Source organism: Bufo gargarizans, chromosome 9 (genome assembly GCF_014858855.1).
Source record: "Bufo gargarizans isolate SCDJY-AF-19 chromosome 9, ASM1485885v1, whole genome shotgun sequence".
NCBI classification, from domain to species: domain Eukaryota; kingdom Metazoa; phylum Chordata; class Amphibia; order Anura; family Bufonidae; genus Bufo; species Bufo gargarizans.
Window position 1 is genome coordinate 147,524,067 of NC_058088.1, and position 288,358 is coordinate 147,812,424.

Genomic DNA, 288,358 nt, shown 5'->3' on the forward strand with positions numbered 1-288,358 from the left:
GCCACTGCTGCCTGGTTGGTTGTGGCAGCACTGAAGCCTTCAGTGTCAACCAAATGGCGGCACATGTAGCCCGTACCACGCCAGCAATTGTGGAAGTGCCCATTCGAAAAACAAAATGCAAAGACGAAAAAGAATTACCAGTCGCCAGATATCTGAAAAGAAAAAAACTAAATTTGAATTAGATACTTTCATAGCATATGTTTATAAATCTAGCACATTACTTGACATTATTTAATGGAAAAGTGGATGGTAAATATAAATGAAACAAGCACATAGTGGTATATTTTTAAAACATATGATTTATATTCTGATATAAAACTAAATAAGGAATAGCATTTAAACCTTCATAAAGTTCTAGACAGTTAACATATACACACACAGGTGAAGTGTCCTCATCATTACAGGCTGCATTTGAATAATTAACCCCTGCGGAACTGGATTCTGGTGGGACTAATCTAACCACACACAGTTTCTCACTACAAATCAGGGAGTTTCAATACAGGTCTACTTCATTTACGCACTCAGGCATATAATATTAAAAGTTTAGAATACATAGGCCATTGACCTAACAACTATGTATTGGAAAACAGGGTGGCATTTAAGTATTTAGTCTGATAATATATATAGTCTTACCTTAAATTAATAATAAGCCGTTTTTCAGGTGACACACTCCGCCGCATATTGGTGTCCTGAAAAGTTAAGGAAGGCCTCAACTCCTCCAACAGACGATCAAACGTAGACACCGACATGCGGCAATAATTGAAGAACTTTGGAGGGTGCGCACGGAGGTCAGAGTACAAGCCAAAAAAGAGTCCTTTGCTGTGCCGCTGCGAAAGTATAGGATGCACCCACATGCGCTTCCTCCGTGGGTCCTCCTCAATCATTTCTGGCTGCTCTACAAAACAGCGGGAGACCAGCCAGTGCAAAAATACATGGTCAGTGGATGACAGGGTGAAAGTGGACATCCTGTAAAGGAAAATCCACTAACAAACACACACACCAATCAACACACAAACCACTCCACCAAAAAATGGAGCTGTCCAACAAAACACTGCATGCTGGGGGTATTTATATTGTGTTTGCAGTTACAGGTGAATGTAGTGGATTGATCAGGTTGTTTTAATGCGCGTGGAAAAAAACGCATGCCATCCGGATGTCACACGCACAGGAAAAACGCAAGAACGCGAGGCAATCGCATAATGAACTGACAGCACTCGCCTGAAAAATCGCAAGCTTTTCACTGAACGCACCCTGAACGCATCCAGCTAAAAAACATGACGCCCGTGTGAAAGAGGCCTAATAGTTACCTGGCGGTACGTGCCGATTATTGCGATACACATCCCCCTCATCCATAAAGAAAATAGAAAGGTATGATGGAACATTGGGATGAGAATCAGACATGACAACTGAGACTCATCTGTAAGAACTACAAATAAAAATAACCACCAATGAAAACTTAAAGAATGGTGGCTATAATATAATAAAATATAATATATTATGATACAAGCAACAGTAAAGTGCTGAATTGTGGAGAAAAATTGTCAAAGGCACAATTAGTGAACAAGATAAGTTATATTATCTAAAGTTAAATACGATTAATAAATATAATAAATACCCTAAATACATATATTACAAAGTTATTACATTGTCAATGAAAATCCATGTTGAACTACATAAAAGTGCATAGTGCATAATAAAGAAATATATCCCAAATAAAAGTGAAAAGTGCATGGTGCGTGATAAAAAGATAAATTTCCACATAAACTAAGTAAAAAGTGCATAGTGCATGATAACAAGATAAATATCCACATAACCTAGGTGAAAAATGCATAGTGCATGAAGAAAGAAAAAAAAGCCGCCATTCTTCCATAAACTTGATTCTTCACCCCATCACACATGAAGTGACATATCTCCTAGTTGTCGTTCTTCATATTTTCACATTACGGACACGCATCACCTCCATTGCAATAGGAACCTCAAAAGAAAAAGAGAGACAGAGATAAGAAATACAGTCCACTCATAGATAAGCTAAAAGTGCTCCAGGATACTAAAACAAAATTAAAAAAAATGTAAATGAAATATTAAAATCAATAAACGTGTCAGTTATGGGGGAAGGAAATAGAACAGACATACATGATACCTGAAGAGAAATGTGACTCCATCTTGTCTGCTCTAAATAGGTAAAGAATTGTGATAACATCTCACCCACGCACTGTTCCAAGTTCCCCCGCTGTGAGTTAAGTTTCGCTTATCTGTCCCAGGACAGATTCTGGGAATCCCCCAGAACTAGTACAAACGCTCTTGCTTTATTCAGGGTCATTTGCCAATATATCACGCAAGTTTTTTTTCCCATCCGGAATGTCATAGAAGGAGTTGGACCAATCATTGCAGCTTGCTGGGCATCATGGCCCAAAATGTCCCAATGTTTCATTAGGGCCTCTCTCACTCCTTGGATCCCTCAATAAATTCAGTGATAAACCTCACCTTTTCATCCCTTTTCCCTTTATCCACTCTCCCTCGGGAGTGTAAGAGTGCAGTGCGTTCCATAGAGCTCGCTTTTTTATACGCCCTCCGGATGTCCCTTTCTTTATATCCCCGCTGTTTGAATCGTCTCCACAGTGCCTCAGCTTGTCTTTCAAAGGCCTCATCTGATTCTCAGGAATTGACCTACCGGTATATTTTTGATCAAATTCCTCAGATGTGTAGGTGTTGCATGTAGGACCGAATTAACTGAAGTCTCCTTTCTATAAAAATCAGAAGATATCCTTCCATCCTCTTCGACTTTCAATCAGATATCCAGGAAGTCAATTTCACTTCTGCTTGTCCAAAACGTAAGTTTAATATTAAACTCATTGTTGTTAAAATCAGTAACAAAATGTCTCAACTCATTGTCAGACCCCTGCCATATGATGAGGACATCGTCTATATACCTCCCCCAATAGAGGACTCTAGTAAGTTCCTCAAAGTGACTTAAAGGGAACCTGTCACCAGTTTTATGGTGTCCTAACTAAGGGCAACATAAATAAGTGACTGATTCTCTTAGCAAAATGTTGGGTCACTTTCTTTAATTGACCTAGTCAATCTGCCAACATCTTGTATTGAAAAGCTCCAGCTGATAATGATGAGTCATGAATATTCATGAGCTCCTGACTCTCCCCGCCCACCTGCTGCTGATTGACAGTTATTTTCCATATGAATCAGCAGCAGGTGGGCAGCGGAGTGGCTATAGCTCTGAATTAAATATACGCTGGACTCAATGACATCACGCCGGACTCAAATCAGCTCATTAGCATGCAGCATGCGGCATCTTTGTGTGTATATTATGAGGTAACCATCTGTCACACCAGTAAGTGAATACATCTAAGGCACTTTTTAGTAGTTAATGATTGTATATAATTAGTTAGATTATAATCAAATATCCACATCACAGGTTCCCTTTAAAAGGTGTTTTACCATCACATACAATAAAGGCATATTGCTAGAATATGCCCCCATTATCTGATAGCTGCAGGTCACACCTACAACAAGAACGGAGCGGGGAAATGAATGAAGGGTGCACTGCGCTGGCTCGGCTATTTCCATCTGCCTCATAGATATGAATGGGAGCAGAGCCCGCGCGTTTGCAGTGCGCTCCCATTCACTTGTATGGGAGCAGCTCTTGGTGGTGGACGGACCTTGGGAATCCCAGAGTCCTCCAGCCACAGTTCCCCACGCTCCGTTCTCCTTGTAGGTGAGGGTCCCAGAGGTGCATGCGCCGGCCAACGGCGCGAAACCAGCAGCAAGGAGGCGGACCAGAGGCGCAGTAGCTACAGTGATGCCGTGCCACAATGGGCATCGTAGTGCACATGCCCCGGCCTAGCGAGAAAGAGCGCAGGAGTGGGATCTCGCTGGGAGAGAAGGAGGACGCAAGGGAAGAGAAGGGCGGGCAGAGGCAGAGCAGAGAAAAAGAGGCAGAGCAGCCTGGGCTCCAACAAAGTGAACGCCGCCCCTGGGCATTTGCAAGCCCTTATTTACATACAAATAAAAGTCTGTTTTTGCCTTGGGTGAACTTCACAAGAACACAACAAAGGTACCATTTGAATAATCTACAGTTCTGCTACAGCGCTATGTAAGCGGTCTATAATGTCAATGGTGACAGACTCCCTTTAAGTTATTTAAGCACTTTTTTATATAAATATAAATCTTTATTATTTTTTAACATCATACAAAAAAATTCAAACAATCTTTTTTTTCCATAGCAATCTATATACCAACCCCGCCTCCCTGGTTCGTTGGCTGCTCCCTAAGAAAAGAAAAAAACAACAAAAAACAATGCCACTTCTCTCCCCTCTTCACCCCCACCACCCCAGTTCACACTACTCATCATCTCCTAAGGATTTCATTATATTAGCCATTTCTGCCATAGACCAGCGAATCTGTGTTTTGCCAGGTGAAATTCCTCTCTGGTGAGTGCGGCTCTAGTAAGCCTTTCCCATTCCCTAACCGTGGGAACAGCACTACCTCCCCAGTGCCCAATAATACATTTCCTAGCTTGGGAAAGAAGTTTAGATGCTATTTCTCGATGTTGGGGGGTATCTATTTTATCCATTACTCCCAATATACATATCTCAAATTGCCTGGGGATTTTAAACCAATGGTATTGCTCTATTGTATCATTTACCTTTCCCCAGAACTCTTTCCAGAGTATACGGACATCGTCTGCTCCTACCTCCCTCCATTTTAAACAACTAAAAACTTTGGGTTTATAGCACTTCATTAGTATCTTAGGGGAGTAGTAAAGTCGGTTCAGTATATTAAATTGGGTAATCCTATGAAAGAAATTCTTTGAAATCCTATTTTTTTCCTGTATCGCCAACTCTCAAAACGCTTCACACTGGGGGTTAATAACATTTTGCCATTTATACATTAAGCTATTAACTGCTCTTTTCTTAGTCTTTTGGTGTAACAAACATTCATAAATTTTTAGAAATTTCCCCTCTACTGTTAGTTTAGAGATATTCACTAGCGGCTGCGGGAGGGTAGCAATTTGTGTACCTTTTCCTACCAACGATCGCAGTGCTTGTTTAAGTTGTAAATAAAAAAAACTCCTTTTTAAGATCTTCATATGGTATTATATCCCCCTGTCTCCATACCTGGCCTAGTTTGTAAACACCATGTTGGCACCAAATTTTCTGTTCGATTGCTTTTAGTTCTATAAGGTGGGTGTTTCCCCACAGTATGGTGTCAACATGGAGTTCAACTCGGGTCCACAATACTCTTGCTTCCTTCCAAACCCTATCTATCAGCCCAAATAATGGTATCTTTCTACCTCCCTGTACTAAGACACCCGCTTCTATTAACTGAAAAATAGTACTTATATCTTTGCGTATTACTCCATGTTATCATATTTTTTATATGACCAGAGATAAAGTAGAGTTCCAAGTCTGGGACTGATAGTCCTCCCTCCCTCTCATGAATACACAATAATTGTGCTTTTATCCTTAGTTTCTTCCCTCGCCATATTAAGTTCATTAAAAGACTAGCTATTATTTTAAATATTTTTGGGGGGATTATTACCGGTTAATTCCACATAATATAATTTAGGGAATTTAGTAAACATATTTTCACCAGGGAGATACGACCTGCCAGCGAGATGCATAGTCTTTTCCATTCATCAATTTTCTTCCCAATTTCCTGTATCTTAGGAACCACATTCAAATGAACATAGTCCTTGGGGTTTGGGGTTATTTGAATACCCAAATATTTAACGGGTTCATTAGACTTCTTAATTTCCAGTGCACCTGGTATAAAATTGTTCAACGGATCAATCGGGACACAGGCTGATTTAGAACAGTTTATATTGAGGCCAGCATGTTTGTTGTACTGTTCAAATATCTGAAAAATCTTCTTAAGTGATCTGTGTGAACCCACAAACAACATAATATCATCCGCATATAAAGCAATTTTTTCCTCGTGCTCACCGAACTTGAACCCCACAATTTCTTTATCTTGCCCGATCATCTCAGCTAACAGCTCCATGACTATAGCAAAAAGCAGAGGGGAAAGAGGACATCCCTGCCTAACCCCCGCAAATCTTTATGTTATCCAAATATTCCCCATTTAATATCACTTTTGCTGAGATTTCGGTGTATAACAATTTTACCCATGATATAAATTTGTCACCGAATCCCATCTTCTTAAATGTTGTAATCAAGAAGGGCCATTCTATTTCCCTGCCTTCCTCAAGTCATCCCACATTATCAGTAATTTCGGGATTAATACTCCTTTATGTTGGACATAGACTTCAAAGGGAATACCATCTATTCCTGGTCTTATTCTTTGTAATCCTGGATAATACTTTATCCACTTCCAGAGTGTTTAGAGTAGACATTGGTCTACTGTTAACGTAGAAATGGTAATTTCCTCCAAAAACTGTTGTATTTGCGCCAAGTTCTTATTTATCTTGCTGCTATATATATCTACGAAATATTCTTTAAGCACTTCTGTTTTAGACGCTTGATCAATTATTTTATGTCCTAATTTATCCACTAAACAATGTATATAATTTTTTTCCTGTCTGGGTCGCTACCAAGGCATCTAGCTTTTTACCCGGTATATGCACATAGATATAATTATCCCTCACATAATTGTCTTTTTGTTGTTCCACGATCAGAAGCCTCTCGTCTTCCAGTTTAGAAACTTTCTCTACCCAGTTCTCATAGTTTTTATCTATGGGGTTTTCAATATACGCTTTTTCGTATTTACCCGCCTCTTTTTCCAGGGCCATTATTTTTTTCCTTATTCCTTTCTTATATATTGCTGTATATTTTATAAAAATACCTCTAATATAAGCCTTTGCTGCGTCCCATACTATATTTGATACCGCTGAACCTTCATTCATAACAAAAAAGTCAGTTACCTCTTTCGAAATCCTATCCTGTATCCCCATTATATTTATCCACCGTATATTTATGTGCATCCTTCTTATATTTTTTCTTGTAGTTTTTATAATAGTAATAATTGGGTTGTGGTCCGAAATCCCACGCTGTCTATATTTAACCTGTTCAATATCACACAAACCTTTATTATTAGTGAAAACTAAACCAATCCGTGATAAACTCCTGTGGGTCTTTGAAAAACATGATTTTTTTTTAAAATTTAGGGTGCATCTCTCTCCAGATGTCAATCCAACCTTTATTTTTTAATTTAGATCCCGTGCAATTTTTTTGAACATTACATACTCTACATCTATCTATTTTACTATCCATAACGTTATTGAAATCACCCATAACTAAAAGTGGTTTATCCCCTACCTTTAACACAAAATCAAGAATTTTTAATAGGACATCTACTTTAAAAGGTGGCGGTATATAAACATTAGCTATTATCCATGGTCTTCCTTCCAAAAAACTGTCAATCAGGACATAACAGCCCTCACCATCTATAGCTGTTTTCCCTATTTTGATGTGTATATCGCGGTGTATTAATACACTCACACCTCTAGGGTATGAGGAGTACACTGAGTGAAAGGAGTGCTGTATCCACGGTCTACACAGCCCGTTTGTTGTTTCACCAATCAAGTGAGTCTCTTGTAGACAAACTATAGCAGGTAGAGTTCTGTGTATTGCGTCAAACACAGCCACTCTCTTTACACCCCTGCTCAGACCCCTAATATTCCAAGAGATAATTTTCATAGAAACCTGTTTTGAAGTCCAGATATATCCAGAGTATACTGAAGAGGGTGGGGAGAAGGCAGAGGGAAAGAAAAAAGAAAAAAAAAAAAGAGCAGCTAAAACATCCCACCCTACCCACCCCCGTTCCCCTCTGAATGAGCCAGGATTCCAGTCCTAGTTCTCTACCTTGCATTTCCCCTTCCCGGCCCGCACCCAGCCCAAGTGCCCCTCAGATCTTTCTTTTAATACACTCCTCTGCCGCCTCTGCCGAGTCAAAAAAACTGGTTTTGTTCTCCCATTCAATTCGTAATTTAGCAGGGAACATCATTGAATACTTTGCAGCATTTTTTTTTTTGCATCAATAAACTGGCTTCTCTCCTTCTTGTCCCTAACTGATATTAGATTAATTATTATTTGTCTAGGTTTTGTTCCAGGAGGGGGTGGTTTTGCCGACACTCTGTAGGCTTGTTCGACAAAATTTTTATGTTCTGAAATATCCTGGCCCAGTTCTATCAGCCAGGTTTGTATAAAACCACTAAGGTCTCGTCCTTCCACCCCCTCCGGAATCCCTAAACATCTCAAATTGGCCCTTCTAGACCTGTTTTCTAATTCTAATAATTAATTTTTTAATTCTCTATTCTCATCCTTTAGTACATTTTGTTCCTTAACTGTTATCTGTAGAAGGTCCTCCGAGTCTGATATTCTTTTTTCTGCTTCTGTCAGCCTGTCTTTATATTTTTGTAAGTCTACTCTAAGGAGGCCAACCGTCTCCTTGATATTTCCAGTCTAAAGAGAGAGGACTTTTATTGCCAAGCTACAGTTCTTTATTTCTTGAAATACCGTATTTTTCACCCCATAAGACGCACTTTCCCCCCCAAAAAAGTGGGGGGGAAATGCCCCTGCGTCTTATGGGGTGAATGCTTCCATTTTACATTGCAGTCTGCGACGCTGCAGCATCGCAGACTGCAATGTATGAGCCGGGAGAGAGGAGAAGCTGAGTCCGGAACTAGGGGCGGGGCAGGCAGAGCGGATGGCAGCATTAACGTCACTCACTGACGTCGAGCGCCTGCTCCGCCCACTTTATGAATGAAGCAGGCGGAGCAGGCGCGCGACGTCAGTGAGTGATGTTACTGCTGCCGTCCGCTCTGCCTGCTATGGAAGCTTGTTCGTAAGTGCTGTGGGGATACAGGGGAACATGGGAGAGCGCAGCGTTAGTTAAACTTAAAGGGAACCTGTCATGTGGATATTTGATTATAATCTAATTATATACAATCATTAACTACTAAAAAGTGCCTTAGATGTATTCACTTACTGGTGTGACAGATGGTTACCTCATAATATACACACAAAGATGCCGCATGCCACATGCTAATGAGCTGATTAGAGTCCGGCGTGATGTCATTGAGTCCAGCGTATATTTAACCGCTCCAGGACCGCATAACGCACGGATGCATCCTGGAGGCGGTCGATTCATTCCTCCGTCTTGCAAGGGGGAAGAGGGCTGCCTTGTGTAACCAAGAACTGCTCGCGGTGAAATGGAGAGACAAGCGTGACGTTTACATGCTCTCCTCCATTCACGCAGACACGACAATCCAAATTGAGCGAGCAACCAGTGTCATTGAAAAGCCCTTCTCAGTCCACGACTATAACCTTCACATGGGAGGGGTGGACTTCAATGCCCAGATGTTGGCTCCGTATTTAGTTTCCAGACGCTGGTATAAGAAGGTGTCTGTATATTTGATTCAATTGGCTGCATATAATAGTTTTGTTCTCTACAGTAAGGCTGGGAGAACAGGATCCTTCCTCAAATTTCAGGAAGAGATAATCGAGAAACTCCTGTATAAAGGAGGTTCCGTGGCCCCATCCACCAGTGTAGTTAGCCGTCTACACGAGCGACATTTCGCCAATGTCGTTGCTGGTACCTCAACCCAACTGTCACCCCGAAAAAGATGTCGTGTCTGTAGCAGGAGTGGAATAAGGCGTGACACCCGCTATTTCTGTCCTGACTGCCCTGACCACCCTGCCTTATGCTTAGGGGAGTGTTTCCGGAAGTACCACACACAGGTACACTTAGCATAGGGATCACATCTCACAGGACAGGTACACAGGGCAATTAGGGCCCATTCACACACAGCTGCTGCAAACCTCTCCTTTCACCTGGGACAAAGTGCATAATTCACTTTGCCACATCTTTGGGTGATTTGCGCTTTGTACATTGTCCCATGGGGAAGGAGAGGTTTTTCCTATAAAAGGTAAAAAAATAAATAAAAAAAACCACCAGTAAGCAAAAAAGTTAACGTTCAGTTCCAAAAGTTAAATAAAGTTTATATGTTCTGTTCAAAGGTTATTATAAAGTTAAAATGTATTGCATTGCGGCCTGGTTTTTTCTTTTTTGTTTTGTTTTTTTTACCTTCCAGTTGGACCAACCGATCGACTAGCTACTAGGGATGCAATCAGTGCAACTACATGACAGCTGAGAGAGGCTAACGAGATGAGAAAACGAAAGCAAAACAAAAAGGAACCTCAAGGAGGAGGTTCTGAAGAACGTCTGTCAGAGCTTCTCAGATGTCTGGTGGTGACAATACCCCTCCTTCTACAAGTGGACTCCGGACACTCAGAGCCCACCTTCTCAGGATGGGACCTATGGAAAGCCCTGATGAGACGAGTGGCCTTAATGTCGGTCACTGGGACCCACATCCTCTCCTCAGGACCATAACCCTCCCAATGAACGAGGTACTGGAGAGAACCACGGACAACACGAGAATCCACAATCCTAGAGACCGGAAATTCAAGATTACCATCAACCACAATCGGAGGAGGAGGCAAAGACGAGGGTACAATGGGTTGGACATAAGGTTTTAATAAGGACTTATGAAAAACATTATGGATCTTCCAAGTCTGAGGAAGATCAAGACGGTAGGCAACAGGATTGATGACGGACAAGATTTTGTAAGGCCCAATAAACTTAGGACCCAACTTCCAGGAGGGAACCTTCAATTTGATATTCTTAGTAGACAACCACACCAGATCACCAACATTCAGGTCCGGACCAGGCACACGTCTCTTATCCGCCACACGCTTATATCTCTCACTCATGGCTCTTTAGATTATCCTGAATCTTTTGCCAAATAGATGACAAAGACGAGGAGAATCTGTCCTCATCAGGTAAACCAGAAGAACCCTCTCCAGAGAATGTCCCAAACTGCGGATGAAACCCATATGCACCAAAAAATGGTGACTTATCAGAGGACTCCTGACGACGGTTATTTAAAGCAAACTCAACAAGGGACAAAAAAGAACACCAATCCTCCTGATTCTCCGCCACAAAACAGCGCAGATATGTCTCCAGATTCTGATTGACGCACTCTGTCTGGCCATTCGACTGCGGGTGGAAAGCAGAAGAGAATGACAACCGAACCCCCAAGCGAGAACAGAAAGCCTTCCAGAATCTGGAAACAAACTGTGTGCCCCTATCAGAGACTATGTCTGAAGGAATACCATGCAATTTGACAATGTGATCAATAAATGCCTGCGCCAGCGTCTTAGCATTGGGCAAGCCAGGAAAAGGAATGAAATGCACCATTTTGCTAAAACGGTCCACCACCACCAGAATCACAGTCTTCCCCGAGGAACGAGGCAGGTCCGTAATGAAGTCCATGGACAGATGTGTCCAAGGACGGGAAGGAATGGGTAACGGAAGGAGAGGACCTGATGGCCGTGAATGAGGGACTTTGGCACGAGCGCAGGTCTCGCAGGCTGCCACAAAACCCTCAACAGACTTACGAAGCGCCGGCCACCAGAATCTCCGAGCGATGAGATCCACTGTGGCTCTTGGCCCTTGGTGCCCAGCAAGGACAGTATCGTGGTGCTCCTTAAAAATCTTGTGTCTTAAAGCGAGAGGTACAAACAACCTCCCAGGAGGAGAAAGATCAGGAGCCTCTGACTGGGCTACCTGAACCTCTGCCTCCAATTCAGGATAAAGAGCAGAGACCACCACACCTTCAGCCAAAATGGGACCCGGGTCTTCAAAATTCCCACCTCCCGGAAAACAACGTGACAGGGCATCCGCCTTCACATTCTTAACCCCAGGGCGGAACGTGACAACAAAATTAAACCTTGAAAAGAACAAAGACCATCTGGCCTGTCTCGGGTTCAGACGCTTGGCTGACTCCAAGTAGGCCAGATTCTTATGGTCAGTAAACACGGTAATGGGGTGTCTGGCTCCCTGTAGCCAATGGCGCCATTCCTCAAAAGCTAACTTGATGGCCAACAACTCCCTATCTCCCACATCGTAATTTCTCTCTGCGGAGGAGAGTTTCTTCGAGAAAAAGGCACACGGTCGCCATTTGGCAGGAGAGGGACCCTGAGACAAGACCGCACCCACACCCACCACAGAAGCATCAACCTCAACTATGAAGGGTAGAGAAATATCAGGTTGTACCAAGATGGGAGCGGAAGCAAAACTCTCCTTGATATTAGAAAAGGCCTTACGCTCCTCTACCGACCAGGAGGACAAATCTACCCCCTTTCTAGTCATATCAGTGAGTGGTTTAACAACAGAGGAATAATTCTAAATAAACTTCCTGTAATAATTGGCAAAACCCAAAAAACGCATCAGCGCCTTCTGATTCTCAGGAAGCTCCCACTCAAGCACAGCGCGGACCTTCTCGGGGTCCATGCGAAAACCAGAAGCGGAGAGAAGAAACCCCAGAAATTAACATTTCTGGAACCGCAAACACACATTTTTCCAGTTTAGTGTACAATTTATTCTCCCGCAGGATGAGCAAGACCTGACATAAGTGTTCCTTATGAGTTTTGAAATCAGGAGAAAAAATCAAAATGTCATCTAGATACACTAATACAAATTTCCCCATTAAATGATAAAAAATGCTGTTCACAAAATGCTGAAAGACGGCTGGAGCTAGGATGGTTGCCTAGAATAAGATGAAGTGAAACATGATAATGGGACGGTATGGATGAACGGGTTATGGTAGAAACTGAGATGGATGTTTCTCAGGATTTTTGGAGGAGAAAACTGAGCAGACATTGTGGTATGGTGTGGGTTAAAGGGGGGGTGGGGGGGGGGGGGTACCCTTCAGGGTTTATACTTTGTGTGTTATTGTGCCCAAGTTGGGCTTTCATTTGTTTATGTCACTGTGTATTTGATGTACGCTTATCTATACAAAAGGGTAAAATGTTTTAATAAAAACTACTTGATTAAAAAAAAAGAAAGACGGCTGGAGCATTCATCAAACCAAAAGGCATAACCAAATTCTCAAAATGGCCCTCAGGGGTATTGAAGGCCGTCTTCCATTCGTCTCCTTCTCTGACCCTGACCAGGTTGTATGCCCCTCTTAGATCCAACTTGGAAAAAACTTTAGCCCCAACAATCTGGTTAAACAGGTCCGGGATCAGAGGAAGCGGATAAGGGTCACGAATTGTGATACTGTTCAGCTCCCTGAAATCCAGACATGGTCTTAAAAAACCATCTTTTTTCTTAACAAAGAAAAAAACAGCGGCAACAGGTGACTTCGAGGGTCGTATGTGTCCCTTTCTCAGACTCTCAGAGATATAAGCACGCATAGCGACCCTTTCAGGTTGGTAGAGATTGTATAAACGAGATTTAGTCAGCTTGGCGCTGGGGGTGAGATTAATAGGGCAATCATACTCCCTGTGAGGGGGCAAGTCCTGAACACCACTCTCAGAAAACACATCCGAAAATTCTGAGAGAAAAGATGGTACAGTCTTAGTAGAAACCTCAGAAACAGATGTCGTGAGGCAATTCTCTCTGCAAAAGTCACTCCAACCATTTATTTGCCTCGCTTGCCAATCAATGGTGGGTTATGTTTAGTGAGCCAGGGTAGCCCCAACACTAGAGGAGTAGGCAACCCGCTTAGGACGAAACAAACACATCCTCAACATGAGTATCACTCACAATCAAACGGATATTGTGAACTATGCCCTTTAACGATTTCTGAGAAAGTGGAACGGAATCAATAGCAAAAACAGGTATATCCTTTCCCAAAGTGCATACCTGAAAACCATGAGTTATAGCAAATTGATTATCAATGAGATTGACAGCTACTCTACTATCTACAAAATCTCACAAAAAATGTTCTTGCTCTCTAGCGCCACCCTGGAAGGTAGGACAAAACGGGAACTACAAACAAACGGAAAACCTTCAATTTCCGCATCAACCTTGCCAATAGTAACAGATGGAACGTTTTTAGAGTATTTTTTCTTTTTGTTTCTTTATTACACTCAAAAAACTGCCTGAATCTCCTACAGGGACAAACATTTGCCAAATGATTTATACCTCCACAACAGAAACAAACCTTCCTATGAGAGCTGAATCCTCTATTGTCAGAGGCAAGCAAACCCAGCTGCATGGGCCCCTGCTCAGAAGGGATTGAGAGCGACTGAGACCCCTGTGCACTGAATGAGATCGCCACACTGTCCTTCGACTGAGTATGACAGGAAGGAGTGATCTCTCCTCTCTCTCTAAGACGCCTGTCAATACGAACGGCCCGAGACATGGCAGAGTCCAAGGAGGTAGGTCTCTCCGAAATTCTGAGCAGTATATCACTCCGGACTGTTTACCCTGGCATAAAAGACGTAGTCTAGACTCAGCCAGAGCAATACGATCTGGATCATCATATATCTGACCCAGGGCTAAAAAAAATTCATCCACTGAACAGAGGGGCCGTGCCCCCACCGGCAGCAGAAAGGCCCAGGACTGAGTGTTATCCCTGAGCAGCAAGATGATGATCCCCACCTTCTGCTCATCACCAGAGGAATGGGGAAGTAGCCGAAAATGGAGTTTGCAAGCCTCTCTAAAACAAACAAAATTCTCACTACCCCCGGAGAACGTATCCGGGAGCGAGATCTTAGGCTCAGAACAAACTCCATGAACGCAAGCTGAACCGGTCACCTGAAACTGAGAAACAGTTTTACGGAGATCTGCTACCTCCAATGAATTACCCTGCATGTGTTCAGTCAAAAGTGAAACCGGATCCATGCTTGAGACGGTTTTGGCGGTTTATAATGTCAAGGAAGGTGTACAGAAAACTAGAAGACACAAAATGAAGATCCAACTGACTGGATCCAAAACTAAGGAACCAAAGGGAGAGCCCTGCAACAGACCTGGCTCTCTCCCTAACTGCTCAGCCTATGCAAAAATCTCAATGGTAGATGATCGCATATCCTCGTTCCTCGACTGTAAAACACCTGAACACCCTATAATAGTGAGGGGACACGACCACCGGCTCCCTACACTTGATACGGAGGGAGTCAGGGTCACCTGGGATTCAGCTAACAGGAAAACACAAATGAATGAACAAAACTTATCTGTAGAAGACTCAGTAGTAGCATCCGGCATGCACACACTCCAGGAAGTTGTATAAACCGCAAAGTGATGCAGTATGGGAAGGGATTTAAAGGGATTCAATCAGTGCAACTACATGACAGCTGAGAGAGGCTAACGAGATGAGAAAACGAAAGCAAAACAAAAAGGAACCTCAAGGAGGAGGTTCTGAAGAACGTCTGTCAGAGCTTCTCAGATGTCTGGTGGTGACACTAACACAGGTCCAGACCAGTTGGGGGTCTGGTACCTGGTTAGTCTACTGTTGGGAGGGGAGAAATGTGATGGACTGAACGGTCACTGGGGCTGCTGGAGAGGCCTGAGGGCTAGCCTCCTTTCTATGGACCCAGAACTATGAAGACCCTCCCCCCTGGCTCATTATTCTACAAAGGGAAAAATTGGTAGTTTCTGCCTGTGATTACATTATCTCATTGTATCACAGGTTGGCTGCCTGTGAGTAATTACGTTATCCCATTGTGTTGATTAATTGTTTCACATATCTGTGTTTTCTGCCTGTAACTGCATGTGATTGGTTTATGTAAAAACTGGCTCAGTCTTCCACAAGGTCCCCATGGGGCGTGTACCCTACTGAAAGACCTGCATAAAAGGATGGCATGCAGCCTGATTAAAGTGTCCTGTTCTACCCTTCATGAAGTCGGGGCTCATGTTTGGGGGATTGGAGAACTACACTCTGGGGATTGCTATAATAATTACAAACTGGATTCCAAAAAAGTTGGGACACTAAACAAATTGTGAATAAAAACTGAATGCAATGATGTGGAGATGGCAAATGTCAATATTTTATTTGTAATAGAACGTAGATGACAGATCAAACGTTTAATCCAAGTAAATGTATCATTTTAAAGGAAAAATACGTTGATTCAAATTTTCACGGTGTCAACAAATCCCCAAAAAGTTGGGACAAGTAGCAATAAGAGGCTGGAAAAAGTAAATTTGAGCATAACGAAGAGCTGGAAGACCAATTAACACTAATTAGGTCAATTGGCAACATGATTGGGTATAAAAAGAGCTTCTCAGAGTGGCAGTGTCTCTCAGAAGCCAAGATGGGTAGAGGATCACCAATTCCCACAATGTTGCGCAGAAAGATAGTGGAGTAATATCAGAAAGGTGTTACCCAGCGAAAAAATTGCAAAGACTTTGCATCTATCATTATCAACTGTGCATAACATTATCCGAAGATTCAGAGAATCTGGAACAATCTCTGTGCGTAAGGGTCAAGGCCGTAAAACCATACTGAATGCCCGTGATCTCCGGGCCCTTAAACGACACTGCACCACAAACAGGAATGCTACTGTAAAGGAAATCACAGAATGGGCTCAGGAATACTTCCAGAAACCATTGTCGGTGAACACAATCCACTGTGCCATCCGCCGTTGCCAGCTGAATCTCTACAGTGCAAAGAAGAAGCCATTTCTAAGCAAGATCCACAAGCTCAGGCGTTTTCACTGGGCCAGGGATCATTTAAAATGGAGTGTGGCAAAATGGAAGACTGTTCTGTGGTCAGACGAGTCACGATTCAAAGTTCTTTTTGGAAATCTGGGACGCCATGTCACCCGGACCAAAGAGGACAAGGACAACCCAAGTTGTTATCAACGCTCAGTTCAGAAGCCTGCATCTCTGATGGTATGGGGTTGCTTGAGTGCGTGTGGCATGGGCAGCTTGCATGTCTGGAAAGGCACCATCAATGCAGAAAAATATATTCAGGTTCTAGAACAACATATGCTCCCATCCAGACGTCATCTCTTTCAGGGAAGACCCTGCATTTTTCAACAAGATAATGCCAGACCACATTCTGCATCAATCACAACATCATGGAGAAGGATCCGGGTACTGAAATGGCCAGTCTGCAGTCCAGATCTTTCACCTATAGAGAACATTTGGCGCATCATAAAGAGGAAGGTGCAACAAAGAAGGCCCAAGACGATTGAACAGTTAGAGGCCTGTATTAGACAAGAATGGGAGAGCATTCCTATTTCTAAACTTGAGAAACTGGTCTCCTCGGTCCCCAGACGTCTGTTGAGTGTTGTAAGAAGAAGGGGAGATGCCACACAGTGGTGAAAATGGCCTTGTCCCAACTTTTCTGGGATTTGTTGACACCATGAAATTCTGATTAAACATATTTTTCCCTTAAAATGGTACATTTTCTCAGTTTAAACTTTTGTTCCGTGATTTATCTTCTATTCTGAATAAAATATTAGAAGTTGGCACCTCCACATCATTGCATTCAGTTTTTATTCACAATTTGTATAGTGTCCCAACTTTTTTGGAATCCGGTTTGTATATTCTCCAGAGTATAATCTCTAGTTCTTGTAAGAGCTGTTCCTGCATTGCTCTCTGAAGGAAGAGCGGTGCACCCACTGGAACCTGAAGCATTGTTGTAGGTCCAGGGTGGGTAGAAGACGGCGAAATCCCAACCAAGCTTCGGCGGTTAATGGGGTCAGCGGTGCTTGGAGCCCTCGGGAAGCACTAGGAGCATCCATCAACGGAGGTACCCAATCGGGGTGCTAGGAGATCTGTTACACCACTAAATAAATATTGCCAGGTTATTTTTATCATTTAGCCCAAGTGGGCCCATGGCCTTAGTTCTAATGATCCAGGCCGCCTCTATGCAGTAAACAGTGACCCCTATCTCCACCACGTTCTGGAACTCCAACTACTTCAATACCTGCACATTTTAGCACATCACCATTGCCTCCATGGATTTCATGCACATGCTCTATCCATCTCCTCGCTCCAATCTTAGTTTCTATAGATTGTTTATGTTCTCTAAATCTAATGTATAAACACCTAATGGTTCTCCCTATGTAAAATCTCCCGCAGGGACAAAAGATGACAAACTACAAATTGCATCTGTGGGGATCAGCTCAAACAGTCACTTCAGGTGTCATTTAAACAATAGTCTTTTATTTTGTTAAACACAGCCTTAACAAATGCTCGCTTACTTCAGCGGGTAAACACAAAGAAACACAGTTCATATGAAATGGTCTAACTCACAGTCCCCTGTAGTTCCAGAGTTCCACCACCCGCTGGAGAGGGAAAAAAGAGTAGGCAACGGCAGGCTTATCCACAGCAACACACCACACAGCTTTACTCCCAGTCTGTTACACTTCCAGACTTGGAACCACACCCCCTCTCACTCTGAGGATTTCTTTATCCCCAGGTGATTACGGCACCTGGTCTTTCTTCTGGGGAAGACACAGCAAATCCTGCCATATATCTCCCCTAACAACCATGAGGCCTGTCACTGCCTCACACATCTTACAAAATATAAAATGTCTCACAATATGCTGTACTCCTCCTAATCTAAGGTGCTTGCTTCTATGCATGTACTTACACATCGAGCAATGTCCACAAATAAAATTCCCATGGGGCGAACAGTTCCCTAACCAATTTAGATCTTCTCCCTGAAAACTACTCCTTACAATCACATCTTTAATAGTTCTACTCAGTCTAAAACTAACAATGGGGTTCAATTGTGTCTTTTCCTTCAACAAATCATCCTGGGACAGAATATGCCAATTATTCAAAACCGCCCTCTTAATAACAGGGGCCATATGGGTGTAATCAAAGGTGAAAACTGCTCTCCGCTCTCTACTTATCTCTCGGTCCCCTTTCACTTTCAAATGCTTCCAATCCGACCTCCGTGGTTCACAGGCCCTGTTGCAGGCCTCATCAATCACCTTCTCTGGGTACCCTCTCTGTAGAAATATTTTCTTCAACTCTCTACATTACACAACAAATTCATCTCCATCTGTAATGATCCCTTTGAGATGCATAAATTGTCCGTATGGTACGGCTGACTTCTAATGAGGTGGATGGAAGGAACCAAGGTGCAGAAGTGAATTTGTGGCTGTTGGTTTTCTATATATAGTAGTAGTATACAAACCTCCATCCCTAACTCCAACTTAAACATCTAGGAACTCCAATTCCTCGATACTAATCTTACTTGTGAATTGCATGTGCATATGGTTAGTCACATTTAAATATTCCACAAATTCAAAAAACTGCACCATGGAACCTGTCCAGACTATGAATATATTGACGATAAATCTCAGGAATAATCTAATACATTTTACAAACAGATTTTTAACTGTAAAAATATACTCTTCTTCAAAACCGGCTAGAAACATATTAGCAAATGTACATGAGACCGGAGTCCCCATGGTGGTACCAGTTTTTTTTACAGAACCACCTTTTATTAAACATAAATGCATTATGAGACAGAATGAAATGTAATGCTTTTGTAAGACACAATTTGTAGTTTATGTCATCTTTTGTCCCTGCGGGAGATTTTACATAGGGAAAACCATTAGGTGTTTATATATACATTAGATTTAGAGAACATAAAAGATCTATAGAAACTAAGATTGGAGCGAGGAGATTGATAGAGCATGTGCATGAAATCCATGGAGGCAATGGTAATGTGCTAAAATATGCAGGTATTGAAGTAGTTAAGAGTTCCAGAACGTGGTGGAGATAAGGGTTGCTGTTTACTGCAGAGAGAGGCGGCCTGGATCATTAGAACTAGGGCCATGGGCCCACTTGGACTAAATGATAAAAATGATCTGGCAATATTTATTTTGTGGTCTCTCCTGTAAGCATTTATGTTTTTTGTTCTGCATTTCTTGTTATTTGATATAATGTGCTTTTAACGTTTGTGTCATGTATGTGTGACATAGCTGGGGTGAGAGTATTTGACATGCACATGCCAGTGTGGTCACGTGAGGCCTGAGGAAGCGCGGCGAGCGCGAAACGGCTGTAGCCTTCTGACTGTGCTGTGCCCGAATCCATCCTGTTTTTATCTGCTAATCAAGCTGCAAAGATTGTTGGTGAGTGCCGTTCATCTTTCTTCTTGTACCTTCGATTGAAATTTGTGCACTTATAAACTGAGCACCACCAGATGTCACACTACGCAGTGCCGACCACAATTTTCTTCTTCTTTTTACATGTGGTCACTATTACCTAGTGTTTATCGAACAGTAACATTTCCAACAAACTCTGCATCATTTGAAATGACCAGATCCAACAGAGCATTGCCCCTACTAGGTGCTTCTACAAACTGTCCAATAAAGTGGTCCTGCAGCAAGTTGAGGAATTTTATTCCCTTAACGGTTGAGGGAAAATCATGACCCCAGTCAATGTCTGGGAAGTTAAAATCTCCCATCATGACCACTGTACCCGCCTGTGCAGCCCACTCTATTTGATTATACAGTTGCATTTCTATCTCCTCTGTGATGTTAGGGGGTCTATAGATTACACCAAGTATTATTTTTTTCAGTGTTTATATCCCTTTGAACTTCCACCCTTAAAGGGGTTCTGCACTTTCATTGAACTAATGATCTATCATCAGCTGTTTGAGAAGGCAGCGGCGCTCCAGCAGCGCTGCGGCCTTCTCACTGTTTACTGCCGGGCCGCCCGCCCACTGACGTCACGACTTGTATCAACTAGAGTTGGCGCGGCTAAGCTCTGTTCACTTGAATGGAGCTTAGCCGCGCTTACTCTAGTTGATACAAGTCGTGACGTCAGTGGGCGGGCGGCCCGGCGGTAAACAGTGAGAAGGCCGCGGCGCTGCTGGAGCGCCGCTGCCTTCTCAAACAGCTGATCGGCGGGTGTCCCGGGTGTCGGACCCCGGCCGATGAGAAGCTGATGATCTATCCAGAGGATAGATCATCAGTTAAATGAAATTGCAGAACCCCTTTAAGGTTTCCACATCCTCGCCCACAATTGCTTCTTTCACACTTGTCTTCAGATCACTTCTCACATACAGACACACACCACCACCTTTTCTATTGACCCTTTCTTTCCTAAAAAGTGTAAAACCCTCAATATTTACAGCCTAGTCATGTGACGAATCCAACCATGTCTCACCACACCAACTACATCTACAGTTGCAAGAAAAAGTATGTGAACGTTTTGGAATAATATGGATTTTTGCACAAATTGGTCATAAAATGTGATCTGATCTTCATCTAAGTCACAACAATAGACAATCACAGTCTGCTTAAACTAATAACACACAAAGATTTAAATGTTACCATGTTTTTATTGAACACACCATGTAAACATTCACAGTGCAGGTGGAAAAAGTATGGGAACCCCTAGACTAATGACATCTCCAAAAGCTAATTGGAGTGAGGTGTCAGCCAACTGGAGTCCAATCAATGAGATGAGATTGGAGGTGTTGGTTACAGCTGCCCTGCCATATAAAAAACACACACCAGTTCTGGGTTTGTTTTTCACAAGAAGCATTGCCTGATGTGAATGATGCCTCGCACAATAGAGCTCTCAGAAGACCTACGATTAAGAATTGTTGACTTGCATAAAGCTGGAAAGGGTTATAAAAATATCTCCAAAAGCCTTGCTGTTTATCAGTCCACGGTAAGACAAATTGTCTATAAATGGAGAAAGTTCAGCACTGCTGCTATTCTCCCTAGGAGTGGCCGTCCTGTAAAGATGACTGCAAGAGCACAGCGCAGACTGCTCAATGAGGTGAAGAAGAATCCTAGAGTGTCAGCTAAAGACTTACAAAAGTCTCTGGCATATGCTAACATCCCTGTTAGCGAATCTACGATAAGTAAAACACTAAACAAGAATGGATTTCATGGGAGGATACCACAGAGGAAGCCACTGCTGTCCAAAAAAAAAAACCATTGCTGCATGTTTACAGTTTGCACAAGAGCACCTGGATGTTCCACAGCAGTACTGGCAAAATATTCTGTGGACAGATGAAACCAAAGTTGAGTTGTTTGGAAGAAACACACAACACTATGTGTGGAGAAAAAGAGGCACAGCACACCAACATCAAAACCTCATCCCAACTGTGAAGTATGGTGGAGGGGGCATCATGGTTTAGGGCTGCTTTGCTGCGTCAGGGCCTGGACGGATTGCTATCATCGAAGGAAAAATTAATTCCCAAGTTTATCAAGACATTTTGCAGGAGAACTTAAGGCCATCTGTCCACCAGCTGAAGCTTAACAGATGGGTGTTGGAACAGGACAACGACCCAAAGCATAGAAGTAAATCAACAACAGAATGGCTTAAACAGAAGAAAGTCCTGACCTCAACCCGATTGAGATGCTGTGGCATGACCTCAAGAAAGCGATTCACACCAGACATCCCAAGAATATTGCTGAACTGAAACAGTTCTGTAAAGAGGAATGGTCAAGAATTACTCCTGACCGTTGTGCACGTCTGATCTGCAACTACAGGAAACGTTTGGTTGAAGTTATTGCTGCCAAAGGAGGTTCAACCAGTTATTAAGTCCAAGGGTTCACATACCTTTTCCACCTGCACTGTGAATGTTTACATGGTGTGTTCAATAAAAACATGGTAACATTTAATTCTTTGTGTGTTATTAGTTTAAGCAGACTGTGATTGTCTATTGTTGTGACTTAGATGATGATCAGATCACAGTTTATGACCAATTTGTGCAGAAATCCATATCATTCCAAATGGTTCACATACTTTTTCTTGCAACTGTATGTGTTCTTCTAGTACCATAGCCTCCAGCTCCCCCATTTTGCTAGCTAGACTTCTGGCATTTGTGAAAATACATTTTAAATGACTATTACCTGTAAAGTTAATATCTGGGATTTTTGGGTTACCTTGGTTGATGTTTATATGTAACAGGTTCTTGTTACCGGCAGTTCTATTTTTGATCGGTGTATAGTTCTGCCCAGTCTTCTCCCTACTTTCCTCACTAACCCCAGCCCCCACTAAATCCCCACTGCCCCCTCCTATATACCACTCTCTATCTACACTATCTACCCACCTATTAGTATGACCCCCACCCTCCCCCAGATCCTAGTTTAAAAGCTCCTCCAGCCATCTAACCATTGTTCCCCCCGAGCAGTTGCACCCTCCCCATTAAGGTGCAGCCCATCCCTACTGTAGAGCCTGTAACTGACAGAGAAGTCAGCCCTGTTCTCCATGAACCCAAACCCTTCCTTCCTGCACCAGCTTTTGAGCTACTTATTTAAAGAGGACCTTTCACTAGAATAAAACATCTAAACTAACTATACAGACATGGAGAGCAGCGCCCAGGGATCTCCCTGCACTTACTGTTATACCTGGGCGCCACTCCTTTCTCCCGTTATAGCCTCCGGTATCTTCATAGTTAGGCTCCACCCAGGGGAACCTGCTGGCGTCTCATTCTCCCATGCTGTAGCGCTGGCCAATCGCAGCGCTCAGCTCATAGCCCGAGAGGCTTTTTTCTCTCTCAGGCTATGAGCTTAGCGCTGCGATTGGCCAGCGCTACAGCATGGGAGAATGAGACGCCGGCAGGTTCCCCTGGGTGGAGCCTAACTATGAAGATACCAGAGGCTATAACGGGAGAACGGAGCGGCGCCCAGGTATAACAGTAAGTGCAGGGAGATCCCTGGGCGCCGCTCTCCATGTCTGTATAGTTAATTTAGATGTTTTATTCTAGTGAAAGGTCCTCTTTAACTCCCTAAGCTCCCGTTGTCTCTCTGGTGACTCTTGTGGCACTGGTAGTATTTCTGAAAACACTACCTTGGAGGTCCTGGACTTGAGCTTCTCTCCTAGTTCCCTAAAATCATTTTTAAAGGACCTTCGATCTCCCCCTGACTTTGTCATTGGTGCCAATGTGTACCATGACCGGTGGGTCTTCCCCAGCCCCACCTAGCAATCTGTCAATCCGATCCGCAATATTCCGAACCTGAGCATCCGGCAGACAACACACTGTTCGGCATTCACAGTCTCGGCGACAGATGACCCTGTCTGTCCTCCTAATAATAGAGTCCCCTACCCCCAGCATCTGTCTAACCTTTGTTGCACTCCTTTTCCCATCCTTCCTGCAGCGGTCATCCTCCTGGTTGCTAGGAGAAATGCCCTGCTGCAGTGTTGCTGGTCCTGGGCTTTCATCCCTAATATCAGCCAAACAGGCATATTTACTAGGGCATTCTAGCTCAGGACTAGCCTCCCTGGCACTTTTCCTTCTACCCCTTTTTCCTACATTAACCCAACTGCTGACCTGATCTTGCCCTCCTCCTCCCACCTCCATTTCACTGAACCTAGTCAGTGCCTACACAGTGAGGTCTAAGACTCTCCCCAGTTTTGCAATGCCCCTAAGTATTTAAAGCTGCTTATTTAGATCCAAGATCAGGGATTCCAAATATGCAACATGATTGCATCTAGTGCAAATGTATTCACCCTCGAATGGCTCTTCAAGGCACGCATACATTGCACAGGACACACACTTCGCTTCCCTGTCCAAAACAATATGTAGAGAAAGACCGTATAAACAAAAGATGTGCTCCGTAAACAAACTGGCCAGTTGTACGGTTGAAGGCAGTGCAGGCAAGGAGATGAAATGCACCATTTTAAACAACCAATCCACCACCACCCAAATTACTGTGCATCCAGAGAAGGGAGGAAGATTGGTTATAAATTCAATCCTGATGAGCATCAGGTATAGGCAAAGGAAGAAGCAGACCAGCAGACATCTGTCTGAAAGACTTCACACAGGAAGCAACAAAATCTTGAACATTCTATCAAAGAGACAGCCACCAATAGTTCCTGGAGACGAGTTCAAAGGTCTTAAGAACTCCTATACGGCCATTTTAGACTTATGTACCCAGGTGAGAAGACATTTTTGTCTAGCCAGAAGAACATATGTTTTCCCTGGAGGGATGTGCTTAATTTGTACTGGGGCAACAGAAACAATGGGGGCTGGGTCGATGATGTGCAGAGGCTTCTCATCCCAGTCATCCAGAACAAAAGAGCCAGATATAGTCGAATGGGAATGCAGGACAAAGTCAAATCGTGTGAAGAACAGTGACCATTGATCTCAAGGAAATTGCCTAATGCCTCTCTGCTGCTGGCCAAGTACATATTGAGCTTTCAAGGATAATTAAAGCTGTGGAATTAGGTACTCATGTACCCGGTCTTTTTTCCTCTAATCTGACTATGTATTGCAGACTTGTTCACACAGTCTTCCAACAGCAATCCCTAGTCCTCGTACAGTGAAGGAGATTGGTGCATGTAAATGCAGAGGTCTCCTTCACCGAGCGAGCAGCCAACTGTCGTGCAGGAACGCTTCCTTCTCGACAATCAGCTGTAGAATCGTCCTGTGTAAATATCCTGTGTAAGGATATTTAAACTAATTGTTTAGATACACTAATCGTAACCCTGCAAGAAGCCACAGACTGAGATAACCCTGGGTCAAAGGCTTGACAAAGGCTTTCTAAGGCTACTTTCACACTAGCGTTCGTCGGTCCGCTCGTGAGCTCCGTTTGAAGGGGCTCACGAGCGGACCCGAACGCAGCCGTCCAGCCCTGATGCAGTCTGAATGGAGCGGATCCGCTCAGACTGCATCAGTCTGGCGACGTTCAGCCTCCGCTCCGCTCGCCTCCGCACGGACAGGCGGACAGCTGAACGCTGCTTGCAGCGTTCGGGTGTCCGCCTGGCCGTGCGGATCCGCCCAGACTTACAATGTAAGTCAATGGGGACGGATCCGTTTGAAGATGCCACAATATGGCTCAATCTTCAGGCGGATCCGTCCCCCATTGACTTTACATTGAAAGTCTGGACGGATCCGTACGAGGCTATTTTCACACTTAGCTGTTATATGCTAAAATAATGCAGACGGATCCGTTCTGAATGGAGCCTCCGTCTGCATTATTATGATCGGATCCGTTCAGAACGGATCCGATCGAACGCTACTGTGAAAGTAGCCTTAGCCGAAACGTTGCATCTGGATTAAACTCCATAAATTTGGATGTGCTGACTCCGCTTTTTTATTTTTCATTGTTATAACCCAAGGCCAGACATAGCACAGTGTGCCATAGATTTTATATGACAAGTACTTTGTTTTTAATGGATTGTACATGAACATTATGCCCTTTTCTCAATCTTTAGGCAACACAGATTCACAAGGAAGGTCTCTGTCTAGCATAAAGAGCAAATGTGAAAAAAATGGAGTAGACAATTTATGAAAGTGCAAGAACTACGACACTGAAATATAATTTTACCCTACATGTTTTATTTAAGGTGGTGAGTGTTTTTTTGTGTGGAATGTATCAGTTTTCATATCCAGTGTGTAGACTTGGAGTGTTGTGAAACTGTTTAACCAAAGCAACCGTGGACTTCTGTTAGCTCCACCAAATTCTGGAGGTCTGCTGTTTCCCTCTTCTTATTCTTTACTAAGTTAATACGTGCGAGGTATTACAACCAGAGAACCTCTGTATTAGGGCTCCTTCTCACAACCATAGGCCAGGCTGCGTCTGTATTGACTTGATTGGGTCTACAATCTAAAAGATATAGCGTGGAGTGGTGGCACAGATCGGAAGCCCGCGGTAGCACTATAAAGAGCTTCCGTGGGCTTTTGGGCCTGTGCTTCTGCATCACCAAAGATAGGGCATGTCCTATCTTTTGCCTTATGTTGCGGATTGCAGACCTATTCAAGTCAATGGGTCCGCACCGCAATACAGGATTCACGCAGCCGGTGCCCGTGCATTGCACATCACAATTTGCGGTCCGCAGCACGGACACGATGGCCTATAGTTGTGTGAATGAGCTCTAATTACAACCTTCATGTCAACAACTTTAATGTAGTAATACAGAACCCCTGTGATCACTAGGCTAAAAAATACTTTCTAGAAATGTCCAGACAAAGCATCCATTTTTCTACTGTGAACAGGTAGGCTTGTTTTCATTCAGTAGATAATATTCATTAGGGTAAGGGTGCTGCCACACATTGCGGCTGTGCTGCATATATGATGTGGTGTTTGCAACAACATACCTGCATTTATGCTGCATTTTCTTTCAGCAAAGGGGGAAAAAAAGTTAAATCACACACAGCAAAACGGAATTACATCAATTACAAAACAGTTATTAATGCAATATACATCTGCTGTGTGTTTTCCCTGTGCTGGAAGAAAGCACAGCATAAATGCAGGTATGTTGCTTCAAAAATATATGCACTTTTTGTTACACCCAAAACATAGCACAACGGCAACGTATGCCAGTACCCCAAGGCTTAACACGTGGTAGGACATGCCCACTTATGGCTGCCAATGGTCGCACTAAAGTCATGTGGCCACTGGCAGCTGCAGGTCGGCTTGGCCTGCTGCATACTGCCAGCCGGACTGGTGGCCCTTGCCCTAAGGGTACAACCATACAGTGCATGCATCTGGAGCGGCCAGATTCTGTTCGAGTATCATGGCTGTACGGGCCGAGCTGGGTTTTAATTAAACTATGGAAAACACACTGTTCACTCGCTCTGTATTGTTCCTGGACATTACAGACCTACTGAACAGTGCGTTCTCTTTAGTTTAATTAGAGGCCACTGCGACCTGCATGTCAGCACAGTACTCAGCATGCCCATGTTGCAAGCGCCACACAACCGTGCTGTATGGTCGTACTCCAAGTCGGTGCAAAACAAATTAGCAACTGATTGAATAGTTCATGACAATGAATCAAGTCCAACAGAAAATTCTAATTTACGAGTTTAATCAACTGTAAATGTATATAATATGTTAAATAAATATACGGTATATGAGTGAAGATGCTAAATATGGGAACTGAGGTTTTAATCAACATCTTCCAGTTATAAGCGTGTGTCTGCCAAATAGCAAAGAAAATGGCATGTTTGAAAAACACCCCAAATCCGCTGGTTAAAGAGGACCTTTCGTGCGTTTTTATTAAGGGAGATATACACCTGTACTTGCGGGGTACCCCCCGCTGATGCTGCCATCCTGCTTGATATGCCTCCTATGCCCCTCTGCATTTCTCCCACTCAGTATGCTAATACTGAGCATCGGAGCAACGAGTCTTTCTCCGTGGGCGTCTCCATCTCCCCTGGCTGTAGCGCTGTACAGTCGCAGCGCAGAGCGTCACAGCCAGGGAGAAAAAACCACCCTGTGCTGCCATTGGACAGCGCTACAGCCAGGAGAGAAGGAGATGCCCACTGAGAAAGACTCCGTCTCCTCCTCATTGCTCCGATGCTCAGTATTCCCATACTGAGCAGGAGAAAGCCGGCAGGGCATAGGAGGCATATTTAAAAAAATCAAGCAGGGAGGCAGTATCAGCGGGGGGTACCCCGCCAGTACAGGTGTATATCTCCCTTAATAGAATCGCACGAAAGGTCCTCTTTAAACTTGCATGGATGTTTCTTAAAATCTAGTCACAGGAACCCATTCAGTCATCATCTATTTCTTTGGTTTGCTAATAGTAAAAAAAACAATTATCATTTGGAATCTTAACGTATACAAATTGAAGTCTTGTTCAATAAAATTATCTCTGATAAGAATTAAACATAGATATAGAAGAATTTAAAATATGACATCTCTTATGCAACTTCATTTGACTGCCAATTACTTTGCAGACTTTCTCGTAGACATGCAAGTTGTTCTTCTCCCAGTCGGATTTTGTCTTCCAGCTCTCGCTGTTCCACAATGAGTGCAGAAGTCATCTTGACATAATGGTGATAGTCTTGAAGCTGTTCATCATTTAGGTACTTCGATACCGTCTCTAGAACAATTTGTTCTCTCCGCCTGACATGTGCTTTGAGTTCTGTAGCATCCTCTAATTGGTCAATCAGTTGTTTTCTTTTGTCCAAGAGATTCAGCTGTACATGGCAGAGAACATATACATTAGAATGGAAAACCTATAAGTTGCTACAAGTTTTATTGTATTTTGTGATCCTGTTCAGTGGCACAACTATCAAAGCATTAGAGCAGGGATCAGCAATCTTCGGCACTCTAGCTGCTGTGAAACTACAACTCCCAGCATGCATACTTGCTGGGCTATTCCTGTAACTCCCATAGAAGTGAAATGAGAATTCTGGGAGTTGTTTGAGAACAGCTGGAGGTTGCTGATCCCTGCATTAGATTATCATACTACTATGGTTTTCAGTAGGAGGGAGGAGGCCTGACCCAAATGATGCAAAGTTGTGATTTGGGACAGATGGTAAATTAGAATAAATTCACAAAAGGCTGAATTTTTCCACAAAAGATCTAAATATTGACCTTGCAGGAAAATCAACCTCCTACTTGCCATGTACTCGCTGTGGAATTAACACTACACCTTGCAATGTGAAATCAACTGTTAACATTTGCAACTTTTCTGCAAGATAATGAGCATGGCATAAAATAATGACCGCAGCAAAATTTCGGATGTGCTGATTTTTTCCCCACTATGTGCAGAAAGGGTTTTGTAAAGCCCGCACACAGGTATTGTACTGTAAATTATTGCAATTTGTGAAAATAGCTTAAAGCTGGCCATAGACATGACATTTATATGCAGCCTGATGTCAGATCCAGCTAAATTTGGAGAGATCTGCTGACAGTGGTGGTCATACACATATGATGAACAGAAGATGGCACTTAAACAGGAGTACTGGCGCCTCAGGAAGCAGATACAGCTGAATATAATGGTGACGCCAAGCTGCTCTGCTCTGTGCTGCCTGTGGCTTAATGTAGCAGGTGAGACGATGTCACTGCATTGCGCCTCCTTGCTCTGAACCGTGCAGCATTACAGCTATTTGACTTTATATATATATTGTTTCTATACATACATCCTGAAGCCCCAGATCAAGGAAGACCGTTCCTGGTTTAATACAAGATCAGTGATAATCACTGCATATCTTCACTTGTCTTGTGAAGGATTATCCCACAAAAAGGCGCATCATCGACAAAAAGACGCATCACTCACAAAAGTCGCATCATTCACAAAAAGGACGCCCCATCTACAAAAAGGCGCATCATATACAAAAAGGCACATCATTCACAAAAGTCGCATCATTTGAAAAAAAGCGCATTATATACGAATAAGTTCCACAATACGGTGGAACTCCATTCATTGACTACATTTTATCTACTAAATACCATTTTCACCATAAGTGGCTATTTTATTTTATTTTTATTCCAAGGAACATTTTTATTGACTCTCATTTTGGACTATTGATCAAATTCATCTCATATTTTACAACTATATCTTAACCATCTATATCCTATTATCTATATACTATTCCTATAAATAAACTAGATCAGATTTTACCCATATACGAGTGTGCCTGCTTATCTCTTTACTTCTTATTTTCTACTATCCTGACTGGGTGAGTCAGATTTAGCAGTTCTTGCACCTCTATCATTTGCTTAAACAGTACAGCCGTCTATCCCATTCACCTTTTATGATTTAGTAGCTCATGCTTGAGGTTACAAAACTCTGTTAAAAAAATTCTGTACCATTGTGTTTATTATATATCCATATTGGTACTAGAATTGCTCATTTCTAATGTTAGTCTGTCACCTGCTGGCCAAAATAAAAATTGCAGCTTCAATACCCTGGGTCTTTTCAGAGAGACCCAGCGTATTGAAATCAATTACCGGCATCATCATTGGCCACAGAGGATGCCAATAAGAAGCCCGGAAGCATGACCTTCTGGGTTTTTCACACTTTAGGCGCCATGATCACACTTGGAAATAATTTACTAATGAGTAATATATTATTGATTTGAGTTAATAGATTATAACTATGTCTTATTTTCAAACTAAAAAAATAAAATAAAAAATTGACCAAAAAATGTAACATGAATGCCTTATTAACCCCTTAGTAACCAGGGGTCACTAAGAGGCCTTAGGATGGTCCTCGCCTTTTCACAGCAGCCCAGACTAAGGAGTCCCCCATGCAGTGGGGAGCCTGGGTTTGGCTCTCACATTAGAGCCGCGTTCCTGCTCCTAACAGCTCGGAGCAGCAGTAGTGCTGATCCGGGCTGTTTAAGCTCGTATACACTGCAGCAATGGCCGCCCACCGCATGTAAGTGGTGATGAAGGGAGAGGACTCCCTCTGCTCCCATCGGCACCCCACAAATGCAATTGTGGGGTGCTGATGTGTGTAAAGGCTGGCGGAGGCCTGGGAGCCTGCCTTGAGTGTTTTCCAGCAGGCTGTGCCTCTGCTGGTCAATGTCACTTTAGCGCTGGCATTAAAATGCAAAGCACTATAAGGATAGTGCATTTTGTTTAAAAAGCAATCCAAATATTGCCTGTTATAGTCCCCTTGTTAAGTTGTAAAAATAAATAAAAAAAATGTTAAAATAAAAAATCCCCCCCCCCCAAAATAATGCTTTTTTTCCCATTAAAAATATGCTTTGCAATGAATTGCAAAAATAAAATCTCCCCCATGTTTGTTATTGCCTTGTCCATAACTATCCTCACTACACAAATATCCCCTATGTAAAATATCCACTACAGTGAACACCGCAAAAAAAAGGCAGAATTGCTCATTTATTCTTAGTTGCCATTGAATTTTTTTTATAACAAGCGATCAAAAAGCGTAATTTAACCCAAAATGATACCAATGAAAACAAGTTGTCCCACAAGAATCAAGCCCTAACACAATTAATTCCTTAGGGGAACAACAAAGATCAATTTGAAGGGGTTTGTAACATTTTGGCGCTGTACAAGATTTTTGTGGCAGCACAGTGCCATAGAACCAGAAATAGAAAAATAGGCTGCCAAAATATGCTAAAGTCGTTTGAAGTCTTGCGGCGGGCCCAGCCAGTAGATAAATTACACAAAATTTATTATGTAAAAATTCAGTAGCAGTATTGCTGTTTTTTCCCCATCTCCCTCCCAGAAAGAGTTAATAAAAGTTAATCAGAAAGTTAAGTGTACCCCAAAATGACACCATCAAAAACTACAACTTGTCCCTTAAAACAATCCCTCATACAGCTACATAGACGGAAAAGTAAAAAAGTTATAACTCTTGGATGCGCACGATGAGAAAAGGAAGAAAACCGCTTGGTCAGTAAGACCCAAAACAGGCTGGTCACTAAGGGGTTAAAGAGGACCTGCCACCTCTCCTGACATGTCTGTTTCATTAACTACTTGCATTCTCTTTGTAATAATAATTCTGGAGCATCATTTCTTATGACTATGTTGTGCTATTCTTCCAATACTCCTACTACAATGTTTATGAAGGAACTGCCAGCAGTCTGCAGTAAAGGTACAGCTGGGAGTTACCAGTTTGGGTGTGCCCCACAGTCTGACTATGACAAATCAGTGCTGCCATTGTGTCACGGATGTTTTCGTGACAGGTGCCAGGAGATCGGTGAAACTGGCAACACGGTTTGATCTGACAGGTTCCTTGTGGATCAATTTGTGTCTGTGTTGTTTCTGGTAATGGCCACATCCCTTGATTCAGATGTTGCGTATATGGTCATTTTAACTTCCCTATTTATTGTGGCTTCTCCCGCCATGCTGTGCGGTTTATAGCTTCCATCTTGTTGTGGATTGCTGGTGTTTTGATCTCGGCAGAGTTCCTGTGCTTCCATAGCCCTCTTGTTTATTGTGTGGGTTTACTTGTGTTGCTCTTTTTCCTGTCATTTGTGTTTAGGCCTGAGGGAGACTCCTATTCGTCCTACCGTTTGGAGGTACAGGTAGTCTCTTGTCCTTACATTAGTACCAGGGTCCTACAGGGAGAGTTAGGACTTTAAGTTCCTGTGTATACACTCCCCTAACTTCGGGGTCAGTTCATACTGGCAGTCAGTCAGGACTTTTATTAGGGTTTCTCTAGGAGGTGACCTGCTCCTTTGCCTATTTTCCTGGCCTTTTCCCCTCACCCCTTTCCCTCCTACGTTCGGTGCAAGCTTCCCTCCCACACAGAAGCGTGACACAGTGTCAGTCTGTACAGGGACACCCCCAAACTGTTAACAGTTGACTGCTGGCAATTCATTCATAAACTTCTAGTAGAAATAACAGAGTCATAAGAAAAGATGGGTTATTAGTATTACGTAGGGAATGCAAATAGTTCCTTAAACAGACATGTCACAAGAAGTTGATAGGTTCTTTTTACAAACAAAAACACACACTTTTTAAATTGTTTTTAACTGCTTTTAAAATGCCATGAGTTTCAAGCATTGTTAACACCATTTTTTGGGGAAATGTACAGGTGTTTTTTTTCCCTGCAATTTATCCTGTAAGGTCCTATGAAGAACCCTAGGGATACAATGGAAGTAAAAAAAAATGCCATACCTAGAGCAGGCTGTGTTTTTTAACTACACTAAAAAACACCACTAGCATAAACACACAGTTACTTTTAAAAAGTAGCAGTACCTTTTCTTCCATGGAAGGCTTTGGGTCTTTACAGTTCAAGGCACTCTCAACCCTACTGAGACGTCCAGATAGGGACAACAATAAGCTGACCACCTTGTCCAGGTCCCCAATGAAGATTCGAAACTTATCATACTCATTGGGCTTGCAAACACTTTTTAGCAGATTCTCCAACTCACAGCCAAGAGTTGCATTGGCACTAATGTCCTCTTGAAGTTCTTGCTGGGCTTTGTGGAGGACAGAAAGCTTTCTGCTAATGCTTTCTATTAGCTGCACCTGTTATAGAAAAAGCAAGACACTGAAAATCAGACATATTATAACTTACTAAAATAACAATAATCTGGAATGTTTACATATTTAGAGCCAATACAGCTCCTAATCATAGTAAACACCTAGATAACGGTGGCCTTAATGGGCATCTGTCAGTAAATTTGTACCTATGAAACTGGCTGACTTGCAAATGCGCTTGGCAGCTGAATGCATCTTTGTTGGTCCATGTCCATATATGCCTGCATTGCTGATAAAATTATGTTAATATATGCAAATGAGCCTCTAGGAGCAACATGGGCATTGCCATTACTCCTAGATGCTCAGCTCCCTCTGTAACTACTGCACCCTCTGACTTTGACAGGATCAGGCAGTGAAATGCCATCACACCTAGCCTGGGGAGGACTAGGAACTTAAAGTGGCCCTGGAAAAAAAAGAATAAAAGTGGCCCCATGTTGTAGGCGGGGTCAGCAATACCATAGTGCAAAATACACGGCGCAACAGCAGAGCTTTTAGGAGTAATGGCAAAGCTCCTGTTGCCCTGAAAGGCTCACTTGCATATATTAACATCATTTTTCTAAGTAACGCTATAGCTAAAGTTATAAACCACTTATAACCTCTCCTTAGAGTCCATAGCATTCTCATAAAACCAGATACCGCCAGAGTACAGGAGCAAGAGTTTTAAAGAAGAGATGACAAAAGAGGTCACTGCAGCTTGTTAACCTTTTGCCTACCACCGCACGACTTTATACGTTGCGGCATTAGGCTGCTATCTGTAACCAGACATATAAAAGCGCCCGTGCCACTGCAGATTGCTGTGAAAGTGCGGTCAATAGACAGCTGTGGTCACAGGGAGAAGTCCCAAGACCAACAGGAGCGGCCTGGCTGTGATAAATCCTTGCAGCACCCTGCTACAAGGATCTATAACAGTGTTAGGGCTTATGCACACGAATATATGTATTTTGCAGTCCCCCAAAAAAAGGATCCGCATACAAAATACCAATGTCGTCTGTGTGCATTCCATATTTTGCAGAACAGAACAGCTGGCCCCTAATAGGACAGTACTCTCCTTGTCTGTAATGCGGACAATAATAGGACATACGGAAAAGGAATGCACCCTGGGTAACTTCCACTTTTATTTTTGCGGACCCATTGAAATAGTTTTGTATACAGTCCGCAAAAATAGAAAACAGAACAAACACGTAAAGAAAATACGTTCATGTGCATGAGCCCTTAAACGTAAAAGCTGTCAGGGAGACTCTTCTTTATGTAAGAGCACCACCTGCTGGCTGTAAAATTAACTGTCAGCCTGCAAGCCGTGAATGAACCCCTTCAATTAAAAAAAACATATATATATATAAAGCATAAATTGGACTGCAGTGCAGATCTTAAATCAGCGACATTATTTGGGGTGAATTGTGCTGCTGCAGATTTACATGTGGACATATTCTCATCTGTTCTTTTATGCGTTAACACACAGGAACATTGCACCACGTTCCTGTTCCTGCTACACCCTTTTTTTTCTGGCAGATCTGTGATTCCCCTAAAAGAATCAATATGGAGATAACATGGGGACAACGGATAATGCGGTCCGAGGAACAATAGACCATAACAGCGATGGCGATCTAAAGCTCAGCACTAACCAACAGCTGAATACTGCAACCTGATATAAACCAGCATTGCGATCCTAATTAGATAACAACAGGCAGCCGGTAAGCTATATTTTGAACTGAGGATACCCGCTCGAGATCAGATAAGTTCAGGAGTGGCTATATTAAGTACACAGTATCGGAACATTTAGGCCCTTTGCAGACGAGCGTTCCTCCCGCAGCGAGTCCGCATCGCAGCACCCGGCCTGACCTCCCAGCACGGACGGGATTCACATAGCATTATATTGATGTATGATGCTATGTAACCCTTACCATTCTGACATAATGTTATCCAAAACATTCCAAAACTGTAAGGGTTACATAGCATCATAAATCAATATAATGCTATGTGATCCCCGGCAGCGCTGGGAGGTCAGGCCGGGAGCTGCGATGCGGACTCGCTGCGGGAGGAACGCTTGTCTGCAAAGGGCCTAAATGTTCCGATACTGTGTACTTAATATATCCACTCCTGAACTTACTTGATCTTGAGCGGGTCTCCTCAGTTCAAAATATAGCTTACCGGCTGCCTGTTATCTAATTAGGATCGCAATGCTGGTTTATATCAGGTTGCAGTACTCAGCTGTTGGTTAGTGCTGAGCTTTAGGTCGCCATCGCTGTTATGGTCTATTGTTCCTCGGACCGCATTATCCATTGTCCCCATGTTATCTCCAGCATTCTAAAGGGTTAATGGCACTATTTTGGGGTAACATAAACTTACTGATTAACTTTTATTAACTCTTTCTGGGGAAGATGGGAAAAAGAACAGCAATACTGCCCCCGATTTTCAATGCTGTATCTGTCGTTTAGCAAGTGCCTTCAAAGGCCTTTTCACATGGGCGAATTATCGGCAGAACAAACTTATTTCTGACCACTGCCCATGTAAAAGGCTCTGAGGTTGGCAAACAAGAAAACGCTCATTTGCCTGCTGATGGCATTTTTATGTTCCAGTAAAAATTTGTGGACAGCACATCTTCCCATGTATATAGTAGATGTAGGATAGAAAGGATGGAGGAGGGCCGATGGAGAGACAGAGGGATCTCCCTCCCTCTACAAACCTTTTGTATGCAGTGGTCAAGGGCATATGGCTGTTAAGACTATGAATATGAGAAGAGCCGGAACAGAGGGTGGGGTCCTGAATTTCTGATGGCAGTCCTGCCAGTGGCTATGGCTCTCACTCAGCTCCTGATCGGGCAACATCTTTACAGACCCAACCTCCGGCAGCCAATGTCGGGAAGGCGTTAATCTCTGCCGTACATAGGAACAAGAAAATTTGAACTTGACAAGGTAGGGACTCTGTAACCATGAATAGCAGACCAGAAATCTGCCCAGTTGAGTAGACTGCCAGTCCAAGCTTGCCAATTCAGTGGATGGGGTAATAAAATATAAACAGCTAAGCCAACAGAAAAGTAACAAAGATTACCAGAAAACATTGCACACACTAATAGAAATTAACTTCAGCACAAGAGCAGCGCTCTCACCTCTTCATACTCTGCATCTGTCACATTTACGTCTTTCCCTTGGGCTCCACTCACTTCTTTCATTCTGTTGAGCAGATCAGCCTTGGCTGTGGATGTATTATAGTAAGTAGCACAGGTAGTAGGACTATCAGTTCCACAAAAAGGTGTAGGAGAGATTGGCTGGAATTCATCATACCTTTTAAAGAGATTAAAAAATAAAAACAAAACAAACTCAAAACGTGCTAATATGTTTTCATATTCTAAAAAATACATCCGTAAGTACTTACATTCATGTATTTAAAATATATATATTTTTAGTTATTTTCAAGTTTACCATGATAAGATTTAATAATTTATGGCTTTAAAGGGGTTATGTCATAAGCTAGAACCAGTCCTGTACCTCAAGACGATCCAGAAATCTCCCCATTCATTGCTCCAATTATTAGATTTTCTTCAGGCTGTCTGCTCAGGGTGTGTTCTTTTGGCTACAGCTATTTCCCTAACCTTCACAGCTTCTAACTATAGATATGGCTGGTGGCAGTTGAAGGATCTACCTTAATAGATGGCTTCACAGATTATACACCAGGGGTTGCTAATAAAATAAACAGAATATCTCACTACTGGAGTATGTAAAGTAAATTACAAAAGTAACCAGATTTTCATGCTGAATTATAGTAATGTAACATTTACTTGTGGCAAAACCCCTTTAATAAGTATTCAGGGATGTACAGTATGTTCACCAAAAGCTAATAATACAGCGACTAACTTAAAAATGGAAAATAAGGAAATTATAATTCCTTTTTCCACTAGAAGAGTTACCGTACATGAAAAAGTCACATATGGCGCTCTTCATTTATTGGAACTTGCCATTAAATATAGCATAAATCTGTGCCAGCTGATAGATGGCATCAATTTGCAATTTAGCACACTGACAGGCAAATATGTGGCCTGTGTCTCTTTAGGAATTTGTCGCATTTCACTCCACCACATTTTGGACAGGCCTATAAAATACAGTTTTTTGTAAAATCTCCCCAAACTGGTCCCCAAGCTCGTCAGCGTCCTTCGGAGTTAAGTGTCTTTTCCTATCTCTAGTTTGTTGTATTCCCCTATGTTTTCGTATAAGGCCTGAGGGAGTCTCCTGTTCCTTCATCTGGGAAGGAACAGGTCTTCTTTTGTCCTGACACTATTTCCAGGGACCTTTAGGGTTAGATAGGGCTCTAGGTTACTGCGTATGAACATTTCTACCATCGAGGTCTGTTCATACGGATAGTAGTCAGGGCTTGGTCTAGGGATTCACTAGGTGGCAACCTTTCCCCTTTCCCTAGTTTCCAGGCCTAGTACCTTTTCCCTTCCCTCCTGTGTTTGGTGTGGAGTTTACCACCCACACCGCGCCGTGACATACATAGCATCAATATAATGCTATGGCAGTGTTGGGAGTTCAGGCCGGGTGCTGGGCTGCGGACTGGCAGCATGACACACGCTCGTCTTTTCCCTAATAGTAATAGTTTATGCATTTATAAATCATATAGAATGTCTCTTTATGATTTTCACTTAAATGGGAGCTGAGCTGCAGAAACCGGGGACGGCCACTACAAAGTGGACACAGAACTCTTCTTTCATCTTCATCCACTGTTTTTGAGTAGCTGCCAAAAATGGCAAATTGGTAGGGGTGCCAGGTGTTAGAGCTCGATGATTTGATATTTATGACCCATTCTTTTATAGACTCTTTAATACTGAAATTGTAACACCAAGAAGGAAAAGCCATGGACTTATGTAAATAACAGGACAGATAGATATATTAATGATATGCAAATGCTAGAAAAAAAACTATGGAAACAAAATATTCATTAATTAATTCAGTATCAAGTATGACTACGCACACTTACACTCCTTTGCGTGCCATCAGCAAAGTCATTAATAGTTGTCTGAGGAATGTTTGGCCATGTTGAAATCACTTGGGCACACAAATCATCAAGATCTATTGCTGACAGGTCCCTTTGCAATTGACGACCAATGAAGCCCCAGATGTGCTCAATGGGAGACAAGTCTGGAGATGCTACAGGCCATGGTAGCACATTTAGGCCAAGCTGCTCACAGTAGCACATGCAACACCCAGCCTGTCATTGTCCTGTTGAAAAATGGATCCTGAGCCACTTTTGAGAAATGAACATGCCACTGGTTCGATGACCAAATAAATTTAAATGCTGAGCTGTTAGTGTATCTAAAATGAAGACTAGAGGGGTCTGGCTACAGTACATTATGCCACACCACGGTGGGACGTTCTCTTGTTAAGTCCTCTTCATGTAGCTGCCCACATATTCTGCACACCAATCTCTGTTAATCATTGTGTCCAAGACTCATCACTGAAGAGGATAGACCACTATTAGACCCAGATACAGCGTATTTACCCTGCACTCTTCAAGGGGGCTGCAGAGGTTTCTCACAACAGCAGTTAATCTTTTTAGTCTTCACTCCATCTCTCCTTCCAATCTACTATATCTGTCTACCTAGATAAAAAATGAGAGTTGGGCAGCACTGCAGTTTCTTGCGTATAAGTGGAGTGCCAGTGGCTGAGGAGAAGATCCTGCTCCAAATGAATAAATCAAAGAAATTCCATGGCACATCCAAGAAGTAAAATAAATGAAGTGACTTTATTAACCAGACATGCAACGTTTCGATCTGCTTCCTGGGATCTTTCTCAAGCAAAGATAGATACAACCATTTTGAATTTTTGTGTTACTGATTGAGGATATTAGATTTTTTTTCTTTTTTATTTACTGATGGCATAACCCATGTCCATATACACTATTAAAGTGGCTGTCCAGCCTTTGAGCTGACAGACCCTTTGGTCTAGAATTGTCCTCCCTGAACATAAAGAAAGGAAAACTTGCTGCTGCTCTGCTTCCAGCTGCTTTGGTCCTGTGTCTACTGCAGCCAATCACAGGCCTCAATTGTCACAGACAATCACATGACTACTGTGATGTAGCCTTTTAGCCACTGTGACTAGTGAGGCCTGTGATTGGCTGTAGCAGTCACGGGACCCATGGACCAAATGAACAGAGCAGCAGTGGGACTGGGGACAGATGAGCTTTCCTTTTTTATGCCCCCCCCCCCTTTATAATGTTCCTGTACTTAAGGGGATTAGGTCTAGACTGAAGAGGTTGTCGACCAGGCCGGACAAACATTTTAAGACATACTATCTTCATGTAGACGAGTCCTCTAATAGTAGCAGCTCCATGGGCGAAGCTTGCCATGCACTGTGATGGATGCTTTATCCCAGAGTTCCTCAACACATCGCCAGGCCAAGCAATTTTTTTGCGGCACAGAGCTCTTGCTATTATGGACAAACTGAACAAGGCAGAGACTTCAAGTATACCCCTAAGCCAGAGAAGATTTAAATCAAGCTTGATAAATACCTAAATAAAAAGTAATTTTCCTCCACAGGCAGAGGCAAGATGGTGTTGGCTGACCTGTGTGCTCCTGAAGATTTAAATGATGGTAGCTCCAGCACCGTTTCAGACCCTGGGGGAGAGTCTGACCCTATGGCCATTATCCAGGTCATTCATAAAGCACTTTGTCGCTCAAGCTCTTTCATTTGTGCTGAGAGAACGGGCCGACATTAAGACTAGGGTGTAGCAAATAGGCAAAATGGTAGCTGCGCCAGAGGGCTCACAGGCTGCAATCATACAAGGCAGCATGGTGCTGCACACCAACTTTCAAATGCACAAATCCTAGCTTAACAATCCTCTTTTACACCTGGAAGACCAGGAAAATAGAAGCCGCAGGAAGAACGTGCGACTTAGAGGGATCCCGTAGTTGGTGTCCACAAAAGCCTTACTTTACACCGTATGCCAAATCTTCACTTCTGTGTTAAGCCAGAATGTACTGCCCATTTCATCAATAAGAAGAGCACTTGGACATAGACCTGCCACTGTTGACCAGCCTAGAGACACCATTTGTGGTTTGATCCACCTTCTGGATACAGTTGCAGTTCTAAAGACTGCCAGAGAGTAAAAGGTGAGATGGATTCAGCTAGTTAGTTCACTTACCTCTGCCCTACATGTAGATAATGATATATCCCTTATAGGCCAAGTAAAAGCCCTATCCCCAACAAAAGATTTTGGTAAGCGACCTTAGTAGAGGCACGCTGTTATTCTGCTCTCAGACAGCGGCTCTCAACCTAGAGAAAGGTTTCTTGTCCCAATTAAACCCTCTAAGTACATTCCCCCAATATCCTTTGAGTTTCAGCTATATGGTCCTTAGTTTCATCTCTAAAGATCATTGAATTGGTGCAAACAGGCAAGGCTCACTTTACTTAGCCTTGACCAAGACATCACACCCTTCTTGGGATGTGATCCAAAAAGTAGATTTTCAAACAGGAAAGGCTGAAGGCTGAACAATGGATAGGTGGTGCTCTACATGTAATACTTTAGAATCCAAACTTCAAAAGATGAAACAATGTGGCACTCACCATACAATGCTCTCTTTATTCACGATCCTTAAAATATATTGGCTCAAATGTGCAGAATGCCAAACTAAGCCTCAATTTGGCATTCCGCACTTCTGAGCCGATGTATTTTATGGATCATGAATAAAGAGAGTTTTTTTTTTTACTGTCATCTCATCCATTATTTACAAACATATACTCTTAAATCAGGCTTGCTCAAAACCACTATTCTTAAACACTTGGGAAAAGGAGCTCAAGATCTCTTAATTGGCAGAACAAGATTTTGTGCTGTCTCACTCTCACTTTTCCACATGGACCAGAATTCGGGAGAAATCATAAAATGGTTTCTCAGTGATATTCAGTGCCTGGCAAAAGTATTCACCCCCCCTTGCCTTTTTTGTATTTTGTTACATTACAGCCTCTAGTTCAATGTTTTGTTAATCTGAATTTTATGTGATGGATCAGAACACAATAGTCTAAGTTGGTGAAGTGAAATGAGAAAAATATATAAATAAAACTATTGTTTAGAAATAGAAAACTGAAAATTGGCCTATGCGTATGTATTCACCCCCTTTGCGAGGAAGCCCATAAAAAGCTCTGGTGCAACTAATTACCTTCAGAAGTCACATCATTAGTGAAATGATGTCCACCTGTGTGCAATCGAAGTGTCACATGATCTGTTATTACATATGCACACCAATTTTGAAAGGCCCCAGAGGCTGCAACACCTAAGCAAGAGGCATCACTAACCAAACACTGTCATGAAGACCAAGGAACTCTCCAAACAAGTAAGGGACAATGTTGTTGAGAAGTACAAGTCAGGGTTAGGTTATAAATAAATATCCAAATCTTTGATGATCCCCAGGAGCACCATCAAATCTATCATAACCAAATGGAAAGAACATGGCACAACAGCAAACCTGCCAAGAAACGGCCGCCCACCAAAACTCACGGACCGGGCAAGGAGGGCATTAAGAGACCTAAGGTAACCATGAAGGAGCTGCAGAGTTCCACAGCAGAGACTGGAGTATCTGTACATAGGACGACAATAAGCCATACCCTCTATAGAGTTTGGCTTTATGGCAGAGTTGCCAAAAGAAAGCCATTACTTTTAGCTAAAAACAAAAAGCCACGTTGGGAGTTTGTGAGAAGGCATGTGGGAGACTCCCAAAATGTATGGAGGAAGGTGGTCTGGTCTGATGAGACTAAAATTTAACTTTTCGGCTATCAAAGAAAACGCTATGTCTGGCGCAAACCCAACACATCACATCACCCAAAAAAACACCATCTCCACAGTGAAACATGGTGGTGGCAACATCACGCTGTGGGGATGTTTTTCAGCAGCCGAGACTGGGAAACTGGTCAGAGTTGAGGGAAAGATGAATGGTGCTAAATACAGGGATAGTCTTGAGCAAAACCTGTACCTCTCCAGCAAGACAACACTTGAGTGGTTTAACCACTTCAACCCCGCTAGCTGAAACCCCCTTCATGACCAGGCCACTTTTTACACTTCTGCACTACACTACTTTCACCGTTTATCGCTCGGTCATGCAACTTACCACCCAAATGAATTTTACCTCCTTTTCTTCTCACTAATAGAGCTTTCATTTGGTGGTATTTTATTGCTGCTGACATTTTTACTTTTTTTGTTATTAATCAAAATGTAATGATTTTTTTGTAAAAAAATGAAATTTTTCACTTTCAGCTGTAAAATTTTGCAAAAAAAAAAACGACATCCATATATAAATTTTTCGCCAAATTTATTGTTCTACATGTCTTCGATAAAAAAAAAAAAATGTTTGGGCAAAGAAAAAAAAATGGTTTGGGTAAAAGTTATAGCGTTTACACACTATGGTACAAAAATGTGAATTTCCGCTTTTTGAAACAGCTCTGACTTTCTGAGCACCTGTCATGATTCCTGAGGTTCTACAATGCCCAAACAGTAGAAAAACCCCACAAATGACCCCATTTCGGAAAGTAGACACCCTAAGGTATTCGCTGATGGGCATAGTGAGTTCATAGTGAGTTCATAGAACTTTTTCTTTTTTGTCACAAGTTAGCGGAAAATGATGATTGTTTCTTTTTTTCCTTACAAAGTCTCATATTCCACTAACTTGCGACAAAAATTTTTAAATTCTAGGAACTCGCCATGCCCCTCACGGAATACCTTGGGGTGTCTTCTTTCCAAAATGGGGTCACTTGTGGTGTAGTTATACTGCCCTGGCAATTGGCCCATATGTGTGAGAAGTACTTTGCAATCAAAATCTGTAAAAAATGACCGGTGAAATCCGAAAGGTGCACTTTAGAATGTGGGTCCCTTTGCCCACCTAGGCTGCAAAAAAGTGTCACACATCTGGTATCGCCGTACTCAGGAGAAGTTGGGGAATGTGTTTTGGGGTGTCATTTCACATATAACCATGCTGGGTGAGAGAAATATCTTGGCAAAAGACAACTTTTCCATTTTTTTTATACAAATTGGCATTTGACCAAGATATTTTTCTCATCCAGCATGGGTATATGTAAAATGACACCCCAAAACACATTCCCCAACTCTTCCTGAGTACGGCGATACCAGATGTGTGACACTTTTTTTGGGGGATATGGAGGGGCTGATCTGATGGCACTGGGGTAGTAGGGGACATGGAGGGACTGATCTGATGGCACTCGGGGAGTGGGGACATGGAGGGACTGATCTGATGGCACTGGGGGGGGGGGGGGGGGGACATGGAGGGGCTGATCTGGTGGCAGTGGGGGAGTGAGGGACATGGAGGGGCTGATGTGGTGGCACTGGAGGAGTGGGGGACATGGAAGGGCTGATCTGATGGCACTGGGGGACATGGAGCGGTTGATCTGACGGCACTGGGGGACATGGAGGGGCTGATCTCATGGCACTGGGGGGCATGGAGGGGCTAATCTGATGGCACTCGGGGACATGGAGGGGCTGATCTGATGGCACTGGGGGACATGGAGGGGCTGATCTGATGGCACTGGGGGACATGGGGGGGCTGAACTGATGGCACTGGAGGAGTAGGGGACATGGAGGGGCTGATCTAGTGGCAGTGGGGGAGTGAGGGACATGGAGAGGCTGATCTGATGGCACTGGGGGAGTGGGGACATGGAGGGGCTGATCAGATGGCACTGGGGGAGTGGGGGAAATAGAGGGGCTGATCTTTTGGCACTGGCGGACATGGAGCGGTTGATCTGACGGCACTGGGGGACATGGAGGGGCTGATCTCATGGCACTGGGGGGCATAGAGGGGCTGATGGCAATGGGGGAGTAAGGGACATAGAGGGGCTGTTCTGATGGCACTGGGGGAGTTGGGGACATGGCAATGGATGGCATGAAGGGGCTGATGGCACTAGGGGAGTGGAGCTGAAGGCACTGGGGGATAGAAGAGCTGATGGCACTGGGGGAACTGATGCACTTGGGCTGATCACACAGGGGGGAATGAAGGGTGTTGGGGACTGATGGCAGGGGGTCTGATCAGTTTTTATAAAGGAAAACAGTCTATTAATTCATTTTTTCTTATTAGATTACTCGATTAATCATAAAAAATAATCGATAGAATACTCGATTACTGAAATGATTGTTTACTGCAGCCCTAACCTATTTTAAAGGTCATGGATGTCTTGGTGTAGACGGATTCTCTGAATTAGCATTTTTATGGAGAGAATGAAAAAAGGTAGGAGACAGTGGGGAACCTTGTCTTCTGGCATTTCAAATAGAAAAAGAAGGAACAACATACTGTTACTTCACAATGCAGCATGTACGGATGCATACAGGTTGAAAATAGCCACTACAAATATTTCAGCGTCCATGGTAACAAGAGTCAGGAGGGTGTTTTTTAGCATGAAAAATATCATTGATAAGACTAGTTATATTGTGAATGCCCCCTCTGCCTGAAACAAAACCACTTGTTCTGAACCAATTAAAGCGGTTAAAAAAGGTTTGGTTCTATCTGCAAGTAATTTAGCCCACCACTTCAAAATCAGAGTTGAGTAAATAAATGGTTCTATAGCTTCCACATTCCTGAACATCTTTTCCCTTCCCATGAAGGAGAGTAATATGTGCTTCCAAGGTGAGGCAAGTAGGCAGAGAGCACTGTACAATTTCCCCAAAGTTGGGAGGAGCGTCTAAAATTTCTTATAATAACTGATAAGGAGGCCATCTGGTCCAGGACTTTTTCCACTGGGAATAGACAACAGGACCTTTGCAACTTCCTAAATAGTAAAGGGTCATGGGAGGATTGGCCATAGACCTTACAGGGAAATTTCCCAGGGGCCACCCAAACCCTTCTCTCTGCCGCTGGCTGGGTACATAATGCTCTCAGGAGGTAATTATGGGAGAATCAGGTACTCATGTACTTGGCCAGCGATCGCACATGCCCTCCTGAATTCTACTGCTGTGGCCCGCATCTCACCTACTAAGCCCCCTGCTCCAGCAAAGAGGTTATCGTTAAAATGAAATCATACAATTTTCTTACTACGCGGCAAAACCAAGAAACCTGACCCTGGTTAGGGGTATAAATATATGCAGGAGTAACTGTGTCTAAAAGTATCTTTAAGGCCGTATGCACACGGCCGTGTGTGCACCCCACATCATGGATGCGGACCCAGTCACTTGAATGGGTCCGCAATTCTGGCGATGGGAAACGGAGTCATGGAATGGACCACTGGAAGCACTACGGAGTGCTTCCGTGGTGTTTCTTTCTGTTGTTTCGCACTGCAAATAAATATGACGCCATATTTTTTTGTGGTGCGGACAGACCACGGACCCATTCAAGTTGAATGGGTCCGGTCCGCTGCATGGAACGGCTGCACAACGGCCATGTGCAAGAGGCCTTAATAAACCTCCCTTCAGGATCTGAGTGAGACACTATAGGGGGGGATTTATCATGAGGAGAATATTTGAAATTAGTTTTGCTTGAGTCTGGGTTGACATTATTTATGCAACATTTATCAAATGGACTGAGATTGTGACTTTTAAAAAAAGTCTTAGTGATAAATCTGTAGTGAAACTCATTAACACAGCTAACCACACTCACGTTTCCACCCGCATTTTAAAACTGGAGTAAGAATGCAAAAAGTCCCAAAGCCCTATTTAGTGACTTTTTGAAGCCAGATTTAGGGTGTGAAGTCATGATAAATCAGGGTCTATATGTTTAGAGGGGAGGTTTTTCTTTATAGCTATACTGATGCCTTTTTGTCGGCAGAAGTGGGGTAAGTGCTATGGAACACCGGGAATAAATCTACCAGTTAAGGGTAGATATTTAAAGAGTGGTTCTTGCAAAAAGATGTCTGACTTTTCTCGTTTGAGAAGAGATAAATTGGCTGCATTTCTGAGGGATGTTCAGGCCCTGGACATTGTAGGAGTTAATCTTCACTATAGTTATACTAAATAGAAAAGAAAAAGAGGTTAAATCAATTGTGCATCGTACACGGGGTGGCATGCTGCAATAAGGGGGAAAGGAAGGATATGCAAATGAATAGGAAACTAGGAGGGGAAAGGACCAGGACTAGGGAGCATGTTCTGCCGACCAGATCCCACAATAAGGAAATTAGAAAACCTGGGCCATGTATATAAGGTAAGCTTTTTGTTTTAAAGACCAATCAAAGATGTCCACTCCCGCCAGAGGTGGGCTAATCACTGTCTGGCAGGGGGACCCAAAAAAATATTAAAGAGAGAACGGACAAGGAGATAAACATTCCTTTTAAGTTACTGCCAACGTATCCACTCGACTCCAATCTTTGGTGATTTGGACATGCCCCGAAAATGCCAGTCTTCCACATCAGGGATAGAAGGAAGAGAATCCTCCAGTTGAAACGGCATCTATGAGGGGATATCAAGAGGGTCTATTTCTAGACCACACTGAAGACAAATCTTTGGGAGAGCAGACCACTAGTAGTCTTCCTTTTTTATGATTGCAAAGACAAAAGAATAAAGCTCAGTAGTTTACAAGCTCGGCGAATATTCAACAAGGGTTTTAAGAGACGCCTCTTATAGAGTATGGATGGAGCCAGATCTTGAAATATTATAATTTTAGCATCTTCATAGAGGAGTTCTGGTGTATCCCGTGCTTTAGAGAGAATAGATACAGTGTCCACATAACCCAGGAGCTCGCAGATGACATCCCTTAGGGGGTTTCCCTGATCTGGCTTAGGACATAGAGCTTGATCTATGAGATACAATTATAGATTGGGTAGTCCCCAGCGATTCCACTCTGCGGCCCAGTTGTTTTAAGTTGTCTTCATTTCTGTAAGATTATATAAAACAGGAGATAAGGCTGTATACAGCGCATTTTGAAGAAAAGATCTGGAGATAGGTGCAGGCCTCCGATCTGAAACCTCAGAATTGCTGTCTGAGGCTGAGACTTCCACTTGAGATAGATCATCAGTTTGAGAGGAGGGCATTTTGGATTCATGCTGGGAGAACACGTTATGAGAGTCTTCAAAAACCTATCCATATCTCCGTTATGTTTGCTTGATTTTGAAGAATCCAGAATGGCGTTATGTTTATCTCCTTTAGTTTTGACCATGGTAGCACAGGAAAAGTATATAAAAAAAAAGGGAGATGTGGGCGTCAAAATAGAAAAAATTATTTTTTTATATACTTATTGTAAAGACGCATGAAGGCCAGGTTGAAACCAGATTTAAGCATTAGTGGTAGCTGAAAAGAACGATCATAATGGCAAAGCAATAGCTCCTTTCCCCACTAGATGGCAGCAAGGTTATGTGAAAAAGAGAGGAAAACACAGCTGGCTGGTGGAGAAGTGAAATCTTTGTAAACAATTGTATATAAAAGCCTGAACAGAGGCTTTAAAGTTCGAGTATAAGCAGAAAAGGTGGGCAAGGCTTGAAAAAGTCAGTAAGAACCAGCTCTAGAAGCTCTGACAGCTAATCTAGTAATCTTCCACTCGATACATTAAGGGAAAGATATTATTCTCTGCTCTTTTTTTCTCACACTTTTTGTAGTACTGACACTACTTACTGACTATGGGTTTATATCAGGTCTTGGACCTAAGAAATACTGCCAGGCTTACAGGGGATCTGATGGTAGGTGGATGTCTAGTATGAGGTGCCCCTCTCACCTGTGACTCCGAGCAGAAGATCCAAGATGGCCGACGGATCCAGCAACAGGACGGGAAAAGCCAAGGCCTCAGCTCAGCCTGCAGTTCACTGCGTCCAATAAGGACCATGGTCTGCATCACAGGTGTCTGCTGTGGAGATCCAGCCAGTGGGAGTGTGATCCAAAGCCCAAGCAGCATGGCCGTACAAGACGGACTGTGTCTGGCAGATCGTACAGGCTGAGTCAACAGAAAAGGTATGGCCAGGTACCTCACTGCACAGGGAGAGTAAGGCTAGCATTAATAAGGTCCAGTGGGCTAGGATGAATGAGCAAAAGCTAAATGGCAGTGTAGGCCGCTAGAGCTGTGAGGAGACAAGTCTAACACCTTGCACGACATGGACACACTTCTCAACGTACAGTGTTCTTAATTGATCCACAGTGCTCTGGATCACAACCTGGCCTAAATGTCCACCTTCAAACAAGACAATTACCCTAAGACAACACATGAGTGGTTAGGGACAACTCTTTGAATGTCTTTGATGGCCCAGCCAGAGCCCCTGACTTAAAATCAAACAAATCTAGTGAAGACCTGAAGATGGCTGTCCAAGGGTACACATCCAACCTGACAGAGCTTGAGAGCATCTGCAGAGATGAATGGCAGAAAATACCCAAATCCAGACGTACAAATCATGTGGCATCATGCCCAAGATAACTGGAGGCTAGAATCAATGCAAAAAATGTGCTTCAACTAACACCTGAGTAAAAAGTCTGAATACTTACACTACTCACAAAAGGTTAGGGATATTTGGCTTTCGGGTAAAATTTATGGAAAATGTAAAAAGTTTACACTTCAGTGATATTATATCATGAAAGTAGGGCATTTTTGCAAAAGCATGCAATGGCGATTTCCTCATCTCAAACTATTTATTGAAACAAAAGCCAAAAGCAGTGGTGGGTATTCCCCCATAAAAAATGGCAATGCCTCAATAACTTGTCATGTGGCCTTGAGCATCAATTACAGCTCGACAACGATGTCTCATGCTGCTCACAAGTCGACTTATTTTCTGTTGAGGCATGGCATCCCACTCTTCTTGAAGGGCAGCCCTCAGGTCATTGAGGTTCTGGTGTACAGAGTTATGAGCCTCTACACAGTGGCTCAGCTGATCCCATAGGTTTTCAATGGGATTCAGGTCCGGAGAAAGTGCAGGCCACTCTATTTGAGGTACCCCAGTCTCCAGCAGCCGTTCCCTAATGATGCGACCTTGATGAGCTGACGCATTGTTGTCCATGAAGATGAAATTAGGCCTCTGTTGTTCATGCAGAGGCACAATGACTGGATTATTGATGTTATTCAATCTCATTGATTTCTCCAACATATTTGGCGACATTCATTTCTGCTTAGCGTGAACCGACTTTCATCAGTAAACAGAACTGAGGCCCACTAGTCCCTCGTCCAGCATAGTTGCTTCTTGGCCCATGCAAGACAAGGACACCTGTGCCTGGTGGTGTGGCCAGGTACCTTTGCAGGTCATCTAGCATGCAGACCATGCTGATGTAAATGGTTTTGAATGGTTTGACGTGACACTTGAGTGTCTCTCACCTCCCTTAATTGTACCTGGTGTTGTGTGGCATTCATCATCCAGTTCCACAGGGCATTGTTCACAATGAAGCATAGGATATGGCCAAAGGACGTCACTTCTGTGCTTCTCTGGTCTGTGTTCTCCCAGCATTGCTGTTAATAATGATCTTAAGGCTGCCACTAGATTATTATATGGGATTTGTATAATGCTGGGCGACACAGAAGATACTTCCGCAAGGCCAAGTATGTTGAAAAAAAACATGTAAAAATATAAATAACAAAACAAATTTTACATGGAGATCATGCAACCATGTAATTATGCACCCATTTCACAGAGTAGATGTTATACACAAAAAGTCTTCCCTCTGCTGAGATCAAACGTGTTTTTTTTGTTTTGTAATATATATATATCTAGAATGTGTAAACCAGATATGCTACAGGATCTCCAGAGAAAAAGAAAAACTAACCTTTCTGGAATAGAAATCTCAGATTCTCTATCTGTTGACCAATCATCTTCCGAACGTCTAAAACCACCTTCAAATAGGTCTTCCAAAGCAGGAGAGAGGCGTGCTTCATGGACAACTGTAGACAATGGTTCCATTGTGATAGACTCTGAGCAGAATAACTGATCAATTGTGTCATCTCCATCAGATTCTTTACATTCAGATGTATTACTAGGAGAAGAAAGAACCTTGAGGATCAAATCAAGACCTTTGACAATCAATGGGCAATGATACAAAACAAAAGACTTAAAAGCTGTACTACATAAGGCTGAACAACAGTCATATTGCTTTACAGTATATAGCCATAGTGAGTGCCTTCATTAACAGCCACTGCTATGTAAAACATGCCCTCCCCTGCAGGTGCGCACCACTGATGAGGCAAAGTAAGGCAGTGGCCTCAAGAGACCCTCTGCTAGGAGTGCAGGGGCCAAATATGTAGCCTCCAGCCCTGCACAGCCCTGAATACAGTTACGTCACATAAATGTATTCAGGGCAGTGCCCGGATGGAGACTAAATTGTGGGGTTTATTGTATATAGTGGCTTTCTTACTTTTTTGCCACAGTTTGGCAGCAAAAACATGACAGAAAGCATAACAATCCTGGGGACTGCTGAGTGCGGAGAGATCTTTTGATCACATATGCAGGTCACATGATCAAAAGGTCCTTTAGCACATAAAAGATTCAAAAGAGATCATGGAGAAGCAGCCTGTAAGTGTACACATGTGTGGGTCTGTATCTGCCCTCAGCCTGTATATAAGGGCACTGCTCCGCATGACTATTGTCCTCTATGCTGGTTGTAATTCTCAGTATCTGCTAATTAATATATAATGCATGAAGGCATAGATCCAATATGGACACTGCACAGTACCTGTATACTGGGTGTACTTCTCAGTATCTGCTCTTACTCTGTATATATATGGACACAGCACAGTACCACTTTTCTAGTCCTGTATACTAGGTGTACTTCTCAGTATCTGCTCTTATTCTGTATATATACGGATACTGCACAGCATCACTTCTCCTGTCCTGTATACTGGGTGTACTTCTCAGTATCTGCTCTTATTCTGTATATATGGACACTGCACAGTACCACTTCTCCTGTCCTGTATACTGGGTGTAATTTTCAGCATCTGCTCTTATTCTGTATATATTGACACTGCACAGTATCATTTCTCTTGTCCTGTATACTGGGTGTAATTCCCATGATCTGCTATTATTCTGTAAATATGAACATCGCACAGTACCACTTATCCTGTCCTGTATACTGGGTGTAATTCTCAGTATCTGCTCTTATTCTGAATATATATACACACACTACATTGCACAGTACCACTTCTTCTGTCCTGTATACTTGGTGTAAATCCTAGTATATGCGCTTATTCTGTATATATGGACATTGCACAGCATCACTTCTCCTCGTCCTGTATACTTTGTGTAAATCCCAGAACTTGATCTTATTCTGTATATAAGGACATTGCACAGTACCACGTCTCCTGTCCTGTATACTGGGTGTAATTCTCAGTATCTACTATTATTCTGTATATATGAACATCGCACAGTACCACTTCTCCTGTCTTGAATACTGGGTGTATTTCTCAGCATCTGCTCTTATTCTAAAAAAAAATATATATATATATATACATATATATATACACACACACACACACACACACACACACACACACACATACATACACACACTACACTGCACAGTACCACTTCTTCTGTCCTGTATACTTGGTGTAAATCCCAGTAGCTGACCTTATTCTGTATATATTGACACTGCACAGTAAAACTTCTCCTGTCCTGTATACTGGGTGTAATTCTCAGTATCTACTCTTAGGCTACTTTCACACTAGCGTTTGATCGGATCCGTTCTGAACGGATCCGATCATATTAATGCAGACGGAGGCTCCGTTCAGTACGGATCCGTCTGCATTAATAACTTAGAAAAAATTCTAAGTGTGAAAGCAGCCTGAGCGGATCCGTTCAGACTTTCAATGTAAAGTCAATGGGGGACGGATCCGCTTGAAGATTGAGCCATATGGTGACATCTTCAAGCGGATCCGTTCCCATTGACTTACATTGTAAGTCTGAACGGATCCGCTCGCCTCCGCACGGCCAGGCGGACAGCTGAACGCTGCAAGCAGCGTTCAGCTGTCCGCCTGTCCGTGCGGAGGCGAGCGGAGGCTGAACGCCGCTAGACTGATGCAGTCTGAGCGGATCCGCTCCATTCAGACTGCATCAGGGCTGGACGGAGGCGTTCGGGTCTGCTCGTGAGCTCCTTCAAACAGAGCTCATGAGCGGACCGACGAGCGCAAGTGTGAAAGGAGCCTTACTCTGAATATATATACACTGCACACAGTACCACTTTTCTTATCCTGTATACTTGGTGTAAATCCCAGTATATGCGCTTATTCTAAATATATAGACACTGCACAGTACCACTTCTCCTGTCCTGTATACTGGGTGTAATTCTCAGTATCTGCTCTTATTCTGAATATATATATATACACAGCTCAGTACCACTTCTTTTGTCCTGCATACTTGGTGTAAATCCTGATCTTATTCTGTATATGTGGACAATGCACAGTATGGTTGCCAACTTTTTGTAAATTTACAGTCGACAATCGGGTGTTTTTTTCCTGCTCTTTTTTTCTTCTGTCAGTTTCCACTATGTATGTGCCAATATGTGACGTGCACAGTGCAAATCACATGCTCAGCCTTTTCTGCAACAAGGGCTCTGAGGAAGGAATCCGAACTATATGGACTGAACAGGAGTTTTTCACATGGGGCTGCCACTTCCTTTTTCTATTGAGCAGACTCTTACATTTTTTGGATGTTTGTGATCCAAGGCATTATATTGAGGGTGTGATGTGGGGTTGTGGCCTTTAAATTAGGCTGCCAGGATCTAAGATTTTTTGTTCAGTTGTAAAGAAAAAAAAAAACGAGCAGTCAAGTTTGGACTGGGGTCTGTATTTTAGTGGTTGTACCTATTTTGTTGTCTGCAGTCTGTATTTACTCTGGGGTTGGTGTCTAAACTTTGGGATGTGTCCTGATGTCTAAATTCGTTTTAGAGTATGATGTGAATAAGGTAGCATTGTTTGGGTATATGTAAATGGGTGGCACAGTGCATTATCTAACACACATTCTGTGCATTGAAATCTCCCTGATGTACAGGTAACTAGAGAAAAATAGTGGAGGATGGTGTGTGTGTATACAGTCTATATGGGTGTGTATATACTATATGTATGTGTGTGTAGATGCTATATTCTGTAAGCCTGTCCTTGGCTCTCCCTGAGTGTTAGTCACCCCACAACTATTCCTGATTATCTGTATGGCAGGTGTCCTGGATTCAGCTCCTGCCAACCATCAGACAGAGCCTGAGGAGGTGAGTAACCACTGGACACCAGGTACCTGACTCATTCTCTTCCATAGACACTGACCCCCTTCACTAACGAATAGAAAATATAATATTACACATAGTAGAAGTTTTGTTTTTTTACGAGCCACACAAATTTGCAGAAAAGTCTGAGTGTTCTGTGTTGGGTTTTCCCCAATCGGACCATAGATTTTACAGTTTGCATTGCATAAGCAAAGTTCTGCAACAGTTACAGCACTCCTGCTTCTTGGCTCTGCCGTGTACCCACATCTGGGACGTTTCTAAAAACTGCATGATTATCAATATTGTTTTGCTGTTAACCCTTACTGTGTTACAAGAACAAAATGGATAAGGGAGCATTCACACGACCGTGTTGATTTTGCGGTCCGTAAATCACGGATCCGTGTGTTCCGTATGTCTTCAGTTATCTTTCCTTTTCCATTCCGCAAGTCCGTATAATACGGACGTGGTGCTTCCGTGTGTCATCCGTTATTCACGGTCCGCAAAAAAAACGGATGGGTAATGAAATGGGGTTTCCTAGAATGTTTTCAGTCCAAGGGTCCGTTAAAAACGGATGACACACGGACGCATTTCCGTGTGCTATCCGTTTTTCACGGACCCAATGACTTTCTATGGGGCCACGGACCGCGATTTGCGGCCAAGTATAGGACATGTTCTAAAACACACGGAACGGACACACGGAACGGACAGCACACGGATGAGAATAAAAGGCATACCGCAATTTTCACAGACCCATAGAAATGAATGGGTCCGTGCATTGTCCGTCAAAATTGCGGAACGGACGCGGAACGGACACGGAAGAAAAACACGTTCGTGTGAATGCTCCCTAAGACTGGAAAATCTCCATTAAAAAAATAAATAAATAAATATTACGGTTTTAACCCTTTGGTGACCTCTGGCTGTATATGTATGGCAAAATTCACCAACTTAAAGATGGCGCTCGCTCGTGCGTGCAGCAGGCACCATAGCCGCCGGGTTTCTGCTGTTTCAAACAGCAGAGACCCATGGCGGATGTATTTGATCTGCTCTACAGCTGGTTGCATACAATTAATCCTTGGTCAAATGTGACCATGATATCAGAGCTGTCTGGAAGCGGGAGCCGGCACCTGTAACAGTGTTCCCCGGCTGAGATCGAGGAATCTGTTAACGGTATAGTAATAGCCCAAAGCCTCAAGCAGGTTTCAGTAGCTAATATTAGTATATACTAATACAGACTAGCAGGCGGCAGCACTGTATTGGTATATAGTAAATGGAGTGTTCGATGATGGCTATTTAGCTATCACAAAAAAACAATGGGCAATCTAATGACTGCCAGTTATAGTCACCCAGGATGACAAAGTAACAAAAAATTGTAAAAAATTATTATTATTTTTTTTTTTTAAAGTCCCCCCCCTTTCCCCAAAATCAAAATACATAGCCAATAAAAAAAAAAAATAGACATCATGGGTAGAGATGAGCGAATCTATTCACAGATTCGTTACAAATCTACAATTTTTTAGGCACCAAATCGAACACGGATCTTTTCTGGTTAGATTTCGACGAATCTTGTAACGGCGCATTCTTGAGGTATTGACAGTGTGCAAAAGCACCTGTAAAGAAGAAGCCCTGTCACATGCCTCAGACAGGAACTGGGGGGAGGGCTTGCTCTAATTGGCTCAGAGCCTGACAAGCAGTCTCCATGAGCCAGTCAGTGTGGACTAAAGAAGGGATGTGCCTGTAAATGGCTACAGGATCGCCATTGTGTGCTTAGTCTTTGACCAGAGAGGACCATCTTTGCATGAGGGCAATTAGTGGCCCAGCAATGACGTGGGGAGGGTGGGAACAGCATGAGAAGTCCACAAAGTGGCCCTCTGACATTGTGGTGAGGTGAAAGCAGCATGAGGAGACCACAGAGTGGCACAATGACAGTGGGTAGGTAGCAGCAGCATCAGGAGACCACAGAGTGGCAAGGTAACAGTGTGGAGGTGGCGGTAGCATCAGGAGGACACAGAGTGGCCCAATGACAGAGTCTACAGGTGGCGGCAGCATTAGGAGCCAAACAGAGTGGCTAGGTAAAATAGTGCAGAGGTGGCGGCAGCATCAGGAGTGGCAAGGTGACAGAGTGGAGGTGGCAGTAGCATGAGGAGACCACAAAGTGGCCCAATGACAAAGTCTGGAGGGGTCGGCAGCCTCGGGAGGCCACAGAGTGGCATGGTGATATAGAGTGGAGGTAGGAGCAGCATGAGGAGGCCACAGAGTGGCAAGATGACATAGTCTGTAGGTGGCGGCAGCATCAGGAGGCCGCAGAGTGACACAATTACAGAGTGTGTAGGTGGCGGCAGCATGAGACGACCACAGAGTGGCAAGGTGACATAGTGTGGAGGTGGCAGCAGCATCCGGAGACCACAGAATGGCAAGGTGACAGTGTGAAGGTGGGTGGAAATACCAGTACCCGCTGAAGATGGTGAGTGAAAGGAACACTTGGCATCAGATGTGTGGATCAGGTGGGTGGCAGCATTAGAATAGTAGCTGAGGCAGGTAGCCAGAAGAAACCAGTCTCTTGTCAAAGTGTTGGTGTGGCATCATGGATAATCTAGTCTAATGCATCAGGAATTGGTGGGTGGAAATCCTGGCTGATCCACGCCGGATTCATCTTGACATAGGTCAGTCTCTCCACATTTTTTCCAGGGCAAACTCTGCCAGAGGCGGCCACAAATCCAGTCTGGCTGCCCAGTAGTCCAGCATATCTTCAATGTCGGCTGGCAGGGTGCACTCTAAGTATGCCACCACCTACTGGTTCAGGTTCTGTGCATGTGAAGTTTCCTGCCCATTTTAGGATGTCTTGCAGATGGGTGGAAGATTTCAGGAACCGCTTGACAACCAGATTGAACACATGTGCCATGCAGGGCACATGGCTCAGGCCTCCTTGACGCAGCACCGACATGGTGTTCTTCCCATTGTCAGTCACCATGGCTCCAATTTTGAGTGGTCGCGGAGAAAGCCAGGATTTGATTTCTTGCTGAAGGACATGGAGCAGTTCCTCCCCTGTGTGACTCCATTCGCCCAGGCAAACGAGGTGCAGAACAGCGTGACACCGCCGTGCCTTGCACATGTGGTATGCTGGAGGGGCATTGTCCTTGTAGTGGAGGCTTAGAACATGGTGGAGGATGATGAGGCAGAGGCAGACATTGTCGCTGGACCAACGGTCTGGCAACGTGGAAAAGGAAGGGGCGTCACCTGGCAAAATTGCTGGTGTGGCTGTGCACGAACCACATTCAGCTAATGGGCCATAAAGGACATGTATTGTCCCTGACTGTAGTTACAGCTCCACATGTCGGCGCTGCCGTGCATTCTGGCAGACACAGACAGGCTCAAGGACTGGCCCACCTTCAGTTCTACATGTGTGTGCAGGGCTGGTACTGTATTTTTGGCAAGTAAATAATGGCTTGGGACTCTCCACCTCGGCTCAGCACAAGCCAACAGTTCTCTTAAAAGTGGACTACAGCATCAGCAACTTGGATAGGAGCACATTCAGCTTCTGCGCCGTTGGATGAGTGCACACATACTGTTGTCTCTTTGCAATCGCTTCAGTGATCGATTGCTGATGGAATGCGTGATGAGGAGGAGCAGGAGCATGAGCATCAGGACTGGCAAATGATGGAAAGGACAGACAGCTCCCTTCAGCTGAGGTGGTGGAGCCTTGACTGCCAGAAACGGGATGCGTGTCAGTGGGTCAGGCAGCAGTTGCTGCAGCAGGCTGGACCACCACATCAGAGCCACGGTTGTCCGAGGCCACTTTATGGCGACGGTGCATATGTTGACGCAGGGCCGTAGTGCCAATATTGACACCCTGGCCACGCTTCACCCTCTGCCCACAGATTCTACATACGACCACGTTCACCTCCTCCTCCGGCTTAAAAAAAAAACTTGCCACATGCCGAGTAGGTCATTTTACCCCCAACACTAGGCACTGACTGATTGCTACAACCACTGCCTCCTTGAGCCCCTACACCGCTATTTCCTGAGCAGGTAGGTTCACGCAAAGGGGGTGGTCCACCCCGGGCGCGTTTAGCTCCCAACCTCCTACTGCTGCCATCCTGCTGACTCCCGGCCACGTTAGCAACTTGCTGGCTCACAGGCAAGCTGCCACCCTCTTCTCCTGATGATGAAGCCCCTTCATCACCTGGCTCCCAAGTGCCATCAGCGACATTATCATCATCATAATCATCATCGAGTAGTGTCTGCACGTCACTGATATCCTCTTCAACCGTCTCTGGGTCAGGAGCCTGACCGTTCTCAACACCAGCTCCCATGCCACTCTCCTCTTCACTACTTGACCGCCACATCTTGGCTGGGCAGTAGCTGCTGACTATCCTCTAGTAGTTCTTCCTTGCTGAAAAGTGGAGCAGAGCCTACAGCATATAATACTTCTCGCGTTGAGGGAACAGAAAAGGACAGAGGCAGGTTGAGGACAGGTTAGGGCACAGGGCCTGCTCCCGGGCCATGCCAACTAAGAGTTGTGTCTGACGAACCCACTGACTCTTGGCTAGAGGTGTCTGATGTAAGTTGCGACAAAGTCGAAGATCGAGTCAACCATTCAAGAACCGCTGGGTTGCTGGTCATGACACGACCGCTAGCTGACACTAGGAGCTCAGGCCTTTGGAAGTGACTCCTTCTGCCACGGCCCCTTAATCTGTTGCAACCTCTGCCTGCGCCAGAAACATTTAGGCCTCTGCCACTCCCCTGTGCAGGGCCTGGCACTTCTCTGCCTGACATACTGTTAGATCAAATAACCAAATGTTAGATCAAATATTTTTATTTCGCCACTAATACACAGCAAACAGGGCTTTAGAATATATCACTGCTCAACGGCAATTAGGCCCAAGTTTTTTTTCTATCTTTCCAAAAAAGGCTTTTCTACAGATAAGTACAACTATGAACGGCAAATATATTTGTATTTCGCCAGTAATACACGGCAAAGTGGGCTGTAAAATATCTCACTGCACCGCTGAGTGGCAAAGATATTTTTCCCTTTTCCACTAATACACGCAAAAAAGGGCTTTAACTCTTTCCCGACCAGCGCAGTGGGACGTGAGTTTCCGTCCAGCGCCGTACTATTACGGCCCGCTAATCAGGCGGGTGCAGGAGCTGCGCCCGCCCGATCAGCTGCAGGGGACCGGCTGTTTCCTTTAGCCGGACCACTGCTGTATGCACCAGCATCGGTGAAAACACTGATGTCGGAGCATTAACCCCATCTATGCCACGGTCAGCGCTGACTGCAACATAGAAGGGATTTGCTGTAGGTGAGGGAGCACATCGGGTTCCTGCTGTGGCAGGGACCCGGTAGGTGAGGGAGCACATCGGGTTCCTGCTGTGGCAGGGACCCGGTAGGTGAGGGAGCACATCGGGTTCCTGCTGTGGCATGGACCCGGTAGGTGAGGGAGCACATCGGGTTCCTGCTGTGGCAGGGACCCGGTAGGTGAGGGAGCACATCGGGTTCCTGCTGTGGCAGGGACCCGATGGGTGAGAAGGCAGCCCGATGCCGTGCAGAGGCTGCCCAATGCATTGCATGGCATTGGGACCTGCCTTCTACAGGTGCCCAGGAGATCCAGCCTCACGCTGGGTCTCCTAGGCAACCTGTTATTGTATTACTCTGTGTAATACACTAACAGGCAATGCATTACAATACAAATATATTGTAATGCATTGCAGAGGTGATTAGACCCCCAAAAGTTAGTCAGAAAGTAAAAAAAAAAGTAAAAAAATGTTTTTTATAAATAAATAAAAAGTTTCAAGTGAAAAAAGAAAAACGCCCCTTTCCCCCTGATTTTATAATAATAATAATTAAAAAAAACACACATATTAGGTATCGCTGCGTCTGTAACGACCGGCTCTATAAATATATCACATGATCCACCCTGTCCGATAAACACCATAAAAAAAAATATTATATGTTAAAAAAAAGCAATTTTTGTCACCTTACATCACAAAAAGTGAAACACCAAGCAATCAAAAAGGTGTATGCCCCCCAAAATAGTACCAAACCATAACCTCATTTTGCAAAAAAGGAGACCCTACCTAAGACAATCGGTCAAAAAATAAAAAAGCTATGGCTCTCAGACTATGGATACACTAAAACATCATTTTTTTCAAAAATGCTTTATTATGTAAAACTAAAACAAACAAAGTAGACATATTTGATATCATTGCGGCCGTAAAAACCTGCTCTATAAAAATAGCACATGATCTACCTTGTCAGATGAATGTTGTAAAAAACTGCCATTTTTTGGTACATTGCCTCACAAAAAACGTAATATAGAGCAATTAAAAATCATATGTACCCCAAAATAGTACCAATAAAACTGGCACCTTATCCCCTAGTTTCCAAAATGGGGTCACTTTTTGGGAGTTTCTACTGTAAGGGTGCATCAGGGGGGGCTTAAAATGGGACATGGCATCTAAAAACCAGTCCAGCAAAATCTGCCTTCCAAAAACCATATGGCGCTCCTTTCCTTCTGCGTCCTTCCATCAGTTTACGATAACATGTGGGGTGTTTCTGTAAACCACAGAATTAGGGTAATAAATATTGAGTTTTGATTGGCTGCTAACGCTCGATGTGGTAAAGAAAGTGGGTTTTGGAAATTTTCTTAAAAATTTTAAGAATTGCTTCTAAAATTCTAAGCAATTCTGACGTCCTAAAAAAATAAAATGACATTTACAAAATGATGCCAACATAAAGTAGACATATTGGGAATGTTAAGTAATAAATATTTAATGAGGTATCACTTTCTGTTTTAAAAGCAGAGAAATTGAAATTTTGAAAATTGCACAATTTTTTTTACAAATTTTGGGATTTTTTCATAAATAAAGGTGAAATATTTTCGACTCAAATTTATGACTATCATAAAGTACAATGTGTCACGAGAAAGCAATCTCAGAATAGTTTGGATAAATAAAAGTGTTCCAAAGTTATTACCACATAAAGTGACATGTCAGATTTGCAAAAAATAGCCTGGGCAGGAAGGTAAAAACTGGCCCGGGGTAGAAAGGGTTAAAACGGATAACTGCACCGCTAGGTGGCAAATATATTTTTCCTTTTTCCACTAATACAAGCAAAAAAGGGCTTTAAAACATATAACTACACCACTGTCGGCAAATATATTTTACTTTTGCCGCTAATACACGACAAAAAGGGCTGTAATTTTCGCACTTCACCACACAACGGCTAAGGCCTCTTTCACACTTGTGTTGTCCGGATCCGGCGTGTACTCCACTTGCCGGAATTACACGCCGGATCCGGAAAAACGCAAGTGTACTGAAAGCATTTGAAGATGGATCCGTCTTCAAAATGCTTTCAGTGTTACTATGGCAGCCAGGACGCTATTAAAGTCCTGGTTGCCATAGTAGTAGTGGGGAGCGGTATACTTACAGTCCGTGCGGCTCCCGGGGCTCTCCAGAGTGACGTCAGAGCGCCCCATGCGCATGGATGACGTGCCATGCGATCACGTGATCCATGCGCTTGGGGCGCCCTGACGTCACTCTGGAGCGCCCCGGGAGCCGCACGGACGGTAAGGATGCTGCTCCCCGCTCCCCACTACACTTTACCATGGCTGCCAGGACTTTAGCGTCCCGGTAGCCTTGGTAACCATTGAGAAAAAGCTAAACGTCGGATCCGGCAATGCGCCGAAACGACGTTTAGCTTAAGGCCGGATCCGGATCAATGCCTTTCAATGGGCATTAATTCTGGATCCGGCCTAGCGGCAAGTCTTCAGGATTTTTGGCCGGAGCAAAAAGTGCAGCATGCTGCGGTATTTTCTCCGGCCAAAAAACGTTCCGTTCCGGAACTGAAGACATCCTGATGCGGCCTGAACGGATTTCTCTCCATTCAGAATGCATTAGGATAAAACTGATCAGGATTCTTCCGGCATAGAGCCCCGACGACGGAACTCTATGCCGGAAGAAAAGAACGCAAGTGTGAAAGTCCCTTTTTTCCCCACTAATAAAAGTAAAAAAATTGCTTTAGAACATATAACTGCACTGCACTAGGGCAAATAAAACGTATAAATATTTCCTTGTAATAGCCCCTGTTAATGCCTGTATCAAACAGCATTTGCACCCTAATAAGAACGGTTTGCTGGAATTACAGAGCTGTATAATGGCAATTTGGATCCACAGTCAGTGCTGCAAGGTGTAATAGTAATGTTCCTATTACCCAGGCTGTCACCTCCCCGACTGAACCCTGTTCTACATAAATGCTGTGGAATGATTCCTCCCTATCCTTCCCCTACACCTTGAATAATCTTTCCCTGCACTTTCGTTCTAAATCTTTTTTTTAGCAGAATGATGATTTTTCTAATGCTGTCCCTAGCGCCTGCCGACACGCTTCTCCCTGCACTAAGTACGCTGGTGAATGGCAGAATCTAAGATGGCTGCCATATTTATACGGCTGTGACATCACAGGGCTGGCTGCTGATTGGCTGCATGCATGTCACTATGGGTGATCCCGCCTTGACAAGACTTCCTTTCTCCATGTCCTCACACGTGCAGCCGCCATTTTAGGAAAAATTTGATTTATTACGACGAAGCGCAAGGAAATTCGCATTTAGTGCGAATATAATTTTTCATGAAATTCGTAACTAATTACACTCATCTCGAATTATTATGATTTATAATGCTGCATGTTCCTGCCTGAACTCAGATCTACTAAACTATATGCACATAATGCCACGAGTACAATTCAGAAATTGTAGTTCGTCTGCTGATGGCATGTTGCGTAGAATTCCAACTTGAAATGCTAGTGCCATCCCTGTACTACATGCTGCCAAATGGAATTATACATGCAGAGGTTGCAATATGGAGGGCAATAAACCATAAAGGTTAATAACCAGATTAATATGTCCTAATTCCAATTGAGCAGAAAGGTATAACTTGGGATCCTGGGCCCCAAAGAAAAATATGTCGCTGGGCCCTCACATACCATGTGTGATTTATAATATTGTTGTCTTGTTCTGCAACAGTGGGATGTATGGCCCCCTCAGGCACCATGACCTGGCTGGATTTGGTACCCCTGACTGAACAGTATCCTCAAACAATAATAACCTTGGTCCTGTAACTGCAGCAAAACAAACAATAATAAAAAATAAAAAAACTTACCTTGAAGCAATGTGGCTTGGAGAAGGAGCAGGGGAATACTTCTGAGGTCCCTGAGAAGCACATCTCATCTCAGATGGTTCTTTAATATGATTAATCCCATTTATAGGCGGGAACAAATTGCATTCCACATTTAAAGATGTCCTATCCACAACGAGACTTTGGGAATGTTGTCTAGCATCCTCAATATCTCTGTTAGGTTCTGACACAGATCTTTCTTTGTATAATCCAGATTTAGCAGCTTCCTTAGAAGCCTGGTGCTCTTTGTACTTTTCCCATTTAGGAGGTGGAGGGCGAGGAGGCCCTTGCTTTTTTGATCTGGCTAATGGCGCTCTTTCTTCTAGTATGGTAGTAGGAGACTCTATCCTGTCTTGTAAAGCGAGATATTCCAAGTTAAGATGACTTACAGAGTATGCTCTATTTCGTGAAAAGGATAGCTGTGGTAAGGATGGCTTTGGATGTCCATCCTGAAATGATGCAAAGTCTCCCGGCCTTAGTGGTTTTTCACAGGAAAGATCATATGAAGATGTTGTCTTGTAACTTTGAGACCTTTCATGGTTGTCCTGCTCGCAGCATGGGTTTAATAAACCAGGATGTTGAATTCCATATGGGAAACAGCATAAGTCACTATAAGAAAAAATATAACAATACATATTTAAATGTTTTACAAGTTTTTGCAAATAAAAGTTTGTACAGTATATGTAACAAAGAGTCTTCTCAAAATAAAGGTTTTGTTCAACTGGGAGAGTAAGGGCTGTTTCACACGAGCGAGTCCATTGCGGGAATCGCGCTCCGTGTGAGTGTGATCCTCTGCTCTGGACTTGCAGGAGCGCACGGCATTATCATGATTTATATTGATTTATGTTCTTTCCAGGATCAGAATAAGTATAGCCTGTCCTCAGGATAGGAAATCCATATCAGATCAGTGTGGGTCTGATACCAGGCCAATCAGCCCTTTGTCCACCTAGCTGCACACCATATACATTGCGGGGGCAGTGCAGGGTATTGCAGTGGTGTCGCATGACAAATCTGAAATTCCCTGCACTGCTGCTACTAAGTAGATGGCATGCAGAAAGATGGACCAGGTAAACATTGAAAAGGCTCCAGCGCTTTCACGAGTACTATGGCGTTTATTTACTGTGAATTTTTTTTACTACTTTTACCTAATAAAAAAATGTTTGTGTTGCTGCTTTCAAAAACCCAGAATATGTTAATGTTTATGCAAATGACGCTTTAGGGTAGCTTGGTTTTTGTGGGATTTTCTGGAATACATACAAATTATTATCACTACTTAACCACCGTACTATTACAACGCAGCGGGAAGTGATTTCCTGCAAACCACCATAAAGGTATGGCACGATGATTTAGCGGGCACAGGAGCTGTACACGGCCGATCAGTACAGGGGCTCGGCTGTTACTGACAGCCAGGCCCCTGCTGCATATACCGGCATTGCTGAAAACGCAGATGTCGAGAGTTTAACCCTTTAGATGCCGTGGTCAATGCTGATCGCACAATCCAAAGGGGTTTGCAGAGATAGGAGCTCCCTCCGTCTCTCCACTGGCACCCCGCGCTGCAATGACAGGGGGCCGATGGTTGATATAGCAGCCCCGAGCTTTGCCAAGTCTTTGGGGCCTGGCAGTTATGGACGCCTATGAGGAGAGACAAACTTTTTTTTTTTTTTCAAAAAATTATTTTACTGCAGCGTCCATAACACCGGCTCTATAAAAATATTATTTGGTATATCCCGTCAAGTGAATGGAGCAAAAAAGAAATAAAACTGGTGCCAGAACAGCCATTTTTTGGTCACCTTGCCTCACAAAAAGCATAACGTCAAGCGATCAAAATGTGTTATCTATTCCAAAATGTTACCAATGAAACGGTCACCTTATACCAGAAAAAAAAAGCCCTCACAGAAGACCATTGCCAGAAAAATTTAAATAATATGGCTTTCAGAAAACACCAATGCAAAAACAATTTTTTTTATGCTTTGTGTAAAACTGGTAAACATAAAAAAATAAAGTATTTCAAATTGGCATCTGTTTAACCCCTTAAGGATCGGGCCATTTTTCACCTTTCTGCCCCGGCCATTTTTAGCAAATCTGACGTGTCACTTCATGTGGTAACAACTTTAAAATGCTTTTACTTATCCAGACCATTCTGAGATTGTTTTCTCATCACATATTATACTTCATGACAGTAGTACAAATCAGTCCAAAAAAAATATTTTTATTTCTAATTTTCTTTTACCAAATATTTTGAAAAATTAGCAAATTTCAATTACTCTACTTTTATAACAGATAGTAATACCTCCAAAAATTGATATTACTTTACATTCCCCATATGTATTATTTTAGGATGTTAGAAGGCTTCAAAGCTTAAAAGCAAATCTTAAAATTTTTAAGAATATTTCCAAACCCAAATTTTTCCAGGACCAGTCCAGTTATGAAGTCACTTTCTGGGGCTTACAAATTAGAAACCACCCATAAATGACCCCATTTTAGAAAGTACACCCCTCAAGCTATTCAAAACTGATGTTACAAACTTTGTTAACCCTTTAGGTGCCCCACGAAAATTAAATGAAAATGGGAATGAAATTTCAAAATTTCACCTTTTTTTTTGCAGATTTTTTATTTTAATCTATTTTTTCTGCTACACAAAGGGTAACAGGACAAAATGCACCCCACATTTTGTTCCCCATTCCTCCCCCACCCACCCTTAATACACCAACACCCCATATGTGCTCAAAAAAATTATGTATGGGTACATGGCAGGGTTCTAGAGTCAAACAGCTAAATAAGGATTTTGCTGACCTGAACTGGCAGACATGTATTTTAGGTGCCATGTCGCATTAAACAAATTCCTGAGGACCCCAGAAATGAAAAACCTCAAGAAGGGACCCCATTTCAGAAAGAGCACCCCCGTATGAACATTTTAAGTGGCAGAAAGAGTACTTTTCAGCAAACAGGTGTCTCACAGAAGACAAACACTTGTGAAAGCATATCAAAGCACACATTTGTGAAAAGAAAAAAATGACTAGCAGAACCCATTTCTTTTTTCACAAGGGGTTAAAAGGAGAAAATGCACCCCAGGATGTGTTCCCCATATGTGCTTGTAGCCTGCTGTTTGGGCGCACAGCAGGCAAACTGCAAAATATGAATTTTGCTGACAGGCCTGAATTGGCAGACATGGATTTTAGCTGCCATGTTGCATTAAAAAATTCCTGAGGTCCCCAGAAAAGAAAAACTCCAACAAGTGACCCCATTTCAGAAAGAGCACCCCTGTACGAACATTTTAAGTGGTGGACGGGGTACTTTTCAGCAAACAGGTGTCTCACAGCAGACAGAAACACTCGTGTAAGCATTTCAAAGCACACATTTGTAAAAATGAAAAATTGCTAGCAGACCCCGATTTTTCACTTTTACAAGGGGTTAAAGGTGAAAATGCACCCCAGGGGTATGTTCCCCATTTTCTCCCCTTTTTGCAAAAAACCCATATGTGCTTGTAGCCTGTTGTATGGGCGCACAGCAGGGCTCTAGAGGCAAACAGCTCAATATGGTTTTTGCAGGCCTGAATAAACATACATGGATTCTAGCTGCCATGTATTAAATAAATTCCTGAGGTCCTAGGAAATGAAAAACTACCAAAAAGTGACTCCATTTTAGAAAGAGCACCCCCGTACGAACATTTTAAGTGGTGGAAAGGGTACTTTTCAGCAAACAGGTGTCTGACAGAAGACAGAAATACTTGTGAAAGCATTTCAAAGCGCACATTTGAAAAAATAAAAAATTACTAGCAGCCCAGTATATGTTTCCCATTTCTCCCATTTTTGCAAACACCCCATATGTGCTTGTAGCCTGCTGTATGGGTGCACAGCAAGGCTCTAGAGGCAAAGTGCAAAAGGACACTTTTGACCTACAGTTGTCTCACTGAAAATAATATGTAGTGGTTGATGGAAAGTGAATAGGCAAGCGAAGTGGACTAAATCAGAGATATAAAGTGGAAATATTACAGGGAGCATAAAGGATCAAAATAAATTAATACTCCATTGATGTGTGGTAGATTCTAAAAGACTCCTGCATGCATAGGTCAGGTTTTTCAGGGCAGGTTTCACAGTGGTAAATGGTGTCTTTCCTTATCCCCCTTTTGGAACACACCCTGCATCTTTTTTGGGTCCTTCCTTTCCTTGCTGTCTGGGGGACTTGACCTGGAAAATGTTGCCCTGGTACAACATTACCGTAACTTCCTGAAGTACTGTGACCCTCCCTGGCCTGGGTTTGAAACAATAGGGCCTTGATAACCACCTCTTGGAACTGAAGGAAAGTTCCTCTGTGGCCTGCAGAATGAAATAGCATGTATGCACATTGCCATCTGTACAATGTGTACGGACAGATTTTTGTACCACAATTTGCTTCTTGTGTGGCACTGTAGGGATCCAGAAGTTTATCTGAAAGATCCACCCCGCCCATTTGCCTGTTGTAGTCCAGGATAAAAACTGGTTTTGGGACAGTGGTAGTGGTACCTTGTACAGGAGCAGGGGAGCTGGCGTTTGTGTGAATGTTGGTCAGTACAATGACGTTCCCCTTGTCCTTGTACTTAACCACCAGCATGTTATCATGGAGAAGAGCCCTACTTTCACCCATTCCCAGCGGTTGCCTTACCAGGGATCTAGGGAGGTCTCTCAGATTTTTGAGCACTGTGCCGCAAGCCACAGTACCTCTGGCAGTTAGGGACCTAAATAGGGGTATGCTGGTATAATAGTTATCCACATAGAGGTGGTAATCTTTATCCAGCAGTGGGTGCAGTAAGTCCCACTCAATCTTCTCACTAACTCCTAGGATGGGGGGGGGGGGGCCTTCTTGGGGTTCTATCCGGGAATCTCTCCCTTCATAAACACGGAACTTGTGGGTGTACCCGGAGCTACTCTCACAAAGTTTGTATAACTTTATGCCACACCTTACCCGTTTGCTAGGCAGGTACTGGCGGAATCTAATCCTCCCTTTGACCAGTAATAGGGACTCATCTACACATACATTTTTATCAGGGTTGTACACCTAACCAAACTTTGTGCTGAAATGGTCAATGACAGCCCTACCTTTGAACAGACGGTCAAATGTTGGGTCGTTTTGGGGTGGGCACTGTGCATTGTCATTTTAGTGTCGGAATTTCCGAATTGAATCAAATCGATTCCGGGTCATGGTCTGACTGTAAATTGGAGTCTGGTAGAAAATGTCCAAACTCCAATACTGCCTAATGTTTTTTTCTTTACAATGCCCATATGCAGCACGAGTCCCCAAAATGTCATCATCTCTGCTGCACTTACTGGGGTACAACTTTGGGGTCTAGCGTATGGTGAAGTAGGGTTCTGTTAAATAAATTGTTAGGTGTATAAATTGGTTTGAGCCACCAGTAAATTTACAAATTCTTCAGAGAAGATGATTTTGAAAAAATCTAGCTCAGTAAAGCCCGCACAATCTATCTGAATTCCTGAGTTGCTCACAAACTCAGGAATTTGGTGCTGATAATCGTCAGGGGGTGGGGTCCATGTGGGCTCACTCTAGGGGGCTGCCTCCTCTGCTACGCTGGGGCACTTTCTAGAGGGTCCCTCATCAGCAGATGATGATGATGAGGGGGTAAAGGAAAGTGGCATCCTCTTCTCCCTTATGGCAGACTCCGTATAGGAGGCAAGCATGGGGTATGCCTCTTTAGCTGAGTATACTTGTTGGGATGGACGGGCCATTTTTATTTTATTGGGGTGTGAAGTGTGAAATGTGTAAACCTTTATTTAGTGTGAGGGGTGTGTATGTAGTGTTTTCACACGTGTAGGGGCTTGTAATAAATTAGAAATTAAATTTAGAAGAAAACTTGTAAAAAAAAAATTGCAGTGCAAACTGAGCAGACGCAATCAGTAATGATTGGTGCTCAGTGGTTGCAAAATGGCGCGTTCGTTCAAAAAACCTAAACTCACACTAACTGAAATTCATACACACACACATTATATATATATATATATATATATATATATATATGAACACAACGCAAAAATTTACACATGCTACTGAGCACACTACTAATAGCACTCTTTAATACAGAATGCTAAGTAAAATGTCCATTGAGGGCTATAAAATAATAAAAAAATTACTTACCTAATCCACTTGATAGCACAGCCGTTATAGTCTTCTTTCTTCTTCTTGCAGGACCCGTGCTGATGTCATCGCGCACGATGACTTCAGCGCAGGTCCTTTTGCAGCTTAGGGGGGTACACAATGTGGGTTAGGGTGGCAGGCTCAGGCACTTTCAAAAACCATGGCCATTACTGATAGTTTAGAGGGTGAAAATTTATAGACTTTTTAACTGCGACTTAAAAAATTGTCGCATCTATCAGTTTTACGCCGCCCTCGCCACTTTCCCTAAAGGGGGCATGGGAAGGGTTGGGAAGTGGGCGTAAATGAAGGCAGAAATCTACGGCAGCTCAGACCTGTCATAGATACCTGTTTAGACGCATGGATTGCAGGATGATGTGCCCAATTTAGATGCGCACCTTATCATAAATTAGGCACATGCCTGTGTTAATACAGGTCCTTCAAAAAAAATTTGCAGATTGTGACAAAGTTCATTATTTTCTGTAATGTACTGATAAACATTAGACTTTCATATATTTTAGATTCATTACACACAACTGAAGTAGTTCAAGCCTTTTATTGTTTTAATATTGATGATTTGGGCATACAGCTCATGAAAACCCAAATTTCCTATCTAAAAAAATTAGCATATTTCATCCGACCAATAAAAGAAAAGTGTTTTTAATACAAAAAAAGTCAACCTTCAAATAATTATGTTCAGTTATGCACTCAATACTTGGTCGGGAATCCTTTTGCAGAAATGACTGCTTCAATGCGGCGTGGCATGGAGGCAATCAGCCTGTGGCACTGCTGAGGTGTTATGGAGGCCCAGGATGCTTCGATAGCGGCCTTAAGCTCATCCAGAGTGTTGGGTCTTGCGTCTCTCAACTTTCCTGACCTGAACCCCATAGAGAATCAGTGGGATATTGGGAAGAGAGAGTTGGCAGGCCAATTGAGCACAGTAATACCATGGTCAGTAAACCATTTACCAGTGGTTTTGGCACTGTGAGCAGGTGCCAGGTCGTGCTGAAAAATGAAATCTTCATCTCCATAAAGCTTTTCAGCAGATGGAAGCATGAAGTGCTCCAAAATCTCCTGATAGCTAGCTGCATTGACCCTGCCCTTGATAAAACACAGTGGACCAACACCAGCAGCTGACATGGCACCCCAGACCATCACTGACTGTGGGTACTTGACACTGGACTTCAGGCATTTTGGCATTTCCCTCTCCCCAGTCTTCCTCCAGACTCTGGCACTTTGATTTCCAAATGACATGCAAAATTTGCTTTCATCCGAAAAAAGTACTTTGGACCACTGAGCAACAGTCCAGTGCTGCTTCTCTGTAGCCAGGTCAGGCGTTTCTGCCGCTGTTTCTGGTTCAAAAGTGGCTTGACCTGGGGAATGCGGCACCTGTAGCCCATTTCCTGCACACGCCTGTACACGGTGGCTCTGGATGTTTCTACTCCAGACTCAGTCCACTGCTTCCGCGGGTCCCCCAAGGTCTGGAATCGGTCCTTCTCCACAATCTTCCTCAGGGTCCGGTCACCTCTTCTCGTTGTGCAGCGTTTTCTGCCACACTTTTTCCTTCCCACAGACTTCCCACTGAGGTGCCTTGATACAGCACTCTGGGAACAGCCTATTCGTTCAGAAATGTCTTTCTGTGTCTTACCCTCTTGCTTGAGGGTGTCAACGATGGCTTTCTGGACAGCAGTCAGGTCGGCAGTCTTACCCATGATTGCGTTTTTGAGTAATGAACCAGGCTGGGAGATTTTAAAAGCCTCAGGAATCTTTTGCAGGTGTTTAGAGTTAATTAGTTGATTCAGATGATTAGGTTAATAGTTCGTTTAGAGAACCTTTTCATGATATGCTAATTTTTTTAGATAGGAATTTTGGGTTTTCATGAGCTGTATGCCAAAATCATCAATATTAAAACAATAAAAGGCTTGAACTACGGTACTTCAGTTGGTGTGTAATGAATCTAAAATATATGAAAGTCTAATGTTTATCAGTACATTACAGAAAATAATGAACTTTATCACAATATGCAATTTTTTTGAGAAGGACCTGTATATTGGCCTAGTCCATTTACCTTGTATTGGCTGTTTCTGTAGCAATTTTATTGGGCTTTATTTAATCTGTCCTCAATTAGTTGTGATGTATTGTTATATGTAATTTTTAATAAAGGATATATTTTTATTATATTGAGTATCTCTTATTCCATGGGGTTATTGGCATTTCTGTATAAGTTGTTAGGCTAGACCTCTTTTTTCTATGCATGGTTACACCTTGAGGTATTATTGGTAATCATGTATTTTTGATCTGTCATTTCTAAATGGTTAAAAATAAAATAAAACTATATAAATTAATCGTAGAATTCGGCAATATAACCAAAATCGCCTAATATTCAGTCTCCGTTCAAACTGTGTTTCAGAGCTCTTGGCACTGAGAAGAGTACCATTTATTTTTTTAGTTTATCGGATATGCCATTTTTTTTAAATAAATTTACATTTTAAAATAAAAAGATCCCCAAAGAAATGAATAGCGGAGTGTTCAGAGAATCAAATTTTAAAGGGCATCTGTCAGATTTGTACCTATGAAACAGGCTTGACAATACCCCATAGATTCCCTTTGGCTTTAGGTCAGGCGATTTTGCTGGCCAACCAAGCACAGTGAACCAGATACTGGTACTTTTGGCCGTGTGGGGAGGTGCCAGGTCCTGCTGGAAAATGAAATCAGCATCTTAATAAAGCTTGTCAGCAGAGGGAAGCATGGATTGCTCTAAAATTTCCTGGTAGATCTCTGTGCTGACTTTGGACCTGATATAACACAGTGGACCAACACCAGCAGATGACATGGCTCCCCAAACCATCACTGACTGTGGAAACTTCACACTGGACCTCAAGCAACTTTGATTGTGTGCACTCTTCCTCCAGACTCTGGAACCTGTATTTCCAAATGGAATACAAAATGTACTCAGGACTCTGGATCACTGTGCAACAGTCCATTTCTTTTTCTCCTTAGCCGAGATAAGACGCTTCTGACATTGTCTGAGCGTCATGAGTGGCTTGTCATAAGGAATGTGACAGTTGTAACCCATGTCCTGGATTTGTCTGTATGTGGTGGCTGTTGAAGCAATGACTCCAACCACAGTCCACTCCTTGTGTGGTTGTCCCTGTTGCTTGTCCACCTTTTTCTACCACACTCTTTCCTACCACTCAACTTTGCATTAATATGCTTGGATCCAGCACTCTGAACAGCCAGCTTCTTTAGCAATGACCTTTTCTGGCTTATCCTCTTTGTGGAGGATGTCAATAACTATCTTCTGGACAACTGTCAAGTCAGCATTAATTGAGTACCCTACTAAACCAGACTGAGGGACCATTTAAAGGCTAAGAAAACCTTTGCAGATGTTTTGTGTAGATTAGCTGATTGGAGTGTGACATCTTGAGTCTACAATATTCAACTTTTTCACAATATTCTAATTTTGGGTTTTCATTAGCTGTAATCCATAATCATCAACATTAAAATAATTAAATGCTTGAAAAAGATAACTCTGTGTGTAAGTGAATCTATATGAGTTTTAATTTTTGAAATGAATTACTGAAATAAATGAACTTTTCCATGATATTCGAATTGATTCACTAGTACACTAGTATGTGTTTGCAATAAAAAGAAAATAAAGAAAATAAAAACTGTCACAACTCTCGGTTTTATACCGCCCTCGCAATTTACTTAAAAGCCAGCTGCCCTGACAAATTTATTTTCATTTACGCCAGAAAGCACTTATGTACCGTATTTCTTTCAAGAAATGTAAATCTAGTTTTACATTTCATGCAAAAAGTACAGTACCGTATTTTTCGCCCCATAAGACGCACTTTTCCCCCCAAAAGAATCGGGGGGAAATGCCCCTGCGTCTTATGGGGCGAATGCTGACAATTTAACATCGCTGGATGCGATGTAGCGTGAGCGGGGGCCGGGGGAGGGACTGGGAGGAGGAGCTGGGGGCCGGGAATAGCGGCGGGGCGGTGCAATCAATGTACTATAGCCCCGCCCCGCCGCTCCGGTATACTAATATTAAATGTCTTATTCGATTAAAATGTATTATATATGCCCCCTCACTCCTATATTGCTAATCGTACCTTAAATCCTATTCCTAGGTGCTGTAATGCAGGCTGGGCGGGCGGCAGCGTAACTCCTTGATGTCACGTGCCTGCGCCGCCTACTTTATGAATGAAGCAGGCGGCGCAGGCAAGTGACGTGCCGGCCGCCCGGCCTGCATTACAGCACCTAGGAAAAGGATTTAAGGTTCGATTAGCAATATAGGAGTGAGGGGGCATATCTAATACAATTTAATTGAATAAGACATTTAATATTAGTATACAGGCGGCGGCGGCGGGGGGGGGGGGGGGAGCTATTGGATGATCGAGCTGATCCGTGGATGGCACAGTTAAGGGGGGGGGGGTCTGTGGATGCCACTGTTATGGGCTGGGGGGCTGTGGATGGCACTGTTATGGGGTGGGGGGTCTGTGGATGGCACATATGTAACAGTGCCACCCACAGATCCCCCCTGTAACAGTGCCATCCACAGATCCCCCCTGTAACAGTGCCATCCACAGATCCCCCCCTGTAACAGTGTGTCAGTCATCCACAGATCCCCCCCATAACAGTGTCCGTCATCCACAGATCCCCCCATAACAGTGTCCGTCATCCACAGATCCCCCATAAGTGTCCGTCATCCACAGATCCCCCCATAACAGTGTCCGTCATCCAAAGATCCCCCCATAACAGTGTCCGTCATCCAAAGATCCCCCCATAACAGTGTCCTGTCATCCACAGATCCCCCCCATAACAGTGTCCGTCATCCACAGATCCCCCCATAACAGTGTCCGTCATCCACAGATCCCCCCCATAACAGTGTCCGTCATCCACAGATCCCCCCCATAACAGTGTCCGTCATCCACAGATCCCCCCCATAACAGTGTCCGTCATCCACAGATCCCCCCCATAACAGTGTCCGTCATCCACAGATCCCCCCATAACAGTGTCCTTCACAGATCCCCAGTAATAGTGCCACCCACAGACCACCATTAGTTCCAAACCCACCAAAAGCACACCTTTTGGTTAAAAATAATTTTTTTCTTATTTTCTTCCCCAAAAACCTAGGTGCGTCTTATGGGCCGGTGCGTCCTATAGGGCGAAAAATACGGTATATACTGACACTGTCTGAATTATAGTATTTACGATTGTAACATGTAATGGAACAGGTCAAAAGAAAAAAGCCCTTTGGCTGTACTTAACACCTCAAGGACCAGGCCGTTTTTGGGAAACTTGACATGTGTCACTTTATGTGGTGATAACTTCGGAATTCTTTTACATATCCAAACAGTACTGAGACTGTTTTCTCATGATACATTGTACTTCATGAAGGTGAAAATTTTTTGTTGATATAATTCACCTTTATTTATTAAAAAAATCCAAAATTTACAGAAAATTTTGAAAACTTAGCAATTTCCTGAATTTCTATGCTTTTAAGGCAAATAGTGATACATCATAAGAGAGTTACTACCTTACTTTCTTGATATGTCCACTTTCATGTTCGCATCATTTTGTAAATGTAATTTAATTTTTTAGGATCTAATAAAGCTTAGGCTACTTTCACACCTGCAAACGCTTCTATCCGTTCAGAACGGATCCGTTTTCATTATTGATTAAAAAAAAAGCTGCGTTTTGGTGTCCGCCTGACGATGGGGAGCTAAACAGATCCGTCTTGACTTACATTGAAAGTCAATTGGGGACGGATCCCTTTTTTAATTGCACCATATTGTGTCAGTGAAAACAGATCCGTCCCCATTGACTTACATTGTAAGTCAGGACGGATCTGTTTGGTTCCACATCGCCAGGCGGACACCAAAACGCTGCAAGCTGCGCTTTAGTGTCCGCCTCAAAAGCGGAACGGAGACCAAACGCAGCCAAATTGATGCATTCTGAATGGATCCTTATCCTAATCCGTTTAGAACCACTTGTGAGAGCCCTGAAACGGATCTCACAGGTGGACCCAGAAACTCCAGTGTGAAAATAGCCTTAGAAATGTAGAAGCAAATATTGAAATTTTTAAGAACATTTCTGAAACCCACTTTTTAAGGACCACTTCAGTTATGAATTCACTTTGTGGGGCTTACATAGTGGAAACACGTTATTCAAAACAGATTTTACAAACTTTGTTAACCCTGTAGGTGTTCCACAAGAATTAAAGGAGAAAAGAGATTACATTTTTAAAGGGCTTCTGTCACCCCACAAAAGTCTTTTTTTTTTGGCTAGTTACATTCCTTATAGTGCGATATAGGAGAATATAATGTTGTTACTTACTTTCATGCGGCCGTTTCTTGAGAAAACAAAGTTTTATAATATGCAAATCCGGTCTCTACCAGCAAGTAGGGCGTCTACTTGCTGGTAGCCGCAGCAGAAAACCGCCCCCTCGTCGTGTTGATTGACGGGGCCAGCCGTGATCTCCTCCTCCGGCCGGCCCTGTCAGTATTTCAAAAATCGCGCGCCTCTGTTCATTCGGCGCAGGCGCTCTGAGGTGAGGAGGCTAGTCTCCTCAGAACTCCCTCAGTGCGCCTGCGCCGATGACGTCTTCTCTTTCGGTGATGTCATCGCTCACCCCCAGAGGAAGGCATCCGCCGAAACGTGCGTCGGGGTTACGTGGCTCTCCTGAGGTGTACATCTCCACATTTATGGGTATGTAGACATGCTACATTGTTGTGGACTTTGAGGGATGTGCCTATTGGCTCTAGGTGCTCAGCTATACCCACTTGGGTTATCCACAGGTGGATGTTTACTGTGCACCTGAGCCAGTTTTGCATGTATTTGGAGGTTTAAGTTGTCACCATAGCTGCAATTGTGGTATCTGACCATTTGATATGGTGACTTCTTATGCACTTGCACTTTAACTTTGTATGTATTTGGAGGTTTAAGCTGTCACCATAGCTACAATTGTGGTATTTGACCATTGATATAGTGACTTCCTATGCACTTGCACTTTAACCTTCTGTTGGCTGTTATATGGTCCCATAACTTGGAACCATCAGACATCCATATGTCGCAGTGTCATCTGCAACCACTTTTTTGATATGGTGTTTTGCCACTCAGTATTTGCACTTTTGCATTTTTATATCTGTGGTTGCAGTTATACATACAGAAATCAGTGAGGCATTGTACTCCTTTTCTCTACCGCCTTTTGTACATTGCATACTCCTAAACCCCTCCCCCCCATGTCTCATTTGTGTTGACATACCTCCTCAGATGTAGCCATTTTTTATCTGTTGTCTCATGTCTCGTTTTTATGTATCATTAATTCAATAAAGGATTTATTTTTCATGATATACCCGTTTAATCTCAGTTTATTCTTGTTGGTTGGTGTATTTATGTACACTGAGTGGGTTTTTACTTACTCTTTCCGGGTTTATTCAACATAGTATATTTAATTATTGTTTATGTGTATGTCTATGTTTTGTGTAACCTACTTGTAATAATGTTCATGCACAAGCCTGAGAGATCTGTACACCAGACGTCACTGTGCTGGCCACGCCCCCTGCACTTCCGCTGCTGCTTTTTGCTCTCCCCCAGGATTCTTAACCCCTCCAGCTGCACAGACTCAGGGCTGAAGTGTTTACTGTGTAGCTGCAGGCAGAGAGGAGATAAATGCTGAGCACAGGAGCTGAAAGAGAAGTTCTGCAGAGCTTTGCAGGTAGGGGGAAGATCCTGTGTGTATTGGCAGTGTCATTGTACAGCTAGGACTTGTAGTTCTACATATACAACATGCTGCTAAGTCTCCCAGCAGGCAGACATGTCACTCAGGGCAGTACTTGTATTCACTCCCTTAGCAGTGTCATTATACAGCTGGGACTTGTAGTCCTACACATACAACATGTTGCTGATTCTCCCAGCAGGCAGACATGTCACTCAGGGCAATACTTGTATTCACTCCCTTAGCAGTGTCATTATACAGCTGGGACGTGTAGTTCTACACATACAACCTGCTGCAGAGTCTCCCAGCAGGCAGACATGTCACTCAGGGCAGTACTTGTATTCACTCCCTTAGCAGTGTCATTATACAGCTGGGACTTGTAGTCCTACACATACAACATGTTGCTGATTCTCCCAGCAGGCAGACATGTCACTCAGGGCAATACTTGTATTCACTCCCTTAGCAGTGTCATTATACAGCTGGGACTTGTAGTTCTACACATACAACATGCTGCAGAGTCTCCCAGCAGGCAGACATGTCACTCAGGGCAGCACTTGTATTCACTCCCTTAGCAGTGTCATTATACAGCTGGGACTTGTAGTCCTACACATACAACATGCTGCTGAGTCTCCCAGCAGGCAGACATGTCACTCAGGGCAGCACTTGTATTCACTCCCTTAGCAGTATCATTATACAGCTGGGACGTGTAGTTCTACACATACAACATGCTGCTGAGTCTCCCAGCAGGCAGACATGTCACTCAGGGCAGCACTTGTATTCACTCCGTTAGCAGTGTCATTGTACAGCTAGGACTTGTAGTCCTACACATACAACATGCTGCTAAGTCTCACAGCATAAGAGAGAGAGAGAGAAAGTGTGAAGGTCAGACCGATCTGTTGGAAAGGGGTTCCACTAGATCTGAAAGACTTGAGGCGCCTCGGGTTTATAGGAGTGGAAATGGAGAGAAGGTTGGGTGTTGAATACTAAAGGCTGCTCCGGGTATAGTCAGGTCGACAAGATGTCTGCCTGTAGAGAATACAGTAGTGAGCCAAGTAAGGGGACTGGTGGGTAGAGATACCCTTCAGATCTCGCCTATTTGGAATATACCCTTTTGAGCGCCAATAGTGGTTGATTGTTACTGATTGGTATTTGGGCTTTGTGTTGGTATGAGGAGCAAGTTTTTTTGGATGTAGGGGTGTGTATATATGTCTCGAGCTGTGAGATAAAAGCACATATATGTTTATGCATATATAAACGCGTATAAAAACCTGCAAAAAAGGTCAAAAGATTGTATCTATATAAAAGTCTAAAACATTTTCACATGGGTAGGATTACTGCAAACTGTCTCAGGTGCCTAAGAGACTGTGCTCTGCAGCATCGTGCGCTGTATGGTATGGTACAGTACGTAAATCAATGGGTTAAAAATCTGTGTCCAAGGATACCATTATACATATATTTAAAATAACATATATATAATATAAAAATAAAAAATAATATAAGGGGCAGAGATTATTTTTATTGCAAGTAAACAAAGGGCCAGAAGAGAACCAGGGAAATTAGGAAATAGACATTTTTTTGCCTAAAACTTGCTTAGCTCAGTTATATAAATTGCTGACCATCAGATTTACAGTGCTATATCTTTTTCCATAACTTGGACAACCCTTTTAAAGGTGTATTCCCATCTCAGACAATGGGGGCATGTCCACTTCTGGGACCCGCACCTACATCGAGAACGGATCCCTGAAAGTTGTGGAGGGTGCACTGCGCATACGCAGCCACCCTCGATTCACTTCTATAGAAATAGAATAGCCATGTAAGTATGGTGTGCTCCCATTCAGTTCTATGAGAGAGAACACTTGGCAGTGGCTGGGTTTTCCACCGTTCTCAGTGCAAGTGCGGGACCTATCAGACAATGGGGGCATATCCTAGCGATATGCCCCCAATGTCTGAGATGGGAATATCCCTTTAAAGGCTATGTACACCTTTTGGAGGCAATTTTTTGCATTTCACTCATTTTGTGCTAAAAATAAAAAAAATTCTATTGGTCTTTTTTTTAAAATATTGAGCTGTTCTGTCACAAAGGGTTAAAGGGGTTGTCCGGGTTCAGTGCTGAACCCAGACATATCCCCTTCTATTGTAATACAAGCTAGGGCCCCTTAGTGTCAGTGACCTCACTAGGAACATTGCTAGGCTGAAGCCTCCGCCTAGCAGTGTAAGCTTGCCCTGCACTATACATGAAATTCTCAGAGGCTCATCTCAGACGGGCTGCCTGGGTAAAGAAGGGGATCTGAACCCAGACAACCCTTTTAACGGTCTATGTTGTCTTAGTAAATTAGAGATAAGGGCTATTAGATTATGTCACAAAGTGAAAGTAAAAAGTATGATTCACACAGCTAAACACTTATTTAAGTCACATTCTTAGGCCTCATGCACACGGCCGTTGTTTTGGTCCGTATCCGAGCCACAGTTTTGGCGGCTCGGATGCAGACCTATTCACTTCAATGGGGCCTCAAAAGATGCGGACTGGAGTTCCGTGGTCCGCAAAAAATATATAAACTGACCTATTTTTGTCCGTGCTTTGTGGACAAGAATAGGCAGCTATATTAACGGCTATCCGAGCCATTCTGCAAATTGCGTAACACACACGGACGCCATCCACGTTTTGGTGATCCGCGGTTTGCGGACTGCAAAACACACAACGGTCGTGTGCATGAGGCCTTATCAGTAACATAAGAACTGAGCTATAATAAGTGTTTATAATGTCAGAGAGCACAGATAAAGCCCATCAGTGAGCTGGCTGATGGAAAAGAGAGAAGATGTTGATCCCTCTATTAGAGCATCTCAGCTCTGTACAGAAAAAAAAAAGGAATCAATACTTGCAATACAGACCAGTTAAAAAAATGAGGCACTAATAAAAATTTCCCCCCAAAGTTGTACATAGCCTTTAAGTTTTTTATGCACTAAATGCTCAACATTTAAACATCCCTTCATGAAATGGACAGTTATACCTAAAGTGTCATTTTCCCAGTAAGTTAAAAAACAAATGTGATATTTTCTCAGACTGTGCCGGTTCTCATCCCATTATAGCTAAAGTGACTCATGGAAATGTTGCTTTCCGCTCAAAAGGGAGGTGAAGGGTATTTGAGACAGTTACACCCTTTCACAGGAACTGCAATTCAAAGGACTAAATCCTAAAGCAAAAACAATTTATGGGAGTCTGACAATGAGGTTTACATTTGCAAATGCTCCATCGTATAATGGCTTGAAATGTGTCTACCATTAACCCCTACTGATGCAATACAAGTTTTCCATTCTTGCCTCTGCATTTCAGCATACTTAAAAAAAAAAAAAAAAAAACATTATTGGCTGTATGAGTCTTTGTTTTATGTAGATTTTTTTTTTCTATATACTGTGCAAACATATCAATTGTTTATTTAACCACTTCCAAACCAGGTCATTTACCCCCATTCTTGACCAAGCCTAATTTAGCAAATCTGACGTCACTTTATGTGGTAATAACTTTGGAATGATTTTACTTATCCAGGCCATTGTACTGCATATTAGTAGTAAATTTGCATCAATATATTTTACCTTTATTTACCAAAATTTTGGAAAAATTCACTATTTTCTAAATTTTAATTTCTCTGCTTGTAAGACAGACAGTGATACCTCATAAAATAGTTATTAATATTCACCATACCTCGGCATCATTTTGGTAATGCTAGTTTATATTATTTTTAGGTTTTCACTGGTCCTGACATTACCATATAAATATCTGGCAGGGTAGGGCATACTGAAGGCACCTGAGCTGTCCAATCGCAGTGAGGAGCGTCAGCCAGCGAGAAGGTGACCTTTTTTCCTCTCTCTCGCTGTGATACTCTCCGCTGCGATTGGACTGCTCACAGCCAGGGAGAAGGAGACGCCCCGAGAGAAACACGGCCGTCTCCTCCTCCCTGTAGTGATAGTATGGATTTACATACCAGGCGGGAAACCAGAACGGGGGGCACAGCGGGCTACCTGAGCAGCGCATAGAAAAAATAAGCGATATCAGAGGTCATCAGTATGCCCTACTCTGCCAGCTATTTATATGGTAATGTCAGGGCCGGTGAAAGGTCCTCTTTAAGGACCAATTTAGTTTTGAGGTCTCTTTGAGGAGCTTACATAATAGAAACCACCCATAAATTACCCCATTTTAGAAACTATACCCCTCAAACTATTCAAAACTGATTCTAAAAATGTAGTTAAAGGGGTTGTCCTGGTTCAGAGCTGAACCCGGACATACCCTTATTTTCACCCTGGCAGCCCCCCTGAGCCTAGCATCGGAGCATCTCATGCTCCGATGCGCTCCCGTGCCCTGCGCTAAACCGCGGGCTCTTGTTTTCAATAACACACTGCCAGGCGGTAACTTCTGCCCGGCAGTGTGTTCGGCGACGTCACCGGCTCTGAGGCGTGGGCTTTAGCTCTGCCCTAGCCGTTTTACTGGCTAGGGCCGAGCTAAATCCCGCCCATCAGTGCCGGTGACGTCACCGGGGTTCCTGTCAGCCCCATGGAGAGCCCCGGTACATCACCGGAACTCCTAAAAATGCCTTTGCCCTGTGCGATTTAGCGCAGGGCAAAGGAGAGCATCAGAACATGAACTGCTCCGATGCTCCTGTCGGGGGGGGGGGGGCTGCCAGGGTGAAAATGGAGGGATGTCCGGATATTTAGATTAAAGCAAAATGGAGGTGAAATTAAAAAATGTAATTTTTTTTTTTCAGTTTTATCAGTATAATTCATTTTTTCCCCAGTAAGGCTACTTTCACACCTGCGTTCAGGTGTCCGCTCGTGAGCTCCGTTTGAAGGGGCTCACAAGCGGCCCTGAACGCAGCCGTCTGGCCCTAATGCATTCTCAGTGGAGGCGGATCCACTGAGAATGCATCCGCCTGCCAGCGCTCAGCCTCCGCTCCGCTCAGTGAGCGGACACCTGAACGCTGCAAGCAGCGTTCGGGTGTCCGTCTGGCCGTGCGGAGGCGAGCGGATCTGTTCCGACTTATAATGGAAGTCAATGGGGACGGATCCGCTTGAAGATGACACCATATGGCTCAATCTTCAAGCGGATCCGTCCCCCATTGACTTTCAATGTAAAGTCTGAACGGATCCGCTTAGGCTACTTTCACACTTAGAAAATTTTTCTAAGTTATAATGCAGACGGATCCATTCTGAACGGAGCCACCGTCTGCATTAATATGGATCCGATCGAACGCTAGTGTGAAAGTAGCCTAAGGCTGATTTTACACTTCCATTATATGGTTATTTAAAACAGTTAGGGCCCATGCACACAACCGTGGTTTTTGGCCACATCCAATCTGCATTTTTTGCAGATCAGATGCTGACCCTTCCACTTCAATGGGGCCATAAAAGATGTGGACAGTACACCGTGTGCTGTCCACATCCGTATGTCTGTTCCACGACCATTTAAAAAAAAAAATATATATATATAGAGCATGTCCTATTCTTGTCCGTTTTGCGGACAAGGATGGGACATTTGTGAAGAAGTGAAAAAAAAAAATGTATGCATGCTATCAGACGGTATCTGTGTTTTGCGGATCCACAATCTGTGGACCGCAAAACAGGCTATGGTCATGTGCCCCTTTTGTGAACCAAAACCAGTAGTGGAGACTTGGTATGATAAAAAGATTTGCACCTGCACCTAGAAGTCAATATAAACAGAGCAGAGCAATGGGAGAGGCTGAAAGGGAGAAGCTCAGGAGTGTCATTAAATTTATTAAAATTGGGCAATGAAAATGAATTTTTTCCCCCCATTATTATGCTGTTTTAGCTCAAAATTTGTTATTTTTCACAAGGGGTAATCGGAAAAAAGCCCCCTAAGGTTTCTCCTGAGTATGACATCTTCCTATATGTGGTCATTAGGAAACTAGAATTTAATGTGTAACAGATGATGCAGAGTGAGAATTGCAAATTTTCCATAATTATGCCAATTCAGTGCACAATATGTTATGATATTAAATGCATAATGCACAGAGAGGTGATCACAGGAGATGATGAGGGTGATGGTGCGAGTTGATCACGGTGGAGTGGTCTCAGGATGCAGTGATCAAAAGGTAGTAGGCAGAATAGTTTTTTTTTGCCTGTGTCATTTGACACAATGATTTGTTAACATGGCACCATAAGTTTATGGAAGTTAGCATTAATTAACTACCTTTCCGCTGTACCGTAAATGTAAGTACAGCGCAGAACAGAAAGGAGCTGACAGATATAGACCAACCCCATAAAAAACACAGAAACCAAAAGTTTTGAGACTGACAGATTTTGGTTTTTACAAGCTCCGCTGCTTCAGTGTTTTTATGTTTTTTGCATTTCATTTTTTTTTTTTTACTTTTATTGACAAATGCATCAAAGTTTATGCAAAGACAATATTTACATTGTTAGCTAGTGTTTGTAGATTAGGAGTTGCCCTCCATTGGACGTCTCATAACTTTTGGCCACAGCTGTAGACTGAAAAAGAGGATTACAGCTACACCAGGCATGCTCAACCTGCGGCCCTCCAGCTGTTGTAAAACTACAACTCCCACAATGCCCTGCTGTAGGCTGTTTGGGCAGGCTGGGAGTTGTAGTGTTGCAACAGCTGGAGGGCTGCAGGTTGAGCATGTCTGAGCTACACTATACTGCCCTCACTAAGGCACTAATTTCAGCGGTCTGGCAGTAGAATAGAGAGTCTGCAATCCAAAGGATCATAGGCAAATCACAGGATTTATTCCAGTAGTATATTAATGTTTTCAGCAATAATCAGATACCTAGATGTCGCTCCGGATAAGGAAACTGTGACAAGTATGAAGTAGGCTTAAGGCCCAGGCCCCAGTCCCTAGTACGTGTCTGTCTAGCCATGTGCACCCATGTCATCCTGAGCTTCCTCTTAAGCCTACTTTAAGTCCATACTTTTCCTAGTTCCCCTATCCAGATATCTGAAGAAGAAGGCTTGTTGGTGAAAACATTACTATACTACTGGAATATTGTTAGTCCCTCTATTCGACTGTTTTCCCTGCCCTAGGACCCATCTCTAGCATCCTCAGGACTAGGATAGTATGCCATTAAACTGCGCCAGCGCTGGGAGGGTGAGGAGCCCTCGGAAGATGACTGACAGAACAGCAAAAGCAAGCCACCCCTCCTCGTCCAGAGACATAGACCACCAACAGTGCTAAAGGTCCTAAATCATTTCAGTCATAATAAATATGTGCAGCTGAGGGAAAAGCTCATTTTAGCAAGTAACAATGTGCTTCAATTCTAAACGTGAACAAAAAAAGAATGGTTTTTATTATTTCTCTTAAATAATTTATACAAATAAAAGATTTTTACTGATAATTTGTATTTCAGTTCTTTCAAGACACAAAGATCTCACCTCACGGACTGGCTGCATTTCCTGTTGATTTTCTGCTGCTCGCTCCACTCCTTCATCGATGTATCCTGTTTTCAACATTCCATGGCACAATGAAGAAAAACAGAAAGGAAATTCAGCCAAAACAAAGACTTTAAGTCAAGCCATGTTGTATCCCTTTCCTGACTGCTAAATTCTGAAGGATTTGCATCATCTGCCATGAATATACTAACAGACTATGCAGAAAGAAAATATTCCATGCGAGCGGTGGCCTAGTGTAATTACAAGTACTCGCTCCACTCACGGGTAGTGTAATGAAGCAGCGCTAATCGGCGGGGGTGCCAGGTGTTAGACCCCTGCCAATCAGATAGGTCATCAATATATACGCCTGCACAACCCTGTTAACGCCCTAAAGGGAATCTGTCACCTGCGACCTCCCTATCATACTGGGATCACATAGCTAAAACACTATTTTTTGTTTTTTAGTTGATCCACACCTCTGTGCCCTAGTTATTACACTGTTAGTATACAAATTAGGCATTTGGTGCAACGAGGACACCACCATTGGTCATTCCACCCAAAGTCCTCTTCTCTTTGTGGCCAGTCCCTCGCTGTTGCTTTGATTGGGGGGTACAGGTAGTGGCAAAGCAGCAAGGGAGGGGCTGACCACAAAAATGAGAGGAGCTTGGGTGAACTGGGCAATGGTGATGCTGGTGACAGACTGTCTTTAACCCCTTAAGGACAAAGCCTATTTTGGCCTTAAAGGGGTTTTGCCACTTCAGCAAATCGCATTTACTATGCAGAGAAAGTTTCCATGGTTACGACCACCCTGCAGTCCAGCAGCATGGCCGTGCTGTACATTATAGAAAAAAAGTACCAGCCTACGTGAGCCTCCACAGTCCAGCCACCAGAGAGGCTTGCATATTTTCTTATAGTGTGCAAGCGTGGCCACTGATGGATTGCAGGGTGGTCGTAACCATGGAAACGAGCAGAGTATAATGTGATGAAAAAAATAAATCCAGCCAGCAAAGGAAGCAATATGGATAACAACAATACATTAGTAAGTGGCTTGTTTTAAGTTTCTCTACGTGATAAATGGATACGGACAGCACACATATAATGTTCGTGTTTTATCCACATTTTTTTGCGGCCCCATAGAAATGAACGGGTCTGCATTTGATCTGTAAAAAATGCTAACCGAACATACGTTTGTGTGCATGAGGCCTAAGTGTGTATACATATGTACATAGCTCTCAGTCACTGATAGTTGACCGGGGGCAGTCCTAAAGGGTTGTCTCACTTCAGTAAGCTGGATTTATGTAGAGAAAGATAATACAAGGCACTTACTGATGTATTGTTATTATCCATATTGTCTCCTTTGCTGGCTGGATCCATTTTCCATCACATCATATACTGCTTGTATCCATGGTTACAACCACCCTGCAATCCAGCAGTGGCCACTCTTGCACACTATAAAAAAAAAAAAAAAAAAAAAAAAAAAAAAAAGGCCAGCCTCTCTGGTGGCCAGACCGTGGAGGCTCACGTAGGCTGGTGCTTTTTTCTATAGTGTACAGCACGGCCATGCTGCTGGACTGCAGGGTGGTCGTAACCATGGAAACTTTCTCTGCATAGTAAATTTGCTGAAGCGGCAAAACCCTTTAAGGATGAAGCCCTATTTCAAATTTGACATGTGTGACTTTATGTCGTAATGCTTCTACATATCCAAGTGATTCTGACACAGTTTTTTCATGCTATATTGTACTTTACGTTAGTTTGGGTTTCTATGATTTGTGTTTTTATCTTAAAAAAAAAAAAATAGCAATTTTCTAAATTTTGAAAATGTATATTATACATTATAAACCCCCGTAAGTCACCTAATTTAAAAAAATGCACCCCTTAAAGCAGGGATGCTCAACCTGCGGCCCTCCAGCTGTTGTAAAACTACAATTCCCACCATGTCCTGCTGTAGGCTGATAGCTGTATGCTGTCCGAGCATGCTGGAAGTTGTAGTTTTGCTAAATCTGGAGGGCCGAAGGTTAGGCATGCCTGCCATAAAGTATTCAAAATGGCATAAAAGAAGTTTTTTCAAGGGAATTAATGTAAAATAAAAGTGACATTTATATGTTAATTTTTTTGTGCAGATTTTAAATTTTAAGCCCTTTTTTTTTGAAACACAGCAGGTTAACAAATGGAACCAATACTCAATGTTACCCTGGTTCTACTTTTTTTTTAAATTTTTTTTTTATATCCCGTATGTGGCCCAAAAGTGCTACTTGACTGAAATTGAAGGAACACCTTGTATTGTACTGTATTTTGGGTTTCCAGGGGCCTTGTGGTGCTAAAACATAAGAAACAAAACCAAAAGGGCCCCCATCTTGTAAACTGCACATCTCAAGGAATTGATATAAGGGTTCAATGGTCATTTTTGCCCCCACAGGCGTTTCACAGAATTTATTACAATTGGGGCAAGAAAATCAAACATTGCATATTAACAATAATAGCTATATTTTTTAATCATTTTTACAAGGGCTAACAGGAGAAAAAAGCACCCCAAAATTGTTATGCCATTTCTCCCGAGTATGGCAATACCCCATATGTGGTCATAACCTGCTGTTTTGGCACACAGCAAAGCTCAGAAGGGAAGGAGGTCAATTTGGCTTTTAAAAACCTTTATTTTACTAGACTGGGTTTGGGTGCCATTTTGAAACACCCCTGATGTAACATAGTACATAAGGCCGAAAAAAGACATTTGTCCATCCAGTTCGGCCTGTATCAGTATAGTGGAAACTTCAAGAAATAAGCCCATTTTTGAGAGTACAACCCCAAGGAATTCAGATAGGGGTTGTAGTGATGGTTTTGACACCACAGGGGTTTCACTGAATTTATTAATATTGGACCATGAAAATGAAAAAAAAAAAATAGTTTTTTTAATAGCTCCTTGGGGCTAATGAGTACAGAAATACTCCATAATGGCAGCGCTTTGAAGGGAAATGGGGGATGAAATGGATTTTAAGAGCCCTTTTTTTTTTTTTACTGAGCTGTGTGAAGGGTGGTTTTTTTTGCAGGACAATCTGTACTTTTTTGCCAAGTTTGCTTTTTGCTAGATGGGCAAACATTGAAATTCGGTCTGTGTTTTTTATTTTTATCTTTTTATGAGGTTCCCAGTGTTAGAAAAAAGTATGGCAGCACAACATTACTCAAACAAACAATAAAACTGGGAAATAGGAATTATTCTAAATTAAAAGTGCTATTCCTACTATAAATGAAAAAAAAAACTAGAAGCTCTTTGCGCACATTTTTGATCAAATGTGTGATGGGCCCATCTACCAGGCGTCAAGGTGGCTTCTACAGATTGGTCCCTAACAGAACTGCCTCTCCTGGGCTTGACTAAGCCTACAATTTTGCTTCGGCATGTTCGTTTTTCCTCCTCGCCTTCCAAGAGACAAACTTTTTAAATTTTCCACTCAGCAATATCAGGGCTCATTTTTTAGTGGAACAGGTTCTATATTTTACGGGACCATTTAATTTACCATATCCTGTATTAGATAGCAGGAAAAAATACTTTGTGTGGTGAGTACAGCAATACCACATTAGTATTGTTTCGAATATGTTTTGCTACATTAAAAAAGTTAAAACTAAAAAAAAAATATCGTTTTGCATCTCCATATCCTGACAGCTCCATATAACTACTAAACACATGGTATGTCATATGGTTTTAAAGGGGCCAGCAACCTGCCCCACTCAGCTGAGGACTCTTACCTGCTCCCCGCTGCTGCGGTCCTCCATCTTCTGGTCCCCACATGGTTTTCTCCCAGAGCTGCGTAAGCATGGTCGCATGCTCCGCTGCAACCCATGACAGGCATCAGCAGTGACGTGCTGCTTCTGGCCACGTCACCGATGAAGCAAGCATATGAGTATGCCCATGCAGCGCCAGAAATAAGAAGGACCGAAATGGCAGGGAGAAAGTATAAATCCTTAGCTTAGTGGGGCAGGGTGCTGACACTTAATAAAATGACATTATTACCAGACAACACCTTTAAAAAGTTAATAAGCTTTCCTCAAAATGGGCATTTAGGTTATACATGTCTGGTGGGGGTCCCTGCAGAAGCAGTCATTCTCTATAACTGGGAATTTTGAATGGAGCAGCAGTAGAGCATGTGCGACGCTGCCCCATTCAAAGTGAATAGGATAGACAGAGAAGTACAGCACACGACTATGATTATCATTTTACGGAGGTGGGGCACCCAGCAATCAAATATTTGTCCACCATCACTTGTGTCCATTGCCGGAAAAGTATAAGGAGTTCCTATAATAGTTTTAGTAACACAAGATCTCCCACAGTGGGCCGCATGTACATATGTTTGTAGACAAATGGTAGAGCAGTTGCCCATTGTAACCAAGCAGTTCACTACTTTTATTTCATAGCTTCTCCATAGAGGATTCATAATTGCTGCATTGAGGAAGGTGTTGGAGACCCCGTGCTCAATGCAACATGCCTCTTTTGTCTGATATCTGCCATAGGGGAACAGTCTGCAGTGGGGTCCTTCATGCAAAATTGTTAGAGGACATCAGCAGCTTCAGATGATTTTCTCTTAACATGTTTGGGGTGTTACAGATGTGGCAAGATTATTTTTTATTTTATAAAAATAGATTTTTTTTTTTTTTAAGGTAATTTTTCTTGTTAAAACTTTTTACAACATTACTTATCCCCCCATGAGGACTTATGAGTGCATTTGATGGCAGAGATGGGAATTAACCATCCGGGGAGGTGGAGTTACAGAAATGATTGGAGCTTTGCTCTAACTCCCAAAGAAGTAGGAGCTACAAAAACAGCATACCGCAGCAAGCTACAATGTTTCCATAAATCGGGAGTTACAGAAAGTGTAGCTTGGTTTGCTGTATTGTTTGCACAGTTCCCATTTACTGCTATGGGAGTTATGGAAGCAGAGGAGTACCAGATTCGTGGCCACCCCTCGCGGGCACTTAGGCCTCACCCACTATTTGCGGTCCCCAATGCACGGGCACTATCCGTGCGGCTGCTGCATCGGATCCAGACCCGTTCAACTTGAATGGGTCAGTGATCCGTCTGCACCTCTAAAAAAAATAGAAGTTTGATTTTTTTGCGGTACGGAGGCACGGAGAGAAACTCTTCCGTGGGGTTCCATGCCTCCGCCCGGAGACCCATTGAATGGATTGCGGACCCATTCAAGTGTTGGCACTGATTGTACAGTTTCAAAGGGTGTAACAAAACAACCGCAACTGTGAACATCCAGTTATCAATGTAGTTATATATTTATAGTAGGAATTGCAAAAGAATTTCACCAAGAGTTATAAAAAACATGTTGTAGGGACCCAAGGGCCAGTACGTCACCACTGCTGCAGAATTGATCCAGGTGAATGGTCCTGGGAATCAGCCATTATAGTTACAACACAGTTGATAATTCTACTGTTTTGATCCCAATAAAGGCGACACTGGACACAGTAACCCCAAATTTCATTGTGATAAGTGTCGCCAAATGGTTTGACCAGAGACCGGTGTATGCAATGTGCGGTGCCACCTGTGTCTAGATGGTGGACAATGAAACAGAGCTGCCCATGCTTGTTGGTGGATAGAATGATCATCTCTACTTGTGGAAAATGCTTGATGTTTGTGTGCACCCTCACGTAACCACTGCTCCCAACACCTCCTAGCAGCTAGATCTGAATGCCCTAGGTGGCAATTAATTTGCCCAAATGATCATCCTGCTTCTCTCAGTCCAATGATGCGCCCCATCTCAAAATCTGTGAACTGGGCAAAATGTCTTCAAGTGTGTTGTAGAGGCATATCTAGCAGTCAGCGCTCTCTCACCATGAGGTATACTACCCAAAAGTAGCCTCTGAGTAACTTTTTGTAGGGCATTGGGGGAATTACTTAAGAGCCCTTTACACGGGCCGACAATTGAACAGATTTTCGCTAACGAGTGTTACTAGCGATGAACTCGCGGTGTAAATGCACCATCGATTACCCGATAAATGAGCAAAACACTCGGTCACCGGGTAATTGGATCTTTTGTGCAGTGCAATATATCATTGTTTCCCAGTGGCAGATCGTGCTGTGTATTAGCAATCGCTTCTCCCCATACTCTGGAGAATATGTAAATGCAGAGGTCTCCTCCGCTAGAGATCAGCAGATTGTCAACAATCTGCTAGATCTCAGTCTCGTGGAAAGGGACCTTTACATGTCTTATGGCAAGACCTAGTATCCAATCAGACCACACCTGGAATTCACAGATTTGCCTGACACAGAAAATGCAGGGTTTTGCAGCAATCCAACATTTCTATCTGGGAGCGTTATTTAAATTTTTTTGTCAAGGAGTTTAATAGACTTCCTCATCCGCTCTACCATATACCCAGATTATTTGAGAGGACAACACCTTCCGTTTTACATAACTAGAGAACATTTTTAGGTTATTTTTACTTTATCTGGCATCGTGTCTCTGTGTCCCACTCTTTTGCTGGTCAGTGTAAGATCGGAGGGGGTCTGACTCCTGGCACCCCCACCAATCAGCAGTTTGAAGAGAAGGCAGCACTCGTATGCTCTATTTATCTGCTTGCCGCAGAAATTGCAGTGGTGAGCAGGTGTAATTAGAAGTATGGCGTCTCCATTCACTTTAGTATTCACTTGAACAGACAGCGCCGTGAGTGAATGGGGATGCCATACTTGTAATTACACCTACTCTCCGCTGCAATTGCTGTGGCGTACAGGTAAACAAAGCAGAGAGGTCAGCACTCAGGTGCAGGGAGTCGGACCCCCATTGATCTGATATTGATGACCTATCCCTTTAAACCCTGTTTGCAGTGCTAAAAAAAGAAGGAAATCAGCACAGGAAGTATAATACATGGAGTTACTTAAAAATATATCCAGAAAGCCATCCATCCATCTTTGGGGAAAAGGCATAGAATATTCATATACAGACTGTTAATATGAGATTAAAAACATGTTTGATAGGGTCCCTTTAAGTCCTAAACTCCATTATTCACTTACCCTACAAAGCTGTAAGCATAACAGAGACTGCCTAGGGCTCAAGATACATGACACAGGAAGGTCTGTGAGATACTACACATGTACTGTTAGAAAACAACTTCTAAGGCCTCTTTCACACTTGCGTTGTCCGGATCCGGCGTGTACTCCACTTGCCGGAATTACACGCCGGATCCGGAAAAACACAAGTGAACTGAAAGCATTTGAAGACGGATCCGTCTTCAAAATGCGTTCAGTGTTAATATGGCAGCCAGGACGCTATTAAAGTCCTGGTTGCCATAGTAGTAGTGGGGAGCGGGGGAGCGGTATACTTACAGTCCGCGCGGCTCCCGGGCGCTCCAGAATGACGTCAGAGCGCCCCATGCGCATGGATGACGTGCCATGCGATCACGGATCCGGCAATGCGCCGAAACAACGTTTAGCTTAAGGCCGGATCCGGATTAATGCCTTTCAATGGGCATTAAGTCCGGATCCGGCCTTGCGGCAAGTGTTCAGGATTTTTGGCCGGACCAAAAAGCGCAGCATACTGCGGTATCTTCTCCGGCCAAAAAACGTTCCGTTCCGGAACTGAAGACATCCTGATGCATCCTGAACGGATTTCACTCTATTCAGAATGCATTAGGATAAAACTGATCAGGATTCTTCCGGCATAGAGCCCCGACGACGGAACTCTATGCCGGAAGACAAGAACGCAGGTGTGAAAGAGCCCTAAGACAAGCTGATCATGCCACTAATATTTAACTTTAAATCTACCAGAAGCTTGGGCAAACAATAAAACATGCACACTTCTGTAAGCAATTACACCCCCAAATCAAAATGCTGTAAATAAGGACATTAAATGGATTGTTTGACATAATTAAAGTTCTTGGAAATGCCCATGAATGCTCTAACATAAAAAAACAAGGTATATTTACCTCCATCTCCATTTTCTGCACGGTCAGTCCGATCCTCCTGCCAATGCCCGTTTACAAACCGCAGTTTTGACCAGCTGATATACGGCATTTGACCGCTGCATCCAATCACTGTCCTCAGGGGTATATCATTGATGATTGGGATTGGCTGCAGCAGTCAAGTGCTGTAATACTGCATGCCACTTACTGCTACAGTGGCAGGAGGAGAAGACCGGTGGCAGAGGTAAGTTTATTATCACTTTTTATTTTAGACTATTCTGGGGGCATGTCTGAGATTTTTATTTTTATTTCACATATTAAATTAGAATTTCTTACCTGTAACGTGGGTCTCCTCATATGCCATTGGTCAACATGAAGAGGGCCACTGTCCTCCAATAAATTATACTGAGTAGGACACATGTAATCTGAACATTTTGTCCATGGATGATGGTGGTGTTGGTAAAGATGTTGACAATGACAAATGTGATGGGTCACAGGTGTGTTTCTTTTAAGTAAGGCAGGGCACAATTCATTTGCACAAAATGCACATGCTCTGTAGCCATACGTCAAAGAGGATAGATAAGGAGTACAGTGTTTTCCTTGACTGCAACACATCGGAGGGTCTACTCTATGATCCATACAATAATCATAATGAGGTAAACCACTGTCTTTTCTTTTAGGGGAGGCAGTATAATATGTATGGTCTGCAGAATGCCTCCTAAGATCTGAAGCCATCGTCTGAGGAGGAAGATTATCTGGTATAATAGGACGAAAGTTTTTGTTTTGTTTATCATTCACAGTGGACGGTCTTTTGCTTACATCTTCAAAAAACTTCCTTCGATCTGCAAATGGCATTAAGATATTTTCAGTACTTATTCTTGATATCGGAGAAACAATTTCTTCCACATTTATTCCATTTAGCTTCTGTCCAAAATTTTGTCCTATAGAAGGAGGAGTCTGAAGTTTGTGATCAGGAGACCATGTGCATTTGGCACCACTATTTTGATTATATTGAGAGACATGGTTGTTAACTTCTGAAAACTGCTGCTGAGATGCCAGGTGGGCTGCAGAAGAAAACTCATCAGTTTTTTTTACTTCAAGAATCTTTTTCTCTTGCCCTAAATTTGTGTGGTAACTAATTTTTCGCGGATTATTTATACGGCAGGTCATGTCCACATAGTTATGTTTATCAAGAGTTTCAGCTGGAGGTTGATTGTCACATGAGTTTTTTAAAGTATCAGCACTGCAAACTTCTGCGATCTGTTTTTGTTCTATACCTGAGGAATCTCTGCACTCTACTGGTATTTTCAGGGTACCTATGCTGATTTCATCTTCAGTTTTCCACATGTTTGGACTACTGGACTTACTGGTTGAAAATGGTGCCCATTCATTCAGGAAGCTTTCAGGTTTAGGTGCCATGTATGTAGCCTGTTGAAAGTCTCTTGTTGAGTAAGAAAAATCCTGTTCTGGGTTTTGATGATCGATTTCACTTTTTCTTTTAAAGAGAGATTCTTGGGGATGTGTATCTAAAGCATTTGACTTCCACCACTCGTTGTAGGTTTTGTTTAGAGAAGGCACTAGCAATCTTGAGTGTTCTTTTATTGATAGTATGCTTTCTGTACTAATCGGATTGGTAGTTTCATTATTATTATCTATCAATTCACTCTCTAGTTTTTTCTGGCTACTGTTAGCATCACTACACTTTTCAGCATTAATTCTTTTAATTTCTAAAATAAGTGCTTTGTTTTTAGGTGGTGGTGGGGGAGGAGGATGGTGGGGAATCAACTCCGAATGAATTTCAAATGCATTATCATTCTCCTCAACAGACTCTTCACCAGATAAAGGAACTATAGAATCTTTACTCTTCTGAAGTTGAGCTTTTCGTCTCTGTATTTCATTTCGTAAGTTTGTAGCAAAGCGGTCACTTTTTCTTCGCATTTGTGCTGAACGATGTCGAGATGAACCAGGTTTTTTATTTGGTCCCACTTTTTCTTCCTGTGCAGATGCATCTTGTGTTGACATATTAACTGAGAACTGTGAACTAGGAGCATCCATTGCCTCATTTGCCACTCTAGCTGATATGTCTGAAGAGGAAAACAAATGTGCACCACCCATATCTGAGGGTTGCTCTGTACTCGGATGTTGTGAAATTTCAGAATCATTGTTAGCACAACACTTATATCTTTTCTCATTTTCTTTGCATTTATCTTTAGGATAGTGGCAGTCTTTTTGTTCATTGCAATGGTTAGGCTGCCTCTCATCATCCTTTGCAAATGTGTTGATTTGATAGATTTTATCATTCTTTGAGCTCAACATATAATACTGGTCAGATGACAAGTTCTCCTTAATATGTACAGTACAAGGTCTATTTGTGCAGTGACAAAAATCTTTTTCAGAACTGCTAAACTGGCCAGCTTCTGAGGGCCAAATTCCAGGCTTATCAAATGAGTCACTAGGAGCTGAAGCCCTTCTATCATGATTGCAAAATTGATTTTTGTTTTCTCTCAAGCTATCCCTGCGTATAGGTGGTTGAGGTGGAGAATTTACGTTGTCCAAATTATGTGCATCACAGGGATATAAAGATATTTTTTGAAAATGTCCATTTAATGATTGCCCAGAAACATCCACCTGTGAGTCTACAGCACCTTGTCCTGTTTGGAGGTATCGACCATCTTCTTGTTTATTTGAGCCAAGAGAGCAGTTGGCAGGAGATGACTCATCCACGGTTGCTGATAATGTATAATCAGAGATGTTAGAGCTTGTAGAGAAGGAGCTATAGGCGGAATCCCTTTTGTTTTGATACATGACTGGGTCTAGTGGAGAACGTGTTCCTTCATAATAATTCTGGCCAGGCTGATCAAGACTTTCCATGCTGCCTATCGAACTGCTTTTGTCTGTGCTACAGTGTCGTGAAAGAATATTCCACTGTAGAGGATGTTCGCTGTAACAAAAACCAACAGCACTAGATGTTTAGTCCTTATTAGCTATGCATACTCACTAATCATCAAGCATCTGAGGTTTCCCAGAAGCACATAAACTCACCAAATTTCACTGCCAGAGTGCCAGGACAAACTGAAAGCATTTGATGGGCACTGCATACTCGCAACATCTGGGTGGACCTCGGAAAGCTTGGCCACATGCCATGAATGGGGCCTGATGAGTAAAACACCCCTCCTAAAAAACAAAGATAGAATGAGGAGGTTATTATATATTTTTTTTCTCCACTGTATTCAATGAGGAAAATAAACTCAGATCAAATGCAGAATGTGAAAGTAAATTCTGACGCAGGAAGTAGTACAACAGTGACTTAAAAAAAGACTAAAATAGACAAATTGCCAGGACCAGATGGCATACCCCCCCCCGTATCCTAAGAGAATTAAGTAATGTGATAGCCAGACCCTTATTACTGATATTTACAGACTCTATACTGACAGGGAGTGCTCCACAGGATTGGCGCATTGCAAATATGGTACCAATATTCAAAAAGGGTGCAAAAACAGAGCCCGGAAACTATAGGCCGGTAAGTTTAACATCTGTTGTGGGTAAACTGTTTGAAGGTTTTCTAAGAGATGCCATCTTGGAGGATCTCAATGAAAACAAGCAAATAACATTATATCAGCATGGCTTCATGAGGGATGAGGGATCGGTCATGTCAAACTAATTTAATCAGTTTCTATGAGGAGGTAAGTTCTAGACTTGACAGTGGTGAATCAATGGATGTCGTATATCTGGACTTCTCCAAAGCATTTGACACTGTACCACATAAAAGGTTAGTATATAAAATGAGAATGCTCGGACTGGGAGAAAATGTCTGTATGTGGGTAAGTAACTGGCTCAGTGATAGAAAACAGAGGGTGGTTATTAATGGTACACACTCAGATTGGGTCACTGTCACTAGTGGGGTACCTCACGGGTCAGTATTGGGCCCTATTCTCTTCAATATATTTATTAATGATCTTGTAGAAGGCTTGCATAGTACATACTAAATGGTAACACACTGGGTAACACTGACATGGAAAAGGACATAGGAATTTTATTAAACAGCAAACTAAGCAGAAAAAACTGTGTCAGGCAGCTGCTGCCAAGGCCAATAAGATAATGGGTTGCATCAAAAGGGGCATAGATGTCCGTGAGGAGAACATAGTCCTGCCACTTTACAAATCATTAGTCAGACCACACATGGAGTACTGTGTACAGTTCTGGGCTCCTGTGAACAAGGCAGACATAGCAGAGCTGGAGAGGGTCCAGAGGGGGGCAACTAAAATAATAACTGGAATGGGGCAACTACAGTACCATAAAAGATTATCAATATTAGGGTTATTCACTTTAGAAAAAAGACGACTGAGGGTAGATCTAATAACTATTTATAAATATATCAGGGGTCAGTACAGAGATCTCTCCCATCATCTATTTATCCCCAGGACTGTGACTGTGACGAGGGGACACCCTCTGCATCTGGAGGAAAGAAGGTTTGTACACAAACATAGAAGAGGATTCTTTACGGTAAGAGCAGTGAGACTATGGAACTCTCTGCCTGAGGAGGTGGTGATGGTGAGTACAATAAAAAGAATTCAAGAGGGGCCTGGATGTATTTTTGGAGTGTAATAATATTACAGGCTATAGCTACTAGAGAGGGGTCGTTGATCCAGAGAGTTATTCTGATTGCCTGATTGGAGTCGGAAAGGAATTTTGGGGAAAATTGGCTTCTACCTCACAGGGTGTTCTTTTTGCCTCTGGATCAACTTGCAGGATAAATGGCCGAACTGGATGGACAGATTTCTTTTTTCGGCCTTATATACTATGTTACTATGTAAAAGGATAGTCTTTTGCAGTGCTCACCTATTTCCGATTTTCAGATGCACGGACGTTGCCTGGACCCGGCTACAGGTAAAAATCCAAAAAAGGGAGAAAATCCAGCTTCTAAAAATCAGATCCTTTATTCCATGAAATCAAAGACGTTTTTCAGACACAGGATAAAAGTACACGGCCTACATGTTTCGGACACTCATATTACGGTCCTTACTCATGAGTAAGGACCGTAATATGAGTGTCCGAAACATGTAGACCGTGTACTTTTATCCTGTGCCTGGAAAAAGTCTTTGATTTCATGGAATAAAGGATCTGATTTTTAGAAGCTGGATTTTCTCTTTTTTGGATAGGTTACTGGGTATATGTGTACAATATTTTCAAGTACCACAAAGCAAATATATTAAAACCATGGGTTTATAATTAGGGTTGAGCGAACCCGAACTGTAAAGTTCGGGTTCGTACCGAACTTTACGGTGTTCGGCACCCGAACATTTCTGTAAAAGTTCGGGTTTGGTGTTCGGGTAATATTAATATACAATCGGAATGGAGTTTTCTCCAATCCGATGGTATATTTTAACTTGAAGCGTCCCCATCACCATGGGAACACCTCTGATTTGAGTTAGATAGTGAAAACTCAGATCCGACAGTAGATTCTAACACAGAGGCGTTCCCATAGTGATGGTGACGCTTCAAGTTAGACTATACTGAGAACTGTGGACATAACGGCCCCCTGCTGCCTGGCAGCACCTGATCTCTTACAGGGGGCTGTGATCCGCACAATTAACTCCTCAGGTGCCGCACCTGAGGGGTTAATTGTGCGGATCACAGCCCACTGTAAGAGATCAGGTGCTGCCAGGCAGCAGGGGGCTAGACCCCCCTCCCTCCCCAGTATTAAAATTATTGGTGGCCAGTGCGGCCCCCCCACCCCCACCCTATTAAAATCAATGTTTCAGTGCGGCCTCCCCTCTCCCCCCCAATTAAAATCATTGGTTAACAACCCCATAACCCCCCCCCCCCCAATCATTGGTGGCAGCGGAGCGGCAGTTCCGATCGCAGTCCCAGTTTAATCGCTGGGCTCTGATCGGTTACCATGGCAGCCAGGACTCTACTGCAGTCCTGGCTGCCATGATTACTTAGCACTTTTAGCAGCATTATACTTACATGCACTGTCTGTGGCCGGCCGGCGCTCCTCCTACTGGTAAGCGACAGGTCTGTGCTATAAGCAATGCTTAAAGCACAGACCTGTCACTTACCAGTAGAAGGAGCTCCCGGCCGGCCAGAGACAGCGAACGTAAGTATAATGCTGCTAAAAGTGCTAAGTAACCATGGCAGCCAGGACAGCAGTAGAGTCCTGGCTGCCATGGTAACCGAATCGCCCCAGCGATTAAACTGGGACTCCTATCGGAACTGCCACCAATGATGGGGGGGGGGGGGGGTTGTGCCACTGCCACCAATGATTTTAATTAGGGTGGGGGGGGGGCGAGGGGAGGCCGCACTGGACACCAATGATTTTAATACTGGGGGGGGGGGGGGGCCGCACTGGCCACCAATGATGTTAATACTGGGGAGGGAGGGGGTTCTGGCCCCTGTTGCCTGGTAGCACCCGATCTCTTACAGGGAGCTGAGAGCCGCACAATTAACCCCTCAGGTGCAGCATCTGAGGGGTTAATTGTGCGGATCACAGCCTCCTGTAAGAGCTCGGGTGCTGCCAGGCAGCAGGGGGCAGTTATGCACACAGTACTTAGTATATTGTAACTTGAAGCGTCCCCATCTGTGTTAGAATATACTGTCGGATCTGAGTTTTCACGATTGTGAAAACTCAGATCTGAAAAAGCTAATACTATTATTTTCCGTTATAACCATGTTATAATGGAAAATAATAAAGTGAAGTTCGGGTCCCCATTGACTTCAATGGGGTTCGGGTTCAAGTTCGGATCAAGTTTGGGTCCCGAACCCAAACTTTTTTAAAGTTCGGCCGAACTCCCAGAACATCTAGGTGTTCAACTCTACTTACAATGTGTCTCTGGAAGTAACTAAGAATAACGTAAAGAGGTTGTCACATGACTAATGTAAAAAATTAAAATCAGACATCATCTATTACATGTCAATGTCTTTCTAACAAAGCTAGAACCAGCCCTGTACCTCACATGGATCCAGAGATCTGCCCATTCATCTGCTAGATTTATATCAAACTGGCAGCACAAGGGGGTTGGAGGGAGGGACGGGGACGGGGGGGGGGGGGGGGGTAAAAAATAAGAGGGAAATTCAACATTAAGATGAGATGATGTATCGCTGTTTTGCAACATTGAAATGGAAGAATGTACTGTTTTACACTTTAAAAATAAAAAGATTAAAAAAAACAAAAAACTGGCAGCACAAGGGGAATGTCTTTTCTGCTGCAGCTCAGGAGGCGTGTCCAGGCTCTCCCTATCACGACTCAGGAGGCAGCTGAAGGATGAAAAACTGAGCATGTGCAGCCTTTTAGTGAGTAGGACAAAGAAATAAGAAAAAAAAAAAAAAAGAAGGGTAGGGTAGGGCTGGGCGATATGGCCTAAAATCTATATCGCAATATAATTTGAAGCATGTGCGATATAACAATATATTGCAATATATTATTTTCTTCTGTATATATACAAATTACATGGCAATCATCATCCATGTCCCCCAGCCAGCGCCATCAGCCCCATGACATAGCCATCCACCACTGACCCCCCCACCCTACGGTAGATTCGGGCCCCTGCTAATATACTTACCTTTCCTGCAGGGTGCGCGGATGGCTGATGGGGTCCGCAGGAGACGGACCGCGTCTTCTTCCCAGCATGCACTGGGAGGGACCTGATGTCACACACAGCGCCAGCCAGCGCGCTGACTATGTGTGAACGCAAGGCCCTGCAGTGCGGTGCAGAGTCGGGAGGCCACGGAGCAGTGAGTGAGAAGCTTCTTCAATTCACTACCGCTCCATGGTCTATTTGATATGGCGATATAACTAAAATCTATATCGCTGCCTGAATTTATGACGATAATATCATATATTGTTTATATTGCCCACCCCTAGTGGTGCTATACTAATACATTTTATTGAATAACTGAGTGCCTATACTAAATAGCGGCCAAGAATAGGCATTTCTATAGGGGTGCCGGCCCGGTGTATTGCGGATCCACAATGCATTACGGACGTGTGAATGGACCCTTAGTATGAAATAGTTGTGTTAAGAGTACTAGCAGTAGCATGCACATGGCACAATGCAACGCATTTTTTTTTACTTTTACGACTGTACACACATCTATATAAATCAGGACAAAACTGTTTATACAGTACAGCCAAATCAGGCAGCTTTATAGGAAAAGTCGCCCAACCGTTCTACACTGCTGAATGACAATTAATTGCTTTCCTGGAACTTCATAAAATAGACTTTGGAAAGCCATGTAACAGGGTATGTAGTGTACCATTGTCCTGATACTGTTTATGTATATCATATGTACGGAATGTATCTACCACTATTTAATCTCTGCAGAGGTTGTTACCCAGCTTTCCCTTACCCTCTGTACAGCTAGACAGACTTGCCTTTCAAGTTTTTGGGGTAGTTGGGTGACAACATTGTGGAGCTGCATGGCTGACCACAAACCATGTTGCTCCCATACTATATGTTGAATACATCATGGGGCAATTATAAGCTTTATTATGCACCAGAATATTCTGCCTTCACCATTTTTATTTTGCGCAAAATTTATGATTTGGGTTGTTCTATGTGTCTATATCTGTGATGTTGCTTTATAAAGTGGTTAAGGGAATATGCAACACAAAACACCTCAAAAATCCCTATTTATGACACAATGCACCATATGGCCAAATACGGTCTAAGACTAGCCAAAAAACAACTTACGTCTAGCAGGTCATATGTGAATCAAAACTGTGTAGCATACACTTCATATACACTACTCACAAAAAGTTAGGGATATTTGGCTTTCATGTAAAATGTATAGAAAACGTAAAAAGTTCATACTACAGTGATATTATATCATAAAAGTAGGGTATTTAAGTAGAAACATGTAATGGTGATCTCCAAAAATGTATTGAAACAAAAAAGCCAACAGTTTTGGGTATACCCTCACAAAAAATATTAATGTCAATAACTTGTCATGTGGCCCTGAGCATCAATTACAGCTGGACAACGACGCCTCATTCTGTTCACAAGTCCACTAATGGTCTGCTGAGGCGTGGCATCACACTCTTCTTGAAGGGTGGCCCTCAGGTCATTGAGGTTCTGAGGTACAGAGGTACACGGCGACTCAGCTGATCCCATAGGTTTTTAATGGGATTCAGGTCTGGAGAAAGAAATTAGACCTGTGTTCTTCATGCAGAGGCACAATGACCAGATTCTTGATATTATTTTACTATGGGCTTGTCACTGTATCATTCACAAAGTGTAGGAAAGTTCTGCATTGACTGGACACACCTGCCCACAATGTAACACCACCACCAAAAGCTCGTCAGGTGACAACAGCGGGTAATGCAGAGATGCTCTCCATGACGACTTCAACATTGTTGGTGGCCATAATTTCTGCTCAGCGTGAATTGACTCATCAGTTAACAGCACTGAGGCCCACTGGTCCCTCGTCCAGCGTAGATGTTCCCTGACCCATGCAAGACGATGATGTCTGTGGTCTGGTACCCTTGCAGGTCGTATAGCACATAAACCATGGTAATGTAAATGGTTTCGAATGGTCTGACATGACACTTGGGTGCCTCTACCTCATCCTTCAGTCCTGCACTGTTGCTCCTGGTTTACGACTCGGTCTGCTGAATATGTATGTACCTCTGATACATTGCTCTGGTGCCTCTGGACCAGCTGCCTTGTGTGCCAATCATCCTCAAGAGGTAGCGACCTGGTGTTCCCCTCAGGAAAGTCTATCCTCACCATCAGGGGTACTGTGAAGAACGAGGAGTTCACTTAGACAATGCCCTTAGAGGAGGTAGGACACGTGGCACAGTGGGTTCACACCTGCTGGTTCGTGACAGGTGTCGTCTTGGTCTTAAATGTGACCAGCATGAGGAGGAGGACTATTTAAATACAAATTCTAATTGAAGCTGGAAATTTATTGGGCAATTCATGGATCAAAACACGTGTTGTGAATCTTGCCATTAAGCTCCTTGTTAGAGAACAGCAAGTTGTGCAAAAAGTACACAAAGAACTGAACAGTTGGACATGTGCAGTCAAAAATTTCGAGGTCACATGAAGTTCACCTGTAAATGTTAAAGTGCATTATAGGTTCATCCTGAAATTTCATACACAAGCCAAATATTCCTAACCTTTTGTGAGTATTATATTTGGCGCTGCAAGTGTGCACCACAAATTTTTGCGCAAATAAAAGATACCATTAAAAGCACAGTGAGATTTACTGTATTTTTCACTTTATAAGATGCAGCTGATAAGACAGGCGAGGAAAATAAGGCTGCTTTCACACTAGTGTTCGGCTATCCGCTCGTGAGCTCCGTTTGAAGGGGCTCACGAGCGGACCCGAACGCCTCCGTCCAGCCCTGATGCAGTCTGAATGGAGCGGATCCGCTCAGACTGCATCAGTCTGGCGGCGTTCAGCCTCCGCTCCGCTCGCCTCCGCACGGACAGGCGGACAGCTGAACGCTGCTTGCAGCGTTCGGGTGTCCGCCTGGCCGTGCGGAGGCGTGCGGATCCGTCCAGACTTACAATGTAAGTCAATGGGGACGGATCCGTTTGAAGATGTCACCATATGGCTCAATCTTCAAGCGGATCCGTCCCCCATTGACTTTACATTGAAAGTCTGGACGGATCCGTCCGAGGCTATTTTCACACTTAGCTGTTTTTTGCCATTTTAATGCAGACGGATCCGTTCTGAACGGAGCCTCCGTCTGCATTAATATGAGCGGATCCGTTCAGAACGGATTTGATCGAACGCTAGTGTGAAAGTAGCCTAAGAATATTTCTTCAGAACAAACCCACAATCTTTCAGACCCTCAAATTAAACCCCCATGTTCATCAGACTTCAGATCAGCCCCCTCTGGGCCCGCGCTGCACTGTGACCTGACTGTGTACAGCGTCAGGTCATAGTGAGCGCACTACATCCCAACACAGTCAGGACAATACAGGGAGCAGTAAGTACAGTGCTTTACTCACCGATCCCCATGCCTCCTGGATAATAGTGAGCACTTTCATAATGAAAGCACTCACTGTTATTTGCTAGTATTCCCTATTTTTCTCCCAATTTTGGGGGGAGAAAAGTGTGTCTTATAAAGAGGAAAATATGGTATACATCTGCCCCAATGTATCACAGAAGCAGTGTGTATTTTACGTAACCAATTGGAAGTCTGTATAGTCTGTATAGAAAAGAATGTGAAGCTGTAATAAGGACCCTCTGAATACTAAATATATCTTAATAATGCCCCCTCCTCACTGCTAAATTCTGCCATCGCTAGGCATATTAGGGTAACGTCACACATTGCACAACTTTCTGCAACAAAATATGCACCATAAAGACACCTCCCTATGAGCCTATGGGGATAAAAAGTGTCAATACTTGTGTCCTGTTCCACTGCAAAATTAACATTCCTCCACCGAACAGAACACAAAGTTTTGTTGCTGATTTCCTGTAGCATTCATTTCAACTGAGAATTTGGCACAGAAATACCAAACATTATTCACACAAAAAATCCACAACAAAGAACTTCAATGTGTGAAGGCACCTTTAGTCTTTCATACTCCTGGGAAAGATGGGTAGCAAAGCATGTGGAACTGTAATAGAAATATACCAAACTAGATTAATGCTTCCCCTCAATACCAAATCAATCATCTTATGTTTGCCTTTCAGGGTCCTTGGAAAGCTAGGTAGCAAATAATGTGTAGCTGTAATAGGATCCGAATACTATATCTACCTAGACTAGATCAGTCTCCCTCTCACTACCAAAGTGTGCCAGCAAGCCAGATTTCCCTTTTACTAACTTGGAAAAAATGGGTCACTTTTTTAAAAAATTTCGTGAAAAATTTAAATGAAGAAAATAAACTGTAAAACTGACCTATTCCAGTCTTTGCAAATTCCCTTCAGCACAATTCAGCTAATAGGCTCCATTATGTCCCTTCCTGTTTTAGGCTAGGGCTACACGGGGACATGTCATTCGACAAAAAAGTGTGCAGTTACACAGCGAAGTGTGTTCTGCGAGTTCTTCTCGCTGAAAAGTCATAAATTTTTTTTGCAATGGTAGTTAATTATGTCGCACTGCAACATGCCGAGACTGTTGCACAAAAATCAAACTTGGAAGGATTTTTTGCAATGGTTGCATCACAGCATGTCGCAGTGCAACGCCATTCACTCCATCACAAACAGCAAAAAGTCACTGTGCAGCCCTGGCCTTAGTGAGGTCATGTTTGTGAGAGGGCTAGGCAGAAAGAGTGCCCGCTGGTTCCTGCAGCTTGCTAAACGTCTTGTGAGATTAACCTTTTGGGGACATCTATTTATGTATATTTTTAATTTTATTTTTTAATATTTTTGGAGAACTTTTTACTTTAACCCCTTAGTGATCAATCTGCTTTGGGCCTTAATCTTTTTCATCATCACCTACCAAGAGCTACAAGGGTTTTATTTAGTAGTCAATGTACATACAAGGGCTTGTTTTTTGCGGGAAAAGTTGTTAGACATCAGCCATAAGTTATTGGATTTAATATTTGTAGTTATTAACGTTCCTTCTTTTCTGCCTACATCAGACTCTGACTCCTTCCAGCTATCCTTGGTCTCTATCCTTTGTCGGGCATCCTTACAACCCCTGCAGCACAAACCTAACCGCTCTGGCAGTGCCAAAGCCATACAGCTTTACCAAAAGTAGTGGCGTCTGTAGAGACGAAAATATAAACACCAGGGGAGAATGGCTGAGAAATAGCTATTTAGGGAAAGATATTTTTTAACCAATTCAACACAAATTGCCTACTCGTACATGTGCAGGTATTGACTAGGTTTTGTTCAGGCTTCCTGGTGCAGTTTTGAAGCTAAAACAAAGTGTAGTTTCACAGAAGAATAGACTAGAATCCGCCTGTTATACGTTTTCTCTTATTGGTTCTTTACGGTAGGAGCAGTGAGACTATGGAACTCTCTGCCTGAGGAGGTGGTGATGGGGAGTACAATAAAGGAATTCAAGAGGGCCCTGGATGTATTTCTGGAGTGTAATAATATTACAGGATATAGCTACTAGAGAGGGGTCGCTGATCCGGGGAGTTATTCTGTTTGTCTGATTGGAGTCGGGCTTCTACCTCGCAGGTTTTTTTTGCCTTCCTCTGGATCAACTTGCGGGAAAACTGGCTGAACTGGATGGATGGATGTCTTTCTTTCAGCCTTACAAACTATCCACAACTGGTTTTGGATTCAAAAATTGCATCTGAAAACTTAAATAAAACCTGAACATAGAGCTCTAAATTAGATTACATCCAGAACCTAACTTTTATCTGGAATTCTCAACATATAAGCTCAAACAAAAAAAAAAGAAACTTTTCAATGTAACATAGTTTAACCCCTTCCAGTAAAAGCCAGTATGGACCAAATGCTGAAGCCCCAATTTACAAATCTGACATATGTCTCTTTATGTGGCAATAACTTTGGAGTGCTTTTACTTATCCAAGCATATGTTTTACCTTTATGTATAAAAAAAAATCCCACATGTCTTGTGATGTCTCTCCCTGTCTTATGTGGTTACGGGTCTGAAATTTGGAGTACATATGAGGTGTGTACTCTTGGATTCATGTCCAGAAGCCATCACGGGCTTGTTATTTGAAATAAGGGCTCTGTAACGTTAACTTTAGAATATATCATTGCCTCAGATCTATCTGTGTGAACAGTTTATGACCTTTGTAATGTTCATGTATACATATTGGATATATATGTACATTTTTTATTTGTACGCTTAATAAAATAATGATTGAACCATAAAAAAAATCCCAAATTTACAGAAAATTTGCAATTATCTAAATTTATCTACTTAGTGATTACTTGCAAAATAGTAATTAACATTCATACTATGTATACTTCATATTGACATCATTTTGAAAATATGATTTCACTTTTTAGAATGTTAGAAGGCTTAAAATCCTGGAAGCAATTTTCAAAATTAAAAAAAATTCTGAACATTTTCCATTTTAATCAATTTTTGCCTGTAACATAGCAAGAGTTAACAGCAAAACAAACTCAATATTTATTATCCTGATTCTGAAGTTTACAGAAACAGACCATATGTGGTCGTAAATGTCATCATGGGCACATGGCAGGGATCAGAAGGAAAGGAGTGCAATATTTTTTGGGGGAGGCAGATTTTGCTGGAATGGTTTTCATTTGAAGAGACCCCAGGTACCCCATGAAAGGAAACCATCAGAAACTAACCCCACTGTGGAAACACAAGGAAATAATTGAGGGGTGCAGTGTGTTCTTTGACCCAAGAAGCACTTCATAGAATTTAGAAATGCTAATCTGTGAAAATGGCTGTGTGAGGGCTTGTATGTTGCAGCACAACCTTAGTTTTATTTTTTGTAACATTTTAGGAGGTGGGCAAAAATTTTAATAGCCATATTTTTCTTTTTTATGGGGTTCCTTATGTTGTACATAATATATTATATGCTAATTTTATTCTGCGGGATGATACGGTTATGGCGATACCAAATTTATATAGTTTTTTTTTTTAAATTACCACTTTTTCAGCATAAATCACTTTTTTTAATTAAAAATAAGTTATCTTTTGCATCGCCATATACAAACATCCATAACATTTATATTGTTTTAACAATGTAACTGCGTGAGGGCTTGGTTTTGAAGAACGGGCTGTAGTTTTTATTAGTACCATGTTGGGTTACATATGACTTTGTGATAGGTAGACAAATATTGCAATTCTGTCAGTGTTTTTTTATGGGTTTCTCCATGCGGTATATATGATATAACTTTCTTCTATGGGTTAATGCGGCTATGGCGATACCAAATTTATATAAAAAATTTTACGTTTCCTACTTTTGCAGCATAAAAATCACTTTTTGAAAATTTTAAATAAGTTACATTTTGCATCGCTATACACTAACATCCATAACATTTTTATTTTACAGGAAACAAAGCTGTCTGCTGACTTGTTTTCTCCAAGACTGGCTGTAGTTTTTATTGGTACCACTTTAGGATACATATGGTGCCTTGAAAAATCTATAATCTCTAATGTGCAGGCAAAGGAGCATTGAGAGGGCTGCAGGGGGCCCAGATGGCAGAAGGGTGGGCACAGTTGGCAGATGAAAGAGCCCACAGGGGCTCACAGCATTACCGTTTTGCAGAATCTGATTTCCACGGACACAATCTGTGGCGATCAGAGCCTGCAAACAGCATTTACACTCGAATTGGTTAGTCTACTCTACACAGACTAACTAAACAGAGTGATAGCTGACAAGGGACCACTCTTATTGGTCCCTTGCCAGCAGCTCCCGTGTCTCTTCTGTAGGGGAGAACGGAGACTATACAATGGCAAAGCCTCCAGTAAAAGTTTGGGCGTAACTATATGCCTGACTGCATAAACTATCATGCAATCTGGACATACAGTTACACCCATATGTGGGAAGGGGTTAAAAGGGCTGTCAATATAAGATTGGTGGGGATCTGACCTGCCAATGAGCTGTGAGACTGACGCTCCAGAAGTCAGCGCCAGAAATACACTCTGTGTAGTGGACCGAGCTGGTAATACAAGTATTACTGTTAACACTTTTTGTATTTTTTTTTTATAAAATAAAACTATTCAGCATCAAAGTTTTTTTTTTTTTTTGCTTGTTGGGACTCATAATCTAAGTTCCCTATCAGTATGTCTTTGTAGTGTGGGAGGAAACCGGAGGACCCGGAGGAAACCCATGCAAACAGAAGGGCCTCAAGGCGCCAGTGCTAACCACGATTCACCATGCTGCCTGCAAGGGAATGTCTCCATAGACAGTGCCAGTCAGATAGTACCCAGTACACTGGGCTAACAACCACGTGTCCCCACGCCCCTGTCTTTCTCTCCCATACACAACATACATTTTAAGTACACCGGATTTGTATAAGAAATTTTAGAATTGGATATCTTCAAGTCGCATTTAGATGAATAGGACATTTACAGAAAGTTCTGCAACAATCTGCTGTGTGAATTTACTCTTAGGGCTCAGTCACACCATTGTAGGCCATCCATCCCCAATCTGAAATATTAAAGGGAACCTGTCAAGTTGAACATGGAGTCTGAGCAGGTATCATGTTATAGAACAGGAGCAGAAGAGCAGATTGATACATTGTTTTGTGGAAAAAAGATTCAGTATAACTTATGTAACTAATTAAGGGTACTTTCACACTTGTGTTAAACTTTTCCGGTATGGAGTTGCGTCCTATGGGCTCAATACCGGAAAAAAACTGTTTTATCCTAATGCATTCTGAATGGAGAGCAATCCGTTCAGTATGCATCAGGATGTCTTCAGTTCAGTTACTGTATGGTTTTTGGATGGAGAAAATACTGCAGTAGTTCCGGAAAAACGGATCCGGTTTTGCGGTCTGCGCATGCACAGAACTTTAAAAATGTGAAAAAGATAAATACCGGATCCATTTTTTCCGGATGACAACCGGAGAGATGGATCCGGTATTGCAATGCATTTATGAGACTGATTTGCGTCTGGATCAGTCTACAAATGGTATCCGTTTGCATACATATTGCCGGATCGGGCAGGCAGTTCTGGCGACGGAACTGCCTGCCGGAATCCAACAACGCAAGTGTGAAAGTACCCTTATATATTTCTATTCTGCTCATACTGGGCTTTGACGTCAAGGGGGCGGTCCCATCAGTGATTGACAGCTATCTCTGTATACACAGTCATACAGGGAAGGCTGTCAATCACTGAAGGGACCATCCCCTTGCCTACAAAGCTTAGATTGAGCACGAATTTAAATGTTACACTGAATCTTTTTTCCAAAAAATTATGTTTTATTCAGTCTGCTCAGTTTCTCCTGTTCTATAACACGATGCCTGCTCAGACTCCATGTTCAACTTGACAGGTTTCTTTTAATCCTTCAGGTTGGCAGCCTGGGGACTTGTGAAGGCTCCCAGGCCTTCCTCTGGAATCTTTCTACCAAGCCTTGCAGATGGAAGGACTTAACAGGAAGAAATCATATGATATATCTCACAAAACATAACATATAAATATAAAAAAGGAAAACTATTAAATATTCAAATCACCCTCTTCCCTTTTTAAAATATAACCGTTTATCCTGCATGATGAACATTATAAAGGGGGAAAAAAAAATTAAATACCCAACTCAGCCCCCTTGCCCCTCTTCCCAAAAAATAACTGAATAAATAGTGTATGTATCCCAAAATGATATCAATAAAAACTTCAGCTGACCCTGCAAAAAATACAAGCCTCATACAGTTCTGTAGATGGAAATAAAATAAACAAGTCATTGCTGCCAAAAGATGGCGACAGAACAAATTTTTTCAGTTTTTCAGTAGTAAACAATAAAAATATATATAAATTAGGTATTGCTGTAACTATACCAACCCGTACAATAAATATAACATAACATTTTTAGTGCACTAGGAACAATATAAAAATAATGCCCACAAATCAATGTTGCAATTACTTTTCTTTTTCAGTTTAATCCCATAAACTTTTTTTTTTTTTTACCATTTTCAATGTTAATGGTAAATTAAATGGCGCCATTAAAAAAAGATGAGGGCTTGTTTTCTATGTGAATGGAAAAGTGTAAGGGAAAAAAAAAAAAAAAAAAAAAAAGGGGCTATGGCTCTTGAAGTGGGGAGGAAAAAAAAAACGCACGAAAATTGGCTTAGGCAGGAAGGGGGTTGAATATTGTTCATTGTTAAATTATAAAAAATCCAAAAAGACATAGTAAAAAGTATAACAGAAATGAAAACTGAAAAGTATGTGTAAATATTCAGATTTTTTTCCTGTCCAGAGAATATTTGTTACTTACCTAGCACATATGAAGAAGGTTCGAAAGTCGGAGATTGTAATTCATTTCATTCTAACTACAGATCCTAATTTTCTAAAGAAATAATAATATCTGCCACAGACAGAAATCCAGAACACACTTTTTATGAGAGGAAAATGAGAGAATGTTTCCAGTGACTAAGGAAGAAGGAGGTGAACCTGTATTTAACTGGACAGAAAGGGCTGAAGATGTGACCTATAAAAGGAGGGTCCTAATATACAGAGTAATGATGCATTTGAACCCCTCCCAGACATTCCTAAACCTTTCAGGAAAAGCAAAGGAAACAAAAGAAAACAGAGATAAGAAAGGAACAGTAACCAACAGCTATACTTCCTACACAAATACTATCACCAAGGATATACTTGCAGAACACCCAAAACAAGATAACCATGCTTAGACTAATCCCTTCCTAAATATTGTTGCCAGTACCTAATTGAATTTGGTATAATAAATATCTATCCCCAAAACCGTCAGTATCAAAGCCTGCATTCCATTGGCTTCCTCTCCTCTGTCTGGCATAGGAAATCACTTGCAATTTTTCAGGCTAGCAGGAAGCAAGTTGATCCAACAAATAATACTGCATTTATTTATACAGGGAGCTCTTGAGAGGAAAAAAGTCATAGGACAATACAAAGCACAGCCACACCTAGATGTTTCTGAGAGCTGGAATCAGTGCAAACCCATGTTTTTGTAGAACGTATTCACAAAGCCATTAGACAAGTTAGTGGTGAGAGAAAACATAAACATTCTCAAAAGGGAGCATTACAGGAGTTGTCCAAGCTACAGGTCCTGATGAGCTCACCTCGGGATAGGTCATCAAGGTTAGGTTGGTGGGGGTCCAACACCCAGCACCTCAGCTGATCAGATGTTTCAGGCCGCCGCCAGCGCTAGGAACCTTAAGCAGAAGGCTCCGTAGACTGTGCCATCATACTGCATCTCAGCTCTCCTCCACTTGGTATAGCCACTATATAGTGTACAGAGCGGTCTGCTTCCAACTACACAAACTATGGCTGATCGGTGGAGGGTGCTGGATGTTGGATGCCTACTGATCTGATAATGGGACCTTAGCTAAAGTATGGTGGCACCAGAAACTACACAGTGGACAGAGCCTCACATTCACCATATAGTTTTCAAAGATGGAAGCTGCACTGATATATTGATGACCCATCCTGAGGATAGGTCAGCAATATCTAAGTGTCCAAGAAAACTAGTGACTTAGTCCATGGGCAAGTGTCACATTATTATTCTGGTCAATTATACCTCATTTCAAGGTTGTATTCTACACTGCGCACCACAGGGATTGAGAAGAAAAAAAACACAGATAACCTGAATAAGCGGTTACTTGGACTTTAAGCAATATCAGAAATGTGAGTCCATGCCCACCAGCATCTCCATCATCGCTGAAGTATTCAATTCTTCTCACTGCTTCAGGCCGCTTGCACCTCTCCCTGCCTCCATCCTCCTGTTACATGCTCCAATAGGGCGTACATGTGCTCTTCCCAGCTCCTGTGCCTCATTGGGCTAATCTGTCATCAACCAGTGAAAGCAATCTCTGGGATATATATGGCACCTTCTGCTTTGTGCAAAAAGCTTCATATCCTGCCTAGTCCTGCAAAGACGTGCTTTTTTCTATCCTAGACTTGTGTACCTGAACTTTGCCTGTTTACTGTATTGACTCTGTGCCAACTGTCTTAACCTTTTGCCCGTTTACCATATTGTGGTACTGTAGGAATGCTCCCTGTCCTAACCTTGGCAATCCCTCTGACTACACTTCTGTTTGTCCCATTGAAGCCGCATACCGGTATCTTTTGTTCCGCCTGGGTCAGCATCTTCTAAACAAAGATTATTCCTAAAGGTAGATGCTTAGTTGTCCTTGCAGCAGAGTCCAGAATTCGTATGGAGGCCAAAATCCATCCAGTGGCTTATTGGATCCACACTCCCTGTGTTAGGCCTCTTGCACACGAACGTATGCTCTCCGAGACATACAGTCCATGAGCGGGCCATATATCCCGGAGCGGCATTGATTCTGTGCACGGGAGCGCACAGCATCATAGATTACTATGATGTTGTGCACGTCGGGCCACCCGGGGGCTATTGTCCTGCACTCATATGATCTTATGAGCGCGGGACAATAGCCCAGAGGGCGGCCCGATGTGCACAGCATCATAGTAATCTATGATGCTGTGTACTCCTGTGCGCACAATCAATGCCGCTCCAAGATATATGGCCCGCTCACAGACTGTATGTCTCGGAGGGCATATGTTCGTGCACAAGAGGCCTTAGGCTACTTTCACACTGGCGTTTCACTTTTCAGTTATTGAGATCCGGCAGAGGATTTCAATACCAGAGAAAAAAAAAAAAGTTTTGTCCCCATTCATTGTCAATGGGGACAAAACTGAACAGAACAGAGTGCTTCAAAATGCATTTCGTTCCGTTTGATTGTGTTCCAAAAACTGAGAGCAAACCGCAACTCTTCTTTCCGTCATAGGATGCGGAGCAAAGCGGATCCAGCATGACACATAATGCAAGTCAATGGTGCTGCATCCATTTTCTTAAAAACGGATCCACCCCCCATTGACTTTCAATGGTGTTCATGACGGATCAGTCCTTGCTATGTTAAAGATAACACAACCGGATCCTTTAATAACGGATGCAGATGGTTGTATTATCAGTAACTGAAGCGTTTTTGCTGAGCCCTGCCGGATCAGGCAAAAAAAGCAAGTGTGAAAGTAGTCTTACACCATTTTGTCTTTTGTTTTAACACTTTCATGTAAGAAACTTAGAATGCCCCATGTTATTTTTTTTTTCTATTTTTTAACAAAATGTGAAAGCATGAACAACTAAAATGAAACTCTACGTGGTTTACACATACTATCACAGGCGCAATAAATAACAAAAAAGCACACAAAAAAAATGACAATTCTGAGGTGTCAAACTGTAACATTTAGAGGCCATGGGCACTTTTGGGGAGATAATAATAATATAATATTATAATTGTAGTATACTTACCTTGGGCTAAAATATTTTTCAATGGATTTTCAATGGCTAGAATTAGTGGGGCCCCAAATTAGATATCGTAACACACCTCACATTTAGTCAGTTCAAGTGGCTGTATGCCATATTGCTAAGGTCTCTACCCCCAAAAATATATGTATACACAGATAGTTGTCAAATATTATCACTGTACAGGGACCAAATATTTGCACCATACAGTGGTTAAATATTATCATTAGGGATGAGTGATTGATATTTTAAAAATCGTTTTGGTTGCTGTTGTGGTATTTACTGAATTGCGTTATGGATTCTGTTACCACGGACCATAACGCAATTCCATGACGGAATGCTTTTATTGGCTCCTCTGCCCCACTATTCAGCCTCATAGGCTGAAGGCCGCTATGTCTAAGGCATATGAGGCAGTGGTACGATGCAGGAGGGTCTTGATGACATCGTAACCTCCTGCATCGGGTCACAATCGGCATGAAGATGTCATCACACTGCAGGACATTGCAATAACATTCCCATCCATCTGTGTCAAGCCATTTTTTGTGTACACTACAGTGGAGGGATTGTGCCATTATACATCCAGAGGCAACTATTTGAAGCCGCTACTGGGGGCGTTATATGTAAGGAGGTCCCTACTGGGGGCGTTATATGTAAAGAGGTCCCTACTGGGGGCGTTATATGTAAAGAGGTCACTTCTGGGGGCTTTATATGTAAGGGAGACAACCCCTTTAAGGATGGAGTACGCAGTTTGACACCACAGGTAATTTGCTGAAATTGATGCACCAGCGGCAGTACAAAATGAGAACTGCAAGAATGAATGATTTTTAAGCAGGCGTTTGCTCGTTCATCGGGTAATTGTCAGCAGTATTACACAGGCAGATCATCTCTAACGAGTGTTCCTGACAATCGCCTGGTGTAATACAGGCTTAAGTAACAGCCAGGCGCCTGCCAATAAGCGGGTAAGCACAGCTACTGTGCCTGCGGTCAGCATTTTGTACATGTACGGTGCAGGTTGGGAAGGGGTTAAACTGACCCACCAGTCAGGAGCTGAAAATGATATGTAAATAAGTAACTAGAGGGGATCATTTCCTGTTAGTTGTTTTCCCCAGATCTTGATGCTTGGCTGCGTTTAGCTCAGCTCCATTAAGAAAAAGCAGTGCTCTATAACTGCAGTTTAGCTAGTTACCCCCGCTGCTGCTCACCCAGATTTTACACACACATACACACACACAGTAAAATGGTCAAACGCAAATGCATTTTGCCATAGCGCATAGTTATTAGTTTTAGTGTGTGAAAGTTATTTTATTGGTATTGTTAGTGTATAGCCCTATGTGAATTGTATTACCATCTGTATGTTTTTTGTTTATACACTTTTTCTTTTACATCGAAAGGAAAAAAAAAAAGGTTGTATTAGTAATAATCAGAATGGCAGAGTGTTTGGTGTGTGTAATATATACATAGGTGTTCTTCTCAAAAAACACACATATGGATATTTGGATTTGTATAAAATAAAATGGTGCATAGATCTTTCATGGCTGAAGAGGCGTATGCTTTTGTTGTTCCTCGAGTGAGGAAAGTTGTAGGGATGAGTCCGGTTCAAAGCATGAACCCATTGACTGCAGCAACACATTGACTGCAAGCTCTGGTGGCTCTGATCGTGACACCCACATGCCACAAAAAAATCCAGAGATGGCAGCAGAGTTTAGTCGCCAGTGATGAGGAATGTTTGGCGAGTACCAGCCGTGATGTGCCCAGGCCATCCTACTGGTCCACAAATCCCATACATCATATGCCAATTTTTACGTCTGTGATGGCTAGGTCACGTTTCCAAATTATGTTGAGATTTTTACATGTCAATGATAATTCCCTTTGTCGCAGCAACAATCTAGCTGGGCAAGACTTTACAAACTGAGGGCCCTCGTCTCATACCTTAATGGGAAATTTAGAGAAATGTATACCCCCAAGAAAAATGTTGCAGTTGTTGAATCCCTGATCCACTTTATTGGACGACTGACGTTCAAACAGTACAAGATGTATAAGTGGTACCGGCTACACTTATACATTTAGGGTGTACGAAGGAAAGGACCACCTGTTGGATCCCCCTGATTGCCCATCCCATATGGGCACGAATGGGAGCATTTTATTAGATCTAATAAATCCATTACTAAAGACAAGGCTATCATCTGTATGTGGACAACTACTATACAAGTATTCCACTGTTCAGACACCTGTATGAGAGGGGTACTGTGTCCTGACAATTAGAAAAAGAGGGGTTTCCAACAGTCAGTTGTCAATAAAAATCTAAAGAGAGGAGAATCAGCGTTTCTGGCCTGCTCACAATTGCTGGCTGTGAAATACAGAGCTAAGAAAAATGTTTTCCTACTCCGCACAATCCATGACAATTCCATCGTCCCAGTACGTCTAAGGCCTCATGCATACGAACGTTGTTGTTTTTCCCCCCCCCGTTTACAGAACCATTAATTTCAATGGGCCCGAAAAAAAACAGAATGTACTCCATATACATTCCATTTCCATTTTTCCGTTAAAAGATAGAACATGTCCTATCATTGTCCGCATAACAGACAAGGATAGTACTGTTCTATTAGGGGGGGTGTCATCCGTATTTTTGAAGATCTGTTTTTTGGGGACCGCAGAATACTGAAAAAGCCATACGGTCGTGTGCAATAGGCCTAAGTTGACCCTGGAAAAAACCCTAAAAGTGGCCTCATATACCTCAGTGCAACACAAAATACTGCCTAGATTAATTAATGATGAGAGCATCAGATCTTTTTGTACCTGGGTTTTGGCCAAGAGGAGGGTTTAGGTGGCCCTCTAGGCATTGGCCCACTGGGAAATTTTCCTGTAGGGTCTATGCTATTGTAACCCATGTCATTGGATTACCATTGCTTTACTTCTGTCTGATTCTGTCTAAAAAGGTGGAGAGAAAAGTCCTGCTGGACAAAAACAAAACAAAAAAGCAGGCTCCAGAAAGTACCCCATTATATATAATGGAATGTGTTAAGGTTCAGCTAAATTATGTGCTGGATCAGGCACTGCGGTTATTTTCAGTGCTCGGTTTCAAATAGTCCTTGTTAACATATTGATGACTTATCCTCAGTATAGGTCCTCAAAATCAGATTGGTGGGGTCGGATTTCGCGCAACTTCAATAACTCCACCAATCCACCATTTGAAGAGGGTGTGGCGCTTGAGTGGTGATGAATTACAAGTGAATGGGAGGCAGAGTTGTAGTTACACTACACCATCGTTACGATCTAGAGTCTAGACAGTGAAGAGACCACAGTGCTCGCATGAGCGTCGCTGCCTGCTTAAAACAATGTCAAGACATGGATGGCTAGGCCTATTAAGTTAACTTACAGCATTGCTAAGTGATCACGTGTGCCAAGGGTGGCCACTCAGGCCAACCTTAAAAGACGACTTTAAAACCCAGCCCCCCGGCTCCACTAAGCCACACCCCGACCAGTTAAGCCACGCCCCTCCCACTCCCCAGCCAACAGGGATTTAAAAAAAAAATCAAGGTAAAATCAACTTTATGTCAGCTGCAGGGGTGGGAGGGAGGGGGAGGTGTTCAAAAGGACATCCCTGCACAAGTCTAGGCCCTGCGCCGGGCGGAGGACAGGGTGTCTGAAAGCTGGACTGTCTGGCCTAAAACCAGACCTCTGGCCATCCTATGTGTGCCAATAGTAATGAGGCAGGAGTAGCTTCTTTCTTCAGACCGCATAACCTGGTAGGGTTATTAAGGAGGCAGTACCAAAGAAATCATAAAAATAGCTGCTTGTGTGAAGAGCTTGTGTGCTTGTGTGAACTATATGTAGAAATAGGATGGGGTATATAAAAATTGCCCTAAACGAATCATTAAATATATCATACCAAAATTATGCCTACTGAACAATACAAAATACCAAAAGTGTATAAAATACATAAAAACCTAATCAAAATTAGACTGAATGCACATGGATAGGTACCAAATGCCAATTCCTGTACATAACATATAGTAATATGGGGGGCCAGTTGGGTGAATTATTATAGAGAAATGCATCCGACACCCTTAACACTTTTCAAAAAAATGGGCTGAGCGTGGGCAGAGGAGGCAGACCTGGGTAGAAACCCCAGCAGCCCGACTCATTTAAAGGGGTTTTCCGAGACTTTTATAATGATTGGTTGGGGTCCAACGCCTGGGACCCCCGCAAATCAGCTGTTTGAGAAGGTACCAGCGCTCAAAATAGACTTCTCTTAGCTAACCAAGCACAGCAATGTATATTGTACCATACAGCTGTGCTTGGTATTGCAGCCCAATTCACTTCAGTGGGGCTGAGCTGCTCCTAGGCCATGTGACCAAAGAACGTGACATCACATGGCCTAGGTTATGTTGCGAGAAGATAGCGGCACTACTGCGAGCATCAATGCCTTCTAAATCAGCCGATAGATAGGGTTCCTGGTGTCGAACCTCACTCAAAGTCTCGGAAAACCCCCTTTAACACGTGTGCCAGAAAATTGGCACACATTACACCAGAAATCTACTCCTGCTCCTTGCTCTGGCGCCTCTTAATAAACTGGTCAGATCTTCCTCCAGATGGGCCTTTACTAAGACTGGCCTTTGAAACACTGGCTTTTAGTAAATGACCTCCAGTATGCCAGTTTGACTCAGCCCATTTAGCAACGCTGTAAAATTTTCTAGTTATTTATTCCTTTTACGCTACTGACATCTAGTGGGCAATTTAAAAACATTGAAGGCTAAGGGTTCAGAAAAAAAAAAACAAAGATTACAAAGAGCTCAATATAAAATGTAAAAAAGTAAAAAAAAAAATAAAAAAAAGAAGATATAAAGTTGGCTAAATTAACCACAGTAAAACAAGTTTCAGGCAACATTTAAATAAATCCGAAAAACATTTACCAAGATATAAATGCGCCCCCCCCCCCCAAAAAAAAAAAGAGGAATGTGGAGTTATGATTTTATTCCTGCAGGAGTGGGCAGAGGAAATCAAACTCCACAGGGAGGTGGCTTCAAAGCACGGTCAGGTGTTTACAGCTCACACCTCACGTGTGCATGGAGGTTAACTTATCCTACAGGGAAAAAAAACTGTAGGGGTCTCAGCTAATTACCCAGATTACTCAAATCCATCAGATATCATGAAACTGGGTGTTTATAAGGAATTATGAATGGCCCGACCATCACAGGCATAAATCGGTTTTATATCTGTGTCCCTGGGACCAAGGCGGAAGTGCCCCTGGTCGTTGTTTGGGGGTCAGGTGCCAGGAAGGGGAAATACAGAGATCTCCCAGCAGGAACCTAATAACGGCGCCATGTTTGGTCTTCACCTGTCGCCGAAAACAAGGCGGATCCGTTGGTCCCAGAACCATCTCCCTGTGACCTTCTGGTCTGGGGCTATGGGCCATAATGGGTTTTATGGATCTTTGGCTACCAGGACAAGGAAGGGAGGGTGGACTCCTCCCAGAGGGAGGGAAGGGAGTGACCGACTACAGGTGAAAAAGCCCATGCAGGCCAGAGGCCAGCGTCTTTCTCCGAAGGGGGGTCACGAGTAATGTGTTTGGAGTGACAGTGGACCAACTGCTGACATCACTGCCCCTGTGACTACAGCCAAGCATTACAGCAGACCAGAATTAATCATAGCCCAAAGGACGACGCATCCATTTGGTAACTGACCCTTGCTCTGTTTAACTCTGTTGTATCATACCACCTGTATTTACCACTCAGACCACTGTATATATTCTCTGTGTATATCGTGTATGGTCTAGTGCACCCTTAAGGCAATTAAATATATAATTTAATCTTGTGCTGTCCTTGTATCTCGATCACAAATCACCACGTCTGTGTTTTGTATCAGCTATATGCCATTTCTCACTCTAAATAATCCGATTAGCGGATCGGGATTATATCAAACAAGGAACTGGTGGCAGTCTACCGAGCTGGCAGGGCGATGTTTCACTGGGGCAGTCAAAAGGCCCTCTCAGCTTGTCAGAGTTGTAAGCGACCACCCTCTCTCACTGCCCGTGCCTCCCTGGACAGGAGGTGTCTGTGTAAACTGTACCAAGCTGGCCTTACGTGCTCCGAGGGAGGGCATGACGTCGCGTCTTGGGAACGAGTGACTAAACCGCATCTCGTGAGCTTGACGTAGTTTACGTCAGGTGGGGTCGCGAGGGAGGGGGGGGATTCGTCACAGAAACAAAATACTGGCCCTCTAAAATGCAACTATAGTAAAATAACGGTAGATTATATGAATTCTCTTGAACTCGATTACACCTAGATGTGCCATGTGAGTTCTGTAGGATTTGTTTAACCTCGAGCTCTGAGAAGGAACAACCCAGTTCGCTTTCCCATTGTGAAAGATAAATAGGTTTTGAGGGCATAGAGTTTTCCAAGATCTTTTTGTAGAGCAGGGAGATAAGACCCCTGCGCGAGTCCTAGATTCTAGAATCACCTCATACCAGGTGGGATCACTAACTATTTTGGCAGCCCTCAGAAATTTTAAACATAACATATGAAAGTCGCCATACTGAATGTTAGATCACTGCAGAATGTGGAAGGCATCCCGCAGTATCTCCAATGAGGGAACCAATTCCTCCTTCAGTAAAACTCCTACTATAACTTTACCCAGTGAAGGCCAAATCTCCGAATCATCCTTATAGTCGCTCTGTATTAAGTAGGGAAGCAGCCTAGCAGGAGTGAAAGGAGAAGGAAAGCGAGTGAGCTGTAACAGGTTGCTAGGGCCTGCCATGTACAGTGGATATAAAAAGTCTACACACCCCTGTTAAAATGTCAGGTTTCTGTGAATTTTTTTTTTTTACAAAGATAGATCATTTCAGAACATTTTCCACCTTTAATGTGACCTATAAACTGTACCACTCAATTGAAAATAAAACTGAAATCTTTTAGGTAAAGGGAAGAAAAAAAAATATATCAAAAATAAAATAATATTGTTGCATAAGTGTGCACACCCTTAAAACTAATACTTTGTTGAAGCACCTTTTGATTTTATTACAGCACTCAGTCTTTTTGGGTATGAGTCTATCAGCATGGCACATTTTGACTTGGCAAGATTTACCCACTCTTTGCAAAAACACTCAAAATCTTTCAGATTGCAAGGGCATCTCCTGTGCACAGCCCTCTTCAGATCACCCCACAGATTTTCAATCAGATTCAGGTTTGGGCTCTGGCTGGGTCATTCCAAAACTTGAATCTTCTTCTGGAGAAGCCATTCCTTTGTTGATTTGGATGTATGCTTTGGGTCATTGTCATTCTGAAAGATGAAGTTCCTCTTCATGTTAAGCTTTCTAGCAGAAGTCTGAAGGTTTTGTGCCAATATTGACTGGTATTTGGAACTGTTCATAATTCCCTCTAGCTTAACTAAGGCCCCAGTTTCAGCTGAAGAAAAACAGCCCTAAAGCATGATGCTGCCACCACCATGCTTCACTGTGGGTATGGTGTTCTTTTGGTGATGTGCAGTGTTTTTGTGCCAAACATATCTTTTGGAATTATAGCCAAAAAGTTCAACCTTGGTTTCGGACCCTAACACCTTTTCCCTCATGCTTTTGGGAGACTTCAGATGTGTTTTTGCAAAATGTAGCCTGGCTTCGATGTTTTTCTTCGTAAGAAAAGGCTTTCGTCTTGCCACTATACCCCATAGCCCAGACATATAAAGAATACGGGAGATTGTTGTCACATGTACCACACAGCCAGTACTTGCCAGATAATGTTGCTGTAGGCCTCTTGGTAGCCTCCCAAACCAGTTTTCTTCTCGTCTTTTCATCAATTTTGGAGGGACGTCCAATTCTTGGTAATGTCACTGTTGTGCCATATTTTCTCCACTTGATGATGACTGTCTTCACTGTGTTCCATGGTACATATAATGCCTTGGAAACTCTTTTGTACCCTTCTCCTGACTGGTACCTTTTAACAATGAGATCCCTCTGAAGCTCTCTGTGGACCATGGCTTTTGCTGTGGGATGCGACTAAGAAAATTTCAGGAAAGACCAACTAGAGAAGCTGAACTTTATTTGGGGTTAATCAGAGGCACTTTAAATGATGGCAGGTGTATGCTGACTCCTATTTAACAGGATTTTGAATGTGATTGCTTAATTCTGAACACAGCTACATCCCCAGTTATAAGAGGGTGTGCACACTTATGCAACCACATTATTTTAATTTTTTTTGTTTTCTTCCATCCACCTAAAAGATTTCAGTTTGTTTTTCAATTGAGTTGTACAGTTTATAGGTCACATTAAAGGTGGAAAACATTCTGAAATGATTTATCTTAAAGTACATTTAATCTTTTTTTATTAAATATCAAATAAAAATTGGTTCTCCACCACATTCAAAAATCAGGCTGGTGATGCGAGTTAGAATCTGGAATGAATATGTACCAGCTCTACAACACCCACACCTGACAAATATCTCAGTGAAGAGTATAGGGGCTGAAAAAGCCCACACATAAAGTGGCGTGAAGGGAGTCCAGGCCACTATACTGGGTCTGTACTACTACACTAAGTGACTCCAATGTAGATTGGAGTGAAAAGTACAACCACTGATGGTATGATTATGGACCCCCACCCCCACTAAGTAAGAGACTCAATATTGGTTTATTAAACTACTACTAAACATGCTCTGTATTGCTCAACGCGTTTCTCTGCCGCTATTGCGCGGTATTTCCTCAGGAGCAACGGCAACCTAATCATAGAGGGCACTGTTCAGGTTCAAGTGCATCACTCAGTGGTGAGTGTGCAATAAACATGTGTTTCGTTAGACAAAAAACAAACAAAACAAAACCAAAAATGCTGCACGCCTCTGATAGTGTGCGTGCAGCAAGGTAGAGCCTCCGGCACTATGACGGCTCATTTTTTTACATCACAGAAACAGGACTTTTTAACAGGGGTATGTAGACTTTTTATATCCACTGTATATAGAACACTTTTAGGGTGAATTACCAGACCAGGTTGAGGCGATTTCAGTACCCTCCAGAGGTTAGTGAAGTCAGAGGTTAGAGTAGAGTAGAGCGTTTAGTAGTGTAGGGGTTAAGTCATTTAGAATGCTGGCGTACTTGTATGGCCCTAAATTTAGCTGTAATGTCTGGGAGGCCAAAGCCAACACCAACGTATTATAAATGAGGCGTGGACGTGAGCTTTTCCAAGCAAAAGTGGAAAACAACTTCTGGACAGAGGCCAGGTAGCTGGGTGGTAAGTATATAGGTGCAGATTGCAATAGGTACCACATTTTTTTAATTGGCGTTTAATCTCTTTCAGTAGTGGGTGATAATTTTACTGAAATAGGGAATCGGTTTTAGGAGCGATATTAACCCCCAAATAGGACATGTGGGTAGTTGGCCATTGAAAAGGATATGACTTGGAAAGAGAAAGTTGGATATTCTGGAGCTAGTTAACACTAAGAACAGTACATTTAGGATTAATTAAAAAAATATAAAAAAAATAAATAAAAAAAAAATCGGACAGGGATCCAAACTGAGTGCACATTTTAAGTAGGGCGGAGAAGGCTTCTTTAGGGTCAGTAAGGAAAACCAGCAAATCATCTGTGAAACCAGCTACAGTGCGAGTATCCTGTTTAATAATTAATCCCTGAATGGAGGTATCTTGCCTAATGGCCCGAATTAAGGTTTCCAGACATAGGATGAATAAGGAGGGGGACAAAGGGCAGTCCTGTCTTGTGCCATTATGTATACTAAAGGTAGGAGAAAAGATGCCATTAACCCTGTATAAGGACATAACTGTGGTTGTGAATCAGGCTGGGAAAGCAAACTTCAGTAGAGTTAACTCCATAAACCGCCTTTTCGGCATCTGTACTGAGGGGGGTGGTCAGTCTGGTTCCTGTACAATTAGCATATTCTATAGCTTGTATAACTCTGAAGGTCCCTGCCCTCCCTACCCCTGACAAACCCAGTCTGCTCAGGAGAAATCACTTCCTTCAGGCCAAGATCTTGGCCCAGAGTTGATATCTGAATTCAGGAGTGAGATGGGTCTATAATTTGCAGTACACCCTTTGTCTTTGCTAGGAGAGCTCAGAAATACCAAATTCCTTTAAAACACAGATTGACTGTCAGATATTACAGGGACATGGTCAAGAACATGGCAGATGAATTTTAGAGCTGATAAATGTAAATTAATGCACAACAGAATAAGAGACAACAGGAAAAGACTTGTGAATTCTGGTTAGAACTAAGGGAAGCAATAGTACTCAATGTCAGGCAGTAGCTGCAAAAGCAAATAGGGTGTAGGGTGTAAAAGGGATAAAAACCTGTGATACCAATGTAATATTATCCCTGTATAAATTCCTTGCGAGGCCACATCTTGAATATAAGATTCAGTTTTGGGCTTTATATACTATAAAGGATATGGGAGAGCTAGAAAGGGCTCAGAGAGACAACCAGATCATTAAATAGGACAGAAGGTCTCTCTTATAATGAGAAGCTCAGCTTGGAGCAGTAGCCCAGGAGCTCCTAGCCCAACACGTCTTCTAGTCAGTACAGGACTGTACTATATTAGGAAGACGGATGAGCCTTCGCACCGCTTATTTAAAGGGGTTCTCCAGGAATTAAGAAAATAAAGTTACTGAAAATACTTAAGTGCTACTTTATTATAAATATGCTCCCAAATATCTTTCATTATGGCTAGTTTTGTCTGGGGAGCATTCATAAAGGGGAAATACAATGGCGGCTATCTTATTAGTACACACAAATCCTGTCCTAATCACACAGGAGGACAAGCTCAGAACTCTGAGCTAAAGAGCTGCCTAATCCTCCCATCTGCTCTGCTTGCCAGGGATTATGATCCTGAATACAGTTTAATATGAGCTTCAGCTGAATCTCTGTGGGAATGGAGTTCATATCTCCTCATAAAAAAAAACAGAGTGGGGATGTGGATGCGGCTGATGAGCGGCAACACTTGTATGCAATCTCCATTACCACAGCTCCACATTACCACAGTCTGGCAGGATGTTCCGGCATAGAATGCTGGGAATTAGCCAGAGAAAAAAAAATAAAAAAAATAATAATAATAAATATATATATATATATATATATATATATATATATATATATATATATATGTATATAGAGGCGAAATAATCCGGAATGCACTCCAAAATAAACGTGAAATAAATGATTTATTCACCCATAAAAATGGCAAAACTTGCGACGTTTCGGCTCACAAGAGCCTTCCTCGAGCTTGAGGAAGGCTCTTGTGAGCCGAAACGTCGCAAGTTTTGCCATTTTTATGGGTGAATAAATCATTTATTTCACGTTTATTTTGGAGTGCATTCCGGATTCTTTCGCCTCTACAATACTCAGGGTATTGCCGCTACCCTATGCCGGATAGTGCACCCACATCTAGGTTGATGCTCCCGCTGGATATTTTCTTTATATATATATATATATATATATATATATATATATATATATATATATATATATTATATTCTCAGCATATTTGCAGCCAGATCATCGCAAGACCCCATTATAGTTATTGGGGCCGCACGGCATTCTGGCAGCGCCTGTAAATCTGTAAACACTAGTGTGCAACTAACCGAAATTGTGTATACTGCCCATGTGGCTGCCATAAAGCAATTCTTTAAATGCTGTTAAGAACAGATTAGGCAAGACGGCAGCCCCATGATCATGTTCAGTAAATAGAATAAATAAAAAAATCTGCAATCAGAAAATAAAAAAAATGATTAGAAAAAAGGGAAGTAATGCCGTCTGGTTTTAAGTGGCAGGAAAAAAACATTTGTGACAGATTTATTTTAAAGACATCCGGATGGTAAGAATATGAGCTAGTAAATGACTATAATAGACAAGGTGTTCAGCACCGCTGGTCCACTGTGCTGGCTCCTGCAAATGCTCCACTGAAACCAATAGCTTATAGGTGGAACTGGTTAAAGTATTATTAGACCGGGTACCTAAAGTAACAGCACGGGCATCATCTTAAAGAGTCGCTGCACTTTCACACGATTTAATTTAATACAGATTAGCAGGACTAGCACATTTCTAAATCACTTCATTAAAAAAATATGCCTGCATTCACCTTAAAAAGCTGTAAAGTCAAGGCCACTAAGGGTCTCACATCCACCTTTCAGGGTACTTTCACACTTGCGGCAGAGGATTCCGGCAGGCAGTTTAGTCGCAAATGCATTGAAATGCCGGATCTATGTCTCCGGTGTCATCGGAAAAACGGATCTGGCATTTATTTTTTTCACATTTTTTGCAGTCTAAGCATGTGCAGACCGCAATGTCACATTCCGGCAAGTGCTCCGGAATTTTGAAAACGCTAAAAGACTGAACTGAAGACATCCTGATGCATCCTGAACGGATTGCTCTCCATTCAGAATGCATTAGGATAAAACTGATCAGTTCTTTTCCGGTATTGAGCCCCTAGGACGGAACTCAATGCCGGAAAATAATAACACTAGTGTGAAAGTACCCTAACTTGCAGGCAATTGACTGTTGTCAGGCAAGATCTGTCCCTGGTAACAGACTCAGAAGACGGATGAGAGGAAGTGTGGGAGTGTAAGAGCTATGCGAGATCCTGAGCATGATAAATAAACTGCTTCTAAACCGCTTCTACACTATTTCTGCACATCACAGGAGACTTCTGCAAGTGTGAATTATCCATTTTTATCAGCTTTCTGAGCTCCCTAGTAGAAAACATAGTGGGAAGTAAGGGATACGCCGCGGTTTCTGAGTGATATGCATCTAGCTGTGCAGCACAAACAGGAATAATATGGCTCAAAGACTTCAGGGAAGTCCAAACATAACTATTCTGTCACAGTTATGATTGTACAAAGAAGCACAGCCATTATGCAAAAATCTGGTTTGAAAACTCAGGTACAATTTAAACATTGCAGGCTAGACGTAGCTGCTGCTGTCCCAGGCTTTGTTTTCATCCTACTTGAAAGGGGTATTCGCATCAGATACAATGAGAGCATATCGCTAGGATATGCCTCCATTGTCTGATAGGTGCGGGTCCAACCTCTGAGACCCACACCTACAATGAAAAAAGGAGCGGGTAAAGTCATGGCTGGAGGACCCCGGGTTTCATACAAGTGAATGGGAGCGCACAGCGCATGCGCGGCCCCTAACAAGTGCTTCTCTATTTTCAACGGCCCCATAGAAATTAATGGAGGGTGGCTGCACATGCGCAGTGTGCCCTCCACTACTTTCCGCTCTCCGTGCGGTGGGACGAGCACCTATCAGACAATGAGGGCATATCCTAGCGATATGCCCCCATTGTCTGTGATGGCAAAACCCCTTTAAACTTTATTGCTTGTTAGGTTCCCATTCGAGAATGAAAAAAAAAAAATTGTCTCACTTACAAAGAAAATATATTCAGGCGAATAGAATGCATCTCTATATTTCAAATTTCTAACAGTTTGCAATGCGTAACAGGATAACCTTAAAGAATCAGAGGGTATCAAGGGATGAAATGTTGGGATCTGTTGTGTATTTCTGTGTATTTTTTTTTTTTTTTTTAGAGGCAATGAACACTGATTTATTTTACATGCTCGTACATAACGCTCTCATTTGGGGCATTTATTGTGAATTAGTTGACATAACTTTTACAATTAGTGACCATTATCTAATTGTGTAATGAATATATTTTTCATTCTCGATTTAGCTCTTATAAGTTATTACACAAAATTGTTGGTACGCTTCCATTAAAGAAAGAAAAACCCACAATCATCACAGAAATAAACTTGAAACAGACAAAAGTTATAGTAAATAAAAATTTACTGAAAATCAGCTAATGAAACTCAGAATGCATTAGGATAAAACTGATTTGTTATTTTCCGGTATTGAGCCCCTAGGACGGAACTCAACGCCGGAAAAGGATAACGCAAGTGTGAAAGTACCCTAAGCCTCTCGTTTATTATGGTCCTATACTCTCCATTTACTTTTTTGACTGAGAAGAGTGTAGAGTAGAATCCATTACCTTCTCCTACCTTTGGGCAAGTAATAAGTGAAGATTTTGAAGAAGTGACAGTACTTCTTTCTCTAGAGTCTCCTGAACAGTTTCTCCTAATGTCATAATTATAAGGCCCCTTTCACACGAGCGTGACGGATTAGGTCCAGATGCGTTTAGGATGCGTTCAGTAAAACTCGCACCATTTTGCAAGCAAGTTCAGTCAGTATTGTCTGTGATCGCGTTCAGTTTTTCCCACACAAGTGCAAAGTGTTTTGATGCGTTTTTCACGCGCATGATAAAAGACTGAAGGTTTGCAAACAACATCTCCTAGCAAGCATCTGCACTTGCTTCCTAATGCAATGCGTTTTTCACTGAAGCCCTATTCACTTCTATGGGGCCAGAGCTGCGCGAAAAACAAAGAATATAGAACATGTGGCGTTTTTCACGCAACACAGAACTGATGCGTGAAAAAAAAAAAAAAACTCTTATGTACACAGACCCATTGAAATGAATAGGTCAGGATTCAGTGTATTCACGTCACGGAATGCAGCCGCGCGGAAAAAACCTGCTTGTGCGAAAGGGGCCTTAATCTTTCTGGAGGGGAAAGTCTGAATACCAATCTGAACCCTACTTCTAGAAATTGCAAGATCTAGGTATTGTTTTAAACTTTGGTCCAGGGTGGGAGGAAGTTTTTTTTAGTCTTCCTCCCACCCTGGCATCATTGGGAACCATTTTATCTAGTGGAATCAGAGGGTTGATTTTTTTTTTTTTTTTACAGAATACAGAAACACATTGGCCCTTGATCTGGAGAACCTCCACTTATTATCTGTTTTACCTGGACTTTTGTGTTTACACCCAAATCTTCTGTTCTGCTGAAGGGAGTTAAAGGGCCTGTGAAAGCTAGGGGGGAAAACATTTTTTTTGTCTCCTGCTTTCTGTAATATATCATATAGTATTTACTTTTGCAAGGATTATTACACAGCCAACTCTTAGAAGCCACATCCCATGCCAAATTCTTGAGCCATAATGCTCTACAAGCCGAATTAGCCAGAGAAGAGGCATGAGCAGAAAACCTAACCCCATCTTCAGACGCATCTGCTAAAAAAATTGGTGGAAAGGATTCCCTGATCTCCAGGGGCCTTATCTCTAATCTGGCTTTCTAACTGTTTAACCTACAAAATAAGAGCCCTGGCTGGATATGGTGCTGCGATGTTGGGTTTCAATAAAGCGCCAATAGACTCCAAAGTCCTTATCCATGGCATCTTTAAGTTGCCCTAGATCAGTGATAGGCAAACTGCGGCTCTCCAGCTTTTGCAAAACTACAACTCCCAGCACGCAAAGACTGCCTACAGCTTTCAGCTAACAGCAGGGCATGGTGGGAGTTGTAGTTTTGCAACAGCTGGAGAGCCGCAGTTTGCCTATCACTGCCCTAGATCATCAAAAGGGAGAGAAGAACTATGCTATACTTTAGCTACCAAGACATCTACTTTAGGGGCTCGGCCCCATCTAACGGAGTCAGTTTTGTCAAAAGAGTATTTCTCCATCAAAAAAGGAGTCTGCTTTTTCTTCAGAGCTAGAAATATCTGAATAATATAATGCAGATGAAGACGCATCCCTGGAGTCCCTATGCCTGGAATGATGTTCCTTTTTGGACATTAGTGCACTACTGAAATCCTCCCTTATTATTTTCTTCATACATTTCATCATAGAAGGAGATTCTTCTGGAACAGTGTTCTCACTACATGAGCAACATAACAGTTTAAGATGGGGCTAGTTTGACTTTACACAATCCACACTCCTTGTGTCATATCTTTGCCATAACCTTTTTTGGTTTATCCTGAAACAGAACATAGAACCATAAACCCCACTACATCACCAATGTCTATGGGCTCTATTTCATCAACAAAACCCATACCCTCCAAACACACCGTAAGTGCCAGGGTAGAGAGGTCCGTCTGAACTTCTCCAGAGTTCTCTATGCTGCATACAAAGAAAGCTCGATGGCCTCCTTGTCCTAGATCCGGACATGCCTGACCATGATTCTCAGGCTGACTGACTGGGCCGTTATTCAGGAATCTGCGCTGTGTCTGCTTTTACGGGTCCTTATCACTCAATATTTGCGACATCACATGCCACATAACTTCCGGTCTCGCGCATCCTGTATTCAGAAGAGACCGCAGCACTTCTTGGTTCCGGTCTTGCAGTATCGTGATGTCACTTCCTTAGGCCGCAGGCTGCTCTGCTCCAGTTGCATCCCCACTTGATTTTAACTCTAATCTGCAAGTTAAAACTTTTACCACGCCGTGCACACCACTGCCCAGTCAGCGATACTAACACATGGAGAAACTACTCCCCTCCATCCATATTCAAGTATAGAATCCTTGTTTTCAGCAGGTGTCCTCTCCTAGGACAGGACACCACTCTAATATCTGGGAGGTTTCCTGTTCTGGGAAGCAGACCATCTCTTTCCTGGTTCTGTCTTAGGCAGATGGCAAAAAGAACATTGCACCTACTGTGAAACATGGAGGAGGCTCGAATGTCAAGGCGTTCTGGAGCGAAATGTGCTGTCCAGAGTCCAAAAGCTTGGTCTCAGTGGCAGGTCATGGGTCCTCCAACAGGATAATGACTAGAGATGAGCGAATTGACTTTGGATGCTTCATCCGAAGCAGATTTGCATAAAACTGAATTGTAATACTGTACGAAGCGGGAGCTCCGTACAGTATTAGAATGTATTGGCTCCGAGGAGTTGAAATTATTACTTCACAAAGTCTCATGAGACTTGTGTAATAACTATGAATTATTACTGTAAAAAACCTTTGTACCGAACTCGGGTTGGGTTCCAAGGTTGGTTCGCTCATCCCTAATAATGACCCAAAACACACAGCTAAAAACATTCAAGGATGGTTAGGAGCAACGCATTGGACTATTCTGAAATGGCCTACTATGAGCCCTGATCTAAACCATATTGAACATCTGTGGAAGGAGATGGAACATGCAGTCTTCGGCTACTTTCACACCAGCGTTTCTATTTTTCGCTTCCGTTTTTGTCCCCATTCATTGTTAATAGGGACAAAAGTAACTGAACAGAACAAAATGATCCAAAGTGCATTCTGTTCCGTTTTGCTGCGTTCTCATACCGGAGAGCAAACTGCAGGATGCTGCAGTTTTCTTTCCGTCATGACCCACAATGCAAGTCAATGGGGACGGATCCGCTTAAGTCTGACACAATAAAGAACGGATCCATCCCCCATTGACTTGAGACAGCTGGAGCAGTTCTCCCATGAGCAGTCGGCCAAAATCCCTGTGGACAGTTGCAGAAGTCGAATTAAGGCTACATTCACACGTCAGTATTTTTCTATAATCCGAATTTCGGTCCGTTTTTTGCGGATCCGTTGTTCCTGAAAATGTTTCCGTATGTCATCCGTTTTTTGCGGATCCGCAAAAAACGGAAACATGTATACATTTCAATAATCAAATAAAGTTGTTTGGATTTCTTTGAAAAAAAAATTGAAAAAAATAAATAAATAAATAAATTAATTTGCTATGTGTTTCCAGGAACGGATTCCGCAAAAAACGGAAGACATACGGAATGACATCCGAATGTCTTCCGTTTTTTGCGGATCCATTGACTTTGTATTGTACCAGGATCCGAATTTTGCGGAAAAGAATAGGACATGTTTTATATTTAAACGGACATGCGGAACGGAACAACGGAAACGGACAGCACACATTGTGCTGTCCGATTTTTTTCCAAGACCCATTGAAAATGAATGGGTCCAGATCTGGTCCTGATCTGTTCCGCAAAAAACGGAACAGATCAGGAAAGAAAAAACGGACGTGTGAATGGACCCTAAGAGTTACAGAAATGACTTGATTGCAGTGATTGCCTCAAAAGGTTATGGAACAGAAAATGAAGTCAAGGAGACAGTCATTTTTGTCCAGGTGCATTAGTTTTTTTTTAAATATTATTCTGTTAAACCACAATTTAAAAGCAATGTCTGATATTCATAATATGATTTTCAGTAAATTTTTATTTATTATTACTTTTGTCAGTTTCAAGTTATTTCGGTGACCATTGTGGGGTTTTCTTTCATCAACAGAAGGGTACCAATTTTGTCCATGTGTAGTTTCAGTACTTGATATTTTTAAGCTTTTTGTTTTGTTTAATGTGTATTTCTGCAACCATAGCAACAGGTTTCAATTTCTTAATGTGCAATTCTTTACATAAACAACCATTCATCTGGAAGCTAATATTTTCCGGCTTATTGAAGCATGCCACAGATATTTACATTATGCTGAATTTCTTCAGCTTGGACACTGGGATTTAAGGCATTTAATATTACATACATAAAAAGTGGTAGTTACCTCCTAACGATCATTTTGAGAATCTTGTATGAACCCTTGATCAAGATCAGAGCTTCTTGTCGGGAACCATGTAAAGGTGTTCCGTTAATATTTACTAATTCATCACCCACTTCAATCTTTTCACACTTTGCTGCCTTCCCTCCATCTTCAATCTGTCAAAAACAAACAAAGACCAATTACATAACTTCTCTGCTGAATTTCCACAAATATCATGCCATGATCACGTCATTCTGCCCTCTTCTGAAAACTAAAGTAGAAATTTGATATCACCTGATACTCTCTTTGCAGAGGAAACCCCACGTGAAATGTAGCATTTAGAGATCAGCGAAGTTTTGAAAAATTAGATTCGGCAGCTTTTCTCAAGTTTGACAAAAAAAATTATTCGTTAGAAATTTGATTCATTACAAATTAATTTGTCACAAATCACCATGTTAAAAGCCCATTCAGCCTATCAATCAATAGGACTATTTTTAACGGCCGCTTAGACAGAAGTGCACCTGTCTGGCGCAATATGCTGGCGCAACAGCTGGCGCAATATGCTGGCGCAATATGGCCTTTTGGGTTTAAAAATATATATATATCACTCACCTTATCCACTTGCAGTCACCACGTGATCACGCGGTAACGTCATGATGCTCAGCGCAGGTCTTTTTTCAATCAAGAGAGGAGCAGGGCAAGTGGATGAGGTGAGGTTTTTTCCCCGTTCTTTCTAAGGCTGCTTTCACACTAGCGTTCGCTGGTCCGTTCGTGAGCTCCGTTTGAAGGGGCTCACGAGCGGACCCGAACGCAGCCGTCCAGCCCTGATGCAGTCTGAATGGAGCGGATCCGCTCAGACTGCATCAGTCTGGCGGCGTTCAGCCTCCGCTCCGCTCGCCTCCGCACGGACAGGCGGACAGCTGAACGCTGCTTGCAGCGTTCGGGTGTCCGCCTGGCCGTGCGGAGGCGTACGGATCCGTGCGGATCCGTCCAGACTTACAATGTAAGTCAATGGGGACGGATCCGTTTGAAGATGTCACCCTGTGGCTCAATCTTCAGGCGGATCCGTCCCCCATTGACTTTACATTGAAAGTCTGGACGGATCCGTCCGAGGCTATTTTCACACTTAGCTTTTTTTAGCTAATATAATGCAGACGGATCCGTTCTGAACGGAGCCTCCGTCTGCATTATTATGAGCGGATCCGTTCAGAACGGATCCGCCCGAACGCTAGTGTGAAAGTAGCCTAAGACAACTCCAGCCACCATTTTAAGAAATGTGATTCGTCACCATGAAGGCCAAGGAAATTCGTCTTTATTTAGAATCAAATTTTTTTCTAAAATTCAGACCGAATTCCACTTCAGATGCTTCGTTTCGCTACACTAGTAGAGTTATACTTATAATATATGAATGACCCAGCTCAAACACATAGTTCTGCTGGAAACCAAGCTAAACCAAGTAAAATGCGAGGACCAGCTCCCAAAGTACACTTTTACAGATTCACAGCGCTAAAGGTAAAGAAGCCTTGTCACCTCTGGGGACTGAACTTTTTCTTCTCCAGACGGAGGCAGTGCTCTTTGTCTTTTGAGGGAATTTTACATGAAACTATTTTTCCACATATTCTTTGTATGGGACTGTGGCGGAACCCGCCTCGCCACTGGGCATTGGAGAGGACTGGCTACCCGCCTCCTACCTGCTGACTATGGCCCCTGGTAAATTTGTACGTTTGAATGCAATTTGGGCATGTGGTATTTTATATTGCTGCTACTGGCCCTTTAAGGACCATCCGTGGACATGTGACTCTTGGGAACAATGGCCTTTGAGACTGTGTAGCAGATTGCATTCGGGCTGTCTTGAATATTGTGTATCTTGTTATGGGTTCGGTTGGATTGTATTGCGATGTATTGTGGACTGTGTGTGTCTTGCTCTTGCTGTGATGTTAAAGGCATTGCTGTTCTGTGCCTCTTCTCCTCCCCCTTTTCCTGTCCCTCCTCCATCTCCCATCAGCCCTTGCTATTGTCGGGCCCCACCCTTCCTTGTACCATAGACCTCCATGTGCCCTATTGTATGCAAATGAGGCTGTTGGGGGGGTTTAAAGTAGGTGTGCTATGTCCAAATAAAGTCAGTTCCTGTTTTAACCCTCAAGGTGAAGTGTCGTCTCATTCTTGGGGGAGGATTTATTGCATGCTGTCCCAGTCTGACTGCTAGGAGTGAAAACCTATTCGTATGGTTTCCTATTCAACTGCCTACAGCATTCATATGCATCAAGAGGATTTATCTGCTTCTTCGGTTTGGTGATTGTGGTGTCTGCCAGAGTGCTTGGAAGCCTCAGGAAACGCTAGGCGCATCCGTAAACGGAGGTACTCAGTCGGGGTGCCAGGTGATCCGTTACAGGGACAATATATTTTTATTTAAGTTAATTGTGTCCTCTTTCTCTGCTCAAGACTAAGTAAATGCAATTATTTTACTCTTTCCTCATAACCAAGATGATCCATGTCCCTCATCGGATTCGTAGCTCTATTTTGTACATTCTCCAACGCCAGGACATCTTTTCTAAGAACTGGTGCCCAGGACCTGTATGAACTTGTAGATGAGGCTGTATCAATGCTTTGTGTGTGGTGCTAATAATACATCCTTATCCTGCAAGTCCATGTCTCTCTTAATATTCGATACTTTGCTGCCCCATGTTAAAAGGGATCGATCTGATGGTTGGGAACAATAAATCTATATGGGGAACAGAAATTGTAGATACTATCATTTACCCCCATACAGAGCACAAGAAGAGAGGCAGGTGGACTGCCATCTATTGAGTGCTTTCACAAGGACAACGCGTTTTGGAGTACTCAGGACCCCTTTATCAAATCTTCTAATGTTTATACACAGAGGTGATATCATTATATGCAGGATTAGAATGATAGATAAGCAGGTAACGGCAGTAAAGTGATCTGTAGAGGCCAATAAGTGGCGCCTATTATCAAGCTTAGTGGCCAGTGCAAAAACTGCAGAATTTTATGTTTTTTGTGTGTATATATCACGATACGATTGCTTTGGCGATATATCGTGTAAGCCTAATATATATTAGGCCTGCACGCTATATCGCCAAAGCAATCGTATCGCGATAATCACCAATTGCGATGGTGAACTTTTTACATGGCTGACACTGATGTATCATCGGCCGCTATGCTGCACAGCGCGGCCGACGCGACTTTGTATGCAAAGTCTTTCTTTACTGCTGAAACAATCACTCTCCTATTGATAAACTCATATTGATAAAATCACCAGCCTCTGTACTCACTAGAGGGAACACCTAAAGCAGGCATCTCAAACTGCGGCCCTCCAGCTGTTGCAAAACTACAACTCCCACAATGCCCTGCTGTAGGCTGATACATGTAGGCTGTCCGGGCATGCTGGGAGTTGTAGTTTTGCAACAGCTGGAGGGCCGCAGTTTGAGATCCCTGACCTAAAGGGAAAGAATAACTTTAAAAACCTGCTGTTTCTCTAGAAGACCTTATATTGATAGTAATGTTAATAGAGTCTCAAGGGTCTGTAAAAGCAGGTACCCTACTTTTATAGACCTTTGATTCTATTAACACTACTATCGACATAAGGTCATCTAGAGAAACAGCAGGTTTTTTTATATTCTTTTTTTCCATTCTTTTTTTCCTTTAGGTGTTTAGGTATTAGAGGAATCAAATGAAAGTTATGTTTTAACATAATGGTCGGAAACAGGGTTTTGTTTATCCTCTTGGTTATTAGTTTTTCTATGTAAGTAAAATAACTGAAATACAGTGGCCTAAATGTGAGGAAATGCTCAAAAACCCCAAACACTGTGGCGCGTTTATAACCGGGGGAGCAATTCCTACGCATGTGATCCGTTGCTCCCGGCAATCCCCATAAAAAATGCATACAATGGAGGATGTTGGCAGCGGACCACATGCACCACAATGGCATCCTACACAAGATGGGATAATGTGTGGATGCAAATATAAAAATACATAAATCACTGCGAAAGGTGCTCCACAATGATATGCAACTGACAACACTGGCTAATCCCTCAAGCTTATGTTAAGTACTGAGACTTTAGCCAATGTATTCCTGTCAGAAACCCATCAGAGCCCTTTTGCACCACCGTCAAGGTATCTCAGTGTGGCATGGGTTCCTACCACTAGACTACCTATGGTGTATGAACACGGTCTGAGAGGTGCCAAGATACAACTTACAGCCAAGCTCCCACATACCTCCATAGTGAGATCACTCAGGTAGTGGGAGAGATGATAAGGCTCTAAGCCTCACCTATAACAGGCCATGTGAAACAGGGTATGTCTAGTATTTTTCAGCTTTATTACTTTTACACCACAAAATCTCTTTAAAAAAAGGGGAGCAGCGGCGGCGGTGCGGAGACCCAAGTTAGTATATTCAGTGTGAGGTGCTCGCCATATGGGGGAGGGAGGGGAATTTTATAGTCTTGGATAACCCCTTTAATTAAAAATTATAAATTAGTGAACCTAATATAATGCATCAACTAAAGTTGCTTTCAGCTGGGCCAAACACATGAAGCTCCTGTAGTTCATCAGAAAATGTGTTTATAATATTGGCATATAAAATGCAACTGCATTACACTGGTCGGAAAAGCAACTGAATATATATTTAAAACTCAGCTGGAGAACGCTTAAGACAGGCTTGGGGCCTACACCAGGTCCCAGCCTGACTATACACACACACACACACCGGCACCCTGCAATCACATTTACGGGCTGCAATCACATTTACGGGGAGACAGAGGGAATCCACGTCTGTCACTGCTTACATGTGAATAAAGAATGTATCAGGACATACAGGTGAAACTCGAAAAATTAGAATATCGTGCAAAGTTCATTTATTTCAGTAATGCACATTAAAAGGTGAAACTAATATATGAGGTAGACTCATTACATGCAAAGCGAGATATTTCAAGCCTTTATTTGTTATAATTTTGTCATGGAAGGTGTACAGAAAACTAGAAGACACAAAATGAAGATCGGACTGACTGGATCCAAAACTAAGGAACAAAAGGGAGAGCCCTGCAACAGACCTGGCTCTCTCCCTAACTGCTCAGCCTATGCAAAAATGGTAGATGATCGCATATCCTCGTACCTCGACTGTATAACACCTGAACACCCTATAATAGTGAGAGGACATGACCACCGGCTCCCTACACTTGATACGGAGGGAGTCAGGGTCACCTGGGATCCAGCAAACAGGAAAACACAAATGAATGAACAAAACTTATCTGTAGAAGACTCTACAGCATCCAGCATGCACACACTCCAGGAAGTTGTATAAACCGCAAAGTGATGCAGTATAGGAAGGGATTTAAAGGGATGCAATCAGTGCAACTACATGACAGCTGAGAGAGGCTAACGAGATGAGAAAACGAAAGCAAAACAAAAAGGAACCTCAAGCAAGAGGATCTGAAGAACGTCTGTCAGAGCTTCTCAGATGTCTGGTGGTGACAGTACCCCTCCTTCTACGAGTGGACTCCGGACACTCAGAGCCCACCTTCTCAGGATAGGACCTATGGAAAGCCCTGATGAGACGAGTGGCCTTAATGTCCGTCACTGGGACCCACATCCTCTCCCCAGGACCATAACCCTCCCAATGAACGAGGTACTGGAGAGAACCGCGGACAACACGAGAATCCACAATCCTAGAGACCTGAAATTCAAGATTACCATCAACCACAATCGGAGGAGGAGGCAAAGAGGAGGATACAATGGGTTGGACATAAGGTTTTAATAGGGACTTATGAAAAACATTATGGATCTTCCAAGTCTGAGGAAGATCAAGAAGGTAGGCAACAGGATTGATGACGGACAAGATTTTGTAAGGCCCAATAAACTTAGGACCCAATTTCCAGGAGGGAACCTTCAATTTGATATTCTTAGTAGACAACCACACCAGATCACCAACATTCAGGTCCGGAACAGGCACACGTCTCTTATCCGCCACACTCTTATATCTCTCACTCATGCTCTTTAGATTATCCTGAATCTTTTGCCAAATAGATGACAAAGACGAGGAGAATCTGTCCTCATCAGGTAAACCAGAAGACCCCTCTCCAGAGAATGTCCCAAACTGGGGATGAAACCCATATGCACCAAAAAATGTACTCCCTGTAAGGGGGCAAGTCCTGAACACCACTCTCAGAGAACACATCCGAAAATTCAGAGAGAAAAGATGGTAGTCTTAGTAAAAACCTCAGAAACAGTCGTGAGGCAATTCTCTCTGCAAAAGTCACTCCAACCATTTACTTGCCTCGCTTGCCAATCAATGGTGGGGTTATGTTTAGTGAGCCAGGGTAGCCCCAAAACTAGAGGCGTAGACAACCCGCTTAGGACGAAACATGACACATCCTCAACATGAGTATCACTCACAATCAAACGGATATTGTGAACTATGCCCTTTAACGATTTCTGAGAAAGTGGAACGGAATCAATAGCAAAAACAGGTATATCCTTTCCCAAAGTGCATACCTGGAAACCATGAGTTATAGCAATATGATTATCAATGAGATTGACAGCTGCTCCACTATCTACAAAAATCTCACAAAAAATGTTCTTGCTCTCTAGCGCCACCCTGGCAGGTAGGACAAAAAGGGAACTACAAGCAAACGGAAAACCTTCAATTTCCGCATCAACCTTGCCAATAGTAACAGATGGAACGTTTTTAGAGGATTTTTTTTCTTTTTGTTTCTTTATTACTCTCAAAAAACTGCCTGAATCTCCTAGAGGGACAAACATTTGCCAAATGATTTATACCTCCACAACAGAAACAAACCTTCCTATGAGAGCTGAATCCTCTATTGTCAGAGGCAAGCAAACCCAGCTGCATGGGCCCCTGCTCAGAAGGGATTGAGAGCGACTGAGACCCCTGTGCACTGAATGAGACCGCCACACTGTCCTTGGACTGAGTATGACAGGAAGGAGTGATCTCTCCTCTCTCTCTAAGACGCCTGTCAATACGAACGGCCCGAGACATGGCAGAGTCCAAAGAGGTAGGTCTCTCATGAAAGGCAAATGCATCTTTCAATCCCTCTGAAAGACCATGGCAAAATTGACTTCGGAGTGCAGCATCATTCCAACCAGTATCAGCTGCCCATCTCTGAAATTCTGAACAGTATATCTCTGCGGACTGTTTACCCTGGCATAAAAGACGTAGTCTAGACTCAGCCAGAGCAATACGATCCGGATCATCATATATCTGACCCAGGGCTAAAAAGAAATCATCCACTGAACAGAGGGGCCGTGCCCCCACCGGCAGCGAAAAGGCCCAGGACTGAGCGTTATCCCTGAGCAGCGAGATGATGATCCCCACCCTCTGCTCCTCATCACCAGAGGAATGGGGAAGTAGGCGAAAATGGAGTTTGCAAGCCTCTCTAAAACAAACAAAATTCTCACTTACCCCCGGAGAACGTATCCGGGAGCGAATTCTTAGGCTCAGAACAAACTCCATGAACGCAAGCTGAACCGGTCACCTGAAACTGAGAAACAGTTTTACGGAGATCTGCTACCTCCAATGAAAGACCCTGCATGTGTTCAAGCAATGTGTTCAGTCGGATCCATGCTTGAGACGGTTTTGGCGGTTTATAATGTCACGGAAGGTGTACAGAAAACTAGAAGACACAAAATGAAGATCCGACTGACTGGATCCAAAACTAAGGAACAAAAGGGAGAGCCCTGCAACAGACCTGGCTCTCTCCCTAACTGCTCAGCCTATGCAAAAATCTCAATGGTAGATGATTGCATATCCTCGTTCCTCGACTGTATAACACCTGAACACCCTATAATAGTGAGGGGACACGACCACCGGCTCCCTACACTTGATACGGAGGGAGTCAGGGTCACCTGGAATCCAGCAAACAGGAAAACACAAATGAATGAACAAAACTTATCTGTAGAAGACTCAGTAGTAGCATCCAGCATGCACACACTACAGGAAGTTGTATAAACCGGAAAGTGATGCAGTATGGGAAGGGATTTAAAGGGATGCAATCAGTGCAACTACATGACAGCTGAGAGAGGCTAACGAGATGAGAAAATGAAAGCAAAACAAAAGAAACCTCAAGGAGGAGGTTCTGAAGAACGTCTGTCAGAGCTTCTCAGATGTCTGGTGGTGACAAATTTGGATGATTACGGTTTACGGCTCTCACAAGCGGCCCCAAACGGATCAGTTTAGCCCCAATGCATTCTGAATGGATAGGGATCCGTCAGAATGCATCAGTTTGCCTCCGTTCCGCCTCCATTCCGCTCTGGAGGCGGACACCAAAACTCTGCTTGCAGCGTTTTGGTGTCCGCCTGGCCGTGCGGAGCCAAATGGATCTGTCCTGACTTACAATGTAAGTCAATGGGGATGGATTCGTGTGACACAATATGGTGCAATTGCAAACGGATCCGTCCCCCATTGACTTTTAATGTAAAGTCGGGATGGATCCGTCTGACTAACAATTAGACTTAGACTTTTTTTTTTTTTACATAGAATGCAGACGCATCCGTTCTGAACGGATACCATCGTTTGCATTTATAGATGCGGATCCGTCTGTGCAGATACCAGACGGATCCGCACCTAACACAGGTGTGAAAGCAGCCTAAGCTGCATTAATGCAATTCCTTTTAAGTTGCATTACTGAAATAAATGGACTTTTGCACGATATTCAAATTTTTCGAGTTTCACCTGTAAGTACAGAGCATTACTCCAAGGGTATAGCAGAGTACTCAGTAGCACTTGGGCAAATAGGGAAAGCACAATAGACAAACTATCCAACAGACCAACACTGTCTCTCCCAGGAGAGCAGATGTTAAGGAAAGCTGTATGGCGTCACCTCAACCAGCTGATCAGTCCTGATTGACATTGTCTGACCATTATCGGACAAAGGGCAGACACACTTGTAACCAATGTAAAGGAATAAGGCAGTGGCTATTAGAGTAGTTTCACACTAGCGCTTAGTATCTCTGCTTTCTGGCACTGCCGGAAGTTTAAGGCTCGTTTCAGACAAGCATATCCCATTATGGACACTGCTTGTTTAGGAGACGCACACGGCATTGTACCGTTTTATAATGCTGTGCATCATTGCATGACCTTACTTCTAAAGAATTATACTGGAGTAATGCTGTGCACTCCCGCAAAATGAGCAGTTTCCATAATGGGGAATCGCGCTCACACACTCGTCTGAAACAGGCTTAAACGTCGCTGTCCGTCCCCATCAACTAGAATGGCCGCCGGCGGAGATCCTGCTGCAACTCGGCAAATATGAAGAGGACCGCTGCCTGCCAAGAATCGGCCACAATACAGAGAGATCTGGCGGGCTGTTCCCTGCCGAAAGAGCCTGCCAGATACTAAGCGCTAGGGTGAAACTAGCTTTACATCAGTAACTAAGTGCTGTTTTGACAGTTATGTTAGGAGGGATTACCCAATATGATCATACCTATGGTAATAGAGAAACAGAACCCACAATTTGGCAGATTATGGCTTCAATCTGGGCCCAGCATGGGGTTATAAGAAGGAATTGCTACCGTATGTGTGACAGGGAGTCAATGTCCCTACTGCACCGCCAACAGACGTTCATCGGGGAGAGTTTATAGGCATACAGTAGTTCCTGTTTCAATAGTTTTTATTGGTTTAGTATCAATAAAAGATAATAGAGGACAATAAAATGCATTTCCACCTGCGTCTTATAGCATTGGCTAAGGAGTTTGTAATAACTCTCCTGAAGCCTAACACAGGTGGAAAATCCATATGAATACCTGAGGATCTCTTTGGTCTTGGTTCCAAGATTGTAATGCTCAGCTCACTTTCCCATGACAATAGGAAAGCCGGCTTCAGACTAGTAAAAGTACGGTATAAAAAAAAGAAACAGATCTCTTAGTCGAGGCAGTTGTAGATAAGGTCCCTGCAAACTGAGTAAGGGGCCTGTTAAAAGAATACATGCCCACAGAAGTGTGAGGAACATCATGAAAAAGACTCTGCATCTGTTATGGCATTTGCCCAGAGGAACTAAGGACAATTCCACATATCCTGGTATACCAGAATCAAGGTGACACTTATCTGGGTAACGGCTTGCTGATGAAAGTGGAGAAGGAATCTCCTGGTTTTGTATATTTCCCTTAATAAGGGGTGGTATGAGGGGGATCTAAGCTTTTTAGGGTCAGGCAACCACAGGTCAGTAATTAGTGTGTTGTCATAGGAGTAGCTTAACAAGGCAAAGAGGATCCGGAAAAGGAGCTGCAACTGGATGGCCCGATAACCGGCTGAAATATCATGTATTAACCTGAGATTCCACCCCCCTTCTTTTGAATCAGCACTGGGCCTCCTCCTCCACAGAAATCTAGAGAAAAGTTAACAGATAGATTGAAAGTAGTGAGACGTAGAAATATCTGGACCGTTTGCATGAAAAAGCAATTTGGGGACCACATAAGATTTAAAAAAAAAATAATGTTTCTTCCCATTCAAGACATGATAGGGAATTTTATAAGCATGCACTAGGCGTTTCAGATCGGCAAGGAATGGTATGTAGTTAAAGGGATTCTGTCACCTCTTTTTACCCTATAGAGATGCGGACATGCACGGCTAGATCGCCGCTAGCATGTCCGCAATATACCTGTTCCATAGCTCTGTGTGGTTTTATTAAAGGGGTTGTCCGGGTTCAGAGCTGAACCCGGACATACCCTTATTTTCACCCAGGCAGCCCCCCTGAGGCTAGCATTGGAGCATCTCATGCTCCGATGTGCTCCCTTGCCCTGTGCTAAATCGCGCTCCCTTGCCCTGTGTTCGGTGACGTCACCGGCTCTGAGGCGTGGGCTTTAGCTCTGCCCTAGCTGTTTTACTGGCTAGGGCCGAGCTAAATCCCGCCCATCAGTGCCAGTGACGTCACCGGGGTTCCTGGCAGCCCCATGGAGAGCCCCGGTACGTCACCGGAACTCCAAAAAATGCCTTTGCCCTGCGCAATTTAGCGCAGGGCAAAGGAGAGCATCGGAGCATGAACTGCTCCGATGCTCCTGTCAGGGGGGTTGCCGGGGTGAAAATGGAGGGATGTCCGGGTTCAGCTCTGAACCCAGACAACCCTTTTAAGTGTAAAAAATGACATATATATATATATATATATATATATATATATATATATATATATAATCTGGTAAGGAGCCCAAAGGGCAGTACTAACTGTTCTGGAGCCCAGCCACCACCCCTGTGAAGGAGCCCAGCACCGCCTGCAACCAGCAATTTCCTCCTTGCTCACGAAGTCAGATCGCCATAATCTCGAGATGTGCAAGCTCGCGCATGCGCAGTTATTTGCCTGAGGCGGATGCAAGGAACACTATGCCGACACTGCGCATCGCGAGATTAAGGCGATCTGACTTCGTAAGCAAGGAGGAGATTCCTGGTTACAGGCGGTGCTGGGCTCCTTCACAGGGGTGGTGGCTGAGCTCCAGAACGGTTAGTACAGCCCCTTGGGCTCCTTAACAGGCTGATTTACACACATTATATATACACTCACCTAAAGAATTATTAGGAACACCATACTAATACGGTGTTGGACCCCCTTTTGCCTTCAGAACTGCCTTAATTCTACGTGGCATTGATTCAACAAGGTGCTGATAGCATTCTTTAGAAATGTTGGCCCATATTGATAGGATAGCATCTTGCAGTTGATGGAGATTTGAGGGATGCACATCCAGGGCACGAAGCTCCCGTTCCACCACATCCCAAAGATGCTCTATTGGGTTGAGATCTGGTGACTGTGGGGGCCATTTTAGTACAGTGAACTCATTGTCATGTTCAAGAAACCAATTTGAAATGATTCGAGCTTTGTGACATGGTGCATTATCCTGCTGGAAGTAGCCATCAGAGGATGGGTACATGGTGGTCATGAAGGGATGGACATGGTCAGAAACAATGCTCAGGTAGCCTGTGGCATTTAAACAATGGCCAATTGGCACTAAGGGGCCTAAAGTGTGCCCAGAAAACATCCCCCACACCATTACACCACCACCACCAGCCTGCACAGTGGTAACAAGGCATGATGGATACATGTTCTCATTCTGTTTATGCCAAATTCGGACTCTATCATTTGAATGTCTCAACAGAAATCGAGACTCTGGCCATGTGTTGTAACTAGTGGTTATTTCAGTCAACGTTGCTCTTCTATCAGCTTGAATCACTCGGCCCATTCTCCTCTGACCTCTAGCATTAACAAGGCATTTTTGCCCACAGGACTGCCGCATACTGGATGTGTTTCCCTTTTTACACCATTCTTTGTAAACCCTAGAAATGGTTGTGCGTGAAAATCCCAGTAACTGAGCAGATTGTGAAATACTCAGACCGGCGCGTCTGGCACCAACCACCATGCCACGCTCAAAATTGCTTAAGTCACCTTTCTTTCCCATTCTGACATTCAGTTTGGAGTTCAGGAGATTGTCTTGACCAGGACCGCAACCCTACATGCATTGAAGCAACTGCCGTGTGATTGGTTGACTAGATAATCGCATTAATGAGAAATAGAACAGGTGTTCCTAATAATTCTTTAGGTGAGTGTATATATATATATATATATATATATATATATATATTTTATCATTTTTTACACTCAATAAAACCACTCAAGAGATATGGGACAGATATAGTGCGGACATGCTAGCGGCGATCTAGCCGTGCATGTCCGCATCTCTATAGGGTAAAAAAGAGGTGACAGAATCCCTTTAAGTTTATTTATATCTGAGGGATGTTTGGCAATGTGGACACCTAACTACTTTCAGATTTCTCAGACCATAAAAACGTAATTTTTTAAAACTGCTTAAGATCTTCCTCCAACTAATTTCAGTTGCCCCCTTGTTCTTGTGTATAGCTTCTAAAATACTTTCCTTCTGAACCATTAAAATAAAAATGCCAGATTTGCTGCTTTTTGCTTATTTACCACCAAAAACAGAATAAAAAGTGATCAATAAGCGTTATATATCCCCAAATGATACTAATGAAAACTACAAAGGTGTTCAAAAATAAAGCCCTCACACAGCTCTGTAGAAAGAAAAAATAGCCCTATTTTTTTCCCACCCCCTTCCCACAAAGAAAGTGTTTGACACACATGAGCGAGTTGAATGTGATAAACACGCTGCGTGTGGCAGTGCGAGTACCCGTTCTGAACTCCAATCCTCTTGACAGTATAACAAAACGCAAGGGCCCCATGCCCATGCTGTGGACCGCAAATAGTGGTCTGCAATTCACGTGCACTGGCGTGTGTACTCTGTATCGCGGATACGGACCCATTGACTTAAATGGGTTCACAAATCGCAACATTTGGTAAAAGATTGGACATGTCTTAGGCACGGACCTGACAGCTCACGGAAGCACTTCATACTGTTTCCGTGGGCTTCCGATCCATGCCACGACTCTGCAAAAAATATGACATGTCCGCATCCGATCTGCAAAAATATACAGGCACTGGCCATGTGTGCTCTGGGGTGGGAATGCAGACCCACTGGTTTGAAATGGTCTGCAATCGACAAGATACAGCTGAAGAGTTGTATCTTGTCGATTGCAGACCATTTCAAATCAGTGGGTCTGCATTCCCACCCCAGAGCACACATGGCCAGTGCCTGTATATTGCGGACCTGCCATTTACGGTCCGCAGTACAGGCATGCGGCCCTCACATTCGTGGGCATGAGCCCTTAGGGTTCATGCACACGGACGTATATTTGTTATGCACCCGCATTTTTTGCAGATCGGATGCGGACTGATTCATTTCAATGAGGCCACAAAAGAGGTTGCACGAAGCCGCAAAAAAAAGATAAATCATGTCATATGCTTGTCTGTATTGTGGACAAGGATAGGACATTTCTAGAGCAGTTTGAAAAAAAATTAATAAGGGTGGGATGCACACAGCTGGTATTTGTGTTCTGCTGGTCCCAAAACACTTATGGCCATGTGCATGAGCTCTTATACTGATATATAATGCTGTCAGTGTAATACAATAGATTCCAGGACCCTCAGGGTTATAAGTCAGTATAAGGGCTCATGCACACAAACGTTTTTTGCGTTCCGTATACGGACCGTATTTTGATTCCGTATACGGAACTATTCATTTCAACGGGTCCGCAAGAGATGCGGACAGCACTCTGTGTGCTGTCCGCATCCGTTGCTCCGTTCCATGGCCCCGGAAAAATTATGAGGCATGTCCTATTCTTGTCCATTTTGCGGACAATAGGCATTTCTATAATGGGCCTCCTGTTCCGTTCCGCAAATTGCTGCAATTATAGTTTTTTGCCAAAAAATGGCTGTTGTTCAAATTATTGAATAGAACCACAGTATCTAAAGTGTGTATCTCACAATGACATATGCAGCAAAGGCTGCAAAATGAAGTTTTTGGCCCAAAATGGGTGTTTGTTTAATAACTAAATATGACAGCAGTGTATTACCCTTGAATTTCACACGTGCTGATGCTGCAAAGGCTGTAAAATTGTGTATTTTGCAAAAAAATAAAAATAAAAAAAAGGGGCGTTTTTAAAAACCCAGAAAATTATGGCTGTATTTCTAGCTTAAATTGCACACTGACTAATCCAGATGTTGGATATTGCCAAAACAGTGTGTGTGTGTTTTTACTAACAGAATATGAAAGCTGTATATAACGCTTGAATTTCACACGTGCAACTGCATCAATAGCTGTAAAATAGTGTATTTTGCAAAAAAAAAAAAAAAAAAGGGCGTTTGTAAAAACCCAGAAAATTATGGCTGTATTAGCTTAATCCTGCAAATGCTTAATCCTGCAAATGCACCAGATGTTGTATATTACCAAAAAAGGGTGTTTTTTTAAAACCAGATTATTATTGTAGTATTTCAAGCTTGGATTTGAATGTCTCTAAAGCTCAGATGCAGTGCTGGTGCACCGAGCTTGCATAAAATGACCGCCGCCCAACTAACAGACGGATAAAAGTTATTTTTCTCTGTCACTGGGCTCAGGGCAGGGTAAAAAGAGTGTGCACTGCACCCATACAACTAGATGTATGTAGATCGCTGAGTTCAATTGGAGTTCTGTTAACAGATTCTGTCCTATTCTTTCCCTCACAGCAGCAGCATCCTCTCCCTACACTAATCAGAGCAGAGTGACGTGCAGCGCTACGTGACTCCAGCTTATATAGAGGCTGGGTAACATGCTGCACTGGCCAAATCACAGCCATGTCATTAGTAGGCATGGCTGTGATGGCTTCTAAGGTCAGACAGTTAAATGCTTGTTGCTTGGCTGCTCTGCAGCCTTTCAAAAGCACCAAGAATCAGACCTTTTTTTCTGTGGTAACCAAGATGACAGCAGCAGACCCAGCCACCTTAAAGTTGCGGGAGGGAACCTAAACACCGTACTTCATGCTCGGGTGGATAGAAGGGTAAATATAGAGTCTACTATACCACGAGAGTAAGAGATATGGCTCTGCCCACCTTCTTAACCACTAATAAATTTGATTGATGTATGGAGACGTGATCATCCATATAACAGAGACTTTATCCATTAATCTCCTGCAGCTAACTCATGGTCAAGGATCGATTATCTATTTTCCAGCTCTCAGATGGAGTTAAGGGTAGCCTCCGCTTACAAACAGGACCTGGTCATTTCTGATCATGCCCCAGTTAGGTTAGATTTGTGGGATACCACACCCTCAGGCCCAGAGTTTGTGTTGCTTCCCAATGTGGCTACATGAAAATTAGGATTTTTATCTGATTCTCCGGGGATGGTAGCTAGAATATGCTTCTGACAACTCCGTCCACCATACCCAAAGCTGCCCTATATTGGGAGACCTCTAAAGCGGTCTTGCGAGGTCAGTTGATGGCCTATGTGGCACATAAGCACAGAATGCTCCAGACGCAATATACACAGGCTAGTACTACCCTGAGAGAAGCATATACAGAATTTTTAACTGATCCCACATCGGCACATAAGGGCAGTATTTGAACAGATTTTAACAGATAAAAATAAGCTTGTACTGCTTTCTAAGCCCTTTACACAGGAGACTCTTTTCACTCATAGAGGGAATCTCACTTTTCAGATCGTCTCTCCCTCCCGACAATTAGCCCTGAGCAAGAGGCAGCATTGAATAAATCGATCACACTGGAAATCATACAAGGGGTAATCAAATCACTGCCCTTGGGCAAGGCAGCAAGCCCAGATGGGTACTCGGGACGAGTATTTCTTGAGGGAACAAATGGGCCCCAGCCTAGTGAACTGGTACAATTACCTATTGCAGGGCCAATCAAAGATGGTTTGATTGGTGATTTTCGTTGACGATCTACTACCCTGCCACTGACTTGGGAAAGGTATTTCTGATACTAGATTCCTTTGGGCAGGTGGCGGGTTTCCGGGTGAATGCTTTTATGGTTAAACGCAGAGATTTCAGAGTCGGGACTATCGGTCTCCTCAGCCAAGAATCATATTAAATACTTGGAGATTAATGTGGGAAAAACGCCGGAGTCCATTTATCATCTTAATTATCCCCTCACCCTTTCAGAAAGAACATGGCAGAACTTAGGGGCTTGGGGGGGCATACGATTCCCACATTGTAGGTATTATAACTTGGAGTGCTTTATGCACCATGTTTAAAACTGGCTGGGGTATACAAATACCCATTCTAGCTTTAGTCTGGAGAGTAATTTGGCAACACCCTGGGATTTGGCATCCCTTTTGCATCTCCCATATTCTGAGCTCCCGGGTGATATTAAGATGTGCCTAGTCTTAAAGGACACCATAGGAGCATGGAAGGAGAAACGATTATGATTTTAGTTGTCCTTTGAGATTTCTGCCATTATGGTGAAACCCAGGGTTCCTCAGGGAAATGCAAACAAAATATTCGCTAAATGGAGGAGAGGGGGCATAACTACGCTGAAGGATCTATGGCAGTTGGAGGAGCATCACTGGTTATTCTTAGAGGAATTGCATCGTCAATTCTATATCCCTGTTAGCAGTTACTTGCCATATGTACAGATGAAAACGCTTTGTAGGAGCCACCAACGGAACCAGTCTCAGGATCTGCTACTAAATGACTTTGATTATATCAAGGGGGAGGGGGGGGGGGGTCAGATATAACGCTCTATTTCTTGGCTATATAGGGGCCTCGTGTCCCGTATGTTGGAAGCTACATCACAATAGTCTTCCAGTGTTGAAGTAGGATTTTGGAAGATGCAGATTTGCCGAAAAAGATTTTGGAGGGGTTGGTTAAGGTCTGAAAAAGTGGTTATCAATGAACAATGGTGGGAATATCATTTTTGCTTAAAGGGGTTGTCCAGGTTCAGAGCTGAACCTGGACATCCCTCCATTTTCACCCAGGCAGCCCCCCTCACATGAGCATCGGAGCAGTTCATGCTCCGATGCTCTCCTTTGCCCTGCGCTAAATTGCACAGGGCAAAGGCATTTTTCTGAGTTCCGGTGACGTACCGGGCTCTCTATGGAGCTGACAGGAACCCCGGTGACGTCACCGGCACTGATGGGCGGGATTTAGCTCTGCCCTAGCCAGTAAAACGGCTAGGGCAGAGCTAAAGCCCGCCCCTCAGAGCCGGTGACGTCACCGAACACACTGCTGGGCGGAAGTTACCGCCCGGCAGTGTGTTATTGAAAACACAAGAGCCTGTGCCCTGCGCGATCTAGCGCAGGGCACTGGAGCGCATCGGAGCATGAGATGCTCCGATGCTAGGCTCAGGGGGGCTGCCGGGGTGAAAATAAGGGTATGTCCGGGTTCCGCTCTGAACCTGGACAACCCCTTTAATACGTCGGGCTATATTTGCTTTTAAATATCCCTCCACACTTGGCAGCTTCACATTGGTTGGTCGCCTGGCCCAAATGCTCCCTCTCAGGATTGGACTTTGTACCGTTGCATTTGGAAGTGACCCTTTGTCAACAACTTCTGGGTAAATATAATATCTTATATAAATGAAACTTGGGAAGTTACTTTGCCATTAGTACCCCAGAAACTATTATTTTACTCAACTCCTGATACTAGTCCCTTTCCTTTGATTAGCCACCAGGAGCTCCTGATACTAGTCTCTTTCCTTTGATTAGCCACCAGGAGCTCCTGATACTAGTCCCTTTCCTTTGATTAGCCACCAGGAGCTCCTGATACTAGTCCCTTTCCTTTGATTAGCCACCAGGAGCTCCTGATACTAGTCTCTTTCCTTTGATTAGCCACCAGGAGCACCGCTACCACAAACATATGCTGCTCCAATATTGGTTCAGGCCAGAAGTCCCCACAGTTCACAAGGTGACCAATCAACTGTCCCTATATATGCACCATGACAGGACTCATGCTTTGCAAAATAAAGGCACCAAAACGGCTCTCTTCTTCTGAAAGTGGAGGAAGTTTATAGCAGCCTCTCATGACAGGGAAGCCATCAAGCTTATTGTGACCTCATTCAGGGATACCGAATGGCATTTAAAAGGCTGATATTGGGGGACGGTTGGGGGCTCTGAAGGTACATTGACTCTTTGGGAACCAGGAATAGAGGTAATACTGTTAGATGGTGAGGCAGGAAAGTTGGCATTTGGACTGGTATGAAGGGCTGTAGGGAGAGTGGAAATGGTTTTTTGAAATTGTACCTTTGTATGTTTCTTGAAAAGGACAGCGAGAAGCTAGTATGCATGGTTGTATTTCTTCAGAAAATATATATAAAAAAAACCCAAAAAAACTGGTTTGGTAAATTTGCTTCCAAAGTTCCTAAGCCTTCTAACTTCCAAAAAAAAAAAAAGACACAATAATGCCAACATAAAGTAGACAGATGATGAATGTTAAGTAATAACTTTGAGGAGGTGTCACTATCCCGTATTCCATAAATTCTTTTTTTTTTTTTTTATAAATAATAGTAAATGAGTTGATATGTTTTATATTTAACAAGAAGTACAAGGTGTCACAGGAAAACCAACTCAAAATCGGTTGGATAGGTAAAAGCGTTCCAAAGTTATAACCAAATAACAGACTCTTTGAGTAGGATGAAAAATGTCAGGAAGGGGTTAAAACAATACCTTTGATTTGTTTCTAGTGTGAACCACTGTGGCTATATATTGATGTTTATATTCTGATATGGGGGGGCTGATAAAGATTGAGAAATAAATTCAAATTTCGAAAATTGCAATTTTTTCCAAATATTCAGTAAATATGGGATTTAAATATGTTTTACCTTTTTTATAAAAAAAAAATAAAAAAATCGACCCTAATTTACCACTAACATAAAGTACAATGGGGGTGATTTACTAACATTTCAATGTTTGGCGTCAAAAAGTTTACCTTTTTTGTGACTTTAAATGCCCATGCGAAAATATTTAGTTGCACAGGCATTTTTACTCAACCCTCGCCACTAGTAAGTGCCGGTAGTGTCGGCCCCAACAAAAGCCTCATGCACACAACCATGGTGTGTTTTGCGGTCCGCAAATCGCAGATCCGCAAAACACGGATGGCGTCCGTGTGCGTTCCGCAATTTTGCGGAACGGCACAGACAGCCTTCAATATAAATGCCTATTCTTGTGCGCAAAGCGCGGACAAGAATAGGACGTTATATTTTTTTTGTGGGGCCACGGAACGGAGCAACGGATGAGGACAGCACACAGAGTGCTGTCCGCAGCTTTTGTGGCCCCATTGAAGTGAATAGGTCCGCACCTGAGCCGCCGATGCGGACCCAAACAACGGTCGTGTGCATGAGGCCAAAAACTAACATTTAGAGCTGGAAACCGGTGCAAATGTTGGTGAAAAACGAATCCAGTCAGGAGCTAGAGTAGTCTTTACACCAAGAGCACGGACTGCCTAAGGTGAAGCTAATTGTGACAAGACGTAAGCCATACATTAGGCACAACCTTCAGCAGCACAGGGGGGAAATCAAAGACTGGCGTAAAATGCCCATCACTGTAAATGACCCCCAACGTGTCTGGCAAAAATCTCAGAATTGGTTGTATAAGTAAAAGCTTTCGCAAGTTATTACCACAAAGTGTTGTCAGGAAGGAGAAAATTGGATGTGTCTGCAAAGGGTTAAAACCACAGATTATACAAAAGGAGATTTTGGAGAACAACCTCAGCTAAGGCTTAATCCTGCAAGAAGCCAAGCCATTTTTTTCATACATATTGCCCTACAAAGTGCGTTGCTGGTATTTCACATCATCACGCGAGGACAGTACAACAGTCCTGTGGTCAGATACGAATCACAGAGTCAGAAGGCTCTACTATGCAATGATTTGGGGTCAGGCCAGCTATCAGTCCTGTGGTGAGATACTAACTCACCGAGTCAGAAGGCTCTATTATGCAGTGATTTGGAGTCAGGCCAGCTATCAGTCCTGTGTTCAGATAGGAATCACCGAGTCAGAAGGCTCTACTATGCAGTGATTTGGGGTCAGGCCAGCTATCAGTCCTGTGTTCAGATAGGAATCACCGAGTCAGAAGGCTCTACTATGCAGTGATTTGGGGTCAGGCCAGCTATCAGTCCTGTGGTCAGATACGAATCACCGAGTCAGAAGGCTCTACTATACAGTGATTTGGGGTCAGGCCAGCTATCAGTCCTGTGGTCAGATAGGAATCACTGAGTCAGAAGGCTCTACTATGCAATGATTTGGGGTCAGGCCAGCTATCAGTCCTGTGGTCAGATACTAACTCACCGAGTCAGAAGGCTCTATTATGCAGTGATTTGGGGTCAGGCCAGCTATCAGTCCTGTGGTCAGATACGAATCACCGAGTCAGAAGTCTCCACTATGCAGTGATTTGGGGTCAGGCCAGCTATCAGTCCTGTGGTCAGATACGAATCACCGAGTCAGAAGGCTCTACTATGCAGTGATTTGGGGTCAGGCCAGCTATCAGTCCTGTGGTCAGATACGAATCACCGAGTCAGAAGGCTCTACTATGCAGTGATTTGGGGTCAGGCCAGCTATCAGTCCTGTGGTCAGATACGAATCACCGAGTCAGAAGGCTCTACTATACAGTGATTTGGGGTCAGGCCAGCTATCAGTCCTGTGGTCAGATACGAATCACCGAGTCAGAAGGCTCTACTATGCAGTGATTTGGGGTCAGGCCAGCTATCAGTCCTGTGGTCAGATACGAATCACCGAGTCAGAAGGCTCTACTATGCAGTGATTTGGGGTCAGGCCAGCTATCAGTCCTGTGGTCAGATACGAATCACCGAGTCAGAAGGCTCTACTATACAGTGATTTGGGGTCAGGCCAGCTATCAGTCCTGTGGTCAGATACGAATCACCGAGTCAGAAGGCTCTACTATGCAGTGATTTGGGGTCAGGCCAGCTATCAGTCCTGTGGTCAGATACGAATCACCGAGTCAGAAGGCTCTACTATGCAGTGATTTGGGGTCAGGCCAGCTATCAGTCCTGTGGTCAGATACGAATCACCGAGTCAGAAGGCTCTACTATGCAGTGATTTGGGGTCAGGCCAGCTATCAGTCCTGTGGTCAGATAGGAACTCACCGAGTCAGAAGGCTCTATTATGCAGTGATTTGGGGTCAGGCCAGCTATCAGTCCTGTGGTCAGATAGGAACTCACCGAGTCAGAAGGCTCTACTATGCAGTGATTTGGGGTCAGGCCAGCTATCAGTCCTGTGGTCAGATAGGAACTCACCGAGTCAGAAGGCTCTACTATGCAGTGATTTGGGGTCAGGCCAGCTATCAGTCCAGGAGAGACATGTGGAAAATCAACATAATTTTGGTGGCAAAGTCTGCATGAGTTACGGTACATGCACATTTGTGGTGGACGTCACCCTGTGCAAGAGTACTCTGCGGCATAAATGGACAATCCATATTCCAAATCCGCACCACAGGTCAATTTACGCTGCAGATTTGCCAACAAATCAAACAATAATCATCCACTTTGGAGGTACAGTAATACATGGATTTACAACAGTTAAAATCCACAACAGCAAAAAAATGTGTAAGTCAATACCACGAGAACCTACTAAGAACAAGAATATTGGAAATATCTGAGCCTCTTCTGCGTTGTGGACCCACTCTTTGCCTTGGCTTACAAATACATGCATGCGAGGGCTCCTGCACACGGTCGTACGTGTTTTCCGGTCTGCAAAGTGCTCGCTGACATTTTTTTTTTTTTACTTCTTTAAAAATGTCCTATCCCTGTCAAGGCAAGAATAGGACACCTTCTATTTTTTGCGGGCCCCAGTGAGATGAAAGGTTTGCATCCAATTCGCAAAAAACGATGATCGGAGGCCGACTAAAAGGCGTGTGCATGAGCCCTGAAAGTGAGTGGTGGCAAATCAGAAATATGAAGAAAGGATGTATACTTCTTCCTGCTGGATTCACTTCTAGCTTTGGCTCAAAAAAAATGCACCAAAAACAGCCACAAAAAGCTGTGTTGTAGCGGGATTTTTTTTAACGTTTTTGCTGTGAAAATGCCAGCTCCTGATGTTAGCTGAAGGTCTATGGCAAATATGAAATGCAGGACACAAGCGTTCTTTTGCTACTATTGGTTTTGTTAATTAGATGACGTTAAGTTCTTTGGCTTCTTTCTAAAAATGCAGCATGTTGAAGCTTTCAGCTTTTTTTTTTACCGTTATTATATCTCTTTCACAACAGGAGAAAAAAATAAATAAAATATAGTTCAGTCATTCAGAAAAAACTACTAAAAAAAAGTTACAAAACAAAAACACATGGAGAACGGAAAAGAAAAAAAGGTTTCTATGGCTTTTATTTTTTTAAGTAGCAAAAAGAATGGATTGTTGTTGCACGGCAAGTAGGCAGGAGCATCGCTGTGGGGGAAAGGTCTTCTCCCCTTCGCCCAGGGATCAGTCAGATCCTGCTAGGGTATGGCCCAATGACATTTCTACTTTATTATCCGGATACCCCTTCAAGGTCTAGGCATCTACCTTGCTGCTATAGTAAGTGCTGTGCATTTTGAATGTTGAAAAGGCTCACCATTTATAGCAGCAGCAGCAGCAGCAGCAGCAGCAAGGTAGGAGAAAGCTTTCAGCCCTGCGATGCCAGGAGTTTCTGCAGTTCAATCCACGCAGAATTCCACATGTCAAATGTCTTCTTATGGAGTGGATTTCACCCTATGAAACACAGCTAAATCTGCACGTGTGGCCTGACCCGTAAAGAGGTGTACACCGCAAATATTCTGCACAACTGTGTGCATTACACATGGCCTGCACTGCCGTTACTATGTAAATCATGGAGAACAAGTCAGTATTTCCTACTGGAACTGGTAACATGAAGCTTTACAAGCTACAACCTCAAAAAGCACAGTTCGGGATACCCCTCCCCCTTCCAAATGTGAACAAAAGGCTCTCCAGGAGCGTTCTTTCCTGGCCATCTACTAATGTGGTTAAGATGTTCGGCAGTGGTAGGTACACTATGTAGCTGTGCTGCGGTAGGTACACTATGTAGCTGTGCTGCGGTAGGTACACTATGTAGCTGTGCTGCGGTAGGTACACTATGTAGCTGTGCTGCGGTAGGTACACTATGTAGCTGTGCTGCGGTAGGTACACTATGTAGCTGTGCTGCGGTAGGTACACTATGTAGCTGTGCTGCGGTAGGTACACTATGTAGCTGTGCTGCGGTAGGTACACTATGTAGCTGTGCTGCGGTAGGTACACTATGTAGCTGTGCTGCGGTAGGTACACTATGTAGCTGTGCTGCGGTAGGTACACTATGTAGCTGTGCTGCGGTAGGTACACTATGTAGCTGTGCTGCGGTAGGTACACTATGTAGCTGTATTGCGGTAGGTACACTATGTAGCTGTGCTGCGGTAGGTACACTATGTAGCTGTGCTGCGGTAGGTACACTATGTAGCTGTGCTGCGGTAGGTACACCATGTAGCTGTGCTGCGGTAGGTACACTATGTAGCTCTACTACACTGAACAAAAATATAAACACAACACTTTCGGTTTTGCTCCCATTTTGCATGAGCTGAACTCAAAGATCTGAAACATTTTCTACATACACAAAAGACCCATTACTCTAAATCTGTGTTAGTGAGCACTTCTCCTTTGCCGAGATAATCCTTCCCACCTCACAGGTGTGGCATATCAAGGTGCTGATTAGACAGCATGAATATTGCACAGGTGTGCCTTAGACTGCCCACAATGAAAGACCACTCTGAAATGTGCACAGTTTTTGCCTTACGGGGGAGCAAAAAATGTTGCATAGCGTTGATCAGGTTGTTGATTGTGGCCTGTGGAATGTTGGTCCACTCCTCTTCAATAGCTATGCGAAGTTGCAGAATATTGGCAGGAACTGGAACACGCTGTCGTATACGCCGATCCAGAGCATCCCAAACATGCTCAATGGGTGACATGTCCGGTGAGTATGCTGGCCATGCAAGAACTGGGATGTTTTTAGCTTCCAGGAATTGTGTACAGATCCTTGCAATATGGGGCTGTGCATTATCATGCTGCACCATGAGGTGATGGTCGTGGATGAATGGCACAACAATGGGCCTCAGGATCTCGTCACGGTATCTCTGTGCATTCAAATTCCATCAATAAAATGCACCTGTGTTCGTTGTCCATAACATACGCCTGTCTGTACCATAACCCCATCGCCACCATGGGCCACTCGGTCCACAAAGCTGATGTCAGCAAACCGCTCACCCACACGACGCCACCCACGCTGTCTGCCATCTGCCCTGAACAGTGAAAACCGGGACTCATCCGTGAACAGAACGCCTGTCCAACGTGCCAGACACCATAGAATGTGAGCATTTGCCCACTTAAGTCGGTTACGACGACAAACTCCAGTCAGGTCCAGACCCCGATGAAGACAACAGGCATGCAGATGAGCTTCCCTGAGACGGTTTCTGACAGTTTGTGCAGAAATTCTTTGGTTACGCAAACCGATTGTTGCTGCAGCTGCTCCGGGTGGCTGGTCTCAGACGATCATGGAGGTGAACATGCTGGATGTGGAGGTCCTGGGCTGGTGTGGTTACACCTGGTCTGCGGTTGTGAGGCCGGTTGGATGTACTGCCAAATTCTCTGAAACGCCTTTGGAGGTGGCTTGCCATTTGCGCGCTCCCTCAAACGTTGCGACATCTGTGGCATTGTGCTGCACATTTCAGAGTGGCCTTTATTGTGGACAGTCTAAGGCACACCTGTGCAATATTCATGCTGTCTAATCAGCACCTTGATATGCCACACCTGTGCGGTGGGATGGATTATATCGGCAAAGGAGAAGTGCTCACTAACACAGATTTAGACAGATTTGTGAACAATATTTGAGAGTAATCTGTCTTTTGTGTATGTAGATAGGTAGGTACACTATGTAGCTCTGCTGTGGTAGGTACACTATGTAGCTGTGCTGCGGTAGGTACACTATGTAGCTGTGCTGCGGTAGGTACACTATGTAGCTGTGCTGCGGTAGGTACACTATGTAGCTGTGCTGCGGTAGGTACACTATGTAGCTGTGCTGCGGTAGGTACACTATGTAGCTGTGCTGCGGTAGGTACACTATGTAGCTGTGCTGCGGTAGGTACACTATGTAGCTGTGCTGCGGTAGGTACACTATGTAGCTGTGCTGCGGTAGGTACACTATGTAGCTGTGCTGCGGTAGGTACACTATGTAGCTGTATTGCGGTAGGTACACTATGTAGCTGTGCTGCGGTAGGTACACTATGTAGCTGTGCTGCGGTAGGTACACTATGTAGCTGTGCTGCGGTAGGTACACCATGTAGCTGTGCTGCGGTAGGTACACTATGTAGCTCTACTACACTGAACAAAAATATAAACACAACACTTTCGGTTTTGCTCCCATTTTGCATGAGCTGAACTCAAAGATCTGAAACATTTTCTACATACACAAAAGACCCATTACTCTAAATCTGTGTTAGTGAGCACTTCTCCTTTGCCGAGATAATCCTTCCCACCTCACAGGTGTGGCATATCAAGGTGCTGATTAGACAGCATGAATATTGCACAGGTGTGCCTTAGACTGCCCACAATGAAAGACCACTCTGAAATGTGCACAGTTTTTGCCTTACGGGGGAGCAAAAAATGTTGCATAGCGTTGATCAGGTTGTTGATTGTGGCCTGTGGAATGTTGGTCCACTCCTCTTCAATAGCTATGCGAAGTTGCAGAATATTGGCAGGAACTGGAACACGCTGTCGTATACGCCGATCCAGAGCATCCCAAACATGCTCAATGGGTGACATGTCCGGTGAGTATGCTGGCCATGCAAGAACTGGGATGTTTTTAGCTTCCAGGAATTGTGTACAGATCCTTGCAATATGGGGCTGTGCATTATCATGCTGCACCATGAGGTGATGGTCGTGGATGAATGGCACAACAATGGGCCTCAGGATCTCGTCACGGTATCTCTGTGCATTCAAATTCCATCAATAAAATGCACCTGTGTTCGTTGTCCATAACATACGCCTGTCTGTACCATAACCCCATCGCCACCATGGGCCACTCGGTCCACAAAGCTGATGTCAGCAAACCGCTCACCCACACGACGCCACCCACGCTGTCTGCCATCTGCCCTGAACAGTGAAAACCGGGACTCATCCGTGAACAGAACGCCTGTCCAACGTGCCAGACACCATAGAATGTGAGCATTTGCCCACTTAAGTCGGTTACGACGACAAACTCCAGTCAGGTCCAGACCCCGATGAAGACAACAGGCATGCAGATGAGCTTCCCTGAGACGGTTTCTGACAGTTTGTGCAGAAATTCTTTGGTTACGCAAACCGATTGTTGCTGCAGCTGCTCCGGGTGGCTGGTCTCAGACGATCATGGAGGTGAACATGCTGGATGTGGAGGTCCTGGGCTGGTGTGGTTACACCTGGTCTGCGGTTGTGAGGCCGGTTGGATGTACTGCCAAATTCTCTGAAACGCCTTTGGAGGTGGCTTGCCATTTGCGCGCTCCCTCAAACGTTGCGACATCTGTGGCATTGTGCTGCACATTTCAGAGTGGCCTTTATTGTGGACAGTCTAAGGCACACCTGTGCAATATTCATGCTGTCTAATCAGCACCTTGATATGCCACACCTGTGCGGTGGGATGGATTATATCGGCAAAGGAGAAGTGCTCACTAACACAGATTTAGACAGATTTGTGAACAATATTTGAGAGTAATCTGTCTTTTGTGTATGTAGATAGGTAGGTACACTATGTAGCTCTGCTGTGGTAGGTACACTATGTAGCTCTGCTGTGGTAGGTACACTATGTAGCTCTGCTGTGGTAGGTACACTATGTAGCTCTGCTATGTAACCTTATACTATGTAGTTGTACTATGCAGTTATACTACAGTAAAGTTATACTACAGTAGGTATACTATGCCGTTATACTACAGTAGGTATACTACAGTAGGTATACTATGCCATTATACTACAGTAGGTATACTACAGTAAAGTTATACTACAGTAGGTATACTATGCTGTTATACTACAGTAAAGTTATACTACAGTAGGTATACTATGCCATTATACTACAGTAGGTATACTATGCCATTATACTACAGTAGGTATACTACAGTAAAGTTATACTACAGTAGGTATACTATGCTGTTATACTACAGTAAAGTTATACTACAGTAGGTATACTATGCCGTAATACTACAGTAGGTATACTACAGTAAAGTTATACTACAGTAGGTATACTATGCCGTTATACTACAGTAGGTATACTACAGTAGGTATACTATGCCGTTATACTACAGTAGGTATACTATGCCGTTATACTACAGTAGGTATACTATGCAGTTATACTACAGTAAAGTTATACTACAGTAGGTATACTATGCCGTTATACTACAGTAGGTATACTATGCAGTTATACTATGCCGTTATACTACAGTAGGTATACTATGCAGTTATACTACAGTAAAGTTATACTACAGTAGGTATACTATGCCGTTATACTACAGTAAAGTTATACTACGGTAGGTATACTACAGTAAAGTTATATTACAGTAGGTATACTATGCAGTTATACTATGCCGTTATACTACAGTAGGTACACTATGCAGTTATACTACAGTAAAGTTATACTACAGTAGGTACACTATGCAGTTATACTATGCCGTTATACTACAGTAAAGTTATACTACGGTAGGTATACTATGCCGTTATACTACAGTAGGTATACTATGCAGTTATACTACAGTAAAGTTATACTACAGTAGGTATACTATGCCGTTATACTACAGTAGGTATACTATGCAGTTATACTATGCCGTTATACTACAGTAGGTATACTATGCAGTTATACTACAGTAAAGTTATACTACAGTAGGTATACTATGCCGTTATACTACAGTAAAGTTATACTACGGTAGGTATACTACAGTAAAGTTATATTACAGTAGGTATACTATGCAGTTATACTATGCCGTTATACTACAGTAGGTACACTATGCAGTTATACTACAGTAAAGTTATACTACAGTAGGTATACTATGCCGTTATACTACAGTAAAGTTATACTACGGTAGGTATACTACAGTAAAGTTATATTACAGTAGGTATACTATGCCGTTATACTACAGTAAAGTTATACTACGGTAGGTATACTATGCCGTTATACTACAGTAAAGTTATACTACGGTAGGTATACTACAGTAAAATTATATTACAGTAGGTATACTATGCAGTTATACTATGCCGTTATACTACAGTAGGTACACTATGCAGTTATACTACAGTAAAGTTATACTACAGTAGGTATACTATGCAGTTATACTATGCCGTTATACTACAGTAAAGTTATACTACGGTAGGTATACTATGCCGTTATACTACAGTAAAGTTATACTACAGTAGGTATACTACAGTAAAGTTATACTACAGTAGGTATACTATGCCGTTATACTACAGTAGGTACACTATGCAGTTATACTACAGTAAAGTTATACTACAGTAGGTATACTACAGTAGGTATACTATGCAGTTATACCACAGTAAAGTTATACTACAGTAGGTATACTATGCAGTTATACTACAGTAGGTACACTATGCAGTTATACCACAGTAAAGTTATACTACAGTAGGTATACTACAGTAAAGTTATATTACAGTAGGTACACTATGCAGTTATACTATGCCGTTATACTACAGTAGGTACACTATGCAGTTATACTACAGTAAAGTTATACTACAGTAGGTATACTATGCAGTTATACTACAGTAAAGTTATACTACGGTAGGTATACTATGCCATTATACTACAGTAGGTATACTATGCAGTTATACTACAGTAGGTACACTATGCAGTTATACTACAGTAAAGTTATACTACAGTAGGTACGCTATGCAGTTATACTACAGTAAAGTTATACTACAGTAGGTACGCTATGCAGTTATACTACAGTAAAGTTATACTACAGTAGGTACACCATTGTACAGTTCTACACGGTACTAAGCTTGTTCCTGATGCTTTCTCCCATTACACAGACATTGTGTATTTCCCCCAGACACCCCCCCCCCCCCCCAGAAAGCCGCCGCAAAGGCAGAGATCCGGCGTCTGGGGCGCGCTCCCCCTTCTCCCCTGCATACCTTGGAGATGATGAGAGGACCCCTGTGCTCCAGACCCCCTTGCAGGGTGAAGCCCCAGGGTGCGCCCCCCTGTAACTCCACATGGACGTACTGCAGCGGCTCTCGAATCCCATCAGCGGCCGGAGGATCCATCTAGGAGGAAGTCCTGCTTCAGTTTACCATGAACAGTCCCACGTCTTCCTGAATCCAGGGGGTTGCGGGAATAAGAAGCAGCCGGGTAATGGCCAGTAAGCAGACGGACGACATTCCACAGGCAGGACATCCACTCTTTCTTCCTAATGACAAGGAAATAGGGGAGGGGCCAGCACTGCCAGAGGCTACACTTTACCGGGGGGCGGGGCTTACTGGCGACGGAACCTGGACGCTGAGGAAAGCGCTGAAGCCGCGCTGCTTTGTGCTGTGATGCGGTTTTAATACGAAGTTACTATACTCTGTAAGGACCTCCTGACGTCACAACATCACGTGGTTCGCCGGCGCGCTCTGCTATCACAGGTAAGTACTGGCCGCCTGCAGAGTAGGAAGGTCAGGGATGTAGCACTGAGGGGGGAGAGTCTGTCACTGCTGGGGAGGGGCTGAGAGTTGTATGCAGCGGGGTGCTGCTGTGTGGGATTGTATGCTGGGTGACGGGGCTGCTGTGTGAGATTATATGCTGGGGGGGCTGCTGTGTGGGATAGTATACTGGTGGGGGGGGATGCTGTGTGGGATAGTATACTGGTGGGGGGGCTGCTGTGTGGGATTGTATGGAGGGGGAGGCTGCGGTGTGAGATTTTATGGAGGGGGGGGGCTGCTGTGTGGGATTGTATACTGGTGGGGGGCTGCTGTGTGGGATTGTATACTGGTGGGGGGCTGCTGTGTGGGATTGTATGCTGGGGGGGGGCTGCTGTGTGGGATTGTATGCTGGGGGGGGGGCTGCTGTGTGGGATTGTATGCTGGGGGGGGGGGCTGCTGTGTGGGATTGTATGCTGGGGGGGGGGGGCTGCTGTGTGGGATTGTATGCTGGGGGGGGGGGGCTGCTGTGTGGGATTGTATGCTGGGGGGGGGGCTGCTGTGTGGGATTGTATGCTGGGGGGGGGGGCTGCTGTGTGGGATTGTATGCTGGGGGGGGGGCTGCTGTGTGGGATTGTATGCTGGGGGGGGGGCTGCTGTGTGGGATTGTATGCTGGGGGGGGGCTGCTGTGTGGGATTGTATGCTGGGGGGGGGGCTGCTGTGTGGGATTGTATGCTGGGGGGGGGGGCTGCTGTGTGGGATTGTATGCTGGGGGGGGGGGGGCTGCTGTGTGGGATTGTATGCTGGGGGGGGGGCTGCTGTGTGGGATTGTATGCTGGGGGGGGGCTGCTGTGTGGGATTGTATGCTGGGGGGGGGGCTGCTGTGTGGGATTGTATGCTGGGGGGTGGCTGCTGTGTGGGATTGTATGCTGGGGGGTGCTGCTGTGTGGGATTGTATGCTGGGGGGTGCTGCTGTGTGGGATTGTATGCTGGGGGGGCTGCTGTGTGGGATTGTATTTTTAGCAAATCTGACCAGTGTCACTTTATGTATTAATAACTTTAAAACGCTTCTACTTATCCAGGCCATTCTGAGATTGTTTTTTCGTCACATATTGTACTTCATGACACTGGTAAAATTGAGTAAAAAAATTGAATTTTTATTTATAAAAAAAAAACTACCAATTTTTGGGACGTTAGATGTTTAGATGCAAATCTTAAAGAACATTTCCAAACCCAATTTTTTTCAGAACCAGTTCAGTTATAAAGTCACTTTGTGAGGCTTACATATTAGAAACCACCCATAAATAACCCTATTTTAGAAACTACACCCCTCAAACTATTCAAAACTGAGTTTACAAGCTTTGTTAACCCTTTAGGTCCCCCACGAGAATTAAATGAAAATGGGAATAAAATTTAAAAATGTCTTTTTTTTTTATTGCAGATTTTACATTTAATTTTTTTTTTTTCTGCAACACATCAAGGGTTAACAGCCAAACTAAATTCAAAATCTATTACCCTGAATCTGGAGAATACAGAAACACCCCATGTGTGCTCAAAAACTGATATATGGGCGCACAGCAGGCTTCAGAGTGGAAGGAGCACCGTATGTCTTTTGGAGAGCGGATTTAGCTAAAATGGTCATTGGGAGCTATGTCGCATATGAAGACACCTTTTGGTGGCCCTACAGTGGAAACCCCCAAAAAGTGACCCCGTTACAAAAACTACACCCCTCAAGGAATATTTCAAGGTGTGTAGTGAGCACTTTGACCCATCAGGCCTTTCAAAGAATTAGGAAACGATTGGCTGTGAAAATGAAGAATTAAAATGTTTTTCAAAAAAAGTTGCTTTACACCCATATTTTTCACAAGGGGTAACGGGACAAAATGCACCCCACATTTTGTTCCCCATTTCCCCCCAAATACGCCAACACCCCATATGTGCTCAAAAATGATGTATGGGCTCTAGGGTCAAACAGCTAAATATGGATTTTGCTGACCTGAATTGGCAGACATGTCGCATTAAATAAATTCTTGAGATCCCCAGAAATGAAAAACCCCAAGAAGTGACCCCATTTCGGAAAGAGCACCCCCGTCCGAACATTTTAAGTGGTGGAAAGGGTATTTGTCAGCAAACAGGTGTCTCTCAGAAGACAGAAATACTAGAGAGAGAGGATTTCAAAGCACACATTTGTAAAAATGAAAAATTACTAGCAGACCCTAATTTTTTACTTTCACAAGGGGTTAAAGGAGAAAATGCACCCCAGTATATGTTACCCATTTTCTCCCGTTTTTGCAAACACCCCATATGAGCTTCTAGCTTGCTATATGGGCTCACAGCAGGGCTCTAGAAGCAAAGTGCAAAAACTGTTTTTGCAGGCCTGAATAAACAGACATGGATTTTAGGTGCCATGTCGCATTAAAAAAATTCCTGAGGTCCCCAGAAATTATAAAACACCAAGAAGAGACCCCTTTTTGGAAAGTGCACCCCTGTACGAACATTTTAAGGGGTGAAAAGGGCACTGTTGTCTCACAGAAAAGAATATGCAGTGGTTGTTGGAAAGTAGATATGCAAGAGAGGTGGACCAAATCAGAGATATAAATATTACAGGGAGCATAAATGATTAAATTAAATTGTATGATTTTCCTAGTCTGACGTAAAGTCATGATTTTATGAAAGACACTGAGGCTCCTATTGCATAATCTCTCTTTACTGACAACCACAGCAGCAAAGAAAAACATACTGAAAATTAACCATGGCAACAGGCTCTAAATATTGAGCCACATGTTCCATCGGGATCCACTCCGCAGACCTGGGGTGGTGAATGGTCGGTTAAAGAGACCGCTGGGGTTGGCGTGGGCACGGAACCAGAGATTCCCGCGGACGGACCTGACGGAATAGGGGTAGGGAAATGTGAAGGCGATCCAGATAGGGACTCATCCGGTGCCTCGAGGTCCTCGAACTTGGCCTCCTCATCAGAGCCGATATCAGAATCAGTCTCAGCCATAGTCTGTGCTCTGGCACGTTTCTAGTTCCGCGCCTTTTCTGCCTGGCGGGATAAGGTTCGTTTGCGCGGATTCAGAGCATTCTCATGGGTGGCTAGTGTCAAACCAATCTCATTGTTTCTGGAGGCATGAGGGACCGTAGATGGGAGTGAGGTTGGATCCCTGGGAGGGAGAGCCCTAAGGGCCTTAGAGATAGATTGGGAAAGGGGCTGGGACATGGATCCCATAGCAGCAAATATGGCTTCAGAGACTGATCGCTGCAAGGCGTCTGCACGAGACATTTGAACAGAGGGGGCAACAGAAACCTCCAGGGGAGGATGAGGTGGGAGAGCCAGCCTCTGCGTCAGAGTCGTCAGCCAGAGGGCTGGGGGGCATATGCAGTTGAGACATGGCAGATGAGATGTGAACTGACCACTGTAATAGACTGCCAGGCTGGGAGCCGAACTAGGGACACTGCAACCTAGACATATCTGACAGTAGTGACCGGATTTACTGATATAGATAGATATATATATATATATATATCTATCTATCTCTATATATATCTCTATATCTATCTATATCTATCTCTGAGACAGGAAACCGGACAGCACTCCAGATAAAAAATAAATAAATTGTGGTTTATTCACCCATGTGGTGTAGGCAACGCTTCAGCTCATACAAAGAGCCTTTTTCAAGCTCTTTGTATGAGCTGAAACGTTGCCTACACCACATGGGTGAATAAACCACTATTTTTTTATCTGGCGTGCTGTCCGGTTTCCTGTCTATAATATTGGGTAAGCAGCTACACCCTTGGACCTAGCACTATAGTAGTGCTGAAGTGGGGGATGTACTGGCCAGGGGAGAGGAAGAGGCTAAACTAGTGAGAGTTTCCCAGTAACCCTGACCGGAGCACGCCAGAGGAGCCGCTGTCCGCCGTAAGGGAAAAGGTCCAGAGCAGATGCGGAAGGGGCGTGGCCGGGAACAAGCTCAAAAGAGCGCGAAGAATAGTGGAGGGGAAGGAGAGAGCCCGGGAAGAAGCCGAGATCTCGGCCGCAATGCAAGGCGTATGGCGGAGGAAGGTCCGACTGAGGTGAGCAGAAGAGAGCTGACAGAAGGGGAAGATGAGAGGAACGGAAGGGCCAGAGAAGACAAGCAGAGCAGGAGTAAGTAAGTGACGGCCGGCGGAAGAAGGGAGGGGGGGGGCACGAGAGCCTGGAAAAGAGAAGGAGTTATATATATATATCTGGGGAACAAAATAAAAAGGGGGGCAAAACAATCACTAGACACCATAAAGATAAGAGCTGTACTTATCTGTGGCAGCAGCAAAGAAAGAGGGGGTTCTCCTGGCCAATGGACACTATATAGGGGCTCAGGAGGGGTGGGACTGTTGCCATGGTGATATGTAAATTTTCTGTATGTTTTTCTTTGCTGCTGTGGTTGTCAGTAAAGAGAGATTATGCAATAGGAGCCTCCGTGTCTTGAAATAAAATTAATACTCCGTGGATGTGTGGTAGATTCTGAAAGACTCCTGCATGCATAGGCCAGGTTTTTCAGGGCAGGTTTCGAAGTGGTAAATGGTGTCTTTCCTTATCCCCCTTTTGGAACACACCCTGCATCTGTTTTCGTTCCTTTCCCTCCATGCTGTATGGGGGACTTGACCTGGAAAATGTTGCCCTGGTACAACATGGGCAGCGTAACTTCCTGAAGTACTGAGACCCTCCCCGGCCTGGGTTTGAAAAATTAGGGCCTTGATAACCACCTCTTGGAACTGAAGAAAAGTTCCTCTGTGGCCTGCAGAATGAAATAGCACGTATGCATTGGACATTGCCATCTGTACAATGTGTACGGACAGCTTTTTGTACCACAATTTGCTTTTCACGTGGCACTGTAGGGCTTGGATTGCATCCTGACTGTTGTAGTCCAGGATGCAAACTGGTTTGGGGGTAGTGGTTGTGGTACCACGTACAGGGGAGCTGGCGTTAGTGTGAATGTTGCTCAGTACAAGCATGTCTCTCTTGTCCTTGTACTTAACCACCAGCATTTTATCTTGGAGGAGAGCCCTACTTTCACCCATTCTCAGTGGTTGCCCTACCAGAGATCTAGGGAGGCCTCTGATTTTTGCGTACTGTGCCGCAAGCCACAGTACCTCTGGCAGTTAGAGAACATAATAGGGTTATGCTGGTATAATAGTTATCCACGTAGAGGTGGTAACCCTTATCCAGCAGTTGGTGCAGTAAGTCCCACACGATCTTCCCACTAACTCCTAGGACGGGGGCATTCTTGGGGTTCTATCCGGGAATCTCTCCTTTAATAAACGTGTAACTTGTGGGTGTACCCGGAGCTACTCTCACAAAGTTTGTATATTTTTATGCCATACCTTGCCCGTTTGCTAGGCAAGTACTGGCGGAATCTAATCCTCTCTTTGAACAGTAATAGGAACTCATCTACACATACATTTTTATCAAGGCTGTACACCTCACCAAACTGCGCTGAAGTGGTCAATGAGAGGCCTAACTTTGAACAGACGGTCAAATGTTGGTTCGTTTTGGGGTGGGCACTGTGCATTGTCATTTTAGTGTCGGAATTTCCGAATTGAATCTAATCGATTCTGGGTCATGGTCTGACTGTAAATTGGAGTCTGGTAGAAAATGTCCGAACTTCAATATTGCCTAATGGTTAGTTTTTTTACAATGCCCATATGCAGCACGAGTCCCCAAAATATCATCTCTGCTGCACTTACTGGGGTCCAACCTAGCGGTCTAGCACTTGCTTCAGCCAGCTTTCCACAAGCCTAATAGTACAGCTTTCATCTCCCTTGGTATAGAACGTTGCATATTCATCAATGTATACTATTTTCTGCAAGGGTGATATCCTTGTGATTAGTCCTTGAGATGTTCTTCCAATTGACCTGTAATTTATGTGACTGTTGTAATGCTTGTGATCTGTAGTGTTTTTATGGCTCATCCAGATCCTTAGCTTTGTTTGCTTACCTACATATAGCATCTCTTCTCATGTACCTTACTTCAGTGATTAATTGATTAATGAGCTAAATTACCCCTAGTTCTCTGATCACACTTCCTATAAATATAGACCCAATCTAAGGGGAAGCACTCGCAGGGCGCTATTTTGCCTAAGCGCTTGGCAGTTTATCATGGCAGTTAGACAGGGCAGGAAACTGAGATGCTATGTGTACTACTCTAGCAAAGTTACACACGGCACAGGTATACTTACGATATTGTCTCACTCAGGCGCTGGCTGTTCTTCTCATCACTATGGCTGTCTACTTTCATATTTAACCACACCTTCCAGCATGTGTCTCTTCTCTCCACATCATTCCCTCCCTCCTTCCCTCACCCTTGTTCAGTTCCCATATACTTTATACCCTCATACATTACATTGACCCATCTTCCTCTACGGTGCAGCATAAAAAACGCCAATATAAATCTTTCAACCACTTGCTGTCTCTTTCTGTTCTCCTGCTACTAGCTGATGGGCATATTTTACGAAATCCTGGCTGTGCTGCTACGCAGTTAAAATCGATATAGTTTAATTTATATGATATTCTATATTTGGTTATATGCTCCAATCTAGTGGTCGTTTTTGGTAATGCACATGTTTTTCTGTTCGTGATATGTCATTCATTTCATTGCTCCACCCCTTCTGTGTATCTCACTTCCTGTTTCTCCATACTGCTCCAGGCATTGAACAGATATACATGTATTCTCATGTAAGCTTACAAAAGCATCATCTTTTGACCGCACAATACCAGAATCCATCTGTTCTGCTGTTATCTGGCTTACAAAATAAAAAACTTACACGGATAAGCTGGTGTTGGTGAGTTCAAGCTATATGATAAGGATTGTCCGCAGTGATTATATCTGCTTATATAGGCCAGACATAGAGGTCTCACTAGGGATAAATCGCTATTACAACAATCTGAGTCAGAATACTGGCCCTCCCTCTCTTGATAACTTCTCCTCTGCCACACACAAATACCAAAAATCTGATTAATGTTCACTGCACATCCTCTTCAGTCTCTTTTAACTGCGCACCCTGGAACGCACGGTCGGTCCGTAATAAACTACCCACAATCCACGATTTCTTCCTCTCATGCTCTTTGAACTTGCTAGCCCTTACAGAAACCTGGCTTCAACCCTCTGACACTGCTTCCCCTGCTGCCCTATCCTATGGTGGCCTTTACTTCTCCCACACCCCCAGACCTAATGACAGACAGTGTGGAGGAGTAGGCATACTACTTTCTGCACAGTGCACATTTAAGGTCATTCCCCCTGTACCCTCTCTCACATTCCCCTCTTGAGGTTCACACCATTAGATTCTTCCATCCGTTCTCCCTGAGAGTTGCAGTTATCTATCGTCCCCCAGGCTCCCCCCGCCAATTTCTGGATCACTTTGCAGCTTGGCTTCCTCACTTCCTATATTCTGAATCACCAACTCTTATTATGGGTGATTTTAAAGAGGACCTTTCACTACTGTACAAACTAAACACTAACTAGATCAGTGGGCAGAGCGGCGCCCAGGGGTCCCCCTGCACTTACTAGTATGCCTGGGCGCCGCTCCGTTCGCCCGGTATAGGCTCCGGTGTCTGCAGCTCCCTCTGACTGATTTTTTGTAGGAGGCGTGTCCCTTGCTGCACTGCTGGCCAATCGCAGCGCACAGCTCATGTAAAAAAAAAAAAGTTTGCTGCACACAAACTTGCAGTGCAAACTGAGCAGACACAATCAGTAATGGACACTTATTGGTGCTCAGTGGTTGCAAAATGCACACACGCAAAACCTAAACTCCCACCAACTGAAATTTATATGTATATCTAACTAACTACCACTAACCAAGTATTTTTTCACACCCCAAAAAATAAATAAGAAAAAAAAAACCTCAAATGTGCAGATGCTACTGAGCACACTACTGATCGGTGCGTGCAAAAACTATAGTATAAAAATTCACTACAGTGCTCTGCAAAATGCATGTACGCAGATAGTGTGTTCCTGCAAAAACCTAAACTGACACTAACTGAAATTTATATACAGTTGCAAGAAAAAGTATGTAAACCCTTTGGAATTATATTAATTTCTACACAAATTGGTCATAAAATGTGATCTGATCTTCATCTAAGGCTACTTTCACACTAGCGTTTGGGGCTCCGCTTGCGAGTTCCGTTTGAAGGCTCTCACAAGCGGCCCCGAACGGATCCGTACTGCCCTAATGCATTCTGAGTGGATGCGGATCCGCTCAGAATGCATCAGTTTGGCACCGTTTGGCCTCCGCTCCGCTCAGCAGGCGGACACCCGAACGCAGCTTGCAGCGTTTTCGTGTCCGCCTGGCCGTGCGGGCCAAACGGATCCGTCCAGACTTACAATGCAAGTCAATGGGGACAGATCCGTTTGACGTTGACACAATATGGTGCAATTTCAAACGGACCCGTCCCCCATTGACTTTCAATGTAAAGTCAGGAGTCCCTATTAATATACCATCAGATCGGAGTTTTCTCCGATCCGATGGTATATTTTAACTTGAAGCGTCCCCATCACCATGGGAACGCCTCTGTTAGAATATACCATCGGATTTGAGTTACATCGTAAAACTCAGATCCGACAGTATATTCTAACACAGAGGCGTTCCCATGGTGATGGGGACGCTTCATGTTAGAATATACTGAGAACTGTGTACATGACTGCCCCCTGCTGCCTGGCAGATGCTGCCAGGCAAGAGGGGGCAGACCCCCCCCCTCCTCCTGTAATTAACTTATTGGTGGCCAGTGCGGCCCCCCCTCCCTCCCCAGTATTAATTGTAGCCAGTGCAGCCCCCCTCCCTCTATATTCATTGGTGGCCAGTGCGGATTCCCAGTATTAAATATGACCAGTGCGGCCCCCCCTCCCTCCCCAGGATTAAATATGACCAGTGCGGCCCCCCCTCCCTCCCCAGTATTAAATATGACCAGTGCGGCCCCCCCTCCCTCCCCAGTATTAAATATGACCAGTGCGGCCCCCCCTCCCTCCCCAGTATTAAATATGACCAGTGCGGCCTCCCCTCCCTCCCCAGTATTAAATATGACCAGTGCGGTATGTAAAACACTAAACAAGAATGGATTTCATGGGAGGATACCAGAGAGGAAGCCACTGCTATAAAAAAAAAAAAAAAACATTGCTGCACTTTTTCAGTTTGCACAAGAGCACCTGGATGTTCCACAGCAGTACTGGCAAAATATTCTGTGGACAGATGAAACCAAAGTTGAGTTGTTTGGAAGAAACGCACAACACTATGTGTGGAGAAAGAGGCACAGTACACCAACATCAAAACCTCATCCTAAGGCCTCATGCACACGACCGTTGTCGTAAGGGTACTCACCCGAAACGCGTTAACGTTTACCGTGTATGTGGTGGTTATGTCTGTCAACCATATTTGACAAATAAAGAAGAGCTATAGAGGAACTCGATCTGTCTCCGGGACCTTTCTTCATTTATCTGCAGCCTGCCACGGGAACACTCCCCTAGGGCCTCTGGAGCCGGGATTATATATTCCATCAAGGAGGTGAGCTGGACATTATTTTCAATAGGTATCGACGTACTATTAAAATATAAAAACATACTGGGTATGGGGGGAAAAAAAGTGACAAATCAGCGATTTTTTATTTTTATTTTGTCATTTCACCTCCCCACCAGTTTTTTTTATAAAAAGCATTCAAAAATGAATATGGGATCAATAAAAACAGCTACGTACATATAAAAACAAAAGAATATGGAGATGTAAAAGTAAAATTCATATTAAAAATCAAGAAAAACTATATAAATCACTGTAATTGTACTCACCCGGAGAATAAAGGGAACAGGTCAATTTTATCTCATCGGGAACGCTGTAAAAAAAAAAAACAATAAAACTGTGGTGGAATTGACTTTTGTTTTCCAACTCCACCCCATTTGTAAAAAAAATTTCTACTTCCCACTACATCATATGCAATATAAAATGACAAAAAAAAAAGTACAACTTGTCCTGCAAAAAGCAAACCCTCACATGGCTATGTGAAAGGAAAAATAAAAAAACAGTTAAGGTTGGCAGTAAAAAACTTAAATAGTACTGTCCTCAATGTGTTAAAGGGGTTATCCAAGACAAAAATAGGCCTCTTAGATCTGGCATACCCACATTGGCGATTATACTCACCTGGTCCTCATTGCTGAATTTGGCCTGTGTGGCTCCCGAATGGCACTTCTGCATCGGCATCCACATGTGTCATTGCCAATGACAGGCTTCGGCAGTGATGTCACACAGACTGAATCCAGCGGTGGGGACCAGATGAGTATCATTACCAGTGCGGGACTGTTTTGTTGTTGGATAACCCCTTTAATCATGTTGGTTGCAGCATTGAATGCGTTTCCTGGTGGGATCAGCGATAACCAGAATGGTGCCATTTTGTGGGGAAGATAAAAGAGACCAGACAGCATCATATATGTGCTAATCTGCCAGCAAAGTATTATCCCGTAGAGGACCCGTGCCGTACATGTACGGCGCTGTGATTGGGCGGGTGCAGGAGATGCGCTCGCCCGATCCGCGGGAGTCACCGATAGCCGGACCCCTGCTGCATGCTCTGGCATCGGTGAAATCACCGATGCCGGCGCATTAACCCTTGATGTGCCACGGTAAGCTTTGACCGCGGCACATGCGATGTCCTCACGGGTATCGGAGCTGCCATCGGGTCCCCGTGCTGCTGTGACCCAAAAAATAAATAAACCTACAGATTTCAAAAATTCATTGTTATGTAAAACTGAAGCAAACAGCCCAAAAAATATTTGGTATTGTCGCATCTGTAACAACCTGCTCTATAAAAATACCACATGATCTAACCTGTCAGATGAATGTTGTAAATAATAAAAAAATAAAAATGGTGCCAAAACAGCTATTTCTTATTACCTTGCCTTACAAAAAGGGTAATATAGAGCAACCAAAAATCATATATACCCTAATATAGTACCAATAAAACTGCCACCTTATCCCGTGGTTTCTAAAATGGGGTCAATTTTTTGGAGTTTCTACTCTAGGGGTGCATCACGGGGGCTTCAAATGGGACATGGTGTCAACAAAACCGTCCAGCAAAATCTGCCTTCCAAAAAGCGTATGGTGTTCCTTTCCTCCTGCGCAATGCCGTGTGCCCGTACAGCAGTTTACGACCACAATGGGGTGTTTCTGTAAACTACAGAATCAGAGCCATAAATATTGAGTTTTGTTTGGCTGTTAACCCTTGCTTTGTAACTGGAAAAAATGAATTAAAATGGAAAATCTGCCAAAAAAGTGAAATTCTGAAATTTTATCTTTGTTTTCCATTCGTTCTTGTGGAACACCTAAAGGGTTAACAAAGTTTGTAAAATCAGTTTTGTATACCTTGAGGGGTGTAGTTTCTAAAATGGGGTCACTTTTTTGGAGTTTCTACTCTAGGGGTGCATCAGGGGGTCTTCAAATGTGACATGGCAGCTTAAAATTCTCCCAGTGAAATTGCTTTCCAAAAACCATATTTCGTTCCTTTACTTCTGCGCAATACCATGTGCCCGTACAGCATTTACGACCACATATGTGGAGTTTCTGTAAACTACAGAATCAGGGCCATAAATATTGAGTTTTGTTTGGCTGTTAACCTTTGCTTTGTAACTGGAAAAAATTGATTCAAATGGAAAATCTGCCAAAAAAGTTTCTATTATGTAAGCCTCATAAAGTGACTTCAGACCTGAACTGGTCCTTAAAAAGTGGGTTTTGGAAATTTACTGAAAGATTTCAAGATTTACTTCTAAGCCTTCTAACGTCCCCAAAAAATAAAATGGCATTCACAAAATGATCCAAACATGAAGTAGACATATGGGGAATGTAAAGTAATAACTATTTTTGTAGGTATTACTATCTATTATAAAAGTAGAGAAATAAAAATTTTGGAAATTTGCAAATTTTTTTAAATTCTGGGTACATTTTTAATTTTTTAAATAAATAAAAATCATTTTTTTAACTCAATTTTACCACTGTCATGAAGTACAATATGTGACGAGAAAACTATCTCAAAATAGCCTGGATAAGTAAAAGCGTTTAAAAGTTATCAGCACATAAAGTGACACATGTGAGATTTGCAAAAAATGGCCTGGTCCTTAAGGTGAAAAATGGCAGGGTCGCAGTCCAAACATACACTACTCACAAAAAGTTAGGGATACTTGGCTTTCTGGTGAAATTTATGGAAAATGTAAATGTTCCGTCTCCAGTGATATTAGATGGAATTAGGGCATTTATTTAGAATCATGCAATGGTGATTTCCTCATCTCAAACAATATTTTGAAGCAAAAGCCAACACCGGTAGTGGGTATACCCCCACAAAATGTCAATGTCTCCAGAACTTGTCATGTGGCTTTAAGCATTTATTACAGCTCGAGAACGACGTCTCCTGCTGTTCACAAGTCGACTTGTCTGCTGAGGCATGGCATCCCACTCTTCTTGAAGGGGGACCTTCAGGTCATTGAGGATCTGGGCTACAAGCCTCTACACGGTCCCCCAGTCTCCAGCAGCCGTTCCCTAATGATGGACCTCGATGAGCTGGCGCATTGTCCTCCATGAAGATGACATTAGGCCTGTGTTGTTCCTGCAGAGGCACAATGACTGGATTAATGATGGTCTTCAAGTAGTATGGGTCATTCACAAAGTGTAGGGAGGTTCTGTATTGAAAAGACATCTACCCACACTGTAACACCACCACCACCAAAGCCTCGTCTGGTGACAACAGTGGCTGATGCATAGCGCTCAGCGTGAATCAACTTTCATAAGTGAACAGCGCTGAGGCCCACTGGTCCCTCATCCAGTATAGATGCTCCCTGGCCCATGCAAGACAATGACTCCGGTGCCTGGTGGTGTGGTCAGGTACCCTTGCAGGTTATCTAGCACGCAGACCGCGCTGATGTAAACTGTTTCCAATGGTCTGACGTGACACCGGTGCCTCTCACCTCCCTTGTGCCTGGAGTTGTGTGGCATTCATCATCCGGTTCTACAGGGCATTGCTCACAATAAAGTGGCCATGCTGATCAATTGTTAGGTGTTGTCTTGATCTCATAATGGCAAAATGTGAACATGATAAGGAGGACTGTTTAAATACCAATTATTATTGAACCAGGAAATTTATTGCGCAATTCATGGATCAAACACCTGTTGTGAATTTTACCGTTTAGCTTCTTGTTGGAGAACAGCAAGTACTGAAACATTGAACAGTTGGACATGTGCATTTTAGGTTCATCCACAAGCCAAGTGAGTGGTGTTGATAGTGTGAGCAATTTAGTGTGTGAATACAAGCGAATATTTATTTAAATAATAGCTGGATAGATTTAGGGATAGTGAAACAATCTATCTGTGCAAAAGAAAACTGACAATTAAGTGACTGCGCATTCTTTATTTTGTGTAGACAAACATCACACCACATTTTTGTTTGTATTTGAGAAAACTTACATTTCAATATTGCATTTTCTAAGGCAATTCAATTTCTTGCATGACTCTGTGTACAATCACCATTTATGTGTGTATTTAAAATAAAAACATACACTGGAATATTGCTCGTAGTACAGAAAAATTATTTCCTGCATCACAGACTGCAATTTGGTGTGTAGTTTAAGGCATATTTGATTATTATGTGTTTGGCAACAGAAAATGAAAGAGGACAGAATAATGAAGGAAAAACCACATCATCCGCCAGTAATGTCAGTGGCTGTAGCGGCAGTGGCGGCGCTGTCAGACTCAGCCCCAGCCTCTCAGTCAGTATTAATCAGTGACTCCACTAGCTGTTGGGCGACTGTTATTATGGACGAAAATGTGGAAAGGACGACTGAGCCGTCAACAACATCATCTGACAGCAGGATGATGTTACCTCTGACAGTGACGTCATACTCATTTTTGACCTCTTCCTACTATTCTGCCTTCACTGACATCTCATTTCACTGCCCCCGTCCACTAGTAATGTGTTAGCTGCCATCTAGGATCTGCCCCTTCTAAAGGGATGCATTTTGAAAGGCCATTTTTAAAAAAAGCAGCTTCATTTCTGAACCACGATTATGATCACTGTCACAATATTTTTATAAAGTTTGTGTAACAACTTCCTAGTTAATAGATGGAAAAGGTCCTTTTGGGGTAAGGAACAGAGTCACTTCTATGTAAGTAAGCTAAATCCCTGAAAATGACCTCAGCAGGAAAAGGACCTAGTACATAATGGATGAAAAAGGTATTTTTAGGGTACGGGAAATAGCCACTTCATTGTGAGTCTGCTAAATCCTATCCCTGAAAAGGAGCTCAGCAGTATGAATCCTACCTAATACAAAATAGATGGAAAACGGTCCTTTTGGGGTACGGGAAATGGCCACTTCAGTGGAAGTCGGCTAAATCCCATCCCTGAAATGGACCTCAGCAGTATGAATCCTCCCTTGTACATAATAGATGGAAAAAGTCCTTTTGAGGTATAAGAAATGTAAAAAAATTTTTTAAACAAATAAGGTTAAAGGGGTTATCCGATATCTGAAATATCGCCCCCAATGTCTGGGCCCCTTGTATGGATTATTCTTGTCTGCTCCTCGGCACCCATGTCACTCCGGATCCCTGCATGTCCGCCGCTGCATCTCCCTGTCGCTCAGATCAAAATATACGGTGACGGGGAGAGTAGCCAATAGCAATTGCCTGCGACTGGGATGAGCCCCCAGGGGACTGGTCACCGTTGCGAACTGCTATTGGCTGCTGCCCCCCGTCACTGGATGTTTTAATACGACTGACGGGAGATGCAGCAGCAGTCATGCAGGGATCCAGTCTGACGCGGGTGCCGAGGAGCAGGTGAGTATAATCCATTTAAGGGGCCCGGGCATTGGCGGGGAAGTCTATATTGGATAACCCCTTTAAGGCCTCTTGCACACAACCGTATGTGTTTTTTTTTTTTTCTGTATTTTGCGGTCCACAAAAAATACGGATGACGTCCGTGTGCATTCCTTATTTTGCGGAACGGAGCAGCTAGCCCCTGATAGAACAGTACTGTCCTTGTCCATTATGCGGACAATAATAGGACATGTTCTATCTTTGAATAGAAATATGGAAACGGAAGGCACACGGAGTACCTTCCTTTTTTTTCCGGATCCATTGAAATGAATGGTTCCGTATTTGGTCCATATATGGAACGCAATAAACGGAATGGAAACGGAAAAAAAATAAAAATTGTGTGCAAGAAGCCTAACTTCTAGGAAATTACAGAGATCACATGACCTGATGTTTCTGCGGAACGCTTTACCATGGATATCACAGAACCGGACATTTCTGCAGAGACAACTGGTCAGAAGTCACATGATATTTTTGTTTTTGTTTATTGTAAAGATTTTCTAAAATTAAACATAAAAGGGGCTTATTCTACAATAGTAGTATTAGTAGAAACCACGGCACTCTGAAGAAATTTTGGAATGATTTCTTATTTATTTCATTATTTTTATTTCATTGTTTTAATCCATCCATATTAATAGTCACATACGGATGGATTAAAACAATGACATAAAAATAATGAAATAAATAAGAAATCGTTACAAAATTTCTTCAGAGTGCCGTGGTTTCTACCAATACTGCTATTACCTTTTACCACTGAGCACCGCCTATCTCCAAGAGGAGTGCCATTCAATTCTCTTGCTTAAGTATTCTACAATAGTCACCGATATAACTTTATTGTATATGCAGCGCACCTACTATGGACCTGGGATATCCCTTGCCCCTTAGGAGGTTTCTACGAAATATGTCCCTCTTATAGAGCAAGTAGTCGTGACTCCAGTTGCAGTTAAGCAACGAGGACATGGAGTCCCCTTTGTAGATGGTAGTGTTGGTACCCAGGTGTAGGATTGCCAGAGTGGTGTCTCTCTGAAGGTGTTGTATGGACGTGTCACAGTGCTCCTACCTGGATATCCTTGGATCTCATACGTGGTGGTCTGAAGCAGTACAAAAAAGGGGTTGGTTAACTTGGATGGTGAAGGAAGTAGAATAAATGGAGTTAACGTTAAACACAGCTTTACTTGAATAAACGGTAATCAAAACCGTTTCCAGTCTTTTGTTGGTCATCAGCAGGTATTGGCTTAATTTCTCAGATCTGCTCAATCTCAGATCAATCTCAGATTTGCTATGCTGTAGCTTTCTCAGCTCTGCTAAGTTAGCTGGGTTAAATAGGAACTTTTCCTCTTCTGCTGGAACTTAGCTTAGCTGTAGTCTGTCTCTTACTTTATCTATATCTTTTAGTCCTAGGAACTTCTTCCTGGCACCAAGCTCACTTAGCTTAGATATGGGCAATGCAAGCCCGGGAGGGGACATGCAACCATGTAGACTTCACAGGCAGTGCTCTGCTGGCCGACCCACAACCTTCCCCTAGTAAGGGTAACTCTGAACTCACCTCTAACTAATTCCTCCCTCTTTAGAGAGGGCTGGAAGAAACAAAAAGCTTTCCTCTCCAGGAAAACTAGCTTTGCACACATTGACACCACCTGCTGGTGAACCAAGCACATTACATTTAAACAGTCAATTATGAGAAAATAGGAATACACACATTGCAGGAAATAAATATAAGAGATGACATATGGAGCACTAACCAAGATAGTGGGGGGTACAAAAGAGGTGGTAATGCCACTCTGGGGTATTACATATACTATAACACTGCATCCATGTAGAAGCTGTGTTACTGGACTTAGTTAATGACCAGGTCCTAATAGACAAGAGGATTTAGCCAAGTCATTGAGAAGCAACTAAATCCTAACACAGTTCAGTAACCAGAGCAATGAGGCAGAAGAGGTCCCTACAAATGATGGGAAATAGCCAGCTACTGTAGAGTCGACTATTTCCTATCACTGGTAAGGACCAGGTCCTTATGGAGTAAAGGATTTAGCCAACTCCCTGTGAACTGGCTATATACTATTTCAGTTCAGGACCTGACCACTAGGGGGTAAAAAGGTCCTTACTAGGGATGAGAAAATCGACTTCGGATGAAAAATCCGAAGTCTATTCCCATAAAACTTCGTTCCAATACTGTACAGAGCAGGAGCTCCGTACAGTATTAGAATGTATTGGCTCAGATGAGCCGAAGTTATTGCTCCGCGAAGTCTCGCGAGACTTCGGGTAATAACTTCATAAATGAATTTGTACTGTAAAAAAACATTTCCCGAACTCTGGTTCGGTTCCAAGGTACCATTGGCTATTTCCTATCACTGGTAAGGACCAGGTCCTTACTGAGTATAGTATTTAGTCACAACCGTATAAGCAGCCGGGTAATGGCCAGTAAGCAGACGGACGACATTCCACAGGCAGGACATCCACTCTTTCTTCCTAATGACAAGGAAATAGGGGAGGGGCCAGCACTGCCAGAGGCTACACTTTATCGGGGGGCGGGGCTTACGGGCGACGGAACCTGGACGCTGAGGAAAGCGCTGAAGCCGCGCTGCTTTGTGCTGTGATGCGGTTTTGATATGAAGTAACATGGCAGCATAGGAAATGTGGGGGTCCGGGTCCCCTGCTGCCCACCATACTGTATGAGTGACCTGGTGTGAAAAGGGCCTGGTATATGGACAAATGTTTAGTCTCCTTCACTTCTTAGCAAAGTTTCCCTGCTGTGTCCTCAGCAATTTTTTTTTATTGTTTAACCCTTTCCTGACGGAGGGATTTTGCCTTTCTGAAGCCATAACTTATTTTTTCATTCACATACTGTAGGACTTGTTTTTTGCAGAATAAGGCCTCATGCACACGAACGTATTTTTTAACGTCCCGCAAAACGTGGTTCCGTTGTACCGTGATCCGTGCCCGTTTTTTCTTCCGTGGGTCTGCCGTGATTTTTGGAGGATCCACGGACATGAAAGATGAAAAAAAAATCTAAGTCAAGTTTGCCATTGAAATGATAGGAAAAAACGGACACGGATCACGGACACAGATGACAATCTTGTGTGTATCCGTGATTTTCACGGACCCATTGACTTGAATGGGCCCGTGAACCGTTGGCCGTGAAAAAAATAGGACAGGTTATATTTTTTTCACGGCCTCGAAACACGGGTCACGGGCGCGGTGTAAAAACGGTGCACAAGCCGAGTTTTCTACGGCCCCATTGAAAGTCAATGGAGCCGCAGAAAAAAACGGCACAACGGCCACGGGTGCACACAACGGTCGTGTGCATGAGGCCTTAGTTGTACTTTCTAATGGAACCATTTAATATTGCATAGGATGTAGTGTCAAGCTGGGGTAGAATTTGAAAAAACACAATTCCACCACAGTTTTATGGGTTTTGTTTTTACGGTGTTGACTATGCGGTAAAACTGACCTGTGCTTTTCATTCTCCAGGTCAGTACGATTATGGCGATGTCACACTTGTATAGTTATCTTGCATTTTAATACTGAAAAAATAGATATTTTTTAAAAATTATTATTATTTTTTTTCATCGCCATATTCTGAACCCCATAACTTTTTTATAGTTATGTCTATGGAGATGTGTCAGATGTGTATTTTTCGCGGGACGATCTGTAGTTTTTGTTAATACCATTTTGGTACATAGTGCATCTGCCGTTTTTTTTTTTCTCTGTTACACCTTTTGCGCAGGCACTTTCTGATTCCTCTGGTACGCCTGCACTTGGCAGCGATGACGTTAGGTGGGGGACACGTAGCCCCCAAGTACAGGCACTCCAGAATAATCTCAGTGTGCCTGTGCAAGAACGGAAAGCGAATTCCAGATGCAGTAGGATGACGTGGGCATTGGGGGGGGGCAGCATCAGTCATGGTACAGAAGGCTGGAATAGGGCGCAGTAAAACATTGACTTGAAGGAAGCAAGCCGCGGCCCCCTTGACATCGAAAAGATAATTTACATATGGTGAGATCCCAATATAAAGATTCATAATTCAGAAACTAACGCACAATAAAAAAAACAGGAAAGAAGCATTGAGGACTCTACATGCCTCTAGGCTTATGGCAGGAGTGCACAACCTTTTATTGGTCTGAGGGCCGCATTGTCACATCTCTCTATATCGAGGGGCGGTTTGCATCTATTTTTGCATTACACAAGCTAATGAAAAGTGAATAGGGAGGAATGATCACTATTCAGTGCTATTGATTATCGGTAGCCCATTCCTGATTACACAGGGAGATGTGCTAATGATAATTGTACATCTTTCATCCTGACAAAATATGTAAATCAGCCGACAAACGAGTGATTCTTTGTTTATCAGCTGATCGGCGGCACTATTATACCGGCCAGATATCAAGAATGAGCGTATCTATGAACACGTGTTCCCAGTAATTGGCCTAAATATGATGCAGTGTAATAGATGCTTAAAGGGTTTTCCCGGTAAAAGTGCCCGCAGCATGGCCCCTGAAACCAAAGATTTTTACTTACCTGCTCCCTGGTGCTCCGTTCCTCCACGCTGCCCCATCTTCTGGTCCCTGCAATGTTTACAACTGTCTGGCTCTGGGCATAGTCACATGTAGTGCTCCAGCCAATGACTAGCTTCAGCATCAATGTGGCCACAAGCAGCATGTCGATGCTGAAGCCAATCTTTGGAGCGGTGTATGTGACCATGTCCACAGCCAGCTGGATGTAAACAGCTCAGAGACTGGGAGATGGAGGCAGCACAGGTGACCGGAGTGGTGTATGTGACCATGTCCACAGCCAGCTGGATGTAAACAGCTCAGAGACAGGAAGATGGAGGCAGCACGGGGGACCGGAGCGGTGTATGTGACCATGTCTACAGCTAGCAGGATGTAAACAGCTCAGAGATGGGAAGATAGAGGCAGCCCGGAGAACCGGAGTGGCAGGGAGCAGGAATCTTCTATTTCAGGGGCCGTGCTGCAGGAACTTGTTAAAAAATTATTTTTACCGGAAAAGTGGCGACATTTCCTTCCATCCTGCCTCCTGTTGATAAATCAGTGCTTTCCTTAACTGCAGAGGACGGCATTCACTGATTATAACCACCTCCAGTTTCAGGCGCCATGTAATAACCAGTAAGCACTTTGCCGTCCTAGTGTGAGGTGCGCTCATTGGTTAATCCTTTAATGACCAGGCCTGAAAAGACCTTAATGACCAGACATTTTTTTTTTTTTTTTAGCTCACATGGTTCAAACTTTATTTGTTGGACAACCAAAATAATTTTTGTAGTACAAGGAGATGTCACGATAATAAGATGAAATGACAAAGCTGAGATTAAAGGTGAAGGAATTGGAAACTGAAGTTATTTCTGTCACTCTAGAGAATGGTGTATTAAAAAAGAGATTGGAAAAAGTAGATCAAGATCGTTCTTGGTTAAAAAAGAAAGTGGTAGAGATGGAGGACAGGTCCCGTAGACATAACCTGTGGCTAGTAGGGTTCCCAGAAGGGGTAGAACAGGATAATCCTTTGAATTTCATTCAAAAATGGTTGGTTGAGAACTTAGGGCCAGATTATGACGCATCTACCTTCTGTGTGGAAAGGGCCCACAGAATCCCCTTTAAAAAACCTCCTCCAGGGGCTCCTCCTAGGTCAAGTCTGGCAAAATTTGTTTGCTCAAAGTACCAAGACTGGGTTCTTAGACGTAAAAGGGAAGTAACAGATGCTTACTTTGATGGCACTCTGATATCAATATTTGCCGACTTCTCGCGAGAGACCCAAATTAAAAGAAGATCTTTCGTGGACGTGAAAAAAAGACTGATTGTAGTCAAGATTAAGTATTCAATGTTATATCCTGCCAAATTGAGGGTGGTTCACAACAATTCTGTCAGTTTTTTTTCCACACAGGCAGAAGTGGTGCAATGGCTGGATTCGATGGGCCTATGAAAGAGGATGGAAAGGTGGCGAGGGGGGAGGTCAATGAGGCGAGATGGCGGGGGGGAGGTTTGGAGGAAGGAAAGAGGTTGATGGGTATTGTGAAATGCCCTGTCAACCAAGTAGTTTTTTTTTTTTTGGGGGGTGGGTGTAAGGGAGAGATTGGCTGTCGTCATTTGCTTTGTAGCTATGCGTGTCTCTCTTCTAGATGGGGGACTGGGATCTACTCTTACATATAGGTCATGCCATGTAATATTCTATTCTGGAATGTGAGAGGGCTGGGAGACAGAGTTAAGAGGATGGTGGTGTTTGATCAGTAGATAAGCTCCATACACTGAAAAGGAAATGGGCTTCTTTTGAGTATCACGCTTGTCGCTTGTTACTCTTCGTATGCAAGAGTTGTCAGCGTATATATTCATCGTGGGATGGAGTTTCAACCTGTAGATAATATGACTGATAAAAAAGGGAGATATGTATTCCTTCATGGGTTTTGGAAAGGGCAGGAGATGATATTGGCGTTCATTTATATTCCTCCACCATTCAAATCAACAGTCTTCTCTCAATTAGCTAAATACACTCACCTAAAGAATTATTAGGAACACCTGTTCTATTTCTCATTAATGCGATTATCTAGTCAACCATTCACATGGCAGTTGCTTCAATGCATGTAGGGTTGTGGTCCTGGTCAAGACAATCTCCTGAACTCCAAACTGAATGTCAGAATGGGAAAGAAAGGTGGGCCACAACAGCAGAAGACCCCACCGGGTACCACTCATCTCCACTACAAAGTCCGAATTTGGCGTAAACAGAATGAGAACATGTATCCATAATGCCTTGTTACCACTGTGCAGGCTTGTGGTGGTGGTGCAATGGTGTGGGGGATGTTTTCTGGCCACACTTTAGGGCCCTTAGTGCCAATTGGCCATCGTGTAAATGCCACGGGCTACCTGAGCATTGTTTCTGACCATATCCATCCCTTCATGACCACCATGTACCCATCCTCTGATGGCTACTTCCAGCAGGATAATGCACCATGTCACAAAGCTCGAATCATTTCAAATTGGTTTCTTGAACATGACAATGAATTCACTGTACTAAAATGGCCCCCACAGTCACCAGATCTCAACCCAATAGAGCATCTTTGGGATGTGGTGGAACGGGAGCTTCGTGCCCTGGATGTGCATCCCTCAAATCTCCATCAACTGCAAGATGCTATCCTATCAATAGCATCTTGCTATCCTATCAAGAAACTCATTTGCACCAGAAGGACTCCCATAGGCTCAAAAATAAACATTTCCTGCACATATATACTACACCTAATTCATGTAAATAAAGAGGAGTACTAATAGCTATAAGAGACTCGGTAGCATTCTCTATTGTCAATGTCAACTCTGACAAGAATGGGCGCTACATTATTTAAATCAATCACCTACCATATTGCATTGTATCACTGTACGCACCAAATAAAAAGCAGAGTAGGTTTTTCACGCGTCTCTTGGGTATTCTCAAGAGAGAGGGACAGGGAGCTTTGATCCTCATAGGAGACTTCAATAAGGTATTAATTAGTGATGATCGAGCACCAAAGTATTCGGGTGTTCGGGCTGAACACATTGCTATATTCGTGTGCTCGGCCGAGCATCCGAGTAAAATGGAAGTCAATGGGAGACAACCAGGCACCCCCTGCTCTGAATTGGGGAGGGTGCCTGGTCCATTGGAAAAGGTCAGAAACACAACCGAAATGGATTGGGAACACCATGGGGACGATGTCTGTATGCATCTTGGACTCCCAGGTCGCTGCTGGTAACCATGTTGTCCCAGTTGTATGCCACTTTTACAGACTGACAAAAATACGCACAACCCCCCCAAAAAAAATTTTTTTTACAGGAAAAATTGTTAGGAAGCATTCTTTCCTGTATATTCAATTGTATATAAAGTGCAAGTGCTGCAATAAAATTACAAGCAAGAGGCACTCCGAAACAGCCTGTATATCACATAAAGGAGGGCCTCATTCACATTGTGGCACAAATGTTCAGGTAGTGGGACTCCTACACTCATAAAGCCTATGCACTAAGTCAAAGGGCTGCTAAAAATTACAAGGAATTGGCACTCCAAAACACCCTTTGTTACACATAAAGGAGGGCATCATACACACCCTTGAAAAATTATGATTGATAGCCTGCTGGTGACCCTCAAAAACATTTAGAGCAAGGGCCTGCTGTTCTGACCATCTAAAACCTTAGGGGTGAGGACCTGCTGTGGCATTGATGACTCTAGATAACCTCTGGGCAATTGCACGTACCCGTGACAGCGACGATCCATTTGGATGTCTGCCCTTTTCAACTTTCGATGTTCTTTTCTGCGCCTATCATGGTGATCACGGGTAATGGGGAATCAGGGTTCGATGCTGGAGAGGGAGCTTGAGAAAGAGATACCACATCAAAGGGAGGTAAATGGCTAATCTGGTTGGGTGAAGAGGGTGGGTCAAGTTATTAAAGCAGAAACTTCCAAAAAAGGCAGCAGGCACGCGGCGATTACCCACTCCCGACTCGGGGAGGTAGTGACGATAAATAACAATACAGGACTCTTAAGATGCCCTGTTATTGGAATGAGTAAAAAAAAAATTACAGGGAATGTCACTGCAGTATTTTGGCTGAGGAAACGTTATACAGGAGAGGCCCTGCTGCCGCTTTGTTGACTCTAGATAACTTCTGCCTGATCGCACGTTCCCGTGACGTCCACTATCCATTTGGATATCTTCTCTATCAACTTTCTGTGTTCTTTTATGCGCCTAACATGGCAACCACTGGTAACGGAGAATCATTGTTCGATTTCGGAGAGGGAGCCTGATAAACTGCTACGGATAATACTTCAAAGCAAGGCAGCATGAGTTCTGGGCCTGCATGTGAGCTGACCCAGTAAAAGATTCAAGTTGCGGGCCTGCAGGTGAGCTGAACCAGTAAAAGATTTTAGATGCGGGCCTGGTGGTGAGCTGAGGTGGAAACAAAAAAAAAAAAAACAACTTGAATTTGATGGCTGCATTAATCTGCAGGTTACGGGGATACAGCTCCACCGATTGTTTCTATAGTCTTTTATCCAGACTCAGTCATGGTTCCACTATGTGGCCTCCTCATGCTGCCATCTCCACACCATGTCACCTTGCCACTCATTTTTATCACCATGCTGATGCTACTTAAAAGGCCTTAAACTGATCACCAGGCCCACAATTTAATTAAGGTTTTGTAATCGATAAACCCAACTTGCATTTGTGGGCTGCATCAGTGGCATAGCTAGAATTTTTGAATGGGGCTCCATCCCACAGTAATTTTTTAGCGACCCCTTCCTTTCATGCCTCCCCCATTCCTGTGGCTAGTAAGATCGCTCTCAGACCAGGGCCGGCAGCTGTTCCATCAGTTTTATACACTGTCTATAATGACACTGTATATAATTTAATTGTGTAATACTGTCACGAGGGTGTCAAGAGCCACGTCTGACTCCGTTATACCCGGGGTCAGGAAGTCGCAGCGGGTGGCTGCGCGCTCTATGTCTAAAGATCAATCTGCTTCTTAATGATAGCTTTCTGTGTTTGCCTTGCAATCCTTTTTGTCTCACTCAGGGATCCGTAGCTTCTTCTCCTCAGCTGTTTCTTGTCTGTCACTCCCAACCTCCTTATATTCTCCTCTCCCACTTCTCTGGTTGCCAGATATAGAGCTTCCTGCCTGGACTTCTATACTGACCCACTGGAGCTGTGTAGCTGTGATTCCTGGTTGTTGTTCCAGAGCGTCACCCTCCGGATCCCTGTTGGGCTTTTGTTGTCCACTGTTGTTCCCCACCTGGGATTATATGTTTTGTCTGTATTGTCTGTCCTCTCCTTGGTGTTTTCCTTTAGTGTTAGTGGTGCGGACTAGTGTTCCCACCGCCCTATTCACTACCTAGGGCTCATCTTAGGGAAAGCCAGGGTTTTAGGCACGTGATCGGCGTATGGGTGAGAAACCCGTCTAGGGACGTCGGGGCAGTCAGGTGCCAGGCTCAAGGTGAGTTAGGGGTCACCACCTTTCCCTCTCCCTTGGACAGGGCCTTCCCTTTTCCCTCCCTTTGCATCACGTATGTGATCGGCTTGCCGGTCGTGATAAATACTGACCAAATCCATTTCTCCTCCTCCTCCTGGATGGGCCGCTTCTGGGTCAGGGCCCCCAAGCTGCAGCTTCCCCTATAGCTACGGCTGTGGTCTGCATTAATCTGCAGGTGACCGTGATACAGCTCCACAGATTGTTTACATCTGCATCTTTCTAAACAATCTGTGGCCTCAGTCTTTTATCCAGTCTTTTATGTCATTGTGCCACTATGTGGCCTCCTCATGCTGCCGTCTCGACATCATGTCACCTTGCCACTCATTTTTATCACCATGCTGCTGCTGATGCAGCTTAAAAGGTTTTAAAGTGATCACCAGGCCCACAATCTAATTAAGGTTTTACGCACAAAACCAAAGTAAAAAATAGATTTTATATGAAAAATATATTAAAAACATTCTTTCCTGTATATTTACTTGTACAGTCAGGTCCATAAATATTGGGACATCGACACAATTCTAAAATTCTTGGCTCTATACACCACCATAATGGATTTGAAATTAAACAAGATGTGCTTTAACTGCAGACTGTCAGCTTTAATTTGAGGGTATTTACAGCCAAATCAGGTAAACGGTGTAGGAATTACAACAGTTTACATATGTGCCTCCTACTTGTTAAGGGACCAAAAGTAATGGGACAGATTAATAATCATACTTTCACTTTTTAATACTTGGTTGCAAATCCTTTACAGTCAATTACAGCCTGAAGTCTGGAACGCATAGACATCATTAGACCCTGGTTTCATCCCTGGTGATGCTCTGCCAGGCCTATACTGCGACTGTCTTCAGTTTCTGCTTGTTCTTGGGGCATTTTCCCTTAAGTTTTGTCTTCAGCAAGTGAAATACATGCTCAACCGGATTCAGATCAGACGATTGACTTGGCCATTGCATAACAGGCCACTTCTTACGCTTAAAAAACTTTGGTTTCTTTTACAGTATGCTTTGGGTCATTGTCCATCTGCACTGTGAAGCGCCGTCCAATGAATTCTGAAGCATTTGGCTGAATATGAGCAGATAATATTGCCCGAAGCACTTCAGAATTCATCCTGCTGTGTTTGTCAGCAGTCACATCATCAATAAATACAAGAGAACCAGTTCCATTGGCAGCCATACATGCCCACACCATGAGACTACCACCACCATGCTTCACTGATGAAGGTGGTATGCTTAGGATCATAAGCAGTTCCTTTCCTCCTCCATACTCTTCTCTTCCCATCACTCTGGTAGAAGTTGATCTTGGTCTCATCTGTCCATAGGATGTTGTTCCAGAACTGTGAAGGCTTTTTTAGATGTCATTTTGCCAACTTTAATCTGGCATTCCTGTTTTTGAGGCTCACCAATGGTTTACATCTTGTGGTGAACCCTCTGTATTCACTTTGGTGAAGTCTTCTCTTGATTGTTGACTTTGACACACATACACCTACCTCCTGGAGAGTGTTCTTGATCTGGCCAACTGTTGTGAAGGGTGTTTTCTTCACCAGGGAAATAATTCTTCGGTCATCCACCACAGTTGTTTTCCATGGTCTTCCAGGTCTTTTGGTGTTGCTGAGCTCATCAGTGCGTTCCTTCTTTTTAAGAATGTTCCAAACAGTTGTTTTGGCCACGCCTAATGTTTTTGCTATCTCTCTGACAATGTTCCAATTCCAACAATGTTAGAATTGTGTCGATGTCCTAATATTTATGGCCCTGACTGTATATAAAGTGCAAGTCCTGCAAATCATTATATTTGAGTGCCTGCTGCTAAGCTGACCCTCTAAAACATTAGGGGTGAGGGCCTGCTGGTGAGCTTACCCTGTAAAACATTATATGCGATGGCCTGCTGCTGAGCTGACCCTCTAAAACATTAAGAACGAGGGCCTGCTGCTGAACTGACCCTCTAAAACATTAGGGGCGAGGGCCTGCTGCTGAACTGACCATCTAAAACATTATGGGCGAGGGCCTGCTGCTAAGCTGACCCTCTAAAACATTAGGGGTGAGGGCCTGCTGGTGAGCTGACGCTCTAAAATATTAGGAGCGAGGGCCTGCTGCTGAGCTGACCCTCTAAAACATTAGGGGCGAGGGCCTGCTGGTGAGCTGACCCTCTAAAACATTAGGGGCGAGGGCCTGCATTTGAGCTGACCCTATTAAAAAAATTATAGTGCAGGGAAGATAGGCAATCTGGATGAGGAGGAGAAAACAAGATTCAACCATATACTCTTTTTTTGTGGTGGAAAAAGTGCATGGGAATACACTAGTACATTATAAATGATAGATTGAAATTGACTTTATGTTCATCATCAGCTCAGCTCTCCTCTGGTGGAGTTGAGAAGTCAGGGGCAATCCAGGCCTTGTTAATTTTTATCTGAGCCAACCTGTCAGCATTGCTAGTGGACAAGCGGATACGCTTATCTGTTATAATACCACCATCAGCACTAAATACACGCTCAGACAAAACGCTGGTGTCAGGGCAGGCCAGCACCTCCAAGGCGTAGAGCGCAAGTTCGTGCCACCTGTCCAGCTTGGACACCCAGTAGTTGTAAGGCACTAAGGGATCATTTAGGACGCTGACACGGTCTGCTATGTATTCCTTTACATCTTCCAAAACTTTTCCCTCCTTGTACCACTAGGCCGCGCTTCAGGCTGAGGTTGCTGGCTGGGTGTCATGAAAGTGTCCCATGCCTTGGAGAGTGTTGCCCTGCCTTTGTTGGAAGTGCTGTGAGTTCCCCTTGTCTCCCTTCCTCGGTTGCCTAAGGAACTCTGCCGCCAGCATTGTCAGATGGAAAATTTTGGAGCAATTTTCCAACAAGTATCTGTAATGACCGGCGTCACGCAAAGGGAAGGAAGAGGGAAGGCCCTGGGAAAGGTGGTGACCCCTAACTCGCCTTGCGGCTGGCACCTGACTGCCCTGACGTCCCTAGATGGTTTCCTCACCCGTACGCCGATCACGTGCCTAAAACCCTTGCTTTCCCTAAGATGAGCCCTAGGTAGTGAACGGGGCGGTGGGATCACTAGTCCGCACCACTGACACTAAGAGGAAAACACCAAGGAGAGGACAGACAATACAGACAAACATATAATCCCAGGTGGGCAACAACAGCAGACCACAAAGGCCCAACAGGGATCTGGAGGGTAACGTTCTGGAACAACAACCAGGGAACGCAGCAACACAGCTCCAGTGGGTCAGTATATTAGTCCAGGCAGGAAGCTCTATATCTGGCAACCAGAGAAGTGGGCGAGGGGAATATAAGGAGGTTGGGAGTGCTGGACAAGGAACAGCTGAGGAGAAGGAGCTACGGATCCCTGAGTGAGCCAAAAAGGGTTGCAAAGCAAACCCAGAAAGCTACCATAAAGAAACAGCCCTATCTTACTACATAGATCGCGCAGCCAACCGCTGCGACTTCCTGACCCCGGGTATAACGGAGTCAGGCGTGGTTCTTGACATCCTCATGACAGTACCCCCCTCTCTACGAGGGGCCTCCGGACACTCAGGACCAGGTCTCTCAGGATGAGAGGCATGAAAAGCCCGAACTAGCCTGTCGGCGTTTGCCTCAGATGCAGGAACCCATAATCTTTCCTCGGGACCGTAACCTCTCCAATGCACCAGATATTGAAGAGAGTGGCGGACCTGACGAGAATTAACAATTTTGGATATCTGAAACTCTAGATTACCATCCACAACAACAGGAGGGGGTGGCAGCGGTGACGGTTCTAGAGGTGGAACATATTTTTTGAGTAACGACTTATGAAAGACGTTATGGATTTTAAAAGTCTGAGGTAGCTCCAGGCGAAAAGCCACGGGGTTGATGATGGCTACAATTTTGTAAGGGCCAATGAACCTAGGACCCAGTTTCCAAGAGGGAACCTTTAATTTAATATTCCTAGTAGACAACCACACATAGTCATTCACTCCTAGGTCCGGACCTGGCGACCGTCTCTTATCAGCCATGCATTTGTATTTACCTCCCATATTTTTCAAGTTAGCTTGCACCTTCTGCCATACCGATGAAAGAGATGACGAAAACCGTTCCTTCTTCGGGAACCCCAAAAGACCCCCCCTCTTTGAAAGTACAGAATTGGGGATGAAAACCATATGCACCAAGAAATGGTGACTTGCCAGTGGATTCCTGACGACGATTATTTATGTCAAACTCAGCTAACGGTAAATATGATGACCACAACTCTTGGTTTTCAGACACAAAACATCTTAGATATGTTTTACCCGCAGACAAAGGTAAGTCAGTGATAAAATCCATTGACAGATGTGTCCATGGCCTATTGGGAATGACAAGTGGCAATAAAGACCCTGCAGGACGTGTATGAGAGACTTTCGCGCGCGCACAAGTAGAACAAAAAGACACAAAATCCATTACATCCTGACGCAACCTTGGCCACCAAAAATGACGAGACAATAGCTCCAAGGTTGCTTTACTACCCGGGTGCCCAGCAAGTGCCGAATTATGATGTTCCTTTAATAATTCGAAACGCAGGTTCAACGGTACAAACAATTTCTCTGAGGGGCAAGAGACCGGGGCGTCCCCCCGGGCCTCTAACACCTTCCCCTCCAGAGCAGAGTGTACCGCAGAGACAACCACTCCTCTTGGTAGAATGGGTACCGGATCACTCACATTACCCCCTCCAGGGAAACAACGAGATAATGCATCAGCCTTGGTATTTTTTGCCCCAGGACGATAGGTAATAACAAAGTTAAACCTGGTAAAAAATAGCGACCACCTAGCTTGTCTAGGGGTGAGACGCTTAGCTGATTCGAGGTACAGAAGGTTTTTGTGATCCGTAATCACAGTGACGGGGTGGATTGCCCCCTCTAAAAAGTGACGCCATTCTTCAAACGCTAGTTTAATAGCTAATAGTTCCCTATTGCCAATATCATAGTTCTTTTCTGCTGCAGATAGTTTTTTTAGAAAATAAAGCACAAGGACGCCATTTGCCAGGAGACGGACCCTGAGACAGCACAGCCCCCACTCCCACCTCTGACGCATCGACTTCAACAATAAAAGGCTGGGAGACATCAGGTTGGACTAGTACAGGTGCTGAGGTAAACCTCTCTTTTAGAGAGGAAAAAGCAATTTTAGCGGCATCAGACCATTTAGAAAAATCAGTCCCCTTCCTAGTCATGTCAGTAAGGGGTTTTACAATAACTGAATAATTTTTAATGAATTTTCTATAGAAATTTGCGAAGCCCAAGAACCGTTGCAGTGCTTTGAGGTTCTCAGGAAGATCCCAATCTAAAATTGCCTGGACCTTCCTAGGATCCATACGGAAACCTAAAGCAGATAATAAATGACCTAGGAATTGTATTTCCTGAACGGCGAAGACACACTTTTCAATTTTAGCATATAATTTATTCGTCCCTAGGACCTGCAGTACTTGTCTGACATGCACCTCATGTGTTTTCAGATCAGACGAATTAATTAAAATATCATCTAGGTATATTACCACAAACCTGCCGATAAGATGACTAAAATTGTAATTAACGAAATGTTGGAAGACAGCAGGGGCATTGGTCAGACCGAAAGGCATGACTAAATTTTCATAATGCCCCTCAGGGGTGTTAAAAGCTGTCTTCCACTCATCCCCCTCCTTGATACGAATCAGATTGTAGGCCCCCCTAAGATCAAGTTTGGAGAACCACCTAGCACCCGCAATCTGATTAAACAAATCAGGAATGAGAGGAAGAGGGTATGGGTCTCGGATGGTTATCCGGTTTTATTCGCGAAAATCTAGGCAAGGACGCAGGCCCCCATCTTTCTTTTTAACGAAGAAAAACCCTGCAGCCATGGGTGAAGAAGAGGGTCTGATGTGTCCCTTAGCCAAGCTCTCGGAGATATAATCTTTCATGGCTTGTCTCTCCGGACCCGAAAGATTATATAACCTGGTCTTGGGTAATTTTGCGCCAGGAATAAGGTTAACCGGGCAATCATAAGGACGGTGAGGTGGTAACTTCTGACAACCCTTTTCAGAAAAAACGTCCTCAAAGTCCGACACAAATGTAGGTAGGGTAGCTATGGAGGCGACTAAGCAATTGCTATTTAAGCAATTTTCTCTGCAATGCTCACTCCACTCCAATATCTCCCTGGCCTGCCAATCCACCACTGAATTGTGCGCTACCAACCAGGGAAGGCCCAGCACCACCGGAGTGGGAAGCCCCTCCATAACATAACATAAAAGCATCTTGTTATGGTGGTCCCCTACCCGAAGGTGTAAGTTATGGACAATGTGAGTGAGGTTTCTCTGAGACAGAATTGGGAATAGGTCTCTGTAGCGTACAGAGAGACAAACCCATAATGTGGGCAAAATGGGCATCAATCAAATTTACTCCTGCTCCACTGTCTAGAAAAAAAGAAATAGTCTCCGTCTTAACGCCAAAAACAACAACCGCTGGCAACACAAATTGCGATGTTCGTATGGAGGAAACATATACCCCCCGGCTGACATCCTCCACACAGCCTGGGGTTTGTAGTTTTCCGACGGTCTTTTGTTTTTTGAGGAAAGAAGGACAGACATTAATGAAATGACCCCTCTCCCCACAGAAAAAACAAACCCCACGCCTACGGCGAACCTCAGGAGGATGGACCTGACGAGTAGTTCCTCCTAGCTGCATAGGCTCGTCTAAGTCCATACAGACTAACTGCTGCTTGGGAGGGGTTACCAATCGCTCCGGGTTTTTCAATCTGTCCCTAAGACGTCTATCTATTCGGATAGAAAGGGAATATAACTGCATCAAGGGAAAAGGGGGTCTCATACAGCTCAAGCGCATCCTTAACCCTTTCGGATAACCCAGAGCAGAACTGACTCCTGAAAGCCGGGTCGTTCCACTGGGTATCCGTAGCCCACCTACGGAACTCAGAGCAATACTCCTCTACTGACCGCTCTCCCTGTAGGAGTCTCCGTAATTTTGATTCAGCCAGTGCGACTCGGTCAGGGTCGTCATATATGAGACCCAAGGCCCCAAAAAATTCACCCACTGACCGGAGAGCCTGGGAATCAGTGGGTAAAGAGAACGCCCAGGATTGCGGGTCCCCATGCAGCAGGGAAATAACAACCCCCACCCGCTGTTCTTCTTTACTAGAGGAGTAAGGGCGCAGCTAAAAATATAATTTACAGGCCTCACGGAATGTCACAAACTTGTCCCTTCCCCCAGAAAATCTGTCAGGAAGAGCAACCTTGGGTTCCGCAACAACCTGGTTACCTGTAGCAACCGCTGGGCTTGCGGTCTGTTGCAATTGCTGCTGTTGCTGGAGGACCGACGCCTTCAATCCTGCCACCTCCAAAGACAGGCCATGAAATTGGTTTGACAAAGCAGCAATTGGATCCATACTGGATTCTAAGTAGGTAAAAAAATAAATAAGGGCCAGATGTAATGACCGGCGTCACGCAAAGGGAGGAAGAGGGAAGGCCCTGCCCAAGGGAGAGGGAAAGGTGGTGACCCCTGACTCACCTTGCGGCTGGCACCTGACGTCCCTAGATGGGTTCCTCACCCGTACGCCGATCACGTGCCTAAACCCTTGCTTTCCCTAAGATGAGCCCTAGGTAGTGAACGGTCAGTGAACCCACTGACCGGAGAGCCTGGGAATCAGTGGGTAAAGAGAACGCCCAGGATTGCGGGTCCCCATGCAGCAGGGAAATAACAACCCCCACCCGCTGTTCTTCTTTACTAGAGGAGTAAGGGCGCAGCTAAAAATATAATTTACAGGCCTCACGGAATGTCACAAACTTGTCCCTTCCCCCAGAAAATCTGTCAGGAAGAGCAACCTTGGGTTCCGCAACAACCTGGTTACCTGTAGCAACCGCTGGGCTTGCGGTCTGTTGCAATTGCTGCTGTTGCTGGAGGACCGACGCCTTCAATCCTGCCACCTCCAAAGACAGGCCATGAAATTGGTTTGACAAAGCAGCAATTGGATCCATACTGGATTCTAAGTAGGTAAAAAAATAAATAAGGGCCAGATGTAATGACCGGCGTCACGCAAAGGGAGGAAGAGGGAAGGCCCTGCCCAAGGGAGAGGGAAAGGTGGTGACCCCTGACTCACCTTGCGGCTGGCACCTGACGTCCCTAGATGGGTTCCTCACCCGTACGCCGATCACGTGCCTAAACCCTTGCTTTCCCTAAGATGAGCCCTAGGTAGTGAACGGGGCGGTGGGATCACTAGTCCGCACCACTGACACTAAGAGGAAAACACCAAGGAGAGGACAGACAAACATATAATCCCAGGTGGGCGACATCAGCAGACCACAAAGGCCCAACAGGGATCCGGAGGGTAACATTCTGGAACAACAACCAGGGAACGCAGCAACACAGCTCCAGTGGGTCAGTATATTAGTCCAGGCAGGAAGCTCTATATCTGGCAACCAGAGAAGTGGGAGAGGGGAATATAAGGAGGTTGGGAGTGCTGGACAAGGAACAGCTGAGGAGAAGGAGCTACGGATCCCTGAGTGAGCCAAAAAGGGTTGCAAAGCAAACCCAGAAAACTACCATAAACAGCCCTATCTTACTACATAGAGCGCGCAGCCAACCGCTGCGACTTCCTGACCCCGGGTATAACGGAGTCAGGCGTGGTTCTTGACACCCTCGTGACAGTATCTTCTGTTATTGCACCATTTTGCTCGTCCTCCATCACAGGAATGAGAGATGAGAAGTTATCTTTGTAGCAGGGGTCAAGAAGGGTGAACACCCAGTAATCCATGTTATCTAAAATGCGTGTAACGCGAGGGTCGCTGGAAAAGGCAGCCTAACATGAAGTCATCCATGTGTGCCAGAGTACCAACAGGCAAGACGTCGATGACTCTCCATCTCCTTATCCTCCTCCTCTTCTGCCCATCCACGCTGAACAGATGGAATTAAAGTTCCATGGGTACTACCCTCTGTAGCAGAAGCAACTGTCTCCAGCTCCTTCTCCTCCTCCTCCTCTTCATGGCCAAATTCGTGCTGAGAAGATGAACTGAGGGTGGTCTGGCTATCACCCTGTGTAATGTCCTCCCCCATTTCCTCATCTGCCACATTCAGAGCGTCGTTCTTAATTGTGAGCAGCGATCGTTTGAGTAGACACAGCAGTGGGAAGGTTATGCTGATAATAGCGTTATCGCCACTAACCATCTGTGTGGATTCATCTAAGTTTTTTAAAACCTCACAGAGGTCTGACATCAATGCCCACTCCTCGCTTGTGAATAGTGGCAGTTGACTCGAAAGGGGACGACCATGTTGCAGCTAGTATTTCACAACTGCCCTCTGCTGCTCACAAAGCCTGGCCAACATGTGGAACGTAGAGTTCCAGCGCGTGCTCACGTCGCACAACAGTCGGTGAGCTGGAAGCCGCAAGTGCTGCTGCAGCGTTAACAGACCGGCTGAAGCTGTGGACAACTTGCAGAAATGGGCACACATGCGGTGTGCCTTCACTAGTAGCTCTGGCAATGTCACGGGTACTACGGGAAAGGAAAGACAACCAAAGGGAACAACAACAAAACAACTACCGACTAGGCCCCAAGCCTAGGAAATAAAGCGGTCACCTCCTAGCAAACCCTGACTCTCTCCCTAAGCTGCTAACCACATGTGCAAATCTCAAAGGTTTAAATGCACATGCACTGGAACATAAGACTGCAGACACACTGCACCAAACCCTCAGCTTAGGGAAGAGGGAAAGAGGCAACTGGCTTCTTCCAACCTGAAGGAGCCAGTGTCTCCCTGAGGCCTAGTCAGGACAGACGCAACAAGAAAAGGGAAAGGACTTAGCTTGAGAAGCAACTGGAACAGGAGAATAACCACACAAGAAGAGCACTCCTCAGAATAACTTTTAGCCGCAGGGAAACCAGTAAAAGGCGGAACATATAAAAGGGCCACCTGACTGATAATGAGCAACACCTGCGAAGGGGTGGAAACCTGTCAGCAACAATGAACACAATAGAGATCTGTCAGATCGACTCCTGAGTCTTCCGACTATCTGAACTTCTAAGATCTCTCCCAGAGCCAGCGGTGACAGGCAAATTGGGGTAGGTTTTGATAAACCGCTGAACCACTAAGTTTAAGACATGGGCTAGGCATGGGCTAGCCGCCACCAAATTACGGCCATTGTCAGACACAACCATGCCTGGTTGTAGGTTGAGTGGTGAGAGTTTGGTCCCTTATACCCTGCCACAGATCAACTTCAGCACGGCCTGCTGACGCTTACCCACAGCAGTGCTACACTGCTTCCAGCTACCGACTGATGGCTGACTGCTGCTGGAGGTGGAAGTGGAGGATAAGTGGGGGTTGGAGCCAGTACTATAGCTGCTGGCAGAGACCCTGATGAACATAGGGCCCGCAATCCTGGGCATGGGTAGCACCTGTGTCATCCCAGGGTACGACTCACTCCTGGTCTCCACAACATTCACCCAGTGTGCCGTCAGGGAAATATAGCGTCTCTGGCCACCAGCACTTGTCCATGTGTCCGTGGTTAAGTGGACCTTCCCAGTAACTGCGTTGGTCAGGGCACGGGATATGTTCTGGGACACATGCTGGTGTAAGGCGGGCATGGCAAACCGTGAAAAATAGTGGCGGCTGGGGACTGCGTACCGAGGGACCGCCGCTGACATCAGGCTGCGGAAGGCCTCAGTGTCCGCAAGCCTAAATGGCAACATTTCAAGGGCCAGTAATTTGGAAAGCCGCGAGTTTAGTGCTATGTGGATGGGTGGATATTTGCGCTTGCGTTCAAATGACTGTGTTATGGACATTTGGGCACTGCGCTGGGACAGGGAAGTGGATGTTGTTGCTGATAGTTCATGCGAAGGTGAAGGGCGAGGAGCATCCGGGCCTGCACCTTCGACAGGGGATAAGCCAGCAGTGCGTAACACAGGGGAAGAGGAGGCAGTGGTGTGACCCGCAGACCCAGATTGTGGACCCAGGCGTAAGGCCCACTTGTTAGGGTGCTTGGATGCCATCTGGCGGATCATGCTGGTGGTGGTGAGGTTGCTAGTGTTCACGCCCCGGCTCATTTTGTTACGGCACAGGTTGCAAACTACCACTCCTTTGTCGTCTGCACATTCCTCAAAAAATCACCATACTGCGGAACACCTACCCATTGGCAAGGTAGATTTACGCATGAGGGTGCTCAGTGTAACGGTTGCGGGCCTGTTTGGTGTGGGCCGACTTCTCCCTTTTGCAACCCCACTGCCTCTTCCAGCCTGTTCCCCTCTGTACTGCTGTCCTCGCTTGGCTTTTCACCTTCCCATGTTGGGTCAGTGACCTCATCGTCAACCACCTCCTCTTCCACTTTCTCACTCTGCTCATCCTCCTGACTTGACCTAACCACAACCTCAGTGATTGGTAACTGTGTCTTATCATCATCCACCTTGTGAACAAATGATTGCCATTCACCCCCGTCATCTTCTTGAGACTGTGAAGGCTCAAGAGGTTGGGAATCAGGCCATAATATCTCAGGTCCCTCTTCAAGCGTGCTGGGCGCAAGAGCCAAATGTAATAGTGGGCTGGATAGAGCTCCTCGGAATATCCGAGTGGGGGATCACTCGTTTGGTAAGCCTCTCCATGGTGGGAGGAAGGATGATCAGAGAGAGGATTCAGTTGACCAGACTCTTGGCTACAGAGACTGGACTTGGTGGAAGAGAGGGTGGTGCTTAACCGACTGGAAGCATTATCTTTAGCAATCCAACCGACCAACTGTTCACACTGATCCGACTTGAACAGTGTTGTCCTGCGCCACCCAGCTAAGTTGGACATGAAGCTGGGTAAGTTTTTTTTTTTCTGGTGCACTGGAAGCAGGCAAAGTTTCATTGTGCCCAGGGCCACGGCCTCTGCATCACTCCCACTTCCCCATCCCTTAGTGCTCGCCTTCTTCATATTAATGGTTTTGTGTAATGTCTCTTTATGTATGAAAAATGTATCAACCTGATTTGGTAATCCTCTCCAAATGTAGTGTATGCTTATTTGGAGTAAAAGACACCTGGAGGACTCATCACCAGGATTCAACAAGAGTTATATAAAAAATAAATAACGTGATTTGTTTTCAGTCTTCATAAGAGTTGATTACTTACAGAAATAGGTTAGGAAAAGTCTTAGTCTAATTGTCCATGAGTGAATGTTGGTAGTCCTTTAGATATCATTGTTGAAGGTCAGGAATCCTCTTCACAAGACTCCATGGGCCAGATATATCATTAGGCAAAGTCACTTTTGTGGAGTGGGAAAGTCGCAAAAAAGTCCCAAAAGGCTAAAACTGCGCACAAATTTGCGACTTTTTTCTGCTCTGCACTATGCTCGCCAGTTTTCTGAAAGTGGGCGTGTTTTCGTATGTAAATGAATCTCTAGACAGATTTACTATTGGGACTTTTTTAAAAAGTCGCAACTTCACTCCAGTGAGGACCATGCTTATCTTATGAGACTTTTTAATAGAACATGCGACTTTTTCATAAAAACGTGTGACTTTTGTAAAGCTGCTTACTGACGGATAAACTGCTACCGTCAAACCACATTTATTACAGTCTTAAAGGGGCGATCATAAATCTGACTTGGCTAAAACTGACTTTAGCCATATGTGAAAGTGGAGTCAGCTGTCAGAGTCGTGATAAATCTGGCCCAATGTGTCTTCATCTCTAGCCATCGTAAAACAACCCCCAACAGAGTTTGTGAGTGAGTGTAAGAAGACCACACCTTGTCTGTCCCTGTCAGTCATTTATACCATAGATACAGGCATGTCATTACTAATGTATGGGCTTATACATTGTCATATATGGTAGACTTCAAATATAGTTCTTGACATCCTCATCCAGATCTCCCATTGCCAAGTGTATTTCTATAAATGGTGTCACTGTGTAGTGTAATACTGTAACGGATCACCTGGCACCCCGACTGAGTACCTCCGTTGCTGGATGCTCCTAGCGTTTTCCTGAGGTTTCCAAGCACTCTGGCAGACACCACAATCACCGAACCGAAGCAGCATATAAATCCTCTTCAAGCATATGAATGCTGTAGACAATTGAATAGGAAACCATACGAATAGGTTTACACTCCTAGCAGTCAGACTGGAACAGCATGCAATAAATCCTCCCCCAAGAATGAGACGACACTTCACCTTGAGGGTTAAAACAGGAACTGACTTTATTTAGACATAGCACACCTACTTTAAACCCCCCCCCCCCCAACAGCCTAATTTCCATACAATAGGGCACATGGAGGGCTATGGTACAAGGAAGGGTGGGGCCCGACAATAGCAAGGGGTGATGGGATTTTTGAGGGGGGACAGAGCAGCTGGTTCAAACTGGTCTCCCAGTGTCCCTGAGACAACAACTTGCTGGGGGAACAATGGGACAGGAAAAAGGGGGAGGAGAAGAGGCACAGAATAGCAATGCCTCCAACATAGCAAACATCACAGCAAGATACATACAGTCCACAACACATAGCAATACAATTTAACCGAACCCATAATAACATACACAATATCTAAGACAGCCCGAATGCAATCCGCTACACAGTCTTAAAAGGGCATTGTTTCCAAAGGTCATAATATGTCCACGGATGGCCCAAATTGCATTCAAACGTACAAATTTACCAGGGGACCATAGTCAGCAGGTAGGAGGCGGGCAGCCAGGCCTCTCCAAGGCCCAGTGGCGAGGCGGGTTCCGCCACAAATACATACTTTATATTAAATACCAATTAATATTATATATTATTTAACATTTTGTCACTAAATGTGGCGCAGATTGTTTTACAGTCCGCTAAAGACACCATTTTTGGATGCAGGACAGTATATGTCACAGAAACACACAGAATATGGACACTAGATTAGACCCAGATTTTGGGAATTTGCCCTAAAGAAACTGTTTTTGGATGCAGGAGAGTATATATCACAGAAACACACAGAATATGGACTCTAGATTAGGCCCAGATTTTAGGAATTTGCCCTAAAGAAACAGTTTTTGGATGCAGTAGTACAGGGGTTCCTCACTTCTCAGAGCTTCTACATCGGCCGTTAACCCGATGTAGTCGGACACCTGTCAGTCTAGGCATTCCCTGAGGCTGGATCCGGAGGGCGGCTGTCGATGGGTTGGCTGCAAGAATGATATCATATCAGAAGTGACCAACACATCTTCAAACCGCCCTCTTTTTGCAGGCGCGGTAGGATTGATACCCGCACCTGTTTCGCTGTGGGTGGAAATTCCTCGGTGCCCGCAACAGCAGAATTCAGCATCTCTCACAGCAAGGCCTGGAAATGCTGCATTCTGACAGCCCTCTGTGATGCTGGTAACATGTCTGCCATTTTGTGTTTGTACTGGGGGTCTAAGTACGCTCCCACCCAGTACAGGTCCTTGACCTTTATGCTATGTATACGGGGGTCCCTCTTCAAACACTGGAGTATAAAGGCCCCCATTTGCACTAAATTGGAAGCGGTGGAGCGCCCTGGCTCCTGCTTATCGCCCAGAAGAATGTCGTCCTCGGTCTCCTCCCCCCAGCCACGGACAACACCAGGGATCCCCGAAAAGTTTAAAGCCTGCTCTTCTTGCTCCTCCTTCCCCCAGCCACCATCCTCTTACTCCTCTTCAGACTCCTGCTGACTTGTCTCAGATGGATTAGCCTTCCCTGGGAATTCATTCAGCATTGCAACTTCCTTATCTTCCTGCTCCTGCTCCTGCTCCTCAACGGCTTGATCAATGACATGATGCAATGCATGCTCCAGAAAGAAGGCGTAAGGTACGATGTCACTGATGGCGCCCTGGCTGCGACTGACCAGTTTGGTGATCTCATCAAATGGCCGCAGAAGTCTGCATGCATCGGGCTTAAGCATCCACTGGCGCAGTGAAAAAAAACAAGCTCCCCTGAAGCTGTCCTGCCGCAGAGTTTGTACAGGTAGTCGTTAACGGCACGCTTCTGTTGGAGCAGCCTATCAAGCATATACAAGGTGAAGTTCCAGCGCGTCAGGCAGTCATAAATCAGACGTCTGACGGGCAAGTGGTGTCGCCGGTGAATGTCAACAAGGCGAGCCATGGCCGTGTAAGATCTTCTAAAATGGCCAGAGATTTTCCTGTCCTGCCACAAGACGCCCTGGACCCCGGGGTATTTGGCAACGAATCGCTGCACGACTAAGTTAAGGATATGTGCCATGCACTGCACGTGTGTCATTTTGCCCTGTTTCAGCATGCTCAGCAGATTGGCACCGTTGTCGCACACCACTTTACTAACTGTCACACACTGATCGGCCTGTGACCGCAGAGCTGAAAGGAGTGCAGGACCGGTGTGGCTCTGGCACGCCAATGGTTATGGTCGTGACTCCTTGTGAGCCGCATGCAGTTGCCCGCGGTCTGGGTGTTGTGTCAACCGCAGCTGGGGGCACTTAGTTGTTTGCCTCAAGTGCGGTTGCCGCGGACAACAGGTATGCGTGCGGTTGCCTCTGGCTTTGTGTGTGTGTTTGTGTGCCCTTTTCTTTGTCTGGTGTGCACGAGGTTTATGTAGGTGTGCACTGTGACAATTCCCTTCACTTGTGGCTGCCCGTGGCAACGTTTTGTATTGTGTACATGTGGTGGCAGTGTCTCGGCCTCCTGGCTGACTCCCAGGACATGGTTGCCACGCATGTCGTTGCCCGCGGTAACAGCTGCAGTGTAATTGTTTATGGGTGCACGTCCCCTTTAAGTGGCTGTCTTCCCTTCCCTGGTGTGAGAAGGGTTAATTCCCTTCCTAGTCTGTGAGCACTGGGTGTGTCTGCGTGGTTGTGGCTCCATGGGCTATTTAGCCTCAGTTGAGACCTGATGTCTGAGGGGTACTCCAGGCATGTTGCTGGAGTCATCCTCCTGGTCTTCTACCATCTGCCAGTGAGGGCCACCCTTGTGGTCATAAATGTTATATGTGATGTTTAGTTGATGTTGCTTTTCTTTCTATGTTTTATGCAGCTATGGATCTGGGTTCCTGTGTGTATATGTATGTGTGCACGGGATCCAGTCAGCAAGGCTGTGGCAGGTAGGTTTGGAACTAGTGTAGTTCACCTGACATATCCATATGTCTGTTAGTGTTCCCCTTTTCCTTGCAGCTCGGCCAGTGAGACTCCTGTTCCTCCGTGCCTAGGAGGAACAGGTCATCTTACCCTGCTCCTTGTTCCAGGGAAATCCTGAGGGCTAGCAGGTATTATAGGTTCCGGTGTATGAGCCCTCCCACCATCAGGGTTGGCTCATATGGTTAGGTGTCAGGGTCAGATTAGGAACGCGATAGGAGGTGACCTGCTCCCTAATTCTGTCGTCCTGGCCGAGCAGCCAATAACATCTTCGGGCATCGCATGGCATGGCTGAGGGTTTCCCCCATCCTCAGCTGTGACAGGCTCTTGGCTTCCAGACACAACAGCCGCAGCACAGCATGGAAGGGTCTCACCTGGCACATCGAATAGGTTCTGGAGAGCTTGGGGGGTGCAGCAGAAGAGGCAATAGCAGTGGAAAAGAAAGGAGTCAGCCGAGGAGGAGACGGAGGATGGAGGAGAAGAAGAGGCAGGCCTGCATGCAATCTGTGGCGGTAACACCAAATCCACATGGGTGCCACGGGTTACATGTTTGACGGCCGTCAGAAGGTTCACCCAGTGGGCAGTAAAAGTTATGTACCTTCCCTGCCCGTGTTTGCTAGAACACGTGTCTGTGGTCAGATGTATCTTGGCACAGACACTGTGTGCCAGAAATACAGTGGATATAAAAAGTCTACACACCCCTGTTAAAATGTCAGGTTTATGTGCTGTAAAAAGATAAATCATTTCAGAACTTTTGCCACCTTTTAATGTGACCTCTAAACTGTACCTCTTATTTGAAAAACAAAGTGAAATCTTTTAGGTGGAGGGAAGAAAACAAAAAAACTAAAATAATGTGGTTGCATAAGTGTGCAAACCCTCTTATAACTGGGGCTGTGTTCAGAATTAAGCAATCACATTCAAAATCATGTTAAATAGGAGTCAGCATACACCTGCCATCATTTAAAGTGCCTCTGATTAACCCCAAATAAAGTTCAGCTGCTCTAGTTGGTCTTTCCTGAAATTTTCTTTGTTGCATCCCACAGCAAAAGCCATGGTTGACAGAGGGTTTTCAAAACATCAGACGGATCTCATTTTTAAAAGGTATCAGTCAGGAGAAGGGTACAAAATAATTTCCAAGGCATTAGATATACCATGGAGCACAGTGAAGACAGTCATCATCAAGTGGAGAAAATATGGCACAACAGCGACAAGAACTGGACGTCCCTCCAAAATTGATAAAAAGACGAGGGGAAAACTGGTCTGGGAGGCTACCAATAGACCTACAGCAACATTAAAGGAGCTGCAGGAATATCTGGCAAGTACTGGCTGTGTGGTACATGTGACAACAATCTCCAGTATTCTTCATATGTCTGGGCTATGGGGTAGAATGGCAAGATGAAAGCCTTTGCTTACGAAGAAAAACATCAAAGCCAGGCCTCATTTTGCAAAAACACATCTGAAGTCTCCCAAAAGTATGTGGGAAAAGGTGTTATGGTCTGATGAAAATAAGGTTGAACTTTTTGGCTATAATTTCAAAAGATATGTTTGGCGCAAAAACAACACTGCATATGACCAAAAGAACACCATACCCACAGTGAAGCAGGGTGGTGGCAGCATCATGTTTTGGGGCTGTTTTTCTTCAGCTGGAACTGGGGCCTTAGTTAAGCTAGAGGGAATTATGAACAGTTCCAAATACCAGTCAATATTGGCACAAAACCTTCAGGCTTCTGCTAGAAAGCTGAACATAAAGAGGAACTTCATCTTTCAGCATGACAACGACCCAAAGCATACATCCAAATCAACAAAGGAATGGCTTCACCAGAAGTAAATTAAAGTTTTGGAATGACCCAGCCAGAGCCCAGACCTGAATCCGATTGAAAATCTGTGGGGTGATCTGAAGAGGGCTGTGCACAGGAGGTGCCCTCCCAAATCAAAAGGTGCTTCAACAAAGTATTAGTTTAAGGGCGTGCACACTTATGCATATTATTTTATTTTTAGATTTTTTCTTCCCTCTACCTAAAAGATTTCAGTTTGTTTTTCAATTGAGTTGTACAGTTTATAGGTCACATTAAAGGTGTAAAAAGTTTTTTACATCACAGAAACCTGACATTTTAACAGGGGTGTGTAGACTTCTTATATCCACTGTATATTAACTTGCCGCTGAACGTGGCCATGTAGTTCAGGGATGCCCTTCTGGGAGAAATATTTCCTTCTGGGGATCTTCCATTGCGGTGTGCCAATGGCCACAAATTTTCTAAAGTCCTCCGAGTCTAGTAGTTCCGACAAGCCAGCGGTCAGCCGCTGAGCAAGAGGATTTTCCAGAGTCATCATTTTTTTACGCTCGAACATTTGGGCCACGGAAGCCTGCCTTGTGCCAGATGAACACGACAACAGCACAGTGGAAGATGGAGTGAAGGACAAATGGGAGGAGAGAGAAGAGGCAGGACGTGGAGCACAGGGAGTGTGGCTTTGTGGGTTCTGACGGCGTTGTTCCTACTGGGTTCGGTGATGGGAGGCCAGGTGCCTTCTTAAGGCGGTCGTCCCTAGGTGAGTGTTCAGCTTACCGCGACTTATGCGTTGACAGCACAGGCTGCAGATAGCAGCACTATTATCAGCAGCTGACACGTTAAAAAAGGCTCACACTGCGGAGCCATGTGCCGGTATCCTGGGAGCGCAAGATGTGATCATGCATGGTGGATGGCTCGCTCTAGATCAGTGGTTCTCAACCTTTCTAAAGCCGTGACCCCTTAATACAGTTCCTCATGTTGTGGTGACCCCCAACCATTAAATTTTTTTCCTTGCTACGTCATAACTAATTTTGCTACTGTTATGAATTGTAATGTAAATATCTGATATGCAGGATGTATTTTTATTGCTACAAACTGAACATAATTAAAGCAGAGTAATTAATCACAAAGACAAAATGTTGGGTACCCCTCAAATAAATAAATCAGTGGTGCTTCAAGTCCCCCCCAAATAAATCAGAAGTGCTCAGGGTCCCCCAAATAAATAAATCAGCGGGGCTTCAGGTCTCCCCTAAATAAATAAATAAATCAGCGGTGCTCAGGGTACCCCCAAATAAATAAATCAGTGGTGCATCAGGTTTCCCCCAAATAAATAAATCAATGGTGCTCAGGGTCCCCCAAATAAATAAATCAGAGGTGCTCAGGGTCCCCCAAATAAATAAATCAGCGGTGCTTCAGGTCCCCCCCAAATAAATAAATCAATGGTGCTCAGGGTCCCCCAAATAAATAAATCAGAAGTGCTCAGGGTCCCCCAAATAAATAAATCAGCGGTGCTTCAGGTCTGCTTAAAATTTAAGAAGACCTGAAGCACCGCTGATTTATTTATTTGGGGGACCCTGAGCACTTCTGATTTATTTATTTGGGGGGACATGAAGCACCGCTGATTTATTTATTTGGGGGACCCTGAGCACTTCTGATTTATTTATTTAAGCCTTAAATAAATAAATCAGAAGTGCTCAGGGTCCCCCAAATAAATAAATCAGCGGTGCTTCATGTCCCCCCAAATAAATTAAGCCTTGCTCAGCCAAATAATTAAAATAAAATTAGCCAGGCTCAGCCAGGCTCAATTAAATCATTGGTGCTCAGCGGCGGTGTCATTAACGAAAAAACTCGGACCTCAGCAGACAGGAGGCCCGACTTACCCGTCCAGACGTCAGGCTCCTTCAAGCACAGGCAGTGATAGGACATCACTTCCTGTGCGTGAGGATAAGGGGCCGCTGCAGTTGTGCGGGCGACCCACAATAGGAAGCCTCAGGTGACCCCCCGGAAAGGGCCGATCGACCCCCAAAGGGGTCGCGACCCCTAGGTTGAGAACCACTGCTCTAGATACTTTTGCAGTCTGCTTTTTGCCTCCTGTGCACTGCGAGTTCTGCCTGCTTCTCCTACCTATCTGTTGCTCCGTCTCTCCCTCTGAACTCCCCTCCTCTTCCTCTCTTGTGGGCACCCACGTGATGTCCATCGACACGTCATCATTGTCACTTTCACCACCACTGACATTAGAGATCTCGGAGTAGGCAGCAACAGTGGGGACCACCCTCCTTATGCTGATCTGGGTACTGTCGTCAGACCGCTGGATGGCGGCCATTGCTACCTCCTCTTCCTCATCTGATGCCAAGAATGGATGCACATCGGTAAGGTTTGGGAATGGATGGGAAAATAATTTCTTGACTTGAGTGGAGGGGCTATGGTGGTGGTGGTGTCTTTGGGGGTGCACACAGCAGAGAGTGAGGAGGGTGCAGAAGCGGAAGGCTGAGTGAGCCACTCAACCAACTTTGGTGCGCCCTTTGAAGTTATCACACGCGCCTTCTCCAACTTCTAACTTAGACTCCACCCTGGTGCACCTGCCCAACCCCTACCATCCCTGCGGAACACTCTGCCTCTTCCTCTTCCTGTCATTTTCTAAATGAACCTCTGCCTAAGTCCGTAGAGAAGAGTAGTATTTGTGGAAGAAGGTATATCGCAGCCCACAATCAGTATTTGGTGGAAAAAGGTATATAGCAATAGCACCCCTCAATCAGTATTTTGTGGAAGAAGATATATGGCACCCCTCAATCAGTATTTGGCAGAAACAGGTATATAGCACCCGTCAATCAGTATTTTGTGGAAGCAGGCATATCACAGCCCTCAATCAGTATTGGGTGGAAGAAGGTATATAGCAATAGCACCCCTCAATCAGTATTTTGTGGAAGAAGGTATATAGCACTCCTCAATCAGCATTTAGCGGAAACTGGTATATAGCACCCCTCAATCAGTATTTGGCAGAAACAGTTATATAGGACCCCTCAATCAGTATTTGGCGGAAACCGGTATATGGCACCCCTCAATCAGTATTTTGTGGAAGCAGGTGTATCGCAGCCCTCAATCAGTATTTGGTGGAAGAAGGTATATGGAACCCCTCAATCAGTATTTGGCGGAAACAGGTATATAGCACCCCTCAATCAGTATTTGGCGGAAACAGGTATATAGCACCCCTCAATCAGTATTTGACGGAAACAGGTATATGGCACCCCTCAATCAGTATTTTGTGGAAGCAGGTGTATCACAGCCTTTAATCAGTATTTGGTGGAAGAAGGTATATAGCAATAGCACCCCTCAATCAGTATTTGGCGGAAACTGGTATATATCACCCCTCAATCAGGATTTTATGGAAGAAGGTATATAGCACCTGTCACGTACTGGGGACCAGAGCGGCCCACCGCGTCACATGACAAGGGTTGCCCAAGCCCTTCAGGCCGATTCACCTCACGCCCTCACACGCTGTTAGGCCCTATGCCGGGCCCAGGGGTGGACACAGACAGCAGAGGGCCCCTGTGCAAGGAATGTACCTGCCCCACCCCCTAAACTACACATACAAAATTAAATATATACGTGCAAATAAAAAACATCTTGTTAATATGGGTCAATATGTTTACAGTATTTGCACATATTTTTTTCATACTAGGCCACACCTCTAACTCTGCCCAAAGCATAACTATACACAACCAGTCCCCTAAATGCCCCCACATAGTAATTATTCCCCCTTTGTACCTGCACATAGTAGTAATGCCCACACTGTGCCCCCTTCACAGTAGCTATGCCCAGAGATGCCCACTTCACAGCAGTTATGCCCGGATATGTACCCATTCACAGTACTTATGCCCAGATATGCGCCCCTTCATAGCAGTTATGCCCAGATATGTGCCCCTTCACAGTAGCTATAGCCAGATGTGCCCCTTCACAGTAGCTATAGCCAGATATGTACCCATTTCACAGTAGCTATGACCAGATATGTGCCCCCGTCACAGTAGTTATGCCCAGATATGTGTCCCCTTCACAGTAGTTATGTCCAGATATGTGCCCCCTTGTCACGACCCATGGTCATGGTCGTGACTCTTGTGGCTGCATGCAGTTGCCTGCGGTCTTGGTGTTGTTGTCAATCACAGGTGACGGCTATAGTATGTTGCCTCACCTGTGGTTGCCGCTGGCAACATTGGGTATGTGGCAGCAGAGCAGCCTGAGCGGTGCTAGGCAGCTTGCTGCAGTAGGCATGCGGTTGCACCTGGCAACCTCTCCTTATAGGTGCTCCTTTTATCAGTGTGCACGGGGTGTTATATGTGTTGTGTGCACTTCCCCTTTAAGTTGATGGTTTCCCTTCCCTGGTGTTGGAAGGGTTAACTTCCCTCCTAGTGTGTGTGTGCACTGGGTGTGTCTGACTGTTGGGTGTGGCTTCTTGGCCCTATAAAGCCTCAGTGGAAGGCAGTAGTCAGAGAGGGTGCTTCAGCCATGCTTGCTGGAGACATCCTTCTGGTTATTTACCATCTGCCAGTGAGGGCCACCCTGGTGGTCATAAACTTTTTGTCTGGTGTTAGTTTATGGTTTATGTGTTATTGCAGCATATGGTTTACTGGGTTCCCGTGTGATGTCTGTTGTGTGCTGTGTCCTTGGTGTTGGTTGTGGATAACAGCACTTGCACGTGGGTTCCAGGTTGTGTGTCTGTGGCAGGTAAGTGTAGTACTAGTCTCACTTACCTGTCAATGCCATATGTCTGTTTATGTTTCCCCTTTCTATGTAGCTTGGCCAGTGAGACTCCTGTTCCTCCGTGTCTAGGAGGAACGGGTCGTCTTACCCTGCTCCTAGTCCAGGGCCACCCTGAGGGCGAGCAGGAATATCAGGTTCCGGAGTATGAGCCCTCCTACCTTCAGGGTTGGCTCATACGGATAAGAGACAGGGTCAGTATTAGGGATGTGTAGGAGGTGACCTGCTCCCGAATTCTCTGTCCTGGCCTTGCAGCGACTCCATCTGCTGATACCGCACGGCTGAGGGTTTTTCCCATCCTCAGCCGTGACACCCCTTCACAGTAGTTATGCCCAGATATGTGCCCCCTTCATAGTAGTTATGTCCAGATATGTGCCCCCTCACAGTAGTTATGTCCAGATCTGCGCCCCCTTAACAGTAGTTATGTCCAGATATGTGCCACCTTAACAGTAGTTATGTCCAGATATGTGCCCCCATCATAGTAGTTATGTCGAGATATGTGCCCCCTTTACAATTGCTATGCCCAGATATTTTCCCCCCTTCACCGTAGCAGTGTAATGTGTGACACTACCTCCTGCTGCTGTGGAGCCAGGGCCATATTTAGCTTTTATACTGCCCTAGGCACTTTAGTGCCGGCTTTTACCCAACTAACTGAAGTCCATATTTTTTAGATAGCGGACAGTAAAGTGCTCCCAGAAGGCATCTGTGTTGTCCTATGTTCATATGTGCCCGAATTGCTGAGAAAAATTATGTTTTATTATATGAAAACGGGGGCATTACGATTAAACCTAGAGGCTCCGCTCTCTCTGTAACTGCCGCGCCCTCTGCACTTTGACATGGCCAGGTATGATGACATTTTCATGTCCTATCAAAGTAGACTGGGAGCAGCAGTTGCAAAGAAACCGAAGCCTCTAGGTCTAATGGTAACGCCCCCGTTGCTCCTAGAGGCTCATTTGAATAAATTAAAACATAATTTTTCTCAGTAATGCGGGCAAATAGGAACATGGGACCAACACAGATGTCTTCAGCTGCCAAGCGCACATTTAACAAGTCAGTCATAGGTTAAAAATTGCTGACAGATGCCCTTTAAAGCAGTTGTCCGGGTTTCATACTCCGATGCTCTACCATGGCCTGCTCTGTAAAGCGTAGGGCAAGGGCTGTTTTGTTTACAGCCCTAGTAGTGTTCCCGCTGACGTCACCCGCACTGATGGGCGGCTTTACAGGCTAAGGCAGCGCTAAAGCCTGTCAGGTGCCGGTTAGTGCCGGTGATGCCCCCCCCCTCCCATAGTACCCTCTCACTGCCCTCAGTACTAATAAGGCACCCCTAATAGAAAAAAGGCCACTCTATAAGGCACTCTTATGGAGCCCTCAGTAGTAACGCCCACCACCACTGCCCACAGTATTTATAATGATCCATGCAGTGCCCCCTGTAATTATAATACCTCCTGCCATACCCCCTGGAGTTATAATCTTCTCTGCAGTGCCTCCATAAATTATAATGCCTGTCCTCTCCCTACAGTCTTCTATACAATACAGTCCCATCTAAATAACATCACTCCTCTCCCTCCAGTCCCAAGTAAATAACATCTCTTCCTTACAGTCTTCTATTACATACAATCCCATGTAAGTATCTTAAACCCCCTCCTTCAGCCCCTCCAACACATAGTTCCATGTAAGTAACATTACTCCGTACCCTCCAGTCCTCTATAATATCCAGTCCCATGTAAATAACACAAGTTATCTCCCTGCAATCTTCAATAACATACATTCCCATGTAAATAACACCTCTCCCTTCCCTTCAGCCCCTCTAACATACAGTCCCAGTTAAATAAGGGAGGAGGTGTAATAAAACCACATCTCCCAGCATTTTTCTGGCACTCACATTAATTCCATGGCATCACAGGTCGCCACTGCTGTGTGCTGCCTTTTTCTGCCCTGGTCACATGATGGTGACAAAGATCACATGATTATGATGTCATCGCAGGTCCTTCAGCTATGGAGTTTAGGGAGAACGGGCAGCAGATTCACAGTAAGTGCTAATCACTGTATATGAATGTGAATCACACTGGACTATGTTACACTACGACATATACCCATAAAACATATAATATCACAGCAAACATTATAACTAGGAATAAGGCGGTTCTTATTCCTGACAGCACCCCTCAATCAGTATTTGGCAGAAACAGGTATAGGGTACCCCTCAATCAGTATTTTGTGAAAGCAGGTGTATCGCAGCCCTCAATCAGTATTTGGTGGAAGAAGGTATATAGCACCCCTCAATCAGTATTTGTCGGAAACTGGTATATAACACCCCTCAATCAGTATTTGGCGGAAACAGGTATATAGCACCCACGCAGAAACCGGTATATGGCACCCTTCAATCAGTATTTTGTGGAAGCAGGTGTATCATAGCCCTCAATCAGTATTTTGCGGAAGAAGGTATATGGCACCCCTCAATCGGTATTTAGCTGAAACAGGTATATAGCACCCCTCAATCAGTATTTTGCTGAAACAGGTATATGGCACCCCTCAATCAGTATTTTGTGGAAGTGGGTATATCGCAGCCCTCAATCAATATTTTGCGGAAGAAGGTATATGGCACCCTTCAATCAGTATTTGGCGGGAAAAGGTATATAGCACCCCTCAATCAGTATTTGGCTAAAACAGTTATATGGCACCCCTCAATCAGTATTTTGTGGAAGCAGGTGTATTGTAGCCCTCAATCAGTATTTGTTGGAAATAGGTATATAGCAATAGCACTCCTCAATCAGTATTTTGTGGAAGAAGGTATATGGCATCCCTCAATCAGTATTTGGCATAAACAAGTATATAGCACCACTCAATCAGTATTTGGCGAAAACAGGTATATTGCACCCCTCAATCAGTATTTTGTTGAAGAAGGTATATGGCACCCCTCAATCAGTATTTGGCACATTCAAGGGCCTCCGGCTCCTCTAATACCAGCGATACCGATTTTTTAGAAGATCCCCGACCCCGTCAAGGGTGACACTGAGGAGGTCTGGGCGGAAGCATCGGACGAAACAATACCAACGCCAACGGGCGGGATCCGATACAAACCAGATCCAGCAGCAGGGGCAGATAAACATTGATAATACCAGATTGGGTCCACCACCTGAAGAATCAACAGACCTGGTGGTGAATCTATCCAACACTGTATTAGACTCTACTGTAATCACGGTCCTCAATAAAGGACTTGGCTTTGCTGGCACTAATCACATCGATCCTTTCACTTTGGACTCTGAAATGGCAGAATTCTACCGCATGCTCCGCTTGAAGGCACATATTGCATTGGGTAATCCCATATGGGCCAATACACAACCTACCTCCACTCCATCTGTTTTCCACTCAAGAACCCAGAAATGTAAACCCAAAAGTACCTTTGAGCCACCACATAACAACGACGATGTCGAGACGTATATCTCCTTTGTCAAAGCTGATCTACTGGAACTCGAGAAAAGGGCATTGTCACGGCCTTTTGGCTGACTCCCAGGACATGGTTGCCACGCATGTCGTTGCCGGCAGTAACAGCTCCAGTGTGTTTGTGTGTGTATTCCCCTTTAAGTGGTTTCACTTCCCTGGTTGGTGTTGGAAGGGTTAATTCCCTTTCCTGTGTGTGTCTGTGTGGGTGTGGCCACTTTGGGCTATAAAGCCTCTTTGGAGACCTGAAGCTGAGGGGTTCTTCAGCCATGCTTTGCTGGAGACATCCTCCTGGTAATTCACCATCTGCCAGTGGGGGCCACCCTTGTGGTCATAAGTTTATGTTATATGTGATGTTCGGTTGATGTTTTCCTTTTGTTATTTGGTGCAGCTATGGATCTGGGTTCCTGTGTGTGGATGTGTGTTTGCTGTGTTCATTTAGTATTGTGTGGACATCAGCTTGTCAGCACAGGGATCCAGTCAGCAAGGCTGTGACAGGTAGGTGGAACTAGTGCAGTTCACCTGCCATATCCATAGGTCTGTTTGTGTTCCCCTCTTCCTTGCAGCTTGGCCAGTGAGACCCCTGTTCCTCCGTATCCAGAAGGAACAGGTCGTCTTACCCTGCTCCTAGTTTAGGGCCACCCTGAGGGCTAGCAGGGACTTCAAGGTTCCGGAATATGAGCCCTCCTACCATCAGGGTCGGCTCACAGCTAGGAGTCAGGGTCAGATTAGGGACGTATTAGGAGGTGACCTGCTCCCTGATTCTGTGCTCCTGGCCAAGTGGCGACTACATCTTCTGGCATCGCACGGCTGAGGGTTTTCCCCATCCTCAGCCGTGACAGGCATCTCCAAAAAAGGTGATATATATCTTTAAAAAATCAGAACAAAGGGCCCTTAATAACCTTAGGAATAATAATTAAGCCAGCAGATAAGTGCTCTGGTATTGTGGTTCTAAATAGGGAGGACTATAGGAAGGAAGTCCTTAGACAACTCTATGACACCAATACATATCAACGCATTAATTATGATCCCACAGATGAGTTAAAATCTACTCTACTTAACTTGATGTCACAAGCCCTAGATTAAAAAGTAATTGAGAAAAAAGTTTCAGATTTCTTGTTAATAGAACATCCTAGAATCCCAGTATTTTATGTTCTGCCCAAGATTCATAAGAGCCTAAGAAAAAACCCGGGCCACCCCATAGTTTCAGGATGTGAGTCAATCTTCCAACCAGCCACAATCTTTTTGGATAGACTCTTACGCCCCTATGCCCAAGCAGGAAAATCCTTCATTCTGGACACTACTAACTTTATTAACAAAACTAAGAGTCTAGGGATCCACGGAACCGATACATTCTTGGCTACCATGGATGTTTCCAGCCTATATACTAACATTCCCATTGAGGATGGTATCAACTATGCCATGGAAGTCCTGGTACAACACCGGGAATACTCCAACGAAGAAAACCTCTTCATCATAGAACTGTTGAGATTTGTGTTAAAAAGCAACTACTTTCTGTTCAAGGATGATTTCTATTTACAGCTTTCAGGTACTGTAATGGGATGTAATGTGGCGCCGACATTTGCAGTCATATATATGAATGGCTTTGAGGAACGTTATGTCTATACCCATCATCTGTTTCATAAATGTGTCAAGACCTGGCTACGATATATTGATGATGTTTTTTGTTTGTGGCAGGGGTCAATGGAGGACTTACAGAATTTTCATCTTGACCTGAACTCATTGGTTGGATCCATTACCTTTTCCTAGGAAACTAGCCAGACTAAAATTCCATTCCTCGATATGCTACTTCAGGTAGAAGATAACTCCCTACACTACGATCTATACTCTAAACTCACAGATTGAAACGGCTTGCTGTTATTTAATAGCTACCACCCACCAGGTCTGATTAAATCCCTCCCACTATCTCAACTAATGAGGGTCAAGAGAATTGTATCCAATCCTAAAAGAGATGAAATAAGGATACTATAAAAGAATAAAAAATTCTCTAACCGCGGGTTCCCATCAGAAGTATTGATGGAACACATGCACCGCATCAATAATATTAATAGGGATGACCTCCTCAAACCTAAGCTTATACCTGAGAACAAACAAAATATCAGGATCCCTTGCGTTACCACTTACTCCACTTGGAGTCCCTCCATCAAAAAGATTATAAACAGACACTGGCAGATCCTACAGAGAAATGCCCCCATTTTTTTTTTCATTTCAGACCTCTTATGTCATACAAACGCCCCCCCTATCATTCGTGACTGCTTGGTGAGGTCCGACTTCGGATCTGGGAAAAACGACCCACAACGAACCATCACCGGGTCACCCAATTTGGGCACATACCCATGTTTGGGATGTGTCAAATGTGGCAATGTCACCAAAGGTAACACTTTTACCCATCCGTCATCAGGTAAAAAATACTATATCAGAGTTCACTTTTCATGCACTACCAGTTTCGTCATCTACCTCATTAAATGTCCTTGAGGACTGGGGTATGTGGGCGAGACCACACAAAAAAATTAATGACAGAATCAGTCAACAAAAATCTAATATTCGTACCAGTAAGAGGGAAACTCCATTAGTACAGCATTTTCAGGAACTTAAACATACACCCAGCCAACTCCGTTTCCAAGTCATTGACTGGGTCCCGATCCCCCGTAGAGGGGGTAATCGCGAGGAAATCTTACACTTAAAGGGTTTCTACCACCACATTTTGACCTAATTAGCTGTCAGCGATCTGCTAGTGTCTTGTGTAACTAACCATGCTATTGTAATCCCTTTCTCTGCAGCGGTTTCCCTAAAAAACTAACTTTTATTGCTATGCAAATGAGCCTCTAGGTGCTATGGGGGCGTCTTTTCAGCATCTAGAGGCTCCGTCTACTCACCATGTCTGCCGCCCAGCTCGTCCCTCCAGCCCGCCCATCTCTAGATTGACAGTCTCCATCGCGGCCGAATTCTCGTGCCTGCGCCGTGTGCGTCTGTATTCAGCGCAGGCGCAGTGACTGTCGGACCGCTCACTGCGCCGGCATCTCCACTGCACCTGCGACGATGACGCCAGAGTGCTCCCAGGAACAGACGACGCCCGGCCTCAAGCAGTGGAGATGCGCCGAATACAGACGCACACGGCGCAGGCGCGAGAATTCGGTCGCGATGGAGGCTCAGTGGATTAGCCTTCAGTGAAGCCGCCAGTCCGCGCATACATCGCGGCACTAAGCAGCACCTGATGGGCGGGCTGGTGGCTTCACTATTTGCTAAATTATGCTGGCAGCCCGCGCTTCCCTTCACTTTCACAGTTTGCGGGCTGGCGGCTTCTCTGTATGCCCTGTACTGCCGCCAGCCTGCACGTTCTTGCTTATATGAAGGAGGCAGCAGGAGGATCTCCTTCTCCTCTCTGCTGCCTGGAGGAGCTCCCTACATCTCTCCCTGGTACCGTAGTTGCTGCCTAGTTCCTTTGAGTAAGGACAACTCAGGGGCAATATACAGTACCACAATTAAAAATGTGTGGCAAATATGACTATAACCCCCCTCATTCACAGGAATGCACCCATGTACTGCAGTACATGGGTGCATTCCCATGGATGAAGGGGGTTATAGTCATATTTAATATAAATACTGTCCAAGGACTGTTCTGTAATTGGCATGTGTCTATATAAAATATGTTCATGGAGCCAATAATAAGCCCTAACCCTTTTTTCGGAGAAATAAAATATATAAGACCCTGTCTTATTTTCGGTATACTGGCTACTTCTGGTTTGTTTGTGTGTAATTGAATTTTACATATTTATGGGCACCTTCTGCATTTCACTTCTGACCTGCATATAATATATTAACCCTAAAATATAATATATTAACCCTAAAAGGTTATTCCAGCCTGTCAATTGCTTATTTGTACTATGATACTACTCAACTGACCTGGTGCTTATATCAGAGTCATTCCCCACTGTAAGCATCCAGGCCAACTGATACTACCCTCTTTGGCTACTTGTTCTAATCAATTTGCTTAGTTTGCCACTCTTGAGATTGCGTCTGAAACTGTTTCCTGTAATCATGTTATTCAGTATATACGGTCATGTTTTCCAATCATGTCATTTCATTTTTCCGTTTCCTATTCACTTAATCATGTATTTTCATTATACTTAACCTTTGGCCTGTGTTACCCACACGGACATACTATGTTTTTTCTTATGTTATGGATGAAATATTGTACATTATGATTAATGAAATGAAATATTATGGATGAAATATTGTACATTATGATTAATTAATTTTTGAATATTTGTATTGATATATCCCTTGTTTTTGCATTTATAGCTTGATAAAGGGCACCAAATTAAGCCTGAAACGTCGCAATAAGCAATAAATGTAACTCTGAGATTGTACCACTGGTAAAATAAATGTTGAATTGAAGCTATATGCCGTCCTTGGTGTGCTGTCTCCAAACCACTGATCTGAGGGGACGTGCACCCACAAAAGCCACTGATAAGACGTGTGCTGAGGTCTTGCTGTGAGTAGAAGCTGCCACCTCACCACTCTGTGGTCTCCTCATGCTGCCACCTCACCACTTTGTCACTGGGCCACTGTATTGACAACTCATGCAATTTCTCATATGATTTCCACCCTCACTACGCTGTGACTGGGACACTGTGTTGATGACACATGGGATTCCTCATGCGATTTCCACCCTCACCACTCTGTGACTGGGCCACTTTGTTGACTACTCATGCGATTCCCACCCTCACCGCTCTGTGACTGGGCCACTGTGTTGATGACTCATGCGATTCCTCATACGATTCCCACCCTCACCCACCTCATGCTGCTGCCACCTCACCACTCTGTCACTGGGCCACTCTGTGGTCTCCTCATGCTGATGCTGCTACCTCACCACTCTGTGGTCTCCTCATGCTGCTGCCACCTCATTACTCTGGTGAGGTAGCAGCAGCATGAGGAGACTACAGTGTGGTGAGGTGGCAGCAGCATGCGGCGATCACACTCTGTGGTCTCCTGATGCTGCTGCTTCCTCACCACTCTGTGGTCCTCTCATGCTGCTGCTGCTGCCAGCTCAACACTCTGTGGTATCCTTAAGCTGCTGCCCCCTCACCACTCTGTCACTGGGCCACTCTGTGGTCTCCTCATGCTGATGCTGCAACCTCACTACTCTGTGGTCTCCCCATGCTGCTGCCACTTCACCACTCTGTGGTCTCCTCATGCTGCTGCCACCTCACCACTCTGTCACTGGGCCATTCTGTGGTCTCCTCATGCTGATGCAACCTCACCACTCTGTGGTCTCCCCATGCTGCTGCCACTTCACTACTCTGTGGTCTCCTCATGCTGCTGCCACCTCACCACTCTGTCACTGGGCCATTCTGTGGTCTCCTTATGCTGCTGCTACCTCACCACTCTGTGGTCTCCTCATGTTGCTGCCACCTCAACACTCTGTAGTCTCCTCATGCTGCTGCCATCTCACCATTATGTGGTCTCCTCATGCTGCTGCCACCTCATTACCCTGTGGTCTCCTTATGCTGCTGCCACCTCACCACTCTGTGATTAGACCACTCTGTATGTAGTCTGTTCATGTTGCTGCTACCTCACCACTCTATGGTCTCCTCATGTTGCTTCCACCTCACCACTCTGTCACTGGGCTACTCTGTGGTCTCCTTATGCTGCTGCTGCTACCTCACCACTCTGTGGACCCTCATGCTTCTGCTGATACCTCACCACTCTGTGGTCTCCTCATGCTGCTGCCACCTCACCACTCTGTGGTCTTCTCATGTTGCCACCTCACCACTCTGTCACTGGGCCACAGTATTGACAACTCATGTGATTCCTCATACGATTTCCACCCTCACTACACTGTGACTGGGACACTGTGTTGATGACACATGCGATTCCTCATGCGATTACCACTCTTGCCACTCTGTGAGTTTGTTGACAACTCATGCGATTCCCACCCTCTCCACTCTGTGACTGGGCAACTGTGTTGACGACTCATGTGATTCCCACCCTCACCGCTCTGTGACTGGGCCACTGTGTTGATGACTCATGTGATTCCTCATATGATTCCCACCCTCACCCACCTCATGCTGCTGCCACCACCTCACCACTCTGTCACTGGGCCACGCTGTGGTCTCCTCATGCTGCTGCCACCTCATCACTTTGTGGTCTCCTTAAGCTGCTGCCCCCTCAGCACTCTGTCACTGGGCCACTCTGTGGTCTCCTCATGCTGATGCTGCTACCTCACCACTCTGTGGTTTCCTCATGCTGCTGCCACCTCATTACTCTGGTGAGGTAGCAGCAGCATGAGGAGACTACAGTGTGGTGAGGTGGCAGCAGCATGAGGAGATCACACTCTGTGGTCTCCTCATGCTGCTGCTTCCTCACCACTCTGTGGTCCTCTCATGCTGCTGCTGCCACCTCAACACTCTGTGGTCTCCTCATGCTGCTGCCACCTCACCATTATGTCACTGGGCCATGCTGTTGTCACGGCGGATGGGCACTCAGACACACAGATAAACCAACAACCAGGCTCTAGGCAAGAAGCAGGGGAAGGGTCACCTCCTAGCTAATCCCTGACTTCTCTCCCTGCACTGCTCTGCCCACATTCAGACCTTGGTGGTAGGAATTATGTGTCCCCGTGCCTGGGCTAAAACACCCTAAATTCCCTGAGATGGTGAGAAGGGGAAATAGGAGCAGCCTGCTCGCACAGAACCTGGATGTGAGAGATGACACAAACACAACCTAGACAGCAAACAACAAAAACTGAAACCACACTTATCTTTTCTGAGCTGGAACAGACAACCTTCCTTCCTTGCTTCCAAGGCCAGACTGATTTCTATAACCCTTCCAGAGCACTGGAATGGAGAGCTATTTAAACTAATGACCCCACGCAGTGCACCTGATGGGAGGCGGATCCAGCACGACTCCAAAACAAAACACTAAACACGTGCTGCTATTCTGTCCGACCTCCGCACATAGTCAGAGCAGGGCATGACAGTACCCCCCCTTCTACGGGTGACCTCCAGACACCCCGGACCAACCTTATCCGGATGGGATCTATGAAAAGCCCTCACCAGTCGGCTGGCACGGACATCCAGCGCCGGAACCCACATCCTCTCCTCAGGGCCGTATCCCCTCCAGTGTACCAGATACTGAAGGGAACCCCGAAGAACTCTAGAGTCGAGAACCCTGGAGATCTCGAACTCCAAATTTCCATCGACCAGAACAGGAGGAGGAGGCAATAGTGATGGTTCCACTGGTTTCACCGCACATATTTTGTAAGGACCAATAAATCTTGGACCCAGTTTCCAAGATGGCACTCTCAACTTAATATTTTTAGATCACCCACACACAGGTCCGGACCAGTCACACGTCTCTTGTCAGCCATTTGCTTATACCTCTCACCCATCTTCTCCAAATTCCCTTGGATCCTCCGCCAGATGGAAGACAAGGCAGAAGAAAATCTCTCCTCCTCTGGCATCCCAGAAAAACCAGTCCCAGAAAAGGTACCAAACTGAGGATGAAAGCCGTATGCGCCAAAAAACTGCGACTTACCCGTGGACTCCTGCCTACGGTTATTCAAAGCAAATTCTGCTAGAGACAAGAAAGAGGACCAGTCCTCCTGATTCTCGGCCACAAAGCACCTCAAGTAGGTCTCCAGGTTTAGATTAGTACGCTCTGTCTGTCCATTCGACTGCGGATGAAAAGCCAAAGAGAACGAAAGTTGAATGCCCAACCGAGAACAGAACACCCTCCAAAACCTGGAGACAAACTGCGTGCCCCTATCGGAGACCACATCCGAAGGAATACCATGCAATTTCACAATATTATCCACAAAAATCTGTGGAGTCTTGGCGTTAGGTAGACTAGTTAAAGATATAAAGTGAGCCATTTTACTGAAACGGTCAACTACCACCAAAATTACTGTTCTCCCGGAGGAACTCGGCAGATCCGCAATAAAGTCCATAGACAAGTGCGTCCAGGGACGAGACGTAATAGACAATGGAAGAAGTGAACCAGCCGGTCGAGTATGAGCAACCTTTGACCGAGCACAGGTTTCACAAGCTGCCACGTAATCCTCAATGCTCTTACGTAACCCTGGCCACCAGAACCTCCGGGACACCAGATCACAGGTGGACTTACCACCAGGATGTCCAGCAAGGACAGTATCGTGATGTTCCTTGAATACCTTGTATCGCAGGCCCTCAGGAACAAACAACCTCCCTGGGGGACAAGAACCAGGAGCCCCCTCCTGGGCTCCCAACACCTCCATCTCCAATTCGGGGGACAGAGCGGAGACCACCACTCCATCAGCCAAAATCGGAGCAGGATCCTCTGAATCACCTCCCCCAGGAAAGCTGCGAGACAAGGCATCTGCCTTGACGTTCTTAACCCCTGGGCGAAAGGTAACCACAAAATTGAACCTGGTAAAGACGGTTCAGACACTTGGCAGATTGCAAGTAAGCCAAGTTCCTATGGTCTGTATATACTGTAACGGGGTGAGACGCCCCCTCCAACCAGTGACACCATTCCTCAAAGGCCAGCTTGATAGCCAGCAACTCTCTATCTCCAACATCATAATTCCTCTCGGCGACCGAGAGCTTCTAGGAGAAAAAAAGCACACGGGACCCATTTGCCAGGAGATGAACCCTGCAACAGCACTGCTCCAACCCCCACTTCAGATGCATCAACCTCCACAATGAATGGCTGAGACACATCGGGCTGCACCAGAATGGGAGCAGATGCAAAACGTTCCTTAATAGCCCAAAAGGGCTGCAATAACTCATCCGACCAAACAGAGACGTCAGCGCCCTTCTTAGTCATATCAGTGGGAGGTCTTACAATGGTGGAATAGTTCGAAATAAATTTCCGATATTAATTAGTAAACCCCAAGAACCGCATCAAAGCTTTCTGATTCTCTGGTCGGTCCCATTCCAGAACTGCCCGGACCTTTTCGGGGTCCATACGAAAACCAGAGTCAGAAAGCAGATATCCCAAGAATGGAAGCTCCTGCACCGAAAACAAAAATTTCTCCAATTTAGCATATAATTTATTCTCTCGAAGTATCGTCAAAACCTGTCTCACATGATCCTGATGGGTCTTAAGATCAGGAGAGTAAATTAAAATGTCATCCAAATAAACCACCACGAACCTCCCCACCAAATGATGAAAAATGTCATTGACAAATTGCTGAAATACTGCTGGCGGGTTCGTCAACCCAAAAGGCATAACCAGATTCTCAAAATGACCCTCGTGCGTATTGAAGGCCGTTTTCCACTCATCCCTCTCCTTGATTCTGATCAGGTTGTAAGCTCCTCTCAAATCCAACTTGGAGAACACCTTGGTCAGAAATCAAAGGCAGGGGATATGGATCCCGGAACATAATACGGTTCAATTCCTGGAAATCCAAACACGGTCTCAGCGATCCATCCTTTTTTTTTTTTACAAAGAACAAGCCTCCTGCCACCGGAGACTTAGATGGCCTAATATGACCTTTGGCCAAACTCTCGGCGATATACTTTTGCATGACCTCTCTTTCGGGTTGAGAAAGGTTGTAACGCCGAGATTTGGGCAATTTAGCCCCTGGGATGAGATTAACTGGACAATCATAGTCTCGATGAGGGGGCAATTCCTGAGCCCCACCCTCCGAAAAGACATCCGTAAAATCTAAGAGATACTGAGGTAAAGCCGTAGTGGACACACCAGAGATAGATGTGCCAAGACAATTGTCCGAACAAAACTCACTCCAACTAATGATTTGTCTCGCTTGCCAATCTATAATTGGGTTATGTTTAATCAACCGTGGCAACCCCAAAACTATAGGAGCTGGCAAATCCTTCATGACAAAAATAATCTCAACATGTGAATCACCCACCCCTGAGTGAATACCATGAACAATGTGAGTAAGACTCCTTTGAGAAAGAGGGGAAGAATCAAATTCTCTAAAGTGAAAGTACTTAGTCCCAGATTTTGAAGAAAAAAAAAGTCAATTGGGTTTACCCCAGCACCACAATCAAGGAATACTTCAACAAAAAATTGTCTTGACTCTAGCGCCACCACAGCTGGAAGGAGAAAACGGGAACTGCAGGGAGCTTGCATACCTGCCTGCTCCACCACACCATTCACGCTACCAAGTGTCAGGGAAGTTTTTTTTTTTTGTTTTTTTTCTCTTTCACCTGCGGTTTAACAAAAGGAAAAGCAAAAATAAAATGACCACTCTTTCCACAGTAGTAACACAGTTTGCGCAATTTCCTAAAGTCTCTACTATCAGAATGGCAAGAAACCTGTCCCAGCTGCATGGGTTCCTCTGCTACCCCAGAGTTACCTGTAACATCACCCGGGGAGGCAGTAGAGACGAAACCACTCACAGAAGGGATCCCTTGCGTGGAGGGAGCCCTACACCTTTTTCTGATACGTCTATCTAACCGTACTGCTAAAAACATGGCATTCTCCAAAGAGTCTGGGTATTCATGAAAAGCAAGGGCATCCTTCAATCTCTTAGATACCCCCTGACAAAACTGACTACGTAACGCGGGATCATTCCACTCTGATTCAGTAGCCCATCTCCTAAACTCAACACAGTAAGCCTCTGCAATACGTTCATCCCGAAATAAATTACGCAATCTCGACTGGGTCATCGATCTGGGTCATTGTAGATTAATCCCAGAGCCTTAAAAAATTCCTCCACCGACCGGAGGGCCCGAGAACCGGGCGGCAGAGAAAAGGCCCAGGATTGCGCATTCCCTTTAAGCAGTGAAATGATTATACCTATCCTCTGACCCTCATCACCTGACGACGATGGACACAGCCGAAAATACAATTTGCAAGACTCTCTAAAACGGATAAAGTCATCCGTACCCCCTGCAAATCGATCAGGAAGAGACACTTTAGGCTCCACACAAATTTGACCTGCACCTGATGCCAGAGCATTCTGACACCGTGTGACCGAACCACGTAGCTCCGCAACCTCTAGGGATAGCCCCTGCATGCGGTCAACTAACGCATCAATTGACGCCATCACAAAACCGCTGAGCAATGACAGTCAAAGTTTTCGGGTTATAATGTCACGGCGGATGAGCACTCAGACACACAGATAAACCAACAACCAGGCTCTAGGTGAGAAGCAGGGGAAGGGTCACCTCCTAGCTAATCCCTGACTTCTCTCCCTGCACTGCTCAGCCCACATTCAGACCTTGGTGGTAGGAATTATGTGTCCCCGTGCCTGGGCTAAAACACCCTAAATTCCCTGAGATGGTGAAAAGGGGAAATAGGAGCAGCCTGCTCGCACAGAACCTGGATGTGAGAGATGACACAAACACAACCTAGACAGCAAACAACAAAAACTGAAACCACACTTATCTTTTCTGAGCTGGAACAGACAACCTTCCTGATGGGGGGCGGATCCAGCACAACTCCAAAACAAAACACTAAAAACTTGCTGCTATTCTGGCCGACCTCCACACATAGTCAGAGCAGGGCATGACAGCTGTGGTTTCCTCATGCTGCTGCCACTTCACCACTCTTTAACTGGGCCACGCTGTGGTCTCCTCATGCTGCTGCAACCTCACCACTCTGTGGTCTCCCCTTGCTGCTGCCACTTCACCACTCTGTGGTCTCCTCATGCTGCTGCCACCTCACCACTCTGTCACTGGGCATTCTGTGGTCTCCTCATGCTGCTGCAACCTCACCACTCTGTGGTCTCCCCATGCTGCTGCCACTTCACCACTCTGTGGTCTCCTCATGCTGCTGCCACATCACCACTCTGTCACTAGGCCATTCTGTGGTCTCCTTATGCTGCTGCTACCTCACCACTCTGTGGTCTCCTCATGTTGCTGCCACCTCAACACTCTGTAGTCTCCTCATGCTGCTTCCATCTCACCATTATGTGGTCTCCTCATGCTGCTGCCACCTCACTACTCTGTGGTCTCCTTATGCTGTTGTCCAACACTTGTCACTATGTAGCCCAGGCTACACAGACAAATACTGTAGATATTCTTTTATCTAATCAGGAGCAGTGTTGGGAGGGCAGAAAAGTGCAGATTGCACTCACATATGAGATAAATAGATAAATAGATAGTTATGAGATAGACAGACAGATAGATACAATATTTTTCAGACTATAAAGAAGCACTGGACTATAAGATGCACCTTGGATTTGGAGGTGGAAAATAAGAAAAACTTTTTCCATCAGACCTCATATCAGACCCTCATTCTTCATCAGACCTCATATCAGACCCTCATTCTATACAGAATAATGGAGCAATTTCCATTAGTCTTTATAAGTTGTAAATTGTGGTCCACTTGGGGACCAAACAAAAAAAAAAGATACATTTGTAAAATATGAAAATTTTAAAAATTCTAATCACCCCCCTTTCCCCCCCAAAACAAACAAAACAAAACAAAAAAATACATCATTGGCATCACTGCATGTGAAAACGTCCACTATTAACATATTTTAAAAAAGTTATCCCATATGGTGAATGATGTAACAGAAAAAAAAATGACTGATTTGATGTTTTTCATCACTTTATAGCCCAAGAAAATTGAATAAAAAATTATCAAGTTATACAGACCCCAAAATGGTATTGTCAAAAACAACAGATTGTCCCTCAAAAAATTAGCCCCCACACATCTCCGTAGACATAACTATACAAAAGTTATGGGGGAAGGGAGGGTCAGAATATAGCGATGAAAAGAAGAAAATTCTTTTTTCCAAAATGAGTCCTAATGTTTATAGCACTGACTGAGGCTGGGCTTGCTGCAGTGAGTGGACCTATAGAGGTCCTGAGCAGGGGTTATGTTGGGGTTGACACCTTTCCCAACAAAAAATACTGGCCAATTTTACACAAGTTAAAAAGGTTGGTGTGGTTTAACACAGGCGTTATTTGATCATATTTTACAGTTTGCTCCATTTTTTTTTCCAATAACATCTAATTTATTAAAGTTTTATTTAGCCCATATTTTTGAAATGTTTCTGCCAGGATTTGAACTTACAACCAACTACATTAAAGGCAAGAACCTAAACTACTGAGCTATAGAGTTCCATGTTAAAGTGTTGAAAATGTATTAAAGCTAAAAATCTCAGTAGTAGTTTCCCATGTATTATGCATTCAGAAGTATCTTTATTTATATATATACATATATATATATATATATATATATATATAGATGAAGAAACGGACAGCACTCCAAGTAAAAATCAGTAATCTTTTATTCACCCATGTGGGTAGCAGCAACGTTTCGGCTCATGCAAGAGCCTTTTTCAAGCAATGAACACACTCAAACTGGGGTATAAATAGCCCAACCCCTGTGATGTCACAATATGGTCAATTATCAAACATTTTACAATAAAGTGCAAAAAGTGCTTATAGTCACAGTCAAGTTATAAATATAACGGTGTATCGTATACCAATAAATCAATAGTGGGTAAGAATGCATTATAAAATAAATGCATTGTAGCATAAAAGTGCATATTGGCATAACGATATAATGATCAATTAATAAATACCAGGTGCTTAAGTGATAAAAAAGACATGATGCTGTCAAGGGAAGGAGGAGCGAAGACATACCAGGAGCTGTTGTCAATATCGCACATGTCAGGTATCACCATGTCCGGCGTTCCGATGATCGTAACGCGCAGGCGCCGAGTCGCATCGCGCCTGCGCATACATAATGCGCCGAGTCGCATCGCGTACACAATGCGGCTCACTCAGATGACATCACCGGAGCCTGCACACAAGTCACATCCGGCGTTCGGCTCACTGCAGTGCGCAAGCGCCGAGTCGCATAATGTCCACGATGCGGCTCAGTCAAATGATGTCACCGGATCATGCATCCATGTCCAATGAAGCTCTTGCGGCCATCTTGGAAAAGGCACATAAGACTCCCCATAGATAGAGCAAATGGGGCAAATACTGCACCGCATCTTTTATCCCAATGTAATATAATGCCCCCACATATATAGAAAAGGGGCAATTATAAAGAACCATTAAAGGACCAAAGTAAATATACATACACATAAATAATGACAACTGTTATGTGTGCGCTCAACCAAGTGATAGACCGGATGGCGCAACACGGAAAAATTGCCGTGTACCTATTAGTGTCACCATGAGGGAAAAGGGGAGAGAATGCAACCAAAGGCGCAATACATCTCACAAAAAGACCCATGGGGGCAATGTCCAAAGTGAAACACTGTGGACATGCCACTAAAGGTCAACAATTCCCACAGGGGGGCGAGACATCTTCAATCTAGGACATCAAACAGTTGGCATAATGTATTGAGTATAAAGATCTTTATCAGGAAAGAACCATCATACATATTGAATAAGGGCATTAAACTAAATATAAAGTACAACAGATACGCTCCACTTCTCCAACCCGCAGCATCATTCTTATCTGTGAAAATAAAAATAAAAATAAAAATAGAAAAATTAGAACTCGGCTTAATGGTGTTCATAGTCCTCCATGTAACACCAAGGGAACAACATATATCGCACAAAAGACATTAAGGGGCAAACTGCTCATCTAAACAAATAACCCCGGATTATAATCCACATTGAGCCCATAGGGTCTCAAACTGTTAAGAGTGTGGATCCAAAAAAGCTCTCTTTTTCTCAAAGTCATCACCCTGTTGCCCCCACGTCTTGGCATGGGTATGTGATCAATGGCCCAACACTTAAGGTCTTTTTCAGAGTGTTGAAGCTCCGTGAAATGTTTGGCAACAGGGAGGTCCTTCCTTTTCTTGCGTATGGACAATCTATGATTGTTCAACCGCGTTTTGAGGTCCGTAGACGTCTCACCCACATATATTAATTTGCACGGACAAATCAAAACATAAACCACATAGTTCGAATTGCATGTGAGGTGGAATCGAATTGGATATGAAACTCCAGTGGTAGGATGAGTAAAGTTACTACCCCTACCCATATACCTGCAATCCACACAACATAGACAAGGAAAACTACCTTTACCATGTGTAGTAAAGGAAGTTTGAACAGACTTGGATCTAGGTCCAATATCTGCTTTAACCAATTGGTCACGCAGATTTCTGGACCTACGAAAAGAAAAGAGGGGAGGAGCCCTGAACTCTACGATCTCACTGTGGCAGCCACCCAAAATCCCCCAATGGCGCTTAATAATCTGGTTGATGGCATCGCTTTGCTCCGTGTACTTGGAGATGAAGGGGATCCGACCAGTGGACTTTTTGGACACCCCCCTCTCCAAAGTACTGCTTCTTTCCAAATTGCGGACCTTTTGTTTATGGAAATCAAGAAGCTGGATAGGATAACCCCTTTTTTGGAATTTATTGGCCATGTTGTCCAAAGCCAAGTCAACCTGTTCAGATTCCGATACTATGCGCTTAACCCTAAGAAACTGGGAGAAGGGCAAATATTTGAGCATACTACGTGGATGACCACTATTAAAACAGAGGAGGGTATTCCTGTCTGTAGGTTTGGTATATAACTGTGTACGTAACTCCCCCTGATCATAAATAACCGTGGTATCTAAAAACTGTAGTTCCCTCTCAGAATGAACCAAAGTGAATTGCAGGTCTTTGTTGACACTATTGAGAAATAAATTAAATTCCTCAAGTTGGTCGACATTCCCTGTCCATATGAGGAAGATGTCATCAATGTATCTCCACCACCGCAGCAAATGGCTGCGGTGGTGTGACACATGGATGACATCCTCCTCAAAGCACCTCATGAAGATATTTGCATAAGTGGGTGCTACATTCGACCCCATTGCCACGCCCCTTTCTTGTTGAAAAAACGTATCCTGAAAAAGGAAATAGTTGTATTTTAAGACAATCTGCAATAAATCCATAATAAACTGTCTAGCAGCCAAGGAATAGGATGAGGAACCCAACATATGATTGACCGCCTTCATACCTATATCATGGTCAATTGAGGTATACAAAGAAGTGACATCAAACGACGCCAAATGAATCTCATGAACACCAGCAAAATCAATCCCATTTAGTTTGCACAGGAAATCCGTCGTATCCTGAATATACGAATCGGCTCCTGTAGCAAAGTCATGTAGGACCTTATCAAGAAACATAGAAATGCAACTAAAGATAGAATCAGAACCGGACACAATTGGACGTCCGGGCGGATCCTTGAGTGACTTATGCACTTTCGGGAGTACATATAGGACTGGCGTGACCGGATGGTCTACAGTAAGAAACGTGCATAAGTCATCATCAATGGTGCCTGCCAAAACCGCATCCATCATACATTTCTTGATAAGTCTTGCTATTTCAAATTTGGGGTCAGCCTGAAGGACAGAGTAAACATCCCTGTCGTCTAGTTGACGCTGAATCTCGCACACATATTTGCTGGTGTCCATGACGACCACTGCGCCCCCCTTATCTGCAGCTTTAATCGTCAAAGAGGGGTCCTGTCTTAATTGCTCAAGTGCCTCAATTTCAATCCTAGAAAGATTGGGATGTTTAAAAACATAATTTTTACACTTCAACTTATATGCAGATATATCAGATTTAACAGCACTTATAAATGCATCAACAGAGGCGTCATTCACAATAGGGGTGAAATGGCTCTTGATAGACAGATCGAGGCGTCTCAGAGAGAACTCGCTAGTCTGAGGCGTCGCGATCTGTGTTCTATTGTTGAACCATATTTTCAATTTAATTCTACGAAAGAATGCAGATAAATCTGCATCCAAATCGAACCAATTGAGGGAAGACATAGGGCAAAACGAAAGTCCTCTATTAAGAACACTCACTTGTGCTGGGGTGAGTATTTTGCTAGATAGATTGATGACAGTCACTTCCTCTTGTTCATCGGTAATTTGTTGGTCTGGGCTCTGGTTTTGTTGTTTCTCGGTAGACTTGGCTCTGTGGTGTCTGCGACCCCCTCTCCTGGTCCGACCCCGTTTTTTCTCTGTGGGTCCCCATTGTTCCCTAAAAAAAGGGAAGAAGATGGTGCGGTGGTAGCTGGTACATTTCTTTTCTTCTTTCTGGGATCCTTGAAATTGGAATTTGTAGCCTCAGATTGCCAGGTATAGACTGTATCTTTCTTGTAGTCATCGGAGTCTCGGTTCCATTTGGACCTTTTACCCTCCTCCAACTCGATTTTTGCTCGTGCCACATAGGCCAATACGTTATCGCTGAATACTGTATAGTCCTCAATCGACATGGTTGTACGAAGTACTTGATCAACCTCAGCCGTATCATTGGCAATAGTGGACAGTTCATGTTGCAAAAACTGAATATTTAACAGGATGAAATCAAATGAATACCTGTTGGATAGCATTTCAAATTTCTTGCAAAACAATGCATTGTGCGAAAACAGGTTAGGTCTCAGATTGGACCTCATCCCACGTGGGATCCTCTGCATTTTGAAATATTCGCCAAGCGTGGTCATATGTAATTGTAGTGAAGCCGTCTTTTTGGACAGGAACTCGAATTTCTTTTTGAGCTCATGGACTGAAGGGGTGTTTAAAAAAGCAGCATCTCCCCCAATGTCATGCAATATGCGATCAGTCTCCTCCTGGGAGTACATGGAGCCACATGGGAAGTCAATGTCCGTCATAGTAAAAATATTAGAGAATTCACTATGTGAATTGGATCCGTGCTCAGCCACCCAAGCGATAAATGGAGAAGAAAATCGATGGCGGCACTGGAAAAAAGCAGAATGGGTGCTAGGTCCAGGGATGTAGCGGCTTACCCCGTCTGATGCAGATGAAGAAACGGACAGCACTCCAAGTAAAAATCAGTAATCTTTTATTCACCCATGTGGGTAGCAGCAACGTTTCGGCTCATGCAAGAGCCTTTTTCAAGCAATGAACACACTCAAACTGGGGTATAAATAGCCCAACCCCTGTGATGTCACAATATGGTCAATTATCAAACATTTTACAATAAAGTGCAAAAAGTGCTTATAGTCACAGTCAAGTTATAAATATAACGGTGTATCGTATACCAATAAATCAATAGTGGGTGAGAATGCATTATAAAATAAATGCATTGTAGCATAAAAGTGCATATTGGCATAACGATATAATGAGCCGCATTGTGTGCAGGCTCCGGTGATGTCATCTGAGTGTGCCGCATTGTGTACGCGATGCGACTCGGCGCATTATGTATGCGCAGGCGCGATGCGACTCGGCGCCTGCGCGTTACGATCATCGGAACGCCGGACATGGTGATACCTGACATGTGCGATATTGACAACAGCTCCTGGTATGTCTTCGCTCCTCCTTCCCTTGACAGCATCATGTCTTTTTTATCACTTAAGCACCTGGTATTTATTAATTGATCATTATATCGTTATGCCAATATGCACTTTTATGCTACAATGCATTTATTTTATAATGCATTCTTACCCACTATTGATTTATTGGTATACGATACACCGTTATATTTATAACTTGACTGTGACTATAAGCACTTTTTGCACTTTATTGTAAAATGTTTGATAATTGACCATATTGTGACATCACAGGGGTTGGGCTATTTATACCCCAGTTTGAGTGTGTTCATTGCTTGAAAAAGGCTCTTGCATGAGCCGAAACGTTGCTGCTACCCACATGGGTGAATAAAAGATTACTGATTTTTACTTGGAGTGCTGTCCGTTTCTTCATCTGCATCAGACGGGGTAAGCCGCTACATCCCTGGACCTAGCACCCATTCTGCTTTTTTCCAGTGCCGCCATCGATTTTCTTCTCTATATATATATATATATATATATATATATATGTGTGTATATATAGTGGGGATTCGCTCTGGTAGACAGGATAAGCGGACTCAGTATAGAGGCACCAACCAGGTCTTAAATCAAACAGTTTAGTGTTTATTCACACTCTTGGTAAGTTCATAACAAAAAGTCACATTCAACATAAAAAAAAAAATCACCTTATGGTTTTGGTGTTAGTTCACACCCTGCTTGCAGTTCTGCCTCAAAGAGTCCATGAACAGGGTTTAGGCGGCCTGTTTCCCCTCACACAGGTCTGAGCCGCCAAGCCCAGCACAACTCTCAGATCTCAATAAAGAGATCCTTTCTGCTGAACCCAGAAGTGGTCGGTCACCAGGTGGAAATTTCTCCCCAACAAATAGTAGCGGGGAGACTCGAGTGCCCACTTGATAGCCAGGGACTCTCTTTCAGCTTTACTGTACCTGGTTTTGACTGGGGTGAACTTGCGGCTTAGAAAGACAACAGGGTGCTCTTCCCCGTTGACTTCCTGAGACAGTACCACACGAGGCTTACTTCAGAGGCATCAGCCTGTACCACAAACTCACTCTTTAAGTCGGGCGTCATCAAAATCGGTGACCCACACAGGGCCGACTTCAAATCGGAAAAAGCCTCTTCCGCCCGATCATCCCAGCGAACCATCAGTGATTTTCGTTCCTTCAAGAGTTCTGTCAATGGTGCAGCTAGAGTAGCAAAGTAGGGAACAAACCTCATGTAATAGCCCACCATTCCCAGGAATCACTTTACTTGCCTAGTGGTGATAGGTCGGGGCCAGTGCCGTATCGCCTCTATTTTGTTCAATTGGGGTTTGATGAGTCCGTGCCCAATGACATACCCTAGGTATTTAGTCTCCTCTAACCCAATCGCACATTTTTTTGAGTTAGCGATTAGTCCAGGCTTCTGAATGGAGTCCACTATGGCCTGCACCTTGAGCAGGTGACTCTCCCAGTCGGTACTATGAATGACTTTTAGACTCCTATGACATCCAGCTGCACTTCCTCGGAGATGGCTTTTCGCTAGACTCGAGCCTGCCGGTTATAGAGTCGACTCTGGGCTCCCTGAGCCACCTCCATATGTTCCGAACACGGTCTCTATGCATTCTTGCATTTGGGTGACGTATTTAATAACACTTTTATACAGAGTGGGCTGTTGTTCCCATGCCTTCTTGGCTACGTCAAACAGCCCGCAATGATGTCTGCCATATAGCAGTTCCAAGGGCGAGAACCCAGTAGAGGCCTGAGACACCTCTCGCACTGCGAACATGAGATAGGGCAGGAGGAGGTCCCAGTCGCTTCCATTTTTGGACACCACTCTTTTTAACATATATTTTTTAAGGTTTGGTTAAACCTTTCTACCAGCCCGTCAGTTTGCAGATGGTAAACGGACGTCCGTAACTGTTTTATGTGCAGCAATTTGCACAGTTCCCCCATGATCTTGGACATGAATGGGGTCCCTTGTTCCGTCAAAACCTCTTTGGGTAGTCCTATGTGGGAAAACATCTCCATTAAATGTCAGAACTATTGGGTATAAATAAAGTCAATAAGTATAAGGCCTATTTAGATGTATGGACATGAACCTTAAGAACGACCATTTTGTCTTATTTTGAAATGGCAGGATGAGGTCAAAGCCCTTTGAACTCAGGATTACTAACCTAAGATTAACAATCTGTACCAGAGTATTAACCCAAGTCTGTTTTTGTCAGAAGGAGGTTTTACAAGGTCTAATGAAAAGTATTTACCCAGATAAGACAATGGAGTAGAAATGGAGTAGAGTGTTAGTTTATCTCAGTGAATAGAAAGAATATAATTGTATTATTAATTGTAAGGTTTATATTAATCTTCATGTGTATGGCTTTTATGTTCTATATGATATGTCTTAATATTGTATGGGTTTTAAATAATTAGATGTGTGATATTTATATATTTTGTAGGGGATCGTCTCTCTTCAGGGGGTCACACTCACAGATATCTTCGCAGACACGATTATAATGTCCAAACTCTTGCTTTAATTCAGACACTTTAGCAAAGCACAGGTTAAGAAGTCGCAGTTTCAACTTATCACGTGTGACATCCACATAAAATAACAAACCCTTGCCCGGCTAGGCTCTAACTAAACACATAAGTGTATCCCTGACTCACCTAGAGAGCCCTGTTCACACATGGAACACAAATGCGGCTTTCCTCAGCCATTCAGTCCAGCAACCTCCAGGCTGTGACACTTCAATACCTTTTGGGGGATTGTGGCCCAGTAGTCCTCCCGACTCTGGCCTCGTGATCCTTGTTTTACAGGCGTCACCGTGTCCCCCAAAGTTCAGGCTATCGCCTAGTCTCGTGGCCCCTCAGCCCACTCGGCTGAGACCACTCACAGCTTCGCAAGACACTCCAGAGTGAGACACACTCAAGATCCAGTAGCAGGATTAAATAGGATCCCTGGACATGAGCATGCCTCAAGTCCCGGACTGGAACCTGGGGAAACAACACCTCAATGTTCACATTGCCACAATATATATATACAGTACAGACCAAAAGTTTGGACACACCTTCTCATTCAAAGAGTTTTCTTTATTTTCATGACTATGAAAATTGTAGATTCCCACTGAAGGCATCAAAACTATGAATTAACACATGTGAAATTATATACATAACAAAAAAGTGTGAAACAAATGAAAATATTACATATTCTAGGTTCTTCAAAGTAGTCACCTTTTGCTTTGATTACTGCTTTGCACACTCTTGGCATTCTCTTGATGAGCTTCAAGAGGTAGTCACCTGAAATGGTTTTCACTTCACAGGTGTGCCCTGTCAGGTTTAATAAGTGGGATTTCTTGCCTTATAAATGGGGTTGGGACCATCAGTTGCGTTGTGGAAAAGTCAGGTGGATACACAGCTGATAGTCCTACTGAATAGACTGTTAGAATTTGTATTATGGCAAGAAAAAAGCAGCTAAGTAAAGAAAAACGAGTGGCCATCATTACTTTAAGAAATGAAGGTCAGTCAGTCCGAAAAATTGGGAAAACTTTGAAAGTGTCCCCAAGTGCAGTCACAGAAACCATCAAGCGCTACAAAGAAACTGGCTCACATGCGGACCGCCCCAGGAAAGGAAGACCAAGAGTCACCTCTGCTGCGGAGGATAAGTTCATTCGAGTCAACAGCCTCAGAAATCGCAGGTTAACAGCAGCTCAGATTAGAGACCAGGTCAATGCCACACAGAGTTCTAGCAGCAGACACATCTCTAGAACAACTGTTAAGAGGAGACTGTGTGAATCAGGCCTTCATGGTAGAATATCTGCTAGGAAACCACTGCTAAGGACAGGCAACAAGCAGAAGAGACTTGTTTGGGCTAAAGAACACAAGGAATGGACATTAGACCAGTGGAAATCTGTGCTTTGGTCTGATGAGTCCAAATTTGAGATCTTTGGTTCCAACCACCGTGTCTTTGTGCGACGCAGTAATGGTGAACCTATGGACTCTACATGACTGGTCCCCACCGTAAAGCATGGAGGAGGAGGTGTGATGGTGTGGGGGTGCTTTGCTGGTGACACTGTTGGGGATTTATTCAAAATTGAAGGCATACTGAACCAGCATGGCTACCACAGCATCTTGCAGCGGCATGCTATTCCATCTGGTTTGCATTTAGTTGGACCATCATTTATTTTTCAACAGGGCAATGACCCCAAACACACCTCCAGGCTGTGTAAGGGCTATTTGACCATGAAGGAGAGTGATGGGGTGCTGCGCCAGATGACCTGGCCTCCACAGTCAGCAGACCTGAACCCAATCGAGATGGTTTGGGGTGAGCTGGACTGCAGAGTGAAGGCAAAAGGGCCAACAAGTGCTAAGCATCTCTGGGAACTCCTTCAAGACTGTTGGAAGACCATCTCAGGTGACTACCTCTTGAAGCTCAGCAAGAGAATGCCAAGAGTGTGCAAAGCAGTAATCAAAGCAAAAGGTGGCTACTTTAAAGAACCTAGAATATGACATATTTTCAGTTGTTTCACACTTTTCTGTTATGTATATAATTCCACATGTGTTAATTCATAGTTTTGATGCCTTCAGTGTGAATCTACAATTTTCATAGTCATGAAAATAAAGAAAACTCTTTGAATGAGAAGGTGTGTCCAAACTTTTGGTCTGTACTGTAAGTACGATATGTGTAAGAATTAAGGTAATTTCTCCCAGAGTAAAGTGTAAGTTAATGATCTATTTCCCTGAAGATTTCTTGAATGGAGAAATGTGGACACAGGTGATCATAAACAAACCCTGTCTTTTTACCAAACAATGACCATAAGTGTTGTAGTGTATGTTTGGAATGAATTGGGTTTAGTTAGGGATTTAGAAAGAGTCTAAATGTTTGACAAAAGATAAACGTCATTGTTTCTTTCCAGTCTCTTCAAGGTCTGTATGAAACCTTAGTTAAAATGTATCCCTTCTTCAAATTAAAAGAATATATACAGGAACTAGCTATAATTGCCTCGACTTTTGTATGGAGTACTAGTGCCATCTAGTGTTAGGGTAACATTAAGGTTTAGAGTGTATTATCCCTAGGGGAGGTCCTATTAGTTATAAAATGAGGTCACTAGTTAATGATAAAACTTGACCAAGCCCTTTCTAAGATAGGATAAAAAGATGGTATGGGCTGACAGAGGGAGACTCATCATCAGAAAACCTTCATCAGACATTCATCTTTAGATCAGGAAGCAAACCATCATCAGATCATCTTAATCCATCAGATCCAGCCCAGACCACCTTTTCAGTCATTGGAGGCAGCCATCTTAGAACCATTGAAACAGATTTCTGCTAGCTGACATTTTTGGTATAGTATAACCTTACCTATCTTTTATAGGATAATTAATTAATATAATAGATATCTATATATATTCAATTAAAACCATACCTTGTATATAGTATCTGTTTTGGAATAGGATTGGGGTGTACCTGCAGCATCATCTTGAAAATTAATCCAATACAGGGAGATTGAAAATATACTGGTGAAAACACGGTATTATCTCCAAGGAATTGAATTCAGTTCTAGACCGGTATGGTTGATTTTATATATATATATATATATATATATATATATATATCTTTATAGATAAAATATAAACCAGATTTGAGTTTAATCAGACATTTGTCGGCTGGGAGAAATCAAGTACCAAATTGATTTAAAATATAATTGAGGGGTATCATTATAATAAGGCATAATTGTGTATATATATACTCTCAATTATTTAGATTTTCTTACTATTTTGCATATCATTGATTGGATTTCAATTGTCACCAATTTTATTATAGATATAATTTTGCACTAAAAATTGTATTAATAAATTACATATATATTTTGTCTGTAACTAGGTTTTGTCTTCAATTAAATGCAGATCACTAGCTTGTTTTAGCTTGGTATTTATGATATTAGATTAGAATCTCCTTCATTACAGATTCTAATTTATTCACATAAATAATATAGACTGTCAATCGGAGACAGCATAACTATTCCGACATACAGACGTGGACAAAATTGTTGGTACCCTTTGGTCAATGAAAGAAAAAGTCACAATGGTCACAGAAATAACTTTAATCTGACAAAAGTAATAATAAATTAAAATTCTATAAATGTTAACCAATGAAAGTCAGACATTGTTTTTCAACCATGCTTCAACAGAATTATGTAAAAAAATAAACTCATGAAACAGGCATGGACAAAAATGATGGTACCCCTAACTTAATATTTTGTTGCGCAACCTTTTGAGGCAATCACTGCAATCAAACGCTTCCTGTAACTGTCAATGAGACATCTGCACCTCTCAGCAGGTATTTTGGCCCACTCCTCATGAGCAAACTGCTCCAGTTGTGTCCGGTTTGAAGGGTGCCTTTTCCAGACTGCATGTTTCAGCTCCTTCCAAAGATGCTCAATAGGATTGAGGTCAGGGCTCATAGAAGGCCACTTTAGAATAGTCCAATTTTTTCCTCTTAGCCATTCTTGGGTGTTTTTAGCGGTGTGTTTTGGGTCATTGTCCTGTTGCAAGACCCATGACCTGCGACTGAGACCAAGCTTTCTGACACTGGCTAGTACATTTCTCTCTAGAATTCCTTGATAGTCTTGAGATTTCATTGTACCCTGCACAGATTCAAGACACCCTGTGCCAGACGCAGCAAAGCAGCCCCAGAACATAACAGAGCCTCCTCCATGTTTCACAGTAGGGACAGTGTTCTTTTCTTGATATGCTTCATTTTTTCGTCTGTGAACATACAGCTGATGTGCCTTGGCAAAAACTTTGATTTTTGTCTCATCTGTCCACAGGACATTCTCCCAGAAGCTTTGTGGCTTGTCAACATGTAGTTTGGCATATTCCAGTCTTGCTTTTTTATGATTCGTTTTCAACAATGGTGTCCTCCTTGGTCGTCTCCCATGTAGTCCACTTTGGCTCAAACAACGACGGATGGTGCGATCTGACACTGATGTTCCTTGAGCATGAAGTTCACCTTGAATCTCTTTAGAAGTCTTTCTAGGCTCTTTTGTTACCATTCGGATTATCCGTCTCTTAGATTTGTCATCAATTTTCCTCCTGCGGCCACGTCCAGGGAGGTTGGCTACAGTCCCATGGATCTTAAACTTATGAATAATATGTGCAACTGTACTCACAGGAACATCTAGTTGCTTGGAGATGGTCTTATAGCCTTTACCTTTAACATGCTTGTCTATAATTTTCTTTCTGATCTCTTGAGACAGCTCTTTCCTTTGCTTCCTCTGGTCCATGTCGAGTGTGGTACACACCATATCACCAAACAACACAGTGATTACCTGGAGCCATATATATAGGCCCAATGGCTGATTACAAGGTTGTAGACACCTGTGATGCTAATTAGTGGACACACCTTGAATTAACATGTCCCTTTGGTCACATTATGTTCTGTGTTTTCTAGGGGTACCATCATTTTTGTCCATGCCTGTTTCATGAGTTTATTTTTTTACATAATTCTGTTGAAGCATGGTTGAAAAACAATGTCTGACTTTCATTGGTTAACATTTATAGAATTTTAATTTATTATTACTTTTGTCAGATTAAAGTTATTTCTGTGACCATTGTGACTTTTTCTTTCATTGACCAAAGGGTACCAACAATTTTGTCCACGTCTGTAACTCTTTAGCTATGAGTTTGGCCAATGTATGCCGCAGTGGCACCGCCACTCCGGGTCTAGGATGACTAAAATGTGTTGGTGCCCTCTAGCGGACTTTGGTAGTGGTCCTATGAGATCCATAGCGATTCTTTCAAACGGGACCTCAATGATCGGGAGAGGTACTAAGGGACTACGGAAATGGGGCTGGGGGCTAGTTATCTGGCAGATCAGCCAAGACTTACAAAACTCTTCCACCTCTCTAAACACACTGGGACAGTAAAACCGCTGTAGTATATGGTCCGGTGTTTTCTGCAATCCCAGATGACCCCCGGGAACATGTTGGTACACTAGATCTAGTACCAGTTTGCGATAAGCCTTGGGCACCACCAACTGTTAGCATTCTCAACCCGTAGTAGGTTGACCCGATACACAAAATCATGGAGAACCACAAAACGAGGAAATATCGACTTGGCCCCCGGTTGTTGTGGTTCTCCATCGATCATTAATACATTCTCCCAGGCTTGGGATAATGTCAGGTCCCTGTGTTGTGCTGTACCAAAATTATCACCGGCGGCATTCAAGTCTGCCAATTCAGGGCCCGGGGGCAACCGTGGTTAAAGACACCAGAGTGGTGGGGTAGTCTTTTAAGTCACCATGTATGCACATTATCTCGACTTTCAAGCCAGTAAACACAGCTGGTCACACCAGGGTAGCCTTTACCAGGGTCACCATACTCCCTAAGTCCAGCAGAACCACCGCTGGAGCGTCTCCCACTTCCACCTGGCACAGGTGATTATTATCTAGAGACTCACTGGTACCTGTTGCACACAGCTTCTGGCATACAGCAACCGACGGTAGCCATAGTTAGTGTCCATGGACTCAACCATATATGGACAGTCGGCCCTTGCGCGACCAGGCTCATGACTCCGCTAACAGATCATCAAAGCCAGGTCTGCAGTGGGTACCTCCTTTTCCAGCTCCAGTCCCAGGGTCTGGAGTGGGAATTGTTGGAGTTTAACTGCCCCCTTCCCGAAAAAGCCCCCCCATTTAGCTTCCTGGTAGCCTCATATCGTTCAACCAGGTCCACCATCTCAAGGGCATTAACAGATGCCTGGCCAATCCAATGCTGAAGATGGTATGGCAACGCCCTCCAGAACATATCAGCTAAAATAAGGTCCAGCATGGCAGTGGGACTCAGTACGTCCGGTTGTAGTCATTTTTACAAAAGGTGCAATAAAGCATAATACTGGGGTCTTGCGGGCTCAGCCAGGTTAAACTCCCACTGATGCACCCTCTGGGCCAGACCAACACATTCACCCCCAGCCTCGCCAGAATCTCATCCTTGACTTTCCAGGCATCGTGAACGTCGGGTATGCTCCTGCCATCTGTAGAGCCATCACGTGTTGCAGCAGCTAGTTTGTTTCTTGCTGCTGCTTATTAGCTTCCTGCTGTTGCAGATTAGCCCCCAAGAGGGCCTTCATTACAGCTTTCATTTTGCAGAGTAACACGGGTTGAAATTTACCTGGTTTAATCCAGGACATACATCTGTGCCCGGAGGGGGAAAAAAAAGTAATTTCGTCTTTTACGCCAGCCTCACTGTGTATGCACGCATCCTCTACTAACTGTGGGCAATCGCTCTGGTAGACAGGATAAGCAGATGCATTATAGAGGCACCAACCAGCTCTTAAATCAAACAGTTTAGTGTTTATTCACACTCTTGGCAAGTTCATAAACAAAAAGTCACATTCAACACAAAAAGTCACCTTGTGCTTTTGGTGTTAGTTCACACCCTGCTGGCAGTTCTGCCTTAAAAAGTCCATACACAGGCTTTAGGATGCCTGTTTCCCCTCACACTGGTCTCAGCCCTCCAAGCCCGCCACAACTCTTAGATACCAATACAGAGATCCTTTCTGTTATACCCAGCTGTCTTTTAAAGGCAGCTAGGTGTTGCCAAAATCCGGACTGGCACATGAGATCTAGTCCGGTGTTTGACCCCACCTGGCCGCTAATCAATCCAGCAGCATACACTGGGCGGAAAATACCTGCCTCCCTGTGATGAATACCACACCTCGTGCCTGCTTGACGTCAACCACGTCGAGCTCACGAGACCTGGTATTATCACGGGTTTGCCAAAACGTGAAGTTACGCCCTCCAGAGGAGCACGTAAGGTCAGGCTGGTATAGTTTACACACACACTTCCTGTCCACGCAGGCACAGAGAGGCAACAAGCTGAGAGAGCCTTTTCACTGCCGCAGTGAAAACAGCACGCCCTCAGCTCGGGTAACTGCCACCAGTTCTTGTTTGATATAAGCCCGGTCCGCTAACGGGATTATATAGGGTCAGAAACCAACCCACGGTAGCTTATAACTAGGCCAAAACACGGACGTGGGGATTCGTGATCGAGATACAAGATAGCGCAAGATTAAATTATAGATTTAATCGCCGTATGGGCACACTAGATTTAACACAATATACACAGACAATATATACAGTGGTCTGAGGTTACAGATACAGGTTATATGGTTACAACAGGGTTAAGCAGTGTAAAAGTCAGTTACCGAGTATGATGAAAGTTCCTTTGAGATGTTCTTTGCTGGAGTCCACATGACGGGCCGTGAGCTCAGCTATTTCCTGGATCCCTCTAAACACATTTGTAGGATGTGACCCCTCTTCAGAGAAACATAGAATGTGTCGGCAGATAAGAACCATTTGGCCCATCTAGTCTGCCCAATATACTAAATACTATAGATAGCCCTATGCCTATCCCATGCATGCTTAAACTCCTCCACTGTATTTGCAGCTACCACTTCTGCAGGAAGGCTATTCCATGCATCCACTACTCTCTCCGTAAAGTAATACTTCCTGATATTACTTTTAAACCTTTGCCCCTCTAATTTAAAACTATGTCCTCTTGTAGCAGTTTTTCTTCTTTTAAATATTCTCTCCTCTTTTATCTTGTTGATTCCCTTTATGTATTTAAAAGTTTCTATCATATCCCCTCTGTCTCGTCTTTCTTCCAATCTATACATGTTAAGGTCCTTTAATCTTTCCTGGTAAGTTTTATCCTGCAATCCATGTACCAGTTTAGTAGCTCTTCTCTGAACTCTCTCCAAAGTATCAATATCCTTCTGGAGATATGGTCTCCAGCACTAGTGAGGTCTCACTAGTGCTCTGTAGAGCAGTATGAGCACCTCCCTCTTTCTACTGATAATTCCTCTCCCTATACACCCAAGCATTCTGCTAGCATTTCCTGCTGCTCTATGACATTGTCTGTCACCCAAGCATTCTTGCTGCTGGCACCAGACTTTTAACTTGTAGCCAGCCCCTCCCCTCCCGGCCTCAGGGAGGGGTCCACTCCCCCTCTTCTGGGCTGGCAGCAAATGACCCACAAAACCCTTTAGGGTTCATATCTCAAGACCAGAGGGTCACAGGGAGATGGTTCTGGGATCAACAGACCTGCCTGGGTTCCGGCTACAAGTAGAGTCCAAACCTGGTACCGTTATGTGGTTTCTATGGGGAGATATGGATATCTCCCTATCCTGACCTCGTCCCATTAAACAAAGACCATGGGAACGTACCTCGTGGCCACCGGGACACAGATATGTATCCGGTTTGCGCCTGCGATGGCCAGTCGATTCATAATTCCTTATGAAAGGTAGGTGCCAACATGTCTGGGAGGTCTCATTGATCCTGGGCAAGGGTGGATACCCCATGCTGGGGGTTTTCCTGCAAGATTCAGCTTGACTTACAAACTGGTGGACTGAGGTGTGACCTTCTCCTTGAAGCCTGGACCCCCTGGGGGTTTTTCTTCTTTGCCAACTGACACTCAGATGGCTGGGGGGTGGAAACTTATTTTGCATGTACACTGAACATGCCAAGAGGTGCATCAAATTACAATCAGGGCTGGGGATTTAAAGCAGGGCCCTCCTGTGGCGTTCACTACCTCCGCTATCTGTCAGCAGATGGGGGTGTGAGGACCATATTCCTCACATTCCCCATACAACTCCCTTTACGTGTCACTATATATATACACAGTACAGACCAAAAGTTTGGACACACCTTCTCATTTCAAAGAGTTTTCTTTATTTTCATGACTATGAAAATTGTAGATTCACACTGAAGGCATCAAACCTATGATTTAACACATGTGGAATTATATACATACCAAAAAAGTGTGAAAAAACTGAAAATATGTCATATTCTAGGTTCTTCAAAGTAGCCACCTTTTGCTTTGATTATTGCTTTGCACACTCTTGGCATTCTCTTGATGAGCTTCAAGGGGTAGTCACCTGAAATGGTCTTCCAACAGTCTTGAAGGAGTTCCCAGAGATGCTTAGCACTTGTTGGCCCTTTTGCCTTCATTCTGCGGTCCAGCTCACCCCAAACCATCTCGATTGGGTTCAGGTCCGGTGACTGTGGAGGCCAGGTCATCTGGCGCAGCACCCCATCACTCTCCTTCATGGTCAAATAGCCCTTACACATGGAGGTGTGTTTGGGGTCATTGTCCTGTTGAAAAATAAATGATGGTCCAACTAAACGCAAACCAGATGGAATAGCATGCCGCTGCAAGATGCTGTGGTAGCCATGCTGGTTCAGTATGCCTTCAATTTTGAATAAATCCCCAACAGTGTCACCAGCAAAGCACCCCCACACCATCACACCTCCTCCTCCATGCTTCACGGTGAGAACCAGGCATGTAGAGTCCATCCGTTCATCTTTTCTGAGTCGCACAAAGACACGGTGGTTGGAACCAAAGATCTCAAATTTGGACTCATCAGACCAAAGCACATATTTCAACTGGTCTAATGTCCATTCCTTGTTTTCTTTAGCCCAAACAAGTTTCTTTTGCATGTTGCCTGTCCATAGCAGTGGTTTCCTAGCAGATATTCTACCATGAAGGCCTGATTCACACAGTCTCCTCTTCACAGTTGTTCTAGAGATGTGTCTGCTGCTAGAACTCTGTGTGGCATTGACCTGGTCTCTAATCTGAGCTGCTGTTAACCTGCGATTTCTGAGGCTGGTGACTTATCCTCCGCAGCAGAGGTGACTCTTGGTCTTCCTTTCCTGGGGCGGTCCGGATGTGAGACAGTTTCTTTGTAGTGCTTGGTGGTTTTTGTGACTGCACTTGGGGACACTTTCACAGTTTTCCCAATTTTTCGGACTGACTGACCTTCATTTCTTAAAGTAATGATGGCCACTCGTTTTTCTTTACTTAGCTTCTTTTTTCTTGCCATAATACAAATTCTAACAGTCTATTCAGTAGGACTATCAGCTGTGTATCCACCTGACCTCTCCACAACGCAACTGATGGTCCCAACCCCATTTATAAGGCAAGAAATCCCACTTATTAAACCTGACAGGGCACACCTGTGAAGTGAAAACCACTTCAGGTGACTACCTTTAGAAGCTCATCAAGAGAATGCCAAGAGTGTGCAAAGCAGTAATCAAAGCAAAAGGTAGCTACTTTAAAGAACCTAGAATATGACATATTTTCAGTTGTTTCACACTTTTTTGTTATGTATATAATTCCACATGTGTTAATTCATAGTTTTGATGCCTTCAGTGTGAATCTACAATTTTCATAGTCATGAAAATAAAGAAAACTCTTTGAATGAGAAGGTGTGTCCAAACTTTTGGTCTGTACTGTATATATATATATATATATATATATATATATATATATATATATAAAAAAGGAAAACAATGGCGGCACTGGAAGAAAGCACAAGGAGGGTGCTATGTCCAGGGATGTAGCAGCTTACCCCGTCAATAGGAGATGAAAAAGGACATCACTCCGGATAAAAATCAGTGATGTTTAATCACCCATGTGAAGGCAACGTTTCAGCTCATACAGCTCATATGAGCTGAAACGTTGCCTTCACATGGGTGATTAAACATCACTGATTTTTATCCGGAGTGCTGTCCTTTTTCATCTCCTATATATATATATATATATATATATATATATATATTTAGTAATTACATATTTATTTTGTGCCATACAATTTTTTTACAATTACTGATAAAAATATCAAATTATACTTCTGCTGTATATGAATACCTAATACATGAGAAACTATGAGATTTAACATTAAACTCTATAGCTGTCACGGAGGGAAGTGGGGGAAACTCCCCACCGAACACCGTAGGTAAACGGGAAGAGCAACTAGGCCTGGGCTGGAATAAGGAAGCAGGTTAGCTCCTATTGCAAACCTGATCTTTGCCCTGACTCCTATCCGTATAAGCAAACCCAGACGGTAGGAGGGCTCATACACAGGAACCTCCGACCCTGAGTCGCCCTGAAAATCCCTGGAATAGAGACAGGGCTGAGACGACCTGTTCTTCCAAGACACAGAAGAACAGAAGTCTCCACTGGCCTAGATGCACAGAAAGGGAAAGACAGAGAACAGCCACTGGATCGGCAGGTAAGAGCCCAGAACCACAAGCACTTACCTGCCACAGCAACAATGACTGGAACCCATGCATCTGTACTGGAACCTGAACACCAAACAGGATGCAGCACAAAACAACAAACACGGAATCCAGCAAACCAGTAACTGCCTGGACCCCCATGCGGACAGGGTGTATGACGACCCCCGACAGAGCTGCTCACTGACTTGTTGTTCCCCCTTGAGGGAACCCAGGAGCCCTCTCACCGAAGGTACAAAACAGACAGGGAACATGTCTAGCATCCATGCAGGACTATACACCAATATACCAAAGACAAACCAGACATGGAACAACAACTAGACATACAACAACCCGTACGAACCACACCACACATAGAATAGGGGAGGGAAGCGAAGGTGACATCAAGATGACTTTGATGTCTCACTTGGTGGCCCTCAAAGACTGGGCAGATGGAACACCCAGAGCATAGCACACACATGCTGCAAAACAACACTTTGACCCTGTCAACCAGCATGCACGGCTAAAGTGTCACGGCGCACAACAACAAGACCGAGACACAGCAGTGACACTCCCCCCCCCCCTCAAAGCCCTCCTAAACAGAAAAGGGGAAACTAGGTGGAACACCCAAAACAATGGGGGAAGAAAAGAGAAAGATCAGCGTCAGCGCAAGGAAGTCACCCAAAACTGTCGCCAGCACGCCCGAACCACACCTAGGAAACAGGCAGCCAGCCCACAGTCAGGAGTGACCGCACTGAATACTGCATCAAACTCAGGCCCAGTTCACACCAGGTCGTTGCCAGCAAGCATCCCCAACCAGCAAACACTAGAGCCAGTACAACAAGGAATGCAGCCAGCCAAACCGCACAAGCGACAGAACCACTGAGATATGGATGAGGGGAGACACAAACACAAGTAACGGTACATCTATACTGCAACCACTGTCACAGAGAACTGCACTGTTACAGGATCTTACCTTTCACCCTCCCTCCGGAGGACAAGCATGCGCACCAGAAAACAGAAGGTGAAACATGCTGACACCCTCTTCCGAAGGTAACACAGAAAATGGGAACAAACAGAGTGGCCTAAATGACTCATACTGTCACAGAGGGGAGTGGGGGGAAACTCCCTACCGAGCACCATAGGTAAACGGGAAGAGCAACTAGGCTTGGACCGGGATAAGGGAGCAGGTCACCTCCTATTGCAACCCTGATCCTCGCCCGACTCCTATCCATATGAGCGAACCCAGATGGTAGGAGGGTTCATAAACAGGAACCTCGGACCCCGAGTCGCCCTGAAAATCCCTGGAATAGAGACAGGGCTGGATCGGTAGGAAAGAGCCCAGAACAACAAGCACTTACCTGCCACAGCAACAATGACTGGAACCCATGCATCTGCAAACCAGTAACTGCCTGGACCCCCATGCGGACATGGTGCACGGCGACCCCTGCCAGAGCTGCTTACTGGCTTGTTGTTCCCCCTCTGACCCATAAATTTTGGGTCTAGGGGGTCTGGGTTTGTATCATGTTGGGTTTGGGGGTCCGTATTTATTTCGGGGTTTGCCTGAAAATCTGTATTAATTATGGAGTCTGTCTGGAGTTCTTTATTCATTTTTGGGTTTGTCTGGGAATCTGCATTCATTTTGGGAGTTTGGGGGTTTGTAGTAATTTTGGGGCCTGTATTAAGGAGTTATCCAACCAATGATAATTTACTTCAAAGCTGATTTGAATGTTATAAAACAATAAAAGTAGGGGTACCATTCCGATCCCCCGCTGTTCTGCTTCTGTTGCTTCCCATGTCCTCACTGGTTATTGCTGCTTCCCATGTCCTCACTGGTTATTGCACTTCCACGTCGTATAGGTGGTTCTTTGCTATAGAACAGGGGTGCACAACCTGCAGCCCCCAGAGCCAAGGTTTGCGGCCCCCGTCCTGCTGGACAGAAACACAGCTGATCGTGCGATCAGCTGTCTTTCTTCCTGGAGCGCCGCACAGGGAAGGATGACACCTCCTGCCCCTGTACTGTAGCAGGAGTCTGGAGCAGGACGGGTTCCTGGCTATTGGTGAGAGTGGGGGAGCCGAGGAGAACGCAGGCGCAGTTTATTAGTGCTACTGCCTTCTTCTCAAGGAGTGCTCTGCAGTAGTGGGGTACTAAGGGGGGGGGGGGGGGGGGGGTGCGTTCCACTACGGGTACCACTCTCAGGGGCTGCCAGAGCCTAGAAGCAATGAGCGCTTCCATCACTACAGATGGAAGCGCTCATTGCTGGGGAGCTGCGGTCCTGTCATTTGCCTCTCAGCTCCCAGCGCTCCTCCCCTCCTTCAGGCCTGTGGCGCTCTCAATGGTAGAGCAGGAAGACTTCTTCCCGCTCCACCATTTAGCCTGCAGATCGCGCTGCCAGCCTGGCCTGGGAGAGAGGACTGTGAGCTTCAGGAACAGGACAAGGTGAGTAGTTACTGTGGTTTTTCTTTAAAGGGAACCTGTCACTGGGATTTTGTGTATAGAGCTGAGGACATGGGTTGTGTAATGACCGGTGTTACGCACAGGGAGGAAAACAGGGAAAGCCCTGCCTAAGGGAGAGGGAAAGGTGGTGACCCCTAACTCACCTTGCGGCTGGCACCTGACTGCCCTGACGTCCCTAGACGGGTTCCTCACCCGTGCGGCGTTCACGTGCCTAAACCCTGGCTTTCCCTGAAATGAGCCCTAGATAGTGAACGGGCTGGTGGGATCGCTAGTCCTCACCACTGCACTAAGAGGGAAACACCAGGGAGAGGACAGACAAACACAGACAAACACAAACACCCAGGTGGACGACAACAACTGTCCACAAAGGTCCAACAGGGATCCGGAGGGTAGCGTTCTGAATCAACAGTCAGAGAACGCAGCAACACAGCTCCAGTGGGTCAGGATAGATGTCCAGGCAGGAAGCTCTATCTCTGGCAACCAGAGAAGTGTGAGAGAGGAATATAAGGAGGTTTGGGAGTGCTGGACAAGGAACAGCTGAGGAGAAGGAGCTACGGATCCCTGAGTGAGCCAAAAGGGTTTGCAAAGCAAACCCAGAAAGCTACCATAAGGAAAACAGCCCTATCTTAAATAGAGCGTGCAGCCAACCGCTGCGACTTCCTGACCCCGGGTATAACGGAGTCAGGCGTGGTTCTCGATACCCTCGTGACAGTACCCCCCTCTCTACGAGGGGCCTCCGGACACTCAGGACCAGGTCTCTCAGGATGAGAGGCATGAAAAACCCGAACTAACCTGTCTGCGTTTACCTCAGACGCAGGAACCCACATTCTTTCCTCGGGACCGTAACCTCTCCAATGCACCAGATATTGAAGAGAGCGGCGGACCCGACGAGAATTAACAATTTTGGATATCTGAAATTCTAGATTACCATCCACGACAACAGGAGGGGGTGGCAGCGGTGATGGTTCTAGAGGTGGAACATATTTTTTGAGTAACGACTTATGAAAAACATTATGAATTTTAAAAGTCTGAGGTAACTCCAGGCGAAAAGCCACGGGGTTGATGATGGCTACAATTTTGTAAGGGCCAATAAACCTAGGACCCAGTTTCCAAGAGGGAACCTTCAATTTAATATTCCTAGTAGACAACCACACATAGTCATTCACTCCTAGGTCCGGACCTGGCGACCGTCTCTTATCAGCCATGCATTTGTATTTACCTCCCATATTTTTCAAGTTAGCTTGCACCTTCTGCCATACCGATGAAAGAGATGACGAAAAATGTTCCTCTTCGGGAACCCCAGAAGACCCCCCCTCTTTAAAAGTACAGAATTGGGGATGAAAACCATATGCACCAAGAAATGGTGACTTGCCAGTGGATTCCTGACGACGATTATTTATGGCAAACTCAGCTAACGGTAAATATGATGACCACAACTCTTGGTTTTCAGACACAAAACATCTTAGATATGTCTCAAGGTTTTGGTTGGTTCGCTCAGTCTGTGTCAAGGAACCATGAACCAGACGTACAACAAGAGATAAGTGGAAATAAGAAGGCTTTATTGAAAATCAAGCCGTAAGGCAAAAGTCCAAACGGATGGCTAAACCGAAGCAGGGTCTTGCGAAGCCAGAGGTCAGGAACCAGAAGGGTAGTCAGACGAAGCCTGGATCAGGAACCAGCAGGGTAGTCAGACGAAGCCAGGATCAGGAACCAGCAGGGTAGTCAGACGAAGCCTGGATCAGGAACCAGCAGGGTAGTCAGACGAAGCCAGGATCAGGAACCAGAAGCAGCAGCAGTCTTAGAAGCATGTGAACACAGGAGGACCAAGCAAGGAACTGAAGCCACAGACCTCCTATATATATGAGCTAGGCATCCAGCTCCTCCCAGTGGGAAGGAGAAGCCGCAGGGTGGGAGGCTACAAGAAACCCAGAAACCAAGATGGCCGCCAGCACATGTCAAACGAAGGAGAACAGCAAGAAGGTAAGACCATGACAGTACCTCCCCCTCAAGGGCCCCTCCTCCGCGGAGTAAAGAACGGTTTCTGAGGGAAGCGTGCGTGGAAGGCTCGGAGCAAGGCAGGAGCATGGACATCTGCGGAGGGAACCCAGGAACGCTCCTCTGGACCATAACCTCGCCAATGGACCAAAAACTGCACCCGACCGCGGACCAGGCGTGAGTCCAGGATATTGCTCACCTCATACTCCTCACGATTGCCCACTTGGACCGGACGAGGCCGAGGAACCGAGGAAGTGAAACGATTACACACCAGTGGCTTCAACAGGGAGACATGAAACACGTTGGAGATCCGCATGCCAGGAGGAAGCGCAAGGGCATAGGCTACCGGATTTACTCTGGGAAGCACTCGGAAGGGACCAACAAAGCGAGGCGCCAGCTTGGGAGTGGGCACTCGAAGGTTGAGGTTGCGGGTGGACAACCATACGCGGTCTCCGACCTGGTAGGAAGGAGCGGGCGCTCGTCTGCGATCAGCCTGGAGTCTCTGGCGCTGCGCAGAGACCTCAAGGGACCTCTGGATCTGTACCCAAGAAGCACGTAGGACGGAAAGGTGATCCTCCACAGCCGGAATATCCTGGGGAGAGAATACCTCCGGTAACACGGCAGGTTGGAACCCATAATTGGCCATGAAGGGAGACGTCCCAGAGGAAGAGTGTCACTACCAGAGCTTTGAGACGTTCTCACAGCTCTGTGTCTCCACCCCTGTGATGATGTCACTTAGAGTTTGGAGGTGTTCTCACTGTTCTGTTTCTCCGCCCCTGTTGTGAGGTCTTTACTCCCAGCTGTCTCTCCTGATTTCCCTGCCTTTAAATCACCCCTCCTCCTATTGCAGGGCGTGGATTATATTTCTCTTTTCAGTTGTAGCTCTGCCTTGAGTATCTTCACTTCTTTAGCTACTAGTTCCCTGGACCTGTGTTCTGCTGCTGCAAGCACTCCGGATATTGCCAGCGGCCCTTGGATCCGTCTTCTCTGCGGTTGCAGCTTCATCAGCTAAGTGTGCAGACTTTGTTGTGTACCTGGTGGTTTCCTGACTGGATCTGAGGTGGCCCCGGTTCCCTCCATATTCTGAGCAGGGCATCGGTTGCCGTGCCCCTTCCACTATTGTAGGGGTTACAGGGCTCATCAGTCTAAGGTACGCGGGCATGCCTCGTTCCACCATTTGGATCCGGGCATGTGCTTTAGCAGCATAGGGAGAGTGTTGAGGGTCTGACAGGGGTCACCCTTTCTCTTCCCTAGTTTGGGGTCCGGTCAGTAGCTCTTCTTACTGCGTATGCTCTGGTTACCCTTAAACAGCCGTGACATTATAATCCACCAAAACCGTCCTTGTTGACATGGATCCGCTTTCTGACCTGGTTGACCGCATGCAGGGTCTTTCTTTGGAAGTAGCGGATCTCCGTCAATCTGTGACTCAGCTACAAGCATTGGGCTCTGCTCCGGCTCATGGAGTCTGTTGCGAGCCAAAGGTCTCACTTCCGGAAACGTTCTCCGGGGGCAGTGAGAATTTTGTTCGCTTCAGAGAGGCATGTAAACTCCATTTTTGTTTGTGTCCCCACTCCTCTGGTAATGAGTAACAGAGGGTGAGGATTGTCATCTCCCTGCTCAGAGGTAATGCTCAGACTTGGGCTTTTTCGCTCCCATCAGGGGATCCTTCCCTTCGATCCGTGGAAAGGTTTTTTGTGGCCCTGGGGCAGATATATGATGACCCGGATCGTGTTGCTCTGGCAGAATCGAACTTACGTGTTTTATGCCAGAACAAACTGTCTGCGGAGCTTTATTGTTCTGAATTTCGGAGATGGGCAGCTGATTCAGGCTGGAATGATGCTGGACTCCGAAGTCAGTTCTGTCATGGTCTCTCAGAGGATTTGAAAGATGCCTTTGCTTTCCATGAGAGACCAACATCCTTAGAGTCTGCCATGTCATTAGCGGTACGACTTGACAGGCGTCTAAGGGAAAGAAACAAGACCTCTCCGTCCAGCCATTGTCAGTCTAGGGGCAGTGGTGCGGACTCATTCAGTATGCAGGGGTCTCATCCTGTCTCGCTCCCTTCTGAGGAGGAGCCCATGCAGCTAGGCCGACTTGCCCCTGATAAAAGAGGATTTAGTCCTCAGAATATGGTGTGTTTTTGTTGTGGGGGTATAGGTCATTTGGCAAATGTTTGTCCGTCTAGGAGATTCCTGACCTGTTCTAAGAGCGATAATAAGAGAAAAACCTCAAGAGGTAGATCATCAAGTTCTGCTTCATCTGCTACTTTGGGCAAAGTTGATGTGGGAATTGATGCTTTTCCTTTGACCTGCAGTTCCCGTTTTCTCCTGTCTGCCAGGGTGGCGCTAGAGAGCAAAGTCATTCCTTGTGAGATTTTTGTCGATAGTGGAGCGGCCGTCAATCTTATTGACACTCAATTTGTAGCCTTGCATGGTTTTCGGGTTTGTACATTAGAAAAGGATATACCTGTTTTTGCTATTGACTCTGCCCCACTCTCGCAGAGATCTCTGAAAGGCATTGTTCACAATATCCGGCTAGCTGTAGGTGACACTCATGTGGAGGAGATATCTTGTTTTGTCCTTAACGGATTGCCTTCTCCTCTAGTTTTGGGGCTACCCTGGCTCACTAGACATAACCCCACTATTGATTGGCAAGGAAGGCAAATAAATGAGTGGAGTGACTTTTGTAGAGAGAATTGTCTCACAGCCACTCTTGCAGAGGTGTCTACTAAAACTCTGCCATCATTTCTCTCTGATTTCTCGGATGTGTTTTCCGAGAGCGGTGTTCGGGAGCTACCTCCTCACCGGGAGTTTGACTGTCCCATTAACCTCATTCCCGGCGCCAAGCTGCCAAAGGCACGCCTCTACAATCTCTCACAACCGGAAAGACTCGCAATGCGAACCTATATCTCCGAGAGTCTCGAGAAGGGGCATATTCGTCCCTCAAAGTCGCCTGTTGCCGCGGGTTTTTTTTTTTGTTAAAAAAAAAGATGGCTCTCTGAGACCTTGCTTAGATTTTAGGGAGCTGAACCGTATCACGATTCGCGATCCCTATCCCCTTCCTCTAATCCCGGACCTCTTCAACCAAATTGTTGGGGCCAAGGTGTTTTCCAAATTGGATCTGAGAGGCGCGTACAACCTGGTCAGGGTCAGAGAGGGGGATGAATGGAAAACGGCCTTTAATACCCCTAATGGGCATTTTGAGAATCTCGTTATGCCTTTCGGCCTGATGAATGCTCCGGCCGTCTTTCAGCATTTTGTTAATAGTATTTTCTATCATTTAATGGGGAAATTTGTATTGGTGTATCTTGATGATATTTTGATTTTTTCCCCTGATGTTCAGACCCATCAGGATCATCTTTTTCAGGTCCTGCAGACACTGCGGGAAAATAAACTGTATGCCAAGCTGGAGAAATGTCTTTTTATGGTATCGGAGATTCAATTTCTGGGTTTTCTCCTCTCTGCTTCTGGTTTTCGCATTGGTCCGGAGAAGGTCCGTGCTCTGCTGGAGTGGGAGCTTCCTGAAAATCAGAAGGCATTGATGCGCTTTCTGGGTTTTGCTAACTACTACAGAAAGTTCATTTTGAATTATTCCTCTATTGTCAAACCCCTTACTGACATGACAAAAAAGGGGACGGATTTTTCCTCTTGGTCGGAGGAGGCGCTTGCAGCCTTTTCTAAGATTGAAGAGAGTTTTGCGTCTGCTCCCATCTTGGTGCATCCCGATGTTTCCTTACCTTTTATTGTTGAGGTGGATGCTTCCGAGGTGGGTGTGGGTGCAGTTTTGTCCCAGGGCCCCTCTCCTGCCAAATGGCGACCTTGTGCCTTTTTCTCTAGAAAACTCTCCCCGGCAGAGAGAAACTATGATGTGGGAGATAGGGAGTTGTTGGCCATCAAGTTGGCTTTCGAGGAATGGCGCCATTGGTTGGAGGGGGCCAGGCACCCTATCACCGTTTTTACCGACCATAAGAATCTGGCGTACTTGGAGTCGGCCAGGCGTATGAATCCGAGACAGGCCAGATGGTCTCTGTTCTTCTCCAGATTCAATTTTGTTGTTACTTTCCGCCCTGGGATCAAGAATGTGAAGGCTGATGCTCTCTCTCGCTGTTTTCCGGGAGGAGGAAACTCCGAGGACCCGGGTCCCATTTTGGCGGAGGGGGTAGTTGTTTCTGCTCTATATTCCGATTTGGAGGCCGAGGTCCAGGCTGCCCAGTCTGAGGCACCTGCCCGTTGTCCCTCCGGGAAGTTGTTCGTGCCTCCTGAGCTACGTCACAAACTCTTTAAGGAACATCATGATACAGTTCTTGCTGGTCACCCCGGGAGTAGAGCCACGGTAGATCTCATTGCTCGGAGATTTTGGTGGCCGGCTCTTCGTAAGTCTGTGGAGGGTTTTGTGGCAGCTTGTGAGACGTGCGCTCGCGCTAAGGTCCCTCGTTCACGACCTTCAGGTTCCCTTCTCCCGTTACCCATACCTTCCCGTCCTTGGACACACCTGTCCATGGACTTTATCACGGATCTTCCTCGTTCCTCGGGGAAGTCGGTGATCCTGGTGGTCGTGGACCGTTTTAGCAAGATGGCTCATTTCGTTCCTTTCCCTGGTTTACCCAATGCTAAAACGTTGGCGCAAGCTTTTGTCGATCATATTGTTAAATTGCACGGCATTCCCTCTGAGATTGTTTCCGATAGAGGCACGCAGTTTGTGTCCAGGTTCTGGAAGGCTTTCTGTTCTCGCCTGGGGGTTCGGCTGTCCTTCTCTTCTGCTTTTCACCCGCAGTCGAATGGTCAGACTGAGCGCCTCAATCAGAATCTGGAGACATATTTGCGCTGTTTTGTGGCAGAGAACCAGGAGGATTGGTGTTCATTTCTCCCTCTTGCTGAGTTTGCTTTGAACAACCGTCGTCAGGAATCTTCTGATAAGTCACCATTTTTTGGTGCATATGGGTTCCATCCGCAGTTTGGGACATTCTCGGGAGGGGCTCTTTCTGGTTTACCTGAGGAGGAGAGATTTTCCTCGTCTTTGTCTACCATTTGGCAAAAGATTCAGAGTAATCTCAGAAAGATGAGTGAGAAGTATAAGCGTGTGGCTGATAAGAGACGTGTGCCTGGTCCGGACCTGAATGTGGGTGATCTGGTGTGGTTGTCTACAAGAAATATTAAACTGAAGGTTCCCTCCTGGAAATTGGGTCCCAAGTTTATTGGGCCTTATAAAATTTTGTCAGTCATCAATCCTGTTGCCTTCCGCCTTGATCTTCCACGGGTTTGGAAGATACATAATGTATTTCACAGATCTCTCTTAAAACCATATGTCCAGCCCACGGTACCCTCCTCTTTGCCTCCTCCTCCGATTTTGGTTGATGGCAATCTGGAGTTTGAGGTTTCCAGAATTGTGGACTCTCGCATTGTCCGCGGTTCTCTTCAGTATCTCGTTCATTGGAAGGGTTATGGTCCTGAGGAGAGGATGTGGGTTCCGATGTCGGACATTAAAGCCACTCGCCTTATCAGGGCATTTCATAGGGCTCATCCTGGGAAGGTGGGTCCTGGGTGTCCGGAGTCCACCCGTAGAGGGGGGGGGGGGTACTGTCACTACCAGAGCTTTGAGACGTTCTCACAGCTCTGTGTCTCCACCCCTGTGATGATGTCACTTAGAGTTTGGAGGTGTTCTCACTGTTCTGTTTCTCCGCCCCTGTTGTGAGGTCTTTACTCCCAGCTGTCTCTCCTGATTTCCCTGCCTTTAAATCACCCCTCCTCCTATTGCAGGGCGTGGATTATATTTCTCTTTTCAGTTGTAGCTCTGCCTTGAGTATCTTCACTTCTTTAGCTACTAGTTCCCTGGACCTGTGTTCTGCTGCTGCAAGCACTCCGGATATTGCCAGCGGCCCTTGGATCCGTCTTCTCTGCGGTTGCAGCTTCATCAGCTAAGTGTGCAGACTTTGTTGTGTACCTGGTGGTTTCCTGACTGGATCTGAGGTGGCCCCGGTTCCCTCCATATTCTGAGCAGGGCATCGGTGGCCGTGCCCCTTCCACTATTGTAGGGGTTACAGGGCTCATCAGTCTAAGGTACGCGGGCATGCCTCGTTCCACCATTTGGATCCGGGCATGTGCTTTAGCAGCATAGGGAGAGTGTTGAGGGTCTGACAGGGGTCACCCTTTCTCTTCCCTAGTTTGGGGTCCGGTCAGTAGCTCTTCTTACTGCGTATGCTCTGGTTACCCTTAAACAGCCGTGACAAAGAGTTCACCGCCGTGTTCCTGGCAAACTCAGCCCAAGGCAGGAGGTCAACCCAAGGAGACATAGCAACGAAGGAATTGCTCCAAGGCCTGATTGGATCGTTCTGCGGCCCCACTGGACTGAGGGTGGTAGGCCGAGGAGAAAGAGAGATGAATCCCCAACTGGGAGCAAAAGGCGCGCCAGAACCTGGACACAAACTGACTCCCCCGATCCAACACAATCTCCTTGGGCAAACCGTGCAACCGGAAGACCTCCCTGGCAAAAATCGAGGCCAACTCTTGTGCAGAGGGTAACTTCTTGAGAGGAACACAGTGGCACATTTTGGAAAACCGATCCACAATCATGAGAATGACCGTATGACCTCGGGATGCAGGGAGGTCCACAATGAAATCCATCCCCAGGTGTGACCATGGACGCTCCCCGGTGGCTATGGGTTGCAAAAGGCCCAACGGAAGGTGCCGAGGGGACTTACTCTGGGCACAAACGGAGCATGCCGCTACATATGCGGCGATGTCGGAACGTAGAGAAGGCCACCAGAACAGACGTGAAACAGCCCAGGACAGCTGATTCTTTCCAGGATGCCCCGCGGCCTTGGAGTTATGGTAGGTTCGCAACAACCGAGTGCGCAACTCCTCAGGCACAAAACATCTGCCGTTGGGTCTCCCAGAGGGAGCACCAGATTGAGCCGCCAAAATCTGCTCACCCAGGGGAGAGGTCAGGCTGGTGCGAATAGCGGCAAGGATCTTATTCGGAGGTATGACCGAAGTCGGAATCGACTCCTCCCCGGACAGCTCGGAGTACTGCCGTGATAAGGCATCCGCTCTGATGTTCTTGGAACCGGGTAGGTAGGAGACCACGTAATTAAAACGTGACAAGAACAGAGCCCATCTGGCCTGACGTGGTGTCAATCTCTTGGCCTCAGAGAGGTAGGTCAGATTCTTGTGGTCCGTCAGGATGAGAACCGGAACCACCGAGCCCTCGAGCAAGTGCCTCCATTCTTTAAGGGCCTGCACGATGGCCAATAACTCCCTGTCACCAATCTGGTAGTTGCACTCCGCGGAAGACAGTTTCCGGGAGTAAAACCCACAAGGAAGCAGAAGACCCTCTGGTGTTCTACGCTGAGACAGAAGGGCGCCTACTCCCGTCTCAGACGCGTCCACCTCGAGGACAAAAGGCAACCCAGGGTTGGGATGCGACAGAATCGGAGCCGACACAAAGGCGGACTTTAGAGCCTCAAAAGCTCGGATGGCCTCGAGCGGCCAGACCTGGGGATTACTGCCCTTCCTGGTCAGATCCGTGAGAGGCTTGGCTAGCATGGAAAAGTCCCTGATGAACTTCCGATAATAATTGGCGAAGCCCAAAAAGCGCTGCAGGGCACGAAGACCACTGGGCTGGGTCCACTGTAAGACAGCCGAAACCTTCTCAGGATCCATGGAGAACCCCTCAGCGGAAATGATGTAACCTAAGAAGGTTACCTGGGATCGGTGAAATTCGCATTTCTCAAGCTTACCGAACAGCTTGTTCTCTCGTAACCGTTGCAACACTCGTCTGACATCCAGAATGTGGGCCTCCATGGATTCAGAATATACCAAGATGTCATCCAAATAGACCACCACACACTGCTGCAACAGGTCACGGAAAACATCGTTGATGAATTCCTGGAAGACTGCGGGCGCATTGCACAATCCAAAGGGCATAACCAAGGATTCATAATGACCGGTCCTGGTGTTAAACGCGGTCTTCCACTCATCGCCCGCCTTGATCCTTACCAGGTTATATGCCGCCCTCAGGTCGAGTTTGGTAAAGACCGTGGCCCCTTTGAGGCGATCGAACAGCTCGGAAATCAAGGGTATCGGGTAAGCGTTCTTGATCGTGATGCGATTGAGACCCCTGTTATCGATGCAAGGCCTCAACTCACCGCCCTTCTTTTTCACAAAGAAAAATCCAGCCCCTGCCGGGGACGAGGATTTGCGAATGTGTCCGCGTGAAAGCGCCTCCCTCACGTACTCCTCCATGGCCTCATTCTCCGCTACCGACAGTGGATAGACTTTGCCACGAGGAGGAACGGCACCAGATTGTAACTCTATGGCACAATCGTATGGGCGGTGCGGAGGTAGGGCAACCGCACGCACCTTATCGAATACATCCCGGTACTCCTCGTATTCAGGAGGCAACAGAGAGTCCGAGGAAGTACACAGCAACTTGACAGGCCCATGGATGCAACTAGCCCCACACTGCGGTGACCACGAGAGGATCTTGGCCGATCTCCAATCGAAAGTCGGATTATGCTTCTGGAGCCAGGGGTACCCCAAGACCACCGAGTAGTGTGGAGACGAAATAACCTGGAGACAGACCGACTCTCTGTGAACGGCACCAATGGCCATCCCCACTGGAAGGGTCTCCTGAGTCACGTGTGGCGGCAGAAGGGGTCTGCCGTCTATCGCCTCAAGAGCCAGTGGGGAACCTCGAGGCTGCAGAGGAATGGAATTGGCGGCAGCGAACACACTATCAATGAACAAACCACCAGCACCAGAGTCCACCAACGCCTGGGTCGTCACCGAGCCCCCGACCCAGGAGAGGACAACAGTAATCAGTGGTTTGTCAACACGGGAAACCGGGGACGAGGAGACTCCACCCAAGATCTGCCCCCGACAGGATCTCAGGTGCGAGCGTTTCCCGGACGGTTCGGGCATGCCAACCGAAAATGCCCACCGAGACCACAGTACATGCATCGGCCCTCGCGTCTCCGGAGTACCCTCTCCCCCTCGGACAGGCGAACAAACCCCAGCTGCATGGGTTCACCCCCAGACAAGTCATCCCCAGGAGGCGTGGGAGGAGAGGGAGGCACGGGTGGGACAGCAAACGTAGGCGCCAATCTGTTAGAAGACCTCCGCAGGCTCTCCTTAAAGGAAGGTCTCTCCCTGAGTCTGGTGTCAATCAAAATCAGGAAAGAAATAAGGGACTCGAGCTCCACTGGTAGGTCCTTAGCTGCAACCTCATCCTTCAAGGCATCCGAGAGACCATGAGAGAAAGCAGCGACCAGAGCCTCATTATTCCAGCCCACCTCTGCTGCCAGGGTACGAAACTCAATGGCGTATTCAGCTACGGATCGTGAACCCTGTCTGATGGACATAAGGAGCTTCGCAGCAGAGGCAGCACGAGCCGGCACATCGAATACCTTCCGAAGAGAAGCAACAAAACCGGAAAACTCGGCAACCACCGGATTGTTGTTCTCCCATAAAGGGCTGGCCCAGGCCAAGGCCTTGTCCGAGAGCAGCGAGATCAAGAAGCCCACCTTTGATCTCTCAGTAGGAAAGGCATGTGGCAGCAACTCGAAATAAATGCCCACCTGGTTAAGGAAACCTCGGCACTGAGTTGGCTCTCCTCCAAAGCGCTGTGGAAGGGGGGCAGAACCGGTCATACCCCGAAACACCGCAGGCGCAGCAACAGGTGTCGGGGTAGACTCTGGCGCAACAACCGGAGCGGCAGTAGGAGCGGGCCCAGGAGCGACAACCGACCCATCGGCAACGGAAGCTAAATGAGCCGTGCGTTCAAGCAGGGTTTGCAACGCCACAGCGAGCCGACCCAACAGGTGATCCTGCTGATCAAGTCTGGCAACCAGCGTAGGTAGCGAGGATGGCCCTGTACCGTCAGAATTCAGGGCTTGGTCCTAATGTCAAGGAACCATGAACCAGACGTACAACAAGAGATAAGTGGAAATAAGAAGGCTTTATTGAAAATCAAGCCGTAAGGCAAAAGTCCAAACGGATGGCTAAACCGAAGCAGGGTCTTGCGAAGCCAGAGGTCAGGAACCAGAAGGGTAGTCAGACGAAGCCTGGATCAGGAACCAGCAGGGTAGTCAGACGAAGCCAGGATCAGGAACCAGCAGGGTAGTCAGACGAAGCCTGGATCAGGAACCAGCAGGGTAGTCAGACGAAGCCAGGATCAGGAACCAGAAGCAGCAGCAGTCTTAGAAGCATGTGAACACAGGAGGACCAAGCAAGGAACTGAAGCCACAGACCTCCTATATATATGAGCTAGGCATCCAGCTCCTCCCAGTGGGAAGGAGAAGCCGCAGGGTGGGAGGCTACAAGAAACCCAGAAACCAAGATGGCCGCCAGCACATGTCAAACGAAGGAGAACAGCAAGAAGGTAAGACCATGACAGTCTGTCCATTCGACTGAGGATGGAAAGCTGAGGAAAAGGACAAGTGTACCCCCAAACGGGAACAAAAAGCTTTCCAAAATTTAGAAATATACTGGGTACCCCGATCCGAAACAACATCGGAGGGGACCCCGTGAAGCTTCACGATTTCACTGACGAATACCTGAGCAAGAGTCTTAGCATTAGGTAGTGCGGGTAACGCAATGAAGTGTACCATTTTGCTAAACCTGTCCACTACTACCAAAATCACTGTTTTACCCGCAGACAAAGGTAAGTCAGTGATAAAATCCATTGACAGATGTGTCCACGGTCTATTGGGAATGACGAGTGGTAATAGAGACCCTGCAGGACGTGTATGTGAAACTTTTGCACGCGCACAGGTAGAACAAGATGACACAAAATCCAATACATCCTGACGCAACCTTGGCCACCAAAAACGACGAGACAATAGCTCCAAGGTTGCTTTACTACCCGGGTGCCCAGCAAGTGCCGAATTATGATGTTCCTTTAATAATTCGAAACTTAGGTTCAACGGTACAAACAATTTCTCTGAGGGGCAAGAGACCGGGGCGTCCCCCTGGGCCTCTAACACCTTCCCCTCCAAAACAGAGTGTACCGCAGAGACAACCACTCCTCTTTGTAGAATGGGCACCGGATCACTCACATTACCCCCTCCAGGGAAACAACGAGATAGTGCATCAGCCTTGGTGTTCTTTGCCCCAGGACGATAGGTAATAACAAAGTTAAACCTGGTAAAAAATAGCGACCACCTAGCCTGTCTAGGGGTGAGACGCTTAGCTGATTCGAGGTACAGGAGATTTTTGTGGTCCGTAATCACAGTGACGGGGTGGACTGCCCCCTCTAAGAAGTGGCGCCACTCCTCAAACGCAAGTTTAATAGCTAATAGTTCCCTATTGCCAATATCGTAGTTCTTTTCTGCTGCAGATAGTTTTTTCGAAAAGAAAGCACAAGGACGCCATTTGCCAGGAGACGGACCCTGAGACAGCACCGCCCCCACTCCCACCTCTGACAATAAAAGGCTGAGAGACATCAGGTTGGACTAGTACAGGTGCTGAGGTAAACCTCTCTTTTAGAGAGGAAAAAGCAACTTTAGCGGCGTCAGACCATTTAGAAAAATCAGTCCCCTTCCTAGTCATGTCAGTAAGCGGTTTTACAATAAGTGAATAATTTTTAATGAATTTCCTATAGAAATTCGCGAAGCCCAAGAACTGTTGTAGTGCTTTGAGGTTCTCAGGAAGATCCCAATCTAAAATTGCCTGGACCTTCCTAGGATCCATACGGAAACCTGAAGCAGATAAAAAATAACCCAGGAATTGTATTTCCTGAACGGCGAAGACACATTTTTCAATCTTAGCATATAATTCATTCGTCCGTAGGACCTGCAGTACTTGTCTGACATGCTCCTCATGTGTTCTCAGATCAGACGAATAAATTAAAATATCATCTAGGTATATTACCACAAACCTGCCGATTAGATGACTAAAAATGTCATTAACGAAATGTTGAAAGACGGCAGGAGCATTGGTCAGACCGAAAGGCATAACTAGATTTTCATAATGCCCCTCAGGGGTGTTAAACGCTGTCTTCCACTCATCCCCCTCCTTAATACGAATCAGATTGTAGGCCCCCCTAAGATCAAGTTTGGAGAACCACCTAGCACCCGCAATCTGATTAAACAGGTCAGGATAGATATCCAGGCAGGAAGCTCTATCTCTGGCAACCAGAGAAGTGTGAGAGAGGAATATAAGGAGGTTTGGGAGTGCTGGACAAGGAACAGCTGAGGAGAAGGAGCTACGGATCCCTGAGTGAGCCAAAAGGGTTTGCAAAGCAAACCCAGAAAGCTACCATAAGGAAAACAGCCCTATCTTAAATAGAGTGTGCAGCCAATCGCTGCGACTTCCTGACCCCGGTTATAACGGAGTCAGGCGTGGTTCTCGATACCCTCGTGACAGGTTGCTAGATGGCCGCTAGCACATCCGCAATATCCAGTCCCCATAGCTCTGTGTGCTTTTATGGTGTATAAAATCTGATTTGATACATATGCAAATTAACCTGAGATGAGTCCTGTCCCTGAGATGAGTCAGGGACAGGACTCATCTCAGGTTAATTTGCATATGTATCAAATCGTTTTTTTTACACAATAAAAGCACACAGAGCTATGGGGACTGGGTATTGCGGTTGTGCTAGCGGCCATCTAGCAACCCATGTCCTCAGCTCTATACACAAAATCCCGGTGACAGGTTCCCTTTAACACAGAGGGGGCACAATGGTCATTGCTAATGTGAAGGGGGTACAATGGGCATTTCTACTATGGAGGGGGCACAATAGGCATTTCTACTCTGGAGGGGGCACAAAGGGCATTGCTAATGTAAAGGGGACACAATGGGCATTTCTACTCTGGAGGGGGCACAATGGGCATTTCTACTATGGGGGGGGCACAATGGGCATTGCTGATGTGAAGGAGGCACAATGGGCATTTCTACTATGGAGGGGGCACAATGGGCATTTCTTCTCTGGATGGGGCACAATGGGCATTTCTACTCTGGAGGGGGCACAATTGGCATTTCTACTCTGGAGGGGGCACAATGGGCATTTCTTCTCTGGAGGGGGCACAATGGGCATTTCTTCTCTGGAGGGGGCACAATGGGCATTTCTTCTCTGGAGGGGGCACAATGGGCATTTCTTCTCTGGAGGGGTCACAATAGGCATTTCTTCTCTGGATGGGGCACAATGGGCATTTCTACTCTGGAGGGGGCACAATGGGCATTGCTAATGTGAAGGGGGCACAATGGGTATTTCTTCTCTGGAGGGGGCACAATGGGCATTTATTCTCTGGAGGGGGAACAATTAGCATTGCTAATGCGAAGGGGACACAATGGGCATTTCTACTATGGAGTAGGCACAGTGCACAGAGGGTATTACTACTATGAAGGGGGCACAGAGGGCATTATTACCGTGAAGGGGTCACAATGTGCATTATTACTATTAAGGGGGCACAATGGGCTTTATTACTGTGAAGGGGATAATGGGCATTTTCTATTATTAAGGGGCATTATTACTCTAAGGGGGGCACAAAGAGAACATTACAACTGTGAAGGGGCACAGACAGGGCATTACTACTGTGAAAGGGGCACAGAGAGGGCATAACTACTGTGAGAGGGGCACAATGGGAGCATAACTACTATAAAGGGGGAACAATGAAGGAATAAGTACTTTAAGGGGGCACAATGTGGGCATAACAACTGTTAGGGGGCACAATGTGGGCATAACTACTGTTAGGGGGCACAATGTGGGCATAACTACTGTTAGGGGGCACAAATCTGTACAAAACTACTGTGAAGGTTGTACAATGAGGGCAATACTACAGTGAGGGGTACGAGTTTTTTAAGTATTGGGGGGGCAACCTAGGCACATCACTGCCGCTGATCAGCTGATAAACAAGGGATCACTCGTTTGTCGGCTGATTTGCATGTTTTATCAGGAGGAAAGATTACAATTATTGTCAGCACATCTCACTGTGTAATCAGTGTAATGCCAATAATCAACAGAACTGAATGAGGGAGCAGTGACTGTGGTAGCGATCATTCCTCCCCATTCACTTTGTATCAGCCTGTATAATAGGCTGATGCAAACAAGTGCTAACTTTTTTTTGCGGCTCCTTGAAATAGGGCAATGTGACAATGCGGCCCCGAGACCAAAAAAGGTTGTGCACCCCTGGTCTAGGCTAAATGGAGAAGATAAGGAAAGTGAACAAATAAAATATGTGGAGACGTCATCTGTGAGTCTTTGGATTTACACTGCCTAAATCTCTTTATTAGATAGTATGGTCACTTTAAATTATTTGGGGGGAGGGGGGCAGGGGCGCAATTTTTCTACTCTGCCTAGAGCACTAAAATACCTTGCCCTGTCCTGCTGAGAAGGTTTTTTTTTGTGATATTTCAGAAGCTGCTATAGACTTTGTTCCAGGCAGCAATCGAGTTAATCAGTTTCTGTAAATGTTTTTTTCTAGCAAAGTTCATATATGAGTAAATGGATGACAGAAAAATATTTGCAAGCGTGAGAGAGACTAGAAAACAGTATCAAACTATCTGTTATATTAAAGAGGACCTGTCACCTCTCCTGACTACTTGCATTCCCAATGCATTCCTACAGATGTTAACGGTCACATTTGAGCTATCACATTTAGTTAACGCATTACGACTGTGACTGTTAACTCTGCTACATCTGTAATTCTGGAGGATCTATTCCTATGACTCTATGTGCCTGTAGAAGTTTGCAAATAAATTGGCAGCAGTCTGCAGTAAAGGTACTGCTGGTTGTTACCAGTAGCGGGTGTGGCTGACTCCAATCAGTTCTGCTGGTGTCAAGCCTTATCAGTGTCTTGGTCAGTGATTACCAGCAGTTATTGTGAGCCTCCACAGACATAAGGTATAATGGAGAGAGATCTGCACCTGTTCTGTGTTTAGAGCCGCACCTGGTTTTAGCTCACTATGGCCTCATGCACACGACCGTTGTTTGGGTCCACATCCGAGCCGCCGTTTTGGCGGCTCGGATGCGGACCCATTCACTTCAATGACTATTCGCTAAAAAAAGATAACATGTCCTATTCTTGTCCGCGCGGACAAGAATAGGCATTTATATCGCCGGCGCCCGTTCCGTAAACTGCGGAAGGCAACACGGGCGCTTCCGTTTTTTGCGGATCCGCGGATTTCGGACCGCAAAAAACTGAACAGATAAGTCAGTGTTTCCCAACCAGTGTGCCTCCAGCTGTTGCAAAACTACAACTCCCAGCATGCCCGCACAGCCAAAGGCTGTCCAGGCATGCTGGGAGTTGTAGTTTTGCAACAGCTGGAGGCACACTGGTTGGGAAACACTGGGATAAGTAACAAGTCAGTTTGAGCTCTTTGGGTGCTGGCACACAGTGCAGTTCTGAGATGCATTCAGGATGCAGTTTTTAATTTAGCCAGTTTAGCTGCCTCGTTAAACCCTGGTGTTCTGCATCGTGGGAATGATTTAATTAAATTTATCTTGCTACAATAAAAAACTGCATCCTGTATTCATGTCAAAACTGCACTGTGTGCCAACACCCTTTTGAATCAGCCTTAAAGGGGTATTCCCATCACAGACAATGGTGGTTATCGCTAGGATATGCCCCAATTGTCTGATTGGTGCGTGTCCCAGAGGTGGGACACCAACAACGGAGTGAGGAGATTGGTGGCCGGAGGACCCTGAGTTTCCCGGGGCCTGACCACCGCCAAGCGCTCTCCCCATACAAGTGAATGGGTGTACAGGGCTCTTGCGTAGCCAGCGCTCCCATTCATTTCTATGGGGCCCAATAGAAATGAATGGAAGGCGACTGCGCATGTGCAGTGTGCCCTCCGCTCCGCCACCTTCCCCACTCTGTTCTCGGTGTAGGCGTAGGTCCCAGAGTTAGGACCCCCACCTATCAGACAATGGGGGCATATCCTAGTGATATGCCCCCATTGTCTGTGATAGGAATACCCCTTTAAGCCTCATTCACACGTCAGTGTTTTGGTCACTGATTTCCATCCGTGATTTTGAGCCAAAACCAGGCTTGGAGCCTCCATAGACATACGATATAAGGGAAAGATCTGCACCTGTTCTGTGTTTAGAGCCAAATCTGGTTTTGGCTCACAATCACTGATGGAGATAAGGCATTACACAGTTCAATGCAGACTACTTGGCTGATCAATTGCCACAGCAATCATTTGTCCCCCATACAGTTTTATTATGTCAGTAGCACATCCTTCTAGATAATTATGGCATTAAACAACAATGATATTTACTGTATATTTTTACCCATACATAATAATTAGGAACGTTTATCTACACAAAAAAAGTCATTATCTATTAACTTCCAATTCCACTTACACATCTTTCCACTCTCCCATATATTACTGCTATAAGCCTATAAGGTATTATTCATCCTCACCATTAGAGCTCATGCATACGATATTGACAGGGAATGTCCCACAGGATTGTCGCAAAACAGAGCCTGGAAACTATAGGCCGGTAAGTTTAACATCTGTTGTGGGTAAACTGTTTGAAGGTTTTCTGAGAGATGCTATGTTAGTGCATCTTAACGAAAATAAGCAAATAACGCCATATCAGCATGGCTTCGTGAGGGATCGGTCATGTCAGACTAATTTAATCAGTTTCTATGAGGAGGTAAGTTCTAGACTTGACAGCGGCGAATCAATGGATGTCATGTATCTGGACTTCTCCAAAGCATTTGACACTGTACCACATAAAAGGTTAGCATAGAAAATGAGAATGCTCGGACTGGGAGAAAACGTCTGTATGTGGGTAAGTTACTGGCTGAGTGATAGAAAACAGAGGGTGGTTATTAATGGTACATACTCAGATTGGGTCACTGTCACTAGTGGAGTACCTCAGGGGTCAGTATTGGGCCCTATTCTCTTCAATATATTTATTAATGATCTTGTAGAAGGTCTGCATAGTAAAATATCAATTTTCGCAGATGACACTAAACTGTGTAAAGTAATTAAGAGGGCAGTATACTGCTACAGATGGATCCGGATAGATTGGAGGCTTGGGCAGATAAGTGGCAGATGAGGTTTAACACTGACAAATGTAAAGTTATGCACATGGGAAGGAATAATGCAAGTCACCCGTACATACTAAATGGTAAAACACTCAGTAACACTGACATGGAAAAGGATCTAGGAATTTTAATAAACAGCAAACTAAGCTGCAAAAACCAGTGTCAGGCAGCTGCTGCCAAGGCCAATAAGATAATGGGTTGCATCAGAAGGGGCATAGATGCCCGTGATGAGAACATAGTCCTACCACTTTACAAATCATTAGTCAGACCACACATGGAGTACTGTGTACAGTTCTGGGCTCCAGTGAACAAAGCAGACATAGCAGAGCTGGAGAGGGTCCAGAGGAGGGCAACTAAAGTAATAACTGGAATGGGGCAACTACAGTACCCTGAAAGATTATCAAAATTAGGGTTATTCACTTTAGAAAAAAGACGACTGAGAGGAGATCTAATTACTATGTATAAATATATCAGGGGTCAGTACAGAGATCTATCCCATCATCTATTCATTCCCAGGACTGTGACTGTGATGAGGGGACATCCTCTGCGTCTGGAGGAAAGAAGGTTTGTACACAAACATAGAAGAGGATTCTTTACGGTAAGAGCAGTGAGACTATGGAACTCTCTGCCTGAAGAGGTGATGATGGTGAGTACAATAAAATAATTCAAGAGGGGCCTGGATGTATTTCTGGAGCGTAATAATATTACAGGCTATAGCTACTAGAGCGGGGTCGTTGATCCAGGGAGTTATCTGATTGCCTGATTGGAGTCAGGAAGGAATTTTGTATTCCCCTAAAGTGAGGAAAATTGGCTTCTACCTCACAGGTTTTTTTTGCCTTCCTCTGGATCAACTTGCAGGATGACAGGCCGAACTGGATGGACAAATGTCTTTTTTCGGCCTTATGTACTATGTTACTATGTTGGTGGTACTAATGTGTAACAATGTTATATAAGAACAATAAACACAAAGCTCTGGCTGTCCACTGCTTTACCCTCAACACAGAGCTTGGTCTTGTTCTTGAGGGGATTCACTGTATGCTGTTAGAGACTGATTGCTAGGAGTGTAGGCCGCTTGGGTGCGTTTCCTATTCATCTGCTAGCAGCTATTCGTGAGGTTCTGTTCGGAGTTTTGAGCATTCCCTTGTATGCCGTTACAATTGGTGGCAGCAGTGGGATCGTTCTCACAGCCCAGAAGGACAGCTACAAAGTAACATCAGTCCCTGGAATTACAAATTGAGGGCAACGCATGTCCCAGTACAGCGACCCTGACAGCAGCAGGATGGAACCAGCAGTGGCATACGATGAGGAAGACCTGGATGGCCGGGATGCATTAAGGAAAGGCATCTGGTACCAGGCCCTGGATAATGTACAATACCAGCGAGGAGAGAGTCTCCCCAGTGAACACCAGTGATTGCAGAAGCAAGTGGCCCTGCGGATGCCCTTCCTGGGAGAGCAGCCCCTGGAGGAATGGGTGAAGGAACTAAAGCACCGGGTATGGCAGGAGCTATGGCTGGAGGATGCCTACCAGGCACTCTGGTGGTATATGGCACACTATATACCCTGGACAGCTGAGCATGCCAAGCCAGAGAGAGAGGAGTTTGATGGTCCTGGCTTGTTATGGGAGTCCTTTGCAGAGCCTGACTTCGGGAGCCCTGCACAGTCCAGACTTCAGGACATTTTCTATGAGAGGGAGGCTAGGCAGGATTGGGATGACCCCCATGAGGTAGAGAAAGACCTGGCTCACCTAGCAACCCTTGAGTGGGAACTATAGCAGGACCACCGAGATCTCTTCCACTCCATTGGGAAGGCTCAGTGAGAGAGCAGAGTGTCAGACCCAGGTCCAGAGCCCTTCAGCTGGGAGGATATTGTGGAGGTTTACTGGGAAGAACCCGAGGGGGCCAGTGGAGATGGGATCGAGGTCTCTCCACCGATCCTGCAGGGAATTGGGAGCCCAGTCTCCATTCCCCAGCGGCAGGCTGAGTTACAGAGGGCAGAGACAGTCGGTCCTGTCCCCCAGCGGCAATGTGATTTATTGGGAATTGGGAGCCCAGTCTCCATTCCCCAGGGGGCCAGTGGAGATGGGATCGAGGTCTCTCCACCGATCCTGCAGGGAATTGGGAGCCCAGTCTCCATTCCCCAGCAGCAGGCTTAGTGACAGGGGGCAGAGACAGTCGGTCCTGTCCCCCAGCGGCAATGTGATTTATTGGGAATTGGGAGCCCAGTCTCCATTCCCCAGCGGCAGGCTGAGTTACAGGGGGCATAGACAGTCGGTCCTGTCCCCCAGCAGCAGAGTGTTTTATTGGGAGAGGAGAGCTTTGTCCTCCCACCCGAGCGGCAGAGTGTCCAGCAGGGAATAGAGAGCCCAGTCTCCTTTCCCCAGCAGAAGGTCACTGTATTGGGAGCGGAGACAGTTGGTCGCCCTCCCCAGCGGCTGGAAGTATGTATGGGAGAGGAGCTTGTTACCCCCTCTCCCTAGCGGCAGCTTAACGTACCAGGGGGAAACAGTAAGCCCCACAACAGTGCAGATGGGACCGTGGTCTCTGCACTTACAGCCCAGGGGGTAGGGACAGTCTGTCCTGTGCCCCAGCAACAGGGCTGTTTAGCCAAAGGGGAGACAGTCGGTCTCCCCCTCCAGCAGCAGAGCTGGGTATCCAAAGGGGAGACAGTCGGTCTCCCCCTCCAACAATCAGGCTCCAACCAGGCTTCTTCCGTGGTAGCGCAGGCTCAAGGGCATAGTACCCTTGGTCTCTGCCCACTTAGCAACCCACCAAGGCAGTCGAGCAGTCCCCTACACAGCCGTAGTGAGGCACATGGACATGGACAGGTTTCTCCCTTGCTCGGGTGTAGTAACCATTTATTGCGGGTGGGCTGTACTGCTGTTTCTATTTTGTGGGTGGGCTGCTGGACTAACAAGGGCACTGACCGGCAGAAGGTCAGATACCCTGTTAGTCTGTTTGGAAAAGGGGAGAAATGTGGCGAAACCAACCTTGCCACTGGGTGCTGGAGAAGCCTGGGTGTATCACTGATTTCTTTTCCTACTTTAAAACTTAACTTTTATCAGATAATATATATAAAATATATGTCCCACAGTAATAGTAATGATGACTGCATGGAGAAGAAAACATACATAACTTTGCTCAGACGTAAATTACTAGGTACTGCGTATATGCATGTAACACATTGGTTTATGCATACACATACGTAGTCCTATCGCATAAATATAATACAATGGTTTGACCATTTATTGTGATCCCCACTCACGGTTTGTTGATTGTGCCAGATGTGATCAAGATATTCCGGCCACTTGAGTGATCAAGGGGGTCTGTGGTGGTTACCGTTGTCTGCTGAAACAAATATGGTTCCAGGTAAAGTTCAGTTGCTGAATAGCTTGAGTCAGTGGGTCAGACAGGTAGGAGGATGTCCCTGATAGACTATTTTTCTCCTGCCTAAAAGCGGAGAGGTCTCCCGCCTAAATGCGGGAGAATCACCCCCTGCGGGGCGACCCCACTTCTCGGTGGCTGTCCCTGCTGTTCTGGCCCTGTTGCTGTCTCCTAGAGCTGGCCTGTTAGGATGTTTCTTCCAAAAGTATTTCCCTTCTTTCAAAGGTATTTCCCGACGCGTTTCCTCTGCCAGATGATGCTAACAGATTCATCAGGGGTGTAATGGATAGTTTAGATGGTATAATAACCGTCAGCTCGATCGCTTATTTGGTGGTGTCCCAGCTAGATTGCAGTCCAGAATGAGATCTGTGACTGCCCCCCTTATATATACCATTATATCAGGTCTAATTAATGTGTTTAATTGCTCACGTACCCTTTCTTTTTTTCCTCGTTTCCCTTTTTGTTTCCGGCGTGCGTTCCATTTGGGTTAGAGGCGGATACGGAAATACGTCACTGTACGCATGCGCATTGTGCAGGGGGCATAGACAGTCGGTCCTGTCCCCCAGCAGCAGAGTGTTTTATTGGGAGAGGAGAGCTTTGTCTTCCCACCCGAGCGGCAGAGTGTCCAGCAGGGAATAGAGAGCCCAGTCTCCTTTCCCCAGCAGAAGGTCACTGTATTGGGAGCGGAGACAGTTGGTCGCCCTCCCCAGCGGCTGGAAGTATGTATGGGAGAGGAGCTTGTTACCCCCTCTCCCTAGCGGCAGCTTAACGTACCAGGGGGAAACAGTAAGCCCCACAACAGTGCAGATGGGACCGTGGTCTCTGCACTTACAGCCCAGGGGGTAGGGACAGTCTGTCCTGTGCCCCAGCAACAGGGCTGTTTAGCCAAAGGGGAGACAGTCGGTCTCCCCCTCCAGCAGCAGAGCTGGGTATCCAAAGGGGAGACAGTCGGTCTCCCCCTCCAACAATCAGGCTCCAACCAGGCTTCTTCCGTGGTAGCGCAGGCTCAAGGGCATAGTACCCTTGGTCTCTGCCCACTTAGCAACCCACCAAGGCAGTCGAGCAGTCCCCTACACAGCCGTAGTGAGGCACATGGACATGGACAGGTTTCTCCCTTGCTCAGGTGTAGTAACCATTTATTGCGGGTGGGCTGTACTGCTGTTTCTATTTTGTGGGTGGGCTGCTGGACTAACAAGGGCACTGACCGGCAGAAGGTCAGATACCCTGTTAGTCTGTTTGGAAAAGGGGAGAAATGTGGCGAAACCAACCTTGCCACTGGGTGCTGGAGAAGCCTGGGTGCCAGCCTCTTGCCCCAGGATTATGGGTCCTCTTATCAGCCCATGCTAAACTTAAACTCCATGGCAATTGAACTGTATTCGTGTAGTCTGAGTGCTATTCACCTAATAATTGAATGCACTCAGACCGAAGCTATCTGGGGATCTATTAAATGTCTATGTTTACTGTAAAGGTTGTGACATTGTATATTTGAATAGTGATTTCTGTCCTATTGTCCCCACGTGTGTATTGGCGATTTCCCTTTGTCCTGAGAGATAATTGAATTACTCCCCAATTGTTTCCAGGTCAGAAGACGTCTAAACTTTGTATTTTCCTGCCTGTGATAAGTACATTAACCTATTGTGTAAGGTAATTGTATCACAGGCAGAGGGGAGGATTTTGTGTGGGAGTGTCTGAGTGTATTGTACGTGTTTACTGGTTGTCTTACAAAACCCTGTGGTACTAATGTATAACAATGTTATATAAGAACAATAAACACACAGCTCTGGCTGTCCACTGCTTTACCCTCAACACAGAGCTTGGTCTCGTTCTTGGGGGGATTCACTGTATGCTGTTAGAGACTGATTGCTAGGAGTGTAAGGCGCTTGGGTGCGTTTCCTATTCGTCTGCTAGCAGCTATTCGTGAGGTTCCATTCGGAGTTTGGAGCATTCCCTTGTATGCCGTTACAGTATTTTCTTTCAGTGTCCGGTCTGCAAAAAAAAAAACAGAAGTTACTCCGTGTGCATTCTGTTTCCGTATGTCCGTTCCCTAATATGCCTACTTTTCTTTTTTTCCCATTTTTTTTACTTTATTTGGGGAAAATGACTTTTTTTTTACTTGAAACTTTATTTTTTTGGGTGGGAGAAACTTTATTTTTTAAACTTTTTTTTACTTAATATTTTGTCTCACTTCTGTATTGGAATGCATTCTCTGTATGTGTAATACAGTGTGTATTACTCATACAGCTTCCTGCCTGTGAGATCCAAGGGGCTGGATCTCACATGCTCTCCATCTGAAGGCAGCCCCGATGCCTAAGGAAGGCATCGCGCTGCCTTCCATGCCATCGGGTTCCCGTCACAGCAGCACCCGATGGCAGCTCCGATCCCCGGCCAATATCGCACGTGCGGTGGACAGCACTGACCGCGGCACATGAAGGGCGATTTCACCGATGCCGGCGCATGCAGCAGGGGTCCTTTTATCAGTGACTGCCGGACCCCTGCTGTGGATTGGGCGGGCGCAGCTCCTGCACCCACCCGATCCCCATATAGTACATGTCTTTAAGTCCCAGAAAGAAATTACGTACATGTACATCATGGGTCCTAAAGGGGTTAATTATAGCTGTTTTTTATGAATATCATACAGTATCAGTTAATGTTTACAGGGGGCGTTCATTAAATATTTCCTCTGACCCACTTCCTGTGGACTGAGAGCAATGAAACGTGGCACAGTTATTAGTCCTTCTCTACATAGGTGCCACCTAGGGACACAGACTTCTCCCATCTCTTTATGCAACTGTAAACACCTCACTTGTAGAAGTCACCAGGTTGCTCCAAAAGCTACGTTGTGACTTCGGAAATCAGAGTCTCATCATCTGGAAAATGCTTGTCCTTCAAAAATAACTTAATTGTGAGAAAGAGGTGGAAGTCCGATGGTGCGAGGTCAGGTGAATAAGAGGGATACTGTAGAATTTCAAAGCCACAGGAGCATGCTTCCATTTGGGCAACATGTGAGTTGTAAACTGGTGCATTGTCTTGCAGAAGGTGGACACTTTTGGTGAGCATGCCACGTCTCTTGGTTTTGATGTCCTCCAACAATTCCCACAACAGTGAAGCATAGTATGCCCCAGTGATCATGGTACCCTTTGCTAGGAAATCCATCAATACTACTCTGTGCTGGTCTCAAAAGACTGTGAGCATGACCTTGCCTGTCGAGGGTTGGGCACGTGCCTTCTTTGGAGGCGGTGAGTCATGATGCTTCCATTGCATCGACTGGACTTTAGTCTCTGGATCATAGGGATGGACCCAGCTTTCATCTTGTGCGATCAGTATGTTGAAAAAGTCCTCCTGGTTTCCATGGCACATCGTCAAAAGTGCCTGAGAGCATTTTGACTCGTTCCTGCTTCTGAAAAGGTGTGAGCAGCCGGGGAACCCAGGGAGCGGATACCTTATGCATGTAAAGATGGTCTTTCCACGGACCCCACACTAATCTTGAAATTTTGGGCTAGGTGGCAAATGGTTATGCGGCGATTTTCCAAAATGGCGACCTCCACTTACTAGATTGTGTGTTCATCGATAGCAGAGAGTGGGATCGCCCTGGAATTGGAGCTGTTTCCACACAAGTCTGACCACATTTGAATTGACTATGCCAGTTCTTGACTACATCATATGATAGGGAATCATCACAATACATTTTCATCTCATGGAACGTCTCCTTTGGTGTGCGGCCTTTCAAGTAAAGGAACTTGATGACTGCTCTGTATTCCACTGGGTCCATTATCATACCTCACACTGCTTCAGCACCTGTAAAATCAAGACCGTTATCAGTTCTGAGTTGCAAATTGGCATGTAACCTATAGAGACTTATATCATTGCACATGTGCAGTTACAGTTTCAGCGTCCTGTGATAAATAGAAGTGGGTCAGGGAAAATCTTTAATGAACGCCCCTCGTATGTTGCCCACCTAGCAGTTTTCTGCAAGCTCAGCTCGGGCTCTGGGAAAATAACTTAACTGCTTTGTCTAGTCCAACTCAGGTAGACGGGGAAGGGGGGGGGGGAGGCTGATTTAGCTGCTCCTATCTCTCCATAGCAGCTAAAGACATGGGCTAAAGACATGGGCTTGGTCTTGTTTGAAAGCTGGCATTCCGGGCTGTAATACAAGACCAATTAGCAGACCATTAGCAGGAGCTATTACTGTTAGAAATTGAGTCATGTATAAACCCAATAAAACCTGCTTTTACTTTCACTTTCAGCTCTATTCACTGCATCAAGATTTGTAATAGGATATCTTCCCACGTACTCAAAATAGTGCTGTGATTTTGGTATTGCTTGAAAGCTTGGAATGCCAGTTTTCAAACAATGCAATCTCTAGCTGGAAAAATAGTAAAATAAATAAATAAAGGAATGTGGCATTATCATCAGTGTACTGATCTACATAATAAATTATTATACATATTACATTATGTTATTTATACCACATATTGAATGCTGTAAATAAAACAAAATAATGTAAACAATGCTATTATCTCCTCCCCTAAATTTAAATAATAAAAGTTATTACCCCAAATAGTTCCTAAAAAACCTACAACTAATCCCACAAAATAAAATAAAAAATTAGAAAGAAAAATTAAAAAGTTATGACTGCTAGAACACAAAGGGGAAACATGTTACTGGTCCTTAAAGGGGTTCTCTGGTCCAAACCTAATAATTGCTGGCTAAATCTAACTTGTGGAGGGAAGGTTAGTGGCCTAATACTTACCTTCCACAGTGCAGCCAGTTTGGAGACTCACCTCCTGGTCACATGGTCCCTCCTGATTGATTTTCTATCTTCCGGCCGAAGTCCGTCTTCTTCTCTTCCTTTCTCCAGCAGGAGACGTATCATCATGAGTGACGTCACTGCCTCCTGCTGGAGAAAGCGCCGGCCGGCAGTCTTTACAGCGCACTAGGCACTGAAGGACCCACATCCGGCTGTCAGCCTCTGTATCGTACAGGCTTCACAGCAGGATGTAAGCGCTGTGCAGGAGTGACAGCATAGTGATCAGTCACAGAGGCTGATCGCTATGCTGTGCATGTCACAGGAGGCACTTTGGATGGCAAACAGGGGGGACTGGATGGCACAATGAGGGCACTGGATGGCACAAAGGGGGCACTGGATGGCCCAAGGGGGTAATGGATGGCACAAGGGGGCAATGCATGGCAAATAGGGGCACTGAATGGCAAACAAGGGGGCACTGGATGGCACAAGGGGGGCAATGCATGGCAAACAGGGACACTGGATGGAAAACAAGGGGCACTGGATGGCACAAGGGGGCACTGATGGCTAAGGTACACTGGATGGCAAACAAGGGGGCACTGGATGGCAGAATGGGCAGCACTGGGTGGCAGAATGGGGCACTGGATGGCACAAGGGGGCACTGGATGGCACAATGAGGGCACTGGATGGCACAATGAGGGCACTAGATGGCACAAGGGGGGCAATGGATGGCAAACAAGGGGGCACTGCATGGCACAATGAGTGCACTGGATGGCACAATTGGCAATGGATGGCACAATGAGGGCAATGGATGGCACAATGGGGACACTGGATGTCACAAGGGGGCAATGCATGGCAAACAGGGGCACTGGATGGCAGACAAGGGGGCACTGGATTGCACAATGGGGGGACTGGATGGCACAAGGGGCAATGAATGGCATAGTGGGGGCACTGGATGGTACTAGGGGGCACTTGCTGACAAATAGGGGGCATTGGATGGCACTAGGGGCACTGTTATGGGGCACTGTGGATGTCACTGTTATGGGGGGCACTGTGGATGTCACTGTTACTGAGGGCACTGTGGATGTCACTGTTACTGAGGGCACTGTGGACATCACTATTATGGGGGGCACTGTGGATGTCACTGTTATTGCGGGCACTGTGGACGTCACTGTTATGGGGGATTCATATACGGCATCAGGAGAAAATATACAAATGCTCCCACATGTATATACATGACATAGCCGCAAGATTGCAAAGCTGTAAGGGAAAACAATTAGTTCGCGCAAATGGATACAGACCTTGTCATTTGGATCAAGAGGTATCAGGAGGACTGCTGGAAAGCGCGTGGATTAGGGATTTAAACTCTTGGGCAGAAATGGGAACTGCGCATGCGCTGGCGTCTCTTGGCTCCTGCCGAGGTATCGCGACAACAGGAACGTCATTCGCGCATGCGCCCGAGTTCCCCGCTCCGGTCTTAGAATTAGACATTCTAAGTCCTTAATGACTAAGTCCATATGTGATTAAACATACAGCGTCGGTATAAACCTTTTATGACGCTACATATAAAATATTACTGTCTCTTGATAGCGATTATGTACTAATGATACTCTTGTGGCTAGTTGAGAACTACTATATGACATCTCATGCTGTTGTATATTTTTTCATATATATCTTTTCGCTTATCTAGCACCACCCCCTCACATAGGTCCTAGATTAGTTCAACTCGGACTGAAGAAAAATGATATCATCTTGGAATCATCCTACTCAGATTGATATGTCTATGTGATAATATTCAACTTCATTTTTCTATGTTTTTGACATCCATGTATTTATCTTATATCTCTATATTTTTGTCATATGTAATATTGTGTGCCTGTCCCGAGGGCTAAGCCTGTATTTAAACTCTACATATTTATCTATACTTAGGCCATGAACAAGGTCCTGGTGGACGGAAACGTTGGCCACTATTTAAAAGATTACTTTGGGATGGACAATTAAATAAATGAATTATCTTTGATCATCCAAATGAGTGTCGTGGTTACTTCCTAAGTCATAAGGGTTTAGATACACATCTCAGCAGGCAGGATCATACAAGATAGGCTTAGATACACCATTCAGCAGGCTGTGTCATATACAATGGGATTAGATACACTGCTCAGCAGGCAGTATCATACAAAATGGGATTAGATACACATTTTAGCACGCTGTATCATAGAAGATGGGAATAGATATACACTTCAGCAGGCAGTATGATACAAAATAGGATTGAATACACACATCAGCAGGCAGTATCGCTCACAACAGGATGTGTATCAGGCACACACACAGGTGAAACTCAAAAAATGTGAATATCGTGCAAAAGTCCATTTATTTCAGTAATGCAAATTAAAAGGAATTGCATTAATGTAGCTTAAAATTAGAATTTTGTAAAAAGGTTCAATTTTCTAGGCTCAAAGTGTCTCTAGTCAGCTAATTAATCCATATCCCCTGAGCAAAGGGTACCTCAAAATTGTGACTTTGGGGTTTTCATAAGCTGTAAGTCGTAATCATCCAAATTATAACAAATAAAGGCATGAAATATCTCGCTTTGCATGTAATGAGTCTCTCATATGTTAGTTTCCCCTTTTAAGTTGCATTACTGAAATAAATGAACTTTACACGATATTCTAATTTTTTGAGTTTCACCTGTACATGATAGGATTAGATACAGATGTGATTGGATACGCTTGCTGCTTCCAGCTGTTTATCACACTCAGGAGATAGTGTGGAAAAAGCCTGTTGACGGTCAGTGATGGGATTAGATACACCGCTCAGCAGGCTGAATCGCCCAGGATAGGATTAGATACAGATGTAATTGGATACGCTTGCTGAGACTAGAGTGTCCCTGCTAGTGAGATATACACCGCGCCATCATAGATTTTTTTTTTTCTGGGGAAATTAACCTCATTTGTGCCACATCTGTGTGTGTGTTCAATCCGCAACCGTTATATTTAGTACTCCAGCAGAGAATTATTTATATTTTGGGCAAATTTAACTAGTTTTGGGCACATCTGTGTGTGCGTTCAATCCACAAATGTTATATACAGTATTCCAGCAGAGAATTATTTTGCTGGGGGCAAATTTAAATAAGTTGTCCAACATCTATTGAATAAACCTTTTAATATTTAGAAGGCGAGCACTAAGGGACAGGGAAGTGGGTGTGTTGCTGACAGTTCAGGCAGAGGCCATGGCCCTGGGTGCAATGAAACTATGCCAGCTGCCGGTGAAACTGGAAAACAGAAAAAATCCACCATACCCAGTTTCATTTCACAGTTAACTGGTCGTCGCAGGACAACACTGTCCAAGTCGGACCAGTGCGACCAGGTGATCGGTTGGATGGCAGAAGATAATTCTTCCACCCACTCTTTCACTAAGACCAGTCTTATTAACAAAGAGTCTGGTCCACAGAATCCTCACCCTGATCCTCCTTCCTCCCACCATGTAGAGTCAGGAGTCGGACAAACCATTGATACCACACTCAGACATTCCGAGGACCTATTTTCATCATCATCACTATATTTGGCCCTCTCGCCGAACACACGTGAAGAGGCACATATCTTGTGCCCTGATTCACAACCTCTTGACCTATCACAGGGACAAGAAGATCAGGGTGGTGAACGTCAATTATTTGTTCACGAGGTGGATGAGGATGAGACACAGTTGTCAATCAATGAGGTTGTGGTTAGGTCAAGTCAGGAGTAAGTGAAAGAGGAGGTGGTGGATGATAAGGTCACTGACCCAACTTGGGAAGGTCAAAAGCCAGGCGAGGAAAGCAGTACAGATTAGGAGGGATCTGCAGCACCGCAACAAGCTGTAAGAGGCAGTGGTGTGGCAAAAGGAAGAAGTCGGCCCACACCAAACAGGCCCGCAACCGTTACACGTAGCAGCCACATGAGTAACTCTCCCTTGCCAAGGGGTAGGTGTTCTGCAGTATGGCGCTTTTTGGGGGAAAGAGCAGCGGGCACCTTGGTGACACGCTCCTGGTGCAAACAACACCTCAATGTTCACATTGCCACAATATATATATATATATTGTGACTAGGGTTAAGCGAACCCAAACTTTACAGTTCGGGTTCGTACTGAACTTTAGGATTTTTGGACCCTGAACCCAAACTTTTCAGTAAAAGTTCGGGTCCAGTATTCGGCTATTTTATGGTGCTTTTTGAAAGGCTGCAGAGCATCCAATCAACAAGTGTTTAACTCTGTGCCCTTAGAAGCCATCACAGCCATGCTTACTAATGGCATGGCTGTGATTGGCCAGTGCAGCATGTGACCCAGCCTCTATATAAGCTGGAGTCACGTAGTGCTGCACGTCACTCTGCTGTTAACAGTGTAGGGAGAGAATGCTGCTGCTGTGAGGAAGAGAATAGGAAAGAATCTTTAATCAGAAGTGCTTGTTAACTCAGCGATACACATAGATTTAGTTGTATGGGTGCAGTGCACAATCTTTTTACCCTGCCCTGAGCCCAGTGACAGAGAAAAATAACTTTTATCCGTATGTTAGTTAGGTGGCACAGCGGCCATTTTATGCAAGATCACTGCACCAGCACTGCATATGTGCTTTTGTGACATACTGCAATAATAATTTTAAAAAACACCCATTCCTACATCTGGTGCCTTTGCAGCATTTGTCAGTGTGAGATACAAGCTTGAAATACTGCAATAATATTCTGGGTTTAAAAAAACACTCATTTTTGGCAATCCCCTACATCTGGGGCCTATGCTGCATTTGTGTCACGGCTGAGGATGGGGGAAACTCTCAGCCATGCGATGCCAGAAGATGTATGGTCGCTGCTCGACCAGGATGACAGAATTAGGGAGCAGGTCCCCTCTTATTGCGTCTCTAACACTGACCCTGACTCCTAGCTGTATGAGCCAACCCTGATGGTAGGAGGGCTCATACACCGGAACCTATAGTCCCTACTAGCCCTCAGGGTGGCCCTGGACTAGGATCAGGGTAAGATGACCTGTTCCTCCTAGGCACGGAGGAACAGGAGTCTCACTGGCCAAGCTGCAAGGAGAAGGGGTACATAAACAGACATATGGATAAGGCAGGTGAACTACTTTGGTTCAAACCTACCTGCCACAGCCTTGCTGACTGGATCCCGTGCTCACAAGCTGATGTCCACACCATACATAAATTGACACAGCCTACACACATACACACACAGGAACCCAGATCCATAGCTGCATTAAACATGAAAAGGAAAACAACATCACATATAAACATCTATGACCACAAGGATGGCCCTCACTGGCAGATAGTAAAAGACCAGGAGGATGACTCCAGCTTACAAACAAGGCTGGAGTACCCCCCAGACTTCTGATCTTAACTGAGGCTAAATAGCCCATGTAGCCACACACAGACACACCCAGTGTTCACACAAAGAAGGGAGTTAACCCTTCCTACACCAGGTAAGGGAAGACAGCCACTTAAAGGGGAAGTGTACTCATACATAAATCCCGTGCACACCAAAACAAAAAAAGCACAAAGAAGCACACACTTCACCTGTTACCGCGGGCAACGGCATGCGTGGCAACCATGTCCTGGGGATTAGCCATAGGGCCGAGACACTGCCACCACATGCACACAACACCACACATTGCCACGGGCAACCACAATTGAAGGAAAGTGTCACAGTGCACACATAACATAGCCAGAGGCAACCGCACGCATCAACAGTGAGACGCCTAGCAAGCAACTCAGGCTGCTACACTGCCAAATACACCTGTTGTCCGCGGCAACCGCACTTGAGGCAAACAACTAACAGCCCCCAGCTGCGGTTGACAAAACTCCCAGACCGCGGGCAACGGCATGCGTGGCAACCATGTCCTGGGGATTAGCCATAGGGCCGAGACACTGCCACCACATGCACACAACACCACACATTGCCACGGGCAACCACAATTGAAGGAAAGTGTCACAGTGCACACATAACATAGCCAGAGGCAACCGCACGCATCAACAGTGAGACGCCTAGCAAGCAACTCAGGCTGCTACACTGCCAAATACACCTGTTGTCCGCGGCAACCGCACTTGAGGCAAACAACTAACAGCCCCCAGCTGCGGTTGACAAAACTCCCAGACCGCGGGCAACTGCATGCGGCTCCCGAGGAGTCACGACCATAAACATGGGCGTGATACTCCCACCCCTTAAAGAAAGCCCCCCCACCAAAAAAAAAAAGGGGAACTAATGAGGAACTCAAAAAGGGATGGGAGAAGGGAAAAAATGGGGGAATCAGCGCCAGTACATGCGAGTCTCCCCAGGACTGCTGCCGGACCCTGGAGCAACACGCAGGAACCAGGGATCCGACTGCCAGGCTCTGGAGCAACACACAGGAACCAGAGACCAGCAAAGAAACAGCCCGGGGAGACCGCACTGACACTGCGTCCCCTTTCTACTCACGTCCCCATTCCAGTCGCTGCCAACAGACACTCCTACCTAGCACACAGCCGAAACACTAACGGAATGCTGCCAGCAGACGATCAGAGATAGGAACATAGAGAGGGACGAGGGATCACCAACACGGACACGGAAGGTAAGGTGTCGGGGAATAAGCCACCAACCGCGCCGTTAACGGTGATCCCCAAAACGCTCTCCCTCCGGAGAACGCGCATGCACCCCACAACTTATGGCGATGAATGCTGTACCCTCTTCCGAAGGTAACCAGGTGAGGAGCCATTGTGGTCATACTGTCACAGCTGAGGATGGGGGAAACTCTCAGCCATGCGATGCCAGAAGATGTATGGTCGCTGCTCGACCAGGACAACAGAATTAGGGAGCAGTTCACCTCCTATCGCGTCCCTAACACTGATCCTGACTCCTAGCCGTATGAGCCAACCCTGATGGTAGGAGGGCTCATACACCGGAACCTGTAGTCCCTACTAGCCCTCAGGGTGGCCCTGGACTAGGATCAGGGTAAGATGACCTGTTCCTCCTAGGCACGGAGGAACAGGAGTCTCACTGGCCAAGCTGCAAGGAGAAGGGGTACATAAACAGACATATGGATAAGGCAGGTGAACTACTTTGGTTCAAACCTACCTGCCACAGCCTTGCTGACTGGATCCCGTGCTCACAAGCTGATGTCCACACCATAAATAAATGGACACAGCCTACACACATACACACACAGGAACCCAGATCCATAGCTACATTAAACATGAAAAGGAAAACAACATCACATATAAACATCTATTACCACAAGGGTGGCCCTCACTGGCAGATGGTAAAAGACCAGGAGGATGACTCCAGCTTACAAACAAGGCTTGAGTACCCCCCAGACTTCTGATCTTAACTGAGGCTAAATAGCCCATGTAGCCACACCCACACACAGACACACCCAGTGTTCACACAAAGAAGGGAGTTAACCCTTCCTACACCAGGTAAGGGAAGACAGCCACTTAAAGGGGAAGTGTACTCATACATAAATCCCGTGCACACCAAAACAACAAAAGCACAAAGAAGCACACACTTCACCTGTTACCGCGGGCAATGGCATGCGTGGCAACCATGTCCTGGGGATTAGCCATAGGGCCGAGACACTGCCACCACATGCACACAACACCACACGTTGCCATGGGCAACCACAAGTGAAGGAAAGTGTCACAGTGCACACATAACATAGCCAGAGGCAACCGCACGCATCAACAGTGAGACTCCTAGCAAGCAGCTCAGGCTGCTACACTGCCAAATACACTTGTTGTCCGCGGCAACCGCACTTGAGGCAAACAACTAACAGCCCCCAGCTGCGGTTGACAAAATCCCAGACAGCGGGCAACTGCATGCGGCTCCCAAGGAGTCACGACCATAAACATGGGCGTGACAATTTGTTACTGTGACATACAAGCTTGAAATACTTCAATAATTTTCTGGGTTTAAAAAAATCACCCATTTTTTGCAAGACCCTACATCTGTAGCCTTACAGCATTTGTCAGTGAGAAATCCGATCTTGAAATACTGCAATAATTTTCTGTGTTTAAAAAACATCAATTTTTGTCAATACCCTACATCTGGGGTCTATGCTGCATTTTTTTGTGTGAAATACAAGCTTGAAATACTGCAATCATAATCTGGGTTTAAAAAAACCACCCATTTTTGGCAATATCCTACATCTGGTGCCTTTGCTGCATGTGTCAGTGTTAAAGACAAGCTTGAAATACTTAAACAATTTTGTGGGTTTAAAAAGACACCCATTTTGGGCAAAAAACAAAATTTGCAGCCTTTGCTGCATCTGTCAGTGTGAGATACATGCGTTAGATACTGGTGTTCTATTCTGTTATTAAAAAAACACCCATTTTGGGCAAAATACTTAATTTTGCAGCCTATGCTGCATTTGTCAGTGTGACATACAAGCTAGAAATACTGCAATAATAATCTGGGTTTAAAAAAACACCCATTTTTTTTTATATCCTACATCTGGTGCCTTTGCAGCATTTGTCAGTGTGAGATACAAGCTTGAAATACTGCAATAATATTCTGGGTTAAAAAAAACACCCATTTTTGGCAATCCCCTACATCTGGGGCCTATGCTGCATTTGTTTCTGTGACATACAAGCTTGAAATACTTCAATAATTTTCTGGGTTTAAAAAAACACCCATTTTGGACAAAAAAAAAAATTTGCAGCCTTTTCTGCATTTGTCAGTATGAGATACACGCGTTAGCTACTGGTGCTCTATTCTGTTATTAAAAAAACACCCATTTTGGGCAAAATACTTAATTTTGCAGTCTATGCTACATCTGTCAGTGTGACATACAAGCTTGAAATACTGCAATAATATTCTGGGTTTAATAAAACACCCATTTTTGTCAATACCCTACAACAGGGGCGTATGCTTCATCTGTCAGTGTGTACACGCATTAGATACTGGTGTTCTATTCTGTGATTAAAAAACACCCATTTTGGGCAAAATATTTAATTTTGCAACCCATGCTGCATTTGTTAGTGTGACATACAAGCTAGAAATACTGCATAACAGTGCGTCAGCCACAGATCCTCCATAACATTGTTATCCACAGGTCCCCCATAACAATGTCATCCCCAGACAAATTCACCAAAAGCACACCTTTTTTTTCTTATTTTCCTCCTCAAAAACCTAGGTGTGTCTTATAATCAGGAGTGTCTTATAAAGCGAAAAATATGGTATATCTTGAAAAAACTTTATTCATTTATAGCAGTAAAAAAATAAAAATATATTCAGTGTTCACTGTTGCAGTTATATGAGGTAAAGCCTTTAGTGGCGTATTCCTGTACAAAAATCAAGATATATTCATCGTTCAGCACTGCAGTTATATGTAGGAAAGTCCTTTTTGCAGTATGGACTGAATTACGTTGTGTTGAAATTTTGTATTTACATTTCACACACTGCGCACTTACGTGACGACCTCCATAAGAGCAGCATACCAATACAGGTAAATACACTATCTACTTACCCTGCACAAAAATGAGAAATAATTCACACCAGCCCACATCTATATTCGGTATTGCTTACTGGACACTACGGGGAATTTTCTGCAGCACAGAAACTGCACGAGGTCCCCATCTCGCTCTTCCAACGCGGACCTACTTCCTCCGCTACATCCCTTTCACTTCCGAAAAAAAATCTTGTATTCTGCGTTAAGCGCTGCACTGATATGCACTAAAATCTCTTTTGAAATATTTGGGTGCCAAAAAATCTTGTATTCGGTGTTGCGCTTACATGCGGTAAAATGTTTTGTGAATTATTTTGGTGGAAATAAAAATTTCCACCTCCTCCATTAATTTCCTCATCTCTTCATTAACATCAGACACACTAATTTTACACCCCCCCCCCAGCTATATATCTAAGTGGTTCCTGCACCACCTAGGAACGAATAAAGGTAAATGATACTGCCAGCCTGTTAAAGGGAACTACAGCATGATACCACAATACATTTGATATGACATTTAGCAAGAGTTTAAAGTGCCCACATATAGCACATAGTGGGACACTGCATCAAGATGAATCAGGCGTGGATCAGACAGGATTTCAACACACCAATGCCTGATGCATCAGACTAGATCATCCATGGTGCCACACCAACATTTTGACAAAAGAGACCGTTTTCTTCTGGCCACCTGCTTCAGCTATTATTCTGATGCTGTTACCCGCCTGATGCCAAACATCCAATGCCAAGTGCTCCTTCTTTAACCCACCATCTTCAGCGAGTACTAGTATTGCCACTCACCTCCACACTATGTCACCTTGCCACTCTGTGGCCTACTGATGCTGCAATGTCCACACTATGTCACCTTGCCACTCTGTGGCCTAATGGTGCTGCCATGTTCCCACTGTTACAGTGTCACTCTGTTGTATCATGCTGCTGCTACCATGTCCACACTATGTCACCTTGCCACTCTGGCCTCCTGATGCTGCCATTGCAGCGTCCCACTCAGGACATGTGGGAACTGCAAAATTATCCTACTGCATGTCATTTTGTATTGCAACACCTATTGTATCCCTGTTCATAGGCTGGCTAGGTGTAATTTATACATCCCACCACTAGATGGGGATAGCACTTAGGTCATTTAAATACTTAGGTCAGCCCTAGTGGGAGAGGTTAGTGGAGCAGCAGTTGAGGTAGAGAACAGTGAGGAGATGAGAGGAGCAGAGCAGTTTGTTGGCTACACACCACAGATTAGTGGGTGAAGCCAGCTACAGAAATAAGGTAGAGCCAAAGTATGAGGCGCAGGAGAGCGTTTTCCTCCTGTGACCTTAGATCCTAGATCCTATAACCAAAGGATAGCATTTTCGTCCCTGGAAGAAGTTAACCAAACTAAAGAGAGACATCAGTGATAACAGCCATTACATAAGGCTTAATGGGCACCTTTGCACATGGTGGAGGACAATCTAGCTACAGGCAGCCTCACCATACATTGAAGAATACAGATTAGCTACCTGTTCAAGGGCTTGGAAGATACAGAAACAAAAGGACTAAGCATACCAAATAAGCATTACAGGCAACCTCACCAAATTACTCTGGTTTACAAGGAACCTGAGCGCAAAGTCACCTACCAGAAATACTTATACAGAATCTTCAAACTAAGCTAAACCCAGCCAAACCTATTAACAGTGGATCAACAGAATTCCTCTAAATTGCAAAAGACTGTATTCTATCTGGATGTGAAATGCTACAACTGGAACCAACATCAGTAAAAGTTGAGAGTTGTGATCTACCACTGTCTACTTCATTCTTACAACTGGTTGTACCACCATTAACGGTACTGGCGTCACGACAAATAACACCAAGGGACCCAGCCGCCACAAGCACCCTAAACACCACTGCCACCAAGGGCACCTCGACCTCCATCTAGGCTGGTGCTTCCCTACCACAGAGTGTGCTGCCAGCCCAGGGAGGCTTTCTGCTAACCGTGAGTAAACCGATGAACTGTGTTATTGTTTGGCCCCTCATCGGCCCACCGTGCCCCTCACGTGTTGCCCCTGCAGTTCTGACTGGCTGCATATCTTTTATTGGCGTCATGAACAGGATATTAACCCTTGCGCCATATTTGAGAGACTATTGCATGTGAATAAGCCCCTTTGCTTTATTGAGAGACTTTTGCTTATTGTGCACTGTATTGGGCTGCAGAACGGTTTAAACTGCTTGGGAATTACATGGAAGTGCTATACTAGTCATCAGCATAAAAATCGCAGTGTTAAAAGTGAGAAAAGCAGACATTTGTGTGTCACTAAAACGGCTTGCTGTAATTGAATAGCCTTGTTTGAAAAAAAATACTGCGTCATCACTGTGGATAAGTTAGCGACACCCCCTGAAGAGTGGGAAAACCTAGTGCCGCCCATTTATACAGCATTGTCGGGTCAGCCCTTCCTACCTTTGCTGTGTCAATTCTGAGAGGCCAACCCTGTATGCAAACAAAACGCTGCCTCCTTAGCCCAATAAGTAGTTCTACCATAAAAACAGAATGGGTGGTACCATGTGTGGACTATCGATGTGCACACCTGTTGGATGTTGTGACAAAAACACAGCCGCTTATGGATATCTTAATGCACAAAAGACTGCTCCATTATTGTGTGTCACCAAACCCCCAAACTCCAGTGGGATACTGACCATTGATGCTACGGACGCCCGACCACCTGGGACTGCCCCTTTTACGGTGGATAATGGTTGCGTCGCTCCTGTCAGTCATACAGACCTGGGAGGCGGGCCTAACACTCAGGAAGAGCGCGACGTGCGTGCACATGTTGAAAAGAGAGACGCTGACTGCTTTATGGAGAGGGAAGTGTATTGCCGAAGCAGCATGGCGGAGAAACAAGAGAGCTCTGCACCAGAAATTGGATCCGGTCGGGACCTGGTCGCCGCTCCGACATGGACCCCTATGCCTATTACTCCAGAACTGCAGGTTCGTGTCCAAGACTTGTGGGACTGCCACTGGAGGGAACGCAGTGTGGATCGCAACACTGAATCGGCGGATCACAGTGCAAGTCAGCACACAGTCGCAATGCCGTGACACCGGCCTCCAAAGTATGCCGAAAGGTCTGGTCTGGTTGCTGATTCCCGTGCCATAGCGTGACCCACTACTGAACAGACAGCGCTTTGGGCTAAGTTGTACGCGGAGATTCAGTTAGCTCGCCTCCCGCGCACCCATGCTTGCAAAAAGTATAACGAGGGTCTGACTCGCAAGTTACTAGAGGAACCTGTAAAAGACTTCCCGGTTCCAGTACGGAGATTGGACCGAGTTCTCGACTTCTGTAAACAACGAGGATTTGGATTTATCCGTGATATGGAGACTAACAGGGACTATTACGTAAATCGCCGGTCTGTGAAGAGAAAGGAGCTCCCGGCTTGGCTACATAGTCTGTATGTCAAGGGGGTGGTTGAGTTCACCCCTGCAGAAGGTACACGTGGACCTTACGCTACAGCAGTACGTCGGCCAGGACAGCCCACGGAGACCCAGGAGCTTGCCAAAGACTCTGAGTCTGAGGAGGATCTAGACCAAGAACCTTCTACCGCCCCCGTGCGGCCTGCTGCAAAGTATGTGCCATCCAGCACTCAGAACCAATATGCCACAGGATTTGCAGGTACCAACATTTTATGGCAACCTGCCATTGTTACCAAAGACCCCGTCAGTGAACCTAGACCCCAGAGAGAATGGGTTAGGCGAAGAAGGCCCGAACCAAAAAGCCTCAGTACAGCTGTAGAGGATTGTGGAGTTCTATTTCAGCAACTAGCTGTACAGCAGCATCAGGGATTCCCTATCCCAACCTGTAAAGGTGAATCAGTGTCACAGGGCACCAAAGGCTCACTCGGTCTCCCATCAGCCACAGACCTGCTGCTTAGATTCGGGAGCGAGGATCTGTGTTTGGCCTTGTTCCCAGGGCGGCTTTGCTAGCTGGGAGGCTCCCTGCTCCTAGGTCAGCCTTGAGCGCCGAGCTGATCACTCGGTGCACGACTTGTCTGTCTGTCGGTCATGTGACGCTGGCCACGTCACATGACTCTCAGAACCCACTATAAATACAGGCAGCCTGCTGGCCACAGGTTGCCTGTTAATTCTAGGTTCCTGGCTATTTGTTGGACTACTGACTACTCACCTGCTCCTGTTCCCTGACGATTCTTTGCCTGCTCCTCCTGCACTGCGCATCCCTCCTGGTATTGTGACCTCGGCTCCCACCTGACTACTCTTTGCGGATTCCTCTGGTACTTCTTTACTCTCCTGGTATTTGACCCCGGCTTCTCCTGACTATTCTTTGCTTAACCGTTTGTACTGTGTAGCTCTCTTGGTTCTGACCCAGTCCGTTCACTTTCCGTATTTTGTCTTGTCTGTCTTCCCTGCACATATCCTAAGTAAGGGACTGTCGTCCAGTTGTCCCCTGTCATCAGGACTCGTGAGGAAAGTAGGCAGGGCCAGGGGTGAGGGTGGAGAGCAGTGGTCACTATCCTTCCCCCTGTGTGTGTCTGTGGACGTGACCGTTACAATCAGCCAATTCTTCATAAATGAGAAATCCACCAGAGGAATCAAACCCGGATGTGTCATCTAGAGATGTCCCGAACTATTTGCCAGCGAACATAGCTTGTTTGCGTTCGCCGTGGCGGGCGAACATATGCGATGTTCGTTCCGCCCCCTATTCATCATCATTGAATAAACTTTGACCCTGTACCTCACAGTCAGCAGACACATTCCAGCCAATCAGCAGCAGACCCTCCCTCCCAGACCCTCGCACCGCCTAGACAGCATCCATTTTAGATTCATTCGGAAGCTGCATTCTTAGTGAGAGGAGGGACAGTGTAGCTGCTGCTGATTTAATAGGGAAATCGATAGCTAGGCAAGTGTATTCAGTGTCCACTACAGTCCTGAAAGACTCATCTGATCTCTGCTGTAAGGACAGCACCCCAAAAAGCCCTTTTAGGGCTAGAACTTTAGTCTGCTTTTTTTTTTTTTCCTGTGTAATCAAATTGCAGTTGCCTGCCTGCCAGCCGTGTGTGTCAGGCTAACTAGCAGTCAGTTGCACACACGTGTTTGTGTGTTTAAGGCCCAGTGCAAGTGCATAGTGTCACTTCAGCGCCATTCATATCTGGTGTCACATTCGATTACATTTAAAGACGGTCAACTTAAACCATTTTTTAATATCTGACAAGAGTTCAATCTCCCCCATGAAGACTTTTTAAATACTTGGAGTTAAGGCATCTTATATAGCTCAGCTGCCCACATCAAGTAAAAACTACATCTGGAGTCAATCCGTTATATATACAGCCTTGGGGTCCAAACAAGTATTTTGTAAATCTACTCCATACTTGACCTGGGATAAAGAATTAGATACCACAATTCCTGCTGCTAGCTGGTTACTCTATGTTTTATTT

The 288,358-nt window shown here is 44.6% G+C and overlaps 1 protein-coding gene across 4 annotated transcripts; it reads right to left on the reverse strand.

Moving 5' to 3' along the window:
• Nucleotides 1–27,487: 27,487 nt before the first annotated feature.
• Nucleotides 27,488–168,284, reverse strand: SHROOM4 (shroom family member 4). Of its 4 annotated transcripts, none has more exons than XM_044306642.1 (10): nt 167,034–168,284; nt 130,878–131,029; nt 94,796–94,927; nt 92,090–94,715; nt 83,867–83,931; nt 62,607–63,230; nt 50,037–50,243; nt 36,499–36,673; nt 33,108–33,380; nt 27,488–28,621 (listed from the first exon to the last, which is right to left on the reverse strand). In XM_044306642.1, the coding sequence occupies exons 2-10, from the start codon at nt 130,889–130,891 to the stop codon at nt 28,343–28,345; spliced, it is 4,395 nt and encodes a 1,464-aa protein (XP_044162577.1). In that variant the 5' UTR covers nt 130,892–131,029; nt 167,034–168,284; the 3' UTR covers nt 27,488–28,342. The 4 variants fall into 4 exon arrangements, with proteins under 4 accessions (XP_044162577.1, XP_044162576.1, XP_044162575.1 ...); XM_044306641.1 differs by lacking the exon at nt 167,034–168,284 and adding an exon at nt 160,332–160,603 and having other exon boundaries at nt 92,090–94,694; XM_044306640.1 differs by lacking the exon at nt 167,034–168,284 and adding an exon at nt 160,332–160,603.
• Nucleotides 168,285–288,358: the final 120,074 nt, after the last annotated feature.

Excerpts from the sequence above, each read along its gene's own strand:
- SHROOM4 (XM_044306640.1), bottom strand. The coding sequence starts at position 160,463 with ATGGATCCTCCGGCCGCTGATGGGATTCGAGAGCCGCTGCAGTACGTC. Across the intron at positions 94,928-130,877 it reads CTCAAAATGATCGTTAGGAG|GAGGGGTGTTTTACTCATCA; the intron begins GTAACTACCACT and ends TTTGTTTTTTAG. Across the intron at positions 50,244-62,606 it reads CCAAGCCACATTGCTTCAAG|TAATACATCTGAATGTAAAG; the intron begins GTAAGTTTTTTT and ends TTCTTCTCCTAG.